The sequence below is a fragment of the Ochotona princeps genome, chromosome 22 (genome assembly GCF_030435755.1).
Source record: "Ochotona princeps isolate mOchPri1 chromosome 22, mOchPri1.hap1, whole genome shotgun sequence".
Taxonomy (NCBI): domain Eukaryota; kingdom Metazoa; phylum Chordata; class Mammalia; order Lagomorpha; family Ochotonidae; genus Ochotona; species Ochotona princeps.
Window position 1 is genome coordinate 15,420,775 of NC_080853.1, and position 288,358 is coordinate 15,709,132.

The window sequence follows — 288,358 nt, forward strand, 5'->3', positions numbered from 1 at the left end:
CTTCAAGGTTTAGCTGTTTATTTTGAGTTACAGAGAAAGAATGAGAGACAGAGAAAGTTCTCTGTCTACTGTTTCACTTCCCAAATGGCCACACACAGCCATGGCTGGGTCAGACCAAAGCCGGGAACCTGGAATTCCATCTGTTTCCTCTGCAGCTTTACCGGGAGCATGAGCAGGGAGCTGAATCGGAAATGGAGCAGCCAGAAAAACTGATATCCACGTGAGATGTTTGCATCAGTAATGTGGCACATTATTGGCCCCAAAACTTTTCTCAGTATACAACCACTATACCATGTCATACCTAAAAGAATTGGCAGTGGTTCTTTAATGCCATCCAATATTTAGACAGTTTCTAAGTTTTTTATGATAATTGTTTTGATAATCTTTACATAGTTGATTAGGGCACAAAGGATCAAGGGCTACATAAAGTGGGTAAGACCATTGTTTCCACATTCTTTTTTTTTTTCCTATATCTGGGGTAAGCGGGGAGATAAAAGGAGAAGCCCCACCCAGCCTCCCAAACATCCCAGGGTTCCTGACTTGGGGCATGCTCCAAGGGCACTGCTCAAGTGGTTTTGATAGTTCAGCAGTTCTGAATTGCTGCCAGTCTCACCACTCCAGTCACGATGAAATCTCCAGAATCCACTGACATACCTTAGAGTCTCCATTTGCCCAGATTTTCATTGCCAACACTTGGCTGGGGTAGTTGACCAATTTTTTCTGTCCTCCATCCTCTGTTTTAGTACCAGGTGTCCTCTACAGGTTCCGATGGGCTGCCATATCCTCCATGTGCACCTGGATATGCCTGCTCAGCTTTGACACATGCACTCCTCAGTCAGACCATGGAACCTGCACTTCTCTTTATGGTTGGGGTTCTGAGTTCAGCAGTTCAGTTGGAGGCATCCCCAAAGAAGCTTCGTCTGAGGTGATCCCAAACCTGATTCTTGTACAATTTCTAAATTTACTCCCATATGTTTGCTTCAGGAGCCAAGGGAGGATCCTGCCTTGCAGGTATCCATATACACCTCAGCAAATCTCTCATGGGTCCCCTAGTCCATCCCTCCACCCCTCACTCATCTTTCTTCTTTCTTGGAAGTATGTTGGTGCGGAAGCAAGGTCATCGAATGCATTTGCCTCCCTTTGGGGATCATTCCACAAGTTCTTCCTGCCGCCAGTCCTCCCTGTATCTGGGAAGCAGGTTTGATTTGGGGGTTTGTGATCTGCAGCGTACTGCCCAGTTGCTGGCTTCATTCACTTCCCTCATGAGGTATCAGCAGCTGTTGAAGGTCCTGTCCAGCCCCACTCCCTTCAGGGACCATGAGGTCATACTGTTCTAGCTCCACTTTGCACTTGCCATTGGATCTTACCTCTATCAACCATGCAGCAACCCACCATACAGTTGGTATAGAAAAGCTACAGACTTTTGACTCCAGCTGAGTTGATGTGAGGTGAGGTACATAGCCAGGCATACTGTGTGCTGAAGGGGACCCAGGGATGTGGCTGCCTGGTGACCCATGGCTAGATAACGTTTCCACCACACAGATCATCCTCAGCTCTGGAGACATCCTAGAGTAAAGGCCCCAGCTGGCAGGTCCAGAGAGGCCCATTTCTTTCCTTAGGTCCACTCAGCCAGGGCTGTGGGGTGTCCAGGCCAGCCTGGGTGAGCCTTCTGTGGGCCTTGACTCTCAGCCTGTGCCAGGCAGCTGGTGAAACTTGAGGACCCACTCTCCAAAAACAGGCTCTAGTCCTCCTCCCTGTGCCAACCCGCAAGGAGGCACTGCAGCCCCTCAGATTTGTCAGGTGTCACCTCATCAACTGGGCTTGCTCAGCTGACCTCACAAAATTCCATGTTCAATTCTAGAGGCTTCACAGATGACCCCATGGGGACCCTAAGTGAAGAACCCCGAAAGAACAAGACAGTCATTTAGCTCGCTTCCAGTTCTAAACTCAGGGATGATTTCCTGTGGGAACGGGAGGGAAATGCCTTCTAATTGAGGGGATTGTACAAGGATTCGTGGCATTGTCCCGAATCCCACTGGGGACACAAAGGAAGAGGCGAATTCACTCTCAAAGTCCTGACAAATGAGAAAACAGGGCAGGGAGATGGCGTGACTTAGCTAGCGTGACTTAGCTAGTGCTTGTTAGTTGCTCCCAATGAGACAAAAGCAGCCTGGGTATGGCAAGTGGAGTGGTGAATGGAAGGCAGGGGCCCTTGTAATGCACTAGGAGGCACTGATGGCCAAAAGGGGCCCTGGTGTTCCACAAGCCTACCTCTTTCTCGAAGAAGTTATCTTGAGTTGTTTTCAGATGGCTGCAAAATGTTCTGCCTGATTGAAAAAAAAAAAAGGGCAAGGGGAACCATGGCTTAACTGACTAACCAGCTAACTGCAAGTACCAGCATCCCATATAGGCACTGGCTAATGTCCTGGCTGCTCCATTTCCCATCCAGCTCCCTGCTTTGTGGCCTGGAAGGGAGAGGGACTGGCAGCAAGATTGTGTGTCTGAGAGTCCCAGGACAAGCACATAGGCCCTTCCATCAGCCCCAAACTGTTTGACACGCCATGGTTCATGGGCAACCTGAGGCACATAAATATGTGCTTGAAAGTTTAAAAGTAAGAAGTGAGATGAATACAGGCTCTGATGAGGCCTTCTCCGGAGCCTGAGAAGTGATTTTCTGCAATCCCGCTGTGATGAAGGACACAAGGTCCCTGTCCGTTCGCATGGCTTGCCCCAGGACCCTATGGCAGCCTTGATTGGAAGCCAGCTGCCCACACTACCTGTGCCCACAGAGTAAGGAGTGGAGGCCAAATCTCAGAAAACCATTCAGAGTGAGGGGAAATGTGTTGGTGCCTGTGCTGATGGAAGCTTTGATGGCTTTATAAATGGCTTTCCTCCCTCCGCACCCCACCTCCACATTCACCCTCACCCCCACCGAAGTTTAGAGGCAGCCACTTTTTCAAATTACGCTTGAAAGCAGCCTGATTTCCCACAGGAATCATCGCCCAGATTAGGAGCTGTTCTACCTTTTCCGGCAGTTTTACTGGGCGCTCAGAATCTGACTGCAAAGGCCAGAGCAGGAGCAGTGCTCTCCTCTGCCTGCTTTGTGGGATATGCCTCTCGCTGCAGCCTCATCCAGGCATCAGGGGGCTGCCAGCTTTCACTGAGCAAAGGGTTAAAAAGCACTGGAGGCCGTGGCCACCACCACCACCCCTTCTGTAATTTGTCAGTCTTTTTGCATAGCTCCTGGGCCTCACCCTGTACGCTCAGTCAGTACCCTCACGTCCTCAGCTGCCTCCCACACAGGCAGAAGTAAGGGAGGCACCTCAGAATTTCTGAGAGGCCGTTTCCAAGGGAGAAGATCGGGGGCGGGAAGGGACTCAAGTTTCTTGAAATAAAACATACTGCGTTCCCCAAGCCACCTGCGTGCACCCAGCTCCCAAGGGCTCCCTCCTCACAACCTTTCTCATCACATGCACCATATGTGTTCCCTTCATGTCCCACCCTGAACACTGCTCTAGTTCTCTGGAGAAGGCCAGGAAAGCCAGACCTGGGAACCAATTTGTGTACATACTGATGAAAGGTGATGTCCTGGCACCCACATCCAATTCAGCTTCAGTTCAGGTCTAGGTGTTCCACTTCTGATCGAGCAGATGCTGAAGTCCTCGGGCCCCTCTCACCCACGTGGGAAACCCAGCTGGAGTTCCTGGCCCCTGGCTTTGGCCTGGGCCAGCCCCGGCCATTGCGGCCATCTGGGGAAAATGAACTCTGTCTTTCAAATACATAAATATTTTTTAAAAGTCAGTAAGTGCACACACCTTGGCCAGCAGTACTGCTTCTGCATATTTAGTAGTCACACAGGCACACAATCGTGTTCACACACACAGGCGTCATTTGAGTGATATGCCTAATTCACTAAACTCAGGATATTGAATGCCCAACATGGGTCAGGCATTATGCTTAACGGTCTCATTAATAGTTCAAACACTGGAAGCAAAAGACTGAAAGTAACCTAATTATGGGATTTATCTGTCCATCCAGAAAAAGCTGAACATGCACTTACGTCTCCCTCAATGCAGAAATTGTACTGCACTTACAGAAGAGAAGCAGGTTACAGGTCATGAAATGGTGCTGCTCTGAACTGTTTCCCAAAAGTAAACACAGAGTACAAGGGAAAAGGGAGGAGGGGTTGGTGGAGGGAGGGAGAGAAAGGGGAACTTTTGATTGAGTCAATTATGGTACATCCATGTTACAGAACACTATGCAGCATTTTTTTTTCGTGAAATATTTAATTGTATCATTTGAAAGAGAGACAGATCTCATATCCCCTGATTTGCTGCCCAAGTGCTCACAATAGTCAGTATGGGGCCAGGCCAAAGCCAAGAGCCAGAAATTCCATCCAGGTATCCCACGTGAGTGGCAGAAACACAAATACTTTGAGCCCTCACCTGCTATGTCCCAGGGCACATGGCAATAGGAAGCTAGAATCCGAAGCAGAGTCAAGTGGGGAAGCCAGACACTCTGCTATGGGAAGCGAGTGTCCCTGGTGGTGTCCCTAACACTGTGCCAATTGTCCATCCTTCTAAAGCATCTTAAAAGGGTAAGCAGCAGTCGCAACCAGAGCTGTAAATGCACACATCCTTTGACTCAGCAGTTCTGTTGTGAAGCAGTTACTTGCCTGTGTGCAAAGATGCTGCATATTCCTGGGTGCATTGTTTGAATTAATAAAAGATCGGAAGCAACCTTCAAGTCCATCCAGAGAGGACTGGTTAAATAAGCGCTTCACCAACGTGCAGCATCCTGTGTAGCCTGGCTGAAGACCACAGTCCTTCTCGCCTACAGCTCCTAGGCCTATTATTAAAGCAGGAGGCATGCAGACCAAGCTTCACTATGGGGGAGGGTGCATGCTTTGTGTCCTCTTAGAGGACACCCACGTGACAGGAGGATTAGTGCGGCTCCTTCACGAAGTGCTCTCTGTACTCGACCTTTTTAACCATATAGCTAGGCACCTGTATTATTTATTCATTGACAGATACACACAAACACACACAAATGTCATTAGGATGGAAGGCATGTGTGAATCTAATCCTAAAGGAAGCTCACACAGAGTCTTAGACACCCAACGTCATCTGAACCCCCTCACTCCTGCTTTGCACTTCTCAGAAGGAGCACAAGCTGGAGGAGGGGAAGGCCAGGCTCTGTCCACATAAGCAAAGGAGTCTCAGAGAGGATGCCCCTGTGCCAGCAGCTGCCCGTGTGTGGGGGCAGCAGGAGGAGCTCCCACCACGTCCAGAGCATCAGAGCCCCTCGCAGACCCCAAGGGAGGCAGAATGAACCCAGAGCGTCATCCAAATGCCAGGCAGGACTCTCACTCAGTGCCAACACTGAGTGGCACCAGCCCCCTCTCCTCCCATTGCCCCCGCAGCCCTGCCTGGGGCCTGCAGCCTCTTCCTCCAGGAGAGATCATATGCATGCCTGCATCTTCAGCACCTCATACAGAACCAATGCTTGCTGATCCCTTCATAGTCAAGATGACATTGCCAATGAGTGATTTGACCTGAAAGCAGTAAATGCAGCATGTCAAAAAGAAATATATGCTGCCTGCTAAGAGCATGAGAAAGCAGCAAGGAAAGACTGTAAGGGTACACACAGTAAATAGTTAAAAACACGGGTTGTAAAGGCAGATGGACTGGGTTCAAATCCTGACGTTGCAGTGGCTTCACTGCTCTGACTCTGGAGAAAACCCAAAACAATGGCTCCCTAGGAGCTCACTGAGGACTAGATGGATCAAAGGCTAGACTTGAGGACTGGCAAGCCTGGGCAGGGTTCTGCAGGAATCAGTGTGTATGATGCCAACGATGACCTTTAGAGATTAATTGGCAACACAAGGACCAGCATTGGGCACAGCAGGTTAAGCTGCCAGTTGCAACACTGGTAGATCACAACCAAATACTGGTTCAAGCCGTGGTCACTCTGCTTTTAATCCAGCTCCCTGTTAATGCACCTGAAAAAGCAACGGAAACTAGCCCAAGTGCCTTGGCTCTTTCCAGCCACATGGGATGTCCAGATAAAGCTCCTGACTCCTGGCTGCAGCCTGGCCCAGCCCCGGCCATTATGACCATTTGCAGAGTGAATCAATGGGTGGAAGGTCTCTCTGTCTCTCCCTTTTTCTGTAATTCTGACTTTCAAGACTTTAAAAATAAAGAGGTTCTTTTACTCATGGTTTTTGGAGGCTCAAAGTCCACACCTACGCAAACCCATGTGAGGGCACCCTTGACTGTGTCACATGAAAGATGGCATCAAGGGAGACTCTGTGTGAGAGGCTGGGGTCACATGCTGAGGCAGGAAGCTGGAGTATGGGTAAGGTGAGGCTTACTCTATTGTGACAACCTTCTCCTTTTAAGAGCATACCTCATTTCCTCCCATTGGGTCCCATCTCTTAGAGGCCCCAACACCTCTTTACAGCAACAACTGGGGGCCAATCTCTGATAACCTCACATCTCTCAAAGTCTGCCCCCCCACCACACACACTGTGGTCCTGGCTCTGCCATTGGCTACAAGGGCCAATCACATGATCTTTAATAGGGAAGGTTTTTTTGGTTGTGTTTTTTTTTTTTCACTTAAAGATGGAATTAGCACAAGCAGCTGACTCCCATGGAGTCATGGTAAGAGCTCAGTGACTTGGAACCTGACAAGCACCTATGCAGCTCCTACAGGGGTAGCTCTTACTTTGCTGCAGAGTACCAGTTCTCTGGGAAAAGCAGGGCAAGAGAGACCCAGGAAGGACAGACCCACAGAGAGTACACCAAGTGGGAGAGGATTGGACGGCTGAGCCTGGAGAAGAGTGAAGGTCCTGGACGACCTCCATGCCTCCCTAAGCCTCAGTTTCCACAAATGCAGGTAACAATGGCCACCTGGTTGGTCTTGCCATGAGAACTGGACAACTAAAGCAGGGCGAGGGGTAGCAGAGTGGGGTCTGAGACCCCCTCCATCCATGGGCTGCTTGTTAAGAATGGAGGAGCCTGTTGGCAAACAATAGACCAGAGTTCGAGTCACAGTGGTCATGTTTGCTAGGCGACTACATTCTGTCCTTAAACACTATACAGTCTGTCAGGGCAGATGATACGAAAGCGTGAGCTGATACTCCAGGCCACACAGTTTCCACTCATCTTCCCAGCCAGCTCATTTTATCATGCCCATTTTACAGGAACATAAACTGAGCTCAGAGAGCTAAAGGGACATGTTCCTGAGGTCCTACTCATGTGTAAGAGGAGTGTCCTTCCCCAGGGTATTTCAGTTGGTGGCACCCTGCTAGGCTGACTGCTGGACAGTCTGCACAAATGGGAAGGGGAGTGCAGTCGTTATGTTGATACCCCAGTGTGGGAGGCCAGAGTTCCCTGGAAAGGTTTGCAGTTACTAATGGAGTTAATGAGTGCAGAACTTCCTCTTTTAAACAAACAAGCGATTAACATTGAGGATAAACCTGAAAATGAATCCTAATGAATTGCTAATTAGCCTCCTCCTCTGCCAGGGATCTTTCCCTGCTAAAGTCCCTGCCTGGCTACTGGGGGCCTTAGTACATCACACTGGCATTCATTCATTCATTCATTCATTCATTTGCTCATTCAACGTACATTTCTTGAGCAACTACTGTGTGTCACTGTGAGATCCCTGCCTCACACTCTGATGGTGAAGACAACTTTAATCAACTCATCTCACAAATATGAAATGACACACTGCAAGGATGGTGGGACATGATACAACAGCGGCACTTGATTTTGCCCTGGGATGGGATGTCCCTTAAAGGAGGCTACCAAAAGGAAGGCGCATTCGAGCCAAGAGCTAAAGAATGTGTCAAATGTAGCTACCTGAAAAATAAAGAGGAAGAGTAGCAGAGTGATGGGGACGACAGCGTAGTACATACAAAGTCCATGCTGAGAGGAAGCAGGACGCGGCGAAGGGGAAAGAAAGAGGCTAGCGTGAGAGGTGTGTAGAGATGAGGGTGTGTGTGTGTGTGTGTGATGAATATGACTGTGATGAGGGATGTGTGGCTGTGAGTGATATGACTGTGTGGTGAGAAATGTGTGTGTGATGAGTGTGACTGATGGGGCAGATGTGTGTGTGATGGTGTGTGTGTGTGTGATGAGGGATGATGGGGGTATGTGCTTAATGAGGGATGATGGGTATGTGTGTGTGATGAAGAGTGTGACTGTAATGAGGGGTGTGTGTGTGTGACTGTGATGAATGATGTGTCTGTGTTTCTGTATGTGTGTACGTGTGTGTGTGTGTGTGTGTACGTGTGCTAAGAGCTGGAAGTTGAGGATGTTGACCTTCGTCCTTTGAGGCAGGCACTACCGAATGCCTTGCCCACATCCCTGGGACCAATCGCTACAGTGTGCTCTAGTCACCTCCCAGCTGCTCCACATTTGTCTTCTTTGCCTGATGCAGGTGAGAAAGTCCTTCTGGCACCACACCTGGCCAGCTGGAAGTCCTGGCAAATTAAGCAGCAGTTGGGAGCAACAACTCTCAGCAGATGACTGATGGAAGTTGGAGTCTGGAAGGCCCAGCTCCCTGGCCCCCTGGATAGGGTAACTCAGGACTTGCAGTTGGACTGAGTGCCCCATGCACATGGGGTGTAAACTGCTGGACCCTGTTACTTAATAAAGGCCACATTTCCCAGGTCCCCTTGTATCTCAAAGTGGCCATGTGACTAAGCTCTGGTTCCCATACATAAGCCAAAGTGGTACGCAATGGTAGGCTGTATCCTGAGAGAGACCATGTGCTGTGAAGAACCACAGGCTATGATTCAGGACATACCATGGCAGTGGGCAAGCAGGCCAATGAGTTCAAAAGCAAAGCGCCTGTGGACACTGGAGGAGAAAGAAAATGGGACCTCCCAAAGGTCCACTGATTCAGTAAGATGCAGGGGTCCCAACTTTGGCCGAGCCTTTATAAACTGCTAATGTCTGCCAGAAACGACTCTTTTATTCATTCACTTATTGAGTGGGTGCCAGGTCTTCGGGAGATGGCAGGAGCCAGGTCACTTGAAGCCCTCATTATCATTCCTGTCTATTATTCTGAAGCATTTTTACAGTTCCCTCCAGTGACAACAGCATCCAGTTTAGGCTTTAAAGATAATCTCAGCTCCTCAACAAAAAATCTCGTACATTGCAGTTGGGGATGCAAAATGGAAGAGCTGCTTTGACAAACAGCCTAGAAGTTTCTGAAAAAGTTTAACATCTATTTACCATATGGCCCAGTGACCCCACACTCTCAGATGTTTACCCAGCAGAAATGCGCACAGGTTCACGTGGAGAGCGGTACATGGGATGCTCAGAGCAGGTGCATCCAGAGATCCACATAAAGAACAGTTTCAATGTCCATCCATAGAATGAATTAGCAGATGGTGACTCAAAAAGAAAGGAACTGTGGATACAGGCAGCATCACCATGCTGAGGGGAAGAGGCCAGACACAAGAACACACACTGGTGGCTTCCGTGTTCGGGAGCTGCAAGCTGTGGGTCGAAACAGATTGGTCATTTCCCAGGGCTGGGATGAGAGCAGGGAATGCAGTGCACAGAGCACAGAAGCTTTGGCTGTGAAGACAATAGTTCTGTCTTAATTGTCAAGGTGGTGAGGTGACTATATATTTATCAAGACTCGTCAAATTAGACCTTAAGTTGGCAATATTACTGTATATAAATCATACTTCAATAACATTGATGCACAAAATAACAGGTTTAGGGTGGGCCATTGGCCTTGTGGCTGAAAAGCCTGCACTCCTGGAGGACCTGGGCTTCAGACCCAGCTCTGCTGCTGACTCCAGTCTCCTGGGAGGCACTAGGTGACGGCTCCAGTGACTGGGCTGCAATGACTGGGCTCCTTGCATGCACACAGGACACCTACACGGAGCTCTCTGCTTCTAGCTTCTGCCCCAACAGAGGTTGTCCAAGCATTTGGGGAAGGAATTGGTGAGTGGGAACTCTTTGTCTTGCAAATAAATAAGTATTTTGAAAAGTAATGTCCGTGAATTAATGAAGAAGAATTAATAAAAGTAATTAACTTTATTAAAAAGTAATAAAAATAAAAAATTAATTTAAAAAATTTTGAAGAACTAATAAGGAAGAACCCCAGTGTATGCACAGTAGTAAGAGACACTTATTTTTTGAAACACACAAAACCCATACTCAGAAGCATGAACAGCTTCTGCTTGAAACAGAGAAAGGAACAGAAAAACAAGGGCAAGGCAAGGAGATATGAAGTCTGAAGGCCAGCCAGGCGGCTGCTGTGGCATCAAGCAGCCTGGCCTGGAAATCAAGCCCTGCAGAACAAATGGATGCCTCACAGGTTCTTTTCTTTTTCTTTTTTCTTTTCTTTCTTTTTTTTTTTTTTTTTTGAGGAGGGCGTACTATTTATTTTGTTTTGTTTATTTGAAAGGCAGGCCAATAGAAAGAGACAGAGGGAAACAGAGAGCCAAATCTCCCATCTGCTGGTTTACTCGTCACACGCCTACAGCAACTGAGGCTGTGCCAGGCCCATGCCAGTAGCGTGGACCTCTGCCCAACTCTCCCAGTTCCTTGTGTCATCACCTGTCGCCTCCCAGGTGTACGCTAGCAGGAAGCTGGAAGCAGGAGCAGAGAAAGGACTTGGACCCAAGCCCTCTGGTAAGGATACAGGTGTCCCAAGCAAATATGAATCCCTGCACCAAACGCCCCTCAAAAGAGTTCTTTTTTTTTATATAGAAAAAGTATTTAGTTTTATTGGAAAGGCAAATCAGATTTATGGAGAGAAGGAGAGACAGAGAAACATCTGTTATCTGCTAGTTCACTCCCTAAATGGATGCAACAAGTTGAGCCTATCTGAAGCCAGGCACTTCTGCTGAGTCTCCCATGCTGGTGCAGGATCCCAAGGCTTTGGACTGTCTTCTGCAGCTTTCTCAGGCCACAAGCAGGGAACTGGATGGGAAACAGAGCAGCCGGGACATGAACCAGTGCCCATTTGGGATGCCACACTTGGAGGCAGAGGATTAGCCCATTAAACCACCACACCAACCCCTCAAGAGTTCTTTAAAGATGGAAGTCTAGTATCTGATTCCTGCCAGGAAACGATGTCATAGATAACAGTAAGATGCAAACTCAGGTCTGGCGACTAGAATTCAAGCCCAGCAACTGTTGTTCGTCAACTGCGTCTGTGGCATTGCTGACATCCCCAAAGATGGGATCCTGAACTGCTGATGGGGTGCCTCGTGTGGGCCCGGGGTCCTGAAGGCTGGGTTTGAAGAAGTGCAAGAAAGAAAAACTCTCCAAAAGAAGCCTGTACCCGCAAGGGAGACCTGGAAGAGGCTCCTGGCTTCAGATCGACACAGCTCTGGCCGTTACAGATACTTGGGGAGTGAACCATCAGACGGAAGGTCTTCCTCTCTGTATATCTGACTTTGCAATAAAATCAAACCTCTTAAAGGAATGTGATTTATGGCATCCACATCCGAAAGGAAAAAGGGTGATGAAAAACAAGATTTATTCTTCAAAAGTGAATAAACAAAAAAATTAGCCATATGTTCTCCCTGCCCTCTTCAAAAATTTCATGGTAATTGAAAATACACACATGCAATAAGATGATAGAAAATGGGTCCAAAAAAGATCAATAAGCCCAATAAATGTAAATGGACCAGACTTACCTATTAAGAGAAAGACCACCTGCTGTGACATACACATTTTTCTATGAGCTGGGTATGAAATAGATGCAAAACAATGACATCAAATGTTGAGGAGAGGAAAAACATATCCTGGGCAAATAATAATCCAGCAAAAGTGACCTGACAAGGCTAATATCAGGTACAATAGATTAGAATGCAAAAAGTACTACCAGAGATAAAGTGGGTCATTATATTGATGACAAATACAGGACTTCTATAAAGAAGATTTAAAAATAAGAATATAAAAGCTTCCCCATTGTTTAGATAGAGTTCTTTGGTAGCTGTACTTATTCAAGGATTCATTGTCCATTAAACAGAATCTTCATGTAGGGCTAAGCCCCTTAATATGGAAAAGGACAGGCCAGGAAGACAAAAGGATATTTAAAAATAAGGTTGCTTACTGAATTATTAACCGTAAAGCTATGGGCTAAATCAACATAACTGCAACTAGAACAACAAAAGCCCGGTGCATCCTAAATCACTTGTGCTGCATTTGCATATTAAATTGGAATGTTTCCGTAGATACAGCCATAACGATGACTCTATTCAAATATGCATGTGCATAGTTAACACTCTCAGACATCAAATGCAACTCAGCAAGCCTGGGCTCCTGTTTGGGGTTGGGCGCGGGATGAAGTATAGATAAAGGTGAAGTGGAGGTTCAAGAAACCTAGACCTTTGACAAAAATTACACGTGATGACATCATGGACAAGGAAGCATGAACTGGATGAGGGACAATTGGGTAGAACTGTCTTGAGTTCTAAAGAGAAATTGATTCCTAGAGACTGCTAAGCAGCACCAGTGTCTTACCAGCAGTGTCTTAGCAGGACTGGTTACTACCAGCAGTTCTACCACCCGGACTCCCATCCCGGGCCCCTCATTGAGTCACCAACTGGATTTTCCCTTTATTTCTCTGGGCATCAGTGTTCCCAGAAATAGATCATTGCCTGTTTCAAGAGATGTTGTGCAGATTACAATCTAAAACTCACGCAAGCACTCAGTATCCGATAGGCACTTAACAGGATTCTTCCCATTTATGGAACAGGGAAAACGTTTGAGAGCCATGGGCATGAAACAAGTGACAGCATGGACTTGAACAGTATGAGGATGCGAGTTTGTAATTGACTGGGACCACAGGAACAGGCTGTTGATATTGAGGGAGGTGACACTTCTGAGTCATGCTTACCCTCAGTTGTGTTTCATTGGGGGGAAACGCATGTGTGTGTGTGTGTGTGTCTGTGTGTGTGTGTGTGTGTAATATTTATTTATTTATTTGCAAAGTAAAGGAACAAAGAGGGAAATGGACAAAGAGTTTTTTCAGTCTGCTGGTTGACTTCCCAAATGGCTGGGCCAGACCAAAGATAGGAGCCTATAACTCTAACCTGTTCTCCCACATGGGTGACAAGGGTCCAAGTACTCTGGCTGCCTTCCCAGGAGCTTTAGAAGGAAGATGGATTAAAAGCAGAACAGCTGGGACTTGGATCAGCACTCTAGCGTGGGATGTTTAGCCTGCTGCACCAAAACACCAAGGGACCTAGACAAGTGATCGTCCAACTGCAGTCCCAAGGCTTAGCAGCATCAGAACAGTGTGGAAATACAGTCTCACCACCAGTCCCACCAAACAGAACGTCTTGAGAGAGGTCCAGGAGGTTGCATTTCACATCAGGAATATTAACTAGCGTCAGCATGATTCTGAAGCATGGGGGATCCTGAGAGCCGCTGACATGGACAGGAAGAGGGGCTCAATGTTATGCCTCTTGAGTCTCATTCTTGCCCAGTTTGGGCAAGATCTAAGTCTCAATGGAAGACGGAGCTGCCTTATTTCTCAGTCCCCTTGGTGTTGGTGAGGACCAAGTCTGGAAAACAAGAGGGAGCAAAAGCATGCTGGACTAGACGAGGTGCTCCTGGTTACAAGCAGCAGACAGCTGACCTGTGGACCAGGCTATGAAGGATCGAGTGACAGGTGGGCCAGGTCACCTGTGTCCTCAGAAACCCAGGCTTTGACCCTGAGTCATCTCCACCATCTCAAACAGGTCAGCCACTGTCCTCAAGAATGCCAGGGGTGGAAGAATTCCCACCTCACAGCTTGGACACCAAGGAGCACAAAATCAAACTCCAAGAGCGTTTCAAGAAGTTTGTGGAAAAAATTAAATGAAAAAAAAAATGTGTATTTTGGTGCAAAAAAAAAAAAAAGGTTTTGAAATCCATGCAGGGGCTGATGTTGTGGCATAGCAAGTTAAGCTGCCCCTGGTGACACAAACATCCTATATCAGACAGCTGACTTAAGTCTCAACTGCTCCACTTCTGATGCAACCTCCTGTCATTGTACCTGGGGAGGCGGAGGATGATGGCCCATGGTCTTGAGTCCCTGCCACATGTATAGGAGGCCTGGATGGATTTCTTGGCTCCTGGACTCGTGGCTTCATCCTGGCTGTTGTGGCCGTTCAGGGAATGAAACAAATCAGCAAATGGAAGATATTCTCTTTCTCTCTCTCAAAAATATCTTTTAAAAAACCCCAGAAATTTTTGCATCACATTCCCCATGAGTGTCTGCAGATCCAGTTTGTCTTCCTTTTGCTTCCTTTGAAGAGTTAGAAAGAGGTGGTTGGTGCTGTGGCGGAGATGCCACGTCCACATCCCGTATTGGAGTGCCTGGGTTTGAGTCCTGGCTCCACTCCTCCCTCTAGCTCCCTGCTAATGGCAGTGATAACTCAAGGAGCTGGATCTTCAGGGAGACCTGGTGTAAATCCCTCGTTCCTGGCCCAGCCTTGACTGTTGTAGGCATTTAAGGGGTGAACCCAAAGAGAGAGGAGTTTATCTCTGCTTCTCTCTTTTGTCGTAGAGACAAGAGCTTCCTAGCAGGAGCACCCTGTTCCTTCCAGCACATAGCCCCTCACAGCCCATTGGCCATCCCCTGCTCCTGGCACACTCCCCAAGCCGGGGCCCATGAACCCCTTCTCTGTCACGGGGCTCTCCTCAATCAGGTACAGCCTGTGGACAAACTCTCACTACCTAGAGTAAAACGATAGGATTCCAAAGGGAACCAACATCATTTAAATGCCATTCTCAAAATAAGTATCTTGAAGCATGCTATGGGAGCCAGCATGGTCCTTTATTTAGTCCACGAGAAGCAACACCTAGCAGCAGAGTTAGTAACAAGCATCATTACAACACATCAGCGAGTGTGAACAGCACTCCCAGATCCCTGCAGTGACTGCTGGGAGACAGTTGGAATTTCTACCAGCCACAACGTTGCACAAGTACTGAGATGTTCTGTGTCTTGTTCATTGCGTTCACAATAGAAGGCAAGGCTGTATTCCACTTCTATGGTAGAGAGACTACACATGTTTCATTTCCCATCCATGAGCTATGTATATGCCCTAGGAGCCATGGACAGGGTTTGAGTATGGCCCCTACAAGGCTGGCTCTCACCACAAGTTTTTGCTGGGACAAGTATTGGAAATGAATGTAAAAACCCAAGCAGAACCAGGACTGAATCAAGAAAGAAGGCAGCCCTGGGGAGAGGGTACAGGAGAAGGGGGCGCATGGCCCCAGGGTCAGCTCCATGCTGGATCCAGATCGCCTGGGTTGCCCCCAGCTGGAGATGGCCCCTCTTCCCAGGAGGAAGAGACGTTCCCATGGGGACTCAGTCGCCAGATGGTGCTCCTCCTAGGATTCCCGCCAACCTTGGCAAACTCTCATCTCCCCATTTTATTTACTTTTGTTTCCTGATTGATTTTCTTTCAATATTTGTATCTGTTTCAAGTCACAGATAGAATACTTGCCCTTTAACAAAGAGTCAGCCTCCCTGGATCGGGCTGCTCTGCCTACCCTACTTCCCAGAACTGGCTCCAGCTCTCAGCTTGGCATCTGTCTTTTCAGACAACTTGTGGTACGTAAATTACATCCCAAAACATCACCAACTTTAGCATGCAGAGCAGCAGTGCAGGTTCCCAGGCCCTGCCCCATTCTCTAGCCCATCCCAAGCTGGCAAATGAGAGCCAGTGCAGCTTGCCGGGCTCACAGGGTCTATTTCTGTTTTTCAAAGAAACCTTGAGGTTCAGAGGGACGAAGTGACTCTAAAGCCATATGAACACTCCTAGAGGGAGCAGGGCTGAGATTTGAACCTACATCCCTCAGAACCCAGAGGCCATCAGGGTTTGGAGAAGATTTTTCTGCCAAGGGGCATTTGGAGATGTGTAACACTGTTCACAGGCCATACACAATCATTAACTTAAACTTTAGCCTGCTGTAATACTACTGCCTGCAGTTGCCTTGGCAAAGCCAGACTCAATAGTGTCTCATGCACTCTCCGGCCCTCAGGCCAGTTGTTCCCTACTCCCTGGTGGTGTAGACTTTTTGGCTGCCTTAGTGTGTGTCAGTCCAGAGCATTTTTCGTCTAAGGAAGATGTGGGGTGTGTGAGCACATTGTTGGCACCTCCTGGTGTGGATGGTGCTGACTTGAAATCACATTCATGTGGAGGTATTGAGTGCCTCAGTGATAAGGCTTACGCCTCCGAAAAGTTCACAGGAGACAATCTTTGTTCAAAAGCTGACACTGGAAGCCAAGAAAACATTGGCATTAAAGGTAAAAAAAAGATGTCCTCTAGCAGGCATTTCATTTAACATTGCTTTGGAGGAAACACCATTAGAGGCAAGAACGCATAAAGTAGAGATCAAGAGGAGGATGATCTTCCAGGTCTCATTTTTTGTGGGGGAGCAGTCAACCAAAATACAAGCAATTAAAATTCGATAATAGGGCCCGGTGCAGTAGCCTAGCAGCTAAAGTCCTCGCCTTGCATGTGCCCGTCAGGATCCCATATGGGTGCGGGTTCTAATCCCAGCAGTCCCTCTTCCCATCCAGCTCCCTGCTTGTGGCCTGGGAAAGCAGCCGAGGACGGCCCAAAGCCTTGGGACCCTGCACCCACGTGAGAGACCTGGAGGAGGCTGTGGGCTCCAGGCTTCGGATCGGAGCAGCTCTGGCCGTTGCAGTCACTTGGGGAGTGAATCAGCGGACAGAAGATCTTCCTCTGTCTCTTCCTCTCTGTATATCTGATTTTCTAATAAAAATAAAATAAATCTTTAAAAAATCAATAATAAATATTTGTAAATACCAGAAATCAAAGTATATGTTAAACTTAATGGTGAGGACAGGTAATTAGGTTCCTGCCACCCAGGTGGGAGATCAAGTTCCGAGCTTGGACCCAACCAGTCCCCACCTTGCAGATGCTCTGTAAGTGTATCAGCAGAAGAGCATCCCGTGCCTCTCTCAACCTGCCTCTCAACTGAATAAAAATTTCCAAAAATAAATAAGAAATAGGAACCAAACTGTGAGGAATCAGAAGACAAAAAGAAGATGTCATTACAGTAGTAATTGTGGGAAATAAATATTTGCTTCATTGTCAAAGTCAGCTGTTTAGTTGTATGTGGGTAACTAGCTAATATAACCACCTGCAGATGTGTGGGAAGTTACAAGCCACGAACTAGCCTAGTGGTTCAGTTACCTGGAAAGTTCTCAGGCAAGCATGATGTTAGGTGTGGCCAAAACAGCAAAACCAAGTACAGATAAGATTACATCCCAGGAGGGAACAGCCAGTAAGAAACTGGGGGAGAGACCTGTATGCTGGGAAATCCGGAGTGGCTGTGAAGCACCCTTGGTGGCCAGCTCACCTGATCTGACAAGATTGTTAAAAATCAGGGCCGGTATGAACATAGGAGTGCATGTTGGTTTCTCATAAAACAAGTGTTCTGGATATATTCCTAGGAGTGCTATTGCTGGATCATATGGTATGTTGATTTTGAGTTGTTTGAATGTTCTCCATACTGATTTCCATAGAGGCTGTACCAGCCTGCAGCCCCACCAGCAGTGGAGTAGGGTTCCCTTTTCCCCGCAACCTCGCTAACAAGTGTTGTTGGTGCTTTTATTCATGTGGGCCAGTCTTACTGGCATTAGGTGGTACCTCATTGATGTTTTAATTTGGATTTCCCTTATTGCCAGGGAACTTGAGCATTTTTTTCAGTAATTGCAAAACCATGGAAGCAGCCAAAATGCCCATCAGCAGAGGATTGGATAAAAAAATAAAAATAAAAAAAAAATAAAATACAGTTAAAAAAAAATAAAATACAGTTCTTTGTGGCCAAATGGACCAAACTGGAAACCATAATGCTAAGGGAAATGAGCCAATCCCAAAAGGTTAAATACCACATGTTGGCCTTAATTTAAGATGATATGATGTTATGTATAACATGCTGTTATGTATGTTATATGTTGTGTATAAACTAAAATTGAAATGTCAATGAGGTGGTCACAGAAGGTGGTTAAGAACTCGCATTTACTTTTAACATATTGGTTACTCATTACTATGTCAATTAATTCCATAATGATGTAAATTTTTGCTGATGGTATGTTGCAGCTTTTAATTAATCGGGATGATACTCTGCTGGCTCTGTCTTCAGACCAGAGAGGGTATACCTAAGAAGCCGTTGAACTTGACTGGACAATAAGATGCTGGACTATATGTTTGGTATATGCTTGCAATGGGGGAATCTCAACTGAACTTGAACTGTGGTTATGCAACAAGGTGGAGGAATCCACCATGGTGGGAGGGTTTGGGGAGGGGTGGGGAGAATCCAAGTACCTATGAAACTGTGTCACATAATACAATGTAATTAATGAATAAAAATATATATATATCATCAAAAAAAAAAAGTCAGGGCCGGGCACAATCCATGTGAGTATTCGGTTTGAGTTCTAGCTGCTTCATTTCCCATCCAGCTTCCTGCTTGTGGCTTGGGAGGGCAGTGGAGAATAGCCTGGGGCTTTGGGACCTTAAACCCAAAGTGGGAGACCAGAAGAGGCTCCTGGCTTCAGATCGGCTTAACTCTGACCGTTGTAGCCCCTTGGGGAGTGAACCAGCGGACAGAGGCTCTTTCTGTAACTCTGTCTAGATCTGCATTTCCAGTAAAACAAATACATCTTTAAAAATTCAAGATTATTGATAAAATCTCGCTTTGGCTGCACATCATCCATCGGAACCCATCCTTTGTGTGGACTGGTGGGACTGTTTCTCCCAGTGACACCAGCAAATGTTTAGGGATTCATCCAAGCCACTCTGCGTGATCGTAAGGAGAAAGTTTCTAAATACCCTCTCTGCCATCACCACTATATTATAAACTCTCTTAGGTACACGTGAAAGTTGAATTGGAGAAACCATTGAACTTACCAGGACAATAAGATGGTGGACTTTATGCTTGGTAAATATCTCCAATAAAAGAATGTCAACTGAATTTGAACTATGGAAATGAAACAAGGTGGAGCAATCCACCGTGGGGGGAGGGTTTGGGGAGGGGCGGGGGGAATCCCAGTGCATAAAAAAATGTATCACATAATGCAATGTAATTAACTTTTTAAAAAAAGGAAATGCAATAAAATTATATGTTTAAAAAAAAAAGAAAGTTGAATTGGGCAGACGACACCTAGGTACCTATTATCTTGATGGTACAATGAATTTTTTTTTTATATTTCAAACTTACTTTGTCCATTCCACACAGCACATATCTATGCATACATACATACAATACCTAGGGTTTTGTTTGTTTGTTTTGTTTTTTAGATACGCTAGAGCAAAGCACCTGAAAAGTCTTAAAATGAGACAGCATACCAGGGTGGGGAGTGTTGACACAGAAAGATATTGTCATACATGTTTAACTTTTTTGCCGTGTGGTTTTGTGACTTTAGTATGATCCTAAGTCAGTAAAAGTTGATTTTTTTGTAATTCGGTAAGACTATTCTAGTTCCTGTAGAATAACAAAGAGTAATTCAGGCAAGTTCTGGAGCCAAAAATTGGACAGAGGAGTAGAGAACAGCCTTAGGACCTATTAAAGTACATTGTAAAACTACAATAATTAAAATGCACGGGAGCGACCAGAAATGAACTTGAGGAGTAGAAACGAGAGCTGAGAAGTGGTCACAACAGAGAAGGGCAATTTGGAATCTAGTAATGGCAGCATCTCAAATCAGTGGGGGAGAGAAATAGCTCTGAGACAAGATATAAGAAAATAATTAAAATATTGGAAAAAAATGTTAAATTATGGCCTCATCTCATACCGTAAAGCAACTTACATTCCTGAAAGGTCAAATTTATAGTTTGATAAATAAAAAATAACACAAGTATGATGAGATATAAAGATGAACAGATAAAAACCACTTAGTGAATACATTTTTAATCTGGCAGGGAGAGAAAAAAAGAGCAAAAGCAAAGTCAGAAGACAAAAAATAAAAAGGCTGAGCAAAACATTTGTAATTCTTCTCAGACAGAGTCCCCATAAATCAATAGGATGACAACCAACAAGCCAATAGAAAAATCGGCAAAAATTATGAGCTGTCAGTTCACAGAAAAGGGGGCATAAATGGTTCTTAAACAAGCAAAAAGGCACTCAGCTTTCTGGCAAAAGAAATGCAGATGGGACCACTCTAAGAGCTGATTTTACCCCACAGACAGAAGCAGGATCAACTTCCGCGGTTGGGGAGACCCAGGCAGTTGGGGGTCAGAGGCATGTCCTCACGGTTTGTAGGAGTAAGAATCGGTCCTCATTGTCCTGCAGAAGCATCTGGTAATGGGCACCAAAGTGAAAAATGCACAAGCCCTTGGACCTGGCACTCTGAACTCCTGGATCTCTGCCCTCCAGGCACATTTACATCTGTACACACTGATTTGTAACCTAGAAATTCCCTGCAACTCTATTCTTAATCACATGAGAATGACAATGGAATATTCTACACCCCTTAGAAAAAGCCATGTGGAACCATTGCCAAGATAGTCATGCACCAAACGGAGATGGTTCGGCTGACCGTGGACTTCATACCTAAAATGACGATGATTTCATAAAAGAACAGGGGCTACAGGAAAGTATGGTGCTGTGGCACAGCAGGATAAGCACCACCTGTACTATGTGAGTGATAGTTCAAATCCTAACTGCTCCTCTTCCAATCCAGCTCCCTGATAATTCATCTGGAAAAGCAACAGGAGATAATCCAAGGACATGGGCCCTGGCTCTCATGTGGGAGACCCAGATGAAGCACCTGGCTTCAGCCAAGCCCAGTCCTGGCTGATGTGGTCACCTGGAAAGTAAACCAGTGGGTGCTACAAGATCTCTCTCTAACTGCCTCTCAAAAAAACGAAATAAATCTTTTAAAAATATATATTATAATAGAATGTGGGATGTGAACTTTGTGGTCTTACTTATGTGCCTGGGAGCATGAGATGAATATTCAAGTAAATGGATCCATGCAGCTCACATGGGAGACCCAGAAGGAGTTCCTGGCTCTTGGTTTTGGCCTCGCCTGGCCCTTAGCTGTTGAGGCAAACATTTGGGGAATGAAGCCGTGGATAAAAGACCTCTCTTTCTCTGCCTTTCAAATAAAAACATAAAGATTTCAAAGTGAACAAGATAAACGCAGAGCGAACTATCTCCATCACCTAGTGACGCTGTAGCCATCGCAGGGTGTGGTGCCTCCCGTTACACCTTAGGTTGGTGCTGAGTGTACCGACTGTTGTGGAAACATTTAGCACAGTTCCATACAGCCCATCTGAGCTGATCATAGTGAACGACTATCTTACTGGCTTACCTATTTACTAGAATACACTCCTCCTACTCACAGTAGACAGTGTGAGCATACAACACAGCACCACGCCAGGCCAGCAGCACCTGGGGCACTCGCAGACTACACCGCTGACTGCAGCAACAGATCCAGGGCAGGGCCCAGCCTACACCTGCCAACCTGGTTCAGCAACCCCCCATGACCTTCACACCCACAACACCTCAGAACGTGTTCCTGTGCTGTGACTACACACTAACCCCTCAGGTTCACTAGCTAGCTGCAGAGCCTGGCAACGGGGTGTTCAAAGGTCTAGAGGGGCCTGAACACCCACAGCCTGTGCTCCCTGTACAATAATCCCTGTGGGGTTATTGCCATCCTGGGCACAAAGAGTGAAGCAGCTTTCAATGAACTGGGAGAGGCACCAAGGCTTTTCTGAGCCTTTGGGGCACGGCCTGGGTATTTTGCTTTGTCACAGCCCTCCCCCAGCCTCAGGTTTAATATCTCCATCCCCCAAACCTTCTCAAGCCAATAACCCCAGCTATGTCCTGAGGTCAAGGACAAGGGGGACTGCGACTTTCACCTAACAGTCGCATACCACCAGGTGCCTGGTACTGTGTTTCTTGGAACAGCTTTATTGAGTGTGTGATCCATACCCCGTGTAGTACCCTCTAAGCACACACTCAATATGTTTTGGTAGACAGGTTATCTGTTAGCTGTTTGGTCATCACTGCTATCAGTTTCACAACACTCCGTTCAGCCCCAAGCAACACCCATGAGCAGTCACTCCCCTCCTCAGACCAACCTTCATCGGGTTTCTCTGGAGTTGGCCTATTCTGGGTATTTCACACAAACGCAATCGCATGATGTGTGGCTTCTTGTGTCTGCCTGCTGTCATTCAGCACAGATCCAGGAGTGTGTGTTGGGGGGAACCATCCGGCCTGCGAGAGGCTCATGAGATCATTTCGTGCGACCATGGCAAGGTGACCACAGGCAGGACTCACAATTCAACCAATCAATAGCAGGTGAATTTTTAAGTTGTCATTTCTGTAAGGACCGCACATGATAAGTCTCCAAATGGCTTTTGGCAGAATGAAGGTTGCCCACTCCTGGAGCCCATGTCAGAACAGCATTCCTTCGTGTTGCTCAGTTAACATTGCAGTGTGCCTGGTAACGGGAGAGGACCTGCACGTAGCTGGTTTTCCTGTGCCCTCTCTCCTCTGCCCACCCCACCCGTCCCAGGTCCAGCTGGCCCAGGTGTGGGCCGAGCCCTTCCCCACCTTCCCATACCCTGGAAGAAAATACTACCTGGAGGGTTTTTAAACCACTTTATTCAGGTTGGCTGGTAGTCACGATTGGATCATTTATACAGGGATACCCACTTCTCCCTAGGCAAAGCCCTCCCTCTACCCCAGGCCCCACTCCATCCTCGAGAGGCTGGCCAGAGGTCTGAGCCCCAAAGAAATATTTACAAGTCAGTAGGGGCAGGTGTCCCTCAAGGGGAATGGAGGGGAACTAGTAGACAGGCAGCTCTGGGGAGCTCTGGACTCCCGACAGCCCCAGCCCCTCCAGGGTGCTGGGCATGGGTCCCAAAAGGGGCTGGCAGAGGGGGCTCCTAAGGGAGCCTCAGAGACCCTTGCAGGGGTCCTGCTGGTGCAAATCTCTGCATGGAGCTGGCAGGAAAGGGTAAGAGATGCCTGGTTCCCCTCTCCCTGGGGCAGGAGGGGAGGAGAGGGTCTGAGAGCAAGCTGTCAACCGAGCAGAACAACCCAGCCGGAGGCAGTGGCACATGGGGCTCCCCTCCCAGGACCCCTGTGAGTGACCCTGCTAAGGGGCTACTGTCCCCAGCTCTCCACCCAGGGAGGGGCCCTAGCTCTGCTCAGAAAATTCAAGTCCAAATACAGGGAGGGGTCACTCCCAGATCAGAACGGGAGACCTCAGGAAGGAGGGGGCTTGGCTGGGAGGCTCCGGTGGTGGCAGCAGCAGCTCAGGACAGGACGGGGGACAAGCAGGTAAAGCAAAACATGGGACTCCACGGAAGCTGGCAGCAGAAGGAGGTGGGCAGCCAGGGCTCCGCTATGGTCCCCGCCCCCTGCCTCGCCTTGCCAGCGTCCAAAGTGGCTGCTCCTGGGAGCCCAGGACCACCTCCTCCCAGCTGAGCCAGGTCCCTGCAGGGCTGGGAAGGGTGTGGGGTGGGGGTGGGAGCTTACATGCTGAGCAAGGATGGAGGGCAGAGGGCAGCCTGGGGGCTAGGGAGGTGGCTGGCTGGCCGCAGGCAGCCCTGTCCCCACGGTCCAGCAGCGCCTCTTGCACTCCAGGATGGGGCGAGGCGGGTGGGGCAGGTGTCAGGCTAGAGGCTACAGGCCTCCTGGTCCACCGAGCGTTTTCTCAGCTCTTTGCCCGGCTTTGGGGGCGGTGGGGCGGGCGCGGCAGGAGGGGCTTCAGGCAGGTGCAGGACCGAGTTCTCGCCTGGCTGCACCCGCAGGTAGGCCTTGACCTTGTGATGCCGGGCCTTGCCATCACTGAAGTCGATGACGCGGCACTCATAGGTGCCTTCGTCTGTGGGCTTCACCCGGGACAGGCGCAGCTTGTGAGAGATGTTGCTGCCCACGACCTTGACCACCTGGGGGGCAACAGAAAGACAGTGTGACCTGTCCACCTGGGCAATGGACAGAAGAGTGTGGGTCTGGCAGGGGAACACCCCTGGATGCCTTCAGGAGCCAGAGTTACACAGCAGACAGAGGCTACTTGAGCATTCGTCAACAGAACGGAGCGTCAGCAGTGATGGGACCATGCCTGGAATATGGCACAGCAATGAGAAAGAGTGAACTGGGGGGAGGCACAGGAAGCCGTCTCCTTGCACAACTCTCTCTGTCCATAAATACTCTCTTCTGTGTGCAGAAGTTTACAAATTGGGGTTGGGGCAGCCTTTGGCTCAGCAGTTTAGATACGGATTAGGACACACGTATCTATGCCATATGACAGGTGCTGGTGTCTGTGTCCCAGCTCCAGCTCCCACCTCCAGCTTCCCGCTGAGGTGGACCCTGGAAGACAGCAGGTGACAGCTCAAGAAATCAGGCTGCTGGAAGACGGGGTTGAGTTCTGGGCTCCTGGCTGCAGCCATCCCTGGTCATTGCATAGCAGGCATTTGGGGGATGAACTAGCAGGTGGGACATCTGTCTGTGCTCTTATTTCTCAAACAAATAGGTGACAGGGAGATTTTGTAAACAGAGAGAGCCCAGTAGGCTCCTGGCAGGCACCCCCTCTCCAGTGCCAGGCCCGGCTGCAGCCCATGCCTTCCTGCCAGTCCTGCCACTCTCTCGGGTGAGGCGGGCGGGCAACGCTGTAGCAAGTGCACAGCGGGAGCGAATCACCTCACATCTGTTTCCCTCATGGATATTAATTATCCTTCATTTGTCAGCCCTACAAGGCGCTAATGGGGCACTAATGCCCGGCCCTAGGAGGACCGCGTGTGGGGAGGGGGCGCTGTGTGGCCCAGCTCCACCCAAGTCCAACCCACTCCCTTGGGGCCACTGACGCCACGACCTTCCAGCACATAGATGATGGCTTTAAGAGCAAGAGTTCTTCCCGCTAGGAGAGGAGGAGTGGGGCAGGGAGCCTGGAGGGGTGCTGGGACCGGCTCTACCGCTCAAATCACCTGTACCCCAACCTCAGCTTTCTGGGGTGAGTGAGTGGGGGAGCCGGAATCATCCATTCATTCAAAAGACGTTTTTGTGAGCCCCAAGGGCTGCAGGGCATGCAGCTATAGACCAGCTAGACCCCAGCAACACTGCGTAGCTAATGGAGAAGCCACACAAAGACTGAAAAAACAGGTGCGTTGTGGCCCCAGGGCCTGCCCCTCTGTGCACCATCTTCAGACTGGCAGACAGAACAGTACAGCGGAGTGGGGTCAGGGCTGATGTTGTTGGGGCTCCCTCCACTCTCGCTCACCCTCATCGTGGGAGAACAGGCAGGTACCTCGTGGTTTTACTGCAGCCTCAAACAACCCCATGAGGAGGCACAGCCAGGACACCCACTGTGCAGGCAGGAAAACTGAGGTTTGGAGAGGTGAAAGGATTTTCCCAAGGCCATCTAGCTGATGATGGACACCAGGCCTTTGTCGCACCTTGGGGGAATACAGAATCACAGGTCTGTATTCCCATTCCCCAGCTCCAACCCCCTCCTGTGTCTTATGCAGGGGCAGCCCCAAACCTCATTCTGTGGGAGGCTGTACCAGCTGGTCCTGCCCCTCGGGGTGGCGGGAGCATCCAGGGCTCTGTGTGTGTACTTGGAGGCTTAGGGACCACACAGGCAACCCTCAGGCCAGCCCTGCAGTGCAGCTGGAGAGGCCACGTGGAGGGAGCCCTAGGGCAGTCTGACTGTAAATCATAATCACCTGGGCACAGGCATCGACAGGCTTGCGCAGTGCAATTAAGCACCTAATTATGCTGAAAGAGAGAAGGCCAAGTCCTTGCTATAGCCAAGTCCAGCCGCCTCCCTCCTGGCCCCTTCCAGGCACTGCAGGAATGCCCTGGGGCCAGCTCTTTCCTCCCAGCCCTGCCAAGAAGATTGGTGGCACTATGGTGGCCTCCTGGCTGCTGTGCAACCCCCTGGGTGGGGGTCACATGGTCCCTGTCCCAGGTCAGGCCCTGCCCTGCAGCTCCCCAACAGCAGCCCTCCTGTCCCTCTGTGCATCCAGAGCTCAAAGCAGGGGTTTTGTAGACAGTCTAGGTCTCAGACAGTCTTGTCTGCCTGTCCGGGTCACAGTCTCAATTTTCTTCCCTCTGCAGCACAGCCCACTGGGGACTCCTGTGGATCTTCCCCAGGGCCCCTCTTCCTCGTTCCCCAGACCTGGCCTCCCCTGCACTGGTCCTGGCCTCTCATCCAGGTTGTGACTCCAGCCTCTTCCCCACTCTTCCCCACTCTTCCTCTACAACAGTCACAAAGCTGTCAAATGACCGTGAGGAAAAACCCTCGTGGCAGACAGCATCTCCTCCAGGAAGCCCACTTGGCCCCCAGGCCAACTTGAGCCCCCTCTAAACAGCGTGCCTCTTACTGATCACAGCTGTAACTTTTCCGTTTATCATGGTGATCATGGGGTTTATGCCAGTGTCACACGCTGAACTGGGTGTGTGTGATCCCGCCCTTTCCAGACGTGTTTAGGGTGAACGCAGCCATGATCTGGTGGTAAGGGAGCCCCCAGGGAAGTGGAGCCTGGTAGAAACTTTCACCTGATCTTATATTTGGCATTTGGAGACTTTCTCTGCTTGGAAAGTGCTTAAAGAGAAATTAGCCTAAATTTAAGCTCAAAGGACTTCAATTAGATGTTAGAAAAACAGGTGTCACCACAACGAAACAGGTTCAAGGGACTGGAGTGTGGCATAGCAGTGCAGTGACTTATACTGCTGCTTGTGGCGCATGGCGTGCTGGTTCAAGTCCCGGCTGCTCCGCTTCTGGTCCAGCATCCCCACTAATACACCTGGGAAAGCAGCAGAAGACAGCAAGCCCACACACTTAGGTCCCTGCCACCCGCCTGGGCAGTTAGGGTGGGCTTCAGCCTGGCCCAGCCCTGGCTGTGAGGTCATTTGGGGAGTGAAACAGGATGGAAGATCTACCTCTCTCTTTGTTCCTCTGTCATTTTGTTTTTCAAATACGTATATTATATGTGAGTATAAAACGCAAGACCGTGAAACCAGCTCGGTAGGCAGCAGCTTCGCCTTAGCCCCAGGAGGTGGCCCTGCTGGGGGGATTCCCCAGTACACAGAAGCTCCCCAGGGGGCTGTCCCCACACTGGGCACCTCCCCCAGACCCACTTACGTAGCTGATTCCTGGAAAGTGCTCCTCATGGCTCCTGACACAGTGAGGACTCAGTAAATGCTAGCTGCTCTGTTTCAGCATTATTATTTTTATCATTAGTATTCATTATTATCCCAGACACTCATGTTCTCCACACAAACGACTTCTCCACATGGCTCTGAGCCCTTGCCCACACTAACTTACCCTTGTGCTGGGATAGGTACCTGAGGATTCACAAACAGGTTTGCAAGTTTCCAGATGAGCCACAGAGCACTGTCTGTCACAAGGCTGGATCTATGGCGCTCTACAGTTTCCAAAGCATTTTTCTGTTAGCCTCAGCCAGCAGGTCCCAGAGGAAGAGCAGATGCAGGGAGGCTGCCAAGTGCTGACCCCATGGCTCCCACTGGCTGCCAGGACAAAGACTCTGAGGCAGACCTTCCCAAGCAAGGTCAGTGTGAGACCCGGATTTGATTTGAGGGCTCACAAAGCCCTCCTGGGACTAGGCTCCTGGAAGCCCTTAGCATTTCCTCGCCATGAAGTGGAGACTCGCGGGTTCCTAGGGCCGCTAGCTGCTCAGCCTGCAGAATGCACGGTCAGATCCATACCATGTTTTTCAGAAGATCAAATTAGGACCCAGCAGTTACCAACAGTGAGCACCCTAATCACCATGGAGATGCTGCAAACACGTGGGGATTTTAGCCTGGACCCCTGCCTGCTCAGCTGCCCCCTGTGGATACACGGCCTGGATCCCTCAAGTTCCATGGTGCCTAGTGGCATCACCCGTGCACACACATGTCTGTGACCTGGTCTGGTTGGGTCCACATGCATATGTCAGTCACTTGATAAATATTTACTGGGCATCTACTTGGTGCCAGGCTCTGTGCTGGGCTCTGGAGATGTAACAGTGGGCTGACCAGGTACAGTCCCAGCCCCCACCTCAGGGGCAGGAAGGCATGAAGCCAACACACAAGTGGGCAATCAGCCGCAGGGAGAGGCTATGGATACTGGCTGAGCACAGCCTACAGGGCAGATTCCCAGGGCTGAGCTCTGAAGTGAGAGAGAGAAAGGGGAGCCGGTTCTGATGCAGAGGGACTGGTCTGTGTCAGGGCTTGCAGGTGGAAAATAGCAGGGAGCAGAAAGGCTGCCGGGGTTGGGAGGGGGAGGGGAAGAGGGGTGGCCTGGCTGTCCCACCTGTAAAATGGATGTGTGCTCGACCCTTCCTATAACGGAGGCTGTGGTGACATGCCTTGGTGCACTAGAAGGGGGAGATGGCCTGGAAGAGAAGCTGAGCCTCTTCGCTAGCCTGCAGGAGTCCAGCTCTCCACTCACAGGTGCATCTGTCTCTGAGAGCAGTCCTTTGTGGGGTGCTGTCTGCAGGAGGAGCTGGGCCTGGGCCTGAACATTTCCTAATATGTCCCCTCCTCCCTCAGTGCCCTGGCTGGTGCCGGAATAGCAGGTGCACCTGGTGGGGGAGCGATGATGATGCAATCACACAGACATATGAGTTTCTATAACTAATTAACACGTGCACATCCCCTTGCAAGGAGCCCAGCAGCCCAGACTTCTAATCCTGTAAGCCAATTAGATCATTCTTAGTCTGAGCCACTCCTTAAACCCCAAACAAAATCACAGCAGGGAGTTGGGATGAAGACGTGCGTGCGTGCGTGTGTGTGTGTGTGTGTGTGTGTATGCATGTGAATGTATGCATGTCTCTTCCTGCCAGAGCTTACCCAGTGGGTGTTTGGGCAACTGATGGAACCTTAGACCTAGTCTGATTTGCAAATCATGTTCGTTTCAAGTGGATTGGTACCTGCCTGGAGCTGGACACAACTTATGCGGCCAGACTCCCACCTGCATCGCAAGCTACACAGCACCAGTGATGCTGTGAAGGTGAGCCTCTGTTCTCGCTTCCTCCCTCTTGCAGGAGCAGTCGTAGGAGCCTCCACTCTGCTCCTCTGATGCCTAAGTCTGCAACCCCAGGTCCCCTTGTACCCCATCTCTACACCACAACCTCTGGTTTGGTTCTGCTGTATGCCTGTGTCTAACTGGTCCTGGGTTCCTGAGTTCACCCACAAATCCTTGAAACAACTTGAAAGAACCAAACAGAACACACACACACACACACACACCCCTGTGCTCCCGAGGACACCTGCTTTTACCAGCAGGTCACTGTAGCCTTGTGCCTGGCTGATACAGCCCCATTCACAAATCCAGCCTGCTCCCACCCTCCTGTCTGTGTGGCTATGGGTACTCCCACCCCAAAAGTCCCTGACCTCACCCAAGCTCTGGCGCAGCCCAGAGACCAAGACCTCAGTAACCCCATTTGCTCTTGGGGTGACCTCTGGCAAGTCTCTGACTCCTGGCCCCTTCGTATCCCACCTATGGGATGGGTGACTACTGCGCCCTTCCCATAGAGCCACGCTCTCAATGGTCTAGCCCATCCTGGAGTCCTCATCTCCCCCTGGAGGCCAGGTCACCATTTCCCCTTCCCCTTTTCTTCTCCTCCATCTCCTGACCCAAGCTCCCTACTGACCTGGACCTACCAAATCCCCTGCCCCCTCCCTCACTTTTTGTTTTTAAGTTTCTGCTGTATTCTCCATTAAAGTCCAGCAAGGCAGACATTGTCAAAACTGCCTAATCTTCTACCTCCAAGCGCCTTTATCCCCTATGGACGCTGGTTCATGTCCCAGCTGCCATACTTCTCATTCAGTTGCCTGCTTGTGGCCTGGGTAAGCAGCAGAAAAATGGCCCCAAACCTTGGGATCCACACCTGCATGGGAGACCCAAAAGAAGCCTCTGGTTCCTGGGTTTGGATTAGCTCAACTCTGGGCCATTGAGGCCATTTGGGAGTGAACCAGCAGATGAAAGATCTATTTTTCTTTCTCTGTGTAAATCTAGTTTTCGAATAAAAATTAATCTTAAAAAAAAAACTCACACTTATTTTGGTGGCGTCCTTCCCTGTGTCCTCCTGCTGAGATGCCTTTAGCTGTTGGGAGAGGGAAGGGTAGAGACAGAGCAGACAAGGTGTTAGCACATTTGGAGTGGGGGTGGGGCCAAGGAAGACGAGTGAGAGCTGAGTTTCCTACTATAAACAGTGCCACTGGGGACAGGAGCCTGGAATTGGGCCCCTCAGCTCTCTGTGTCTACTCAGAGGACAATGGGGCTGGGGTCAGAGCAAAAGAAGCTAAAATAGACACAAGGAAATACAACTGTAGGTGTGTGAGCAGGTAAAAATCTAAGAACTTACTGGATTTGTCCCCTGGAGGTGTGTCTGTAAAGATGCTGTGTGCTTGCCAGCATTCATGCACATGACCATAAATGTGCACTTGGGATGGGTACTGTTGGGGCCCAGCCCACATATTATGCTCCTGCAAGCTGACCTTGCAGTTACAAACACCTGCACCTCCCTCTGCAGCCATCGGAGTTCTGGGAAGCCACCTCCAGGAGCTGGACGGGCCGCAGTGTCCTTGTGTGTGCCAGTGGCTCGCTCCTAAGCATGGAGGGCATGTAGCAGCCTGGTGTAGTGTGCATGTGAACGTGTGTACCTACCTGTGTTCACAGATGCCGAAAAGGTGGGTATGCAAGTGCTTGCATATTCCATGTGTTTTAGATGGAGCGCCTCCAAATCAACTTAGAGACAATGTCAGGTGTGAATAGATTACCTGGGAGGTGGCTCCAGGAAAATGTAATGAAAAGAGGCAGGAAGAGTGGGAAGCTGGGCATGGGAGGCGTTTGTTTACCCAGCAGTTCCCACTGCAGGCAGCTGAAGCTCGGTCCCTCTCCCTGCTGGACATGGCTGGAAAAGGGAGCAGAATACCCCTCAGTTACGCCAGCAGAGGGACGAGGGAGCTGGCGGGTTTACCTCCCAACCTTGTCAGTTTTGGGTTGGCTCCTAACTCTTCCTGTTTGTTTTGCCAGCGGCTGCAGGCTCTACTGTGTGTGGAATAAACCCTTAGTACGAGCTGCAAGTCCAGACAGCGGGCAGGGGTGTGGTGCATATAGGCAGGGCGCACACACAGCTCCCAGCCCCTCAGCGTCTCCCAGGGCAGTACCTGGTTGGAGGCCCATGCCTGCTTGTCGGTCCAGTCCCGATGGCTCCGCACGTACCACCACTGGATCTCCAGCGAGTAGGAGGGGGAGCCGCTACCGCGGAAGGAGCAGGCCAACTCCACATCCTCGCCTGTCCGTGCCGTCATGTCGTGGGGCGTCTCTGTGAACAGGGCTGTGCAGGAGACAGAGAAGCAGTTGTCCCACACTCAGCAAAGCAGGCGTGGGGTCAGGGAGGAGGAAGCAGCAGGGCCAACCAAAGGGATGAAGGGAGGGGCAGGTGGGGCTGGCCAGGCTCCAGAGCACCAAGGGAGCTAGGCCAGTAGCAGCTGGCAAGAGATCTGGGGCTCTGGATGCCACAAAAACAGCTGGGCCTCTGTGGGGGGTGACAGAAGCCAGGAGGCCAGGGAGGGGGGCTGCCAATTTCATCACTTCTAGAGTCTTCTAGCCCAATGCCCTAGAATCCCCCATCTTCCATCACCCGGGTTATTCCCAGACCTAGGCAGCATCTTGATCAAGCTTGATTGCGCCTGCTCCTTCCCCTGCCCAGAGCCCTCCCACTGTACCCAGTGGAGAACTTGGACTCCTGCCCGGGTCCTGCCAGGTGAGGCTTCAAACCCTCTTGCCCCAATCAGTTTCTGGTCTGATCTGTGAGCAGACCCTCCTGACCCGCCTAGACCTTGTGTACGGCCGTAGTGTCCACCGTTTGCCACCATTCTGAGAGTGGGCACAAAGTGAGCCGGGTGGGGTGCAGAGGTCCCTGCCCTCTCAGGGTATCCCCAATTTCCAGGGCAGTGTCCCTAAGACCCAGCACAGAAGCCCCACTCCATCGTGTCACCAGGTAACACAAAAACACAACGCCCTACTTCCTTTGGACCAGCCCCTCCCCAGCTTGCTCTGTTTCAATCTTCCTAATGCTCCTCTCTTGGCGAGACAGCTGACGCCGCCCCCTTCCAACAGTGGAAACAGCAGGTGCACAGGTCACTCAGGGACTGTTAGCCCACTCCACTCCCTTCTGTTCTCAACCAAGTGGTTCTGCCCAGAAGGGCAACATGTTGACCCCAGACTCAGGAGTTCCTTCTCGCCTCCACCTGTCCCTGCTCAGTTCAGTCAGGACAAGATGGAGAGCACTGTCCAGGGCAGGGAGATGGACCCTTCCCTGTCTCATCCTCTTGCCCCAACAGCCTGAGGGCCCTGGTTGCTGGGCATTGGGGAAGCTCCTCCAGGGTCTCTGCCCTTACTGATCAGCTTGGAGCGGGGGGTCCCATATGGACCCTCCACCAAACAGCAGGTGTCTGGGCCCCAGAGTGTGAAGCATCCCTGACCCCAAGGGTCAGAGTTTGCACAGTGTCCCACGGGGCCTCCCCAGGCTTATCCTAACCACCTCATGGGCTCTGCATCCCTTCCCAAAACCCAGCACCCTAAGTCACCCAATACGGTCAGAGCTGACACAGAACATTTTGGGATGAGATGGGCCAAGGACTGAGCCGATGCAGTGGCCGCATGAGCCTGCTGAACACGTGACATGGGCCTTGAAGACCCGAGTTCCTGATTCCATTTCAGTTTAACTCATGTCCATGTCAGTGGGAACAGCCATGTGTAGGTCATGGCATATGTAACATACCCGTCGTCATGCGTTTGCTATCTGTCTGCCCTTCCTTCCCGGAGCCAAGAGATGATGGATCCCTGTCCAGTCCATCGACAGGTCCCCAACAACCAGAACAGACCTGGCAGAGGACAGGCCCGCGAGAAGTGCTTTGTGGCTAAATGGATGGATGCAGCAGTGAAGAGGGGCTAGTGCCAAGGGACCTCAGCCCTTACAACTTTTCTGACAACTGTGTGCAAAATGCAGCAGCACCATGGAGAAGCAGCTGGAGGGAGCCATGGTTTCCTTGCCCCTGATGCCAGGTTCTACCCCTCTGCTGAGCACCTGTGCCTAGAGAAGTGGGAGGGCCCAGCATGATGGCTCAGTGGCTGAATCTTTGCCCTGCATACACTGGGATCTCATATGGACACCAGTTCACACCCCTGCCGCTCAACTTCCCATCCAGCTCTCTGCTTGTGGCCTGGGAAAGCAGTAGAGGACAGTTCAAGTCCTTATGATCCTGCATGTGTGTGGGAGACCAGAAAGAAGCTTCTGGCTCCTGGCTTCTGATTAGCTCAATTCAGGCTGTTGCAGCTAATTGTGGAGTGAGCCAGCAGACAGAAGATCTTTCTGTCTCTCTTTCTCTCTGTAAATCTGATCTGCCTTTAAAATAAAAACAAATGAATCTTAAAAGAGAGAGAGAAAGAGAAGTTAGAGAAGGGAGAGTCCCCTTGTTGGATCTGAGACAGTGGGATGGACATGGCCAGACCTCCAAGTGCCATTGCCTGAGCCATCGAAACCAGAGAATGCCCCCCGAGCCAGGGGCCAGGCCTTTCAGGGCCCTCTTCATCCCTGGATGGCTGAGCCAGGCAGGGGCCAGACCAGAGTAGGGGCTCAACACTGCACCCCCGCCCCTCCCAGGACCACGCCTGGCAACAGAACACGGGGAACAGTTCATGTGGGGGCCAGAAATGGGGGGGACAAGGGCAGAGTGAGCTGTCCTGGTAGAGGCTCTGCCAGATGACCTGAGGAGAAGCCCAGTCCCCTTCTGTCCCTGCTCTGCCCACAAGTCCTAGGTTGCCTGGACTCCTGGCCCTGGGACCTACCTGCTCCTTGCACTCCTAGTGAAGGCTGGGGTGGGGGACAGGTAGACGCAGGGTCTGTTCCAGCAGGCAGGGCTCAGTGGGGTCTAACCCCAAGTCTCTGCCAGGGCCTCCCAACCCCTAAGAGAACAGAACCCTGGAGCCTGATGCGACCACTCTGCACAGGAAGCCCAGGTGGGGCCATCTCATGACCCTGGCCAGCAGAATCAGAAAGGGAGCAATGCTGCTCAGAGGCACCATGGAACATTCCATCTTCTGGTTGTCACATGAGACAGAGTGAGAAGAAAAACCTGGTAAGATTAATTTTAATAATGCATTTTTAACCCACGATATAAAAAAATTATTATTTCACCATGTACTAAGCAGCACTAATGAGACATCTTACATTCTTTTTCGCGCTGAATGTCTGAATCAGGAGTGGCTTTTACATGCTCACAGAACGCCTCCATCTAGGCCAGCCACACCCCCAGGGCTTGGGGCCACCGAGGTGGTCATCCTAGCAGGTGGTAAAAGGCTTGGTCCCCTATGGCCCAGCACAGCGGAGTCAAAACTTGAACCTGAGTCCAAACTCTTCCCAGGGTATTGGGATCCTTTTCAAAACTTTTTTTTTTTTTTTTTTTTTACAAGGAACAGTCCTTATGTGGGTTCTGGAGCAGGCAGGACAATCTGCTTTACTCTGATTGCTAAGACCTAGACAGGCCCAGGCAATCCAGGAAGACTTCCTGCAGGAGGTGTTGCACCCCACCCCCCACTTCCACCCTAGAGGGCAGGGAGGGTCTTTGTTCAGAGCTGGGGCTTTGGGGAGCCAGAATGGTTAGGCTCTCTCTCCACCCCATTGTGGGGCTCCTGTCCCAGGAAGCCCCTGCTGTTTCAGGCCCCAACAGGAGCTGTCTGGGAGACTTGGGGTAGAGAGCTCCCCTGAGGATCCCACTAGCTCTAATTTAGGAGGGACATAGGGCAAGCAGGAAACTGGGACTGGGGTCACTTGATGTGTGCCCATTCATAACCAGCAGAAGGGCCTGTCCAGGCTCCGCCCCATGCAGCCCTGTCCAAGGTCTCGCCCTAGAAGCCTGCACAGGTGAAAAGGCGGCCCTAAAGCGGCAGACCTGGCCTGAAGGAGGGAGAATCCAGACCTGCTGTGTGACCTTGGGAGAACCCCTCATCTCTTGGGGCCTCAGAGTGCTCCTCTGTACCAAGGAGGCTAGCCCTGCTGGTTCTGAGAGCTCCAGTGGTCCAGACACTTCCTAGATGTAGAGCCTTCTACATCTGGGGAAGGGAAGAATCTGGGAAGGCTTCAAAGAGGAGGCGGCACATAAGCCAAACCTTGAAGGATAACAGAGGTACGGGCACCTGGCAACAAAGCGTGGGAGCCAAGATGGGAAGGAGGCAGGTCAGAGAGCTTCGTGTCCTAATAAATTCCACTTTATATGCTGAGCACCTGCTGCCTGCCCGTCTCAGATACTCTCAAATCTACAGCTGTCTGACAGATGGGGATGGCAAGGTACAGGTATGGTCATACCAAGCTGCTCCTGAACCCAGGTCTGCCCAGCAGCTGCAACCAGGAACCACAAGTCTGCGAGCCCCCACTGGGATGTGGTCTGAAGGACCAGGTCCAGCTCAGCCAGAGGTGCCACCTCCTGCATCCTTCTCGCCTCCCAGGACCCATGGGGCTCAGTTCCTCTCTTCTGCACTGCAAGCGGGCAGCCCTACCTCTCCCTCCCAACTCAGCTAAGTGAGTGAGGTCGCCACTTCAACCCCCAGAGCTGCAAGGGTACAGGTGCATGTTTCAATGGTAGTGATGACAATGATGAGGTTGATGATGATGAGACAATCATCTCATCGTCTCTAAGAAACCCAGGCTGTTTGCCTGGCGCCAGCCACGGAATTCAACTCTTAACCCCCATTTCCTCGTGCTCCGGCCAAGCACGGGTGACCATCGCTGGCCCCATCTGCCCCAGAGGAAATCCACAGTTAAGCTGAAGTCAAATTCTGGAGGAGTCTACAGCAGAGAACTCCCCTCTCTGACCCAGTGAAGACCACCCCTGTGCAGCCTCCATCCTGGTCCTGCCCCGGCCCCACATCCAAGTTCGCATCCACTGCCAAGCTCAGGAGAATTCCCCCACAGTCCTTGAACTAGCAGCCTGCATGCAGTCATTCCCCAGGGGGCTGGGAGTCATTAGAGACTTGGAGAAGGACGCTGTCATCCTCTCCAGCCCCAGGGCCCAAGCGAGCTGGGCTGGCCTCCCTGGAAAAACAATTAAACCCACTCCACAAATTAGGATTCCACTGGGGAAGCCAAAGGGGCTTGATTGGATGCCATACCTACTTCTCTTCTGCTTTTAATTAGAAGAACGATGGAGTAATTACCCCCTGGGCATCAGCTCTGTGGTCCTGGGCAGAGCGACAGGGTCCAGCTTCTGGGATAGGTGGGTGGTGACCTGCAGACCAGACCAGGGTCCTCCTGCCCCTCTCCCACCTCCCAGGCATGGACACACACACACACACACACACACACACACACACACACACACACACAGCAAGGCCTTTCAGCCTGGGCTCCACCCAGTTAGGCCTCTCCTACTTCCTGGGAAACCCAGTGTATCTGAAAAAGGGGAAGATGAGGGGGCAGTGGAAGGGACCCAGGACGTGGGCCACACCTCTTTCCTGCACACACTCAGTGTGCTCAGTCAATAGCACTCCTTCCTCGCTCGCATCTTCAAGCTCAGCGATCCTGTCCTCCCCAGAAAGACTTTTGAAAAAGATTTATGTATTTACTTGGAAGGCAGACACACACACAATCTACCCACTGGTTCACTGCTCAAATGCCAGTGACAGGGCTGGGCCAAACTGAAACCAAGAGCCAAGAATTCCATCCTGGTCTCCCATGTGGGTGCACGGGCCCAACCCCATGAGCCATCTTCCACTGCCTTCCTAGGCATGTTGGCAGCGAGCTGGATGGGGAGTGTACCACCTTAGACTTGAACTCCAGCACTCCAGAGAGATTTTTAAAGATGCTTCCTTATTGCCTCCTCAGCTTACGCAGTGGGCGCCACATCTGCATGTCGGTCATGCCTGGATCCTGGGGCCTCTCATCCATCAGTCTGGCGCCTGCTCCTCCTCTCCAGCCTCCAGGGCTCTGCCGCCCCCGCCTCCGAAGCCAGCAGGACTTCCACAGGCCTGACAGCTGCAGCCCAGCCCCAGGCCCCTCAGTCTCCCAGCCTGGCTCCTCCCTGCACCTGCCCCTCCCAGACCCTCAGCTCCAGCCCTACATCTCCTTTCCCTCCCTGCTTCTCCAATCTTCACATCTGCCTCCTCCGGGTAGCTGGGAGAGCCGGCATCCCTCATTCTCTGCCAGTCTCTGCTGGAACAAGGGCAGGGTGGGCAATGTGCTGTAGCACATGAAGCCTCTGCCTGGCATCCCCACGTGGGTTCTGGTTCGAGTTCCAGCTGCTCCACTTCTGATCCAGCTCTCTGCTTATGGCCTGGAAAAGCAGCAGAGGATGGTCCAAGTGCTTGGGTCCCTTTGGGAGATCCAGAAGAAGCACCAGGCCCTGGCTCTGGCCGTTGTGGCCATTTAGGGAGTGAACCAGCAGATGAGAGATCTTTCTCTGTGTCTCCCCATCTCTGTAAGTCTGCTTTTCAAATATAATTAAATAAATCTTAAAACAAACTTCTATTGGAAAGTCAGATTTACAGAGAAGGAGAGACAGAAGATCTTGCATCTGCTGGCTCACTCCCCAAGTAGCCACAATGGCTGGAACTGAGCTGATCCAAAGCCAGGAGCCAGGAGCTTCTTTCGGATCTCCCATGTTGATGCAGGGTCCTAAGGCATTGGGCCATTCTCCACTGCTTTCCTGGGAAACAACCAGGGCGCTGGTAGGGATGTGGAACAGCCGAGATATGAGCCATTGCCCACATGTATCCCGGAGCATGCAAGGTGCGGACTTTTAGCCACTAGGCTACCGCACTGGGCCCACAGCAATGGTTTTGACACCATGCGTGCCTGGAATGCCACCCCGTGTCCCCGAGGTCCATGGGGCTTGTCACACTCCTCCTTCAGGCCTCACTCAGCCGTCGTGGAGTGAGCTCCTCCCTGCCCCTTCTCCCTCTCCTCATCCCTCTGCCCGCTCACTGTTGTCCTCGCTGCTGATCACTTGTTCTTTGTATTTTTCTTGATTTATCTCGCTCAAGGTCCGTCTCCCAACAGGAATGTAAGCACATTAAAGGCAGGCTTCCCTCTTTGCTGCTGTACCCTGGCAGCTGGTTTAACACTGGGCACACAGCAGGGTGCAGGGAACACTGCCGTTTTGATGCCGGCCCTGGTGACAGCAGATTCAGGAAGGACCCCACACCCCCTGGCTCTACACTGCCAGCCCTTGTGGCCAAGGATAGGATCCTGGGTAGGGAGTGCAAAGCCTGCAGGTCTGGCCACTTGCTCATGTTCCCCTTGTGGGGCCTGCACACAGGTGGCTTCCTGCCCCCAAAGGGACTCAACTCCCTTCTCTCCCCAGCCTTCAGCTGTTAGTGACAGCTGTCCAGTGTAGGCCAGCTCCTCATGACGCACAGGTGGGGGCCAGACAGGTATTGCGTGAATGAAATAAGCAAGGAAGTGTTTAAAGCCAGAGGACTTGAGCTGGAAACGGCAAGGGAAGAAGTCAGGAGCTAGGAGATAATGTATTGACCTAGTTGTTGATTCGTTCAACTTCTACTGGGTGCCCACAGGACTTGAATTCTGGCAGCCATGGGTGGGGCTGTGCCCCCAGAGCAGGAATGGAGACGCAAACAGGCCCAAAGCAGACACAAGCAAGCAGGCAGGTCTTGAATTAGACATCGTCATGATCAGCAGCTGCCCAAGCCCACCTGACCCATGTGGGCCCAACCCAGGGGATATCCAGTCAGCCAGCCAGACAGGCAGACTGGAGCAGGTCCCTCAGGTTGCACTGTAAAGCACAACGAACTGGACAGTACATGGAAGCCAAGAGAGTCAGGAGGGCTGTGGCTGTTCCACACACTCCCCCAACACTTGCCATCCACAGGCCAGACCAGGCCACCCTGTAGGAGCTCCCACATGAATCCTGCAGGACCAGGGTTGTCAACCCTTCCTCCAGAAGGAAAACCAAGGCACGGGCAGCTGTGTCATGGGCCGCACAGCAAGCTGAAGTGGGAGCTGGGATTTTAGCTCAGGCCTTCGAACTCCAGAGCCCAAGATCTCTGCCCCCCCATACCCCCGGTGATGGAGACGAGAGCAAGTGCTATCCAGAGCCCCTCAAGTGCTTTCCAGCAGCTTTGGGAACCCAAACTCAGAGTCTGCCTGGGGCTGCCAGGTCGAACCCATTGTCTTGAAACTGAATCCAGGAGACCTATGCTGCCCTCTGGGCTCTGCAGACCAAGCCTCACCCCAGAGGAAGTCCTCAAACTCAGAGAGGGAGAGTCAGGGCTTGCAGTCACACAGCACAAAGAGACATTGGCGGGTGTTACCCCTAAACTTCCCTAAGTCCCTCCCTGCTTCAGTTCCCTGGAAGACTGCTCTCTGCCTAGCTCAACTCAGGGTGAGTTGCGGGCATGGGTGGCAGCACAGAAGCCCCTCCGCTCCCTGCTGGGAGGAAGAACAGCAGGGGCTCTCACTAGGAAAGGGATGTCCCTGAATTTTACAAGGCCCCTGCTCCCCACCTAGAAATTCTCTGAAATGGAGAGACCGGCCAGACTGGAGATCCCTGCAGAGGGAGGGGAGGCTGGCGGCAGGCAGCAGAGCCCTCTCTTCAGTCCTCTCTGCTCCCCTGCCCCTGGATGGGCCATAGGAAGTGTGAAGGCTCTTCCTTGTTCCTTCTGGGCAGCCCTTGGACCCCGGCAGGCTGCCTGCTGCAAGTAGGCGCGAGGGTGTCTCCATTTACAACAGGCAGGCAAAGTGGACAAGCTCTCCTGTCTACGAGAGGCAGGCAGGAGAGTGCGCTGTCAGAAAGCTGAAGCAGACCCAGTGTATACTGGGGGCAAGGTGCGTGCCTGGGTGGGCGCCAAGGGTTCCAGTCCTCCCGTCCACCCCCAGCTGCCAGGAGAAGGGAAAGAGATTCACTCTGATGTCACCGCCGCCCAAGATAGCTGCACACCAGGCTCCACCCCCACCTTAGGGGGTGTGGGGGAGATCGGCACACACATCAGTGACTGCTGTCCCAACAGTGTTGGGAACCCAGCCTGCATTGCCATATCCAATTGTTCAGGGTGTACACTAGTCACATAGCCAACAATCAAAGTGTCCTCCACTCACACCACCCCAGGCACGCAGGATAAATAGCATCTGAGATCTCTGGGAGGAGGGGCAGGTTCTAAGTGATGCTGGGGAAAGAGGCCATGACTCCCCGGACAGCCAGGGAAGGTTTCTAAGGAAAGGGTCATGCGTGGACGTGACAGCCACCCAGGGTTTGTGCAGGAGCCTAGGACGGGATGGGACACACTGAAGTGAGGGTTTCCCACGCACAACTTTCGGGCACCTGGTTCTATAGGAGCCTAGGTGCCCCCACCCGCAGTATTATTTACCCAATATGAATTTTCAGAGCAGCTTTCCCTTTTTTACTTAAATAAATTCAGCTTAAACGGAGATTTTTTTTATGACTGCCATAAACGGAAAATCAGCATCACTTGCCATAAATAGAGGGTAACTGTAGAAATAAACAGCATGAAAACCAAGCAGCATTCGTAAATTCTAGCTGGGGAAGGGCCCAAGCTTCAATCTCCTTCTCTCCTTGACAAAGGAGACTGGCGAGGGGTGGGCGTTAAAGTCAGAACATCATCAGGTTGCCCTTCCCTGGGATCGGTCAGAAGGGGCTTGGTACACAGACTTCTGATGGCCAGTGGTCCCATCCCCAACTCCTGGCCAGCTCCCTCTTCCCCCTGGGCTTTGCTATGGGGACCTACCTGCCAGCTACCTGCCAGTCTCCAGCTGTTTCTTCCAGCCTGGCTCACAACTGCCCCCTATGGTTCCCCTGAGCTGGATACCCACAGCTACCAGAGAAACAAAGAGAGCCCAGGACATATATGGAGGAGGAGTAAACCAAAGGTTGAAAGAGTAACCCCCTTGCCAAACTGGGAGAGCAGCTTTCGAGGCTCCACTGCGCCCCAGAAGAGCAGGGTAGGAATAGGGCACTCCTGGACCTGTATATGGGATGGGTGAACTGTGAATGACACAGGAGCCAGCAAGGCTTGCTGCTGGAGGAGGCGAACACTCCAGGGCAAGGGCCTCTGGTCTGATCTGGTTCAATCCAGGCCTTGCTCCATTCTGCACCTGCGCCAGATCCTCTGAGCCTGCGCTGGGTACAGGAAGTGTGGATGTGCAGCTGAAGTGGGGTGGGGTAGATGGGGGGGAGAGCCAGAGGAAGGCAAGAGGCTGGGGGAGGGGGAGGTGACAATACAAGTTGCAGCTTTCTCCTGAATTGCTGTGTGGCTTTGTGTGAGCGACTTCACTTCTCTGAGCTGCACTTCTCTGGGGGACCTAAAGCAACCATGGCAGGTGCAAAGCCTGTTGCAGTGCGCAGGACATTGCTCCACAGTGGCCACTTGGGGGAGCCACGCATTGCTGTACTGTATTTCTTTATTTGGCAGAGAGAGAAGCAGTGCACACCAGCTAACCATGGATTCATCCCACCAAGTGCTCACAATACCCAAGGCTGGCCCAGGTCAAAGTCAGGAGCCACAAGCTCCAAACAGGTCTTTTGTGTGGCTGGCTGGGGTCCAGGTTCTTGACCCATTGCCTGCTACCTCCCAGGTGCGCATTATCAGGGAGCTGGACTCAGGAGGGGAGCCAGGACTTGAACCCAGGCCTTCCATTACTGGATGTGAACGTCCAAATGGCATCTTAACCACTACACCAAATTCCTGCGCTTCATGGTTCAGCATCTGACCCAACAAGCAGAGACTCACCCAGGTGGGGTATATGCCCAGCCCTGGCCAGTTGGGAGAAAGGGCACTCCACCCAGTAAAAAAGGTAAAATCATTAACGTTTGGGTGCTGGTTATAAATGGTCAGCGACTGCTAATGCTGTGCCCAGCCTCCTCTACTGAAAAATGGTGACAATGATAGCAAGGTTTGTTACAGGGGTTAGTGTGTTCGTATCTATAACACTACAGGAATGGCTACAGTACAGGCATTCCACATGGATGTCAGTTTGAGTCCTGGCTGTTCCTGTCCTTCTGACCCAGCTCCCTGTAATACATCTGGGAAAGCAGTGAAAGATGCCCCCACGCCCTTGGTCCCCTACACCCACGTGGGACACCTGTGCGATATCTCTCTGTCTCTCCTCCTCTCTGTGTATCTGACTTTCCAACAAAAGAAGCACCTCCATGACAGGAGCGGTAGCTATAGCAGGTGCTTCTTTTGTTGGGAAGTCAGATATACAGAGAGGAGGAGAGATGAGAGGAAGGTCTTCCATATGTTGATTGACTCCCCAAGTGGCCATGATGGCCAGAACTGAGCCGATCCAAAGCCAGGAGCCAGGAGCTTCTTTTCAGGTATCCCACGTGGGTGCAGGATCCCAAGGCTTTGGATTATCCTCTACTGCTTTCCCAGGCCATAAGCAGGGAGCTGGATGGGAAGCAGGGCTGCTGGAATTAGAACAAGTGCCTATATGGGATCCTGGCACATGCAAGGCAAGGACTTTAGCAACTAGGGCACCACACAGGTGCTTCTTAAACACAATAAAATGTCCTGCTAATACCCACAAACCACCTGGGAAGCAGCCACTGGCCTCCTCTCCCTATGGAGGCCCCAGGAGACAATGCAGGTCCCTTGTGGGGAGTGGGGGCTGGGAGCAGGAGAGCACCTCCAAGGCCACTGGTGTGTGCTGAGGGAGACAACGGCGGAATCACAGATTTGGGGAGATCTAAGGAGGCCCACAGGATCTTGGTGCTTGCAGGATGTGAGAGTTGAACGGTTTTCCCAGTGGAATTCCTAACTCCTCTTCCCCCACTTCTAGTGTAGGGGTGGGAGGGAGAAAGTCAAGCATGGAAGCCTACAGGGAGTGGGGACAGGGCAGGGGCTGGCGTGGCAAGCTGGAGACCAACCAGGGAATGCAGGCACAATGATGTCTGGGCACCAGCTCTGCCCATCCCTGCACACGCTCCAGAGCTGGTGGGCAGACCTTTGCATTCAGGGCTGCTAAGGCTGTAACAGCCTAAGTGGGGTGCCAAGAGCTGAGTGTCTGACCAGGCAGGGCCCATTCATGCTGCCATACCGGGGTGCAGTTGGCAGGGGGTGGGGGCAGCAACCCCAGAGGCCCAAGAAGAGCCATCCAGATCCACAGAAGAGGAGGAGAAATGGGGGCGGGGGAGGCACTCCGGGGGGAGCCAAGAGGGCCTGGAGCCTCAGAGGGCAGCAGAGAGGGGGCAGGAGGTTGTAGGCAGATATCCCCGTGCTCCCCTGCAGAGGCTGCCAGCTCCCAGCACAGGCCAGCTGACTAGTCCTGCCAGCGCCTGGCTTAGCTCTAGCACCTGCCCCTGCCCGCTGAGGGGGATACCTGGCCTTGCAGCACAAATGGCTCCAGTGACCTACATGGAAATCCTTGTGCCCTTCATGGGGAGCATATGAGAAGAGCCTTGGTCTTTTCGTCTGCAAAATGGGTCGTGTGGGGCTCCTGCAGGATCACAGTACCCGCATCTGCAACCTGACTGTGATGATGGAATCTAGCTGCTCTCTCTACACCTCCCTGTGACATCTTGCTCCTACTCCTCCTTCTGCATGGCTCCCAACCCTCTTCTCTGCAGGTATGACCAGCCTTGAAGCCCTTCAAGCATAGGAGCAACCCTAGAACCAGAGTGCCCTAGCTGAAGAGGTGCTGCCCCACCCAGGACCTCTCGTACCCTCTGCTTGGGAGGCAATGGTGCTCAAAAGGCACTGAGCCAGAAGACATCCAGAACAGGGATGGGGCTTGCTACCTCTCTGGGGTCCAGACAGCCCCGGGCCATCCCCATCCTGCCACTCCCGGGGGGCCGGCAGCCGGCCTGCTCCTCCCCCCCCGCCACGAGGCCATCAGTGCAGCTTTGTTTTGAGTGTGATTTCGAGGACCACGCGCTCTGGCCGCCCGGCCTCCATTAGGGACCCTTTCCCGGGCCGATGACAGGCGGCAAACAGCTCCCCAGCGAGTCGGCCGTAATTGCTGCTGCCTCCGAGGCCGGAAATGATTTTTTTTAAACCTCACAAAGCAAAGCAGACACCCTGCCGTCTGCTCGCAGCCTGCCCCTGCCTCCGCCAGCTGCCCGCCCCGCTGGGAAGCAAGCGGGATTCAGAGAACTGGGGATTCAGGCGAGACCCGCCCCCCACCCCCATCTCAGAGTTCAGGAGACACCCTTCAAGTGCCGGCCCTGGGGAGTGACGACCAACTTTGCTCTGAACTAGGTGTGAGGCCCCAGCCCCTGCCCCCCACCTCTCCAAGCCTCAGTTTCCAGCCCTGAAGACCAGCCTGGTGGAGGGATGACTGAGTACCTGCTGAGGCACCTGATAAGGCTGTGACCCAAGAGGAGAGGGAGCGTGAGGGGGCAGGGAGTAGGCCAGGTGGAGGGAGGAGCTTGGAGTTTCAGGGCTAGAAAGGGTGCAGAATACATGCACCATGTGCAGTCATACCGGCACCTGTATGCATGCACACACACATCTAACTCCCAGCCCCTTTCAACTCTGTGTTGCCAACATCCTTGGATGCCTCAGCCACCCTGGCACCTTGTGAGTTCACAAACTCAGCCAGGCTGAAACCCCACAACCCCCTCCCAGAGGCAGCCCCTCCCCTGCAGCGGCAGTCCCTTCGGCCTTCCAGTTCCTGCTGGAGCAGCCGCTTCCCACTCCCACAGCTGCACCATGCAGCACCAGCATGAACACACCACACACTCTGCTCAGAAAACTTTCAGGGAGACCCTTGTCCTGGGGATCAAGTCTGAGCCCCACCATCCTGCCATCGCATCATCCTGTTCTGTTCCCGTCAGCTCCGGCTACAGCCAGCTTTTTTCAACACCCACATGTGCTCTCTCCCAAGGGGAGCCCTGCCAGCCCCAGGCAGTCAGGCGTGACTCCCTGCTGGGTTCTGAAGTCCCCCTTGCAAGCTCTGGCATATTCTGCACACAGACCCAGGAGAAGTCTCCCTCCCCTAGGATGACTTTCCTGATTGTACCAGGCCACAGTAACCACTTCAGCTGGCTGGCCTGTCTGCGCCCTGCAAGCTGGGACCCTTTTTGGGTCTCCCTTCTCTGCCCTGACCCTGGAGACACTCATCAGGGGGAAGAGGAGCATGGAGCCATATTCCTGATTCTCCAAGCTCTAAGGCGAGGGGTAGGAAGCCGGGATCTGTGCTCAGCTCAGTGGGACTTGCCCATGTCCAAGGGTCAGCACAGACTCCTCCCAGCCTCAGTTCCCTCACCGGTGGAGATCAGAGAGAGGCTCAGGACTCTCACAGACCCTGGGTTCCTGTGGGCAAAGCCAAGAGCAGCTTTGCAAAGGATGGGTCTATTGTTTACGCGTGCAGCCACCAGTCCCTGCGAGTTCGTGTCCCCTCCCACTGCCCTTGTGGCCGCTCACTCACGTGGCTGGTATTTACTGAGGGCCTGCTCTCTGCCACGAAGCACAGAACATGCATGCGTGGTCCTGGGACCTCATCAGGTGTAAGCAGGGACATGAGGAGGTTGAGGAGGGGAGCCAACAGACAGGAAGATGGATGCCTCAGCCACAGAGAGGGACAAAGAAAGATGAAGAGAAAGGCTGAGAGAAAAAAAAAAGCAAGAGAAAGATATGGAGCGGTAGATGCAGACAAAGATCCAAGGGCAGGGGTCTGCGCAGAGCACTGGCCACAGATGGGCACTGTGGGCCTGAGCTAAGAGCGCTGGGTCAGGTCCCTCTCCCGGCTCCCACTTCGATCTCACCTTTCAGATGCTTCCATACTTCCCAAGGGTACCAGCAGGGAGGGACTGGGGAGGCTGGCACTGAGGCTAAGGCCACAGGGCACAGGGCACCAGCCTTGCTCCCAGTACAGGCAGGAACCGCTCCTTCCATAGAAAACCTAGGCAGAGATCTCACGCATGTGCCCGGTGTCCCATCTCATCATCACATCCCCTACCCCGATGGTGCTGGGTGTAGGCCCAGCAGATCAAACTCAAGGCCATGTTTTCTAGGCATCACAACCTCCACAAGAACTCAAGCAAGACAGCATGCCAACCCCAAGCAAGGCAGCAGCCCCTGCAGGGGCCCAGGGCAGCAGGCAGGGGCAACAACTCAGGCTCTGGGGACTCACAGCTGGGCTCAAGTCCCGCCTCACCCTCTGACATCTGGGCATCCTCCGGCAAATCATGTCATATCTCCGCCCCCGAACTCGGTGTCTCCACCTGCAGAATGGGTGTGCTCTTCCCACAGGGAGGGTGGGGAGGAAATGAGAAAAGGGAAGTGCCAGAGACAAAGCTCCCCAGACCCACATGTGTTGGCTGGAATGCATGATTTCCCTTGGCCCCTGCCTCACCTGCTTGGTAATAGGACAAGAGGCGGGGCTTGGGAGTGCAGGAAGACCTGGGGCAGCTCTGAGCTCAGGCAAAGTGCTCAGTGCTCAGGTGGAAACTGGAAACGGGGTCAGAGGGAACCAGGAATCCAATAAGCCACCCAGCAAGAAAGGGAGAGGAGGAGGGAAGAGGGGCAACACCCTTCCCCCTTGAACTCTGAGCTGAGGTCACAGCACAGCACAGGGGACAGAGGAGGCCTCCGTCCCTGCCACGTCCTCTGCGCGGGGCTGACATCCTGGGAGTTGGACAGATACTCCGCCCCCCCGGCCCCTGTGCTTCTCTCTGCAGCTGCGCAACCAGGCTATATTGCCTGCCTGCGGTGTTCTGCCTTCACTGCCTGCTCCACCAGTCTTCACCCCTTTGGGACATCAAGTGGGCATATTCTCCATCACCTCCCCCAGCTACTAACTGTGGGGCACAGCTCACACACCATCACTGTGAGGCAGCACTCACAACTGGGTACCCCCCCATGCCTGGGGCCCAGTGCCTTGGTTTGGACATCACCCCTGCCTGATTTACTCCCACGTGTTCCTAAAGGGCTGAGTTGTCTGTCTCCCTGACCTGCTCTGAGAACGCCTTCTTCCGGATGTGTCTCCAGGGGCTCTAACAGGCCGGCACCTGGCAGGTGCTCAGTGGCTATTTGTTCAATTCATGAAGAAATCAATGTTGGAGTTCCCAACACATGGCAGCTGCCCCTACTTGGCTGGCAGCTCCCAGAAGGGAGCCTGCGGAAGGAGGAAAGGGGGCTCCAGTGGCCAGCACGCCCCCAGAGCCAGGCATTTCCACTCATTGAGCATGCCTCCGCACCACCCACAGGGGCACATTCTTAGTGGTTTCTTATCACAACCTCCCTGACCCCAGTCAAGTCATAAGCAATCCTGGCTGCAAAGACATAGCACTGATGTGTTGCTTCTATTCACCCAGTGCATACAGCAAGTGCATACTGTTAGCACAGAAGAGGTTTGTTGGCTTCTGCCCAAGCTCTGCTCCCACGGAGGAGCCGCTCTTGCTAAAGGAGGGAAGGGGGGAGAGCCTGGAAGAGCTCAGCCCTCTCGGGTACTTGGCCATCCTACTCAGGCTCCCCACAATAGTGCCTATCAGGGAAGTCACTCTGGGTTCCCAGGGTCACCAACTGGTGCAGGGACATGTTGCTTCTTTTTTTCTGCTGGAAGAGACTTTCTGGGGTTGGGAAAGGTGGGTATGGCCCTTGAACCCCATTACCCTCACGGCTACACAGTCTCATGTGCACCCCAAGGTGCTGGGCCCCAGGGACATCCATGGCAAGGTGATGTCAGTCTTGTCCATGCCTGGACCTCCTTGCTGTGATAACAAGGAACAAGAAGGGACTCCAGTCCTGTGTGTGTTTATCAGAAATGATTTGCAGTGAAAAGATTTGATACTTAAAATATATTAACTTGGAATAAACAAAAGTTTAGGCATTTGACCCCTGCCTGGTCCTCCTGGCCACCCATTTCTGCACTCCGTGCCACTGCTCAGGCTGGGCACTGTGCAGGGTCATGGATGCTAGAAAATCTGACCCCTGTGCACAGGTTCTGAAGCTTTCCCCATGACCCTGTCAATAGTGGACGCATCCCTAGAGGACCAGCCATGACGAAGCACCTGCCCGGGGCCTGTCTCAGGCCATTTTGCCATTCTTCCTTCTGCCTCCTGCCCTTATCTGGCTGCCCAGTGCCTTCTCACTGTGCAGGACTCTGCCCTGCAGGCCACACCCACTGCTGCGCATCATTCTGGGCACAGAGTATGGGCTCATCACGCTTTGTGCCATGAGACCAGGTCTTGAGGACCAGCCTCCCTTCCTGTGTGACCCCGTACCTCCCCCTCCTTCCTGGGATCAGAGAATCAGAAACACAGCCCTGGAGCCAAGATTCTTGGGTTTGAACGTAGGCTCCAGCTCCTGGCAAGTGTGTAGCTGGGGGTCAGCCATGGAGCCTCCTTCCCCAGGTCTCCTTTTCTTTGTTTATTACCAGGTTAGGGTTAGGGTTAGCCTGGGAAAGGCCCCCTTTCTGAGGTTCCTGTAAGAATCAAGTGAGACCATTTGAGGTCCTTCCATGACACCCAGTACACATCTGTCCACAGACTGGCTCTTCTGCCTGCGCCAAGTTAGACCATGTGCTCCCACAAGCCAAGCAGCAGCCTCCAGGGCAGCTTGAGGTGAATCCCCCGTGCCCTAGGCAGTCTAGCAGTGAGGACTCCAGTGCCGGGTCATCCCCCAGGCTCTGCCTCCTGTCCTGGTGCTGGGTAGGACAGGAGAGACACTCACCTGTCTCCCACACCTAGCTTCCTCCTTTGCCCCAGGGAAAATTTGTCACCCTACCCGTCACAGTGGCAAGCAGCCCAAAATCCAGCAGCCTATATCCAGCTGGCGGCCTGTGGTTCCCCTTGCCTGGGGATGACTCCATGGGAACTGCCACTGATGGGCACAATGTCAAAACCAACTGGTGAGAAACACTTGGGGAAGCTAGCAGGTGGACAAGGGCAGGCCAGGTCCCCACAGGAGCAGGAACCTTCCCTCAGTCCCAGGCAGAGTGTTTTTTAGGCAGAATGGACTGAGTATTGTGCCAGACTGAGACCAAACCCAAGGCATTTCACCATCACAACCTCAGGCAGACGGGACTCAATTTTCCCCGTCTTCCAGGCACCAAACCAGCGGCTTATTGATGGCAAGATACTAACAGTTCCGTGAAGAACACAGGGCCATCGGAGTCATTTTTCAGTGCAGAGACTGCTTGCCAAGTGTCCCAGTGCCCCTCCTCCCAGCACCCCACTGCTCGCTCCTGGCCACACACCCCAGGCAGAATCTTCGGATAGTGAATCACTCAATGGACGGAAGCTCCTGGCCAAGCCAGGGTCTTTGTCTGCATTGGGGTGTATTAATAATTGAAGGTGTTGGCCTGGTGTGTGTGCACCTGTGTGTGTGTGTGTGTGTGTGTGTGCGTGCGCGCTGCAGCAGGAGGTTTTTTGGAGCTCCAATACACCTGCCCCAATCTGGACCTCGCCATCCAGGGCAAAGTAAAACAAGGCAGCCCCTGGCCCTAAGATGATGGCCTGCCCTCACCACTCCTGTAATGAGCTGCTTACTAAAAGACATACTCTAAGTCCCATCAGGAATCCCCACCCCGCATCAGTAGGTCTGGGGGACCCTGAGGGCTGCGTTGTTACAAATTCCAGGGTTGGGGGAGCTACACCAAAGCTCCTCACAAAAGACCTTGTCTTCTGGCCCAGACCTGGACAGAGCACTGGATAAGGAGTCGGGTCCAGCAATCTGCTCCTAACTTGCCTGTGACCCCAACAAGATGCTGTCACTTTATAAGCTGCTGGTGCCCCCTTGGCGGGAAGCCCAGGGCTTTGTGGGTCCCCTGGACAGAAGGAAGGGAGAGAGGCAGGGTCAGGTCACTGGGCGAACCTGTCTCCAGGCTCACCTGAACAGCCAGCCACATCACCATGCTAAGGGCGCCAGCCCCCTATATACTCCGTACTTTCCTCACACAGCCCCACACCATGAGTGGTGCAAGCCCGAGGAACTGAGCCCGGGCTGGGGCATAGGTAAACAGCAGGCATTTCATAAATGTCAGTTCCCTTCCCTTCCACTCCCACCTCTGCCGCGCTCCTCACAGTAAGCTAACCCACTGACTGTATGTAGCGCCTACCGTGTGCAGACCCTACCACCAGCGCGCCGCCCAGTTCCTGGAGCCTCCTGGGACACCAAACACCACTCACTGCCCATTCAATCCTCACACCTTGAAAAAGTCCGCCTCCAAGCAGGAGGATGTGAGACCCACATCCTTCCTGAACAACCCATCTGAGTGGGCTTTCCCTATGACCAGCCCCCCAGGGGCGGGCAGACAGAGAAGACTACACTGGTGACGGCGGCAGTGGCGTGGCTGGGCTGAGATGGAGCTGGAGCAGTGGCGGTGAGCAGCCAGCAAGCGGCTGGGGTCATCTGCAGGCCCCTTCCCCAGGAGCTCCTGTTTCCTGCATGCCACACCCCCACCCCACACACGCCCAGACACAGAGACACCTTCCCAACCAGGCCACATTTTCTGAATCAGCTGAGGATGCGCGGAGCCCAGGAATAATGAAACGATCAGGCTCCAATCTGCTAAACAGCAATTTCGGAGATTTTCAGCACACACAGCTTTTATCAAATTGGTATTCTCCTCCTGAACACAAATGGCTTATTAGACATGACCCACTTATTCGCCGCGTCTCACTATCATTAATAACAGTTTCTCTTTGTGATTAAGTGAGTGGCTCCAAACCCTTCCTGTGGTGGCGGGCACTTGGCCCGGCACAGGGGCAGAGGCAGGGGGCCCTCCCGGCAGCCCTGCCTTGGTGACTCTGAACCCAGCAATGTCAGGCAAAGGCAGCTTGAAGCTGGCAGGGCAGTCCAGCCTTCTCCTTTCTTAAGGGACAGAGGGGAGTCCAGAGATTATGGATTCATCTTTGCTCTGGGTCACACAGGGCGTTTGGATGATAAGTCAGGACTCTGTTCCATCAGCCCCTCCCCTGGGCCTTGGTGGTCATGCCTCTCCAGTGTGCCCATGGGGAAGGCACAGCTGGTGAGGTGGAGCCGTGCCCCCTCCATGGACCTGGCACCAGGGGGCAGGCAGGCACTATCACAAAGAAAGCAGTCCCTGCTTCCTGGGGAGCGACAGGGTGCACCCAAGTCTCCCAAGGTCTGCTGCCCCAGGGACAGGTGACTGCAGGGTGCCGAGCCCCAGGTCTTGCATCTCTCAGGGACGATGCCAGCTCAGGGGAAGTCCTTCCCTGAAGAAGCCTCCTAGTGCGATTTCCAAGTGTGCCAGGCAGCTGAGCACGGGTAGCATGGCAGAAGAGGAGCAGGAGGAGGAATTCCTGGTTTCCTTTGCATGGGAGGGACACTGACAAGAGAGAAATATCTTGAGAAAAGCATTGTCTTTGCCCACAGATCCCGGGGCCTGTCCTGGCGCAGCCACTCACTCCCTGTGTGACCTTGGGCAACTCCCTTCATCTCTGGGTGCCTCAGTTTCCCCAGCTCAGTTGAGGATCAAAGGAACCTCTCCCCCATCACTCCTCAACACGCCCAGCGTGTCGCGGGAGAGATGAGGTAAGGGACATGGAGGTACAGGACAGTTCCCAAACCAGTGAGGCAGAGGGTATCCCCAAACAGAGACCCAAGGATGGCACTGGAAGCCTCGTTCTCCCTTGGGCCAGTGCCACCCACTCATCACGCCCCAGCAAACCTCCCTGATCATCTGTCACACACTTCTCACTCATTCTGTTGGCATCAAACATTCAGGATCCCTGTAGCCTTGGCACCCAGCACTGGTGTCCCAATCACACTGACAAGCTGGGAACCCCAGGCAGGGAGGGCCCAGCTGGAACAGGGGGCCTTAGGGTTTGCAGAGCCCATCACAACTCTGTTGCCAAGTTAGGCTGCTTTGGGGTAAGGCGCAACTGACAGGCAGGCAGCCCTGAGCTGGGAATGGGTGCTGGCTCACAGCATCGTTTCAGCCTTTGGGACAGGGGTTAGGGCCTAGGCGGGGGGAGGTGGGAGGGAGAGATGCTACAGAGAGGTGGCACAGGTTCCCACAAGCCCCACCTGCAGCTGGAAACAGCACCCCAATATCCCAGGGCCTTGGAGTGGCGCCCCTGGAGACTCTCTCCCCAGCAGGGGAAGCTACAGCCCCAGGCCACTGTCTCCAAGAAGGTTCTTGCCAGTGGCCTCCTCAGGGGCAGGGTGAGGAAAGGAGGGAGGGAGGAGGTGAGGGCAGCTGTGGGGTTAAACCCACAGATGGGCAGAGAGGGGTGGGCAAAGTGTGTTCACAAGTGACTGTGTAAATCTATGGCTCTGCCTCACGCGTGTGTGCAGTGGGCACAAGCGTGAGTACTGCCGAATGAGGAGGGAGACCTGAGGCGTGTGTGGGGGCGACGGTAGGAGTTGTGAGGCTGATAAAGCAGCAGCGAATTGTGGCTATGTTGGGGGCTGCAGCCGAGGCAGTGTGTGGATGGGTGAGAGAGAGAGAGAGAGAGAGAGAGAGAGAGAGAGAGAGAGAGAGAGAGAGAGAGAGAGAGAACATGGACTGGGGGCTTCTCACGACGCTTTTCCGGGGCACCCCCTCCTCCACTGGCTTGGCTGGGGTGCTGGAGGCGGGTCCCCAGCCCCAACAGGGGAGTCCCGAGTCGCCCCGCTAAGGCCAGAGCTGGAGCCCCGGGGTGGCCAAGTTGGAGCGGCGCGGCGGCAGGTGGGGTAGGGCGGGGTAGGCAAGTCCATGGGGGCGGCGACCGAACTCACCGTGGCCGGAGACGTGGTTGTCCCAGGGCGCGCGGCCGGCGGCCCGCGTGGCGCCTCCGAGTTGCAGGAAAAGTGCCAGGTAGTGAAGGGCGCCCAGCGCCCCGGCGAGCGGGGCCCCCATGGTGAGCGCTCGGGCCGGGGGAGCCGCCGCCTCACATGGGGGCTTGGCACACCGCAGCGCCCGCGCCCCGGGGGCGGCCTGGCTGCCGGGCCTCCGGCGCCGCCTGGCCCTGGTGCGCGGCCCCGGCGCGGCTGCGCTGGCCGGTCCTCGGCCTGATCCGGCCCGGCCCCGGCTGCGGGCAGCGGGCAGCGGGCAGCGGGCAGCGAGCGCACACCCCGCCGGTTGCGCCGCCGACTGCGGGACTCTTCCTCTCGGCGGAAGGCCACGCCGCTCGTGCCGCCGCACCCGCCCGCCCGGAGCAGCGGCGGCGGAGGGATCCGCCGCTTGATTTATCATCAAAGTTTTTGCCCAGGCTGGGATTTTTTTAAAGCGGTACCTGCAACTTTCCACAGCCCGAGAGCTGGGGGGTGGGGCGGCGTAAGGTGGAGGAAGCCACACCAAGTATCCAATTCACGCGAAGCCTACCTAACCCGATCAGCTCACGGTCGCATATTCCCCTGCAGGGCAAAGCGCAATGCACCTGCTGTCGCGCTCGGCACGCCCCGAGAGCAGCCTCAACTTTGCCAATCAGGGCTGTGTCTGATTTCAGCGGGCGGAGGGCGTGTCTGTAAGTGAGGGTCATAGTTGGGGGATCCCCCTGTGTGACTCTGCCGGTCTGAACCTCAAGGTCTTCGTCTGAGGAATGGGGACAATAGAAGCCTCCTCCAGGGGGCGTGAAAAGGCTTTCGCACAGCGCAGCGCACGACAGTGCTTATGTGGCCCGAGTTCAGTAAGCAGCGCGGTTGTTGTTCCTCACTGGGACTCAGTTTTCCCGTCTGCATAATGGGATGGAGGCCAGTCTGCTGGCGGGGCCAGGAGAAGCTTGGCTCTGCACAGGGGATCGGATCACCCCCTTCTGGACTGCAGGGCTCCCTTGCTGGACCCGTGAGCCCACGAGGAATCCGTGTGCATGGAAGGGGAGAGAGGGGAGAGAAGGGAATAGAGCCATTCCCACCCCCCTCAGAGCAGGAATCCGAGAGTCTTTCCCTAATTGTTTTCACCAGGGCTGTTGGGACGACCCTCAGTGAACACAGAAGGGCCGACATGAATCGGACCAGGAAACACCTCAACCAGAGGATTAGCGTGTCTGGGAGTCTCATGTCCCAAGGTGCTCTGACCCTGGGGAAGGGTCCCTCCTGCTGTCCTCTCTTGCTGTCGCCTCAGGTCTAGTTTCTGGCATGCCCCCTTTGTCGGTTGTGGCTTCAGCACTAGAATGCAGACATTGCCAGCAGACACCCTGCTTTCTGGTACCTCAGATTACAGTGCTGCAGGAGCCTGCTCTGTGCCGCATAGACAAACACCCCCACCCCAGCTTCCTGCCCACTGAAGCCCATGGGTAGATCCGGTGTCTGGCATGATAATAGCGCCCCAAGTTTTAGAATGAGGTTAGAGCCCAAGGGGCATACCCTTCTCTCTGTTCTCTCCCCCACCTCCCGTCCCATCTCTGAATTTTAAATTAGAGAGAGGAGAGAGAGAGAAAGCCAGTTCACCGATTCACTCTGTAGCTGCCTGCAGCAGTCAGGGCTGGGTCAGGCCAAAGCCAGGAGTCTGGAACACAATCTGGGCTTCCCTTATGGATAGCAAGGACTCAAGTGCTTGAATTGTCGCCTGCTGCTTCCCAGGATGCACCTTAGTAGGAGGCTGGAATTGGGAGCAGCGGAGACACTGGAACTCAGGCCCTCCAATCCGGGATGCAGCGTCTCAGCAGCAACACCAATGGCCGCTCCTCCTTCGCTGTTTTTACTCTGCCTTTGCACCCTCACCGTTCGTTATTGCGATGGGCAGCAGCACACCGGGTGGGGCCCCTGATCCCCAGAACGAAGGAGAGCCGAGAAGAGTCACGCACTTCCAAGAGTAGGTTCTCAGCACCGCGGACAGCGCCAGCAGGTCCAGCGCGTAGCTTCCTTCAGGACCGCAGACAGATCTCTCCCGGGCTGAGCCTGTTGGAATCTAACTGGCTTTGTTGTTTTCACTCTTCCTGCACAACCGTGGTATTGAGGTTATTCCAAGCTGGTCAGGGGCCTTGGACCCTTTGCAAGCATTTTATCAGTAATTCACTGGCGCCTCACTCCCAGTGAAATGGCCACCGTCGCTCCCGTTAAGGAGAGGCAAAGCTGAGACTCTGAGCTTGTGTGGCCCCAGCAAGCCCTAGCTGCAGGCCTCTTACAAGACTTTAGTAAGGGAAATCAGAGCTCAAATCCAGCACTTTCTTCTCTTAAGCCATAGGATGGAGTGAGTGTGGCAGGGACGAGGGTTCAGGATAGAGAAGTACACAAGGGACTGCCAGGGAGAGGAAGGCCTGGGGTGGAGCACATGGCTGCTCTGCCACTGACCTGGTTGACCTTCAAGAATATTCCCTTGCCACATTGGGAGCAAGGCTAGATCTAATAACTTCTGAGGTTCCTTCAAGCACAGACCTCCAAGGGACTGCATGGCTTTGAGAAGTCTTATGCCAGAACAGCTCTTGTCAAAACCCCTCCAATGACCTGTGGTTCTCTGAGAAGCCCTGACTCCTCTCCTTAACATTCATAGTCTTGGCCCCTCTTCCTGCACCCACTCTCTGCTCCAACCATTGTTCCCTCCCTGAGCGTCATGCCTTAGTGTCACAATGCCGTGGCCCTTCCCAGGGCTTCCCTTATAATTGCAGGCCTGCTTTCCCCTGAATCCTTCATTGGCCAAGGCCCAGTCTGAATTATCCACAGGAGGCAATGCCTGCTACATTCTCCTGTTCTCTGAGCCCCTATTGACTCCTGGCTATAGACCTAGCATTGTGCTACAAATGTAATTATCCTGCTTCGTCCTCTGAACAACCAGGCCATGGGATAGCAGAGTGTGATTGTAAATTTGAACTCTAGAGTCACACTCTCGAGTTTTGCATCCTGCCAGCTGCTAGGCTCCTGCTAGTTTCTTCATGTGTACAATAAGGACAGTCATACTTATAACGTGACGCTGCGGAGTGTAAGAGTCGCTACACAGAAAGTGCTTAAAGCAGTGCCTGATACATAGTAAATATCAGATATGTGTTGTTAACTATGCTTGCTGCTGCTGCTCTTGGTCTGCAGATAAAGCAGAGGCTCAGAAAGGTAAGGTGTCCTGCCCAGAGGCACAGCAAGCCAGTGGTGGAACAGAGACATGCTCCCAGGTATAATACCTGTGCATCTCTGGTGATACCAGCCCACTTTCCAGCTTAGGAAAGCAAGACCCAGAGAGGGTAAGTGACTTCCTCTGAGTCACACAGCTAACCATGAAGAACCCAACTTAGGGCTGTACACCGCCCCCCCGCTGCCCCCAGCTGTACCATCTGCTGCATTTGCAGTTGCCATGGCGGCCACCGTCTCATCTGGTCATCGAACCCCTGCAACACCTGAGGCCGATAACATCATCCTCTTCTTGTTACAGAAGAGGAAACAGGAGCTCAGAGACGTGGAGTCAAGTGTACAGGGCTGCACAGGGAGGTAGCCCAGTTGGATGCAAAAGGACGAATCGCCAACCCACGTCCCACCCACTGTGCCACTTCTGTCTTGCAGTGAACGGCAGGCGGTGTGGAAGCTGAGAGCCCAGGTGAGGCAGAAGGTAACCAAAGCCCATGCCAGGAAACAGCCTCCTAACGATGGTGGGTGACTTTTATTACTTCCTGGACTTCGGGCTTGCTCTGAGAGACAGTCGGCCTCCTATCCCCTGGAGGTCCCTACACAAGCATCTGGCAATCACGTGGATGCCTGGAGGCAAACATCTCTGCTATTTCTATTACACAAATGAGATTCGGAAGGTGACATCATGCCAAGCCTGTCAGTTGAGAAAGACCATTTTTCAAAAATGTTTACTTACTCATTTTCATTCTATTTGAAACACAGATCTTTTTTTCATCCACTGGAAGTGCCCACTTGCCCACATCAGCCAGGACTGGGTCAGGCCAAAGTCAGGAGCTTGGAACTCAGTCTGAGTCTCACGTGTATGCCAGGGACCCAGAAACTCGAGGTGTCACCTGCTGCCTTCCTGGGGACCCCTTGTAGGAAACTGGATTGAAAGTGGAGGAGCTGGGACTCAAACCAGGCACCAAACGCCCACACCCAAATACGATTTTTAAAAAAGATTTATTTGAAAATAACAGTTGGAAAGAGAGAGAAAAAGAGAGAGAGATGGAAGAGAATAGGCTGAAGCCAGAATCCAAAAGCTTCTCCTAGGTCTCCCACATAAATGATAGTTGGTCCAAGCCCTTGGACCATTTTCTGCTGCTTTCCCAGGTCATTAGCAGGGAGCTGGAACAGATGTGCAGTGTCCAGGGTTCTACCAAGTGCCTGGTGGTGTTTTATTGGCTACGCCAGGATGCTAGTCCCCCAAAATGACCCTTTTAAAGTGCTCCCCAAAAGGATGGTATTGCAGAGACACTTCCAATGCCTGCGTCCACCATGGAATGCCAGTTAGGGTCCTGCATGCTTTCTGTTCTTTATCCAGTTCCCTGATGATGCACCTGCCAAGGCAGCACATGATGATCCAACTACTGGGACCCCTGACATCTGCATGCGAGATGAGGATGGAATCCCGGGTTCCTGCCTTTGGCCTGAACCAGTCCCAGCCGTTGTAGCCATTTGAGGAGTGAACCAACAGATGGAAGCTCTCGTCTGTCTGTCTCTTTCCCTACCACTCTGCTGTTCAAATGAATAAATAAATCTTTTTCAGAAGTGCCCCCCCCCACTTCAAGCAGAATGGATTATTGTGTCTTATGTCTGAGTTAAGCTCCCAGGAGCATGGCCAGCCTTCCTTCACGTGGGGTGGCCACTCTTCCTCCCTTCTTGAAAGGTGTCACTTGATCACCATGGCTCTGTCAGTGGTAACAGCCGTAAGATTTGTCCTTTTAATCCAGAATCAATAGCAAATTTCATTTAAAAATAAATTAAACCAGGCATTGGAAATCGTTCACCGTGTGGGCTGGGGGCCTATAGAGTGCCGTCTAAATGGTTTCCTTTTGCTCATCTATCAATGCCGGGGGGGGGGGGGAGAAATACCTAAGCTGCCAGATTCATGGAGAAACTACTTAAATGTATGAGACCCTAACAATGAGCTGCAGCTGCGGCTTTTAACACGCCAGTACCATGTGGCACGAGCCTGCGTGTGCGCTTATCAGAGACCCCACGGTCACTGGCTTCAAGGGGTCCCATTTGTAAGGGGTAACAATGGTTTTTGTATGGAGCCACCTAATTTGCCCAGAATGCATTACTGAGCTCCACAGAGCAATGGAATTCTATTAAAGTCTTATCTGCCATGAGAGGGTATGAAACCGGCAGGGAAACCCAGCCTGGGCATAGATGTGGCCTGAAAGTCCAGCTGCCCTCCCCGGGGAGGTGGGCGAGCCAGGCCAGAAGGAGAGACAGGGGAAAGGCAGGGCTCTGGATGTGTGAGAAATATGTGCATTAATAGAGCTCAAGTTTCCAGCGATTGCGTTTACATCAGCGAATAAAACTTGGCGATAAAACATCGGGGCTGCATCGCAGACAGCACTTTCTTTCACGGCTTGTATTTCACTCATTAAGACAGGAGGCAGGGAGTGCGGGTATCCCCATTTCTCTTCCCCTCCCCCTTTTAATTAAATTTCCTAAATTACTGCCCAAGATTTGGATGAAGCAGAAGACTTATGGCTCCACTAATTGCCATCAAGGCTCCTGCCCCATCGCAGGGGTGGCCCTGGCTGTCCTGGGCTCTACCATCATTACAGTGAAATACTGTGCCCACTGCCTGACTGCCTCGGGTTTGTAAGAAGAAATGGGAGGTCAGTGCAGAAACGGGCCCAGCATGAGGAAAGAGGGTTGGGCTTCCAGACTGGCTCAGCCACACCTTGCCTCCCTGTGTGACCTGGGGGCAAGTTACCTCCCCTCTCTGAGCTTCACTGTTTTCCCTTCTTCCCAGACGTGCAACTGGAGGCTCCTGTAATTGATGTGGTCCTGGGGCAACTTTTGGGTGACAGCCACTACCCTGTCATCAGTTTGCTGGCTGGCGTCTGTGGCTCCTCCCAGACAGTGAGCCCGCAGAAGGATAGACACAGGGTCCCTCCTGTCCCACACTATCCTCCAGGCCAGACACAGCCCCCATCTTGACCAGCACACCCCACAGCCTGGGCTTTGTTATAGAATGCATCCAATCTGGGGAGGCCGACTCTTCCTGGGGCAGTGGCCATCCTCTCTGAAGGGCACTTCCCAACCACCTGCTAAGACTCAGCTCAGCTGGGAACATCCCAGGTGGCTCTGGGCCAGCCACGAAAGCCTCTAGGCTCTCCATCTCCTTGTCTGCAAAGCGGACGCAAAGGAGTCATCCTTGGAAGATGGAGCACATGGGAGCATGTGGCTTCTGCTGTGTGTGAGGCCAGGCCCAGGCACCCCTTAATCCTTGTCCCTGGATGACCCCGCAATATGGCATCCCCCCAGTATGGCATCCAGATGCCAGGGCTCGGTGGAGCTGCTGGGCCTGAGAACTGAGCTCCGTGACCCTCCCATCCGTGGCCTACTGGGTTGCTCGTCTGTGTCCTGGGCATCCCCAGTGCCTGTGACCACTTACCCTTTTCCTTTTTACCAGCAGGCCCTTGTGTCTGCAGTGTCCAATCTATGCTCCACCCTGGAGCTGCTCCAGGGATCCCAAGGTCAACGGCTGTCCTCAATCCTAACCTTACCTGCTCTGGTCACACAGATCCCCTGGCCTCTCCTCCAAGGTCCCGGCACCCAGGCCCTTGAAAGCCCCTGACATTATTTCATTTTTCTTACCAAAGGTCCCAGCCCACTGCACAGCATAGTATTTCTCTGCTTGCCCTCATTTCTCCACGTTTCTGTCATTGCTCTGTAAACGCCACATGGGAAGGACCTGTTCTAGTGTTCATGCTCCTGAGGTGATGGGTAAATGCATGCATGGGGTTTGTGAAACTTTGCTATCGCAGGGAGGACACATCGTAGGCCCCCAGCACCATCAGCTGAGGGAGGCGGGATGCTCCAACCCCGGTAATCCCAGCAGTTTCTGCATCGCCAGGATCCACAGCCAGCATTTGCTGAGGGCAAGGCGATGCCAGGTGACGGGCCAAGGGCACAGCGTGTTCTCTCACAGGAGGGCTGGCATGTACACCCTTGTTTTTCCGAAGCTCAGGGAGGTGCCCAAGATGTGACAGCTGGACTAGCAGAGCCAGGATCTGGCCTGGATCTTCTGGATTCTTAATAGTGATGGGCACATCACAGAGCTGGGCATCTTGGGGAGTTTTCTGCTGGCAGCTTCAGAAGGAGGATGGGGGCTGTGTCACCAACACCCTGGCTTTACACCCAAGGTGCCTGAGACCAGAATGGCGCTGTGCCTGATGGGCGGTTGCTTGTGGCATCCAGAGAGCTTGTGCGCAGGGGCATCACAGTCAGGGGCAGCTCCAACGGGGCTGCTTTCTGGCTTTCACTTGTGAGTTCACAGAGCGCTCAGCACAGATCTCCCACGTAGGGTTGCCAGGACTCAGTTCCTTGAGCTACCGCTGCCTGCTGTCTCCTACTGTCTGCAGGGACAGGGCAGATGGGACTGTCAAGAGCTTGGGTTCCTACTAGCCAGTGGGAGACCCAGATGAAGCCTCTGACTTCTGGCTTCAGCTTGCCCAGTCCTGGCTGTTGCATCCATGGGCAGAGTGAGCCAGCAAACGGAAGATCATTCTCTTGGCTTCTGTGTGTGTGTGTGTGTGTGTGTGCGCATACCTCCCACTCAGTCTTTCTGACTTTCAAATAAGCTTGATTAGGACCCAAGAGCCTCCCCAGCTCAGTCCTGTATGGTGGGAGGAGATGAGGAGAAGGTGGTGGCCCAGTCAAGGTGCAGAGGATTCCAGCACAGACTCTGGAGCCCTGGGCTAATATTCTCCTTCCTTGAAGCAAAAGCCTTAGAAAGCCTGTGCTGGGGGCACTCAGGCATTTGGCATTAGGCAGCGAATAGAAAACCTACTTTGATGTCTATCTCTTTGTCTTTCTGCTCTTTCAAATTGATACAAATTAATAAACACAAAATTACACCAGGGCTGCAGCTTTAAATCAAAGGAACCACATTCTAATGTGGAATTTCAGGCACGGTTAGGGGTGACCTACTGGCCCTGGGAAGGGGCTGAGCTCTCCTGCCATGGGTCCTGGCAGTGCCAAGGCATCATCCTAAGGTCCCAGTCCCTGACAGGCCTTAAGTGAGCTACTGGCAGGAGCTGGACAGTAATGCCAGGTGCTTATGAGGCAAAGGGCCGAGTCTGTTCCAGTCTTTCATGGGACTCGCTGAAGCCTGTAAACCAGGCCACAGCAGGACAGAGCAGACAAATTGCCTACTAATATGGAACCTCTCACCCCACAGCCAGGAACCCAAATGTAGCACATGGGGCCTTCTGGACCTTGCCACCTCCCAAGGGAGGAGAAGTGGGCGTGGCCCACCATCAGCAGCAGTCCCTGAACCCAGAGCCTTGGTGCCCCCACGAGGCTGCTGACAGGCAGCTCTGGAGCCACAGAACACCTAGGGCCAAGGACCCTTCCTACATCTGCTCCTGGCTGGACCCTCAGGGTTGTGCTGCAACAGAGCTTGGCTCCTAGTCCTGTGTGGCCCTGGTCATGTCTCTTGCCCTCTCTGGGCCACAATTTTCTCACTTGAGAAATGTGGTCCCTCCTTCACCCGAGCCCAGGAGAGTAGACAAGGAAGAATTGAGGTACCCACTGAACCAACAGGCTTTAAAGACATCATGCCGTGAAAGCTGGCTCAGCGGGGACTGTCCTCCCATTTTACTAATGGATAAACGGGCTGGAGGGGATCATGAAACTTGGCCAGGGTCACACAATTGCTTATTCCTACCAAGTTCTATCCCATCCACTGCACTCCTGTGCACCAGGTATCCCTGACCTCCAAACCCCACCAGCTTGCACATTCTTTTTTGTTAAGTCTAAGACTTATTTGTTTATGTATTTACTTGAAAGGCAGAGTCAGAAAGAGAGGAGAAGGGGGTGAGAGAGAAAGAGCTTCCATCCACTGGTTCACTCCTAAAGGGCTGGAGCTGAGCCAATCCGAAGCCAGGAGCCTATGTGTTGTGGGACCTTCTTCTGGGTGTCCCATAGTGGTGCAACGACCCAAGCACTTGGGCGCTCCTTCACTGTCTTCCCAGGCCATTAGCTGGATCAGGAGTAGAGCAACCAGGGCTTGAACCAGAGCCCATCTGGGATGTCAACACCACAGGCGGAGGCTTAGTCAGATATGCCACGGTGCCAGTCCCAATATTTATGTGAAAGGCAGAGAATCAGAAAGAGAGGAGGAGGGAGAGAGAGATCTTCCATGCACTGTTTCACTCTTGAAATGCCTACAACCACCAGGCATACCCAGGTGAAAGCCAAGGGCCTGAAACTCAATCCGGATCTCTCATATGGTGATAGGAGCCCAGGCGCTTGAGCCATTCTTTGCTGCTTCCCCAGGCATATTAGCAGGAAGCTGGATCAAAAGTGGAGCAACTAGAACTCCAACTGGCACCCACATGGGATGCCTATGAAGCAGGCTGCGGCTTTGTCAGCTACTCCACAGCTTTGGTCCATAGGGTGATTTTAAGGCTCCTCCTTCCTCTGGGGGCACATGGAGGGCAGGCAGAGCTGGGGCTGAGGGGAGTTAGTTTAGAAGCACATGATACACTTCTCTTGGTTGCAGTTGTACTGCTTTCCCGGGAGGAAGTGAGCTGTCCATTGCTGGAGGTGCGTATGGGTGTCGAGAGAGTACTGCTGGGGTTGGACCAATGAGCAGCCCCCAGTCTGGCACCCAGCTCCCCAGGGGCCCTCAGCTCCGCTTGTAGCAGTGGGTTGGCTTGGTGAGCGGGTTCTGCCCTGGAATCTTGGTTGCTCAACCTGGGAAATGGACATGCAGGGTTTAGAGAAAATGCACAGGCCAGCAGGGCCTTCCCCAGGCTTGCCTCTACATCCGGTGAAAGCTTGAGCCACACCCAGGACAGGCTGCCTGCTGCCTGCTGCACCCCGTGCCCAGTGTCCTCTGGCCTCAAATCACAGGGCCACATGGCATGTCGCCTGGGATCCACAGGCCTTGGCCCTGTGATGGGTGAGCAGGCAGCCTGCAGTTGGCCCCTCGGTGGGTTGGGCAACCCTACCCCGTATGGAGCCACTGTCTGTGAATCCCTCCTCCCCCAGCCCTCGCCTCCACACAGAGCACCCTATCTTTTCCACGCTTCCCAATCTCAGGAAACTGCCTCATCAATCATGTTCTCTCTAATTAACTTCTAATTTACCTCTTTAGTCAAATCTGTTTACAATCAGAGACAAGAAAACACGCAGCAGCCTGTGCTATGGATGAGGGGCTAGCTCCTGGGGGACCCACTCTGGGGGTGCTGTACAGAGTCCACCAGTTCTGCCCAGCACGGGATCCCAGGGCCCCCTGCTCTTTCTAGGGTAGGTTGAGGATGGTGATAGGCAGGGGCCAGGGCTCAGTGCCCTGGACCCCAGCAGTGCTGTGTCCAGCTCCTGCTCAGCTTTGCAGGGGCCTTTCTGTGCTCATCCCCTGCCCAGCCCTCCCTGGCGTGTCCTCTGCTTTTCCCACCTCTTCAGCCGAGTGCCGCTTAAGAACAGGCAACTCAGCCTGCCTCCTTCTTTCTTTTTAAATATTTATTTTATTGAAAGGCAGACTGATAGGAGAGAGAGAGAGAAATCCCATCTGCTCAGTCACTCCCCAAATGGCTACAACAGGCAGAGCTGGATTAAGCCTAAGCAGGAGCCAGGAACTCCATCCAAGTCTCCCACACTTGGTATCTAAGCTCTTGGACCATTGTCCACTGCTTTCCCAGGTGTGTTAACAGGGAGCTGGATTGGAAGCAGAGCAGCTGAGACTTGAACTTATATTCAATTGGAGAGATTGCTGTGCAGGCAGGCAGTGGCATACTATGCCTGTGCCACAAGACCAGCCCCTCAACCTGCCCAAGTGCTGGACAACCCAGAACATCTATACCCACCTTTATACAGTGAGGGGTGACGCGGCAGCCAATGGCCAACACTGCCCAAGTCCAACCTGCCTGGATGGACCCTGAGCCCAGCGTGGAAGGGCACTGGGCTGAGGGTATGCAATGGGGTGGGTACTGTGGCTAAGTGGCTTGAACCCACTGGTTGCTGCGATGGCCGTGGGAGGCCATCCTGCAGGCGTCAGTGTGGGCTGGAGGGCAGGTTGGGTGGGAGCCTTGGCCTGGGGGGTGACAAGTCTCCTCCAGAGGCCTGGGAGAGCTGGCAGCGCTGGTGACAGCAATGGGGTCGTGGCTCCCTGACTGACCAGTGTGTTCAGATTCCTCTCTCCCCACATATGTTCCTCCTTCCAGGCTGTGTAATTAGGTGTCCAGGGTGCCGCCGGCCCTGTTCCTATAGAATTGGCCTTGTTTAAGCAGGAACAGCATGGCTGCCTCTGACAGCTCTTTTGTCCTGGATTGGACAAAAGGCTGTTAGGGATGGAGTGAGCTGGGAGGTGGCAGGCATGGAGTCAAGCTTCCCCACCTTGAGCCGGGACCTCAGTCTGTCCAGCTGTCAAGCAGAGGGGAGCTGGAGTTTGTGATCTTGGAGCTGTGACTTTGAACTTGCACAGGACAGCAAGGGGATGGGGCTGAGCCCAGGCGACATCACTCACCTCTATGCCATAGAAGATGCACTGAAGTCCAAGGTGCCGTTTTTATCGCTGTGTTCTTAATTGTAATGACTATTTAATTAGATTAATGATAATTAATAACACTAATAATGTGCTGTCCTCTGTGGGGGATGATGACATTGCAGGCCCGCGTGCCCAGGTACAGCTGGGCTGTGCTGGACTCCCCACCCCCAGCTAGCTTTGTGCCTGCCCCCCACCAATACTGCACTTGGTCTCTGAATTATAATGACTTTCCGTCATCACGGTGTCCCCATTAGAGAGCCAGAGAGCAGCAGCCTAGTCATTCTGCACCCCAGTGAGGGAGGGCTCCTCCAGTGGGGGAGTACCCAGGCTAGTCTTTTGCCCTGTGGCCACTGCCCAAGCGGATTCTCATGGCCAGCTTGGAGGTGGCCACAGCAGTTGGGTTCCCTGGCTGGCTGGTGAAGCCGGCTCTGTGCATCTGTTAAGGCTTTTGCTCGCGGCAGCTACCGCAGGAGCCCTATCCTGTGGCTTGCTCCCAGGAGGGCTGTGGCGGGGTGGGGTGGGAAGGCAGCTGGCCCGGGCCATGTCCTGTCACGGCTACTTAACGAGCTGAGCTGATTACCATGGACTCAGCTACACTACCAGCTGGGCCTGACCATTTGGCCAGGCTTCCTGGCCTGCACCCTGGGGTAGGGGCGGCACGTATGTCTGGGAGGGGCCTATTCTCGGAGTTCAGAGGCGCAGGTGTGTGACCTTGGGCAAATCCCTCGATTTCTTTGCGCTGTTTTTCTGATGTGACACACACAGGGCTGAACAGGGTGACCTTGGACTGTGCTCCAGGGATGCCGGAAGGACCAGGGACAGAAGTGCTTGCTTCTAGTGGCCTGCACCCAAGAGGAATGCTGGGGAGCTCCCTGAAGTCAGAAGAACACACCCCTGGCTCCACCATGCCTGAGAAAACCAGCAGGCAGCTGCCACCACAGTGTGGAGACTGCCACTAAATGACAGGTGGCTGGGTCCTTCCTCTCTCTCTGTGCTTTGGGACTCTCTTGTGCAAAATGGACTGGGACACTCAGGACTCCACAAGGTGGGGCCTGTGGAGAGGATGAGACAAGCCGGGCATCCAGCCAGTGCTTAAGGGATTCAGCCGTCACACTGACATTTATGAAGGGCTGGAGTCGCCCATCCCGGGTGGTCTGAGGTCAGTTGTCCGCTCTCAGGAACCCCTGGTTTCTCCCTTGAAAAATCAGATGTTCTGAGCAGCTTGTCTGCCCAGTTCTCCCTCTACCTCGGCTGGGACAGGGTCTGCAGTGCTTGCCCATTTCTCAGTCCAGAAGACTGACACCCCTGGTTTTCAGTATGGAGGCCTCCCCTGGGCCCCATCTCTGGCCACTGCTGTCTCCTGGAAGGGAGTCAGGGAAGGGGGTCAGGGAAGGGACTGCCCTGGGCCTGGGCTCTCCCAGGAGCAGGGCTGAGGCTGTCCACGGTGGAGGTGGAGGCAGGGCTGAGGGTGGGCGTGCAGATTTATTGCCGCCGTTCCTCTCCCCTGCAGCGCTTGCTTCTAATGAAATTTTATGGCAGGTGGAAATGATATGACTCTGCTAGCCCTAAAAGCACTTCTATTTATTCATTAAAGATATTTATATACTGGGCTGCAGTCTCCCAGCCCCACCTGACTCCTGCTGGGCCAGCAAGGTTCTCCCGGTGGGGTGGGGTTCCAGGTCGAGTCTCTTAAGCTCCAGCACAGTGCAGGGAGTCCCTGGTCCCCAGGCTGCTCTCCCTTCCTGCACCTGATTAGCCCTCCGTGCCTCCATGCTGGGACGGGTACTGTGACACAGTGCTGAAGGTGTCACCTCAGGTTGTCGCAGCTGCACGCGGGTGCCTGGGCTATGGTCCTGCCTTCAGTCACAGTCCAGCTCCTGCTCATGCAGGGGATGGCCCAAGTAATCAGGTCTCTGCCACCCACGTGTCCTGGGATTTCCTGGGTGGGGCTGTCTGCCATCCTGGGAGTCGACCCCTGGGGGTTGTGATTGGCAGGTTGCAGAAGGGCCTCATGACCTCATTCTGCTTCCAGCATGTTCTATGCCCATTTCCCTGGCTGCAGCCAAGCCCCTTGTGCTGGTAGGGAGGGAGGCAAAACACAGTGTAGGTTAAGCAGCGGGCCTTGTTCAGGTGCCCCTCCTAGCAGTGTCACTCTGTAAACTACGGACCCTCTCCATCTGTGAAATGGGTGGGTGACCGATGTGATCTTTCACACTTCAGGGTTGGGGTTAAACAGGCACAGCCCTTGGCTGTTCGGATGACAAGCTCTGAACGCCCACACCGCCTTCTCTCCTCACTCCCCGGGAGACGCAGAGGCATGACCGAGTGGACACATCTGCTCACCTGCAGAGGCTGGAGCCCAGGCCGACAATGGGTTTGCCGACAGTGGACGGGGGCAGCGTGGCCACATGTATGTCAACGAGAAAGGCAGCTGCTGTACGGCTCAGCTGCTCTGCTTCAGAACTGCAGCTCATGAGTGTGAACTGATGTGCATGACAGACTCGTGATGGCCCGAGATGGGGGAGCTGGCCTCAGTGCCCGTTTGTGTGATTCACCACCTTGCAGGGCAGTCTTGTGATACAGCTCAGGTGTTAGAAGCGCTGGGGGCCGTGCCGTGTGCTTGGACAATGCAGAGGGAGATGCAGGGTGCAGACCAGAGGGCACCCGTCTTAATACAAAGATTTCCAACCCCCTCGCTGCCCCGAGCACACCTGCGACTCCTGCTTCAGCTCATTAGCGGTGGCTCCTTTAGGGAGGAGGGATGCTGGTGGATGGAGGGTTTGTGTACTGTCCTCCACTTTTATGTGCCTACTGGAGTTTTTTCTAAGGGCACACGCTACGTAATCAAGAGAAAGGTGATTGCAGGAGCACGCCGTTTTCGCTGGCCCAGATAACGAAGACCCACTGCTGTGATGCCAGCCACTTCCCGTGTATGCCACAGAACGAGACAGCTAGGAAAATGGGGTACTGCTCTTAGCACCACTGTTGGGGAAGAGAATCTAATCAAGAAGCCCTGCCTTCAGGAAGCGAGTCTGTCTCCCCGTTGACACTAAATTGGCACTCCCTGTATCGGCAGAAGATGCCACCTGGCACGGGTGCCACGGTGGGGACTGAACGACGCCTTGCAGCTTCCCTGACAATGCATTTCCCCCCAGATACAGCAGGCGCGCAGCCTGCATGCAAATCTCTCTAAATTAGACACAGCCCGGAATTCAGGCGTGTGGGCCGCTGTGAACGGAGCAGCAAGTGGGGAGTGGAGTCAGGGAAGCAATGCTGGCCAGCACTGCTGAGGAGCTGTCTGCTTGCTGAGTTTCAGAGAGAAAGGAATCCTGCCCTTCTGGGTACGACGCTCTGGTGCCACTCAGCTCTGGCCAAAGGTCACGAGGTAGAGCTTGTGCATCGTTGAGGGTTAAGTCTGGGGTCATGGGACATGGTAGAGGGGTGGTCTCCAGTGGGAGGCTAGAAAGTCCACCCAGAGGGGTGGGGCACCATGGGAGGTAGACAGCACCATAGTGAGCAAACAACACAGCTAGACCCGTGCCTCCAGGAGGGTGAGGTGGGTAATCACTTGTACAGAAGCGTCCTTGGCGCCTTCAGGGAGCAGGATGTTCAAAGGAGAACAGGGGTTGCTCTCTCCTCTCTGGTCCGTGCCTCTGCTGCTGGAGCTAAGTCCTCAGAGCACCGACAGCCACCAGGTCATTCCCAGCCACCCCTTCCTCATTGGAGAAATGACAGCTGAGTCCCCAGGAGGAGCAGCCTTGGTGGTAGGGGCCTGCATGGCTTGGAACTGTTTGCACCCTGCCCTCCCCTGTGCTGGCTTGTGGGGAGGCCTAGGCTTCAGTAAGACCGCACCGAGGATGGTCAGACAGGGCTTTGCCCAGTTGATGGGGACGCAGGGCCTGCCTCCAGGGATGGGAGGCCTGGGGGACGAAACTGAACAGGGACACTGCACGGCTCAGGTTCGTGCTCAGTCATGAACTTCTGTCTGCATTAGCTACCTGGCAACTTGTAAAGTTTAAGAGTTCCAATCGTAGCTCAGAAGTCCACGACACTGCATGCTCTGTGCTTTGTGAATCCATCAAGCCATCGACGGACAGGGAGCGGGGGCGGGTGGGAGCCTGGTACGGTGACTGCTGCTGTGCCCCACACAGAAGGCAGCTCAGCGCAGGAGAAGTGCCCAGCACAGCCCCGGCCTTGAACCCAGGATCCACCACTCTGTGGCCTCTGCTGACCCTTCCAGAAATTGAGGGTAACGAGCGCAGCAGGGCTTGAGCATCTGACTGACTCACAGGCTCTGTCGCTGTCATTGTGGTGTGCACTAAGCCTCAGCTGCAACAAGCCCACCACAAGCCTACGTGGGTGAACCCCGAGCCCTGTCACAGGGGCACGGGGCTCTGTGACCAAGGACGCCAGGCCAGGGATTCCAAAACTAGCTTTATTCTGTCCAAAAGCCAAGGACACTGGGGAAAACTGGCTCTGGGGAGGGCGGCCGGGGCTGCCGGCAGGGGCAGTTCCCTGGCTCTAGAAGTTCTCCAGCAAGCCCAGGATGCGCTTCTGCTCACTCTCTCGGAACTCGGGGCTCCGACCGTCGCCGATGTTCTCCGCGTACTCTATGGGGGAGAAGGACAGGGTTAGGCTGTGTTGGAGGCATGGGTTCTCTGGGGCTGGGCCACCCCAGGCTCTTCCCATGCCCAGCTCCCAGTAAGGTGCATGCTGCTGCAGTGCTCCGTGGCCCAGACCATACAGGGCCTCGCAGGCCGCAGTGATGCTTGGCATCCTGGCCTGCAGCACTTGGAGGCATGGGGGCTTTTGTTATCACAGCAGGCAGGGACTAAGCAGACCCCCCCGGGCAGGCCTCCTTCTACTGGGCCAGTGATTCACAGACGGTGGGTCTGGTGCCCTCTGATGGTCTTCGCCAGCATCCAAATGGGGGAGGGGGACCCCTAATCTCCCTTGCTCAGCTCCAGGATGGTGGAGTCTCCATGACAATGTGCAAGGCTTTCTTGAGAGACGTGGGTGAGAAAGGCTCTGGCCAGTCTCCACCTGCCTGAGAGCTGGCTGGAGGCTGAGTTTGGCCCCATTCTTAGGGAATTCCCAAGGGAGTCCAGCAGGCTGCCAGCTTGGCAGTGCAGCATGGGGAGTGGGCCAGGGAGTAGGTGGCTTGCTGGACGGCTGTTGTCGGCACTTCTAGCCCTTGAGCTCTCCCTGGGGCACAGACGGGAAGAAGTCTTGCTTGGGTGGGAAGTTCTTGGTTACTTGAGGATGCGTGCAAACCCAGCCCAGAAGAGGGCTGTGGTAGGAGCAGGAGGGAGAAGGAACTATGTACCCCTCAATCCCAGGGCTGGGGACACCATCTTGCCCCTGTCTGCTCTTGCTCTTTCTTCTTTCACTCTATCATTCCGGACATGTGCTAGAAATGGGATGGGAGACGTACGTGTGTGCCAGCTGTGCGTCTCCCCCAGAAACCTTCCCCTTTCTTCAGCTGGGCCCATCCATCACCTCCAATGCGACAGCCGGGGACAGCCTCCCATGACAGCCCTTGCAGGGAGCCCCAGGTGCGGGGGCCAGGAGCTGTGTGTAGTGCCAACTCTCACTCACATGTGAGTGACGTGCTGCTGCCCCAGAAGAGGGAAAAGCAGCCACTAGACACGGAATAACCCTGGAGGCATGGCCGAGAAGCCCAGGGTCGTAATGCAGGGAACCAGTACCAACCCTGCTACTATCTTCTCGAGATAGTAGGGAGGGAGCAGAGACCCAGGACCATCCTTTGAGGCACACAGTCCCTGGAGAGATCTCATTATTTCCCAGGGACACACAATTCTGTATTGATCCTGTTGCCCAGTCAGCTGGTCAAGGCCTTAGGGCTCATGCAGCCACCATGGTACATTTGCACCCACTGCTGGGCATGCGTCTGCTGGGGAGACACCACAAAGTTGGGTGACTGGTTCTTTGGAAAGAAGACCCGGCTTCCATGTACACAGTGTGTGGATGTGACCCCAGGGAGGAGCTTACTCCCCAGGCTATAGGCACTGCCAGCCGGTGAGCGCTGCCTGCATGCCAGGCGTCCTCTGTGCCTTCTCCCACAATCACGTGACCACACACATCCCCTCCCCTCGTGGATGAGGAAGAGGAGGCTTACAGGGAACTAAAGCAGTTCACCAAGATGGAAATTCAGACACCAGAGTGTGTGTGAATGGGAAAAACGGGCAGCTGACTAGTCCTCAGGGCGGGGCAGGTCATCCACTGTGTCATTCTTGCCCAGTATCATCTGTCCCTCCCTGGGGGAAGTCGCCCAGGCCTGGAGAGGAACAAGGCCTTGCAAAAGGGGAGGCTGTCAGGGGGAAAGGCCTCTGTGGCCAGGACAGACACGTGTATGGAGGATGGGTGGGGCCAGTCACATCAGAGCTGGCACCACAACCCCAAGGGGCCAGAAGATTGACTGGCGTGCCCAGTGCGCCACAGAGTTGGGCTTACAGAGAGCTCTAGTGATGGGGCCTCATGTTCCTCCGCTGCCCCTTGCATTCTGTGAACAGTGCACTGTGGTCCCCGGCCTCCAGTCCTACCCCAACACACTCCATGTCTGGTGGAGCAAGTCTTGTGGCGCCAGCTACTGCTGGTTAGTGCAGCCGCAGCCGTGGCTTATAAATATTGAACACATTCCTCTCAGAGGGCTTGGGAAAGAGTTCTCTTGGCAGAGAGGAAGAGAGTGCAGAAGGAGGGGTGGGGGAGAGGGGCAGCGGGGGAGAGGGGCAGCGGAGGAGAGGGATGGTGGGGTGGGGTGGAGTGGAGTGGGGAGAGGCCAGGGGGCTTTGGAGAGAGGGTGATGGTGCACACAGCAGTCCGCTTCTCTCCGTTGCCTGAATTTCCAAACACTCTCACAATAAAAGCTTTGATGGAGCTTGAGCCCAGGCAGCAGTGCTGAACGCATAAATATTAAAGCAAACTTTAGACAGCAGTTTTACTGTTCAGACACGGCATACAAGCTGTTCTGTTTATGTTGGGGGTGGCAGTGGTGGTGTCGAGGCTGCCTTTCCAGGACAGGGACTTGGACGAGCGTTCTCTGCCAAGTTCAGATCCCCAGCCCTGAAGCCCTGAACGCTCACCCTTTAACAAATATGGGAGGCTGAGGGGTAGGGTCAGAGGAGCACGGCATTTCTCCATACAGATTCTGGAGACGCACAGGAGACCACAAGACTGTGGCCGGGGAGGCTTAACAGATTCCTTAATGATGGTGACAGTGAACTTGGAGACTAAAGGGCGATGGGGGTCAGTGATCCTGAGCATTGCTGAAACCTTGAGTGTCCCTATAATGGTCCCAAGCCAATCGAGGCAGCTGGGCACAGAGCTAACACATAGCCCTCTCTTTCCTGGCTCCAAACACCTAGGGGCCACAGTGGCAATGGCCAGATCTAAGTCTCTCTCTCACACACACTGACATGCCATCAAAAGAAATCCTAGGACCAGTGTTGTGGCACAGTGAGTAAAGCCACTGCCTGCAATCCTGGCATCCCCTACGGCATGAGTTCTGGCCATTCCACTTCCAATTCAGCTCCCTGCTAATGGACTGGGGAAGAACAGTACAAGAGGGCCTATGAGCTCCTCTACACAGGATGAAGCTTTTGACTCTTGTTCTTGGCCTGGCCCAGCCCTAGCTGCCGTGGCCACCTGGGCAGTGAACCAGTGGATGGAAGATCTGTCTCTGTTATCTCTCCCTGTAACTCTGACTTTCAATTACACCAATAAATAAATCCATAAATATATCTTCAAAAAATAAAATATTAAACAAGGGTATATGGCAAGATATTATTCTATCAGCTTCTAAAGCTTTGGACTCACAGAGGCAAAGTCTGGGTCACTGAGCCCATGTTAATAATGGAAACATGTTTATTGAGCTTCTGAGAGGGGGTTCCAAGCCATAAACAACCAGGGACATGCAAGGTCTGGGACCCCTTCACCCGCAGGGAGAGCTCTGAGCCTAGAATCTCCTACGCTCCCTCTGGGACAGCCTTGGGGGCTCCCTGGCCTCCGAGGGGGTTTTCTGACAACTTTCTCCATGGACCAGAACATTCGGCAGTCACCGGAGCTCTGCCTGTAAATCCCCAGTTAATTTTGTACACCAAGAGGCGTTCCTGGGTCACAATGCCTCTGCCACCTTGCTCCCAGGGAGGATACTCACACCTGCCGAGGGCAGTCCCCACATGCTTCCCAGAAGTTTCTCCTCCTCCTCACCCCATCACTGAGGCTAAGGAGATGGGAGGTGGGATGGAGGCTGCTGGGAAGCAAGGGTTTACCGGATATGGGGCTGCAGCTTTGGGTTGGGGAACAGTGGGGAAGCTGTGATGGCTGAACTGTGTTTCCTGTTGGGTGTATTTTACCACCATTTTGAAAAGTAAAAAAAACAAGCTACATCTCTGTGCAGCCTCCCCAACCCTTTAGGACCCTTCACATCCCAGAGGAATTCACCGTGCCCCCTTCCTTCTGTTGTACACCACCCCCCTGATGCTGCCTGCCCTCTGCCTTGGGGCACGAGAGAGGACTGCAGGTCCCTCTGGGGATAGGGGGCCTAAGTGTGTTTCAGAATGCTCAGGAGTTTGCATCCGGTTTCCAACTCCATCAGTCACTTACACAACTTGCTGTCACCTCACCAAGTCTCAGAGCCTGGCACAAAGGACACGTTCCATGCATGACTGTGGTACCCACTGGGCACCTGGGTTTTCAGAACCAGCATGAAGATGCCTGGAACACCAGCTAGCACAAGCATGCCCTGATACAAGGCCAGGGGATGGCTGCCGTCCCTGCAGAGAACGTGCTCTGCCCTCTCCATGTGGTGCCCTGGGTCCTTAGCCCTCTGTCCCCTAAGAGGGGTGCACAGCTGCAGACTGGCCGACTGCCTGTTCTAGGGGAAGCTGGACTTTGGAACACCGAGTGAGCAGTCTGCAGGAGGAGGGACTTTAATGAGCCATCAATTATTCCCAGCTCTCTTGGCACCCTCAACAAAAAAGGAGGGAGGCAAATCCTGAGACAGGGGCCTGAAGAATAACGGGCGAGTCCCCTGCTGGGCTGGCCTCATCAGCGTTTTCCTGAGACCTCGAGGGACCCATCAGCTGTCATCCTGCCAGCAAAACTTAGGAAATATGTAGGCCATAAAAATCAAAGAAAAAAAAAGTCTGCATCTAATTAGTATGTAAAAGAAAAAAAAAAGGAACCAAACCAAACTAAAAAACAAAATTAAAATCAAAGGGGACAGACTAGGGAGCTGGTTGGCATGCGAGGCTCTCCCTCACCCCAAGTATTTTGAAGGAGGGAGGAGGCTGAGGGAGGGAAAGCAGGACCCTCCACCTTCTGGGAGGAGGGCTGAGTAGAGGGGCCCTCCATCCCCAGAGGCCTCCCAGGGCACTCGCTGTCGGGGGCTGTTCACAGAGGTGGCTGTGGAGGTTTCCCTGCCTGAGTGGTGGCCAGCACATAGGGACAGTCTTTCTGGGGCCTCCATCGGGACAGGATGTTTTTCTGGTCCACGCTGGGACCTCCCTCATGTCAGTGGCAGCACCCACTTTCTCAGCCTTCACTCTCCCCTCCATGCTGATGATGCCTTACACTCCATAATTTTCTTGTTCCCCATCTCGAGGAACTGGCCAACAAAGGGACATGCACCCCAAACGCCTGAACCCTACCTAGCAACATCCCCAGCTCAGCCAGCACTCTGACCTGCCATGCAGCGGGGACACCCTACATTCTCTCAATAGGGCCGGAGTTGGGGACCAAGGCTGCCAAGCCCCTTGCTACCTCCTTGCCAAGGCAGCATTTGTCATCTGTGGATGGTCTCAGGTCTCTCTACCTCCAAGGCTAGGAGTGCCTCCCAGGGGGCAGCGAGTCTTGGGGTGGGTGCTTTCCTATGCTGTCATTTCCACATCCGTATCCCCTAGAAGACCACTACGTGTATGAGGGAAGGGGTTGTGCCCCTCTGTCTGCAGTACCATGAGTTCAGTAGGTGGCTGCCAAGCTGAATACTACGAGAGCAAGGTTTAACTCTGCACTGTCTGAAATATTTATTGGGTTCCCATTGGGAGCCTGGCCTTGCTCCACCAGGTAGACATGGCGACCAAGGCAGACATTGTCCCCAAACCATGCAGCTTCCATTTTAATGTATTAGACATAGAAAATGAGTAAACAAACACATAAATAAAAACAATTACAGATTGTGATAAGGGCTTGCAAGGCAATCAACAGGGGCTATGAAATAGCAGATGGGGGGAAGGAGATGGATGTGAGGTGGAGTTGGGAGGTGGGGTTGGTGGGCCTGGCTGAAAAGGGTGACCAGAGAGAAATGACCCCCTGAGGGTGTATGTAGAGCTGGTGTCAGGAGGAGCAGAGGGGGTGAGGGTGGTCAGTGCTGCTGTCAATTTGCTCTCGCCCTCTCAACCAGCCAGCATCAATTCAGCACCCACTGGGCGCCTAGTGTCTGGACAGGCACTGTGGAATCAAGCAGGATCGGAGGGAGACACAGGCGGGTTCACAACCAGGGAAAACCCACAATCATCGAAGGCATACGAGCTGGGGTTTGAGGCAGAAAAACATCCACCTACGATGTGACAGCACCTCTGGAAACCGCTTCCCTCGCGGGAGAGCTCTGTTTTGATTACAGCAATGGAGATGCAGGGACAAAAGTGAGGCGGTGGAGCTGAAAGCCATGGCAAGTTCTAATTGAACACGTGGGTGGGAAAAGTAAATGCTGTTTGGAGGCTGGCACTGCCTGGCACTCCTTGTGGAGGGGGCGGAAGGTTGCTGGGCAGTGATGCATGCGACTGCAACACTGGGAAGGGGCAGGGATGTCCAGGGCTGGTAGGAGCTTGTCCACGGGTACCCTCATCCCTCCCTCCTCTCTGGAAGGGATGCCAAGGCTGCAGTGCCCATCTAGAGTGATTGTGCACAATACAGTTCCTGGCTGCTGGGGTTGGCAGGGGGTGGTGGGGAATTCACTCTTTATGCCTTTACTCACACTGTCCCTTCTCTGAACTGCCCTGGTCCCACTCTCTCCAGCATCCCATAGGATGGCAGCCAGGCCACCCTTGTCTTCACACTGCTCATCCCAACTAACACTCAATGAGAACTTGCTAAGGGTGGGCCTCTCCCACTCATGGTCTCAGTAAACCTCCTGCCTACTCTGCGGGGCCAGAGCGAGTGGGATCTTGCCAGAGTCAGCGCTGGACCCTGGCATTTCTCTGCATTCACTGTGGCTGCTCTCCTCTGGGCCCTTCCGCCGCCACCCTCCATCTCAGCAACGGACATAGCAAGGGCTGGAGACAGAAAAACGGGTCTGTGTGTTTGGCCGCCCAGCGCACCGGAATTCTGGCACTCCCAGGATGGCAAAGTTCAATACAGGCCCAGCTCATCGCATGTGCTGGTCTGTGCTTCCCAAAAAGCCCCTGAGGCTTGCTCACTGGGGGTCTCTCCAGAGCCACTCCAACTGAGTCAGGTGCAGCCCAAGATCTAACAGCATTGTGGGGGCAGAGAGGACCCTCAGCAAGTGAGCACAGGACTCAACCCTGTAGACGGTACCTCCCATAATCTCTGAAGCCCCTCCTCCCGGGTCAGCACGCTGCTGCTACTTCCAGGGCTGCCTGCACTATCCTGTCTCCAATTTACCACTTTCTGTCTTGTACAGTCCCAGCTACTGCTCATCACATTTCTGCTTTCTCAAAGCAAGCAATTTTCTTCCACTTTACACAGGTTTGGAATTGGAACACTTGCTATGCCTTTTTTAAAAAAAATAACAAATCTCCCTGAGTCCCAGAGCTTCTGTTGGCTGGGTGTTTAGGTTCTGGAACTGGTGAGGCAGATCTAACAAAGAGGACCCGGACACACAGTGAAGTGACAGCAGCTAAGTCTGCAGCACAGTGAACCCTGGGCATCAAACCCCAGGGATCCTGATAGTGGAAGCTCAGCCCCGCACAAGTCTCCACTGCCCTAGGCACAAGGGCTCTCAACTCACCCTTGATGATGTGCCTGACAATCTTGATGGAGCTCCCTCGCATGTTTAGGATCTGGTGGACCCTCTGGCGGATCTGAGGGAGGGACAGAGCAGGGAGGGAAGGGAAAGGGATTGTTTATCCCAACAGACACCAGAACATAGTATCTTGGTCCCATACTGGACCTAAAAAAGAAGTCCCACAGGGGGAGCTCTATCCCTGCCTCCCGTGCAGAGCCTGCACCAGAGCAGGTGCAGAGAAGGAAGGCAGGGAGGGTGTGGCCTGTGCAAGGGAAGCCCCTCCTACCTGGGGGACGTTGGCATTGCAGATCTCAGCCATGATGTAGCAGATGTGCTGCAGGACAAAGAGCCCGGCATCCAGGCGCCGCAGGTACAACTCGTCATCTACGTCACTGTCGATGATCTCGCCACGCCGGACCATGTCCTAGGCGCGAAGGAACATTTGGGATCAGGCCTGCATGATCTACTGGAGGAAGCAGGGAATGTGCCTCTGGCCTGGCCATGCCACCACAAAAGCACAGTGAGGATGGCAGTAGCAGGAGAAAACCTCTTCCTCTTGATCTGCCTGTCCCTCTCACTACTCCAGGCTGTCTTTCGGGTGCTCCTCTTAACGGACTACACTTGTCCCAGGAAGTCAAGTGAAAACCCGTTTCTTCCATCTGCTGAGTCAGTGCCAAATGAGATCACATGCATAACTGAGCTAAAAACCTAAGCCAAGAGCCCCCATACAACTCCCATCCATTGCGATATGACCCACCTGTTATAGGTGTACAACTTAATGGCATCTAGAGCCTTCAGAGTCACACAAAACTCCCCTCTCATCCATCTGAGGATGCTTTCAATGCCCCCAAGCTTCTGCACCAATCCAGGGGGGTTATGAATCCCTTTCCTGAGCAGCTCTTTTCCTGGGCTCAGGGCCTTCCTTGCTGCCTTCCCTCCAGGGCCTCCGAGCCATCGCTTGAGCTTACATTGGTCTGAAGCGGCTCCTACCTTCATGCCTCTGCCAACTGTTTTAGGCTAACACTTGCTTTTTTCCAAGCTGGGTGTGTGTTGGCCAGACATCCCCGACCATCACCTCTCTCCCTGGACAGTCTTTACTGCACCAGGGTAGATGTGATCACCATGAAGGCAGGGCCTGGATTTGTTGTCTTCAGACCCTGGCACAGCCTCCAGCAGCAGCAGGGGGAGACCAAAGACCTCTCTGTTTGGGGCCACGCACGCTCTGGAGAGAGGACTGGGAAGGGGCCTCGTGCTGTATGAAGGTGGCGCTTTGCCCATGTTTCTGATGACAACAAGCCATTTCTTAATCCTGCCGGCAGTTTTATGGCCTCGGTTCCTTCTGACGACTCAGACTCCTGTCACTGACAGAGCCTTTGGGACCCTGCTCTCCATTCCCCCAGACTGGAGGGCCTTGAGGCTGTGGTCATCAATCTGCAACAAGAACCCTGCAGGGACTATTGAGACGCAGACAGCACGCAGCACAATTGCCCAGGGGGCCAGCCGCCAGCAATGGGAAGCTACTTTTCATCTCACTCCTAAGGGCCCTTGTCCACGAGGCATGGTGAGGGCTGTGCACAGCCAGGCCCTGCCCGGACCTACCAGGCACCTCCCCACCACTCATTCCTAGCTTCATTTAGTAGCAAATTTCTTGGTCATCTGGTAATAGTGTTAATGCTCATGAGCTAGTCATGGGGCACTGGACTGATGTCCATAGGGCTCGAGGACGGCAGGGCCTCTTTTAGTGTCTCATTTACTCATCACCATAACTTTGCGCTCGGGGACTCCTCGGCATTCAGCGGCTGGGTGTGAGGAAGCAAAAGGACTCTGAACTTGCTCACATGCAGAAAACGCTTCTATGATGCCCAGAGTGTGCAGGATGGGAGAGGGGGAGGGTGCGCTCTGGTCTTCGTCACCCAAGAGATGGCTGTCTGTGCAGCTCATACAGGGAAATGACGAGAAAGTAGGTGCTGACCAGGGTGGGATGAAATGTTAGGGCGTCCTGGGAAGAAGTGACCTTGGATGAGGATCCAAGGCTCTCTAAGGGTACAGATGACAGAATGGGTGCCCCAAGGGGGCAGTCTCTGGGTTGTCCCAGGCCTTAGGAAAAGACCCTGCCTTCCACCGTTCATGAGTCCACACAAACAAGTCTGCCCTCATTCTTTGGGGCCTCGTTACCCCTGCCCCATACCCTCAGTCTCTTACACACAGATCACAAAATATTCCCTGTGACCCTCAAATAGATAAAACATTTTGGTTCTTAGACCTGCCACAGCCTGGCTCTGTGCCTGCATGCAAGCACCAGCTGATCCAGCTGCAGGCTGCTCTCATTTCAATACCCGAGACAGCACCTCACACAGCACCTGTTGCTGCTGAGTAGGATCTTGGAAAGCATTTGCTAAACAGGGGTGAGAAAAACTGCAGGCAGAGGTTCAAGGGTTTCTAGCGAGCAGTGTTACATATATGGCTGGGATAGGAAAGGAGAAACATCAGGACATGGAGAGGGAGAGGGACTTGGAGGACTGGCTGATGGGAGACCAGAATGCTAGCTAGAGATGTTAGCGACTATGGACTGCAAAGGCTGCTCAGCACTACACTGATAAATGTCTGGAAAAAGAAATGCAAGCAGCGCTGTGATGGACATGTTGGCTCAGCCTTCAACCCACAGGGAGGTCACGGCAACAGTGTAGGTCAACGTTAGGTCAGGAGGAACAAAGGAGACAGGAACATGGAGAGATGAGGCAAGGAGAGGTGGAGCTTGTTCATTCATCCATTCATCCACCCTATAAAGACCTCCCTGACATGCCACTGTGCCAGGCATAGTAGGTGAGTTGCTGGGACAGCAGAGAAGTATAAAATGTTCTACACACTCAGGTTGCTTACAGCATATGTAATGAGCTTAACAAATGCATGTAACAACGGCTGTGTTGAAGGACCTCTCACAGCACCCTGGGGCTGTGGGAAGACAGGAGGAAGGACGGAAGTCAGGGGCCTCAGAGCAAGTGTGATGATTGAGCAGGGATGTTCAGGCATCTGATGGGCCTGGAGGCACCTTGCAAGCAGAGAACAGTGTGGGCATAGACACGGAGAAGCCAACTCGGCCAGAGTGGCGAGAGCAGCGGTGTAATGTCAGCATCTCTGATGGGAACGTTGCGGGGGGGGCGGGCAGCTGGTGGCGGATCACATCCAAAGCATCATGGGAGGCAGTGGGAAAGAGCTCTGTGCCCTTCACCTGTCCACGGAAGACTCCCTCACGGCATCCAGGGCTTATGCTGCACCGACCACGTCCAGCAGCACCCTTCACCCTCATCATTCTTACCCATCTCCAACCCCACCCTGCTTCAGATGAAGAAATTGGGCTCAGGCAGCCTAAGAGTCCCAGTGCTGTGATCTTTCCATGCTAACCCTGTTCATTGCTGCACCTCTCAAAGTAGTCTGGGGGAACAAAAGCACAAACAGCAGTAAAGGAGAGGCTCCAGACGGGAGCTGGCTGAAATGAAGTTTCTCTAATTAGGTCAGAGGTGCCCCTGGTGATTCTTCCCTTCTTCACACTTTGCGCTGTAATCTGATTGCCTTTGAAGAGCCAGGTTACATGTGGTGCCCTCCAGTTTCTCGCTATTGTCTTGGAGAAAGCATGGGCTCAGGAGGGCCCTGTCAAACTCCTTTCCTTCCTCTTTGGCCTCTTGCCTCAGAACTTATCTGACAAGGTTCGGTTCCACATTCCACTTTTAGACACACAGCCACATGATTTGAAAGTGAAATTTTCAAGTGCAGATCTGAGATACGACTATAGCTCATCTCCTGGAAAGGCGTATGTCGCCGTCACTGCGCGGGACACGCATGAAGATGAAACGAAGATTGGCCTCTGAAGACAGAGTTTCTGCCCTGACAGTTTTAGAAGTGCCATAGAAACCAGCCCACAGCGAGGCTGCCTGCTGTCAGGACAGCCCCTTATCTGGCCCGTTACAACTCAGTGGTTTGGAATATTTACTGCCGGACCGATTCGGGGGAGGGAAACTGAGCACAAATGTGTACTTGGTGTTTAAGGGGAAATAAAAGAAGCAGGGAGATGATCTATCATGCTGATGACACATAAGGAAGGGAGACAGTCTGAGCACAGCCCATGCAGGTGTCATTTCAAGCTTTGGTCTGTTTTCAAAGGAGAAGGCCTGTAACATTTATTCTCCACCTCTGTCTGGCCATGTTCTGATGGCGTCACAAGTGGATTAATGAATTGCTGCCTCCCTTTTCTCTGTTCCCAAGATGCAAGATAAAAATTGCTCTGCAGACACAGACTTGATATGGCTCTTTGGACACCTGTATGTAACGAAGTGGAATGTAACACAGCGAGAGCTTCGAGGGGTGTGGGAAATGGCAAGATGGCTCATGATCATCCTGCTAGGATTCAGTCTTTGGAGAAATCATGTAAAAGTTTGAAGTATTACAAAAATTCACCACAGGACCAGCATTGTGGTATAGCAAATCTCTATAGGTGCTGGTTTAAGTCCTGGCTACTCCACTTCCAATCTAGATCTTTGTTGCTGTCCTGGGAAAAATGGTGGAGGATGGCCTAAGTGTTTGGGCCCCTGTCACCCATGTGGGGGACCTGGAAGAAGCTCCTGGCTCTTGCCATTGGGCTGGTCCACCCCTGGCTGTTAGGGCCATCTGGGGAGTGAACGAATAGATGGAAGACTGTTTCTCTCTCTATTCTGTAATTCTAATTTTCAAAATAAATTCATCACATGCTTCTCTCTACCTTATTCCTCACAAAAGGTCCTTAAAGACTGGCATGAGCCTGATAAAGAACCCTGATGGTTACGTACCAGCGTCACTCGGGAAGAAGAGGATTTGCCCAACTCACCAGGACCAGACAACAAGGCATAGCCCACTGGCTCACACAGAGAACACAGCCTCCATAGCTCATGAATACCAAGCTAACAGGTCACAAACACCATGTATTAAAGAGGTACCTGGCCTTCTCGCTTTCCTTGAGACTTGCTCATGGGGCTCAAACAGCATATAAGTTAGACACTAGATGCAGTCTCAGCTGTGACATCTCAATGTACAAGCTAGCTACTTTGACACGGTGGGATGGGATACTCGGCAAACAGGTCAAACCCCAGTCCTGGTCTCACTTACTAGTGCTCGCAGGCCAACTGTTTATACTTTCATGGCCTTGGCTTCTTTGCTTGGGCAGGAGTCTGCACTCCACTGGGTGGGGCCAAGGGGACTCTTGAGCAAGGCTGCCAAGGGCAGGACAGCCAGGCTGGGGTACAGGAACGGCCTCTGACGTCAGTCAGCAAGGCCAGCTCCAGGCCAGGTTGGGGCCTGGGTGGGCCTCACCTCTCTTCTTGACCCGGTGCACTCAAAAAACCCTTTTCAGAAGTTCATTGGACAGACTTGGACTGAGGCCACTTGGAGGAAAGCCTTGGGCTGGAGGCGCCCCCACCACCTCAGCAGCAGTGGTGGTCGATCCTGACGCTAGAACATTTCCTCGTCCACCCATGAACTTCCCTGTGATGGACCCTAGGGCTCTGCGGGCACTTGGATGGGCCCTTTTACAGACTCGGGTAGGGAGATAAAGAGCTCTTCACATTGGATTAATTAAGTACAGTGTATGTAGCTCACTAGGTTGCAGAGATTGCCATGTGAGATGGGCAGTGTGTAAGACAAGACAGGAAGGAGGGTGGAGGTGATTCTCTGCCATCCGCAGCACGGGGCAGCTGCAGGAGCCTCACTTGCTTGATACATCCCTGTGCTGGGTACGTGTAGCAAATACCGTTGCAGATTTCTCAGGTCTCCAACCAGAGACCTGATTGGAAATGGAGTCCCAAGTCCAAGGCCTTTGTCATCAGTCCCTTCATTCTGGCATGAGCTGGAGCTAAAACAGCATTCACAAGAGTGGGACTCTCTGAGCTCCGACAGGTGCCACACTAACCATCATCATGTGTTTCTCGCTTTTCCTCCCAAGACCACTGGGAGGTGAAGTCTATTGTTAGTTCATACCAGCCGGGAGGCCCAGGCCAGAGGGAGGACACTCTACTAAGCTCACAGGCTCATGGTAGATACTGGACAGAGGCTCACCCAAACCTGGCCCTGAATGTTTGTTCACTTCCATAGCTCAAGAAAACAAGCAATCTGTTTTAGAGGGTTCTCCGTGTCAGCAAAAAGATGGGATATTTTTCCCCCTTAGGCCACATTCAGAGCTAATGCAAACCAGCACGAAAACTGGCAGCATTAAAAAGGCTTCATGGCATCATGATCTACCTTTTCCCTATAAATTGAAGAAACTTAAAAAGGGGTGGGGGAGGGGGGCATATAGCAAGAGCAGTAAACTCCACAAGTAATTTGGGCAAGTTAAAACAAAACAAAACATACCAAAACAAAACAAAACAAAACAAAACAAAACAAAACAATGAAAAAGGTACTGTGATAGGTTTGGTTTTGTTTACTGCATGAGAACAGGTAGGTTAGAACAACAAAGTAGATGGTAATTCAGCGAAGGTCGCATTAAGGAGAACAGCAGCAGGAGCCTGCTTGGGGGCCGCTAAGATGAACAGATCTGTCTCCAAAGACACAAGGAGGTGCGATGCAAAGCACAGAGGTGCTGTTTCTGTAGGGCTTTGTGTGTTTTGTGGCCTCTCTCAGCCATGTCCTCACTTTACATGTGAATTTGTCTTCTGCGGCAATAGGCAGGTGTCGCAGGCCTCCTGGAAAGCACGGGGACTCCGTTTCTAATATGCGTGGTGTAAGAGGCCAGTCATGAAAGAAGCTGCCAGGAGCAGATATGGACCTGTGGCCTGAGTGACAGGGCCCAGACTCGGCCTAATCCCAAAGCCCCAAATGATGACAGCCACACCTACAGTCACAAACAGGAATTGTCTGACCATTTGGAAAAAGCTGCCTGGAGGACTTCCTGATGTGGAGGGTTCTTAGAGGGGTAAGTTGTTCTCAGCTGGGGAAACAGAGGCTAAGTTATGTGAGCATGCACTGGATTTCACAAGCCAGCTCAATCTTTTTCAAACTGACTCAAGATGACCCTGTAGTGACGCACACCCAGAGAAAGGCACTTCCCAAGTGTGTGTGTGTGTGTATGAGAGAGAGACAGAGAAAGTCCCTTGAGTTCAAGTTCTTGTACAGGTACCAAAGAGCCCTTGTCACAGCCGGGGCTTCATCCCCGTATTTCCTTAACACCTCCATCAGCTCATTTGATCTTTGGTAATAGATAAGCCAGTTCTCAGAGAACCACAGGCACCATGGCAGCAGACACCATGCATGCCAGAAAACGGCAATCTCACCGGGGCAGCAGAGTGCGTACACACCAGTCCCTCCCCATGAAGATCTGCAGTTAGTGCAGAGGGAGGAACAGACAAGAATGCGACCCAGGAACACGCGTACACTGCTGCCACTTCTGTCCTTGGCGCTATTCTAAGTGGTTTCTACACATCTGACTGAGTTAATTCGCCCCACAGCCCCTCAAGACAGGTTGGTGGGCACTATCATCATCTTCATCCTTTTCTGATGAGGAAATGGAAGTGGAGAGCTTTTGGCACCTGCTTGGGACAGGCCCCCCAGTTGGTGGGAGGCAGAGCTACCATTTGCATCTCTTTGGTCTGGTCCCAGAGCGCCTGATTTGCTGCAGGGGGTATGCTGGGGCACATGGAAGGGCTCCAGATCGCATCAGAGAGTGTTCTGTGGGAACAGGAAACATGAAGCACATGCCGGCGCCATGGCGCACACTCAGGGTGAGTTTGCTGACTCATCTGTGCGCCAAGACCCTAAAGGATGCAGAGCAGTCAGCTGGCTGCAGGAGAGGGCCGTGGGAGATGGCACAGGGAGCTATTCCTGGCTGAGGAAATAGCAGTGGGCCGATGTCTAGGAAGCTCGAGCAAGCACAAGTTCAGGGAAGCATGGCCACTGTGTGTGGGGTAGGGGGTAGGAGGAAATCTGTACATCCCAGGGGACTTGGAGAAGCATCCAGGAGCAGCAGGCAGGGGCCAACCCAGTGAGATCAGAGATGGGGTGTGATCGCATCCGGTAACACCTGTGCCTATTGTGCTTCCCTATTGTGGGGAAGTGGCAGAAGTGAATTTTCATTTTGGAAAAATCTCTGGTTGCTGTGTTGGAAGTGAACTGGAAGGCATAAACTGAGAGGCAGGAGACGAGCTGGCCAGGTAAGGTGCTGAGCTAACTTAGCAAGGGAAGGTGACAGGGGCCTATGGTAGAACATGGGTGCAGAGGAGAGGGCCAGGGGACAGGTGGAGGGAGCGGCCACCAGAAGGTATGTGGTAGAGCTTCCTACATGGTCAAATGTGTGAATGTGAGGAAAGAGATTACACTGGGCCAGGGCCAACAGCTGGATCTGACCCCGGGTGAGTCAGAAAAGCCTGTGGGGAATGGGCAGGTGGCCATGGACTATGAGTCGGCAGAGGTTTGGGAGGTACTGGCACATAGTCCCCTCCCACCAGTCCTGGTCACAGGCCTGTGAGGTGGGTGGGACAGAGCCTGTGCTTGGCACTATCTAATAATAAGGCCAGACTGCACGAGGAAGGCAAGTGGCAGAGGCTGGGACTCAGGCTGCAACTGGGAAAGGGTGCGGAGGCAGCAGTGGAGGCGGGGTGGGCACCTGCTGGAAACAGCAGGTGTCGAAGAGAGAGAGAGGAGGAGAGGGAAACCCTACCATTACTGTGTTTCAGTAAATGTACTGGCCCAGAAGCTTTGGGCGCAGCTCGCTGAAGGGCCAACCAGAGCCTCATGGTTGTAGCAGCCACACCCTGGCCAAGTGGCCACACCCTCACCTCGCACTTGAGGGTCATGAGCCTCCCGCGCCCATTCTTGCACTGTACCCCGTTCCCACAGCCCTCTATGTGAGTTTCAAATGCCAGGGAAACAGCAGAGTTTAAGATGTCAAGTCCTGGGGACACTGTTTCATTACAGAGTCCATCTTTTTCTTTCCAGGATAAAGCCTGGAATGATTTAACTGTGGCAAAATTAGCATGCAATTTGTAAGTCATTACGGTGCAAAGTATGTGGTGGGAACACTTTATTGAATCAACCTGCTGAGTGCAATTTTCCCAGAAACTAAAAACGGAAACCCTCTCTCCAGGCTTGCTCTCCTCCCTCTTGCTGAAAGCCCTGCCAGCACCTACATAATTATGTCTCACTCCTGGCAGCCGGGAGCCAGGCACGCCGGGCACGCTGAACCGACATAGCCCACAAAGAGCCAGTGAGAGGTCTGGCCATCTTCCCCACACGGGGACCTTGGTATTTTCTGGGCTTGTAGTTGTCTGGGAGCCAGGGGAGATGTGCTGAGACAGCACCTGGGTTATTTACAAGAGCTGTAAGCAATGCTTGCCCTGTAAAAGTTCAGGTCAAATCTTGCTAAGCTGGGGCTCTAGGGTGCAGCCCCGCATGCTTTCACCCTGGAATCTCAAGGTATCAAAGTGTTTGTCTTGTAGACTCTTCCAAGTAGGGCTAGTTTTCCTTACTGAATACTGTGGCAGCTATGCTACGGAGCCTACTGAGCTGGACTGGAGTATTTCCCGCAATGGGGCTGCTCACGGACAACAAGCCCAGGCAGGGAATGACGAGTGAAGGAACCATGTAGAAAGCTCCTGGTGAGCTTCTGACTTAACTCCCGGGGAGGCACAGGAGTTTAGCTACTGAGCGACAGCTCTTCATTTACTGAATGTCGGGCACGTAGCCCTGAGAAGATGATGAACAAGTAAGATTGTGGTCCCAGAGACAGGGAGTAAACAAATGAACAAAGTAATTACAGGTTGGCAAGTAGCTGCGGGGAGGGGAGGGCCTGCACCAGAGGTAGCCGCTGAACACCCGGCACTGCTAGGCTGATGTCCCCTGCTCTGGGAGTGACAGCCACAGACCTGCTCCTGGGACCCACTCCTCGCTGGTGTTTCCAGTGTTAACCGCTGCCAGCACTGGCCCAATACCTGCATAGAGCAGGCACCAGATCAACATTTGCCTAATGACCAGATCTTCTCTCTCTAGTGACTCTTGGTCAACTGCGAACCCTGGACACTTGGCCGGTGTTCAGGGAAGTCTGAAGTTACAGGGAAGTGGAGGCTCCTCCGAGACAGCAAGAGTGTCGCCATCTGGCCACATCACATAAGGGTTTCCTGGTGGTAGACTTGGGAAGTTTGTGAGACACTTATTTGTTCTTGATCTGACACTGACTTATCAAAATGCTGGAAGAAGCAGCATCTAGTTCAAGTCAACAATGACGTTCTGAGATTTTGACTGGCGTAGGACGTTCACATTGGACGGAGATGAGATGCAGGGAGGACGCAGGCTATTCGGCGCACACAAAGGTGAGGAGGTTGTGTTGTATTAAGTCACTGCACATCTCAGGGTGCCCTCACCTGCTGGGCATGGAACCCGAGGGCTGGCAGCAGATGCTGCTCATGAACATGCCCTTACCCCTGCCACTCTGGCTCTCTGAGCGCCTCTGAGGCTGTGGAACACTAATGGCTTTGGAGCGTTTGCCAGTGCTTGGCAAAACAGCCTTGGCATCACGGAGACAGCTGTTTGTCAGGGAATGGCAGGGTCCCAGTGCCATGGCACACAGCAGCTCTGCGAGCCAGGGCGGGGGATGGGAGATGGAGGATGGGGGAGGTGGCTGCAGCTCTGACTCCATCAGAGTTAATCAATTTCATACACTCTCCAATGACGGGAACAAATAATCTTGTGGGAAGCAGGCCAAAACTACCACGCAGCCACACACAAAGATGTCTGGGATGCCAACTTCTAATCACTTACTTGGGCATCTAAGCTTTACTCCAAGAGGTGCCAAGGCTCTGTTCTGCTGGGGCAGCTCCTTCTGGGGCATCTGGCAAAGATGAGTGGCAGAGAGTGGCCCAGCTTTCTGTATGGTTACATGAGAAGACATACCCTAGCAGCTAGCATGCTGTCTCACCATTCCATCTGGGTTGGAGTTCTGGCTCTGGTTCCTGACCCCAGCTTTCTGCCAGGACTTACTCTGGGGGCAGTGGTGATGGCTCAAGCAACTGGGTGCCTGTCACCCACATGAGAGATGTGGATCGAGTCCCAGCTCCTGACTTCAGACCCAACCCAGTCCTGGGTATTGTGTGCATTTGGGGGAACAAATCAGAAGATGTGAGCTCTTTCTGCCTGTGTGTTTTGCCTCTGCCTCCAGACAAACAAACAAAAATAAAAAGTATGGAGTTATAGCAAGAATTTCAAAGAAAGCTAAGGAAATCTAGAAGCACTGCAGCTTTTCCTTGCTGAGCAAGGTGCTTTATGTACTCTGTGCCAAACAACAGTGCTACTCCTCCCATTTTACAGAGCAGCAAGCCAAAGCTTAAGAGGGTCAGCTGGACAGTGCACAATCATTGAGCTCGGAACCGAAGCCCAGGTTCTCTGCCTGCTTGGCGTGTGGGGAGTCTCTCTCACCTGTCACTCCTCTGTCCAGCAGGCCAGTCATGGGTCAGTGTCTCACTGTGCCTTTAATCCGTTCTGGTGTCAGAAGACAGCAGATACCAAGGCTTGTTCAGTGGATCTCAAGGGCCCCTGAGGGACTGTCTTGGCTAACGCCGACTCAGAGCTGAGATGCTGTGGACGCAGCAGGCAGGGCCTCCACAGCAGCACCTGGGTGAGAACCCTAGATCCCCTGCCTCTGGGGTGCTCATTCCCCCCCTTGCGATCTCCAGCAGATACCACGGGTGGATCTGTCAGGGCTGGGGTTGTAATTGCCTCATGGCCATTCCCTTACCAAAGTCTAGGGGAATTCCAACTGGTTCCTGATTACTATTCAGACAAGAGAGAGGAAGGACTCCAGCACTCGACCAGCCACTACATGTCCATCATTCACAGATCACAACATAGGGAAGAAAAGATGAACAGCGCAGGCTTAATTAAAGAACAAAACAAAGTGAGGAGGGCTGTGGGAAACCTTGGTGTATGCGGCACACTAGTGTTTGAAGGCCAGCGTCCGAATGGAGTCTCTGCCTTTTATCTTGCTGCAGGATCGCCCTATGAAAGCAGAAAGTCCCCGCCAATCAATCCAATCAATCAACAAACAGCTGAGGACTCACTGGGTTTAGACATCACAGGGAAATCGTGAGAGTGAAATCCATGACTACCACTGTCCTGCTGTTCCCAAAGGAAACCAGATTCTGTGAATGGGGCAGGGGATGGGGAACGTGGCCCAGGCAGCAGCTTGAGCCCGTGCTCTGTTCTCTCCCACTGCCTGAGGCCCACAGCCCCGCCTGGAGACAGGGGGTGCTGCAACGGGTACCTCAGAGGCTCTAGACCTCAACTGTCTCTTTAAGATGAGAGGCTGGGAAGAAAATGAAGTGACCTGGCAAATCATGGTCATGAGCAAACGAGGCCTCCCACGGACTTGGAGAAAGGCAAGAAACGGAGCATTTTGAAATGTGACCAAAGGCTGAGGAGTGTCTTGTAGGGGACAGAATACAAATCAGGCATCAGACAGCAGACATGGAACACACATTGATTAAGGGGTGATGGTGAGCAGGCCCTGGATGCCAGCGAAGCCAGGGGATGGGGTGGGAAGTAAGAAGGAGAAAAATGCAGGAGGTAGGCAGCACAGCTCCTCAAGCAGCAACACCTAGCGTCTTTCGCTTCCCTTAGCATCAGCATCAGCAGGCGAGGGTCAGCCACTTGGAACAAATAGGTGCCGCGCATGCCCACTCTGCATCCAGATCACTTGAGAAGGGAGCCTGTTATCCGCAACAACTTGGTTTCCTTCCAGCTCGATGCTCTGTGGCTACCCTTTCTTAAGATGCCTCCCTCGGACTACAGAAGCTGGCCAGCACCGGTACCAAGATACACCTTGTCAACGTGGCACCCGGTCACAGCTCTGCTCTTGGATCAGATTTTCTGAGAAGCTCAGACAAGAGTCTTTGGGGGACCCATCCAAAACTCCCAGGTGAAACTGGGGTCAAGACCACACATCCTCCCTCCTGGAAGACTGTTCAGTCACTGGTCGGCCACTGCCTGTTCTGCTCTTATGGCACGTTAGATGGCACAGGGTAGCAGATGGCCCCTCTGCCCTCACCTATAGGGGTGTGGAGACAAGAGGTACACAAGGAATTTTAATGGGGTACGAGTTGATCGTTGGCAAAAGGGAGGCGGGGATACATACGTGTTTTTCACCTTCAATCTTCTTGTCGGCCACTTGCACGGCACCCAGATATTTAAAATGCAACTCCATGAGCCTGTCAACCTGAAAGACAGATTTCACAGGCCTTGGTGAGAAGAGACGAGACTATCAAGGCAAGGCAAGGCAAGGCAAGGCAAGGCAAGGCAAGGCAAGGCAAGGCAAGGCAAGAGAAGGACAGCCACGCCTCTGGTTGCCATGCCCTGTGACGGAGACCCGCTCTGCCACTCGGACACTGGAGGGGTGCTGTGCTCAGGGATACGGCACCAATGAGCACAGAGCTGGGGCAGATTAAAGCAAACACTTGGGATTGATGGTTGCAGCCTGAAGACGCCCTTCCCCAGAACAGCAGACGCCTTTCCAGCCCTTCTGGGCCTCTCAGGGACCCAAGTTGTTCAAAACAAAGAAAGATATAAAAATTCAAGATCCTTCTTGCACAGGGAAGGAGCTTGAAGCCACACACTTGATATTCACTTAGAACTTGATAGGAATTTCTTCCTTCAAACCGAAACCTTTCATGTTCGGATTCTGCCCCAGAGCTGATCTTTTTTTAAAAAATACCCGAGTAAAATCTTTTTCGTTGCTTTTGAGGTAGAAGAGGGTGTAATGAGAAAAAGTCCTTCAGCAACTTGAAAAAAGGCCCTGGCTGCTGCCTAGTGAGAACTGAGAGTACTGAGCTCACAAAGCCACGCTGCACACATGGCTCGAGGAAGGCTCGCTGGGTGTGAAACAAGTCTCATCTTTCCCTAAGACTTCCCAGAGACTGAGGAAACTGGGAGGCCAGCTCAGGCTTCTGACCTGCCCTTCGACCAGGCTGGCACCACCCTGGCTGCTGGCAACTTGGACATTTTTTCCCTTGCCCGGGAGCTAAGACTGGTTCACTGGAGTTGATGCTTCAATATAGCAATGCATAACCCGAGAAGATTGTACCCAGAATCCTCTGGTTCCCAGTGATGACTGCACAACCTTACACAGTTCAGTTTGCAAAGAATTTTCATGTGTGTTAATTCCTTAAGTCTTTTTTTTTTTTTTAAAGATTTATTCATGTTATTACAAAGTCAGATATACAGAGAGAAGGAGAGACAGAGAGGAAGATCTTCCATCCGATGATTCACTCCCCAACTGAGCCGCAACAGGCCGATGCGCACCGATCCGAAGCCGGGAACCAGGAACCTCTTCTGGTTCTCCCACGCGGGTGCAGTGTCCCAATGCACTGGGCCGTCCTCAACTGCTTTCCCAGGCCACAAGCAGGGAGCTGGATGGGAAGTGGAGCTGCCGGGATTAGAACCGGCGCCCATATGGGATCCTGGGGCATTCAAGGCGAGGACTTTAGCCGCTAGGCCACGCCGCAGGGCCCTAATTCCTTAAGTCTTAAAACAGAAAGAGAGAGAGAGAGGGAGACCCAAAACCTGACCAGGTAGGCAGAGAAGTGAGAGAGCAACACTCCATTTTAAAAATGAGGAAACTGAAGCACACTCGCTAATTGGCATCACAGGGAGACACGATTGCTCCTGATGTTTGTGTCCTAAAGCTGCGCAAGCTTTGCTGGGGACAGCAGTTAGAGACGGGCTCAGAGTTATGGTCTTTAACCTCTCTCTGGACTAGGGCAAGGCTTCAGTCCTACCTGGGATACAAGCAGGAAGAACACTGGTGCAGGTTAAAAAGGGGGCGGTGAGACTTAATTTTATGCAACTGGAACCATCCACTCTTGTCTAATAAGAACAAATATACAGATTTCCTGGACTGGGAGTTCAGATTGCAGTTCTGCTACTCACTAGTCGTGAGCCCCTGAGCCTCGCTTCCTCACCTGAGAATGGGAATAACACAGACTAGAGCAGAGAGTACAGTGAGGACACATATGACAATGATAGCCAGCTACTGTACTGTGCACTCCACAGCCACCACAGAAAAAATGGTTGCTTCTCTTAGTACTAAAATCTTATGGTCAGGCAAGCCAGATGTCATAGCAAACAATCATCCTATCTTCTTCACGTATCTTTACAGCTTCCTCTGACCACCCAGGACAGGTGCTATGGTTTCCTTCTCACCATCCTAATTTCAACATCATCGAATATTAATGGTTTTGATGGGTATGAATGTCTCCATTTTAGTCAGGGAAAGAGTAGCATGCATATGGAAAATACCAAAAGCAGGTTCAGCTCTAGGTGTCCCATCCCAAAGCCAGTGTTCCCAATTATTTGGCTCTGCTATGCATCGCCACCCGCAATCACTCAATCAAAATCCCTTTATACCCAGCCCACCCTTGCTAGGTCTCAGCCCTTCCCAGGGAGCCTACTGACATTACCCTAAGATGCTGCTACTTCTCCCAAGGAAAACACACTAGACACGAGGGGCAGAATAACCAAGAGGAACTGCCAAGTCCAAAGCAATTGGTTCCCGGATGCAGGGAAAGACATCTTAGAGCAGCTGCAATCAACCCAGAATCCCCTGGAGGGCAACAGCTGAAGAATGTGAGCTGCTTTGCTGGTCGTGGTGCCCCTCCTGATGGTCCCCATCACCCACCTTCTCGCTGTCGTTTTCAGTGAATTTATTCAGAAGCCGGGTTCGCTGCTGCCCTCGAAGGTTCCGCAGGAGCGAGGCCAGAATTGAGCAGACGTGCTCTGGGTTGGGGAAGAGAGAAGGGAACATGCTGAGATCAGAGCAGTAATGATTACCTTGCGTCAAGCCTGCTCTGGTTCTACAGGAGGAGGAATACACAGGCCTTCTGTGACAGCTGCTATTGATTTAGAAGACAAGAACCTAAACGGTGTCATTGGAAAACTGCGCCAATCTCCGTATGTGACATGGGGACGTTGTCCAAAAGCATGGGGTCCTCGAGGACAGCTTGAGCAAAATGAATCAAAATCAAGCATGCATTTCTATTCGGCCTGGGATTAATTGATTTTCTATTGTTCACAACAGAAACTCATGCTAATTCTCCACTTACAGAAACAGTCTGTGAATGGAATAAGGACACCAGCCATGACACGAGCAAATGATGCACAGGACAGGTTCTACCATCTTCCCCAATTCCTTACAACTTTCAGCAGGTAAATACGCTGGGATGCAACAAGATGCCTGACGGGTCTCGGTGTTTTCACAGCCCTAGGTTACAGGAGGATGCACTGTCGGCACACCAAGACAGCGGCAATGACGATGCTTTTTGAGTCCACATAACCCAGTGGCTACTGCTAACTAACACTGTTCTACTCTTAGAGAAAGAGGGTAATGAAAGGGCATGTTATAGGCTTCAGTCATAAAGAGATTCTTTTCTGTGCAAAGAATTTTTTTAAGAATCAAAAAAGATGACCTTGAGAGAGAGGCAACAGAAATCCACTTGTGGAGAAATGACAAAATCTATTTTGAAATAAAAAGCTCTCAGCACAGCCAACACACGTTTTCCTTGAAGATGGAGCAGCATCTTTTTTTTTTTTTTTTAAATAAAGGCTTATTTAATTTTATTGGAAAGCCAGATCAGATTTATGGAGAGAAGGGAGACAGAAAGGTCTTATGTCTGCTGGCTCACTCCCCAAGTGGTCACAATGGCTAGAGCTGAGCCATCCAAGGCCAGGAGCCAGGAGCTTCTTCCGGGTCTCTCGCATGGGTGAAGGGTCCAAAGGCTTTCCCAGGCCACAAGTAGGGAGTTGGATGGAGAGTGGAGTAGCCAGGACACAAACTGGTGCCCTTATGGGGTCCCGGGTGTGCAAGGTGAGGACTTTAGCCACTAGGCTATTGCACTTGGCCCATTAAAAGTTTATTTATTTTTATTGGAAAGATAGATCAGATTTATGGAGAGAAGGAGAGACAGAAAGATCCTCCATCTGCTGATTCACTACCCAAGTGGCCACAATGGTCAGAGTTGAGACAATCTGAAGACAGGAGCCAGGAGCTTCCTCTGGGTTTCCCATATGGGTTCGGAGCTCCAAGGTTTTGTACCATTCTCCACTGCTTTTCCAGGCCACAAGCAGGGAGCTGGATGGGAAGTGGAGCAGCTGGGACACAAACCGGCAACCATATGGTATCCCAGTGCTTGTAAAGTAAGGATTTGGCCATTGAGCCACCATGCTAATGTTGCTGTGCGTTCTCAGAGGGAGAGTCCTTTGACCTTTGTGTATGTCAAGGACATATTCAAGACAGGAGAGCAGGGGACAATATTCGGCTCTGGACTCTCGGGCTAAGCAAACAGGATATGGCTCTGATGTCCTCACTTGGAGAACAGATGTGGGACAGGCAGTTGTAAAAGGTCAGCTTGAAAACTTCTTGGATTGATTTGGCACGACAGCTGGAAACAAGCTCCAGGTATGGATATGACAATCTGACAAACCAGAGGAGGAAAAAAACCTTCAGAGCAGGAGTCCTTACCGGTTGTCTGAACCGAATCTCTCACTGGATAGATGGGACCCTGAGACCCAGGGGAACCCATATGTTCACAGAGCTAACTGATGGAAGAGGCAGAACTCAACTATGGACTCTTGCTCATTCATACCCAGTACTCTCCATGCAGTAAGAGCTTGTGGACCAACACCCAACCTGAAAGGATCCCATGGAGGGTAATAAACAGAAAGAAGATCCAGTGCTGACAACAAGGTAGAGAAGAGACAGAACATTCCAGGTAGAATGTGGGTGGTGTCATTTCCATCAGTGGAAGGGAGGCCAGGTAAGCAAAACTGAATCATGGAGAGAAATGGTAAGGATCCATCAGGGAATCTTGAGCTGGGAGACAGAGGACCAGAGCTGCATTCAAACCAATCTCCTTATTAGTTACATTCCTTTTAGGGATCAATATCAGAAAAATGTTTTTCTGTCCTGGTGTGATTTTCATACTTTCTTATCCAGGACCCCTCCTTGCATTGGCTATTAGGAAGCTCAAAGATGAATCCAAGCCCAATTATGAGAAACACTTATTTCCACTCCTTTATTAATGATCGCCTCCACCTTCCACCAATGGATTTTGAAATAAAAGCAACAGATGCACCTGGTTAAAACAAATAAACAAACAAACAAAAAACAAACAATAGGAGAAAAGTAGAAAATGCACTCGGTAAATTCTCACTGAGCACCTACCTTCACATTTTTCTTTTCTCATAATTCTCCCATCACCCTGTTTCTTTCTCCCAAGGAAAACTACCAGTATATACCAACTATTTCTCAGAGAGAGAGAACCAATACAACACGGATGACCCCCAATGTCTGATTTCTGTACCTGCAGCTTCAACTAAGCAAAAATCAGAAATACTCGGAAACAAACTACTGTGCCCGAACATGCACAGACCTCCCCCTTGTCATCATTCCCTAAACAATGCAGTCTAACCACTATCTACCATTAGATACTAGAAGTAAGCTAGAGTTGACTTAAAGCCTATGGGAGGATGCACACAGATCAAAACCACATGCTCTCCCTGTGGACCTGGAGGGATGTCCGTGCATGTAGTCACAGAGAAAGACACGGAGTATGAGGGACTGGCTAATGTGACATTGGAGGGTGTGGAGTCCTAGGACCTGTCTGCAAGTTGAAGGTCCAGCAAAGCCATATTTAAGATCAAAAGCCCCAGGATCAGGTGAGCCACTGGTTCGAGTTCTAGGCTGAGTTGTGAAGCAGGAACACTGTCAGGAGCGTAGGGTCAGGGTGGTGGGGAAGGGGAGAAGTTACACATACCCGTGCTGCAAAGGAACACATTTGCCCTTCCTCCTTTTCTTTGCTCTCTTTGAGCCCCTCAGGGGACCAGGGTGATGCCCACCTGCACTGTGGGGGGTAGCATGGGACAGGGTGGCAACACTCCTTACTCAGCCTACTGATGCAATCACTCAGCTCTTCTGAAAACATCCTCACCAGTAACATCTTATCAGCTACCTGAGCATCCTTCAGCTCAAATTCACTAACAATGTTGACTACCTCTCCATGCTTATTGATCAACTGCATTACTTTTCCTCTGAGATGTGAGACCTCATCCTTTACCCAACTGAATTCCTAAAAGGTCTTTGAAGTTAAGGATAGTCCTTCTTTTCATGCACTTCCCCTAGTTTGACATGTGTCTTTGGACAAATTCTTAACTAAAGCCGAGATTACAGTACCACCATAATGTTTCTGCCATAAGCTGCTTCAGACTCCTATCCAAAGGTAAGCAGGTATAATAATAATGCTCACTGTTTTTATTGTTTCTCTGTGACAGCAGGGGTCTTTGTACCTGATTTCCTCATGCATCCTCTACTCTCCTGTTTTCTAAATGTGGAAGCCAGGGCTCGGAGAGGCTAACCAGCAACTTAGGGCCATGGGCTGAAGCAAGTGATAGGAGCTTAGACAGGAACCCGGGCTGTCTGACTGCAAACTGGAAGCTCTTTCTATCATGTGATACTCCTTACATGGAGCAGGCGATCATCATGCTGTTAAAGAAGGAAAATGATGGAGCAGCAACCACATGCCTGAAAATACACCTCCTGGAGGGCTCACTACGCAGGAAGACAGGCACCACACAAATGCGACTTTTTAAGAAGTTAAGTTTTAACGAGAGTGAAAGGAAGCAGAAGGCCATATGGAGTAAGGTACGAGTTAACAGTCCCTCTCCTTCAGTTTACTGAATTAGTCCTTCTAGAAACAATTTCTAAGTAGAGACCTTGGGTTTCAGGCAATTCCAATAACACTGAACCAAAACTTTTCAATTCTTTTCCCTTTTAATCTCAGATTAAGATGGATGAGGAAGCTGTGACAGAGAATCCTTTTTATACCTAAGAGGAGGCATTAGGGGGGTGGGAAGGGAGGGGCTACAGAGAAAGACATCAAGAGGAAAGGGAATTCGTGTTTAGTGGGACCACATTATATCAGTATTCACTTCCACAGTTCATCCCAGCTTGGAGCAGGAATTACCTTGATCGGTTGCAGTGTTACACTAAGAACCACATGGCATTTACCTAGTTGAGATTTGAGGAAGATTGTTGACCTGGAGCTGCCTCCTGCTTCCCTGTCTGGCTTGTTACAGGTCATTGCAGCCTGCTACACAGGGAAACACTTCAGTCACCCCAAGTTTTACACACACACACACACACACACGAGTTTCACTAACTACTAATAAATGTAGCTTCCTTAAGAACAGATTTCAGCCCAAGGTGGTGTCAATTTTTCACGCACCAAGGAGATAGGGAGAGCTGCCGGCGCACAGAGTGGAGCAGATAACAGGTTTATCTGCTGGCCAGCGCCGCTGAGCTGCTCTGTCATTCCGACAGGACACGATGGAGGTAAAGGATGGCCGTGGAGCTGTCAACGCGCACTGTGTGGACACGGTGCTTCCCACTGCAGAGAACTGTGTCCCTCTGAGGCAGCAGCAGGGCCAGGGCCCACATCCACACACACCCACACACTCTGCACCCGGAGAAGGCCAAGCAGATCAACATGTTCAAATCACTTGGGAGGCTGGGAGGGGAGCGGCTCAGCTGAGTGTGAGAGGCAGCATTGAAGCTGTGCCGGTGGGAGTCCCTGCCTGCTGGGCGTCCTGCTCAGCAGTCAGACGACTCTGCAGTCCCAGGCACCAATTACTGAGACTGCCTGGCAGGGTGGATCCGGACCAGCCTCCCTCCAGCTCATGTCTCCTCAGGGCTTCTCTAGGGTGATTAGCAATGTCTTAGACACCTGTGCACACATGTGCGGGATACATGTTTGCTTTTCAGGGGTGATCTGAGCACTACAATTTTCAGAGCTGGCAGAAGAGTAAGAAATCTTTGGTTCTCCTCCTCTGGGATCTGGGTAGAGGAGCAATATTCCTGAGGAGGGATGCAATTTGCCTCGGGTCAAAAACATGCCTGTGGGCTGCGATGACCTGGATGTGTGGTATTTGTCCCTCTGACTCCATGACAACACTTTTGAGAACGTGAGGAACTCAGAGGTATCTCATCTCATCCCAGATACAGGCATGAAAGCATTCTTTCCACCAAGTATTACAGTGTTCTCACCTCCTAGTGATGGATCTTGGGTTAGAACCCTGGAGCAGGTAGGTGCTTCAGGTGAAAATCTTTCTGGAGTGGCACAAAATCACTGCGCCAGCCACTCCCATTTTTGTTAAGTGTGACAAGACCTAGCATCCTGCACCCTTAATCTTAATATGCAGGGTCTGAATTGCAACGACCATTCAGTGAGAACCTGTGTTTTCACATGTGGGCTTAGTAAGCTGCCACTTCTGAGAAAGATGCACAGGGACGTACAGCACCCAAGCCTGGGGTTTGCTCCTGCAGGTAACCCGGTGCATAAATGAATCAACTGCCTGTGGGGTGTCTGGCTCAGACAGACACGCACTTAAAAAATCTTGCCACTGGCATTCACTGTCTGGTTACAGTATGGCCCTGGTGTGTGCTCTATCTGTTTATTTCTTTGTGCTATGAGGCTGTGAAATCCATTGCGTCAGATGAGATCTCTGCACAGTCGGTATTTTGAGAGCTGCTGTATTGAAAACGCGCACTGCAAGCTTGCACCTGTCACATGTGGATCACTGGCTCACTCCCTCCCTACTTGTGTCCTGATCACGTGGCTGCCTGGGTCATCCTAACCAGCCCCAGCTGGGAAAAACAGGAAACAAATCGCTTGACTTTCTCTGTTGGTAGGGCTATTTTCTATAACTTGGGATTTGTTCTAACCCTAAAGTGGAGTGAGGCCAACTTCACTTAGACTCTCTAATCCCACAATAAATTAAAAGTAAGTGCATGTGTGTGGCTGCCTCTATAGCTACGTAATAGAAGATTCTGGGAGACTTGCAGACAGCTCCGAAGTGGAGAGTGGCTATTTACAAGTGAGTTGCACATCTAAGCAGAGATGGTCCTACCTTTTAATAAAAATAAATGTACTTGGCTGTGGTAATCATTTGCCTTTTGATCTTGCTGTAAGAACTGACAAGATAACATGGGATCTGCAGTATAATTACAAAGAATGAAGTGGTACATGTGCCAGTCATTGTTTTACTCCAAATTCTGAGTGCCTACTATGCACCAGGCAATGGAGCACCCTCCACTCCAGGGAAGCTCCTTAGCTGCTAGGCAAGGGTGATGAGGGAAACTACAAAGGGATACAAAATTGACTGGCAGGCCTGGAATATGCCCAGCACACAGGACAACGGCCCATGCAGCTGCAGGAGAAGGGTGAGCCCAGGGAAGGAGGGCTACACGCTTAGGAGGTTGGAGGGTCAGAATTGAGACAAAAGACATACCTGTCCTTAGAGACTTCTGAGGAGAAGTGGTATGTTTGGTTGGCAAGCAAATGGTTGCAACGCTTACAGTCTCATGTCTTTGGTGGCCAATTTGGCACATGGACAGAAGCCAGGATCTAGAGTTCTATGGGCACCTTTATTTCTGGAAGCACAGCCTCGGATCACAACTGACAGTCAGGGAGAAAGACTGTCTATCCTAACAAGTGTCCCGAAGTGGCAAGTGTTGGTGGGAACAGGGAGGAGGCACAGAGCATAGCAGCCATTCCTAAAAGTGACCTCTTGTCCTTGCACTGAGGGGGCTCCTGAGTTGGGAGGTGTCCTGCTGGGATATCTGTTAAAAGTTTGAGTCTGGTGGGGAAGAGAAAGACTATGTTCACCAGAACAGATGGTGGGATGCAGAATCAGGGCCGGGCTGCAGGAGAAGGCCTCTAGGGAACCATAGCCAAAGGTTTGTTCATTCATTCATAAAGTAGCTGAAGGAATTCTACAAAGCCCAAGTGACCGTGCTTGGGGACAGAGATGATCAGACACTGATCCTGCTTCCCAGGTGCTTCTGGTCTGTGAAGTACAAAATTCCATGGCAGAGAATGGTAAGGATGGGAAGTGAAGGGTATGTTAGCAAGCTTGGGCACAGCTATCACTGCGGAATGCAAATCAAAGCATCAAGGGGAAATCCCTAGATACATACCATTTCTTTGTGTTAATGATATTACAGTAGTTATTAAAAAGGGACAATAAGCTGCTGCTTCGGATGCCTACATCCCTTCTATGAGCACTGGTTCACTCTGGCTCTTCCATATCTGTTCTAGTTTCATGTTCCTGTGCCTGAGAAGGCAGCAGGTGAATGGTCCAATTATTCAAGTCCCTGTCACCCACATGGGAAACCTGGATGGAATACCTAGCTGCTCACTTTGCCCTGGCTCAGCCCTCACTGTTGTGGGCATTTTGGAAGTAAAACAATATGTGGGAGATAGGTATTTCCATCTCTCATCAGTAAAAATAACATTTAAAATAAAATCACATTACAGAATGAATGCGGACAATACAAAACCAATGACAGTACAAACACTTTCCAGGGAGGGCAAGCTGGGCAGACTGGAGGGAGGCAGGCACTAGAGCGAAGTCATGGGGAGCAGGTTCAAGCAGCAGAGACAACGGGAGTGGGGGTGCTCCAGCCATTCAGATGGACCAGCAGGAAGCAGAGGAGCTTAAGCATGGGGCACTGACAAAGAACCGGGACAAGATTGGAGCGACAAGCAGGAAGAGAGGATGAAAGGTGGTAAGGCTGGGAAGGTGGGGTGCAGATTGTGGATAAACATGAATGCTTGACTAGGAAAAGCAGACCCTAATCCTGTCCTGACAGCATGGCACTGACCCATCCAGGCTATAGGCTCTGCCCACTCAGCTCTGGAGCCTGTATCTGCCTTCTAGCAGCCAGAACGGTCAAGGCACGCATTCACAACAGGTCAGCCAGATGCCTACACTTAGGGTGGAAATGGGCCCTATAGGTGAACCATCAGTGCTACCCCCTCCCTGCCATCTTGGCAAGATCTTACAGGGTCACTTCAAAATTCAAGGCCATGCTGCAGAGCTGCCTTTGTTTCCTTGGAACCTCTACAGCCATTAGCTCTTTTGTTTTAAGGAAATCACACAGCAATGTTGTGTTACCACTTTTAAAATTACAACCATCACTTTTACTGCAGAACCTGGCTGCCCAGCTCCTCTCTGCTCCATCCGCTGGACAGACATCCTGGTTTTGGTAGGACTTAGGAGGTTTCAAATACCCTAATTAGATTGATCCTGACTTCAGCAGTGGTGGCTGGAATACAGATTAATCTGCTCCACACATGGCACTGGCAGCTGAAGTAGCAGGAGGCCCTGTCAAATCAAGCCATAACATCACACTTCTCTGCCTTTATTATTATTTTTTTCCCTTTTTACATTTCATTATAATGGACATCTGCCTAGCAGGGGATGTGGCAACCCGAGAAGAGTCATGCTTGTGCTCTCAGCCACTCCAGCCGAATACTGATGAGAATCCAATCAAACACTCTTCTCAGGACAGAGGGATCTGTGTGGGCACCTATATATATCCTCTTTTAACACATGCACAAAATACATACATTCCCATTCGTCACAAATGTTTGCTGCATATTGAATATGTGGCCAGCATCGGGGTTAGACACCAGGGCCTTCGACAGTAAACATGAATAATATACCTACTTCGTGTCAATGTGTACTGTGCATTAGTCCTTAATCGCTTACTCTGCACAATAATCCTATGAGACTCATTTTACTAGTCTTCCCATTTTACAGATAAGAAAACTAGAGACTCACTGAGGAAAACAGATTTACTTCATGGTGTCACCCATAATAGAACTTGATCATCTCCTCTAAAAGTTAAACTCCACAGGCATAATTTTACTGTAATGCACATAAAATCACTAGAAAGTTTTATGTGGTGGAACTTCCAGAATAAGCTAAAGCCTAGAAGGAGGTGGGAAGGTGACCTCTTACACTGCTGTCCCCAAAAGAGCTCCAAAATGACTCGAATCTCTGCATCCTTGTCTGTAAAATGAGAGGTGATCTAGGTCATCTATATGGTCCCCTGACCAACCCAAAAGATTCTCAAAAAAGATGTCGACAGCCAGTAAGTGACCCAGCAATTTCACTTCAAGGTATTTACCTACCCATGAGACCACAAAAAAGTCTGTATGTTCATGGAGCTCTATTTACCATGGTCAAAAACTGGAAAGAGCCTGTCATCAGGAAGAACAGGAAAATACATCCACACAATGGACTATAACTCAGCAATAAAAAGGAGACAAACTACTGATGCAACAATCCTGAGGGAATCACACAAGGAATACACCAAATGATATAGTCTTGCGCCCAATGAACATGTAGCATGTAACTCCACCAACAGGAGGCTCTAGACAAGGTGAACTTGATCTATTGAGATCATTCAGAACAGTGGTGCCTTCTGGTGAGATGTGGGAGGGATCTGACTCCAGAGGGGCATGAAGAAACATTCTGGGACGATGGACTATATTTTGTATCTTGAAAGAGGCTGTCTAAATTCACCAAATGGTACATTGAAACCTTGTGCACTTTGCAGTTTTATCTAAACTGTAAAATACTCTGCAATACTATGCAATTATCACTAGATTAATGTCATGCATACTAAAGTATTTAAGAGTAAAATATTACACTATTTCCTGCATCAAAAAAAATTATAAAACAGATGGAGGAGAGAAAGAACACGAACACAGCACAATGTTAACTGTAGAACTAAGGTGTTAGATACCTCAGTAGTTACTGTAGAGTTCTTTCACCTTTTCTGTGTATTTGGAAAATTTCTTTAAAGAAGTTAGGGGTTAACGCCATGACATAGTAGGCTAATCTTCTGTGTGTGGCACTGGCATCCCATAAGGGCATTGGTTCATGCCCCAGTTGTTCTGTTTCCAACCCAGCTCCCTGATTATGGCTTGGGAAAGCAGCAGAGGATGGCTCAAGTCTTTGGGACACTGCATCCATGTGGGAGACCTAAAAGAAGCTCTTGGCTATGGACTGGCTCAACTCTGGCCATTTGGAGAATGAACCAGTGGATGAAGGATCTTTCTCTATTTCTTCTCTCTGTGATTTTGTCTTTCAAAGAAAAATACAATAAATCTTAAAACAAGAAAAAAAAAAAAAGACCTGAACTTGGAACATCAGCAATGAGAATGTTAAAGACTATTTTTCCAAATAGCGGTTCTTTTATGTCTGCTGTTTGAATGCCCTTTCTATTGAAATTCATTTAACCAGAAGTACAGCCAAAATTAGCCTATTATTTTCATTTTCCGCCTGTGATGAGCCTCCGCACACGCACTGTCGAAGCACCTACTGGGTATAAAGCAGTATGATAGAAGTTGCCTTTGGTTGACCCATTTAGCTTCACAGTTCCCATGGAATTCTTTTTACAGAATGTCCTAGCAGCACTTTGGATTAAGGAGTTTTGAAGGGGTGCAGCGCTATAGTGTAGTGGCTAAGGTCCTCTCCTTGTATGTGCAGGGATCCCATATGGGTGCCAGTTTGTATCCCGGCTGCTCTACTTCCCTTCCAGCTCCCTGCTTGTGGACTAGAAAAGCAGTGGAGGACGGCCCAAAGCCTTGGGACCCTGCATTCACATGGGATATCTGGAAGAAACTCCTGGCTCCCAACTTTGGATTGGCTCAGCTCTCAGCCATTGCAGCCACTTGGGGAGTGAACCAGTAGATGGAATATCTTTCTCTTTGTACCTCCTCCTCTCTGTATATCTGATTCCAATAAAAATAAATCTTACAAAAAAAAAAAAAAAAAAAAAGAAGTGTTGAAGTGGTACCTCTGCTGTTTTATAGCTCTGTGTCTGTGGGAGATTTGGGTACTGCGCTCAGGACACGTCTGTGCTACAGCACTTTTCTCCCAAGAACTCTGCAGGAAAGTGTAAGAATGACTGTGGCATCTGACACTCCCTCCCAAGGCTAGAGCTGAGAGCATCATTTTCTTGGCTGAGTGCTCATTTATCAGGTAAAGGCCCAGATCTCTGCAGAGCTGAAGGAGAGACCCATGAGGCCTTTAGTAACTGCCACGTGTGTGCAGTAAAGTCTGCTGGGGCAGCTAACTGGCATTCTATGTCATCTTTTCTGTGCTTTGTTGGGGACCTTGTCACTCTCGGGGCTGCAGGTACACTGGGGGATGGTACTGGTTCTGTGGTGCACTGTGAGGAATGAACTGGGTACCACAGCCTTAGAAGCCAAATGCTGCTCAACAGAGCTGATCTGAAGTCTAGTGACAGCAGCTGGGCTGGATGTCACTGCCAGTCACCTGCCTAATATCTGTTCTTCTCCCAGAAACGGAACCTGTTTTATTGAAGAGGCAATAGGATCAGATTAACCAACCAACCCACCCACCCACCCACCCCAAATCAGTGATTCCTTTCCTTTCAGCTTGGTCTGACCATGCACCTACCTCTTGGTCAGAGACTTAGGCTGGATTAAGCCTTCCAGGTGGGGACACACTTCCTCTCTGCCCTTCCTTCTCCCCCTTTTTGCCTTCCTACTGTTTTGAAAATAGCTGTAATAACTGGCTCTCTAGTGGCCATCTGGGAACATGAGGCAATCTTGAAAATGGAGGCCGGCACCTTTATGGGTGCTTTGGGTGCATTCAAAAGCAAAGACCATCCCTGGTTCTGTGCTCGGGATGGCAGAGCCGAGTGACAAGAGCAGCCCAGGCTCTGGATGACGCTGGGAAGCTGCCAGGCTGGTCCTGCAGACCTCTGTGCTGGGGTCTCCCTGTGAGGGGAAAAAATCCCCGTGTTCTATTTTGTTCAAACTGTTGCTATTTCTAATTCCTGAGAGCTCCAGCATGTTCTCCTAGCAATGCTGGTTGTGTGTTCCAGTGGGGAGAGGTCCAGGCCCAAAAGCTGTGGCTGGTGACAGAGCACATTCCCACCTTCTCACCCCACTGCTGCCTTAGCCGTGCTTAGAACTCATTCCCATGATCATGCGTGGACTCTGAAGAATCTGGTTGGATTACTGAGGCTATTTGGAAAGTGGACCAAAATACTTGTAATGGCAGGAATAGGTGTGTGGGCCCAGCACTTGGCATGGATCCCTGTGCCCCAGAGCTGCCAGGGACTCTTCAATAATCCTGTCCATCTGTCAGGGAGGTGGGCTCATATCAGTTCCTACCACACACTACCATTAGGACACTGCCTCTCCATTCAATTGAACTGACCACAATCCAGATGCTCTTTTGGGGTTTGAACATGTATAGCTACCAGGCTTCTTCCTATCCCTACCAATGAAACACACACATGAGCTTCAGATCCTAAAATGAGACAAGCAGCTGGCATCGCTGTGCTTTCTCTTGTGTCAAGTTCCTTTCGACGTCTAGCACCCAGGGATCTTCCTGGCTGGGAGAGTGGAGCAGAGGCTGTCAGAGCCTGCCTTGCTCTGGCCTGGTGAGGCCTGAAGGCTAGATTTCCCTTACCTTCTCCTCCTCAGAGCCATCCCTGCTCTCCTACCACCATGCCATTCTCCAAATATCCACCTGCCTGGGTGGCAGAGCTGATCATGCCAGCCCTGGAGCAAGGAGGGTGTTTTCCACACTCTCAAGGCTTTGCTGGGTGCCTGTGCTAGATGGAGACTCGGCTTAGAGGAGGCTGGGGAGCCTGTTTCCAGGGCCTTCTGGGAACCATCGCAACCCACCTCTTCATGACTTTCATCTTTTTCAGCAGTCCTGCCTCTGTGCTCTTCAAACGGCCACCGTCTCCTCCTCCTCCTGTTCGTTCCACATTAAGCAGCAAAGTTCCCTTTCAGCTGCAGCAGCCGTGCCGCCTGTGCAGCTCTACAAACACCTCCTCCGGGCTCTGGGGCTTTGGCTGCTCTCTACAGAAAGTGGCAGCAGCCGCCTGCAGACCCACGGTGGCCTTCTGTTCATTTTCTTGAAGTCTGACTTTCTAACCCTTCTTCCCTTCAGCCAGGCATGCGGCACAGCGTGAGGACACAAGGAATTTCAGGGCTGCACTCCCAGAGTCCTTTCATGTTTCATCTGAGACTAACAAACTAAACCCTCCTACAATCTCTCTCTCACACACAAATGCCTGGAAAATCACAGAGGCATCTCCAGCATGCCCATGCAATGGGATCATAGTCTAGCAGCACTCAGACTCATGGTGGGGAGGGGAAAAGGAAGTTGGTTCATGCTAATGAAGACTAATCCTTGTTCTGGTTCATGTTGGTAAATACATTGGGTCCTTGGTCTCCATCATTTTCTCCCATGCTCATCTTTCCATACACCCAAGTGTGACCATCGTGCAGTTACATAAATAAAAGACCCAGGGCCCATGAGATCTATGTGTCTTTCCCAGTGGATCTTTCTTAAGAGTAGTCTGTGGCCTGTGCTGCAGACCAAATGCTAAGTGTTTCTTATACTTACTACTTAGGACCACTCTGGGGATGAACTGGTCTCCCCATTTTACAGATGGAGAAAACATCAAGTCCACAGCAGTAATGGGTTTCACTCAAGTCTTCAGAGCTTGGAAGAACCACCCACTGACGGATGACACCCACGCACAGCTTGCCCCAAATTTGCCTTTCCAGTGGTGAGCCAGATTCATTAGCACCCAATGCTCCAGGGTGCTGCTTAACCAACTGTGCTGTGAGGAATAAGCAGAGAGCCCATTCTGAACCCATTCTGAACACAGCTATAAATTCCAAACTCCAATGTCCCTTTGCTTTACCCAAAAATAAATGGGTTCCTGGCAAAAACTGATTTCAAAGTAATTTCTGGGAAACAAAGCCTACTTGTCCACCACTACGGAATCCATGATGCATTCCCAAGAGAGGAATTCCCCAGGCGGCTTTGTCATAAATATTTGGTAAAAGGACCATGAGCAGCCAGGGGAGGCACAGCTACAAACGGGAAATGGCAGGTGTCTGCTGGGGGCAGTGCCCCAGGACTCTGTCAGCCTGGCTGGTGAGCTTCCTGTATAGTACAGTACCCCATTGGGACTCTAGATCATCACTCTGGCACAGGGAGCAGAAATAGACTTTATGCTCCAGCATGGTACCTAGAAACCCAAAACCATCAGCAAGGCAACCCCTTTTCTGGGACTCAGTTTCCCCAACCCTGTGCTTGAGCAGTCCTTCCAGATCTCAATACTGACCAAATTCTCCTGCAGTGGTTCTCAGTGGGGTGTGTGTGTGTGTGTGTGTGTGTGTGTCTAGGGGTAGGGTTCCTTCAGACATGTTGCTTGTTATGACTGGGACTACTATAAGGTCACTGGTGGGATGAAGCCCCGGATACTACTGAGCACCTAACAATGCACACGATGGCCCCCGGGGGCGATCGATAGTGTCAAGGCTGGGAAACCCTGAGCTAAGCTATTTCTGACATCTAATGCTAAGACGTTCAACTACTGATGGATTCTAATGATCACAAACATATTCCTGTTAGGGAAACACCAAAATTCAAAGCTCCTGTTCACGTTAATCATGGATTTTGTAAACTAAAAAATTGCACATAGGAGTTAACAAATACAAGAGGTGTATCTAAGGTTGCCTTAAAATATTCCAAGAACACAAAAAAAGGGACAGGGACGAAACAAGATTGGCAAAATGTTAATCACGGAAGCTAGGTACACAAGGGTTCCGTATATAATTTTCTCTATCTCTGTATCTTTGAAGATTTCTATGAGAGAGAGAAAAAAAAATAAAGGTGTTTTATCCTTCTGATTGAGGCCACTTAAAGAGTTATAAAAGATAAAAGGGATTCCTGCTTGCCCCATTCCTAAGGCTAAGATTGGCCCTTGCCTGGAACAGGCCACAGCTGAATGCAAACAGGTAAGGCACCCAGGGTGCTGCTGGGAGCACAGGGCAGGGACCTGCCTTGGAATACAAGCAGACAATCTGGGGCGGCTTCTGGGAGGAAGTAGGACTGCAGGGGCAGGGGAAGGGGCAGGGGCACGGGCAGGGGCAGGGAGAGTTGAAAAGGACAGATAATCACTTTTACAGAGGCAGGGTAAATGGGTACCTGTCAAAGAAAGCATTAAATGTCAAGATGCACAGGTGAGCCAAGAACAACACAAGCAGCAAATGCAAGAGCTCAGACTGGTTGGGAACAGTGCCAAAGGGCAAACAATGAGCCAGAGATAGCCAGGTGGGTAGGTCTTCTGGGTCACACAGACGAGTCAAGATTTTCTCCTAGACCTGTGTTAGGAAGGCTTTGAGGGCAGCAGCAGGGTGACCAGATCCGTGAGTCGGGGCCACCGGAGGCAGTTAACCTGTGTCCTCCTGGCCTGTGGCAAGGATGAAGGGTAGTCTGCAGAGAGGCCAGGCTTCCAACAGAGAGCCGGCAAGAAGGCAGGCAATAATCACCTGAGAAAGGAACTGCAGGGAACCGGCGGGCTGGGAGGAGTTGGAAGAAAATCAAACTCCAAAGCTATCTGTTACTAAGCTATTCGTCACTGATGTCAACAGGTTTGCCCCAGGAAATGGAAGGCGGACCCTGAAGGTGGATCACAGGGAGCGGTGGGGCAGAGAAGATGGTCCACCAGCATCGAACACCAATGAACGGTGGCCAAGCAAGATGACGCCATGTGACAGCGGTGCCCTTGGCCTCTTCTTTTCTCAAGTGCCAGGTATACACAGGAACCATGACACTGTGGCCAGGGTTATCTGCTCTGGCTGATTCAGAAGGCTCTCCTCCTCCAGGTTCTCTACCCTTAACAATGACCTCTGTTAAGTCTTGTCAAGGATGGTCAGCAGTGTGTCTCAGTTTGCATAGGCTCAAAGGATTGTTTCTCTGATTGACACAGGATTGTTCCTTTGTCAGGTCTGACTGCTACCTTCACTGTGTTCCCTGATTCTCCAAACACAAAATGCTCCCTGCTACATTTTCCCATTCTTTCCTTGCAAGCCCCTCCCCATCTTAAGCTATGAGTCTCATAGACCCTTCAACGTGCCTGCTTTCAGGAGACCCTAGCTCAGCCCGATTCTAAGCCCATTCAAACAGAACTCGCCTTGCTAATGTTCTACCACGCCAGCGTTCTCTTACCTAACCAGTGCCCTGACTGGGGAGTTGGGTTTGAGCGTTGCCCCTGACTTCTTTCCTTAGAATAACCTTTCTCTCCACAATAGTCCAGGGCTTCTGTATTCTGACCTTCCTCTTCTTGGTTTAGCCACAAGACCACAGCACTGGGATGCTCGCCTCTACAGCATCCCACCTCACTCCTGGGGATTTGCCCAAGAGATCCCTCCTGCCTTTAAGCATTTCCATTTCTTGTCCACTTGGGGAACTCCTACTCACTTTCAATCTCTCTAATCATTTCAGGGAAGATTTCCAAGACTCTCCCCAGGCAACCTGGAAGGCCACTTCTACCTTCAGGGCTTCCAACTGCCACCTGTACCTCTTATTCATGGCAATGTAATTATTTTTTGCCACTTGCGTCCCCACAGAAAGGTGTGTGACTCTGGGGCAAGGCTCAAGTGTTCCTCTCTATCTCCCAGGACCCAGCACTTGGCCTGACTTTATTAGGTGTTCGATAAATATTGGCTGCAGGACGGGAGGGGAGCGCACCCGGGGAGGAGGCCAGCTGAGCTTTCCTTTGTGCCACCTTCCAGGCAGAGGTGCTCAGACACTTCCTCAGCGACTCCTAGTCCCGACTTAACTCTGCAAGACGCTCCTTCTAAGTTATCAGGGTGCCTTCAGACATGGGCGTCTTTCATCTTCAAGCTTAATCCGGAGCTCATTACTTTCCAAACGCTTTCTGTCGCTGGGGACTTTTGTCAGAGATAAGGCATGCTGGGAGTAGATATTTCCAGATTTGCTTCTTAAATAAAATCAAGGCCATCTCCAAAGGACTCCCGGGTATGTGTGAAAGAGAGGGAAAGGCTGGCGCAGGTTAAGCGTTTACTACACACTGTACCAAATCTGTGAGGCAGCACTCACTGCCCCACTTACAGATCTCTGCCACTCTCAGAGGCCTGAGGACCGGCAGCCTGCACAGCCAGGGACCTGGCAGGAAGGCCACACTCGCAGTTTCCTCTCAGTCCTCCTCAGCACGCGAGAGCCCTGGGTGATCTCTTGGCATGCCCGACTCTGAGAAGTACTGCTGCAGACGAGGCCTCTGGACTCCACGCAGCCATGAAAGTGCCCAAGGGCAACCAGGTGGTAGGAGCTGGTCTATGAATGCTTTCCCCAGGACACTGTTCCTGAGACCCATGCCAAGCCAACAGCCTTGAAAAACACATCTAACCTTATATGAAATACATACATATACAGAAACATACGTTATTACAGTGTTGTGGCATAATATGTTAAGCCTCTCCCTAAGCACTGGCATCCTACATGGGCGCCAGTTCAAGAGCCAGCTGCTCCACTTCTGATCCAGCTCCCTGCTAATGTGCCTGGGAAAACAGCAGCAGCAGCAGATGGCTCAAGTCCTTGAGCCCTGACACATGAGAGACCTGAAGAAGCTCTGGGATCCTGGCTTCAGCCTGGCCTGGTTCCTGCCACTGAGGTCAACTCGAAGTAAACTAGTGGATGGAAGATTCTCTCTTTTTCTCCTCCTTTCTCTGTTACTCTTTCAAAAAAAATTTAAAAAAACAAATTTTACTATCTTTTTTAAAGAAAAAGCTACCACAGAATAGTTCATCATGAATCAAGAACTAAGTGATTGGGCCCGGCGGCGTGGCCTAGCGGCTAAAGTCCTCGCCTTTGAACGCCCCGGGATCCCATATGGGCGCCGGTTCTAATCCCGGCAGCTCCACTTCCCATCCAGCTCCCTGCTTGTTGCCTGGGAAGGCAGTTGAGGACAGCTCAATGCATTGGGACCCTGCACCCACGTAGGAGACCCGGAAGAGGTTCCAGGTTCCCGGTTTCGGATTGGCGTGCACCGGCCGTTGCGGCTCACTTGGGGAGTGAATCATCGGATGGAAGATCTTCCTCTCTGTCTCTCCTCCTCTCTGTATATCTGACTTTGTAATAAAGTAAATAAATCTTTAAAAAAAAAAAAAAGAACTAAGTGATTGAAAAAGAATCACACCTCACATTATGAAATATCAAAAAATATGATAGGGCAGCTTTTCTGTCTGGCTAGCATCATATATTTTTCTATTTTAATTAATTAATTAATTAATATTTATTTGAAAAGGACATGTACAGAGAGAGGAGACTGATCTTCCATCTGCTGATTCACTCCCTACATGGCCACAGTGTCTGCAGCTGGGCCAGGTGGAGGCCAGGGGAGAAGCTCTGGACTTCTATACAGGTCTCCCCCGTGGGTGCAGGGGCCGAAGCACTTAGACTATCTTCTGCTGTTTTCTCAAGCACACTGGCAGGGAGTTGCATCGAAAGTGGAGCAGGCAGAATTGGAAGTGGTGCTCTCCTATGGGATGCTGGCCTTGTAGGCAGCTCAACCTGCTATGTCACAATGTCAACCCCAAATTTTCCTATTTTATTAAAACAATAGCTAATGTTTCAGGATTATTGCTGTGTCAATTAAGTCACTTAACTTTTATTTTCAGAGATTGAAGCACAGTATCAAGAACAGGTGCTTTATGCTGGCAGGTGTTCATGTAAGTGCTGGGTATGCTGAACTTCTTTGGAGCTGTTTCCTCAGTAATAAAACAGGCTAATGATGCCCTAAAGGAGAGCTGATGTTAGAGACCATGACACCTCGAACCCACTAGAACTGTGAGGCATCACTGTTACTGTCATCGCCACAGCACCCTTGGACTGGCAGACACATGGTTAGGAAAAATCAGCCTGTTGACTAGGCCAGCAAACACTGCTATTCAGAAGTTTGCCAGCCAGCAGGCATACTTAACACAGACATGATTTACTAGTAATCAATACATTTAGGAACATTGTAGGCATTTTTTTAGTGATTATCAAAACGATATGCCTAATTTATTTTACAGTAACGCTGCAGCAAAGAGGGAATGGATTAACAACCATTTTCCTTCTATTTTGGAGCCTGGAACCGGGAAGATAAGTGACAGAAATGAAAAGAGCAAGGTTTGTGGGAGAGGCAAGCAGGCACTGACTGGTCGGAGCAGCCACGCGGGCCCTGTGTTAACAGGTGCAGAACTTCAGCGCAGACAAAGCACATTCATTACACACAGTCTCACCCAGCCACCATAAAACATCACCAGCTGCATTCTATGGGTGAGGAAACAGGAGGCTCAGAGGGAGCCAATGGTTTGCCCAAGTCCCAAGACCCAAGCCCCAAGCCCCAAGTCCCAAGCTAAAGCTTCAACAAAAAGGCCAGGCTAGCAGCCAGCTTAGCGCTCCTTTCCCCGCAGACGCTACTGGAGGGAACTTAAAAGTTGATGTTCTCGGGGAGGTGCTTGGCTGCACAAAGTCATCCCTGTGCCCTGCTCACAACCTGGCTCTTCAACCGTATCCCCAGTGGTGACCCACGGTGCCCACCACAAACATACACACTCTGTAACAGATGGCATCTCACTGACAAACGGGCTGCTTTTCTCAAACCCCATATCTGGGGAAAAAAAAAGGAAAAAAAAAAATCTCTGTTCAGAGGGCTCCTTTGTTTGACTACCTGGAAAGAATGTTCAACATCTTTCCAACCTCCTCCTTATGCTAATTACAGCTCATCAGCATCTGGACACCCACAAGCAAAATCAATCTGGCTACAAAAGCGAGCCAAACACATCTTACCATTAAAGAAACAAACAAGCAGAACTGTAACATGATTCCAAGCACAGAGCATTTGCCCAGCACACTGCAGGAGGCTGCACAGAAACACCTCAGCCAGTGTGAGCAGGGTCCAGGAGGATGGACGCTCGCCACCATCTCACATGGGACTGCGCTCTCTGGGAACTGGGTATGTCTGCATGCTGATTGTCAGTTGATCCCCTCCCACCATTACATCTTTTGTCAGGTGCCTACCCAACTAACACACTGAAATTAACTAAAAATTAAAAAAAAAATTAATTTCCATTAGAAAACTTCTCCTTCTAATGCTGCATTAACCAAATGAACTTGATGCCATTAGCCTTCAGACCCCCCAAGCTGTGCCCTTACCATCCTGAAGCCAGCCCCCCACTCCGCACACTCTTAGGACATGGAGGAGCCAGCACAGCCCCAGCATAGCTTAGCTGTCTAGCCTGCAATCACTACAGTGACCTCATCATTTCACTGGAAATGGATGCTGCCTCCTGAGAATATGGTCCAGGGACCTACTCCATTAAAAGGCCTGTCTCTGACAGTGATGCCTAGGACACAGTGAGCAAACAAAGAGAAGATGCAAAATACCAAGTGCATCATGATTCTACATAGACAAAACCACACACACACACACACACACACACACACACACACACACACCCATAACCCCCAAAGGGGTCTGAAGATCTCAGTAATCAACTACAGGTGGTGGTTTGCAGGGTGGGGAAGACAGGCTGGGGATGCCTTTTCACTTTCCTTCTAGCCTTTAATGTTATTTCTGAATCTTCTACATTATTTTACTTTGTTTATATTCATAGAAAAGCACTGAAGTTGTGTGTAGCCAAGTCTCACCCAAAGATTCACCATGTTGAGAAGCTTCTCCTGGGCAGAGAGAGAGAAAGTAAGGACACTGAGTGAGGTTTGTGCTTTATGTGCCCTGGCCAGTAGTCTCCGCATTGGCTGACAAATAGTATCCAGAGCCTGTTACAGAGATGCTTGGACCCTGCTATGGTCTGAACACGACTGGAATCCCCAACTCATGTAGACCTTTAAACCCCAAAGTTGTAAGTTAATGGTGCCAACAGGGCAGGACCTTCATCCAAGTAGCAGGGTGGTCAGAAGGAGATCCTGGCAGAGGTGATCTTAGGTCACTAGGGGTGGCAGGTGCAGGGAGCATGCTCTTGGAAGGTGAGCTCACAAATGGTAGCATTAGGAAGTGCATTCTAGTAGAGCTGCCGTGCTGAATTTTAATAAAACAGGGCTTGTGGTAATTGCTGCCCAGTTCCTAAGTTATTTCCTCATAGGAGCTCTACTTGAAAATGCGAGGGAAATAACCTAAAGGGGCATGGCTATTTTTCCACTGTTGCTTCTATACTGCTGGTATTTGTTTTACTTCTTACAAAAGAGATAATTGCACACTAAACTACTCCTATAAAATTTAATCAAGATTATAAATGAAAACTAACAGAGTCCTATTGACAAAATAACAAATGCATCAGCGGAAAATTCTATTTTCACAATAAGAATTCTGCTAATGTTGCCACTAAGGAACCAAGATTCCACCTGGCAAAATGAAAAATGCAAAAGAAAAATAGGAGTGATAAATGCTTCTCCTTCATCTTTCCCACGCAAGCCCTCAAAACCAACATTACATTTGTGCTAAATTAGCTGAAATAGTCAAAATCACTGAACTAGTACTAGACCTCTGGCTTATAAAAATTGGGGGAAGGAGGATAGGAAAGAGCCATTTTAGTGTAACAATAAAATAACCATCCTAACAGCAATGCCTACGCACATCTGACGAATGCTTGCTAGGAACCAGCACTGTCCTAAGCACTGTCCATTGATCAACTCAGTTAATTAACCCTCACAACAACTCTGCAGGGTCCTTCCGGGTCTGGCTTTGCTTAACCATCTAATCTCGCACTCCAAGCTCTAGTCACCAAGGACTGGTGCCAGACTGGTCCCAGAGGACACTCCTGGGAAGCTTAGTAAAAATCCAGACCCACTTTATGCAGGCTGGTGGAATGGGAAATTCTGAGACCATGTGCCAAAGACTGACAGTTTTCATCAGGATCCTAGATGATGCTGATGAGCAGCTAGGTTTCAGGCTCACTACAGTCCACACTCCTAATTTCTGTTTTATCCATGCGGCCTTCTCCACTCGACATTCTCCACCTGCCTAACTCCTACTGAAGGGCTGGTTCCAGGGCTACATCTCTAAATCAAGGATGTATGTAATCTGTGTTTGTTCTTTCACCACTCAGGTCAGCCAGGAGCCCTCCGTGCTGTTCCCACAGTGCCTTACATTTCCATCTACCTCGTGCCTTGTAATAGGAATGCAGATTTCTATGGCTAGGTCGCCAGCTGGGCTGGGAGCTTACTTACCCTCTGTTTTTTTTTTTTTTCCCCTTGTACTGTAAATGCAGGTTTCTGTAGTTCCCTAGCTGGGCTGTATGTCTATTCACCTTCTATCCATTTATAACTCTGAGCCTGCAACAAAGCAGGGACCGGATGTTTGTTTAATGAAAGAATGAACCAGGTCTCATGGACCACCCCGTGGGACTCCTATCTTCAAAGCTGACCTTCTGTGAGGACAGTCGAAAACAAGAGCCTCATGGGAACAGAAGGTCAGGTAGGCACCTCGTTCAAGGTGACAAACTTTAACAAGGGTTGGCATCACTGACATCATAACCCAGGGGCCAGGTTAACAGACCACCATGATAAACAGAGGCTGTCCCATTTCTGGTAGCTCTTGTTTGGATCACATACACAGTCCTGGTGCCAGGTGGGCTTCACACCCACCAAAGCCAAGGAGTTCGCATCCCACATGTAAACATAAAAACTGGGAGACATAGGGATGGCTATTTTTGCAAGGAGGCTGACAGGCAGTAGCCTATGCTACCATTTATTCAGTGTCTATGTGCTGGAGGCCATGCAGGATACTCGTGATCATTATTCATTGCACAGCATTCACAGAAAGGTTCTATCAGGCCTGTTTGATTGAGGAGGAAATTCAAGGTCTGGAGAGAAGAAATAACTTGCCCGAGGCCACTAGCTAGTTTGTGGGAAGAGTTGAGATTTGAAATGAGGTCTCTCGGGCTCGGGGCGTGGCCTAGTGGCTAAGGTCCTCGCCTTGATCCCATATGGCCACTGGTTCTAATCCCGGCAGCTCCACTTCCTCTCTGTCTCTCCTCCTCTCAGTGTATCTGACTTTGTAATAAAAATAAAATAAATCTTTAAAAAAAAAAAAAAAGAAATGAGGTCTCTCTGCCCAGAAAGACAATCCTCCTTCCACGGTGCTGTGCTGTCTCTGGATCACCAACAGGGGCCATCTCGGTGCTGCCAGGAGCTTCAGTAGCAAACCTAGGCATACATTCTGCATCACTCACCTTCTAGAAGGATTTTGGTAACTGACAAACCTCTGAGACTCATTTGTAAAAAAGAGAAAATGGCTAGTCCATGAAGTGTGGATACCTGTAAAGCCCAAAGCATGTCAGTTGGAAGTCCAAGAGCAGGGAGCTGGTCAGGAGTCCATCCCACCTCCTCCCCCAGAAGAGAAGAGTGCTTCCCACAGAGCAGCTACCACCCACCTCTGCTCAGTGTCCCACTTCCTCTATAGCCAACAGCTATGCTTGACCCTACTGGGGGGAACAAGGAGTCTTGAGACCTGTGGGTAGCTAACTCCCTCCTCCAAGCTGAACTGATCACTAAACCAGAGGGGCCAGTTTGGCCTGACGAGGAGAGTCCCAAATCCAAACACATTGTTTATTTCAGCGCCCCTATGCTTTGTCATCCAAGGTCACAAATGAGACAAGCAGCTGGAGGGAGTGAAAAGGAACTGATCCAGAAAGCGTTCAATTATAAGGTTTCCAAAGGACAACAAAAACCAGCACAACACTGTCACCCTTGTTTAACACAAAGTGCCTGTCAGTACACGGTGTGATGCTATTCTTAAAATACCGTTCACTCTTTTCTCACAGTGGGGCCGACCACTATAAACAACTCTGGGATTTTCAATCTTGGGGAATATAAAAATGGGGAGAGAAAATTAAGATTCTCTGTTTAGAGGCGATTTAGATAAAGAGCACAGCCCCTGGGTCGGGAGGGGGAGGTTGGCTTTTAATTTAGACCCCCAGCGGAACTCTCGGTTAGGGCCCAAATCCAAACTGACAAGCTTCAGTTGGGAGAAGCATTTCTTCAGCATTTGCCTTCTTCCAAAATTACCAGCACGGAAGAATCAGGAATACATATTGCAAACCTAGCCTCATTCCAGCCCTGGGTATTAATGGAAGAATCCCAATGCCAACCACCTGATCTGTATTCTTTCTTTCTTTTTTCTTAAGATTTGTTTATTTCTATCACAAAATCAGATATACAGAGAGGAGGAGAGACAGGGAGGAAGATCTTCTATCCTATGATTCACTCCCCAAGTAGTTGCAACGACCGGAGCTGTACCAATCTGAAGCCAGGAGCCCAGAGCCTCTTCTAATTCTCCCATATAGGTGCAGGGTCCCAAGGCTTTGGGCCATCCTTCACTGCTTTCCCAGGCCACAAGCAGGGAGCTGGATGGGAAGTGTGGCTGCCGGGATTAGAACTGGTGTCCATATGGGATACCAGCACATGCAAGACGAGGATTTTAGCTGCTAGGCTACTGTGCCAGGTCCAAGATCTGTATTATTTCATCTAATCTGCAGGTGTTGCCCTTCAGTGCCACTGCCCTCACTGGCCTTCCAGGAACACTGATATGCCCTTTCTTCTCTTAAGCCCTTCACGAATCTCTGGGCCTCTGTTTCCTCTGGGCTACCACAACTTCTGGGGTAAACCTGTATCATGGTGTGTGGTGTCTGAGGTCAGCATTAAAACAATGCTCTGTACTGATTCAGCATGTGTCAGCACCCCACACCACATCGAACTTGGCATAAGTCAGCTCACTTGATTTTCACGATAACCCATGAAGGTAGGAATGAGTCTTATTTTTACAAAGAAACAAAGATGCATTGAACACTACTGTGGGGCAGAGGTAGAGCAGCTTATGGTCGAGTCATGCTTTGGGTAAGGAGGACACCCTGAATCTTGCAATGCTCCTGTCAGCATGTGCTCCCATCTCGGTGGCAGCCAATACACAGGGTGCACAGACATCAAATACATTCACTCTTTGATTTGCCCGACATGCACTGCGTATCTGTCATGCATCCAGCACTATGATAGGCAGAAATACCCAATGACTAACAATTACACCAAGTCATTTTACAATGTGCACCTAAATAACATGGTAGTTTGCAAAGAAGAGGACGTATCAAAGCACCAAGATTACAACCATGGCTGTGTGATCATGAGCGCTTTTGACTATAGCAGCAGTCCAGCAAACAGCAGGCTTGAGTGGACCCAGGGGAGAAGATACCAATGGCAATGACTTTGTGAACTGAGATTTGTCAAGAGAAACTAATGGAGGATAGGAAGTCCTTTTACTCAGTATCCTATAAGCTCAAGCCAAGATATCATCCAGTCTCCCAACTTCTCCATCTTCAGAACCAGAACTACCATCAGCCTCACAGGGTTGCTGTCAGGTGTAGCTCCCATTAGCTGCATAAAGCCATGCCCACACATGCTTGAATATGGGCACTCCCAAATGACCTGGCTGGCCAAATTCCAGGTCCTTTATTTCAACCTGTAGCATCTACTTTTCATCAAAAATGTCATCTTCTCTGAGCACTCTCATTCTCTTGTTCACATTTTTACAGTGAAGTACTCTTGTCTGTTCTGTTTATAGAATTGCTGGTACAATTTCTGTGGTACAGTTTCTCTTTTCTGAAACTGTAAATTTGCTGCAGGCTGGGAGTATCTCTCTCAAAGCCCTGGGTGCTGGCTTTGGGACATCAAAAGAGGGCATGGGAATTCAGAGACCAGGTAAGAGAGATTAAGGCTCTGGAGAAGCTGGGAAACAGTGATGAGGGCAGAGACAGTGACAGTGGAGAGGACCAAGCCAAGAGACTTTTCTAAGGTGAATTCATGGGACTTCTGATCAGTGAGGCAGGAAGCATGAGTGCTAAGCAAGGGGCTTCAATTTCTGCCATGGCCACTTGCTGGAAGAAGGGAAGCAGAAAAGACTGGAGGCCGCGAAAGAACAGCTATGGTTTTGGACAAGCTGAGGGTGAATCTATGCTAGACTTGTCTGCAGGTTATGAGAAACCTCGGGTGAAAATTTGGGGACAGTAGTGGTAGAGATGGAGGTTAAAGCTAACAGGGAGAGTATGTGGAGGAGGGGAAAAAAAAAGAACCTGGCTAGACATTGTAGTCTTGAAGAAAATGCACGCAAGAGGGTACGGGCAGAGGAAGAAGATTTGGAGGAGGCCAGAAAAGGGCAGTCCCCCAGCACGGAAGTTCCATCTTGCTCTGTCCTCACAGACCCTGTCTTGGGTAGGGCCTGTTACATGGGAACGCAGCAGGAGCCCCAATAAACGTGGGCTCCAGACAAGGCCATAGCATTACCACCACCCACCAGAGAGACCTCAACAGTGTTTCTTTATAGCCCCTAAGGTGGCCTGAGAGCTCTGGCTTACATTCCTACTGCTAGTAGCCTGAAATAGCACGAAGCAACGCCATGCTCCCCAACACGTGGCATCCACCAGAATCGCTGAGAATTCTTTGCCGATGACAGAAAACTATTCTTTAAAGCACTGACCTGCTATCAACTGCTGTCACTGGTGATAAGAATGTGCGTGCCTTCCTAACGTGCACACTGCGCACCTACACATTGCTTGGTAGCTCCCTCCCTTGAAGCTCGTAACAGCCTCCAGGGGGACCATGTTAAAACAGTGCAATTAACTAGAACTGCTACAAACTCAATAACTCACCTACCTAATGAGGCAATCCAAAGAAAATTGGACCTATTTTAATAAGAATTTCAGAAGGAGACAAGAAGTAAAGGTCAGATGCCATTTCTGGATTCCCAGCTCTCTTCTCGTACCCGCCTTTTCTGTAGCAGCTAACACCCAGGCGACAATACAGACTCTCTGCTGTTCTTTCTGAAACCAAGGAGGCAGCCAGTGGTGCCACTGCACCCATGGGCAAATCATTTCTTTCCATCCCATCCCCCAAGCTAAGGGCCTACCCTGATCTATTTCTGAAGGCTTTATTATGCAAACCTGAATGGATTTCAATTACACTAATTCTTTTCCTTCTCCATCCCAACTCTGGACAGAGGAACTAAATTACCAGCAATTCTAGGTTTAAGGGTGATTTTTGCTCTTTCCTCCTTGACTCTAGCCCCAGGGCCACCTTTAATCAAGAGGTTCTCCTCTCCAGACCCCTCCTGTTGGTTTTGGGAGCACAGCTGCTCGGCCCACCCCACTATGCAGCAGGTTATGGCTCTTGATATTCTCAGTAAGAATGGGTTTGCCCACTGTCAGTTATCTCTGGACCCCTGCAGACTCTCCCAGCCCTCATGCAGTCAAAGTGTGGGCCGTCCATGTCTGGCTTCTCCCCTCACCCCTCTGAAGGCTGGGGGAGCAGAAGTAGAGGCAGATTTGCTGCTGTGAGAACTCAAATTTCAGAAGTCTCTATATATCTGGGGGCCCATGCTGAACATTCAGATACCATCTTCTCAGACTCTCGCTCACAACCACCCTGTATGGCAGACTCTTTTCTCACTGTTTCACAGACATGGGAGCTGAGATTCAGCAGTGTGGTAATGTACCCAAGTTTACAAGGTTAGCTATGCAGCTAATCCATCAGCTACTGCCACAGGAACCTGGGGGCGTGAAAGGTGACAGGGAGTAGACATGAGACAGACTGGACTGGACTGGGATGGACGTACAGAGGCCAACCAGGGTGTATGGGCAGCTCTGAGTCTTGACCAGATAGGAAGGAGAGCAGGTAGGGCTCTGGCCTGGCAAGCAGATTCCTAGTTTTGGTGTGTACGTAGAAGTTGGACTATGCAAAAAAGCACAGCAAAGGGTGATTTTACCAATTAGAAGCTCTGCACACAATGTGGTTCTCAAAGGATTTTCTGCCATGATCTCCCTGTCAATGTGAACAAGTTAAAATTACGGCCAGCAACCTGCTTATCTCTGATTCCAAACCAACTTGGGGAAAGACTTCTCACTTCACGATATGGCTATCAACCACTAACCTGAGTGCATTTAACTACATTGATTTTTGCTTCATGGGGTGCAGGGGAGTACCGAACCCACATGTCTTCCCAAGGAACATACTTTGAGGAAGCTGTTCCTCATTCATACAGGCAACTGACAGTGGCTGTGCATGCTAGGCAGTAGGAGCCAGAGGTGACGAGGCCTGAGTCTATAATCTCAAGGCCAGTGAAGGCAAAGTCCTGGGACCAACAGTCCATTTTAGTAGTAGTTCCACCCTAGCGGTTAAGATGCCTGCATCCCCTACAGAAGCGCCAGGCTCAGTGCTCAGCTCCAGCTCCTGACTCCAGCTCGCTGCTGATGCACACCCTGACTGCCAAGGTTTCTGTGCTCTGGCTTGGCACTAACCTGGTACATTTCTATCAGAAGGACTAGCACCCAGAGAGCCACTGAGAGCACAGGACCTACTCAGAGGATGGGGCAGGTCTAAGAAACCTTGCCCAGCGTGCCTCGCCCCACCTCCATCCTCAGCCCAGCACTTGGGCCTGAGGGTTGATTCACCAGGAGCAGCAGCAGTTGGCAGGGATAGCAGGGCACATTCTTCTTGGGGTTCTGCTCTGCTCTTTGGGTGCTGGTACAGTCAGAAAGTAGAGTTCACCCTTAGCAGTCATTACAGTGCAAACATGCCTTCCAGGAGCTGTGTTACCAAGCCATTGCCCTCACTAACACAAAGTCATCAGACTCCTAATGTGGGTGCTCCATAGGCAGTGTACTGCTGCCAGCATGCCACCGGGCACATTGTTCAGAAGGAAAACAGCTGCTCATTAAATCTGTCACTTCCTCTTCCAGTACCACACAGCAAGAATCTGCTAGGGTACTGTTTCTCTTCAAGCTCAACACACAGCACCAAGGGTCCCGGCAGAAGCTGCTGGTTAGACACAGTGCAGGCTCACAGGGCAACCTTGGCAACAGGGGCCAGGGCCTCACAGCCTCAAGGTCCAGACATCAGAGCTTCTAGCTCCCCAGTCCAGCTCTCTTTTACTGACCAGAAGGGTAATGCAGTACAAAGGAGTGAGGCTGGGGGCGCTGGAGAGAGATCAAAAGTCACCCGGCTAATTAGAGGCAGAACCACAGTTGGTGCCTTTCTCAGCTGACTTCCTCATCCACAAAATCCAGTAAACCGCCATTGACTCCACAGGCCCCGAGGCCTAAATCAGATCTTAAATAATTCAGCAATGCAAGGGATGTGTTGGGGTGTCAATGAACCGTGACGGCATAATTTTACCTTCTGGACCTCCAAGATGCCCTGATTTCATTTGGCTGAATTACACTGGGGAAGGAAGCACAGACCCACAAGAGGCTTTGGCAAGCTCACAGCTCGTGTGTGGTCAGTATCCTGAGCTAAATAAAATGGAAGTCTACTACTACTTGTTCTCAGCTCTCCAGCCCACGGTTTTTGCACTGCCAGACTCTCTGCTGAGTTAATTTGATCTGAGACAGCATTTGCAGAAGTGACCGCTGGAGACAGGTCACACCACTCTCCCTTTAGCCACTCCAAGTTGCAAGATGCTCAGCCAGGTTGATTCGAGAAGGCACAGAAAGAAGCTCTCAAACTTTCACCCAGGAGGGTGAGGAATGCAAAAGATCCTGCGGATTACAGTTGCCAAGTCTACCAATCACCGAGGAGACGCATCCCCCACACAAGATGATTGTTCCTTGTGATGTGACTGGCAAAGTGGGTGGCCATCAGCTCAGTCCTCCTCCTCTCCCTGACCTGCGTCCTTCTCATCCCTTAGAATAACCATTCCACCATGTAAATTTCTCCAGCGCGAGAGTCCTCCGGCAGACCTGTCAACATTCATAAATCCCCAGCCTTCCAGACTGCACTGCGGCTGTTAGTGGCGGGTGTGGGTGGACGTAGCAGGTCGTCAGAAATAGCAGGACCAGACTGGTCTGGCAGTAACTACTCTGGTTACAGCGTCACAATTCATGGCAGCATTTTGCTGGGAGTGTGTACCAGTGGGGAGGAGAAACATAAAAAAAAGGGGCGCCTGGGCTGTAAATGGTTTATTTCGGCAATTCCTGATGTTGCCTGAATCATACTTTAATACAGAAATACATGAAAGCGCCACTCTGGAGGTGACATGTGTTGCCACCTCATTACTCTTTTCAAAAGGGTCTTCCATCAGAGAGACACCTTGCCACAAATTACCTCGAAGGAAACAAACCCTTCACACACAGGATTATTAACAGGCCACAAGGAAATGGGACCACCAGGAGGGCCACAAGCACAGGTGGCCAGCAGTGCCCTGGGGTCTCAGGGTGGCTTTTCCCAGGGTGGGAAACCAGCAGATGGACAAGGAAAGGGTAGCACGAACTTCCTTTGGGTATCTGCTCCCCCAGAGCACGGCGGAGGCTGGTCAAGTGGCCGTCCCTCGGCCCTCTTTCCTGCCGCGCCTAAATTAAGCCAACTCCTCCAGCAAGCCTTACCTTCGTGCTCCTTCTCAGTGGTTCCTACTTTCTTGATCTTCCTGGGAGATTTCATGAAGAGGGGGAAGATGGTTCGCAAGCCAAGGATGTCGACAAATTTGTGGCAGTTGTCGGTGCCCTCAGGCCCGATCATGGCATGGTCTAGCACTTTCAATGCACTGCTCCGAGAGATTTTCTTTTCCCTGCAAACAAAAGCGGTTTCATGTGGGAAGTCTTAGCGTTTAAAGAAAAAAAAAAAAACAATTAAAAAACCCAAACAAACAATTAAACCTAATTTGCTACAATGCTCACCACACAGGAGGGGGGTAAAAAAAACAACTTCAATGTCTACTATGGAGGAAATAACTACTTGAGGGTATATTTAATTGGAATATTATATGCTTATTAACAATTAGGAGAGTCTGTAATAGGGTCGACAAATTCTTCTGGTCAGAATGACAAACACAAAAGGTGATACTCAACATGCTAGAGGAAGCAATACAACAGTTACGTGAAAAATAAATATTTAACAAGACTGGGAAGGAACAGGGATGGGTGTGTAACTTTCCAGTGAAGAGGCTAGCTTCTTGCCAGTGCAGACTCTGGTAGATGGTGGCAGTGATTATTTAAGGCAATGAACTCCTGCCAATCATATGGAAGATCCAGAAGGAACTTTCAAGTACTGGCTTGGGAGCTAACCTGGCCCAGGCTGCTGGGGGTTGAACCCATGGTGGGAGCGCATGTGCGCACACACACACACACACACACACACACACTCTCTCTCTGTATATACCTCTCTGTATATCTGTTTCTACATCTCTGCTTCTCAAATTAACAAATAATAATAAAGATTCAAAAGAAATAAATGTTTTAAAAACCATAATCTCCCATCTAAGGCATTCTTCATTTTTCTAACAGTTTGAGATATAATTCACATGCACAATTCACCCATTTAAAACATACAACTCAATGGAGTATAGCATGTTCCTAGACATGTGTGAGCATCATAGGCGATTATAGCACACCTGCTTGACCCTGGAAAGAAATAATGTATCCCTCAGCTATCACCTCCAACTTACCCCAGCCTTAGCAACCACTGATTCAGGTGCTGCCTATGGAGCTGCCTACTCTAGACATTTCAGGTAAACGGCATCATACAACACGTGGTCTCCTGTGCCTGGCTTTTCTCATATGGAAGCAGGGCTGCAAGGTTCATCCTCATGGCAGTATGCAGTGATACTTCACTCAAGTTCAGGACTAAGTCACAGCATGCTGTATGGATGTGCCACAATCTATCTACCCCATCTGCCCGTGGACAACTGGGTTATTTCTACCTTTTGGCTATAACTGAGTAATGCTTCTATTAAATGGATGCACAAGCTGTTGTGTGGACATGTTTTGATTTCTCTTGGGTAGATGTTTGTCAAGGGTGGAACTGCTGGGCCACATGGTGACTCTGTTTAACCTTTGAAGGGCTATCAGACCGCTTTCCAAAGTGGCTGTACCATTTTACATTGCCACCAGCAATGTGGAGGGCTCTGATTTGTTCCCCATGTTCTTGCCATCACTATCATCTGACTTTTTGGTTCTACACATCCCATTGGGAGTGAGGTGAGACCTTGCTGTGATTTTCATTTGCATGTTTTTGATGGCTAATGACTACAAGCATCTCTTCATGTTCTTGTTTGCCATTTATCTATCTTCTTGGGAGAATTATCTATTCAGACACTGTGCTGTCTTAAAAATTGGGATAATTGTGACGAATTGAGTTGCGAGAGCTCTTCATTTATTCTGGATACCAGCCACTCAACAAAAATACAATCTGCAACTATCACCTTCCATTCTGGAGGTGTCTTTTCACTTTCTTCATATTATCCTTTGAGGCCTAAATTTTTAATTTTAACAAACATCTTTTTTTTTTTTTCTTTTGCTGGATGTGCTTTCAGGATTATCTCTAAGAAATCACTACCAAATCCACTATCATGTCCCACGGTTTCTTCTAAGAGTTGCAGTTCTTACATTTTAGGTCTTGTACGCATTCTGAGTTCATTTTGTGTGTGATGTGAACTAAGATCTAACTTCATTCTTCTGCACATGGATATCCAACTAGATGCATCAGCATCATATCCAACTAGATGCCTCAGCATCATTTGTTGGAGACTATTCTCTTATTCAATGGTCTTGGGACCCTTGTTGAAACTCATTTGGCCATAGACACTTGGTTTTATTTCTGGATTTTCAAAAATATCCATTGTGATATATATATATACATATATATATATATATATGTATATATATATATATGTATATATACATTATTATTACGGCTGTGCAGTAAGTTTTTGAAGTTGGGAATCCTTCCACTTTGTTCTTTTGCAAGAATGCTTGACTATTCTGGGTCCCTTGCAATTCCACATGATTTCTGGGATCAGTTTGTCCATTTAAAATGAAGTTAGCTGGGCTTCTGCTAAGGACTGTGCAGAGTTGGTTGATCATAATGGAGGAACACTGCCTTCTTAAAGACATCAAGTTTCCAGCCCACGAGCAGGCAGTGTTTTTCCATTTATTTAGACCTTCTTTAATACATTTCAACCATGCTTTACAGTTTTCAGAGCATAAAATTTACATTTCTTTTGTTAGATTCTTTCCTAGGTATTTTATTCTTGATACTTTGAGGGGTTTCAAAACGCTCACAGACAATGCACATTATCTTTTAATTCCACATTTCCATGAACGCTTTGAAGCTCTCTGACACTATAAATAGAACGGTTTCCTTAGTTTCATTTTTGAATTGTTCACTGCAAATACATAAAAACACAACTGACTTTTACATATTCATCTTATATTCTGCAACACTGCTAATCTGGTTTACTAGTTCTAACAATTTCTTGTGGATTCCTTAATGTTTTCTATGTAAATGATCATGTTATCTGTAAAACTAATAGTTTTACTTCTTTCTAGTCTGGATGCCTTTCACTTCATTTTATTGCCTAATTGCCTTGGTTAGAACTTCCTGTACAATCCCAGAGAGAAGCAGCGACAACAGACATTCCGGTCTTGTTGCTGCTGAATGGAAGGGAGGGGGCAGGCATCCTGGTCCCCACCACTGAGCACAGGAGCCACTCTGGGGTTCAGGTGATATTTCCTCCCGTTGCCAGTTAGAGTACTTTGGTGACAATAGGGTGTTGGATTTGGCTAAACACTCCTTACTAGTCCCTTTTCTACTTTTCAGTATCTTTCATTTGTCTAAAATGAGCACGTAGTGCTTTTTAGAATTAAAAAATGTAAACTATTTTCAAGAAAAATAAAAGTATGTTTTCTTCCTCAAAATCAGAGGTCTTGTAACAACTCTGCCCTCCCAGGTACTTCTGTGGGTACTTCTCTAGGTAGTACACTATCACCCTCCTCTATTTCCTTTAATATTCTATTAGGCAGAAACAGTAAGTCAGTTTTATTTCCTCTTACAGCTGGTAAACCAAGCAACCAAGGCAAGACATAGTCTTTACTGAGTGCCTATACAGCACTGTGATAGCAGAAAGAGGAAACAGACACGGATTCTGCTTTCCAAAAATGCTAAATCTATTAGGGAGACCAAATCAATGTGAGATAATAATGGAAGAGTCTTAGACCAGCATTTCATTTTCCTTCATGTATTAATTAATCTTCAAATATTTACTGGGCAGCTTTCAGATTAGGTCTCGGTAAACAATGAAGACACCTGACAATATTAAGGACCAAGGAAATAAAGTGATGTGAAAGGATTGGTGTGGGTGCCTTTGGTTTAGGTTAGTAAGGGTAATAGAGTATCATGTTGAGATTTGAGTGACAGTATGAACTGGTCATCTAAATTTTAGGGGTAAAAAATTCAAGGCAGGAGGAACAGCCAGCACAAAGGCCTCATAGTGCATACGAGCTGGCACAGTCAATAACAAACAGGAAGGGCCAGGATTCTGTATCAGAATTCCAGTTGTAACTTCAACTGTTCTGCTTCTGATTCAGATTCCTGTTCATGTTCCCGGGGAGGCAAGACAGCCCAAGTACTTGGTCGCTGCTGCCCACGTGGGAGACGTACCTGAAGCTCCATGCCTCTGGCTTTGGCCTGGCCCAGCTCTGTATGAATCAGCAGATGGATCTCTCTTTCATTTTGCCTTTCATTCAATCTCTCTCTCTCTCTTTTTAAGAATAGGCAGAAGGCTGCTCAGCTGGAAGTATACCAAACAGTAGAGTGTTTCTAGTTTAGATGGAGGGCAAAGCATGGGCTATATCAGTCCACACTATCTAGTCCTGCAGGCCACCATAAGGTATTCAACTAGAGAATGGATTCCAGGAGCAAATAACTCTGTGCACCATGAAAAACTTATGCATGAGTTAGTTATATATTAAACATATAAGACACATATACATAGACACATTTTTGTGTGTATAAATATATAGTATGTGTGTATATATGTGTGTACATGTGCATGTATGTATATGTGTGTGTGTATATATATATTATATATATGTATATATATGTATATATGTATATATATGTATATATGTATATATATGTATATGTATATGTGTGTGTGTATATATATATATATATAAATTATATTATATATATATATTCTATATGACAGCGCCCTTGCACTAGACCATCTTGGTGTACCTGAAACTGTCCCCCTGTAACACTCAAAATACCAGGCCTTGGGAAACTCTTCAGTCCTGGGCAAATAGATAACCGGCCATCTTGCTTGATGCCAATCTTAAAGGATCAAAAAGGTGTATAATGAATATTTCTACTTTTATTCTTGCTGTGGAATCAAAGCAACTGACACTCGCAAGTGATCTTCAACCCCATTACTGAACTTAAAATGATAATAAAATAACTGTAATAATAATGATAATAAAAGGTCATCACTGGGAATATACGTTTTGCAGAAGGTGTTATGCTAGCTGTTAGGAATTAAGTATAAGGTTGTTGTCTTTAAACAATTTGAGAACAGAAAGAAAAAAAATCTCAAAAGTCTGAAACAATAGAAAGCAAGTCTAAGAAAGTAAGAGATAGAGATAATTAACTTTATCTGCAAGAAATCAGAAAAGGTATTGCATAGCAGGTGACATCAGAACTGAGTCTGATAATTTGCCAGGCAGAGAGGAGAGAACAATGCCACACTGGTGGCAATGGCAGGCAAGGCAAGGTACCATCTGGGCAATCAGATACTTGTGAGCAGCAGTGGCAGAAGAGGACTGAAGACATCAGCACATACATGGTCCCAACTGGCACCAGATGTAGATCCTGAGAGGCACGGGTGGTGTAGGGAGGTCCCTGCTGGATATGTTTTAGAAGGTTTAAAATGGCAGCAGTATGACAGACAAGAGTGACAGAGCTGGAGGGAGGTAGAGAGGACAGTCAGGAGATCACGGCAAAAGAGTAAGTGAGAAATGGTGCAAGATTCTGACTAGGGCAGGGGCATGAAAAATGTATACTAGAGAAAAAGATGGAATTTTTTACTACCAGGAGCAGGGTAAACAAGGTTCCAAATTCAGTAGGGAAAGGTTTTTTTAAAATCCAGATGGGATTCTGTCAGGACACAAGGCAGAGAATACCTCTGTTTTCACTGTGCCTGGCAGTCAGCACCCTACTTTCCAAGCCTGATTTACAAAGGTTATGACAAGGGCAGATAATCATACGAGCAGAAATTAGGAAACAGATACAATAGCCTCATTGCTGAGTCAATGTGGAAGAGGCCTCTTGAAATGAATGACGGTCATTCCACAGGCGCCTTTGGTTTACCACTCAGCATACATTCAAATCATTTCACAACCAACACAGAATTGTTTGAAATACTAAAGGTCAAGGACTCTGGTTTAGTAGAGTCTCTTTTTTTTCCCGTCTAAGCAAATTCAGCAAACAAAAGATTTTGAAAATAAAACCCGTCTTCAGGTAGGCAGCCTAAGACATGTTTAAAGGGGGCAGTAATTGCATATTGATCACCATTTAGGTAAGCTGCATCGAGGTGAACTTTCAAATATTCATTGGGCTTAAGTTCAGGCTTTCAGTGATCAATAGCTGCTTGGCCTGACTTTCTGGGGTTGACTGTATTTGAAATATTTATTCTAGTGGAGGACAAGTAGTTTGTCTTAGTCTTGTCTGGGTTCATTGGGTTGTCGATCGTGCTGGGAATCATGTGACCCACATCAGCTCCTGTGCAACTGGGTGCTGGTGGGCAGCCTGGGGGAGGCAGCCCCTCTTCCTCTCCCTCTCCAGAGAGCCTTCAGGTGGTGGGAGGGAGGAAATGTTTAAATTAGCCATTTTTCCTTTATCATGCAAAAAACACTTTTACAATAAACACGGATCCTGACTATGAGTTTCACTGTTCATTTGTTTTTCATCAAATATTTACAAGGACACTTAACAGGTGCCAGGTGAATTCAAGGGACAAGGCACAGCTTAAACTTCTGAGGAGCTTGGTCCAGAGGCAAATCCAGATGTGCAGGTAATGGGCATGCTGAGAAAGCCGAGACCTGCGGTGGAGATGAAGGTGAAGTACACTGGGAGCGCTGACCGAGCATGAGGCAGGGAGGCCTCCCAACGGAGAGAAGGACCAAAGGAGCTTCCACGGACATCTCTGCTGGACAGGCAAGGATAAAGGGGCACTTCAGCACAGGGGTACTCGGCATGTGACAGGCAGAAGTAAACATGGGTGTTACTGCTGGAACATAATTAATAAGAGGGTAGCTGCGAAACACAAAGTCAGCCGAGTTGGTGTGTTACAAAAAAGTCACATTGCCATAGCGTACCAGCTGGTGTCAAAGGAGTGGGGAGTGGAGGAAAAAGGGAAATGGTATTGATGGAGGATCGATGTAGGGCAAAAGGCAAATGAGCAGTAGACTGAGGGTGAAAATGTTGAATTGTGGTTGAACCTGAGATGCCTCTGGGCCATGGCAGTGATGTCTGGGTTGGATCAAATGGGCTCAGCAATGGGGCGAACATGGGAAAGAATCATTAAATCTATGGGAAGCAACTGACTCCATCGTGTGAATAACATTATCCTAAGAAGGCAGAAAAATATTATGGGAAAGAATAGAAGCCCTGCAGAAACTTCTTTGAAGGGTAAGTGAAAGAGTCCTGTAATTCCTCACTCTGATTGAGGAATTAAAGAAATAAAACTGCGGCAGGGATTCTTCAAAGAACTAATCCTGGCAAGAAATATGGATAATGCCATGAGATGATTTCCATTTGTTTTGTAAGGCAAATGATGAAGTTCACTTCCTTTAATGGACTCATAATAAAAGATATGGCATTCCTGTGAATTAGACAGTGAGATCAATAGCTGATGTCAAGTTACCAACATGGTATCGCTCAATGTGGGTTGCAAGGAGATGGGCACAGTCAGGTCTCATGAGCTTGTGAGAGCCAAATGCATCGCTTCTCAGACGGGTCCTCCTCTCGCTACAGACCTCCAGGCTGGGCCATGTGACGTTCCACAGTCAATAAAACCCAAGTGTGCCAGATCCATCTTCAGAGGAAAAATTGTAAGATTTATTGCAAAATGTAGCCTTTCTCCTCTGCCATTAGAGATGCATGTCCCATTAAGCACAGCACTTTGAGCTTAAACTTCAGAATAAGGAAAGTATGGAGCAGAGTCGCTGATAGCAAATGCTGCAGATGTTACACACGGACGGAAAAAGTTTGTCACTGAATGTCCTTGAGATTTGATGTTGTTATTACAATCAAACTTGGCTGATGATCGAGACACAATATGGAAAAGTTGCTTCATACAAGCTCAGTACAAAATTAATTGCATTACTACCCACTGGCCATGAAAGAAAAGAAAAGAAAAGAAAAGAAAAGAAAAGAAAAGAAAAGAAAAGAAAAGAAAAGAAAAGAAAAGAAAAGAGAAAGAGAAAGAAAAGAAAAGAGAAAGAAAAGAAAAGAAAAGAGAAAGAAAAGAAAAGAAAAGAAAAGAAAAGAAAAGAAAAGAAAAGAAAAGAAAAAAAAGCCCTGTTCACCCACAGGGCACAAGGCTGAGCCCTAGGAACAGTGCTGCTTCAGTAATGAGGGAAAACCAGTCACACACTAAAGGCTGGCCTGGCCCTAAGTCTCAATAAGACCAAACTATTTCCAAGTTCATATCCTACAATAACGTTCCAAGAATATTTATAGGGATAAATTTAGGGATAGTAACAAACAAAAATCTATCCAACAAGATAAAACTCACAACATTTGAATTTCAATGAGAAACTAGTATATATTTAAAAAAAATACCAGGCACTTAAAAAAGGTAAGAGATATGACTTACAGAGAAAGATTGGGGTGGATATGCAGTATAACAGATTAAACCACCACTCAGGATGCCAGCACTCCATATCAGAGTGTTCAAGTGTCAGCTCTCCCACTTCCAATTCAGCTTTCTGCTAAGGTGCCTGGGAAGACAGCGGGTAATGGCTAAGTGCTTGGGCCCCTGTCACTCACATGAGACCTGGATGGAGCTTCAGCCTAACCCAGCCTATTACGGAGATCTCTCTCTCTCTCTGCATGTGTGTGTCCTTCTCTGTTACTTTTTCAAGTAGCTGAAAATAAACATTTTTAAAAAAGAAGAGCAAAATCATTAGTAAACACAGATGACAGAATTAAAGATGAAGTATAATACAATATGTGTGGTTGAGATTCACGACAGACTACACACTACAGAAGAAACCAAGTGAACCTGAAGACATGACCATACTAACAACCCAAAATAAAATACTGAAAGAAACAAAGACTGGCAAAGACCATCAGTGGACTATGGGTGAATAATTGCAAATAGCCTAATGTCTACAGAATCACATTAATCTATCATTATATAATTTACCTATAAAAGATCATTACATACATGTAATTATAGTCCCTGAAAGGTAGATGGAAACAAAATATGTATTTGAAAAGTACCATGATTGACAAATGTCCACCTCTGATGGAAAATGATAAATACACAGGCCCAAGCTGTTCAACGAATCTCAAACATATGAAACATAGGAAAAACTACTTCAAGGCACACTATAAATTATACAGCTAAAAACCAATGATAAAGAGAAAATCATGAGAACAGAAAATAAGGGACAAATTACAGACACATATGAGTAATACGAAAATGGTGACAGAAGCTGGCATCATGGCATAGCAGGTAAAGTTGTTGCCTGTGAAGCCAGCATCCCATATGGGTACCAGTTGGTGTCCCAGCTGGTTCTCTTTCAATCCAGCTCTCTTTGATGGCCTGGGAAAAGCAACGAGGGATGGCCTCAGTGTTTGGGGTCCTTCCACTTCTGTAAGAGGCCTAGATGGAGCTCCTGGCTCTTTGTCTTCAGCCTGGCCCAGTGCTGGGTTGCTTTAGCCATTTGCAGACTGAACTAGTAGTTGGAAAATCTCTCTGCGTTGTGTCTCTTCCTCTTTCTGTAACTATGACTTTCAAAATAAATTGGTAACCCTTTTTTAAAAAAGGAAAAGGGCAACAGACTCACTGAAAACCAAGCAAGCCAGAAAGCAGCTGAAGCAAGAGTATTGAAAGAAAATAAACAACTTTCCAACCTAAAAAGCTACATGTATCTGGTAAAAATGCCTTTCAAGATGAAGGCAGTCCTGTTTCAAACACACAAAAGCTGACAGAACCATTGCCAAAAGACCAGCACTACAGATGTTAACAGAAGTCATTCGGGCAGAGGAAACCGATAGCAGATGGAAATGCGAATCTGCACAAAAGAATGAAGAGCGGATGCAGCAGCAAATATGTGGTGCATACAAAAAAGACAGGTTTTGGGGCTGGTGTGCGACACAACAGGTGTGGCCCTGGAATCCCATACTGGAATACTGGTTCAAGTCCCATCTATGCTGCTCCTGATCCAGTTCCTTGCTAACGTATCTGGAAAGGCTGCTGAAGAGGGCCCCAGTGCTTGGGTCTTTGTTTCCAGCTGAAGAATATGAGGGAGTTCCAGGGAGTGAACAAGTGGATAGAGGGTCTTTTTCTGTCTCCTTTCTCTCTATAACACTGCTTTTCAAATAAATAAATATTCTTAAAAAGGGATCATTTATAAATTTTATTTTTGATTCTTTTTAAAGGATAATTAGCCATCTAAACAACAACAACAATAAGATACAAAGCAATTTAGAACATAGCTAACATATGGTAACGGCTGCAAAGAAACCCCGGAGGGAGAAACGGAAGTTTACTTTGGTGAGATTCTGTACCAAAGGTGTGTTCAATTTTGTGCTGATGGTGAAGACACAACAGGCCCATCTACATTGAAAAACCTTGATCAAATCCAATGCCTTAAGTATGGGCATTGTAACTACAGGGAAGATGACTAGCTAGCAAGTATGATGGAAGGTCTCAGACAGGTCCTATCCCATTTTCTGCCACGGAATCTTGATTCAGGTTCATCTGCCTTCCCTGACACAGCACTTTCCCTGGTTATGAAGTGGTAACGTCAGCCTGGAGGGCTGTTGGAAGGATTACATGGTGCTTCTGAAGCGTTTGTCTGGTTCCGAGAGAACAGGTGCAAACTACCATTATCCATCTAAGAGAACAGTAATATTCAGCTTGGGGGAAAAGGAAATGTCTGTTTTTGGACTAACAACAACAAGCAAGATCTGTGTGTGCAGCCTGGCATGGAAGCTGTGCACATGCCCCACCCGGAGGCGCAGCTGGCTCCTCAACGGCTGGCACTGTTATTTCACCCCTGCACTTGAAGGATGGCGTTCCAGGCTCCTGGCTTCAGCCTAGCCCAGCCCTGGCTGCTACAAGTATTTGGTAAGTAAACCAACAGAAGAAAGATCCCTCTATCTGTCAGACTCTGCTTTTCAAATAAATAAATCTCAGAGAGAGACGTGAGGTTAGAACATTCTAACTCTTGAGAAGCTATGAAGGAGCCCAAGAATAAAAACGTGATCCCCAGGAACAGGACTCAGCTGCAATAAAATAAGAGGACAAACGGAGGGCAGTCTGAGTCCCCTGGGCTGCCCTTTCTGCCTGTGTGCTCTGCTGTACTTCCCGGTCAGGAATCGGGCCTGGAAGACGTCCTTGACACCTGCTCCACTCTAGCCATCCTACTGGTTTCCTTTGTCGGGTATACTTTTCTTTGACTTAGGCAAAACCTTATGGAAAAGCCTCAGAGGCAAAAAGGAAAGGAAAGAAAATGGTGATTTCTGGGCTGGACGTGACTCTGTATGCTTCCCTTCCTCTCCTTGCCCATACAGTTAATAACTGAGATGGGTTCACTGTATTCCTACTCCACAACCCACGGCTGCCGTCGTACGTGTCCCTGGGGACCACAGGGGTCCTCTCTTTCTGACTGCAACAAGTAATAAGCTTCGTGTCAACATCTTCAAGGAAACTGACAATGTAATTCTTCTGTCTCCCACTGGCTTCAACGCTTCTTAAAGCACACTGAACTGTTTCAATACAACGACAAACTGCTACCAGGTACATTGTGGTGGCAAGAGGCAAATGATCTGGAGTGCAGGCTGTAATTAAACTGGATGTATTGGACTCTTTTGCTCACAGCAACCACCTTCCTGAAGAGAGACATCCATAACCAAGCATGTGGATGTGGCAAACTCCCCTCCATGGAGGGCTCATGGGAGCACCGTCAGAGCTCCACCCCCACTCCTTGACAAATTCTAGAAGCACCACCTTGGGGGTTATATGTTAGTCTTATTTCAGTGGATGGAATTCCCTGAGTCTGATCACTTTGTTAAACTGCCAATAAGTTGTGACTCTGCTTTTCCTTTCAAAGATCCTTGCTTATAAAACTACCACTTGCAGGGAGCCTGGTGCTATGGCATCTCAGGTTGTCATTGACTGTAACGTCGGCATCCCATATGAGCACCAGTTTGAGTTCTGGCTGCTCCATTTCCAGTCTAGTGCCTGAGAAAGCACCAGAAGACGGCCCAAAGTACTTGGGTTTCTGTCATTCACATGAGAAATCTAGACAGATTTATAGATAGGTTCCTGGCTTTGGCCTGGCCCAGCCTCGGTCATCACAACCACTTGGGGTATAAACCAGCAAGTGGAAGATACTTGTATCTCTCTAAATATTTCTTTAAAAACACATGATTTGGGCCCAGCGCGGCAGCCTAGCAGCTAAAGTCCTTGCCTTTGCAAGCCCCAGGATCCCATATAGGTGACACTTCTTTTTTTTTTTTTTAAAGATTTATTCATTTTATTACAGCCAGATATACACAGAGGAGGAGCCACAGAGAGGAAGATCTTCCATCCGATGTTTCACTCCCCAAGTGAGCTGCAAAGGGCTGGTACGAGCCGATCCGAAGCCAGGAACCTGGAACCTCTTCCGGGTCTCCCACACGGGTGCAGGGTCCCAATGCATTGGGCCATCCTCAACTGCTTTCCCAGGCCACAAGCAGGGAGCTGGATGGGAAGTGGAGCTGCCGGGATTAGAACTGGCACCCATATGGGATCCCGGGGCTTTCAAGGCAAGGATTTTAGCCGCTAGGCCACACTGCCGGGCCCATAGGTGACACTTCTAATCCTGGCAACCTCGCTTCCCATTCAGCTCCCTGCTTGTAGCAGGGAAAGCAGTTGAAGACGGCCCAAAACCTCGGGACACAGCACCCACGTGGGAGACACGGTGCAGACTCCTGGCTTTGGATTGCCTTAGCTCCAGCCATTGTGGCCACTCGGGGAGTGAATCAATGGATGGAAGATTTTCCTCTCTGTCTCTCCTCCTCTCTGTAGATCTGATTTTCCAATGAAAAATAAAATAAATCTTAAAAAACCATACACATGACTTGTCTAATATTCATATCATTAACTCATCTGCTGTTCTCCAGACTATGCAAATACCCTCTCTGTACCCTATTTCAACTGAAAGTGAAAAATTTGGGCAGAGCTACCTGGCACACTGAGACCTATACTCCACATGCAAGGAAGGCTCTGACTCTTCCTTACAGGGTATATTTCTACAGGACCCCACAGCTTCTGCCCTCCCCACTCACTTTTTCTCTGTCCTTATGAATATGCTAAATAATTAAATAAGAAATACACCATTCCAACCCCCGTTGCCTCCCCACTCTTTCCTTTTTTTGGTTCCGATGCTTCAGGACAGGCAGCTACTGCTTTTTCCACAACACGGGTTCATTTTTAAATACCACCTCAATCACTTTTTCTTCTTTCCCAAGATGTCTTCATCTGTTCATTGACAGAGAGAGGGGGAAAAAAAACCCAAAACTGGCTTTTTTTTCCATATTGATTCTGTCAAGCACTGTGAAATCCAGACACTGAACAGAGGAATTAAAAAAAAGCCACCGCACAACTACACTAATACTGGGAGACAGATAAACCAGACAGGAAATGCCTGTGAGGTCAGGGCACAGATGAAAGCTCGATGGATGATAGATTCGCAGTGGGTTCTGAGAAGCGGTGCTGAAAGGTTCTAAGGAATGAATACCTAAATCATAACCTGTGGTACCTGGGAGGATGGTACCGGTAGAGAACCAAGTGTCCGGTGGTGACAGGTATGTTGTCTTCTGCTCTGAAGACGAGGGAGGGCACAAGTCCAACAGGAAGTGAGCTCCAAAGCAGAGCTTTCTCCGACGTAACCCCTCCCCAGCTTGAGGACAAGGGTCCCAAGCATCCTTCACGCATTAAGAAACGTCAAGAGAAAAACAGGATTGAGGGATTGGATACTCACTCCTCTTTGGGTCTATCTGTGGAATTCACCAGGATGTTGGTAAGACAATGATTCCAAACAGCAAAAATGTTTCTCAGATTTTACCAACAGCTATGGCCAGGTGCAGAGGATGCAAAGAGAAAGATGACCAGGTCCTTGCTCTTCAATCTCACAGTTCAGGTCCATGAAATGTATGGGATACTTTGGCTGAGAGGGCAACTGAGCAGAGGTGGCAGAGGCAGTAGGAGTATTAGGCATAGGCCAGATCATAAACGGACTTTGGACTATCTGACGTGTTCACAGGACACAAAGCCTCAGCTTTCAAAAAAATAAAGACAATCACTAACAGAAAAGAACTAGGAAGCATTTTCCAAACTGACACTGAAGAAAAAAAGTAAAACAAAACAAAAGCATCAAGAAAACCATAAGAAAAACAATAACAACAAAGTACATGGCAAAGGGACAACCATAAAAGTAACTGTAATAAAAATATATGAAATTCCTATACTCATAAACTCTTACACTAGAATTAACCTAAACACTTAGATACTCTTATCCAAAGTCCCACATAAAACAAAATGACACAAAGAGATAAAATAATGGATGAGAAGGAATACAATCGATGAATTACAGAATCATCAAAGAATAACACAAGCTCATGCCAAGAAAAAAGGAGGGATGCTCAATGTTAAAATAATACGCAATTGAAGATTAGGATGAAAGTAATATTTCCTTGCTGAACAAGCAAGCTGGAATATAATAAACACAAAATTCAAAGAGAAATGGGGAGAGGGATGGCAGTAGCGTAGTTGGTTCAGTTACTGTCTGTGATGCCCATACTGCATCCTGGAGTGTGCGTTCTAGTCCCAGCTACGCTGCTTCTAATCTGGCTTCCTGCTTAAGCATCTAGGGAGGCAGCAAATGATGGGCCCAAGTTCCTGTCACCCACTTGGGAGACCTTCATGGAGTTCTGGGTTCCTGGCTTCAGTCTGTCCCAGCCCTGGATGTGGAAGGAATTTGAGGAATGAATCAGACAATGAACAAAGGTAAATATTTAAAAAAAAAAGGTACAGCATGATGGCTCAGAGGCTAAATCCTTGCCTTGCACATGTCAGGGTCCTGTATGGGCACCAGTTCGTGTCCCAGCTGCTTCATTTCCTATCCAGCTCCCTGCTGTGGTCTGGGAAAGCAGTAGAGGAAAGCCCAAAGTCATGGGACCCTTCACTCATGTGGGAGACCCAGAAGAAGCTCCTGGCTCCTGATTTCAGATTGGTTCAGCTCCGACCATGGTGGCCACTTGAGAAATGAACCAGCAGATGGAAGATCTTTCTGTTTCTCCTTCTCTCTGCATATTTGCCTTTCCAATAAAAATAAAAAATAAATCTTAAAAAAAGGGAACTCTACCTCAAAAATTATAGTAAGCTTAAACAAATTAGTCAAAAAGTGGAGGTGCTTAGAGAATACAGAATAGCTCAATATACAAATATTTATAAAAGTGATTTAGTAACCACTGTTTCATATCCAAGAAACCCAACTTGTAATAAAATGTCCATGGAACAGATACAAAAACTAGCTACGTAGAAGACCACAAATAAAATCTCAAATTCAGAAAAGTGGTTGTTTTGCCTATTTTCTGTTAATAGAAGCAGAACACAAGTTTTAATTATCTGAAAATATGTAATGAAGCTAAGCAATACTACAGGAAATTGTTAACCTTCAAAAAAACAAATTTTTTTAAGCTTGGCAGTTAATTTTTATTAAGATTTTAATAAAAATAATAACTTCAAAAAAGTGTATATAAACTAAACACCTTTTTAAACTCAAAAAAGAAAATATAACCCTATAAAAATAAAAAAAGATTTTAATAAAAATAAATTTGAGTTGGCTTCCTATAAAAAGATACTCCACACTCCCAAAACATAAATTCCAGCTACCTCTAACAAGCTGGAGTGAAAAAGCAGACATTTAAAGATATTCTTAACAATAGGAATTATAAAAGAATCAGAAAGATTAGAAAATGAAAAGAGGATATGGAAAAAGAAGTGTAAGAATATAAGGATAATTTATTTTAATAGACTTGGAAGTCTGTATCAAATTGACATGTGTCTACAATATAACATACAAAATTGTCTAAAAACTTTATCAGTGATGACAGGAATCAAGGACTTGAGACAATGGAGAGCGATGTCATGGTCATGGATCTGAAGACTATTTCAAAGACTCAATTCTCCCCTAAAATAATCTCTATGATCAACACAATCCTCATCAAAATTCAAAGCAGGGTTTTTGCAGGAACTGACAGGCTGATTCTAAAATTTATATGGAAAGACCAGGAAGGAAAAAAAAAAAAAACAAACCCTAAGGAACCAATATAGTTCAACAATCTTGAAAAAGATGAACAAAGCCAGAGGACTTAGATTACATGATTTCAAGTCTTCACCTGTAGCTTTATTGAGTTGTAATAATCCAGACAGTATGGCACTGGGAAAGACAGACACATAGATCAACGGAAGCCAACAGAGAGCACGGGAATGGACCCCCACACACTCACACAAGACCAATTGATTTCTGACAAAGGTGTAAAAGCAGTGTAATGGAACATGGGAGGTCAATGCAATAACTGGTGCCAGCACTCGACATGTATATGCAAAAAACAAGTCAATACATAAATAAATACACCAAGAACTCCATGTTTCCCACCAAATAGCAAAAGTTAAAAATTAACCTATTAATATAAAGCCTAAAATGAAAACATCAAAAAGAAAAATATAGAAGATACTCTTTAAAATTCTGGGTCAGGTGAATACAGTTTATATGCAATAGCAAAAGCACAATTCATATGGGAAAAAAATGTTGAATTTAGATTTCAGCAGAGAAAGATTTACTCTTTAAAAGACACTGCCGGGGGCCCGGCGGCGTGGCCTAGTGGCTAAAGTCCTCGCCTTGCACTCCTGGGATCCTATATGGGCGCCGGTTCTAATCCCAGCAGCTCCACTTCCCATCCAGCTCCCTGCTTGTGGCCTGGGAAGGCAGTTGAGGACGGCCCAAAGCTTTGGGGCCCTGCACCCGCGTGGGAGACCCGGAGGAGGTTCCAGGTTCCCGGCTTCGGATCAGCGCACATCGGCGCGCACCGGCCCGTTGCGGCTCACTTGGGGAGTGAATCATCGGACGGAAGATCTTCCTCTCTGTGGCTCCTCCTCTGTGTATATCTGGCTGTAATAAAATGAATACATCTTTAAAAAAAAAAAAAAAAAAAAGACACTGCCGGGCCCGGCGGCTTGGCCTAGCAGCTGAAGCCCTTGCCTTGAACGTGCCAGGATCCCATATGGGCGCCGGTTCTAATCTCGGCAGATCCGCTTCCCATCCAGCTCCCTGCTTGTGGCCTGGGAAAGTAGTGCAGGATGGCCCAAAGCTTTGGGACCCTGCACCTGCGTGGGAGACCTGGAAGAGGTTCCACGTTCCCAGCTTCGGATCGGCACAGCACCCGCCGTTGCCATCACTTGGGGAGTGAATCATCGGACAGAAGATCTTCCTCTCTGTTTCTCCTCTCTGTATATCTGACTTTGCAATAAAAATAAATCTTAAAAAAAAAAAGACACTGCCAAAAAAGGAAAAGGTAAGGCACAGATTAGGAGTACAATATTTTCAAGCCATATATCTGACAAAGAATTGTATCTAGAACAAAGAATGGTTAAAAACTCCCCACCTAGACTTTAACAAAAAAGAGAAGAAAGGTTGTTATGTGTATGCAAAGATAGTCACCCACATCAGGTAAGTGCAAACAGAAACCACTACACACATTCACTCAAACACCAAGAGGTGGAGAGGGTAACGGGAGCCCAGTTGTTTGCTGCTAGGAATATGATATAATCACTTTGGAAACAGTCTGATGGTTTCCAACAGTCAACATACATCCGCAATATGTTCTAGTTATTCCACTCTTAGGTTTTCTTTCCAACGAGAAATGAAAACATGTTTTTCTAAAGATTTTTAGTGGCTTTATACATAATGACAAAAAACTGGAAGCCATCCAAATGTGCAGAACAGGTGAATAAACAAATGTAGAGATATGACAGAAAACACCAAGACAGAAAATTACACAAAATGAATCATAAAAACAATCTGTTGAATAACCATTTTACACAAAACATTCCATGTGATTTCATCTATATGAAATTCTGGAACCACAGGGGTTGACTGGGGCCAATGGCTAGGAGAGAGTTCATGGCAAAGGGGATCAAGAGAACTTACTTATAAATATGTTCTTCAAAAAGTTCATAGAAGAGCATAATATCAATACTGTATGCAGATTTGAAAGTTCTTTGCATTGAGGTAAAGTCCGTCCTCTCACCGATGCTATCCAGCAACCAAAATGTGTAGAGTAACCAAAAATGTGGTTACCACAATCAATGGACTTGCTTAATTTGAATAAATCTATTAAATTTAAAATATGATCCTCAGTTCAGCCATTGGAAAATGTAAGTTGTTTGCAGAAATGTGGCTATGGAAATTCATTTTTCCAACTGTAAATTTTATAGAACCTAAAGATTTGGCATGTCAGCTGAGATACAATGTAAAATACAAAGAATTTTGTGAATTACAAAAAAAAACGTGAATAGATCACTAATTAATTTTCCATATTGATAACTTATTAAAATACTTGGTGATATAATGAGCTACAATATGTTATTAGAAATGTTCCTCTTAACCTTTCTACAGTAGCTACCACCCAAAAGCTACCACCCACATGCGCCTTCCTCTGGAAAGTGCTATCCTAGATCTTTAAGGAAACAGTGCAGACAAAGGTGTGGACATGAACTCGAACTAAAACTGTACACTCAAAATGGGTACACTTTACTGTGCACACATTAAGTCTCAATAAAGCTGATAAATAGTAAACAATACAATATATGTATTTTTGTATGAGAAAGAAAATGAAAATGTCCTGTTTGTGTATAAATGAATCTAGTTTGTGATCTTTCCTTATCAGGCATGATAAGTAGGTCATATAAGCTTTCTACAAGCAAAAGTAAGCACTGCTCTTCAATAGGGTCCACTTCGCACATGGGGCCCTGAATATCTGCAAGGTACCAATTCTATGTAGTGCACCACTGCATCAGCCTTACACTTCACATGCTGACCTAACAAGGCACCTTCTCTGTGTTGTTGCAGTATTACATCAGACACTATACAGCCCAATTCCCTTAAAATGCCTGCACATATAGCAGTACTACCACCTTTGTTTTTCTCCCCCAGATGAAAAAAAAAAAGGGTCAGGAAGTTAGAGTGGTTAAAATAGCTCCCAAATATCCAGAGCAAGGAGGTGAGAGCGCCCTGTTCCACATCCACGTTTCCCTTAGTCCTGGGGAACATCCACCCATCCCACACCTGTCAACCCTGTGAACGGGCATCTCACAGCCGACAAATGGCTGGATCACAAAGTTGGGATTCATGCTTGGGGGCTGATGGGACCATAGGAAATTTTCTGAATTTCACATGTTACAGCTTCCCAGCCTTAAGTGGAGTCTTTCTGGAGACTCAGCAACTTGGCAGGTCTTACTACAAGATTAAGAAAGGTGCATACAGTAGGGAGGGGGAAAAATTCGCTCCCAATTAAACTTTACATTTGGGAGTCTGAAAAAGAAAAATAACAGAGAATAAAGAACGTGCAAATGAGAAAAAAGGAAGTGCTGAATCTGCGAATATAGCTAATTAATGCAAAGGAAAGAATTTCCCAGTAACTTCAGCACTCACAGATGAAAAGTTGGGAGATCCTAGAGAGACACGGTCTCTCGGCCTTTTGGTGTTCTTCCTTAATTAGCCGCCGGAATCTCAGCATTCCTGCTTGAATAATCCATATTTCTGGTTATTTATTCAGCTCCCCACTGCTACACATTACCAAGCCATATGTTACAGGAATACATCACTTCATATTTGCACTCAACCATCCAAAGGTACTGGCAGCTGAGACCTTTAAAGAGGATTAAGGAAAAGTCCCTGCAGGGTGTAGTTTTAAGATTAGGAGAACAAATACATCATCTTTTCTATGTTCATTTATTGATCTTTTTTTTTTTTTTAAATCAGCGTAAAAGACAAAGGGGGGGGGAGAAAAAAGACAGTGAGTGAGAGATCTTCCATTTCCTAGGTTACTCCTTTGAAATAGGCAAGGCTGGCCCAAGCCACGGCCAGGAACCCCAGACTCTATCTGGGATTCCCATATGGTTGGCAGGGGCCTAAGCACTTGAGCCATCAATTTGAATCATCAGTATCCCAAGTGATGGCTTAACCCACCACACCACAGAAATTCACCCCACGTGGAGCTTCTTTATTTGCTACCTGTTTGAGAGAAGGCGGCTTTTTTCAACAAAAGGCCAGGCAATCAGAAGGGCAAAGGAAATAAACAAAAGAGACAGACAGAGAGCGAAAAGCTAACAAAAACCAGATAAATGCTAAAGGCCTCTGAAGAATTTCCCATTTCTCTCTGCACTTTACAAAAGAATTTGTTTCTAAAAGTCAATTCCTCAAAGGAATACCTTTGACCAATCCACGCTCTCCTATACACTGGACAGACAAGGAGTTCACTGGGGCTCCTAGCCCCCCACAACTTTGACAAGGGAATTTTTTAGTGTGCTCTGTGGTGACCCTAAAGTTACTTTGAACCCAAAAATGTCCAGTTAGAATTTGTCTTAATAGCAGAACACTAAAAAATAACCTCAAAACCAATAAGAGAAGCATCCTATATAAGTTACTGTCTCCTTGAGCCCACTTTGTGCATACTGAAAACTCATAAAGACACATCACAGCGTTTGGGGACAGCGTGTTCAACTTCCAAAGGAACAGAACAGAAAATCAGGCACAAGGAATGGGAAGGCCTAGAAAGGTGTTCAAAACAAGAAAACAATTACAGGAAAGCAGGCTGGAAGAGAATACATATGCCAAGACAGGCTGTGTTTGGATGATAGCACTCTTTTGCTGGTTTGTTTGTTTTCTTGTTAGCTTCAGGAAGCAGGAATTTTCTTAGTTATTTCTGTGTAAGCCTAGCACGCAACACACAACCTTATCAATGTTTCAACCACAGTTCTGCCTGTCTGTATTCTAAATTACATTTGGTAAATGTCTATCAAATTAATAGGAGGAAAAAAAAAACTCCAAAAGAAATATCTCAGTTAAACAGTTTTCAGGCATACAGTTGTACATGAATAGAAATTTCAAGACAGTAGACTCTGGCTCAGTTACATAAAGAACAGTTCCAGGATGACTGGGGTATGTTTAGAAGTATGCAAACAGGCTCTATTATGTTTCAACTAACAAAGAAAAAAAAAAGGCTACCCCTTGATCCTACACCCTGGGCATACCTGCTCACCCCCACCCACATGTATCTCTTCTCTCTGCTAGGCAGATTTCTCAAAAAAGCTATTTATATAAGCTACCTCTCCCTTTTGCTTCCAACTTGAGGATGCTGTGAAGTAACTGTGAAATTAGCATTATACACTCTCTAAGGAATTGGAGCATAAGAAAAGATATACAAAGAAAGTCCTATAAACAAAACTTCTGGAACTATCTTGCACATTTCATATTTTCTATATTGGGGATATAGCATATGCACAACTCATTAAATGTATTAAGTGAAAAACATGAATGACATCCTGTCAATAGCAAAAATATCAGCAAACATGTGTCATAGACAGTCCCATCACGTATCTACAGAAAACTGAGCTAAATCTGGATCTCAACACAGTGTAAATTTAGAAATTAATGGCCAGATTTCCCCCAAAAACAAGAGTATAAGAAACAGTAAAATTATAACTCCCTTCAAGGCAGCAGTTATAAGACCAACTGATGCAACCACTGGGTAGAACAGACCAAAATTGACTTTTAGTTCAGCTACTCTGGCTTTAGGGAAGACCACACCCCCAGCCCCCGCATTCCCTGCCTCTGGGACCCGGATGGAGTGAAGCCCCCAACCCCGCGGTCCTGTAGGGATGGGTGAGCCGGCGATGAGGAACACACCTGAGCATGAGGTTCATGAGCTGCAGCCCCTCGCCCTTGAGGAAGCGCTCCCGGTTGGAACTGAGCATGAGGCAGGAGCAGAGTGAATCAAACAGGTTCTCCATCATCTCCTGCTCCTCAGCTGTACTGGGATTGTGCCTTTTAAAAACCTGTCAGGGAAAGACCACACACATAAAATCATGGGGCCATCAGGGAATGTCTTTATAGCCACCAGCCAACAACTGCCAAAGCCTGCCTTCTGGGATCTCCCTGCCAGGGAGAACGGCAGGTCACCTAACAGAGTTTGCATGGGGTTGGATTTTGAAGTAAGTGGGCTTTCTGCCTCATAGGTAGTAAGTACCAGTTCACTGAGCAGAATAAAATACACAACTGACCACTGGGTCCATGAGAGACTGACAGTTCCAGGCAAGAGGGTTTTTCAAAAGCAACAGCAAACCAAATGAAACATTCTGACTACGCAATACAGTACAAGTGCAAAAAACCCCTTCACTACACAAATAGCCAAGTGGATGAAGCGAGCGCCCCTGAAATGATCCACCAGGCCAAGAAAGAACTTGGCCAGTTGCACTCAATGCTCTCATTTGTGCACCCCAGCACAGGTCATCTCCTTCCCTTCTAAAAGCAGCTGCAATAGAGGGGCAAGCTGTGGCCCAGGAAGGGGAAGGTTCCTAACGACAGGGCCATTGAACTACACGGGAAGGGCTTGGAGCAGACACTTTCTCTCTGCCTGCAGAGTGTGCCACAGGAAGAGGAAGCCATTTAGTGGCACAGGCACACCCCTCCAAGTGACTGAGCTAATCCAGCATCTTAAGAGGAGGAGGATGACTTCTTAGAACTGGAAGCATTCACATTTCCCAGCTCTATTTTTGGGGTGGAGGCCAAGCCGCTATGGCTGCTGGCACCCAGACGGAAGCCGTCTGCAAACTGACATCTTTGACGCTCCCAACACTCTAAAGATTGCATCCAAATGGTGCCTTTTAGTCCTGTTTTTGGAATAACACAGATGAGGTTTGTTAGAAGAAATCTTCAGTGTTTTCAGCATGCCAACAGAAGAACATTTCGGCTGGATTTCTATTTTTTCCACAAATGGCAGTTTCTCAGTTCTCATTCCAGATGCCAATGCCTGGGGCTTCCCTATCCTCCTTCTGTGTCCTCTACCCCATGGCTTTCTGATCTGGACCCTAGGGAACAGACTCCACCTTAGTGGCACATGGAAAGCAAAGGAGGAGCAGAAGCTTGGAGATGGGTCAAGTGAAAGTCATTTGGGATTCCTGGCCCGAGGGGTACATTTCTTCTGGAACATAGGGACAGTCAATGTCACGGACACAGGGACACCTGGTCACCAAAGGGCAAGTGACCACAAGCAGGACAAGAAGGCCACTTTCACCCTGCCGACGAGCTCCAGGTGCCCCTTATCCCTTGGCTCAACCCTTCGCGTCTTGTCCGACTCCACCCCCTCATTGAAAGTGACCCGTGCATCTCCATGGCGAACAGGAAATGTAAGAATTACTCACGGATAACTGCTGAAGAAGCACATCGATTCCATCTAGCTCCCCGAGCAATTCCCTGTTTTCTAAAAGGGGGAAAAACAGAGGAAGAGAGAGAGAAAAAAAAATGAAGCTAACTGTCAGATTTTACAGCCGTCTAACACTGATACATCAGCAAACAAAATCAATACGGCCTGACAGAGTACAAAAGCTGCACAGAGAGCGAGAGAGGGGAAGCTAGGGGATGCCAAAGGCAAACAGCTTGCTGTCATGATGTGCAACAAGCCCGGCTCCTATCCTAGTGGAATATCAATACAGACAGGAAGCCTCACCATCGTTGTCCTGGAGCAGGATGGCTAGCACTTCACTGCAATAGAGTTTGTTGGCGTCGAAGGGCATCTTTGCCTATAGGGAAATCCAAGAAATGAGAAAAACCATTATAGGTTTGGCTTCCTTTCCCAGGTCAAATGTTTCATAAGTGGTAAGAACTGATTTAAAGGAAAGCAGAAGTCAGAAAGGAAAGGTGGACACAACAGTTCTCTCTAATGGACAGCACCTCTGCCGTGAAGCCTTCCCAGATTGCCTGTTTTTAGTCCAGAGACGTAGGTGTGTCTCATCTTCAAGGCAAATGAACTGTGAAGTGTTCTGAACTTTTTTTTAAAGACTAAGACTCCTAAAGCTTCATTCACAAGGCAGACTGTTACGTGGAACATTAGCCGACATAAGATAAGTGAAAAGAAAGCCATTTCTGAATGTATTTCTATAAAGTAGTTCTTTCTGGATTTTTTAATGCTTAAAATTTAATAAGAAATCATAAACCTATCTGCCTGTATGCCATAATCTGCCTACTATTTAAAAAGGAAACCACATTAAATATGCAAAAATGTGTTAATATTTTAACACCCAAATTACTACCCACAATTCTTTCCCCGCTGTGTGCTGTGTTCCTTGGCGTTCTGGAGGGGACGTGTGTCCCGCACAGATGCTCTGTCATGGCCATCCACAGCGCTGCTTCTGCTGTGGGGCCTGCGTGGCTCACCATGAACAGTGGCCCTTGGACACCAGTGTATGGAGAGGACTGAGCCTCGTCAATGTGTTTTTATTTTCGGCACCTGTGATTCTTAAAATGCAGGCACATGGACAACGATTATTAATCAGCAGTGGCCTTTGCTACCGACCCAGCTCCTGAAATGACAAATAATGTCTATACCTGGAAAGGACAGAGCAAGTGTTTATCTTGGAACTAACACTTCTATCACCTTGGCGCCATTCACGGTTCTGTTTGGACATTGATTTTGTACTTAACAGGAGAGTGTGGTGCCTAATCAAGCTGTGCTCTGCAACATTTCAGTGCACGTCTTTCGTGTCAAGACTGAGTGAGTCCCTCAGGACTGCAGGCGGCTGACCAGGTATGACCCATCTGAGGTTAAAAGATCTGTAAATGCCAGGTCTTACATGCGCTGACTGCAAGGCATGGTCCCCGGGCAAGCTCGAGGCCTTGTTTCAAGAGATGCAGGATCACACACTGCAGGGGCTTCACCACAATGTGGTGAATTTCACTTTAAGAAAAAGGAATTTAAGACACAAAAGTGGAATGCCAAAGGGCGAGTGTCTACCCGAAACAAGAACTTGCTAATAAAACCTCGTGTTCAATTATTTATGTACCAAATGTGACTAGGAAATGTTAAATGATTTAAACCATACCAACTCATCTGAAGCTTTTCAAGGGCCAAATGTGTGTGAAATAACATGCCCTTCGTGGGAGAAGCCAAGACGTGAGGCTCCAACAGCCATGAGCTTTTTGGTTCCAGTGCCTCCTTTTGTTTGGCTTTATAAGCGCCTGTCTCCACAGTGGGGGAGGGGAGAGTTCTTCCCTTTCTTTGTGTAAATACTTACTGGGCACTTGCTATGTGCCAGAAACACAGAATTCCACACAGCAGCAAACAAATGAATTGGATCTTGTCCACTATTAGGACACTTTAAAATGTCACACTTTAAAATGTTCAAATTAGTTTCAGTAAACAGTACAAGTGAAGGAAAAACAAAAATCAAAACACACACACAAAAAAACCATGGATCTGGGAATCACAGACCTGAGCTTGATCCCTGAGCACACATTACTCCATAGCTCCCACACCCTGTGGGGGCCAAGGCAGCTGGGGAACCGCTGGGAACTCACACCAACACCTGACACCTGCTGACTACCACACCAACTACTAGCTCTGGGTGCGTTTCTTTTAATGACATCACATGCCTGTGGAGCAAGGTTTTGGTAGTTGCTGTGATTGTGAGAACAATCAATATGGAATAGGAATGAGCGGTATACGATCTGATTTCAAGGTTTGAGGGGTTGTGCAGTTCCCCCCAAGATGCACACATCCATCAGAAAATAGCTATGCTAGTTAAGATTTATGTGAATATTTTTTTCAATCAGCCACTAAACTGTTAGGGTGTAAATATACCTTGTTGGGACCTAAAAGCTTGAAGAAGTAGGGCTGCTAGGTACTTTTCAGCATGGGGTAGGGAGAGCACTGTAAAACAAACAATGTACTGTGACACTGGAGCACCATGAGCCAGCAATGGGAATCTGTGACTTTACACTTCTTGGTATCTTCTTCCTTGTCTGCAAAGCGGAAACACAAAAACCAAACCACATAAAAACAAAACCACACACATACACAGACACAGACACAACACAAAAACCAACTTCTTCAGTGAGCTATTAAGAAAATAAACAAGGTAATATGAAAGTACCTAATACACAGTAGGTATTGCCAGTTTTTCTAATGACCAGCTACGTGATCTTGGTCAGATGACTGTGCTGCACTAACCGCTTTCTCTTATGCCCGATGCTGATCAATGCCATCCTCCCCTGCAGAGGCTGCAGTCAGACAACTGGCGTACTTACACAGAACAGGCACCCCCAGCTGAGTCCCTCTCCACTGAGACTTCTCCGTGCCCCTAGGAAATCCCCATGGCTTGCTGTATGACCCCACAGAGTTCCTAATTTACTCAAAAGCAAAAACTGCAACAGTATTAAGTCATAATTGTCACTTTTTGCTTAAGGTGTAAGCCCTGTGGAAAACTGGCACACAGGAGGCATCTATTGAGCAAACCAGATGGGTGTGGCCACAGAACTCTGGGACACTCACAGGCACCCGGGCCCCACCCTCAAAGGCTCTCCCAGCACTGCCCCTGTGGCTTGAGGAAGACATTTTCCTTTCTCTGGGATTCTTGCCTCATCTGCCGACCGTGGCAGGCGTGAGGAGGGCAGGGCAGCTGCACTCTCTGGGTGGGGTTCTAAGTGCAGGTTAGATGACACCGCAGGTGACAGGCAGGCAACACGTCAGCCCTGCATTGCCGGGGTGGGGGGGTAGGGGCGGGGAAGCTTAGTGATGATGAGGGGGACAATGACCATGTATTTTAATTCTGTGGGACAGACATCCAAGAAGCTAGGCTGGGCAGGCAGGCAGGAACTAATCTTCTATGTCTATAATCAAAGACAAAACTGATCCTGGAAATGTTATTTCTGTTTAAATCTCAGCCAGAAATTGCTCGGCACCATACTGCCAAATGACAGCACCATCCAGCCAAAAGGAGACAGAATTCCTTCAGCAGCTGTGGGCTCCTGAATCTTGCAAAGGTAAGCAGTGGGACTGGGGCTCGCAGGGCTTTCTTCATCGCAGTGACCTGACCATCCCAGTCTTTCAGCTGTCACGGTAATTACAGACTCAAGCCTAGGTTTGGACTCAGCATGTGGCAGCCTTGAATAAAATTAAACTTCACCTTTTGGGGAGCCGCTGTTTTGCTGGAGAGTACAAAACAATTATGCTACCACCCGCAGCCAGAAGCTGTAGGTTCTATCTGCAGCTCACCTCCGGCCCCTGGAACACACAGGGCAGGCTGAGACACAGCTACAGCCCTGTACAAAACTGTCAGAGCAGATTGTGCATGGCAAAATCACAACCCCTGGTCCTAGGAGGCTAAGGACTTTAGCCTCAGCCAGTTGTCCATGCGGTATAACCTAGCCAGTTCTCTATTCATTAACTCATACACTGAATGTGTGATGACTTCTCCATTCATTAATGCATTCAGGAACTCATTAGCGCCAAGCAGTTGAACGTGTGGTATAATCTGGCTGATTCTCCCTCCATTCATTAACTCACACTAAAACTTCTGAAGAATTTTTTAAACTGGGAAACAAAGGAAAATATAACTTTGTTTCTTCAGAAAAGTAAACTTCTACATTATTTTTGCTATTTTTAATAGTACATGATATCCTAATAAGATAATATTCTCCGTTAAAAAAAAAAAAAGTGGAATGTGAGGCAGTGTCCCTCACATCACTGTCACCTGCTTAGCTGCTCACCCATGTAATGCAGTTACCTGCAGTGAGTTTTTTTTTTTTTTAAAGATTTATTTATTTTATTACAAAGTCAGATATACAGAGAGGAGGAGAGACAGAGAGGAAGATCCTCCATCTGATGATTCACTCCCCAAGTGAGTCGCAACGGCCGGTGCGCGCCGATCCGAAGCCAGGAACCAGGAACCTCTTCCGGGTCTCCCACGTGGGTGCAGGGTCCCAAAGCTTTGGGCCGTCCTTGACTGCTTTCCCAGGCCACAAGCAGGGAGCTGGATGGGAAGTAGAGCTGCCGGGATTAGAACCGGCGCCCATATGGGATCCCGGGGCGTTCAAGGTGAGGACTTTAGCCGCTAGGCCATGCCGCCGGGCCCCCTGCAGTGAGTTTTATCTTCAATAGAACCAATTAGTGAGGTTTTGAGTATGAAAAAAAAAATTCTTGGATATCTCTATACAGGGTTAGGTTGAGTGTATAAGAGAAATTCAAGACCAAATGCCTGTCACCAAAGTGTCACTCACTTAAAGAATCAGGCACCACAGGCTGCATAAACATGAGAGGATCAGAGATAGCAAGGCTTGGAATAAGCAGTCTGGACATCAGCACCCGGGAGCCTTGGTTCTCAGACTTCAGCTTCAATCAGAACCATGAGGAAGACTTGTTAGAACAGATTGCTGGGCTCGGCAGTCAGTCTCACAGACTTGGGAGGGCCCACGTGGACCCAGGGATTTGCATTTTGAATAAGTTGCTAGGTGATGCCTGAGCTGGGAACCACATTTTGAGAACAACCAGGGAGGAGATGCCAATATAACAGAGATCCAATCTTTGCTCTTCAGAATTTAAAGCTATCTGGAGAAAGAAAATAAGCATACACGACAACATCAAAGTCAGCCGGTGATGGGATTATTCCTTTGCCGACCAAGGGAAGAGACTACGAGCGTGGGAGTCTCAAGTTACAGGCACACAGTAGAACCCAGATCTACCATCTCTCCTAAGAGAATAACTAGGAAAGAAAGAAATAGAGGAAAGAAAGAGTGCAGTGAAGACCGGAGGCAAGCAGTGCTGCAGAAGGATGTATGAAAGGACCAGAACCGTGGCATAGCCAGTAAAGCTGCTGCCTGTGAAACCAGCATCTTACAGGGTACCAGTTTGTGTTCTGGCTGCTCCACTCCTTGCTAAGGGCCTGGAAAAAGCAGTGGAGCATGATTCAAGTGTTTGGGTCCCTGAATCCCACGTGGGAAATCCAGATGAAGCTCCTGGCTTTGACTTGGCCTAGGGCGGGCCACTGGAACCATCTGGCAAGTGAACCAGCAGATGGAAGTGGGCTCTCTGGCTCTCCCTCTCTCTATATAACTCTACATTTCAAAATAAAGAAATATTTAAAAATTAAAAAATAATAAAGGACACATGAAGAAAATCCTGGAGACTAGTTTTTATCTTAGTTCCTTCTCTCATTAGCTACACTCATATGAGTTTAGACAAGGCACTTCATTTGCATAGTTCTAACTTTTCATTTTTTATCTGTGAAAGAACCAATAACTTTCAGTTCTAAAGATGATGAAGGATGTGTGGAGGAATAGGGCTGTAAGCTGTCTCATGAAGGTTGTGTATCATTTAGAACAGAGAAAGAAGAAATGGGTTCTGTTACAGCCAAGGAGTGTGAGCCAAGCCAGGCCCAGAGGTCAAAATAACTTTGACTTCTGCAAAGTAGGGTAGATAAAATAGATTACATAAAGTTACTAAAGGCCAATGTTTCAAACATTCAGAATTGGAAAGGTCAGACTGGGTCAGCTGACAGGCAGAGAAGGTGAAGGAGAGGCCCTAGCATCCCTGCAGACAGGTTCTTGAATGAAAATGGGCAACAAGCTTCACAGTTTGAGACTGGGGGAACTTAGCAGTGGCTGTACCTTAGAAGCACAGGTGGAACTTACCCACAGACCAGAGACAGGCAGGCTGAATAGGTGTGGGGTAGAACCAGAACACATATTTACTAAAGTGCAGCCAGTGGATTTTAACACAAAGCCAGAGCTGGAATGCATGGCAGACAAACCATAACCACTGAAAAGGAACACCCCAGTGGATATTCACAATAAGCCCAGGACTCCGGAAGGTCAGGGAATGTGGTTGAAAAAACAGTAGTCCACTAGTCCAGGGAATACTTCCCAGTTACACAGCCAAAGAGGAAATGTCAGGGTCTGAGTCCGGCATGCAACTCCGAGGACTCATGATGCTAACCGTGACGATCAATTGCACAAAGTGCTTCCCCAGATTGTGAGAAATTAAGGGCAAGGCATTGCTCTCAAAGCTGTTCCTTCTTGCTGGCTTCACCCCTAAGCAAGATTTTCATTCATGTTCTCGGCAGCACAGGATATCTCTACAGGAACTTGTGGACTAGAAAAATCACCAAATAGCATCTTAATGCTTATATACCCTGAAACCTTTCCAAACAGTTTGAGAGATAGCGACATGGCTGTTTATGCCTGGAGGATTACACAAACACTGTGCTGCAAGGGCAGAGTCCATTGCTTGCCAGACTATCAAACGGGCCCTGTATCACTATCATAAGAATAATGGAATTCAAGTCACAGAGCCAAAGGTCTCAATTTCCCTCCTTTTGTTACTAATCCAGAGAAAAACAAAGCATTCTGGAAAGTATCAAAACCTTGTGAAAGGCTGAGGAGCCTTATTTTCTGGATGGCTCTAATGTAATAGAAAACAAAATTGGCCTGACTTCACAGACACAATGATTATTGAGTCACTTTTTATATTTTAAGTTTAGGGTCCCAACCTGTGGCTATGCCATTAACTACTGGGGTAGCTGCCATCCACTCCATCCCTTTGCGTTCCATTTTTCACTCCTCCACTGCTCATTCAGTTGGAGAATAAAAATGACTATTGAAAAAAGAAGAAACTAAGTTTAGGGAGTAGCAAAGGGAATTACATGGGAAAAACAAGTGTAGCTCTAAACCCAAAAGACATCTAGAGTTCAATAAAGACAAAGGAAGTAGGAAGGATGATAAGGCATCAATTAACCACCTGCTGAGCTCAGGCTAAAAGCAGTCAGGGTGGCATTTGGGGGGAGGCACAGTCCACTGAACTCTGCCAGGCACATGTGTGTCAGCTGGTATAACTGAGTCTCTTCATGTCAATATGATATAAGTGCATGTCACAAACTTACTGGGGACAAATGATTATTAATATATAATATCAAGGGTATACTGATGTTATATTAAGGTAATCATCTATTACATATAAAAATACGACTAATAAGTAGGATTGGGGAAGCTCTAGACTGTGAGAGGGAAAAGTAAGGTAAAGGTTGTCCCTTGGCTCTGCCATGGCAATGGAGGATAAACCTGACCCAACTGCCCCAGCTCTTCTGGAATTCTGACAGTGAAGCACAGGAAGGCCATGACTGCCCAGAGAAGCACTCCCCCTACAAGTGTGTCTCTCCTTCTCAGCAAAAAGTGGAATCCTTGCCTGCCCAATGACCACTGCAGTAGCACACAGGCAGCTCCAAATGGCCTCCCACCTTATCTGTGGTCAAACCTCTTTTAAGAAGCTCTTGCCTCTTCTCCTTTTCTCTGTAGGACAGCAGTCATTGTTTAAAAGATGATCAAAAACAATAAGCTAAGAAAGAGAGTGAACAATTCTACAGAACCATGGTAATGGATCAATTCCATTGCCAGGAATTTATCTTACAGACAAGCCAAGACAAGTGCGCAAGCAAAGAACAGTATGCTTGGCATCTGAGACCAGGATGTAGTTGTTTGCTCCTGCCTTATAAACACATAAAATAATAATTTTAAAAACTATGTATATATGAGGATAGTCACTGCAGGACTGGTACAACAGTAAAAACCCTATAAATACAGCAAGTATTGAGTAAATTTTGGTGTTTATGTATAGGGGACAACTGCGCAACCATTAGGACAGTGGAAAAAAATATACCTGCTTAAAAAATAGCGTACATCTGTAAAAAACACATACATACTTTCTCCTATATTTGTACATAAGATTCTAATTCTGGAATAATAGACATCATCTTGCTAACAGGAACTGCCTCTGGGAAGTGGAACTAGAGGGTATCAGGAGAGGGGAATTCTACTTTCCTTTCTTTAAAAAAAAAAAGGTTTATTTTTATTGGAAAATTAGATTTACAGAGAGAAGGAGAGAGAGAAAGAAAGATCTTCCGTCCACTGGTTCACTCCCTAAGCAGCCAGAACAGCCAGAGCTGAGCCGATCCTAAGCCAGAAGCCAGGAACTTCCTCCAGGTGTCCCATGTGGGTACAGGGTCCCAAGTCTTTGGGCCGTCCTTGACTGCCTTCCCAGGCCACAAGGAGGGAGTTGGAAGGGAAGTGGAGATGCCAGGACACAAACCGGCACCCATATGGGATCCTGGCACATGCAAGGCGAGAACTTTTAGCCACTACTAGCTACTGTGCTGGGCCCTCTACCTTCCTTTTTACGTATTCTGTATCCTGTGAATTTGTTTCTACTATCATGCTTGTGTTATTTTCAAAGGTACTAAAGCTACTTTTCAAGGCTTTCCTTGGTGTGCGTGCATGGCACAGTGGTTAACACACCAAGAGAGTACTTGGGCTCAAGTCCTGGCTCCTGATTCCAGCTTCAGTAGATAAAAGATCTTTCTCTCTAAAAAAATAAAATAAATAAAAGAAAGGCTCCTCTTTTAAAACAAAAAAGGAGAAGTAAATAAGAGGAGATAAGATCCCATTGCCCTGGGATGAGCAGCAAGCAGGCCTGGGGCTGGGGTCAGGGCTGCTGTCCACAGGGCCAGGCTTACCTTCAGTCTCTTCAACAGCCACTGCAGAAGCCCCTGCTGCGCAGCCTCCGTGCACATCTCGGGCCGGAACTCAGCCATGTTCTCCACGATAGCTGAAGCGGGGAGACAGACAGTGGTCAGTGGGGAGGGCAGCTCCAGGAGGGCTGCACCAAGCCCACCTCCCAAGACAAGCACTTCAATCCTCTCCCCACTTTTCTGCATTCCACCCAGCCAGGCACTGTGTTGTCATTTTTAGATGAACTGGGCAGTTGCTATGATTTGTTTTTTGTGTTTTTTTTTTTTTGTCTTTTGAGTTAGGCTATACAAGCAAAGGTTGTAAGTGAAAATGATGACATTCATAAAAGGGATAAGTGATTGATTTCCAGCACTAATGGCACTGGCACTGGAGCAGAACCCACAGAAAGGTGGCTCTCTGCTTGAGTGGGCCTGCTCAGCTCCAAGCATTAGCAGAGTCCCAGAGGCCTCTAACTACAGCAATGGGAAGCTGGGCTGCAGCAGCAGGAACCAGTCAGGGGATGGTCAGTTCAGAGTCTCTTCCCAGCCTGATTCACTCGTCCTCAGTTCTTCTCTGCATCATGTGGGAACAAGGACATGGCAAGTGAGGCTGGTCTGACCTTTTTAATTACAGAAAGGGAAAGGCAATGCTGCCACAGAGAGCTGCCAGGTGCTAGGATGTATATATAACTGGCACTGCTGTGTCCAACAAAGGGCTCTTCAGATTTGAGGAAATAAATACTGAAATGAAGCAACTGAATCACTGTGATACCAGAAAGAAGACCATCTAACCCACAACCAGAAAAAAAAAAAAAAAAAGCCACCAGCATCCCCTGTGGGCACTGGTGACAGTCCCGGATGCCTGACTTCCAATCCAGCTCCCTGCTTAACGCCTTGGGAGAGGAGTGGAGGATGGCTCATGTCCTTGGGCCCCTGTACCCACTTGGGAGACCTGAGAGGCTCCTGGTTTCCCAGCTTTGGACTGGCACAGGTCTGGCTATGGACCAATTGGAGAGTGATCTAGCAGATGTAGATCTCTCTCCTACTCTTCGTCTCTCCCCCTATCCCTATAACTTTGACCTGCAGGCCTTGATGCCTCCAGAGCTCTCATTTCCCCCAAGGTCCCTTGCACTCCATTATCGCAGAGAAAGTTGCTGTCATACAGCAGATAAAGCTCTGTGTTCACTACACACAAGGCCAGAGCATGCCGAGTGTGCAGTGTGAAGGAGGAGAGGCTACAGAAGTTGCCACACCTCCTGTCTTCTCCCTCCCTCCTTCGCCTACCATTGGCCTCATCAATACAACTTCAAGGAGTGGGCAGCCCCCTGGAGAGTGGGAGGATAAAGCTGTGGAAACAGAGCAGCAATGAGACCCCAGAGTGATGAATATCAGCACAATATCCTCAATGGCTTTCCAGATCTTCTAGGAAAAATCAACTTACTTATTTCAATCTCCTATGCTTGCTTCTTATCGCCCACTGGAGGAAATACCAAGTTTCTTGCTGGAGTTTACAAAATCTTCCCCCATTTGAACAAACAAGCTCCTCCAGTCCCAACCCCCATTACATCATGACATTTCTAATCTTCTCCCAAAGTCCATGTCCACTCATGATCTGGCAAACGACAGTCATCTGTCTTAGAGCCTGTCTCCTATTCCCCCTGTCAAAATGCACCTGCCTTTAAAATTCAGTCCCAGCTGGTTCTCTTAACAACTTAAAAGAGATTCTTCTCTTCACTCTCACAGTGCTTTTCACTGATGCCTACTATACCATCTGTCACTGGCACTCTCCCTTTATTTCTGTTCAAGACTTGGTCATCCACCTGCCCTTAAGGCTCAGAACCCATGGCTAATCATAATTCTTCATAATCTATGCCAGTGCCAGCACAAGGTGCCTGATGAAGATCAGGCACTCAACAATGGAGGCATCTCCTGCACTGTTCGTAGGTGCCTAGGCTGAAGCCAGACAGTTCTGTCTAAATGGCCAGGCTGGTGCTTGTCCATGACGGCAGACCCTTCACACTGACAGTCAGTGAAGACTTTTGATGAGCTTTTGATTCACCAAAATCCAGCATCAGACTGACAGTGATGGCGCACTGTGGTTCTAGATCAGAGCTGACCCTCAAGTTACAGACACTTCTGTTTCCTCTTCCCTGACTCCCAGGTGCCCATCTTTCCCCCTCTTTATCAGCATCCTCATGGGACAGAGCCAAGAGCTACCTGAGGTGTCTACAGTAAACACAAAGGAGCTTCAAGCAAATCTCATCATGGGAAAAGGCTGGTGCCCACAGGACCTTGCCCACTTCTCAGGTTCTGCTCAGAGAGCCCATGGGACAGGGAGCAACAACAACTACCCAATAGTACATTGCTAATAGGCTCTTGGCTCGGCACCTTTCCGGCAGCAAAAACCAGGGGGAATTGAGTCCGAGAGGGAAGAGAGCAGAGACTGGACGGGAATCCACTTCAATGAACACATGATGTACAGGCAGTCATGTTATGTTAACAGCAATATTTTGACTATGAGCTCACATAGCAATCTATACATATACAGAGAAACACTCTTTCTCAAAGAAAAAGTCCTATAAAGGCGCAGTTGTCCAAACTCTGTAGCTCTGAAAGAAAAGTGATAAGAAAAACCAATAGATAACGATGTAAGGATTTTTCACTTTTCAAAAGGAAAAAAAAAATGCAGATTTCACTCCAACTTCTCAATGTAAGGGCCCGCTGCAAGGAGCTAGCAGCCTTCTTCTAGAAAGGGTATCTACTTAGTGGGCCTGTGCTTTCATTGCCTGCAAGCTAAACCAAAAGCTGCAGTGATATGAAATTTATGCAAGGGTCTTCATTTTGGAAAAGAGAAATTGGGAGCAGCAGGAAAGAAACCACTCCTGCTGGTGACTCCATCAGGAAGGAAGAAGTGGGGCCAACACAGAGCTCTAAGCCACGCACTGAGAATCTCGGGGGTTGGGGGTGATGGGTGCCCTTCCTCTCACCCAGAGTGTTGTGGACACCGTCGGCCTCCTCTCTCACAGACTCATCCAGCCGCTCCAGATTCTGCACCAGTAGTGCCACCACTTGCCCATCCACCTGCAGAAAGAGGAAGGTTAGAGGAGGGAGGGTCAAGGGTCGCCAAAGAGCCCTCAGAAACTTTCCCATTGGCTCTCCCACCCCAGGATCTCTTATGAGTCTTCACAGACTTCAAGTCCATGAACGGGCCAGCTCTCCTCCCTACGTGAACCTACGTACGGTGAATGCAAAGAATGCAGACACCAAGACTGCAGTCACCAAGGGGCAGCACCAGCACTTGAAGCCAGACCTTCTGGAACCCAGCCTGGTGCTCTTCCTCCTTGTCAGCAGTATTAAATGCCTGACACAAAAGCCATCACAAATCAGGATAACAGTTCACTCCAGCCCAAACATGGTTCTAGACCACAGCACCCCAGACAGCCTCAGCGGAAACGTTTACCAGCCGTACTAATCTCAATATTTTGGGTTCATCTTTGACAATCCCTAACTCTCCATGCTGAACTTCTATGAAACTACTACTTCTGAAGTATTTTAGCTTCCTCTTAAAAAGAACAAAGCACCTTATCAAACAGTGACTGCTTTTTGTTGTTGTTGTTTTATTTGACTCAGGAAACATTTCTGAGGCAGACAGAAAACTTCCAGTAGCCACAGTATAGTTGTCACTTGAGAGTTTTGGTGACTTAGCCAAGACTCCAAGCTACTGGGGGGTCAGGAGTGGGGTACTTGGGTCTTCTTCTTCCCGGGTGCCACCTCCTTCCTGTGCCACCTTCAGGGGGCTCTGGAAGACTGCCCTTGGACCACCCTAAGGCACAGGAAAGGGGTTCACAGAGGAAACACCTGGTTTGGAGCCCTGAGAAATACCATCTATCCTGTCCATCCGGCAACAGAGTTCCAGGAAGCAGCCTCTGTGTGAAGATATCCAGTGTATCCTCCCTCTCAAATGGGAAATAGGTAAGCTATCAAGGTGAAATAAATGCAGGGCACACACCTTACCATGCATCTGGTTCAGGGCAACTGCTCAAAAACACCAAGTAGGGCATTTGCATCTGGCCCTTGATCCATCTGACACCTGATGACTGCTGATAAGGTCACGAGAAAGCCAGGTACCCTAAAGGCAAGCATCTCACCTTGTTCATCTCAGCATCCCCTTCGAGGTTACTGTTGTATACACAGCACATTGTGCTGGATTTAACAGAGGAAAACACCTGTTTCGGGTACTATAGCTGGCTCATGTGATCCTCACAGCTTCTAGATAGGTGAGAAAATCATGGTTTGAAAGGCTCATTAGCCTGGCCACTGTCACAAAAGTGGTGACAGAGGTGGTCAACTCTGCAAGTCAATTCTTCCCCGTTATTCTTTTTTTTCTTCCACATTCAATTGACACCTGCTGAGGAGGATTTGCTGGGGGAGGCACTCGAGGGGCACCACTCAGCCAAGCTCAGAAGCAGTGGCAAGAGGGACAGACCTGGGAAACAGCCTCTTGACGAACCTCTGGGAGGCTAAAGGGAAACATCTGGATGTGGCGAAAGGTGGGATTACTGACACATGTGCAGTATCTGGATCACAAATGACCTCCATCCTCCTCCCTCCTGTGGAGCCCTGGTGGGAAGTACCACCTGGGGCTGGCTGCTAGAGAGGACAGAGGTGCCAGACTTGGGAGTGCCTCAACACACTAGCAACAGCTACTCCTACTCCTCCCCTTCCTGCTCCCAAATCACACAGCCAGCGAGAGCTTCATGGAAGAAACCCACTGCCATGTTTTCCTTAATTAATTGGACAATTTGGGTATGTGAGAGAAAACAGAAAAACATCTGCAGGGAAAGTGAGAGCCATGTCACAGTTTGTTTTTCCCCCAACCCATTCTGATTGACTTATAATCTCTGTGCGCCCTGAGGCAGCAGGCCCTGCAGCCTCCCCCACCCCCAGCATCACAATGGCTGTCACTTCTGCAAAGCACTTCCCCAGCTCCAACCATTCCCCACGCCACAGCTTCGTCCGCCTTTTCTTCCCTCTTCCTTGATTCTTAGTTATATTTCCCTGCACTGTTGTCTGCAAAGTGCTGGGGATGGCGGCAGTCAGCAGCGTGTTTAAACCCTAGAGCTGAATGGTTATGGATAATGGGTATCTGGCTGGGGGAAAATCTTTCTTCTTGCTATGGAAATCTAACTTCTAACAGCAAGCCTTTTAAGCGTGCAAAGTGTGAAACCTTATGTTTAGCCGGGTTAAATGCAATTTTATCTGATTGCAGGAGGGCCAAAAGCAGTCAAAATACATTTAGCTTAGAAAGCCTTCAAAAAATACTTTTTTATTATGCGTAGCTCTGGGTATCTCCTCATAAGAAGCACAAATTAGCATTCTGTCCTCCTCACTCTAACCCCTTGGGTCTACCTCCCTGTTTTTGGACTTGTGATTAAGCCTAAAACCAAAAACAATTCCCGTTCAGGGATTAAAGCATCAGCCAGAACAACACTGGCCTTGGAAATCAGCACTGTTTTGGGTCTGACATTTTCTGATAAGTCAGTGGTCATTTCCACTTGTTAGGTCTCCCAGACAATATTCCAGCAGGTCTTCCAGAGATGAGGTCAAGGCCATGATCAGACCACTCCTTCCACTTGACCAAAGGAGATGGCACCAAAGTAGAGAAGGAAGTAAATAAAAGAGATGAGACAGCTTGCAGGAGGGTTCATTTTTTACTTGGTATTGTCTGTAATATGCTTTCTCAAGAGTTGGGTTGGAGTGCTGCTACCTACGAGGACTTGAGACATATCATATTCAAAAATCCATAAAAACATCACCTAATACCCACTGAACACACAACTTAGCCCTGGGGCCCGCAGTATGGCATAATGAATGAAACTACCACCTGCAACACTAACACAAATGAGCATTGGCTCAATCCTGGCTGTTCCACTTCAAATCCAGCTACCTGCTAATGTCCCTGGGGAAGCAGTGCTTATTGGGCTACCCAAGTCGGAGATCTAGCTGAAGCTCCTGGCTCCTGGCTTTGCCCTGGCACAGCCCTGGCCATTACAGTCATTTGAGAAGTGAACCAGTGAGGGGTAGACCTCTCTGTCACTCTTCATCTCTGCCTTTTGAATAAATTATATATATGTGTGTGTGTGTCTATATTTATATATATATAAATATATGTGTGTGTTATTATATATATATAATTATATATGTGTGTGTGTGTGTGTATTTTTAATGGACAAAAAAATCCTCAGGCCTGTTCAATTCTAGCTAGTAAACATTCACCTTCCAAACTCGTCCCAACTCAAACCTTTGTCCACACAGCTGTTACAATGGTCTTTCAACCAAATTCAGCCAGAGAGCTTTCCCACCTTTGCCTCCGACCGGACACAGTGCTCTGCAAAGGCCCGGCTCACTTCAGCTGCCCAAATTCTCCCTGGTCGCCAGCCTGGTTCAATCCCAACAAGTCAGGCCTTTGGAACTAAGTACAAGCAGGGTTGGCTGAGGGCCAAAACGGGGACACGAAGCGGTCCCCTGGCTCTCCACATGAAGCTACCTCTATGAATCTCTTCACAACAAACAGTACCTCCCAGACATTTTGGGAAACTCCATGGCCCAGTCATACCTTCACACATTCTCAGGGCCATGGTTGCCACCTGAGGCCCTGTAGTCCTTCCTGATCATGCCCCAACCAAGGTCACGGCACCCGCTGGGCTGCACAGAAGGCTTGTGGTCCTCACTGCTACAGCTAGCCTTCTGCCTCACGGGGTTAGTGCTGATGTCTCCCCCTCCACCTGCTGCACATTTTTTTTAAACTAAACTCTGTCCTCGCAATGTCATATTTAGGTCTATGTCATCCAAATTTTGTGGGGTTTTTTTGCTTGTCTGTCTTTACTATTTGTACAAAAAGGTTTTCTGAAACATTTCGTGAACTAAAAACAATGGTTGTAGAACTTACAGACATCTGTGTAGCAGATGATATATGTAACTCTAACTTGACCTTTAGTAAGAGTTTGATGTCTGCCAGGCATGATTCCTTTACAGCAAGGATGGTGAAGAGTTACCAGGGGGCTTAGTTTGCCAGTGACGCATGAAATGTCTCACCCATGCCCCACTTTGGTGCCATGACACAGGCACTGCCTGATGTGCCCTCCACTTCACAGAGCACGAAATACAGTCCAGAGAGGTTAAGTGGCTTCCCCAGGGACACACAGCTGGTAAGTGACAGAGCTCTGACTACACCAAATTATGAGCAGCTGTTCACAATCCAACACAGCAGAACCCAGGATGTACAAATCCTGCCAAGATGACAAGGCTGACAAAACTCGAGAGACCAGACCAGGGTTCAGCGAGGCTTGAAAGGAAGAGAAGGAACATTCTGGGCAGTTCTGGAGAAGCAAGGCCTGCCAAGTATAAGGCTGAGTGTGAGCAAGGGTGCAGGGCCAAGGCAAAGTGTGAGCAAGGACATAGGACTGCCCGGAACCCAGCATGTGCTGGGAGCAGCAAGGAGGAAAACAACAGCTTCTACTCACTGTCCTAGGGCGAGCAGTCTGACAGGTGGATGGCCATCAAGGCCACCTGCCTTCACCTCTACAGCTTATCAGCAGAGTCTTTTTTTCCAACTTACCAAATCAACTTGCTACAAAGCACAGATACCTGCTCTTTGCCTAAGTCACAGCAGTGGATCTGAACCAAATTAAAAAGTCCCACAGATCCCCACGGCTGCCAGGCCAGCACTTTCTTTCCCTACGCATGTGTGATCCTATTGCCTGGGACTTCCAACAGGGAGAGGGAACAAGGCAATAACTGCAGGGTACACACCACGGTATGCACTGCCATCTGCCCTTCAGCCTCTGCTCGTGCGCTTCCAGGTCCCTGACATCCGCCCCAAATTAAAATGACACAGACAACGCAACCCATCTAATAGAACAATTAACTTTCTTCCCAAACGGTGTATAAGGATAGAAGAAAATAGATGGAAGACCACCTGCCAGTTCTCTCTGATATTTACTGATGGCTTTGGACTAGCTGCAAACAAGCACAGGAGCCTGGAAATTTTCAGTGTTTGTGATTCATGTCAGTCCCACCAGGATAAAGCTGTAAGAGTCAAAATCTTAAAAATAATGTAACAATAATAACAATAAAAACTAAACAAACAGAAAACCCTCTACTGCAGCTATTCCTAATGGCTCCCCAGGCTGGAAAAGAACTGCTTCTTTCCAAACAAACAATAAAATCTGCAAGATGCAGCTTTTGTTGGTGGGCTCAGCAACACGGAAAACACAAAAGGGGCTTTTGTGCATGCTGCTGTTCCTTGGTGCTTCTTACTCGCAGCTGCCAGGCTAGCCGTTCCTTCTCATCTTCTCTATTCACAGAGGCGAGGGGCGGTAATTAAAATCAGCCCGGAGAGCAGGCAGGAAGGTACATCCAGGGCCATTGTAATTAACCTCCAGAAGGTAAGACTGCACAATGACATGGTGGGGACACGGTACCGGAGCAAGTGCCACCTGAGCGCCTCCCCATCCCCAGCATGCTCCTCAAAACCAAGACACCCCTGACAGCAGCCTTTCCACCCTGCACGGTGCTTCAGAGAGAGAATAAAAGGCCCAGACTTCACTCAAGTGGCAGTTCACTCTAGAACTCAGGAGCAAAACAGCCACAGAAGTCCACACCCTTCTCAGTCATACGGAGCCCTGCAGGTAGGTGCCCAATCCCTTCTTCATAGGCAGTGGGTTTACAAGTCCTCAGTCACACCAAATCTGGCAGCAGGCACGACATGGGGGCAGGTGTGGGGTGCAGGACCATTAAAGAAACACTGAGGCCTAGGCAATGTAGCAACGGGGTCTCTGAACCATTGGGGGACCAGTCCCACTCTTTCTGACTCAGAAAGTAGCCTAACCAGCACCTGAGGGTCTTCAGCCACAAGCAGCTGCGGCAATCTGAATCTGTAAACTACATCATAACCAGTCCTTAGGAATATCTAAGAAAAGGCAGAGGAGACAATAGAATGGGAAGGTCAGTCCCTGGAGCCTAGAGGAGGAAGGCTGCTTGGGGCATGGACAGAGTCCCACGGGTGGTTGTACAGTGTGGGACAGGATTAGACCCGCTGCTGCCCCTGGCTGGCTGTGGCACCTTTTCTGCTGGGTGCAGTAAGATCAGTGTGGCGGGGGCAGCAGGTACAATGCTTGTCTCTGTAGTCACAGGACTGGCTGCTGTGTGGCTCACCACAAGGATGCCTTGGGCATCTGGGTCTCCCCATACACACTGAGGCCTTTGGATCGGCTGCTGCCTGGAACAACAGCTGAGAAGATTTCAACGCCTGGCAAGAACCTGGGCTCAGCAAACGAAATGCACCAAGCAAATGGCCCGCTCTTACACAGGCAGGGAGCCAGCCTGGTCTGGTCCTGGGCAGCCTCTGAGGATCAGTCTGCAAAATCAGTGATCACAGTAACAAAACTTGCCATCATCAAGTCCAAAAGAGCAAACCAACATCCGGGAATGCTCAGGAGCAACACGCTCAGGGGTGAGCAGAACGAGAACATGGAGGCCAAGGGAACACAGGCTCAGGCCCCAGCCACGCGGCCACGGGTACCCCAGGCTACCTCCTGAAGCTCTGGCTTCACTGATGTAGCTGGCAGTAACAGCCATGACAGCTGTCTGAGGACAAGCTGAGGACCAGAATGAGAAACAATGTCAGGCCTGGCTGGTGTGGATAGTTCATCAGTGTGAGGCATCCACAGCACTCACCAGACACAGTTCCAAAGACCAAGGCACCCACAGGGCACATCTCGACTTCCTTATTCCTCTCACCCAGTCCTGCTCTCACCTTCTTAGTTCTTACTGATGCCACCTTGATGTCACTCAGATGGTGCTGGTGCTGCCGCCAATACTAACACAATTAGGGTGGGAGCTGGGGAGGGGATGGCTGTGCAACTTACCAGGGCGTCAATGAGGACTTCCGCTCCCTCTTCACTCTCGTGGAGGGTGTCTATGTCTGTGAGCTCCTGAAGCAAGTCGACCACAGCAATGGACACATGTGCAACACGTTAAGGGCATCACGTACACACCATCACCCTACTGGCATTTCACGTAAGCCTTTGCTTGCCTTCTGTTTCCTCGTCAACTGCTTTATTATTTCTTTTTAATACACTCTGGTTTTATTAACATCTCTGCTACATGCTTGCCTCCACAGCAGGTATTCAACTAAATGCTGCTGGGAGATTTGCTCGGTCTCCTTCTTTGGCTGCCTTTCTCACAACTTATCCTGTAGGTTCTCTGCATTCTCATCAATTTCAAAACTTTAAAATGGATCCCTGGAGAGGAAAGAGTGGTTACATCGCCCTTAACCCTCACTCCCAATTTAAATTCTTTCAAACTCAGGAGAATGCTGCTGCCTGGTACGGTTCATCTGTGACCGCAGCCAGGGATGATTTTGGAGACGACGTGGCTGGTGCCCACCAAGGAGTCCTCAGAGGGTAGAGCGTGACAAAATTGGCTAAAGACGTGGAGGGAACGATCACCATGAGACTGTGCTACAGCCCGTAGCCTCCCTGTCCTCAAATGCCATCTTGGGTGCAACAAGCAGTTAGAGGAAAGGAAAGAAAACCAAAGGAAAATAGGAGAGTCAGAGAAGCACGTGATAAAGGCAGCACAGGGAGAGAAAAGGACTGATATTTGCAAACTGGAAGACAAACAACCAACCACACCTCTCTTCCCTTATCTGGAATCCTGTAATCCGTCTTTCACGCACACATGAGTATGTGCACACAGACATACACATATGCAAGATCTGGAGTGATATTTGCAAACTGGAAGGCAAACAACCTCACTTCTCTTTCCTTATCCGGAATCTTGTACCAAGCGAGGAACACGGACAGCAGCGTGAATTGCAGTGCTGCTGAAGGAGAGCAATAAAACCACGCTAGGAAGTTAGAATGGCAGTTGGAAGATGACCAGTCAGAAGGGAGGCAGCGGGCAGGCTAGGAAGCAAAACCACCAACTGAAAAAAAGGGGACTGGAGTGTGCAAAGGCATTTGAAAAGGAGAGGCGGAGTGGCAAGAAAAACTGTAACTAAAGAAAGAAAATGCTGTTTGGAAGAATAAGCTAACGCTATTATGTACAGTATGCGCTAAAGGTGCTATGAGTGGCAGTTGGGAGAAGGTTGGGAGCCTGGCCGGAAGAAGGAAGACCAAAACGACCAAAAACAATGGAATCCAGCAGAGACGGGCACCACAACCAGGGCAGTTTCACCAGCCCCAAACAAATGTGAAAGATGCAGACATACTAGCCAGAGTGTCAGGGCTTACTAACTGATGCTCTGCATACTTTCTGAATGTCTTTTTCTGCAAGAAAAATTACTCAAATATTCCATCTACTCATCTCAAACTGACAAGCTGACCATCATGAATAAGTAAATAAGCTTTCCATGCCTTATTCTTTCTTTTAAAGATATTTATTTATAGGGAGGGAGAGAAAGAGAAAGGAAGGAAGGAAGTTAGGAGTGGGAATGGGCGAGGGAGAGGGGCACTCCCATCCAAAAACGCTCAGGAGCCTGGACTCAATCTCGCCCGTGGGTGGCAGGGACCCAACGACTTGAGCCATCACCTGCTAAACCTCTGGGCGCACCTCAGCAGGAAGATGGACAGGGTGCAGAGCTAGTATTCAGACCTAGGCACCCTGAAATGGTGCAACCTAAGTGCCTGTCCCACTCTTCCACTTGTGAAGATATTTATCCAAAATATGAGAATGCTGTAAGATAATGTATATATAAAGAGGTCTTTGGACAAAAAATCCTTCATATTTACAGTCTTCATTAACAAAACAAACAGATTTTTATATAAAAGCAAGTCAAAACACAAATTATGAGACTGAATTAAAAAAAATGTATCAACCAAGATACCAATTAATCCCTAGGAAGGAGCAGATCTTTAAAGACTCGAACAGTCACCATCACAAAGCCAACATTTTTAAAAAGGATTTGTTTGAAAGGCAACATGATAGGACATGGTGGTAGAGGGAAGGAGAGAGGGGGAGGGAGAGGGGGAGGGAGAGGAAGGGAGGGGGAGAGAGAGAGAGAGAGAGAGAGAGAGAGAGAGAGAGAGAGAGAGAGAGAGAGAGATGGCTACAACAGCCAGGTCTGAACCAGGTTGAATCCTGCATCAGGAACACCACTCAGGTTTCCCATGTGACAGGCAGGGGCCAAAGCACTGGAGCTATCTTCTGCTACCTTCTTAGGCACATTGGCAGGGAGCTGGATCAAAAGCTGAGCAGCCAGCACTCTAGTATGAATGCCAGCATTGCAAACAGCTACTAGGCCCATTGTGCCACAACTCTGACCTCCTACCCACCATTTTTCAAAGTCATTGCCACACCAGATGCCATGCTACTAAATTTTCATGGTATTTCAAGGTCAAGGGTGATGATCATCTTATAGGTAAGAAAACTCAAAGCCACAGTAAAAGTTACCTAAAAGATAAGGAAAATACTACATCTGCTGGATTCTAATGATAGCATTTTGTCACTACCGCTCATACTGATGCACAGAATACACACAGGGTTAAAAAAAGGCTAGTCACAGTTGAGTTCTAGCTTTGGATCCTGCCATGATCACAGACAACAAAGGAGCTGCCCTAGAACAGGTATTGGACCAGGCAGTTAAAAAGCCCGAAGGGAACCGTACATCCCATATTGGAGCCCCTGACTGGGCCCCAAGCTGGACTCTGCTCCTAACTCCAGCAACCTGCCAATGCGCTCCCTGGCAGGTAGAAGGCGAAAAGGTTCAAGTAGTTGAGTTGCTGATACTATGCAGATGACCTCAAATCTCTGTGGAGTCCCTGGCTGCCAGCTTCATGCTGGCCTAGCTCCACCTATTGCAAGCACTGGAGGAGTAAACTAACACATATCATGAAAGATCCTCTCTCTTCCTCTCCTTCAAACAATAATGAACTAATCAAAATTTTAAAAAAAAACCTATCTTATATTTCTACAATAAACTATTAAAATCCCTAGGAAAAGAAAATATGCTGATACTGTTTTCATCCTCTTTTTAAAGAAATTCCCATATGCAATCTCTCGAATAAGATGTAATACCTTATAATCCGTTCACATGCTTACTTAATATGCACAACACATCTCATCTATTCTCATCCATCCATTTTAGTCAGATGTCTACAGGAAAAGAGTGTGAATTAGGCATGCAATAAATGTTATATTATATCCCTTGAATAGCACCATGCATGGTTAAACACTCACTAACTTGCATGTGATAATTAATTAAATAGTCTCAACAGACAAGTAGTGTACAGATGGCTTCCAACTTCAAATGTTTGGGCTTCATCACTGTGCAAAAACAGTACACATTCAGAAATAATTAAATTCTGGATTTTGATCTTTTTCTGGGCTGGTGAAGAGATGCTGGCCCACAGCACCCCAACAGCCATGAGACCAGAGGGCAAAACAGCTGACACTCCACACCACACCGTATTGCTCAGCTACCAGGTGTGGTAGCTTAGGTGTATTAAATGCATTTTTGATTTACAGTATTTCCAGCTTAATGATGGGTTTATTGGGACACAACTTTATCTGTAGGTAGGGGAGAATCTATTTATCTGAAAGAGCATTCCATACAGAGTCAGAGCAAGCTTGGCCACGAGGTTGGCAAGTCCAGCTTTGTCACACAACACAGAGAATGCACTGGCACAAGCACCTTTATCTCGTAACAGCTTAGCTTTCTCCTCTGTGAAATGGGGTAATGGTCTCTTATCAGTCCATCTCACCGAGCATCCACAAGAAATAACAGAAGTCAAGTGTGTCAAAGGCCAGATAACTTAAAACACTCAGAAGACATGAAACACCACAATACAGATTGCCAGAGACCTCACTTGTGCCTTTGGTTTTTGAAAAGCCTCCAAAGCCTAAGATATAAGTTAACAATAACATCGCCCTCCCTTTTTGAGTCATAGTGGGTTGAAGGATCGAGTTTCCTTTCTATACTGCACTATACAGTATACAGCTATACTGCACACATGCCGATTGATCAAGCCCCTTCCCAGCCTCTACTGTCCTGTGGGCCAAATAGCAGTTTCTGATCAATCTTAACTCTAAGCTCATCAATGTGTCACATTAGACCTAGGAACCTTAATAAAACAATAAAAGGGAAAAAAAAGTTGACAATGGTGGTCATTTCATACAAGAACAGGGTACATATCTAACTTCTACCAAGAAAAGTCATTTCTTAGAATGTTCCATGGGCTATTCGCCTTGCCCATTTTTCTGCTGCAGCTCAGCAATAAGAAATCAGCTACCTACTGGTTCTGATAAACATCTATCTTACCCTAACCAATTTTACATAAATCCCCAACTTTCACAAAAAAGCCTTCAACCAGGCAGTGATGAGTCCATAATTGTTATCATCAACTCCTGGGTAATGCAACTTGACCCAGAAGACACGGAGTCACCTGAAGACACAAAAGAGAAATGAGAATGGAACCCAAAGAGAGACAGACGAATGTTCAGTCCTGATGAAAAAACCTAGCATGGACGGCCACTCATCCTGCATTGCTTTACAGGCAGATTCTGGGCATGGGTGATAGGTTTTTCCACTGTAGTTACAATTTCATTTCACAAGGTAAAAGGCTCTCCCGTCCGGGTATAATGGGAAAACAGAGAACCTGTCTTTCTCCGAATTACTAAAACACAGTTTTTGATAGCCTATTTTGTCATGTCGAGTACAAAGGCCACCCCACTCACTCCCTCTGTCCCTGTCCACTACTGGGGCAATAAACTAGCACAATCATCGGGAAGTAGAAAAGACCAGATGGGTATAGAGCACGATGGCTCATGGACACAGCGCTGTTCACTCCTGTTTTTGGATGCTGGATGCTTGTTTCTTGTCCTGATCCTGCTTTGAGGCTTGGTACAGAAACTGAATGTTAATCTCATTAATCTCCAATGAAATGTGTCCACAAGAAGCAAAGTTATTAAAACAAAAACAAAAATCCAACAGTGAAGGAAACAAGATACATTAAACAGAAGATGTTATTTTAAGTCATTTCAAGAAGGGTTTCTTAAGAAAATGAACCAGTACAGTCAGAGCATGTAACTGATCTAATTGGATTTTTAAAAAAACTTTTCTCCTTTATCCCTTGACTAGTAACGTGATCAAATATGGCTCAATTAATGCAAATGAATTTTAAAACAAACAGTCTTTTTCTCCTTTCAAAACAGCTGGCACAAAGCTGCTTAGAATGAACTGGGACTTCAATTTTATCCCAATCCTAGATCAAACCAACATAAAAGAGCAAATACAGATACTGAACACTCAACTATGTACCTGCTGAATACGACGCTATAGGAAGAATGTCCAAAACAGACAACAGCTACCCCACCCTCCCAGGAGCATGAACTTCACCTAAAACCCAGGAAAGCAATCACAGGCCACACTGACAGGTCCTTTTCCTAACTGCTATTTTGGATTTTTATTTTGTTTTGTTTTAACTTAACCTTCCTTTCTCCAGAGCATAATTAACTGATTGGGGGAAAAAGGGAGCAGGGAGGGTGTTGGCTTATCAATACATATTATCAAGGAAGTAACAGGACAAATCAGAAAAAGAAGTAAATTCTTATAAATATAATTTCCATTCTGGAAATATCAAGATGAGAATTGCTCCCAGCAAAACAACAGCTTAAGATATGCAAGTCTTGTTAGACACCACTTGCAGGAACGCAATGGAGCAGCAGTAACCAACTCCCTCCCAGTCCAATTAGAAAAAGCCCCTAAGGAGGTTCAAAACCTTCCCAGCCCTATTCTTGTTCATTAACACTGGGTCTGTAACACCAGGCACCCGGACTATCGTACACACTCCCTAGGATAATACGATAAGTCTCAGTTTGTTCCACTTTAGCATTCTCAGGCCCAAATTGCTCAAGTTAAAAAAAAAAATCCTGTCTATTCCTTATTTTCCAAACTCCCACAGTGATCCTTCTCCAAATCCAACTGGACAACGCTGCAAATCCCTCCTGGCTTTCTACAATCTGAAAAAATAGCTCAAAACCAGAAAGTGGTGCTCATGACCACTCCTTAAAACTGATCCACACAAGGGCTGCCCCTTCAGCACCAAGGAGAATCAACTCCGTCCTAACACATTTCTCCGTTCTTGCATATTAGTATGCAACCCACTGTACCCATGTCTTAACATTACAATGAGACCTATTTTTCTGAATCAAAAAGGGGTGGAGAGAAAGCAGACTCAATAAATTGGGTTCAGATGACTATTATTATTAAAAACTAGCATACTTAGCTGGGCAGCAAGAATCAAGATTATCTTTTTTTTTTTTTTTTAATAAAGCCACGAACCTGATATCATGACAGCATTTTTTTTTGGTAATAACCAGCAAGCCCGTAACAGTTTTAGCATATGAGGAACAGCAATTTCCATTGCCAAAGTCAAGACCATGAAAACAAATCTCCATGCCTGTCAAGAGCTCACCTATCCCAGCCAGAGGTGACCCCACCTTAGAGTTCTGGGGGCATTTCCTCAGCATGATACTCCCAGGGCACGTGCCACACATGCCAAGGTAAGGAGGGGTTTCAGTGTCATTCTTCTCAACCAGTTATTACTTCTCAGTTTCTCAACTGGCACAACACACTTCCAGCAAGAGGGACCAGTCAACACCAGGGACACACTGGAGGTGACCCCAATCACTGGGAAATGCACACAAACCACACGTACAAACAGGAAACTTGGTGCTATAGTGACTTTGTTGTTGGTAGCACAAAGGTGGATGAGCTATAGCTCTCTCCTTGGCTTAAATATTAAAATTATTATTTTTTTAACAACACCTCAAGAAAGTATCTTTCGACATACCTTTGTTTTTACTTTTCTAAAGACACTCCAAGAGGTTCACACACACAAAAAAAGGGTGCTCAAAACAAGGATGCAGAAGGAAAATTATTTTAAGAGCCATATTTTGAAACAGCAGCAGCTGTGAATTCCACCTTATGCTCCTTCCAAATACATTTGGAGATAAGTCTGTGAGATTGGGTGAGGGGTGGGCCCCTCGCCCTCCCAGGACTTATCCCCAGGGGTGCGCTTTCCGGGACCAGAATTCTGCCTGCAGTCAGTCGGGCAAGGGGGGTGCTGCACTCCAGCCTCTCCCGGGGGGAGGAGAGGTACAAAGCGCTGACAGCTCTCGCTGGCGGCAGCGGTGCAGAGCGCCAGAATCAACTCAGAAACAGCTCCTCACGGCTGAGAGGATCAGGCACAAGCTGTTTTCTCACATCCTCTGCCTCTTAAGGTTACGAGGAACCAGCCCGTGATCCAATTAAAATCCCTCCCTGCCACCTTAGTTTATGTTTTCTCAGAAAAGGACAAAACAAAGATGACCTGTGCTTGCTGGGCACATAACCAGCCATGTATAATCTTGGGTGACAAACGAAGAGTTAAAAAAAAAAAAAGATGAAAAATTTAAGACAAGACGGCCGTGAAATTGTTTATTCATGGTAAGGTGTTCTGGACAGTTACAGCTGTACAACAGTAAATTGCTAACAACCGTTTCCTGAAGAAATATTTCCATTATAGATCACAGGTAAGACAAGAAGCACAGTTCAGCATGGCAAGATCAAGGTTGCATCTGAGACAGGCTAGGTCAGGTGCAAGTCCCCTCGCCGAGAGTCACTTTTCAAGCAAAACTGTATTTTAGGGAGCAGGACATTTACCCTAATTGTTGCATCTAATTAAAATTATGGTAATTAAGAAAAATTTCAAATGTGCTTTGAACATGATGCAGGGCATAATAAAAAATCAGATGTTAAAAATATCATCAGGGCAGCAGGGTGAAGGTTGGCACACAAGTTGGGGGGAGGGAGGAAAGCCTTTCCATTCCGGGAAAACAGGAGGGAGGTGGCCATCTGTCAAAGGTATTACGGGGAAGCACTTGTTTTCTTCTGTTAAGGACCAGAACTTTACAACTTGCAACATCTGTGCCCTTGCCTGCCCTAAGCATGCCCGTGTTGAATTGTTTTTTGTGTCAGTCTTCTCCCCAGTAGGAGCCAGCCTGGTGAAATCTGCAAAATGTCAGTGTCTTGAGGGAGAGCTACTATTTTGAGTTTAAAAACCAAAAAAAGAAAAAAGAAATAGCAGGACGGCTGTTTCCAGAAACAAAATAGGTAACTGTTGTATTACTATGCGGCCTACTGAGTGACCATGGCTCTGTAGCTCTGTCGGGGATACAGTGGAATTCCAGAGAGAAGATTTGAGAAGTACCAAAGAACAAAGGACCTGGAGTACCAGCAGCAGCCACAACATTTCACTCTCCCCCATCTGCTCCATCTGCACTCAGACTTGCCACTAAGCATATAAGATACTAGGCTAAGTCAACACTAGCATCATAGCGGATTTTGAAATTTACTCTTCTATTGGTGAACAATGGAAATGTGAAGTTACAGGGAGAACTCCAAGTCACTCGATCCGTGACGGTCGCTTAAGACCCTGAATGGGAATAGTCTGATGGTAAATCCCTGCTACAGAGAACCTTTACACCCAGCCCCCAAAGCTTCCAGTGGTTAAATCAGAGCCCCATAAAGGCATTTAGAAGTCAGGCCTTCCCAGAAGGCAAAGTCCCCTGGGGAGCATCAGTAGCCTTAGAAAACAGACCCAGCTTGCTCTTTCCCTCCCCTCACCATCTGAGGACGCAAGAAGAAACGGCCAACTCTAAACCAGGACTCGGTCCCTCACAGGTGCAGAAATTCCCAGTGTGATACTGCACAATATGAAGTATCAGTAGCTGATCAGCCACCTACCACGTGGTCTTGTTACAGCAGCCTAGACTGCCTAACCACTTTATGGTTACTCCCTGACACCGCCTGGGCTTCCAAATCAGTATGTGGTTGGTACTTCAGGACCAAGCCCCACCATGCCTGAAGTATCAGAAACACCCACAGTATGCCTGCTGAATGAATCCTGGGGCCTGGGGAGCAGCTCACTCAGAAGTGAGCTAACTGATGAGGGTTCTCACGCAGCCCAGAACTCTACAGCAAACCCTGGCAAACACGGTCAGTCATCAGTCTGCAGCCTGACAGAGCGATTCTTAATTCCATCTAATGTTCCACGAAGCATCGGAAATGTCTTTAGATTGCCCTTCAAGAGGGCTGTATTAGAATTATTCCCTGATTTATTTCTAGGAGAATTATCAGGCAGGAAGAACCTAGTCAGACATGCTCTCAGGAGAGAGATTACCAGAAAGATGAAAATAACAGGAAACAGCAGCAGAGTCCCCGTGAATATCACTCAGGCAGACTGACGACGTTTGTCTCTTACCTTTGGAGAGCAGGATTCCAACAGAACAACTATGGGAAAGGAATCTGGTTTAATGCACATAACCCTGTCCGCAAGCACAGAAACCTTTTACATTAAGGTGACTGCACGCGTAAAAAGGGAGACAATGCAGAAAATGGTTTGGGGAAGTCATGATCCAGAGCTAGTTACCAGGGGCATCTGCTAAGTGCCTGTCAGGCATCAGGGACTACACTTGGCACTCACATGACTCCTCTGATTTTCTCGACAGGATGGAGAGGCTGAAGTCACTAATTCCACTTTTGCAGGTGGGAACTCCAAGGGAGGGAGGAACACCCCAAGCTAGAGGTCAAACCCGTATCACCCGTTCAGGTCCAATGACCGATTATTCAACAAATACTATTGCACACCAGTCTTTTGTAAGGAACTGGCTAAAGCAAACTCCACGTCCGACTGGACATCCCAAGGTGCCGTCTACAGTGGTTCGCTGCCTCCTCCGGTCTTGCCTCCACCAGGCCATCTGTTAGCAGGATGATGTCTAGATCAACAGATTCCCATCTGCCTGCCCTTACCTCTATATAAAGGTCTCCATAGTCAGAGTCTGAAAATTAATGCTGCTAACATATGAACAGAAACATCAAGATGAATTCAAGTACTGTTAAGAGCAAATAGGACAATTAAGGATTGCCCAAGATCTGTTAAAAGATAAAAACCTGATTTTCGAATGAGTAAAGAGCAGAGTGCATTTCAAGATGAGAGATAATTAGAATGGAAATAGAACAGCAGACGTGACAGCACACATCAGCAGAGGCAGACAGGAGCGGAGAGTAAACAGCACCTCCCCAGCACGTCAGCCTTCCTGCTGCAGCAGACAGATCGGAAAGGATATCTGTATTATCATGTCCCAGCAGCCCGAGCAGCGACTGCACGGCGTTGAGCTCCACGAGAAGGTGGTACAGGTCTGGCATGGTGGCTACCACGTGCATCTCCTGAATGATGTCATTTAGGTCCAGCTCAGATTCCATGAACCTAGAAAGGAAAAAAAAAAAAACAACAAAAGGGGGCTCGATCAGCACAGGGAAGCAAACAGCAACAGAGAAAACCTGTCAAAGCATCCACGCCAGACCAACCAAGAAGTACACTCATCCAAACAGCATACTGTCACACCATTTCCTCGGGAAATCGATTTCCTCATTACAAAAATCAATCTTGGATTCAGATCTCATTACAGAGTTCCCCTCACTCTTGCAGTCATAAGCTGCCTTTTAGAGGCTCCCAACGCGTTGCTGTGGCGTTAGCTGATCTAGGGATTAGGTACCTTGACCCCTCCATGTGGCAATTCACTCAGCTACGCTGACCACAGCTCTCCTGCTAATCCAGAGGGTCTCCCTTCACATGTGAGATCAATGCCCCATCATTCCCCTTACCCTAAAAAGGCCAAACTGCCTGAGTTGGAACCTGCCTAGCCATTTCAATCTCTCTACGCTCAGCCTCTTCATCGATAAATGGGGATGATAATGTCACCTGTCTCACAGGGATATTGGGAAAATTCAATAAGGAAAAACATAAAGCCTAGCCGGAACAGTATCCAACATTGTAAAAGCGCCACATGAGTCTCTGATCTCACTGCTTGAACACTGCACTACCGCTGTCACTAACTTCTGGAACGTAACCCCACAGACAGGAACTACATCTTGGGTCTCATACCTGCAGACACATTCTTAACTGGGAACACAAATGAATGCAGCCTAAGCAGGAACTATGAAAATCACACAGCATCATTAACTAAGAGGCTAAGGCCCCACAGCTGCCACCACTCCAGAAATCTGGGCCTTTTTGAAGAATACAATCCAGACACTGTGATTCTTTAAAACTTGCCTATTTTTAGACAATAACCCTGAGTTCTGATGTCCTCCATTCCTATGTTCAGTAACATAGACCTATTTTTCTTCTCTGATTATAAAATATTTTGTAGGAACCTGGGGTGGGGGGAGAAGAGGGAAATAAGCCCTCAAAAAAGTAAACAGAAATTCTATTCATTACAAATGGTTAAGTTGATCTGCTCGATACTCGGCCTTCCTCCTCCCACTACCCTGCAAAAGTAAGCCTATGTCGCATGCAGTCCTATGCTCGTTATTAACACAGACCAAACAATCTCTTGCCTCATGAAACATTCTTCCATGACAGGAAGCCACCACCGGGCACAGTGCAGTCTCTGCTTCCTGACCACGGCACTCCTCCCTGCTGGACCCAGACGCAGCTTCTGAATCCTGTTCAGCAGCGTTTCAGAAACCACCGTTCGATCACAGGGCATGCAAAGGAGCTTCCGTTTCTCTGAAACTCCTGTCTGAAATTACACGTTATAAAGATCCACATAGATTTCCATTGTGTAGCTGTATTCTAATTTACTTAAACATTCTGTTGTCAGATATTCAGATGGTCCCTAATTTTTCTCCTATGACAAATGACACTTAGATGCATGCATTCATAATTATGCCTTAGGGATACATTCCCAGGGAGGCAAGTGTCAAGTCAAAGCTGTATATTCTGCCAGAAAAGTCACTCCAGTGTAATGGCTTCCCTTAGCCTCTTCACAGTGCTAACTTTTTAAAATCTCCAATTCCACTCCAGATGGGAATTAAGACTCACAAAAATTGTTTTCAAAGATTTATTTGAAAGGTAGAGTGACAGACAGGAAAACAGAGACAAAGGGAGGAAGGGAAGGAGAGAGGGAGGGGGAGATTTTATCTATGTTTAGAGACTGACAGACATGTACATTTTCTACCCACTAATTCATTTCCCAAATGGCCAGGTTTGGGCCAGGTTGAAGCCAGCAGCTTTGGAACTTCATCCTGGTCTTGCACACAGGTAGCAGGGACCCACTGCTTGGGCCATCATCTGCTGCTTTCCCAAGAGTCAGCAGGCAGTGATTTGGAAATGGAGCAGCCAGGACTTGAACTGGTGCTCCAAGAAGAGATGGTGGCATGGCAAGCAGTGACTGAATCCACGGCACCACACTGATGGACCATTATTTTTGATAGTTAAAATTATTTCCATGTTTACTACTTGTAGCAGTCTCTGTCTACTTTTTTTAAATCAGGTTTCTTATTTATTAATGTTCTCTATATTAAGAAAATTTGTTGCAGAACAAATAAAACCAGAGGAAAGCACTCACTCTTTAATGTGTACAATGTGCTTTGCAAGTAGTCAAATTTTTGCTTTTATGAACTCTACTTCACATGTATCCTGAGTGAAGTCTTTTCTATACTAAGGTCAAATGTATTTCTGGGTTTATTTATGTTTTCAAATGTCTTAATATTTAAATGTTTGATGGATCTGAAGTTTATTTTAGCATATGATATAGGGCAAAGATCTAACTTACTGCTTTGCAAATGTTTGCTCCAATATCATAACCCATCTTTTCTGTACAAGTTTGAAAAATGTCACCTGGTCACATACTAAATATTAATGTGTAACTTAATCTATTTCTGGGCTTTTCACTCCATTGAAAAATTAAATTAGAATGGGTCCACAAACTCCTGAGCCAAGACAATATTTCCATGTTGTTACAGCTGTGTACAAGGTTTTGGGTGTGTGACCACTGAACACCCCCTTGTTACTCTGCTTTTCCTAGTCCTTGGCACTTACTATTACTCAAAGTAAATATCATTATTTTTAGCAAGATTCTTCATTGTGCTTTCCTTCCTCTGTGGTTACAAAGATATTGCTCGTGCAGAGTCCAAATGCCCCATCTCCCGATGTTTGGAAGGTAAATCAGCATCATGACACAGCAGGGCTGGCGTGGACAGAGTGGCATGTTCCGTGATATAGTTGATCCACATCATATCTGCACCCGATAATCAGCAAAGTTCCATGTGCACAATTTTTTATATAAACAACTGGATTTCTGGAAAGTAACCTGAGAGAAGATTTTTACAGTTCACCTAGAAGCATTGGCAAAAGAGAGGGGCACTAGACTATAATAAACAAAATCACATTGAGTGCAAGGACAAGATCTGGGGATTTGGTGATAATCAGTGAACGAGAGTCAGCTTAGAGAACACCGATGACCTCCTGCAAGGCCCTGGGCTCACGCTGATTTAGATCAACTATTTTGCTCTTATTTTTATTTATTTCTTTGATCAATGACTTGGGTGAAGATACGCAAAAAGAAAACTTAGCAAATGTCACATAATGCAAAGCTTAAAGAGACACCAAACATAACAGCTGACGGAATCAATTCAGAAGCTCCAGGCAATAAGAATGTGCCAACTCTAACTGGAAGAAAATTAACTGGCATCTACACGGAAAACTGCACTGAACCAGAAAGTCAAGTACAAATGCATGGGGCTGGAAAGACAGACTTTCCTAAGAGCACATGCATACAGGGACCAGGAGGGTTTAGTCGCCGGCACGGCAATACCAATCAGAACCTCAAGATTGCTCTCACTCATTTCTGGACCCTCGCCCCTGGCACACGCCCTGGTCCACCACAGACACTCAGCAGAGGCCTGCCAAATGAAGGGGCAGAGGAAAGGAGCTGCCACAAATGTGACTGCAGCTTTTGGCTACTTACAGGAAGACAACACAGAGTTACCACGCTGACTAGATGAACTTAAAACTTGTGACATCCGTTACAAGAGCCATCCTTTACTAGAGACACGAACACTAACTCAGGGAAACAGTCCAGGTTATAAAAACTCTATATGTTCTCTAAAATGTGAATTTGCTAATGTTCTTCCCCATTCTGAATCGAAATCTTCAAGGGTTAGAACTGCCAAATAAAAGAATAAGTTCCTTTGGAAAGTTGGAGGGTAATTGATGAAGCATGACTACAAGGGGAAAAACAAAATGAAGTGAAACATAAACAGGCCCAGCACAGTAGCCTAGTGGCTAAAGCTCTTGCCTTGTATATGCCAGGATCCCATATGGGTGCTGGTTCCAATTCTGGCTGCCCCATCTTCCCATTCAACTCCCTGCCTGTGGCCTGAAAAAGCAGTGGAGGATGGCTAAAAGCCTTGGGACCCCGCATCCAAATGCGAAACCTGGAAGAACCTCCTGGCTCCTGACTTCAGCTTAACTCCAGCCGCTGTGACCACTTGGGGGATGAATCAGCGGATGGAAGATCTTTCTGTCTGTCTCTGTTTCTCTCTATTAATCTGACTTTCCAATAAAAATAAATAAATCCTAAAAAAACCCCATAAAAATTAGAGTGAAGAATGCATTGTCTCTCTCAATTCCAAATTTGAGGTTCTTCCAAATATGTGGCCTTAGTCCAAACAGAAAATTATCAGAACAAAATAAACAAGTAGAAAATCAAGCTGCCCACAGACAAATGCCAAGGACACGTGATGACATAGAAAGACATGGACCTGAGCAATATCCTCAGTCACACCGTCCCTGGCTGTGTGACTATGGACAGCAGGCCAACAAGCTCTTATTGGGCACCTCCTCAGTATCCCTGCAAGTGCTAAGGATGTAACAGGTAGCAGAATAATCCCCATTTCTGGCTGCATGCAGCAGCTAGCCAAGCACAAATACAAACAAGCTACAGCACACAACTCAATGCAGGGACACCCAGGACAGCCTAAGAGACATGCCACTGGAATACAGGAAGACAGAATACTAAATTATCTCTAAACCTTGATTTCGTTATTTTCCCAAACAAGCTATAATGAGGACTAAAAGAGAAAACATATACGTAAAAGTAGGTACACAACTAAGAGGAGTTTTCTTCCGTTTCTGCTGACCAAGTGCTGCCTACTTATTGAAAGCGCACACCACGGTTGGCAGGGGGGCTGTCTCCAGGCATCTGCCACGCCTCAGCACAACAGGGCTCAGAGCAAGGATCACAGTGACCGAAAAGCAGTAGAGCAATATATTAAAAGAGTAACTCAGGCCAAGAAGGGGTCAACAATTCCATCTGATGTGACTAAAGTATATTCTCCCAGCCTGCCTTTGTATTTTCCTTCAGACCAGCAGGATGACCTGAATATTAGGGAGTATTACCAAGAGACCAGCAAAGTTCAAAAACACCGGGAAGGCGACACAACCAATGAGCAATCAGTGCTGAGGGACATGACACGTCCTCATCCAACCAGACTCACAGTTCTTGGGATGTGGTCCTGGGGATAGGGTAAGGGGGCAGGAAGAGACTTTTTCACAGGTGTCTAAGATCAAAACTATTTTACAGAAACTCTCAGACATTGGACAATATTTGTACTCTGATGGCAAATGAATGTGTACTTCTGAATTCTTGTTAATGTAAAACATTTATTTGTTTAAAGATTTATTTATTTGCAAGGTACAGCAAGAGAGAGACAGAGAAAGACAAAAGGAATTTTTATCATCAGTTAATTCACTCCCCAAACAACTTGTGATGGTCAAATCTGGGAGAAGCCTGAACTCCAAATGACTCCCTGGGTGGCAGGCATCCATCTGTAGTTGGGTTATTTTCTGCTAGTTTCCCAGACTCATTACAGGAAGCAAGACCAGAAGCAGAGCAACCAAGACTCAAACTGATGCACTGGTACAGGATGCTGGCATCGCGAGTGACAGCTTAGCTCACTAGGACACAGTGCTCACCCCATTTGTTTAAGATCAGAGATGGAGAAGAGGAGGGAAGCAGAAAGGCAGGGAATGAAAGAGCTGTCCGTCTGCTGGATCACTCTCCCAGTGCCTGCAACAGCCTGAAATGGCCCAGTCAGAAGTTCAATCCAACTCTCTCATTGTAGGTGGCAGGGACCCAACTACTCAAGCCATTGCCAGCTGCCTCCCAGGGTCTGCAAGAGCAGGAAGCTGGAATCGGGAGTGGAGCTGGGACAGGAAGCAAGGTCTTCTGATACAGGACCGTGGCATCCCAAGTGGCATCTTTCAACCGCTAGACCAAAACTTGCTCCTTGAATGGATGTTCTTGTTTTCTAGAATTTTTCTAAGAAAAGCAATTTGGGGTACTCAATAATTTAAGAGTGTGAAGGGACCTGGAGACTGAAAAAACTTGAGAATCACTAAAGAATTCTGCCCCTGCAGAAATACAAAGTATTATCCCACTCTTCACTAGGGAGACTGCGTACTCTCCTCAATGTGATGCTGGGGAGAAAGGCCACGCAGTGCACAGCAAAGGCTGCATGAGGAGAATTGTCAATTGAATCTGAAATGCAGCCAAACGAAGAGGCATTGAGAGGTATGCGATCAAAATGACAATAGCAGATATGGGAAACTAAATGTGAAGGCTTCTGTCTCAACCGGAACATTTCATGCAAATATGCTCCAGCAGTTTTCATCTTAATTGCACCTCGCTGGTCTAGAGGATTATGAAAGACAATGCACCAATAAGCATTCAAGAACTCAAGGTCAAAACACAACACACCTGCCTAACTGCTTTCTGTCTCATTTCAAAGTTCCCATGCTCGTGTTTAAAACCTAAAAAATGGCATATAAATTTTGATGAGATGGAAAACATCAAGGATTAAAAAAGAAAAGTGACACTTTCTTCAAACTAGTTCACAACTGTAACACAGGTGCATCTGTGGTACCCAAAGTCTTCACAATGTAGGTAACCCTCAGAAACCCACTGCTTTAAAATGCCAGAAGTATTCCTACCATGTGGTAAAGGCAACACTGGTATCCCAATAAGTACACTGGGTGAGCCCTGGTACAGTAGCCTCGTGGCTAAAGTCCTTGCCATATGGGTGCCAGTTTGTGTCCCAGCTACTCCACTTCCCATCCAGCTCCCTGCTGTGGCCTGGGAAAGCAGTAAAGGACGGCCCAAAGCCTTGGGACCCTGCACCTGCATGGGAGACAGACCCTCAGGAGGCTCCTGGCTTCTGATTAGCTTAGATCTGGCCATTGTGGCCAGTTTGGGGTAGGTGGGTGGTGAACCAGTGGATCCTTCAATCTGTAAATCTGTCCTTCAATCTGTATATCTGACTTTCCAATAAAAACAAATAAATCTTAAAAAGAAAAAGAAGGAGAAGTAGTACACTGGGTTTCTTATAATCCCAGCGTTACCAGCCCCACGGTATGTCTTCCTCACACAGTATCTCCACGTGCCATGAGATGGGATGATGTGAACTGTGTCAGAGCTCTCATGCTCACTGAGCACAGACAGCGACTCAGAGACAAGCAAGACACAGTTCACCCCCTAAAGGCACAGGGTCAAAGGCAAGAACAGCTGAGCAGGACAAACAGCCAAATGGCGGAGAGGACCAATTGCGCACATTATGATTGCTAGTAAAAAATTCAACTGCAAAGACGGTACCATTCAGCCCTTAACTTCCTAAGAATCTTGGATAAATTAAGATTCATTACATTTGTATGACCAGGAAGGGAGTAATACAAGGAGAGAGAAATTCACAGCATTAACATCTGTGTAAACAGATAAATTCCTTCAGTTAGGATTCAAGAGCTACTGAATGGCATGCACTCAAAAGCACTGAGCTGCCAGTGTACCAGCACCTCACCATCATTTCTGAGCACCTACTATGTGCCAGTGCTGAGCTTGCCATCGTTTTCATTTAGTATTCACAACAGGGTGAGGGAGTTACTGCTTCCTTAAACAGATGAGAGAGCTGACACCACTCAAATCATAAGGGAGCCACATGCCTATTTCTCCAACCCCAAAACGCTGGATGCTTTCTCAGCAATCAGACTGTCATGAATGGTTGGCAAGGTCTGTCTCCTCAGGGCATTGAGAAGGAAACTATAGGAATGAGCCTTGCGAGGCTGGCAGCTGGGACCTTGGTTTTTTAAAAGTGTCCTAAGTGATGGGTTGTTTTGCCAGCCCCGGTAGTGCACGGCTGTCTTTCCTCCGGGACTGTAGAAGGCCGCTAGCTGTGGCTGGCATGGAATGACTGCACTAACAGTCCTCAGGAACACTCCTGCACTCAGGGTCTCACCCGGGCTTCCATAGACCAAACACTGTGCACACATATGGATGCGCTTCGGGGCTGCAGCAGGCAGCATGGCTGTCGCACCCTTCCTGAGATGTGGGAGCACACACAGGGAGCTTCCACACACACCTCCCAGTCACTGCTCTCACTCTGCCATTCCCCCTTGCTGCTCCCACCATGTCCTGAGCACCACTGACTTGAGGCCTGCAGGTCCTTCTAGTGGTTTCCCAGGACACCCATGTCATCTTGGGACACCCAACCTAGATCACAGAAACCAAAGCGAACAGAACAAGATTAGCAAACAAAATATCACAGGAGCGGAAAATGGTATCAACAAAACAGAGCCTTACTTCTCTGGGTTATCTGGAAACTTGATGCGCAACTCCTGGTTTTTGTATGATCTCTTTTCAAACGTGAGGATCATTTTCTTCACTGAGCTTTCATCCAGTGGTTCCTCCTGGTACAAAGGCACAAACGCAGCAATGTTAGTCCATGGGGAATCTCCCAGTCACTGGCACTGCGATCTGATTTTCGTCATGACTCTTACATTCCCATCTCTCTGCCGTGGCCCCTCTCAGGAAGTGGACGGACACACTGTATCTCTCCCCCGCCCACCCCCATAGGGGCTACTTCCTTAAACAGATGAGGGAGCTGATCACTCAAACCATAAGGACACCTCTGGGTGTCTCACACAATGACCACGTCTGGAACAGGAATTCTGCGGAAGGTGTTAAAAACTCATTCATTCCACAAATGTTTTCTGAGCAACTGGGATAGCACAGGGAACAGCAGTATTACTTTTTAGTACTGATCTTGTCCTTTGCCTTTGTGTACACACAAGCTAAGACTCACAGATTTAGAAGAACTTGGTCAAAAGCAAAGCCCAAGTCAGGGATGGTGGCCCTTCATCTTTTCCCACACCAGGGTTGGCAAATTACAATGGACAGGCCCAATCAATCCAACCCACTGCCTGTTTTGCATTTTTTTCTTATATTTTGCTATGTCTGGACCTCACTAACTTTCGAAAGGGATACAAGCAGGCATTTGGAATCCTGACACAAGATGGAGAATTGTGTAACTTTCCTCAGGGGAAGCATATGCAACTAGCATATTATAATAAAATTTCTAACTTCGTATCCTGGAACAATACTGACAAACGCAAACAGAGCACATATTTGCAGATTGTCCACTACACTTTCAGATCTTTCTTGAAGCTAAGAGAGAAATCCCATTTGTGGGAAGTGAGCTCTCCCATAGACTTCTGGATGCAAAGGTTTGTAGCACGAAGTACCCCTCTCTGTTACACCATATCCACTCTCAGCTTCACAGCTCAGCAGTCACCAACCACAACTCAGTCCTCAAAACTTTTGTTTCTACTCTGGACAGGAAACCTGAACCAGATCCTTCAGAAAGCATGGAACCATCCCACCATTCTCAAAACACCAACAAATGTTGGTTGTTACTCTTTACTAACTTTCAATTTTCATTTATTGGGCTCTAAGTGAGAAATACTTATAAATTCATTTGGGGTATGACACACTTCTTGGATCATGCTAGCGACTCCTGGACCTGAGGGGTTCCATCACACCTCTAGCCCCCGATGAGGTAAAAACTGAAGTTAGGGTTCTAAGTTGGGGGGACCGAGGTTCAGCATCACCACCAGTCAACCACATGGCAGTGTTACCTTGCCGAATACATTCTTCAAACCCTCACCACATCCACCTCCTGAAGTCTTCCCTCAACTCTTCCATTCGGCTCTTTGAGTAGGAGCCGACACATCCTTCACCTGCCCTATACAAGCAAAGGCCTTGGTAAGATCTGACCTGTGCCATCTCTACAGCACCAAGCCAGAGCAAATGTCCTTGTGTTGTTGGCCCAGTGTTCACCTGTTCACTCTAATTCTCTAGCACCTGGCACACAGAAGGTACCCAGTAAAGACCTGTTGAAGAGGAGGAGAGAGAGGTGAAAAAAAATGCTATATGTATCTTTCAAGGTCACAGAGACACCTAAAGAAAGGTCATATATAAAATTGCATTGTGTGGCTGGTACAGTGGCATAACAGGCTAGGCTTCTCCCTGTGGCACCAACATCCCACATGGGTACTGATTCCAGTTCTGACTGCTCCACCTCAATCTAGTTCTGTACTAATGGCTTGGGAAAGCAGGAGAGGATGGCCCCCATGGAAGACCCAGAAGAAGCACCACGCTGCTGACTTTGGACTGGCCCAACCTTAGCCATTAAAGCCATTCTGGGAGTAAAGCAGTGGACAGAAAATCTCGGTCTTTCCTTCTCTGTAAATCTGCTTTTCAAATAAAATAAACAAGCCTTTCTTTAAAAAGCATAGCTGTTCGGTAAACTATGTTAAGGTACACTGTTCCAAGTAATACTAAACATACCACCAGCATTTAACCAAAAGCAACTTCAAGGCCGCTGCTTTTCTTTCCCCTGGCTAACAGTTCACTCACCTTCTTAGCGCTTCTGCACTAGTCTGTCTCAGCCTGTCCAGGGTTTGGCTGCCCCCCCTTCATTTCCCTCTTGCACTTGAGGGGGGGGGAGGTGTAACTGAATTATCAGTCTTAGTCATCGGCCACTGCATTCTCTCCAATAGTTCAATGTCAGAAACCAGAGGGAGATTTCAGAAAGATGGATGCTGGGGAGGCAGCACAAAAAGGACAATAATATTTTACAAGCACACGTGACTCCATGGGGGCAAACAACACTTGTTTTTCATCAGACGGGACTTTGGTGGCAGCAAGCTAAAATAACTCGTGGCCTTGTGGCCTTCCGTGTGTCATCCAGGCAAAGCAATCTCTTTTTCTCTGTTCCTCAACTGAAGGGTTGGTCCCATGTTTCGTTTCTGTCTCCCAGGCAAGCTACCACTTACCAATGGCAGCTACCACTGCAATCCAGCAGCACCAGATCTGCAATATGACAGGAATTACACCTGCCAATTAACAGCTAACAGACGGAGTTGAAGCCAGGGAGGAGGGGCAGGGAACATGCGCTGTACGTGGTTTGTCTCTATCCTGTCAAGGCTACAGCCCTCCAAGAAAAAATTTGGACTCATCCCCTGCAGTGGACTTCCAAAGTGTCACCCTCATATAGGGGCAGGCTTCGAGCAAGCGCTGGTACAAATCCTAACACAGAAGGAGCTGCTGCCACAATGCAGCAAAGCCTTCATGGCTCACAGGGCCATCCTGGTCTCACCTCAGATTTGCACTCCAGCCTTGCCTGTGAAATCCAAACTTAGCATCGTGTCTTTGAGGGAACCAGAAAAACATCTGGCTCTTAAGAATCTATTCCCATAATTCATCTTGAACAAAATGCCACAACAAAATCACACACACAGGCTGATGCTTCAGGACTTGAAAAGACACAAAGGTAGGTCGTTTTGTTTTTAATCACTGCTATTTAGCCTTCATTCTCCTCAGCTTCATCCATGTGTGCATTCAATAAATATTTATCAAGCGCTGACCGAGAGCCAGACATTGCGCTGAGTGTGAGTGTGGGGCCTAGAGCTGCGGACCTATGGAGCCAGCCCCGGTCTCATGGGACATTGGGGGGAAAGAGCAACGTCTGAGTGAAATAAACAAACAAGGCTTCCCAGTTGTGACATGCACTGCTAGGACAATGCGAACACGAGGTGATAGGATGGCCTGCCAGGGTACCTTGGAGACAGCCGAGACTTCCCGGGAGAGGCAGCACCTGCACTGAGACTTGAATAAGGAGGTGCATACACGCTGTAAGGGCAATGTCCCATGTGACCTTCACAGCGATGCCCTGGAAGGAGAATGCATAGCCCCCACTTTACAGAGGAGCCGGCAAGTTTGCGGCCCTAAGCGACCCTGCAAGAAAACACGGCTGGGGAGCCTCATCAGCACCCGCCCACTCTGCCTGTTACCTCTTCCTCCTCCTCCTCCCCATCTCTGTCAATAATCTGCAGCAGCCGCTTCTTGTCGTCATCGGCCTCTTCCGCCACCGTCAGCTCCTCTTCCCGGAAGCGGCCCCGCTCTCGAGGACCCGCTTGTTTCCGACGTGTTTTCAGCTCCTCTTCTTCATCATCCCGGGGACGTTTTGTGCCCCTGTTGGGCTGAAAAAAGAAGAGAAACACAGGGGTTAAGAGCTAGAAAAGACACCCCAAAAGGCATGGACAGCAAACGTCCTCAGAACATGGAGAAAAGCTTTCCTCCCTCTACAGACTCTTACAGGGTCTATCAATGCCACAGCAATCAAGGCTTACTTCACAGAATCATCCTTTTTTTTTTTTTTAAGATTTATTTTATTTTTATTGGAAAGTCAGATATACAGAGAGTAGGAGAGACAGAGAGAAAGATCTTCCATCCGATGATTCATTCCCCAAATGACTGCAATGGCCAGTACTGTGCTGATCCGAAGCCGGGAACCAGGAGCTCTTCCTAGTCTCTCACATGGGGTGCACTGTCCCAAGGCTTTGGGCCGTCCTCGACTGCCTTCCCAGGCCACAAGCAGGGAGCTCGATGGGAAGTGGGGCCCCCAGGATTAGAACCGGCTACCATCTGGAATCCTGGCGCATTCAAGGTGAGAACTTTAGCTGCTAGGCCACAGCGCCGGGCCCCACAGAATCATCTTAACACGCATTTCTACCATTTCATGAAAGTACTTGTGTATGCAGTAACCACAAAGAACAAAGCCACTGAGAAACGGTGACCTGGGGTCCTGGGCTCATACACAAAGATGCAATCCCCAACATCATCCTTTAGTGTGTGGTTTTGATTCATGTCTAAGAAAGGTCATAAAGTTGTTTTTCCAGTCACTCACAAGTAGCTCACAGACCATCATCCATGTCACCCCCACAGCTCTACAGTACTCCAAATTCTGCTTTACAGAAGAACTGAATGAAGGCCCAGCAGAGGACCCAAAGAGACATTTCTCAAAAGATGACACACCTTGTGCCCAGTACGGTAGCCTAGCGGCTGGAGTCCTTGCCTTGCTTGCACTGCGATCCCATTTGGGAACCAGTTCTAACTCCAGCTGTCCCACTTTCCATCCAGCTCCTTGCTTGTGGTCTGGGAAAGCAGTTGAGCACAGCCCAAAAAGCCTTGGGACCCACATGGGAGACCAATAAGAGGCTCCGGGCTGCTGGCTTCAGATCAGCTCAGCTTTGGCTGTTGCAGCCACTTGGGGAATGAATTAGCAGACAAAGATCTTCCTCTCTGTATCTCCTTCTCTCTGTAAATATGACTTTCAAATAAAAATTAAGTAAATCTTACAAAAAAAAAGGCACACCAATGGCCAACATATGCAAGACACTCCTCATTACCAACAACCAGGGAAATGCAAATCACAATGAGATGAATTTCAACGGCTAATACCAAAAAGACAAAAGATAACACACATTGGAGTGGGTGTAGAAAAAAAGGAATCCTAGTGTGCCATTATGTGGGGAGTATAAATTAATACAGCTCTTATGGAAGACACTAAGAAGATCTCACAGAAAGTGAAACAGACTCACCGTGTGATCCAGTAATTCCACTTGTGTGTTATATACACAGAGAAAGTGAAATCAGCTTGCTAAAGAGGCACCTGGGGCCCGGCACCATAGCGTAGCGGTTAATGTCCTCGCCTTGAATGCACTGGGATCCCATATGGGTGCCGGTTCTAATCCCGGCAGCCCCGCTTCCCATCCAGCTCCCTACCTGTGGCCTGGGAAAGCAGCTGAGAACGGCCCAAAGCTTTGGGAACCTGCACCCACATGGGAGACCTGAAGGAGGCTCCGGGCTCCTGGTTTCGGATTGGTTCAGCTCTGGCTGTTGCGGCCGCTTGGAGAATGAATCATCAGATGGAAGATCTTCCTCTCTGTCTCTCCTCCTCTCTGTATATCTGCCTTTCCAATAAAAATAAATAAAATCAAAAATAAATAAAGAGGCACCTGCATTTTCATGGTCACTTCAGCACTAGTCACTACTAAGGTAATATGAACAAACATAGAAATCCCACCTGCAGATAAATGGATAAGGAGACTGTGGCCCATATACACAATGGAATACTATTCAGCTTTGAAGATTGGGGCATTCTGTCATGTGACAATATGTTTGATGCTGGAGGACGTTACGCTGAGTGCAATAAGCCAAGCACAGAAAAAGACTGCATGGTCTGACTCAGCTGGAGAATCTAACAAAGTTGAGCTCATACAGGTACACGGTGGAATGACAGGTATCAGAAGCTGTTGGGCGGTGAAGCTCCATGGGTGGATGGAAAAGGGATGATGCTGATGAAAGGGTGTGAAGTTTCAGACAGGAGGAACATGCTCCAGCGAGCTACTGCACAGAACAGTGACTCTATCACATTATGCTCCACAATTCTCAAACTCGTTAACAAGTAGATTTTAAACATCTACACACACACACACACACACACACGAAAGACAACAGATTTTTTTAAACTGATCTTAAATTTTGTTTATTTATTTTCATTTTGTTTGAAAGGCAGAGAAATATTCATCTTCCATCCACTGGTTCACTTCCTAAAAGCCTACACCAGGCACAGCTGAGCCAGGCTGAAACCACCAAGCAAATACTCCATCCGGGTATCCCATTTGGGTGACAGGGACCCAAGCACTTGAGCCATTCATCACCAATGAAAGCATAGTAGCTAGGACTCACACCAGGAACTCTAAAATAGGTGACACCCATAGGTGTTCCAGGTGGTGATACATGACCCAAATCAACCTGATTTAATAATGCTGCAGTGTAAGCATGCCAAAACATCACATGGAATCCCCTAAGTATACACACTTACTATCTGTCAATTTAAAATAACATTTTTGAATACAGAAAGAAAAGATCCAGAGTCCAGGTGGCTTACCTAAAGTCACAAAACCATTAGCATCCTTAGCACCATGGGCTAATAGACTTACTAGCCCTTCCGGATTCCCACTTCAAGGCTGTTTCCGCCATACTTTGCCTGGTTTTCACTCTGTCTTTCATACTGCTATCCCCAAAGGAGTCCCTCCCAACTGCTCTCCATTAAATTAGAGACAGGGCATGGCTGAAGAGGGCTTCAGAGGAGAGGAGGAAGAGCCCCTCACCAGGAATCAAGTAGCCCCAGGTTTCTGTGCGGCTGAACCCATTACCATGAGCAACTCTGAGCATACCTTTCTCCTGTCTTCATCTACTCTGTAATTGCGGATTGCCAGGACCCTTTGCCCTGCTAAATCCAAAAGGCTACTTTGAAAGTGAACAACTCTAACAATATGGAAAAAAAAATCACCAAAGTCGAATAATTCTCACACGAGCCTGTCTTCCCCAGCAAAACTTTTGTATTAGGTTCTTGCATGGGCTGCCCTTGATCTGATACAAGACAGTGTGCTAGGTGCCACTCCGAGGTGCATTAGCGCCATACAGAAGCAAATGCCGCTGTTCACTGCCAACCTGCTAAGTTGTTTGATAATAACAGACAAATCTTTATTATTATTCACGTTACACATCTCACCTTGTGACTGCCTACTGCACTGCACTGTGCCGGCGGTGGAAATCCTTTCCCATCTATATTCATGCGTCCTGCTGCTTCCACACACCAGGTGCTTCAGCAAGTCTGAGCATATGACATTGCTTGGAAAACGCACGTCAGACAATTTCGTTTCTGGGGTACCACCTGCTATTTTTCACTCTCTTCCTAGTCTATCTGGGACAGGTTACAATTTCACGTGAACACATCCTATTTCCACAAGCACACAAATTACAAATATCTACTATCATAATCTTTAAAAAAAAAAACAGGAAGGAAGGAAAAAAGAAAAAGAAATCAACATTGTCAGTCACTGCAGAATGCAGGGAAGAGGAGGAGGTAGTTTTCCCCTGAGAAGGGGAAGGGAAGGGAACTTCAACCTCAAAGAGGGCAGGTTTCAAACTACAAATCTGTAGCTCCCCAGCAGGTAGGAACCTCAGCCCTCGGGGAACATTCATTCTTTCAGGCTCATAAAACAAGGCCTGCTGTGATTCTGATTAGCGTGAGCCTGCTGCAGCAGCTGAGCCAAGGAGCCAAAGAGGCAAGATGTGAGCTCCCGAGGCCCCTACCGGGGAAAGGTGGTTTCTGGATTGTTTATCTCTGAGGGCCCAGAGAAAAAGCAGTGGATTGCAATTAAAAGGAGAAAGCTAAATACTGCCACAGTTAAGAAATGGCAGACCTGGCAATGTCTGTCGGGAAGACACATTCCAATCTGCTTCCTGGAAACGAACATTCTAGAGTTGAGGGAACCAGTTTCATTTTGACCTCTGAGTGGCACTGTTCTCAGGGCAACTTTCATTATCACCCCATCTCTGGAGAGAAGCTCTGATACACAAGCCATGGCAGTGGGATGCTGGGATCTTCTCATTAACTCTTGCAGACACCCTGACCCCTTCTGACAAGTCTATGTGATCCCGGGAGATATGTGCACCTGCCGTCTTAAGACAGGAACATGGACCCTTAAGGACATATAAGTCACGCAACACCCTGTTAAAGCATTATTTATTAAATCATTGGTTCAACTACAATTGATGGATTCTAAGGTTTAGTGGAACCCCCAAAATAATCATCAGTCCTGGGGTTCCAGCAGGGTCAGGTCTAATTGGGGACACAAGGACACACAGGGTCAGTGTGAATTCCTAAGAGACAAACTGCTTTGTTAACCTTTATGAATAGTCTACAGGAGCATCCCTAAGAATACAACCTTGCACCTCACCCACCAACTCTCTGCAACCTTCTTCCCCTGACACAACATTCGGCTTCAGTTCTGATTGCAACAACTCAGGATCAGGGCCAAGCTGATTAAGACTCCCTGATACGGTCCATGCATCAGCACAGCAGCTCCCACCTCTTACCCCAACACGTGCAAAACCTGTGTAGAGGCCCAGACACATTTTGCCTCCAAAGGGAGCCAAGGCAAAATTTTCAAGAATTTCTCCTCTTTACTTCCCTTCTCAATCTTCAATTCTCTCCTTTTCAAACCCAAACATTGGCAAACAGACAAGTTTCTACTCATTCCTTAGATCTGACCACTCTGAATAAACATGGTTGGGATTAACTTCTTCAATAATTAATTATTAACTGCTATCTATGTATAAGACACCATGCTAGATTCTGGACATGTGTGAGAACGAGACCGAAGGCTTCAGTTTGCATCAATCCGATGCGCCACTCGTCACTCGGACCTCGGGCTAGACCCAGAAGAAGTGGCGTAGATCCGGCATGTCCCCGGGAAACAGAACCCTGGCAGACCAATGACGGACTCCGATTGACACCGGCTCCCGCATCAGGAGGAGTATAAAAGCTTCCTGCACGCCTCTCTGCACGCCTTTTCATCCACATGCTCCCGTTTTCTCTCTGCCTCTCCATTGTGTGAAGGAAAGGCCTGAGAACGAACTTCCCCCCAGTAAAGGCCTCTTTCCAACAGTTGACTGAGGCCATCCTTTCTCTGGTGGTCGGGGAACCTGACAAAGACGAATACGACATCAAGCCAGTTCTGTGGAATAGTGAGTAGAGCTACTTCCTATGATACTGACATGCCAAATGGGTGGTTAGCATGAATAATGGCAGTTCCACTTCCAATCCAGCTTCCTGCTTACAGCCTGGAAAGCGGTGGAGGATGGCTCAAGTCCTTGGGTCCCTGAATCCATGCAGGAGATTCTGATGAAGTTCCTGGCTTCTGGTTTTAGCCTGGTCCAGCTCTGACTGTTACATCCATTAGGAGAGTGAACTAGTGGATGTAAGATATCTTTCTCTTTCTTTGTAATTCTACCTTGGAAATAAATAAATAAAGCTTTAAGAGGCTACAGGAGAGAATGTTCAATCAAAGTGTAAGCGGCAAATAAGTTCTTTTTCAAATGTGGCTGGCAAAATTGTATTTTTAAAATTAGTGTTTACTGGAAAGGTAAAAGCAGAGAGAGAGGAAGACAGAGACAGGCAGAAAGAGGTCTTCCATCTGCTGGTTTGTTTCAAGCAACAGCTAAGGCTGGGCCAGGTTGGAGTCAGGAACGTGGAACTCAATCAGAGTCTCCTACATGGGCAACAGGGACACATGTCCTTGGATCATGACCTGCTGCCTCCCAGGGACACAGGAGCAGGAAGTCAAAATCAGAAGTGCAACCAGGACTCAAACCCAGGCCCTGTGCCATGGGACAGAGGAATCCCCAATGGCACCTTAACCATACCACCAATGTGCCACCTGCCACATTTTCTTCAGTTTAACACATCATAATACGTTCCTATTTGGATACATTATTTTTTTCATACCAGATCTTTGGAATCTATCATTTGTTTTACACTTGTGGTAGCTAACTCTTAGCAGACCAGTCCCGTTCCAAGGACTCTGGTCCCTGGGGATATTACCCAGTAGTCATGGTCTGGGGGTTTCCAGCTAAGGGGTCCCTGTTCGAGAATGGAAGGGCCTTTCCAGCCACAAGGAATGAAGTTCCGACTCTTGCAAAGCTGCAATCCTGGCTGGGAAAGGTCCCCACTAGATATTAGAGCATTAACAACCTAATCCAGAAATAAACTTCTTGATTATATGTGTGCAATATTCACCTCTGAGAGTGACTCGTTATAGAAAACAGAACAAGAACTGTGCATAGCAGAAGCCTGCAGCTGTCAAGCTGATTGCACTACAGGGGAGCCAGAGGCTCTTGTTCCAGAAACAGACTCTAACGCAGACTGTCAGCCAGGTCAACAGCGCAGGCTTAGCTCTCCTTGCCAGGGACTGCAACCAATCGCGGGAGGCTTAGGCCACTCAGGCCAGTCACCTTGGGAGATTAATTCGTTTTGGTATCAAAAAGGTATCTGGAATCCCTCAAGATGAAGGAACGACAAAAGCAACAGTTCTTAATAAAGTCATTTCTCTGCTCCTGTTGGCCACAGGAGTCAAGGGGAAAAATGATGAACTCTTAACTTCTGATGGGCCGCAACATCTGCTGACCCCAGTTTTACAATTTTCCAGTTTCCCTGCCTTACTCTCAACATGCGGGGAGTGACGAGAGCTCACCAAGCATGTCTGAGTGCCCCCAGTCCCTCTTAGAGCTGATGGCAGGCTTCAAAACAATGCCTGGGGTCCAGCAGGATGGCTCATTGGCTAAATCGTCACCTTGCACGTAACGGGATTCCAAGTGGGTGTCAGTTCATGTTCTGTGCCTGATGCCTGAGAAAACAGTAAAGGAGGCTCCAAAGCATTGGGAGCCTACACCCAGAGGAAGCTCCTGGCTTCAGCTAGGCTAAGGTTTGGCAGATGCAGCCACTTGAGGAAGGTCTTTCTCTGTCTCTCTTTCTCTCTGTAAATCTGCCTTTCCAATACAAATGAATAAATCTTCAAAAGAAAGAAAGAAAGAAAATACACCGCCTAGGATGGCAGTAATTTCCAACCACCCTGAAGCCTACTGTGTGCCTGTGTGTGCCTCCATCAATCACTCTGGAAATATAAATCAAGATAACTACAAGGAAGCTTTAAAAGAGTTAAAAAAAATTAAATAAGCAATCTGCCTAGGATATTCCCTGCATTCCCAGACAATATCCAACCTAGGCTTTAGGTTTCATTTTTCCCTCTCTCACTCTTCCTCTCTCTCACTTTTTTTTTTTTAATTAAAAAGCAATGCGAAGCTGTAGCTATAATGAGGGGTTATGGGAACACACAGTTATATTGGGCTCAAAGTAATGTACCATAGGAGGAGGCTACAGCACCAGAACGAATCCTAAATTAAAACTCCACTATGAAACCAACTCCATTTCCTCTGAGCATGCAACCTAGATTATCGCATTTATGGTCTATCACGACCTCAATTAGACTTAGAGGTGGGAGTAGGGGGAGAGAAAGGGAATCCTATAAGAGCCAATAATGGTATCACTTTGATAAATTATGAAAACATACAATGTAATTATTAACCTGAAGAGCACATTTGTAGCAGGGGTAATAGTGGAAATGTGAGTATGTCCAAATATGGCTTGACAGCCCAAGTTACCAAACTAAGGAAAGAGGTAATTCAGAAAAGAAACTGTCACCCTAACAGGAGAAAGACACTATTCAATTATAGCAACGAAGTGGGAAAAGCCAAAGAATTCCTCTTCACCTGGAACTAAGGAGCTTGGAAACTTACAATAAGGATCTTCTAAGTGGGACATGAGGTTTCTTAAACAGTAAACAATAGCAAAGTCTCAGAAATCTGAGTTGAGATAATCCTGTTCACCTTCCTCTTTACAGAACAGGGAAAGCCAAGCCCAGGAGATCTGGGCAAGGGGTCTAAGGTGAGCCAGAAAACCAGACTCCTCATTCCCAACACAGCGTTTTCCCTTCTTCATATCGTTAAAGATTGTTTGGAGAGGAAATAAGAGGATGCTGATGCAAGTTCCAGTAAACAAAAGCTAAACAAAATGTTAGGTCACAGGCCCTTTCCTCCTTTAGAGGAGAGCACCAAGGAGACAGCCAGGACAAAGGCTTCTAACCCATTATTGCTCCAGCCAGAGAGCCCTATCCCAAAGGCAACAGGTGACTTGTCACATAGAGAATGAGTTTTTAGTCAAGATTTTCCTATTAAAAAAAAAAAAAAAAAAAAAAAAAAAAAAAAAAAACACAGCCACTGTACTTCTTAGCTTTGGAAAGTAACCTACCCTCTAGAGACAGATAACTTTCTGGGTGTGAACTGGACACACACCTCTTGGACACAGGCATCTGTATGTAAGCAACACACAAAGGCCTGTGTTTCTAACATGCAGATCAGTGTGGCCCATAGGAAAAACATAGAGTCCCCCCGCCCCGCTCTCTGACCTACTTGTTTGAAGCAAAAACACTCATGGTTAGAAAGGGCTTTAACTATTCTGGGTACAAGGATCCCTTTCGATGTCAATTCACCTGGTCAGTGCGTAAATTTAACCACCCATGTCAGTGTACTTTTTAGTGCCCAGTGATGAAGGAAAGATACATAACAAAAATCCACTCTGGGCTCCTTCTCACTGAATTCGTTTTTAATGTGCACATTTATAGCAGAAAGGGAGACAGAGAAATTATGTATTCCTTCTACAGGAAATGCATGTGTACATCTTGATTCACACCCTCTTGCAGTAATTCCAAGGCATAGGACCTCGTCAGATTTAGGGCATTCTTGATTTTATCTGTCAGAGAAAGTTTGTAAAAAATAACAGTGTGACTTGATATGGAAGAGCAGGGCAGACTGTGTCTGGAATCTTGAGTTCACAGACTGCGGGTCAAACTTGGTAGGCAGCAGTCCATGAAGGGGCAAAAGTCAAGACCAAAGTCAAGTAAGGGTCTGCAGTTTGGCAATGGTCCAAGGCCACAGGGCTGTGTGCTTTAAGATATCCTTGTCCAGTCCTGACTTCTGTGGCTTCCTGATCGCCAAGCACTGACATGATTACCAACGTTTGTGGCACATCAACTCCTATCATTTGACTCCACAAACATTTCAACAAAAACCTGAGGCAGCAAACCTTCTAGGTCCACTTCCTTCCTCAGAGAAAACGGCTACCCTCTGACCTTTTGCTTTCACAGTCTTTATCTTGTCTCATTTCTTATTTTTTTCAGTTGTGCATCACCCCCTGCTGAACTCTGTTCATACCGCACTGGTCACAGTATAACCAAATCACAACAGGAAGCATGCACCCTCTTTTAAACCATTTCTGGGGTCCAGAAAAATGGCTGATTTTACTAATTCTCCCCCTGCAAGCACTGGGATCCCATTTGGCACTGGTTCATGTTCTGGCTGCTCCACTTCCCATCCAGCTCCCTGCCTGTGGCCTTGAGAAAGCAGCAGAGGACAGCCCAAAGTCTTGGGACCCTGCACCTGCACAGGAGACCTGGAAGCAGCTCTTGGCTTTGGATAGGCTCAGCTCCAGCTGCTGCAGCCACTTGGAGAATGAACCAGTGGATAGAGGATCTTGTTCTCTGTCTTTCCTTTTCTGTGTAAATCTTTCCAATAAAAATAAATAAATCTATAAAAAAAATTACCAGGTATAAGCTGGGGATTTTCTAACATCTTAGAAACTTAACTTCACCCTAAACTCCCTCTGGTCTCCTCCCTCTTCGCATCATGTCACAGAACCCATTAATTAGAGAAGAAATTCAATTTAAAACATATGTCACTGATCTTGAACCCTTTGCCTTAAAATCAACAGAAGGTGTGGAGCTCACATTGGGACACAGTAGGTTAAGCCTCATTTGCAATGCCATCAACCCACAACAGAGGCACCAGTTCAAGTTTGATTTCTTTTAAAGACTGACTGACTGATTGATTGACTGACTGACTGATTTGTTGATTTGAAAGGCAAAGTTACACAGAAAGAGGGACAGATTGACAAAAAGAGACAGATCTTTCATCCCCTGGTTCACTTTCTAAATGGCCACAATGGCTGGAACCATCCCAAACCTAAGCCAGGAACTCAGAGCTTCTTCTGGGTCTACCACATGGGTGCAGTAGCCCAATCTCTTTGGTCATCTCCTACTCCTTTCCCAGGCAAATTAGCAGGAAGCTGGATCAGAAGTAGGAGAGCCAGGCATTGAACTGAAGCCCACATGAGATGCTGGAATTATAGTCAGAGACTTAATTCCTTATGCCACAAGACCGGACCCTCAAATTCCATTTCAAATCCAGCTTCCTAATAATGTGCCTAGGAAGGCAAGTGGATGATGGGCTAGATGGGCAAGCTCTCGGGTCCCTGTCACCCAGGTGGGAGACCTGGATGGAGCTCCAGGCTCCTAGATTCAGCATGGACCAGCTGCTGTGGCTATTTGAATAGTGAACCATTCGATGCAAGATCTCTCTCTCTCAATCTCTCTCCTCCACCCTTTTAAACATTCATTTATTTTTATGTGAAAGGAAGATTTACAGAGAGAAGGAGAGATATTACAATCACTAGTTCACTCCACAAATGGCCACAATGGCCAGAGCTGAGCCAATCCGAAGCTAGGAATAGCCAGGAGCTTCTTCCAGGTCTCCAGCATGGGTACAGGGGCCAACGACTTAAACCATCCTCCATTGCTTTCCAAGACCATAAGCAGGGAGCTGGATTGGAAGTGGAACAACAAGGACTAGAACCGGTGCCCATGTGAGATGCTGGTGCTACAGGCAGAGGACTAGCCTGCTGAACCACCATATCACACCCCTCCCTCTCTCTCTTTCCTTTCTGCCCTCCTTGATTCTCCTTTCCTTTCTCCATCACTGCCTGATAAATAAGTCTTCAAAAAACATAAAGCAGGTCTAGTCTCATTTTCGTATTTTAAAAATAGCAAATTATTTCAAGACAGCAGCCTTACTTATTTGCTCCTTCCCCACTGCCTTTTCTTTTCCAGAACGAACCTTTCCAATGGGAAGGTAAATGGGGAGCAGTTTAATTACAAAACACACGTAATTAAATTCCTCCTATTATTTTGGGATTTCATCATTGCAAAGCTTTCTAATACCTCTGGAGATCATTAGACATATGGAATGTCACAAACCCATGTGTGTGGACGAATTGGCCTAACCAATCTGAAATGCTCAGAAATCATCTGCCGTTAACCTCTCCTGATTACCTTTTGTCAGAATAAAAGGGAGTTTTCAAACATTCATTTTTACCAGATGGTAGTGAGCGGCCTGACCCAGAAGTTACAGATGAGCTGCGGTAATGAGTTTTCCCTTGCCTTTCCTGGCTGCATATTCACGGGTGACATTTTACAACTAGGACTTCTGGCTCAATCAATATTTGCAGGCATGAAACCTGCCAAAGTTAACATCAGGGCTCCCTTGCAAATTTGCTTAAGGCACCACAACTGAAAATGCTCACACTCTCTAATGCTGTAACTGCCATCAGTCCAAGTTCATAATTAGAGACTAAAGTCATCAGAGCCAGGAAATTCCACCCACATCAAAGGATTGTTGTGATGACTAAACACAACATCTAACACAGGGACTCGCAATCAACCAGAAAGAGCTACGCAAGTGTAAGGGATAACCATTATCATATTTTGTGAAAACGTACGAGTAAAAATCCCAGATCTTAACACATATAACTATGTATCATGCCTTTGCAAATGTGTGAGACTTCAAAGCTACAAAACAAAATATATCAATGAATCATGGCAACATACTACCATTTTACTGCAGGAAAAAACAGGTACTAAGAACTCAAACCCTAAAGCAAAGTCACTGCAAAATATAAAACGGGACTGCTATTTAGTCCCAATTAGAAATAAATTACAAGAACTGAGACCCCAGTAACAATCGGAGAATGTGATTTGCTCAGTGTCCACAACGAGGAAGCAAAGTATCAATGCATCAAAGCCAAAGTTCCCAACAATCTCACTTAAAATCTGTAATCTGACTGGCTGAGACGCAAGATGGATGTGATGTATCATTTAAGTCACTAGCCACGAAGATGCTCTTTAATCAATTTTTCCTCTCCCCCCACCAAAAAAATCATATTCCTTGTTAAAGCCCAAATGTGTATTCATCTCACCTCCAAAGGGTGTTTAGATTACTTTTGGAGAAGCACAAACAATACTCTAATGTCCATGATTTACTTCGACATCTTCTGGTTAATTCTGCAACCATGCCAGAAAGCTGAATGTTGATTCAGTTTCTTTGTCTGTTGAAACTAATGCAGGCAGATACTTGTAAAAAATCATTGGGAAGTAAACCATCTCCGTTTTAGTAGACTTAGTATGTTTTCTCAGGCTCACAAAAACCACCATCATTCATTCATTCATTCTAGAAGTATTTACTGGGCTAACAGAACCCCAACCTCACTCTGTTAGGTGTTGGAGGGAACAGAAAACACCAATACAACAGTGAGAGCAGCAGAGCATCACTGTTCTAAAGGAAGTGTAATATGCATCTGGCAGCAGAATAATCAGCCTAACAGCCTGGTGTTTTGAGCAAATCGCTGAAGTCACGTGCCCTTGAAAAAACTTCTGTCTTATCAGTACTCTATCCACACAGACACTTCGCTACCTCTAGGAGCTGCCTTTAGTAAAGTAAGCACCAGAGGTAACCCTTGGATGCCTTGGAATGGGGTGAGTGCACAAGGTGCTGCGACTCCTCTTCCCCCTCCCTCCAGGTGTGGAACTCCTACTCAGGCCTGAGCCCTGCTCAAATGTCCCCTCCTCCTTTCCTCCAAGTACTCCCGCAAGCAGCTGAGCATCCTCAGCCGGTGTCCGATCTCTTACAGCGCACACAACACATGCGATAATGAATCTCCCGGCTTCACTGCTCAGCCCCGACCTGAGTGCTCGGGCCAGGAACTCCGGGATCCCACTCATGCCCCTGAAAGACATGTCAGCACCTAACAGTGCTCACAGCAGGCGCTTAACCCCAGCTATGGATCCGGAAGAAACAGACACAGCCTCTATATGCACTGACATGTACATGGGGCACTTCAAAGGTCTGGAAAAATGGAGTTCAAAGATAAGTTAACTGTGCCAAAAAGGAAAAAAAAAAGTTGAACCCATCTAATATTTTTTATAAACAAACTGTTTAAAGAGCACTCACATAAGCCACATAAAGTAGACAAGACCAGGAAAACCTCCCATTCACTACAAAGCATCTCAACAGAGACTGATTTATATACTCTGCTGCTGTCAACAGGCCCCTCTAGCCAGATTCCCTTAATTTCTAAGATCCTGGCATTTGCTATCTGAGCTTCAACAGAACTTAATTGAAATCCATTGTTCACGGGCTGTTTTTCAAAACGCCAATTACTACCATCTTTTTTTTTTTCATTAAAAAAAATTTTACTCATCCTGTTGGTAAGATTCCACAATTGTATAAATTTCAGCCATAGGGCCCAGGGCATTGGCTCAAAGACTAAATCCTCACCTTTGCAAGTGCAGATATCCTATCTGGGTGCCAGTTCGTGCCCCAGCTGCTCCACTTCCCATCCAGCTCCCTGCCTGTGGCCTGGGAAAGCAGTAGAGAAGATGGCCCAAAGCCTTGGACCCTGCATCCACATGGGAGACCCAGAAGAAGCTCCTGGGTTTCTTTGGATCAGTTCAGCTGCAGCTGTTGCAGCCATTTGGGGAGTGAACCACCAGCAGATGGAAAATCTTTCTCACTTTTTCTCCATAAAATCTGATCTGCCTTCCCAATAAAAACAAATCTTTTTTTTTTAAATCAGCCATAAACAAAAGCAGGAGAAACAAAATTTTTCATCCACATAGTATATCTCATTTCAAATAATAAGAGATCCTTTCTAAAATATTCTAGGGTTATTAAAAAGTAAAGGGAGGGGCGGTGTTTGGAGTAAAGGTATACATGCTGTTCGGCAGGCCCACACTCCATGTCCGCATGCCCAGGTTTGAATCCCAGTTCCACTTCTGAGTTCAGCTTCCTGCTAATGTGCACAGTGGAAGGCAGCAGGTAATAGCTCAAATACTTAGGTCCCTGCCATGGAGACCCATTCTGGGTTTCTGGTTGCTGGCTTCGACATGGCCCAGCTCTAGCGCTTACAAGCATTTAGAAAGTAAACCAGTGGATGGGAAAGATCCCTCTGCTTCCCAAGTAAATTTTAAACATAAAACAAAGAAGGAAAATCCAACTTGATAAGTAACTTATGCGTGCCAGGTGAATGGGCCCCTGTGAACATGACAGGGAGACAAGAGAGAAAGGAACTGCTCTCAAGGAGCTACAGGGCAACACCTACCGAGCACCTGCATCACCCCATACCAGCAGTGACACAGAAAGCAACAAGGGGAACAAAAAGCCACGTTCTTGTCCTCAGGCACTTTCAGTCTCCTGAGCAACCCATCTGGACAAGTGAACAGAGGATCGTTGCACCTGCTGGCCAGTGCCATGGCCAATAGGTGCGCAGGCAACAAGGGGACCAAGGAATGGGCCTCAATGATGCCCGGGAGGGATGGAGAAGAGGAACACAGTATGACTCAGTTCCTGTGGACAGCTAAACCTGTGTACCAGCCAAAAACAGTCCTCACGACCAGCACACGCCTGCATGAACTCACTGGGAATGAGACTGGGACTGGGCAGACACTGCCTGCTCTGTAGCTACATGTTTTATTATTCTATGCTGCCCTGAGTTATAAATACAGCACAGTACATTTTCTAAGGGTGCCAACAAGTACTATTCCGCAAGTAAGCATGGTAAAACTCAGATTCAAAGCATAGTAGCCCAACTCCATAATCAACGGATGACTATAAACAGGTTCAAAGCAGGGAAAAAATCTGAACCTGAAGTTAAAGAAACAGGTCTGGAAATCCACCGCTAACCTTTGCAGGAGCAACGGACAAGGCCTCCAGACCCCTTTCTGTGCCGTGTAGGAAACTACCACCTAATGGCATGCATATTTTCCCTCACCCCTCTCTGTGGCCACCATCTCTCAGTCAATACTAAAATCCCTTCTGATGCTTGTCCGCCTCTGCCTTTAGCCACATGAGCAGTCTGAGGTGACAGGAGAGCTTAGTGTCTTCTATTTCAGTAAGAACTCCCTCCCCCTGATCACCTGGAGGACTCACACTAAGGTCCAGGTCACCCACTATCAACACCGACCAGTCCATTCTGAATCTCTGAACATTAAACAACAAATTTAAAAATGGGGGAGTTCTATTCTAAATTCTGTGCATAGTTTTAAATCAACACTCACATGCCATAAACTCACAGACCATAAAGGCATTTACTATTTAGAAGGACACCAGGCCGGATACTTTTGAAGTATCTAAGGCAAGAGAGCGTCAGATGCACTTTGCAACCAGCAGAGCTGATGGTGGTTCTGAAGCTACCTAGCACACCTGTTACACGCAATTCTGCTGATGGGTCTGCAAGCAGCAGAACACTGCCTCCAGCACTGGACGATTTCATTAAGGCAGAAATGGGGCACGGAAATCTTCAATTACTTTTTCTATAAGTTGCCTCTGAGGTCACTGCCAAGACTCAAAACTGCATTTGTCTTTCAAATAGAAGCGATGTTGGGAGAAAGGGTGTAAACTGCAGATGGGGAGAAGAGAGAAAAGCCAAAATGCTTCCATCAAATGGGAAAGGGAGTAAGGAAGAATGCAGGGATGAATGAATGGAAACTGGGACAGCAGAGACTAAGCACTGAATTCCTTCACCAACGCCTGCTCACCCATTCCTTTTTGGTCTCCACAAAGCCCAGTTCCTTAGCTACCACAAGTCTGTCTTTTAAAGCTTAGAACTTACCCATACAGCTAATTAATAAAATAGCTGCCACTTTGATTTCAAGGAAGATCTTCCATTTGGGGCAATACTTGGTTAAACACTCAGCATGATTACATAATGTACTTCCCAGCACCTGGATGCTGACACACACACACACACATGAAGAGACACACCCTTGGTTTGAGAACACCTTCTGTTTCGGTCTCCACACGTGCCTGCTGATGAGTCCATCGCAGACAATGAAGAGAGATGGGCTTATGTCTGCTCCTGTCGCAGACACACTTTGACTTTCCTCAACACAAAGGCTTTACTATTTCTAGGAGCCTAAACTTAGCAAAATACTCCCATCCCCTAAAGGCAGGGCAAGCCAATGAGTTCTTCTTAGATGACACAGTTCACAGTGCAAGCACAATTTCCTCCAACAGAGAGAGCCCTGATGAGCTGGCCACAACAGTGCAATCCGATGGAATTCTCCAGAAATCGGAGTAGGTGCCTGCAGGCCACTACAAATCCCCTCTACTTGTACTGTCACCAGTTGCCACACTCACTCTCTGGCATGCTGTAAGGTTGATTTCAGGGTGATTTTAAACTAATACCTGGCTCAGGTCAAGAACATTTAAGAAACTCAATTTCCCAACAAAAGTATCTAGCAGACCAGATAGAAAAATGCATTCTTCTCTGGGTAGGGAGCAATTCTGCCAAGGATAAGATGAAAACATAAGGTCCTTATACACAAAAATAAAGAATACAAGGTCATGTTGTGACACAGCAAGTTAATCTGCCGTGTAGGATGCTCAAATCCCATACTGGAGTGGCTGCTCTGAGTCCCAGCTACTCCACTTCCAGCTGAGCTTTGTATCAGCACACATCCGGGTCGGCAGCAGATGAGTCCCCATCAATCAAGTGGAAGATCCAAGTGGAATTCCTGGCTTCCGCGTGGCAGGCACTTGGGAGTGAAGCAGTGAGTGGAAGAATTCATTCTCTCTCTCATTCCCCTCCTCCCTCCCTCCTCTCTGTCATTCCGCCATTCCAATAAACAAAAATCTTACGTGTAATGTTTCATTTGAAAGTTTAAAGGCGGGCCCGGCGACGTGGCCTAGTGGCTAAAGTCCTCACCTTGAACGCCCCGGGATCCCATATGGGCGCCGGTTCTAATCCCGGCAGCTCCACTTCCCATCCAGCTCCCTGCTTGTGGCCTGGGAAAGCAGTTGAGGACGGCCCAAAGCTTTGGGACCCTGCACCCACGTGGGAGACCCAGAAGAAGTTCCTGGTTCCCGGCTTCGGATCGGCGCAGCACCGGTCGTTCGGCTCACTTGGGGAGTGAATCATTGGACGGAAGCTCTTCCTCTCTGTCTCTCCTCCTCTATGCATATCTGACTTTGTAATAAAAATAAATAAATCTTAAAAAAAAAAAAAGAAAGTTTAAAGGCGAACTTAAGGTATCAAAAACAAAACAACAACAACAACAAAAAGCCTTAAAAACTGTCGTTAAACAAGGTGTCTAGGGACACGTGTGTGGCTCAGCAGGTTAGGCCACAACCTCTGACAGCAGCAATCCAAAACAGAGCACTGCTTGTGAAGTTCCAGGAGCTCCGCTTCCAATCCAGTTCTCTGCTAGTACACCTGTGACAGCAGATTAGGTAGGTACTTTGGCCGCTGGCCATTGTAGTCATTTCAGAAGTGAACCAACAGATAGAAGGTCTCTGTTTTTCCCTCTCTGTGTCATTTGCCTTTCAAATAAATAAGATAAGCCATTTAAAAAATGTTTACGAAGCTCCTGTGGTGGTGTAGTATACTAAGCCTCCACCAGCAGTGCCCGCACCCAAACAGGTACTGATTCTAGTCCGGACTGCTCCACTTCCCATGCAGCTCCCTGATAACAGCCTAGGAAAACTGCAGAGGTTGACCCAAGGCTTTAGATCCCTGCACTTACGTGAGAGACCCAGAAGAAGCTCCTGACTCTCTGCTTCAGACTGGCCCAGCTCTGGCTGTTCCAGCTATTTGGAGAATGAACCAGAAGATAAAAGCTATGGCTCACTCACAAGCTCTCTCTCCCTCTCTCTGTAACTCTTTCAAGTAAAAAGATACATATATTTTTAAAGTGTTTAAACAGTGCAAAAGCACCTGTTTTCGGCGCGATACAAACACAGCATTATGTGTTACTACAGCTTTGCTTCCTGATAAAACAGCGAAGTTTCATTAGCAAGTTGCCCCCTTTGTGGGTGACTCTCTGGTCTGTTTCAGCCAACTCTGAGAGAGTCATCAAAGCAAAGCACCCATCAACTGTCAATTTAGAAAGACTGCAGAGAGGCAGCCCAGAGCGCTGCTGGTACCGCCTCAACAGCCTCTTAATCTCGTTCCTAACACCTGTGCTAAAGCAGCCTGACATCAATTCTATTCACTTGTCTCCCGTAGAAATTCCTTGGAAACCTGAGGATTCCAGCAAACACAAAAACAGAGGGAGATGCACTGCCAGGGACACCCTGGCCCGCAGGGGTGGCACCCGCCCAGGCCAGACGGAAGCTTCATCCAGGGCTTCTCAGGGGTCCAAGCAGCATGGGCTTCCAAACACCCTGCAGGTCTCCTCCTGCAGCTTCCTCATCTAGTGACTGGCCAAATGATGCGACAGTGACCAAGAGCTGTGTGCCTATTCTGTCCCCGTAGCAAGTTCGTCATCCTCCTAATTGGCTCACAGTCCTTCCAGTAACACCAACCCTGACTTCTAGAAAAGAGAAGGCCCTGGCACAGCAGGGGTTTGGGGGCTTGCTGAGTGACTTGCCCGAGGGCAAGAGCTAGGCAATGACAGAGATGAGATTCGAACCCTGCAATCAGTCTGAGCCAGAAACTCTGACACTTTCCAGAACAGCACACCACCACCATGCGACTGGGGAGTCATATGACCTTAACTAGTGGCTGTGCTTACTACAGCAATGCTCCTTACATGCAAGGAAACTGCTAGCAGCTCTAGAATTTTCTACTTAAAAAATTGACGGGGGCTTGGCACGGTAGCCTAGTGGTTAAGACCCTCACCTTGCACACACTGGATCCAATATGGCCGTCAATTCTAATCTCGATGGCCCTGCTTCCCATCCAACTCCCTGCTTGTGGCCTAGGAAAGCAGTTGAGGACGGTCCAAAGCCTTCGGACCTTGCACCCGTGTGGGAGACCCAGAAGCTGCTCCTGACTCTGGCTCCAGATCGGCAGCCGCTTGGGAAGTGAATCAGTGGACGGAAGATCTTCCTGTCTCTCCTCTCTGTATATCTGCCTTTCCAAAGGGGGAAAATGATGGGTCCAGCACAGTAGCCTAGCGGCTAAGGTCCTCATCCTGTATACAAAGATCCCATTTGGGGGCCGGTTCTAAACCCAGCATCCCCACTTCCCATCCTGAGGCCTGGGAGAGCAATCAAGGACAGCCCAAACCCTTGGGATCCTGCATCCACATGGGAACCCCGGAAGAAGCTCCTGGCTCCTGGCTTCGGATCAGCTCAGCTCCGGCCATTACAGCCATAAGAAACTGTTGTTAAACATGTCCCACGAGTCAGGGAACATGGTGCAGAGAAAAAGGAATGGATTTTAGCCATCAAGACACCTGTGTTTGTAGTCATTAGTGTGTGACCTTGAACAAATCACCCATTCCTGCCTTAGCTTCACTTGTGGAGAAAACCCCCCTGGGGTTGTGGGATAACATGGGGAAGTACCTAAACGCCCCCCCCACACACACACAAAAGTACTCAATACATGTTAAAAGAGGAAATGACAGCAAACTGAAATTAATATCGAAGATCCATCCAACACAAAATAAAGCCAAGCCTGCATGTTCTTGGGCAGCTCTGGCTGTTGCCTAAGGGAGGGCGGGAGGACAGCCATCAGGACCAACCACAGACTGGCAGATCTCGGGCAAAGAAGCCTTGCTTCAGGGTCAGAGACAGTCCTGCTTTCTAAGAAACTCTAGTCAAATCTCAAATTACTCCCCTCAGCCAACGGGGCTTGCTTTTTTTTTTTTTTTTTTTTTTAATGAAGATCATCTGTGACTTAAGGCCAGTGCCACCCAATACAAAGTTTCCTCCAACTAGAGCCACTTTCATTCACAAACACAGCTTAAGGTACTCCCCTCCGACAAAGCAGAGGTGAGAAAAGTATACCTTGGGGAGGTGATAACCTGAATATGGAAAGAGACCTAGAAGAGAGTCACCTTCAGCCTCCCAACCCCTCATGCATTCATTCATTCATTCCTCATCCTACCGCGGCCACAAATCTGGTCACTATCCTTGAGAAATTTACAGTCCAAGGAGAAGAAAGGCTCAGAGTCCGGTCGTTCCAGTAAGAAAGGGCAGGATGGGAGGCTGGTGGCAAACCAAGACCCAACAGCAGGGGAGGGACGGCCCTTGGCTGCGCCCTCTCCCCGGGGTCTTGCTTTTCTCAGCAGCCTTCAGCCACTGGCGCCCCCTTCCAGAAGATGCCTGTCTTCCTCCTGCCATCTTTGGCCAAGCCACGGCATCTCTTTAGCAGGTTGGACGTGGGAACATTTTAGACTTCCCAGGGTTCTTTGAGGTGGGGTTGGATGGGATAGCACGGGTAAGAGGTTCTGGAGTGGGATTTCTGGCAGACCCAACCACATGGTGTGGGGCCTGGCTCTCATGGGCCTTCCCAGCTGCTTGGTGCCAGCTCCCTGGCTGGGTGGCACAGGTAGGGTGACACAGAGACTCTTCTGTCTCCTGAAAAGTTTGTCGGGGCTGCTCGTGCACCTGCTCGTCACTCACTCCAAATGAGGCACAGCCCGTCCCTGCAGGTGACCCTCTTCCCCCACAGACACAGAGGCAAGCTGTCCAGTCAAGGGCGAACTTGCCTCCAGGGTGCAGGCCATACTCTGAGCCTAACTGCACACTCACCTCCTGATACCCGATGGGCACCACACTGGGCCATCAGCAAAGGGCCATTAGCACAGCTAAACACTGTTCTTTCAATTAATTACATTAAGACACAGGCACAACTCAGATGGGGGGCTGGAGGGCAGGTGGCTAGCCCATCTCCATCCTGAGAGCATAGAGCTAACTAGTCTCTCTGCTCCTTGGACTGTGGCTTTAAGCACCTGGAAGAGGGGAGGAGGGGAATTACTAATTTAAACAAAATGTTTAATCTTGTAATTATGGGCAGGGCTCCAAGAGGAGGGAAAGTGATTTGCAATCTTCATTATGGAATTCCCACACTACCGCTGGCTCGAGTCACGCCAGCCCGAGGCAGTTGCCACCTCCTTTCCCCTGGGCCTTCTGTGGCCTTGTAAGTTCTCTGGAGATGGAAGAAATCTTCAAAAGGGTGCAGAATCAGAATCTGTGTGTCCCCAAGTTCATTCTGTAGAGTGAAGTGCCAGGTGCCTGAGAGGTCAGGGGGAGCCAGGGAGATGGGCAGCAGCGCAGGCTGAGCAGCCCGAGGCCCTGTGTCACCGGAGACGGCGGCCCGGCTCAGGAGCTATGGAGCAGGTCCTTTTACTTGATGAAAAGGGCTGCAACAGCAGCAGGGGTGACAGCAAAGAGTTGCGAGGGGGGATGCGGACAGTGCCCACCTCATGGCATCTCTGGTCAAAAGCAATCTGTTACCCCTGCAGATAAGCTTGCACAGCGCCTAATTTGTGCTCCCTCTGCCCATTCAGAGCCCCATGTGCTAACTCAGGAGAAAAAGGCCCTGCCAAGCCACACTGACAAGCCTGATGACCCAACTCCCACCAGAGAATCAGCAGACACAGCAAAGGCAGGCAATTACTCCCTGGCATTGGGGTGCTGGGCAGGAGGGCAGTGGTAGGAAGGGGAAAGGACTTTAAAGTTCTGCTTTCAATTTTTGAAAGCAAAAATGAGCAGTTCATGGCATTTGATAATACTTATACAACTTGCAAGGAAGGACATCTGCCTCTAAACCAACTAGAAAAAATGTTCTGGAAGTAGCCAGAGATGACTGTGCCCCCTTACTGATCCACTGTGATAGAAAGCCAGTCACGAAGAGGGTAGCAACGTGTAGCATCCGCCAGGACCATCTGCAGCTGCGTCAAAGAGGCATCTTAAGCTGACAGGTTCCAAAGCTCCCTCCACGTGTCCAGGTGCTGAAGGGCACTTGCATTGCTCCAGGGTCCTCCCCGATCACCCCCCCTACCCCAGGCCAGGGTGCTCTACAACACGAGGCACAGTGCCCACAGCTTCCCGAGCAAACCTGGCACAAGGAGAGAGTTGCTTCTTGATTAAGCCAAAAGCACAGATTAAATGTTTAGACCTGGGAGAGTCTGAACACAACCTAGGCAGAGAAGCAATTATCCCGGCGGCGAGCCAGCTTCCACCACCATAGCTCTGTAGGTGAATGCTACGCCCACAACAGGGAAGCAAGCCCAGACGGCCCCCACGGTCCACGTCCCTTCAGGTCACCAACCTGCTTACACCCTTGTGGCTTCCTCAACTCCCAATACGTTACGGTCCTCCTCACCCCTCATCCCCGACCCAATGGATCTCTGTCCTTATCTCAACACAGCTCCAACCACCCTGGTACGGGTAGGATGAGCCGTGTTTCACCCCAGGGCTCCTGTGTTGGTTTTTCACTTCTGCCTACACAGCTATTCCCACAGCTCTTCATGTGACTGTATTTTTCTCATCAAATAGGTCTCAGCCCAAATGTCACTTCCTCAGAGAGGCCTTCTAGAACTTTCTGGGGTAAATAACCATAGCTCCTCTTTCACACTTATTACTTTTACCCATATATATAGATAGATACAGATTTTTTTCCTGTTTCCTCTTGTGATCTTGTTTTGGTGCTCTTACTACTCACACTTACTTTTCTTGGTTATTGTCTGTCCGGTTCCCCTTACTTCAAGTTTCATAAAGGCAAGGCCTGTGGCTGCCTTCTTGTATCACCCTGGTTCCAGGACCTACTATAAGACCTTACCACATAGCAGGCATTTAATGCACACATGCAGAAGGGCTAAAGAACGACAGCTTCAATATGGACCGTTAATCCCGATGAAACGCACTCTCGCTCAGAAATCTGTACTGGATCACGGCCCGACTTGTGAACATATGTCACAAAGCCCCGGGAACAATGGTAAACAACAGACTAGTTCTTGGTCAATCCCTGGTAAACGACTAGGAAGCAACAGCAAAGGGAGATGAGATGCAGAACTCACACACTACTAGTTGAGTCACAGAACTAGAAACTCTATAAGCCCCTCAGGTAGGGCTTGCCCAAGCTGCCCTGTCACAAAAGGATCAGGTGGGCTGGGACCGAGGGTTGGCTCTGCATGGCCCAGCGAGAGCCGGCTGTACCATGGGATATAAGGATGAAAAGCACAAAGTTTGCAGGAGGAAGAGAGGAACTGTGACCATGCACAACGCTTTTTTTTTTTTTTTTGGTTTTGGTTTTGGTTTTTTTTTGGTCATGCTCAAATCCCCTTTGTTGTTGACTCGCTGGGATCCTGAGGTAAGCTCCTTCCTTTCCCTGGGTTCTGTAGCAGAACTCTTGCTGTCCCTTCCCTTAGTTCCAATTTTCTTCCCTGTCAGACAGAATGGGAAAGAGACCACCTCTGGGTTCTTTCCCACAACCCTTGCCCTCCTTAAAGGCCCTGGCTAGCTGCAAACTCTGTTTATGAGGAACACCACATTTTCCCAGACACCAGATAAATGAGTTAGCACAATCCAATATAACCTGCACCACCTTCTTTAAAAAGGAACCTCATTATGGGCTGCTGTCAGCTACAACCGCCGAGTAATCAATGGTAATGTCCTTCTCTTGTCCTGCTTTATCGCTGAGTGTCCACATTCTGTTGATTTGCTGGCATGTCTCCCTTCCCCTGCCCCACATTCACTCCTGCCTGGAGCCTCCGCTCGCCGGTGCAGCTTCCCTGTAAGTAATTAGGTAGCCTTGAAATGCTCCAGTTTCCCGAGTCGTGAATCCAAGCAGCTATTAGCTTTTCCAAAGGAAGCATGAGTGTTCAGAGAAACCAGTAAAAAGATAATGTGACAAAGCAGTTACAATTCTTCTCATCTATATGTGTGCATGTGTGTAAGTATGTGTTATATATATATGAAAATGTCAATGTCTAAGTTATCAAAGAAATTCCAAAGAAATTTTTTAATATTACAAATTTTATATATTTTCTTTCCTTTTTGAAATCTTAATGAGTGTCAACAGGCAATACACAGACTGCCTTTACATAGATTAACCTAGAAATATTTAAAGTTTTTTTCTTTTAACAATTTTGTTTTCTTCTGATTTTTTTTTTTAAGATTTTTTTTTTATTGGAAAGTCAGATGTACAGAGAGAAGGAGAGACAGAGAGAAAGATGTTCGGCCCAACTGTTCACTCCTCAAGTGGCCGCAACAGCCACAGCTGAACTGATCCGAAGCCAGGAGCCTCTTTTGGGTCTCCCACGCGGGTGCAAGGTCCCAAGGCTTTGGGCCATCCTCGACTGCTCTCCCAGGCCACAAGCACGGAGTAGGATGGGAAGCGGGGCTGCCGGGATTAGAACTGACGCCCATATGGGATCCCGACACGTGCAAGGTAATGACCTTAGACACTAGGCTACCACGCCAGGCACTGGTTCTTAAAACAATCTATTATAATACAAAAGAAATTGTAAACTCAAATGTTCTTAACTGGGCAGCTGGGTGAGTTCAAATAAAAACACTGATCTTCCATTTTATAACTTATATGAATAATACAAGTGGCTGGGTAGTCGCTCGCACTTGCTTTTAGAGAGAAAAATGACACTCGGCTTGGCTTCAGGACCTGCTAAATTAGGTCATGTGACTTTAGGCACTGCTGGGTCGCTGGCTGAAGGGAAGGCCAAGGAGCCAACAGAGATAGAGGAGCAACAGATCACCCAGAAATGAGTTAAGGGATGGGAGTCTCCCTGGACATCTCACTAAACTCCAGGATGAAGAGAATCTGGTTCGTGTTACCTGACATCCTATAGTTTGAGCTGATATACTTTTCTCAGAACTTTTGGGGGGAGAAAATGCTTTTGAACAAGTCAACTGAAAGACTCCAGAGTCAAATGGCTGATCTTGGAGAAAGTAAGAGTGCTGTCAGAATTTTTCTACACCTTCTATTTCCACTTTCTCTACAGCTGAAGGAGACCCAGAGCAAGTCCCTCCTCACTGCTACCCCTCCACCTTCCCATCTCCTTCAGGACACACAGGGAAAAAGACCAATCCAGCAGTACCTTGCAAAGGAGATCCCTGGCACCTGAAGAAAGTTAACACTGAGATCTTGGCATCACTAAAGAGGCCAGTGAATGCTAACTGTACTGGGATGGGGCTGCGCTTTCACCTCCTGAGAACATCTGTACACTATGGCAAGCGTGCAGGACAAGCTATTCTCATTCCATCTTGGTATATGCTAAACCTCCAAGCGACCGACGCCCCTGGGAACACTGAGGCAGCTTCAGGGAATACAAGACAAACTGGGTCTGGCACTATGGCTCAATGGTTAAATCCTCACCTTGCACACGCTGGAATCCCATATCGGTGCTGGTTCGTGTCCCAGCTGCTCCACTTCCCATCCATTTCCCTGCTTGTGACTTAGGAAAGCAGCTGAGGACGGCCCAAAGCCTTCAGACCATGCACCCATGTGGGAGACCCAGAAGAAACTACTGGCTCCTGGCTTCAGATCAGCTTAGCTCCAGGAGTTGTGGCCACTTGGGGAGTGAACCAGCAGATGGAACCAGCAGTCTCTCCTTCTCACTGCAAATCTGCCTTTCCAATTAAATTTTAAAATAAATCTTTAAAAATTTTCAAGAAAAACTTATCCTTTTGTGTTCTTGTGTCTGTGTTATTTGTAACAATATCTATGATAAAAATGAACCAGATAACAGTCGCTAGCTCCTTGCTATGTGTCAGGCACTACAGTATTCAGCACTACCACACTGTCTCATAAAAAGATAATAAAGTGGAGATTCTTTTTAAAGGTGGTAAGGCAGAGGTAGACACTATTACACAATCTCCATGTTAAAGATGAAAACCTGAAGCTTAAAAGAAGTTAATTAACCGACCCAAGGTCACCCAACCAGCAAGCAGCAGAGCTGGGGATTCAAACACAGACAGTCTAACCCACAGTTCACGCTCATCCACTGCACTGAACATGAAAAGACACCTAACAGGAACACTCAGAGAGTGTAAGCTTTGAATTATTTTCTCCAACAGTGCTGACAAGCTGTCTTCAACCACCCACGCTATCCAACATGGTCAATTTTATACAAGAACATCTCTCTATTGTGTTCCACGTTATGAGCGCAATCCCCCAATTTAAACAATGCTGTCTAATGAGACACCGCAGGGAGGAATGGCTCTTTCCTCAAGTTCATCTCCAGAACCACGGAGGGCCACTCAACAATCTCCATCTCCGCGGCTGGAGAAGAGAGTTCTCTATTGGCCTCTACTGGAGGCAAACTCACCAGGAGGTCAGATCACTCTGTCACTACAAGGCCAATAATCCACCAGCCTCCTTAGCAGCCCCAGCCTGCAGAGCCCACCCCATAAGTGTGGCTGTGGGGATAGGGAAGGACAGGGAAAAACTCCTGAGAGCCTGTCCCCCATCCCAGAGCTGCACCTGCCCTCAGCCCCCACCACTGTTTGCACCTCTGGAACAGCCCTGATACCCTGAACCTGGACTTCAAATCTATGGGACGCCTCCCACAAAAGGAAGAGCAAGAATCCCTCTCCTATCTTAACACCCTCACCCCCGGGCAGGGCGCGAGCCCTCCGTCCACGAGCGTGCATGGTGCTCCATTGAGGGAAAACTCGCGTCTTTCATCTCTGAACTCTTCCATCTTTAAGAAATTGCTCCAAGGCATCTTCCGAGACTGCTGCGCAACAACACTCCTCACTCAAACGTAAGGCAGTGCACAGGGGGCGGTGAGAAGCAAGCAAGAGAGCCACGTGGTGTGCAGACATTCCTCAGTCACAGAAACAAAGGAGCACAAGAGAAGAGTGGATGGGTTCTTTTAAAAAGCCATGGCTATGGGCCGGGCACAATAGCCTAGCGGCTGGGGTCCTTGCCTTGGACGTGCCAGGATCCCATACGGGTGCCAGTTCTAATCCCAGCAGCACCATTTCCCATCCAGCTCCCTGCTTGTGGCCTGGGAGAGCAGTCAGGGACGGCCCAAAGCCTTGGGACCCTGCAACCGTGGGAGACCCAGAGGAAGGTTCTGGCTCCTGGCTCTGAATCGGTGCAGCTCCAGCCATTGCAGCCACTTGGGGAGTGAATCATCAGACACAGGATCTTCTTCTATGTGTCTTCTCCTGCCTGTATAACTGGCTTTCCAATATAAATAAATACATAAATAAAATCTTTTTTAAAAAGCCATGGTTTTGATTCGTTTAAAGAGTCAAATTCTGTAAGAATCAAGAATAACGAGATCCAAGGAAAATAATTAGCAAAAAAAAAAAAAAATCAGCAATCTTCCATGAGTACGTTTGATCTTCTATACATAAGCAATGCTCCAGCTGGGTCAGTGTTGAGCCTAAAAGTTAAGACTTGAGTTGAGATCCCACGTTCCATGTAGGAATACACAGGTTCAATCCTGGTCCCAGCTTCCTGGCAATGCAGACCTTGAGAAATGGCACTGATGGCTCAAATACACGGGTTCCTTCCACTCACAGGGAGATAACTACACCCGGGGTATTTGGGGAGTAAACTGGCAATGGGAGCTCACTGTCTTTCTGCCTCTCGAACTTATTTAATTATTTTTAATGAAAGACTAAGGAGATATGACAACTGAATGAAATGTGAGATCCCAGACAGAATCCTGGAACAGAAAATAGACCATTAGTAGGAAAAAAAAAAGCTGGAGGCAACAGTCATTTTCACATGGAAATTAAGTGTGCAGTTTAGCTACTCCGATTATATCAGCGTTACTTCCTGTCTTAATGATTACACTGTAGTTACATGAGTATGAAATGTTACCTTTAGGGGATGCTGGATGTGGAGTAAATGGAAACTATTATTTTTGCAAATTTTCTCTAAGATTAAAATTAATTTGGGGACCCAGAGCAGTAGCCAAGCAGCGAAAGTCCTCGCCTTGCATGTTCCAGGATCCCATAAGTACTCTAGTTTGTCTGCTGGCAGCTCCACTTCCTATTCAGCTCTGTGCTTATGGCCTGGGAAAGCAGTCGAGGATGGGCCAAAGCCTTGGAATCCTGTACCCACAGTGGGAGACCCAGAAGAGGCTTCTAGGTCCTGGCTTCAGATCAGCGCAGCTTCGGCCCTTGCAGCCATTTGGGGAGTGAATCATCAGAAGATCTTCCTTTCTGTCTCTCCTCCTTTTTGTATTTCTGACTTTCCAACAAAAATAAATAAATCTTTTTTTAAATTAATTTGGAATAAAAAGAAACAACAATGAATGTAGCTTTTCTTATGGTAAAGGAAAAAGGAAATGATTGAGAAGCTGCAGGGGTTTGCCAGGAAACCCAGAAGACACAAGCCAGCAAAGCGACCCACAAGCAGAGTGGGGCAAAGGCTTTCCAAGAGGATGGAATGCCTGTGGCTACCGGAACGCCAGCGCTGGCCCTTTCACTCAGTCCCCAAACGGCCACCTGCTGGTCTGTCCCCAGCTCCGATTTACAGTCTGGGCAGAAAGGGGTCCAGGGGAGCACACAAATCTACTGTATTCTGTGGTTCCCAGAAGGATCGGTCAAGAGACGGTTACAAAGGGAGGAAAGTAACTTCAAGAAACAGTCACCCAGGAGATGACACAGAAAACACCCTGAACTGGCAGAATCAACTAGATTGACCGTTCATCAGTTACTTCTAGACACGTGCCTAATAAGCCAGCTCCAGAAGCGCTCAATGTCATGCAAAAAGGGCTTACCTCACAATGCTGGAAACTGACATCATGTTTAGGGTAATATTCTTAGGCTGGGGTAAGACCAAAGTCACCAGAGATAGTGGACACAAGTGTCCAGGCTTTCAATGTTTCTTACACACTCAACAGCCACAAACACAACAAAAGGTTTCGGTTACAACTACACACAACTACTACCTCAAGAGAGAGAGGCAAATAACAAGAAATACAAAAGATAAACATACACAAGAAAAAAATGTTTATTAAAGAAACGTTAATTAACATGCCTTCTACATTCATGAAAAAAAAAATCATTACCACTATTAGTACTCCCAAGACCGCACGAGAGTGGGAATACACACATACTGCCGGCAGGACAGCAGACCGGTAAAGGATTAATTCCACATTGCACATGCAGTGCTTAGCATACTTAGCAGCATCTGAGCTGATCCTGGTATCCCCTGCCACGCCTCCTCCATTTGCTCAATGCAATGAGCATTTCACTCGTTTGCCTTGGCTATGAGTAACCCCAGTGAGGAAGGACTCCCCAGCCTGCTACGTCACCCACAGAATTATGATTCATTCATCACGGTTAGGAGTCCAATGTTACCTCCCTTCTTCTCCATGACCAAACCAAATCCATATCCATCAACACATCCCTTGTCCAGGCATATCCAATCATTTCTTCCATTATACTGCCACAATACTTTTATTTATACAGTGAAACTATATAAACGCCTGTCTTGTTCTTTAGGTTAAATGACTTTTTTAGAGCCAGGGAGCATGCCTTAATAACTTCAGAGCAAGCAGTCCTTCGGCCGGGAGACAGCACTTGATTACTGATGACAGATGGGAGGGTAAAAAGTACCACATGAACAGGCAAGTTCACTATACTACAATATTATCTCCAAGAACAAAAACATGGAAACCACCTAGATATCCAATTACAAAGAAGTAATTTAACAACAACAAAAAAGGACTATCATTAAAGAAAAGGTATGCAAATATTGAAAATTATATTTAAAAAATAGGCTATGTAGAAACTTTGAAAATATTCCTGACAACATAAAGTTGAAAACATACAACACAGGACAGGCATTCTGCCTTGCAGTTAAGCCTCCCGCTCCAGCTTCACCTGCTGCATACTCTGGGAGGCAACAGGCAGTAGCTCAAGCAGCTGAGTTTACCCCACTAAAGTGGGAGACCTGCATTGTGGGGGTTGTAAACATCTGAACAGTAAAACAGCAGGTGGGAGCTGCCTGTCTCCCCTCTCTCTCAAATGAATGAGTTTGTTTTTAAATCACAGAACAGTACATATGCAGTGGCTATGGCCACATAACGTACATAAGTATTGTGAGAACATACTGGAATAGGGATGGAGTGCAGTTGAGTAGAGGAAATGCCTCTAGGGTTCTCTACATAGGACAGCTATGGTTCACAATAAAATTAATGCTGGGGCTGGCACTGTGTCACAGCTGGCGAAGCTGTTCCCTGAAGAGCCAGCGCCCCATGTGGGTATCAGTGCAAGTCTAAGCTGCTCCACTTCTGATCCGGCTCCCTGCTAATGTGCCTGGGAGAGCAGCAGAGGATGACCCAACTGTGTGAGCTTTTGCACTCCACCAGCAGGTGGAAGATCTCTCTCTCTCCCCTCTTTCACTCACACACTCTCTGCCTTTCAAATAAATAAACTAAATCTTTAAAACACACATACACGATGATTAATTCTTTCACAATAGCTGGTAGAGAGCATTTTGAATGTTCCCAACACAAAGAAATGGTGCTTCCAGCGAGATATGCCAATTATCCTGAATTGATTTGATCATTATACCTCTTTACGTGTATTATGTTATACTGTATGCCATAAATATGTAAATTCAATTACGCATCAATTATAAATTTTTCGAATAGGAAAAATATTTATTGGGTTAGGGTAGTAGTTTTCACGTTCTCAAATAACTTTCTTTAATATCATTCCTATCACGTTATCATCACTAAAATTCTTTAATTACAAAAGACAGACAGAGTGGGATGGGAAAGGAGCCTGGTTAAAGATTTTGATAAGCCCGTACAATCTCAGGAAATACGATAGTATCACTGGCCAGCAGCAAGAAGAGGGAGTGTCTGCAATACTGCCAAAACCAAGGGTCTCTGACCCCAATCTGCCTCGGCAAGAAAACCTCTCCCTGGCACAAAGTAAGTCATTCCCTCGAGCAGCGCTGCACTGTGAATTCTTTATTGCTGAACTTCAGAGGCAAGAACTTGCCCCAGACATCTGCGGAATGAGTCTTATCGAGAGTGCCCTGGAGCTCACGTGGGCACCTCTGCCGCAGAGACACGGGCACATCTTGATGAGCTGGCTGCAGCGGAAGGCATCAGAAAAGTACATTTCCATATCGGGAATATGGTTTCCTCTTCAAGCCACCTCCTGTCCACATTGCCGTTTGCCTGTCTCCTTTAATGACCACTTAGCATATGTCAAAGATACAGGACCCACTCCCATGCACCTGGTGTCTAATGCTATTAGCACAAGACCTGGCTGCAACTGAAAACTGGAATCTTCCCATTAAGTTGCCCCAAAAAGTGGAATTTACTAAGCATCCAAAAAAAAAAAAGTTAGACATGTTTAATAAACATGTTTGACTTAATGATCTCCTTCCTCCACATTTACAATGGTCTTAGAATTTCAGGAATGGAAAGAACTGTAAGTCTGGTTTTTTTTTCTTTTTTTCTCAAAGATGCATTTATTTTTATTGGAAAGTCAGATATACAGAGAGGATGAGAGACAAAGAGGAAGATCTTCCATCCACTGATTGATTCCCCAAGTGGCCGCAACAGCAGGAGCTGAGCTGATCCGAAGCCAGGAGCCCGGAGCCTCCTCCAGGTCTCCTGTGTGGGTACAGGTTCACAAGGCCTTGGGCCATCCTTCACTGCTTTCCCAGGCCACAAGCAGGGAGCTGGATGGGAACCGGGGTTGCCAGGACCAGAACTGGTGCCCCTATGGGATACTAGAGTGCAAGGCAAGGACTTTAGCCACCAGGCTACTGCGCCGGGCCAAAGAACCGTAAGTCTTAGAGCCCATTTTACATGTTATTAACAAAAAAGACACACGGAGGGCCACAAGCAGGGAGCTGGATGGGAACCGGGGTTGCCAGGACCAGAACTGGTGCCCCTATGGGATACTAGAGTGCAAGGCAAGGACTTTAGCCACCAGGCTACTGCGCCGGGCCAAAGAACCGTAAGTCTTAGAGCCCATTTTACATGTTATTAACAAAAAAGACACACGGAGGGTAGTAAGTGACTTACCCTGAGTCACTCAGAGAAGTACTGATAAAGGTGGGATTAAAATCGAAATCACCCAGTTTTTCAACCCGGATTCATTCAACTACATCAAGGGTTTTTTCAGTTTTTTTTTTTTTTTTTTTTTTTTTTTTTTATCCCTTGGAATCTCAAGAGTCCTAGCCTAAATAATTAGTACCACTGAATTTCCAAGCTGGAACGCTGGAACGTGACTCAGAGAGACCATCTTAGCTAATCCCCTCATTAGGCATTATGAGGAAACTGAGGCCCAGAAAGATTAAGTGATTTGCTCTCGGCATCTTGAATGGCAGGGAAAAAGTATAACTTAAGCTCAAAAAAATCTACAAACCAATGCTCATGAGAAGAAAGGGCCATTTAGCAGGGGAACATCTTAAAGGAACGTAGATATTTCCAGACTTTAGATCTTAACATCTGGTTCTGGGGCCAGCGGCTTCAGCATCACCTGAGAGCTGCTCAGAAAGGCAGACTTTACAATACCGGCCTGGAGACCGGGGGTGGGCACGCTCAAAGCAGACCACTTCACCCCCTTACACTCCTAAGACGTGAGCCCAGCGGTCACCTGAAGCCCACCGTGTGGAATGATGCCTACCAACAAGTGCTCCAGGCTGACCTGTACTACACATCAAGTGTGTTAAAATCTGAAAACAAAGTGTGAACCTGCACTCGGAGGTTCGGCGTGTTCCAGTTCCGGCTATGCTTCCTCCCTGCTGTTTGACTTTGGGCATAACCTTGACTCTGTTATTCTGAGTTCCCTTTTCTATAGACTAAGCATGCCCCCTAGCTCAGAGCTCAAGTGCAGAATTATATGCAACAACTATTCTGAAAGCACTCTAGCTCATCATCTGGCACACAGCAAGAGGATAGCAAAGTGATTACGAGCTCCAGCTATGAGAAAAGATCAGCTGAGTGCCCTGATTTTGCCACTACCTCCCTAAGCTAACTGTCTGCAAGTGGGCCCACTTCCATACTTCTGTCTCCCCTTTAATACGAGCAAGTTTAAAAACAGTAACTTCTGGGCCAGTGCAATGGCTCAACGGCTAAATCCTCATCTTGCACACTCTAGGATCCCATATGGCTGCTGGTTCACATCCGGGCTGCTCTACTTCCCTTCCACCTTGCTAATTGTGGCCTAGAAAAGCAGCAGAGGATGGCCAAAGGCCTTGGGACTCCGCACCCGAGTGGCCAACACAGAGGAGTCTCCTGGCTTCAGATTGGTTCAGATCAACTCAGCTCCAGGCACCATGGCCACTTGGGGAGTAAACCAGCACATGGTAGACCGCTTCGTCTCTCCTTCTTTTCATAAGTCTGATCTGCCTTCCCAATAAAAATAAATAAATGTTTTTAAAAATTGGACCAGCACAATGCTTCAGTGGTTAAATCCTCACCTTGCATGTATGCCAGTTTGTATCCCCACTGCTCCACTTCCCATTAAGCTCCCTACTTGTGGCCTGGGAAAGCAGTGAAGGATGGTCCAAAGCCTTGGGACCCTGCACCCCCATGGGAGACCCAGAGGAAGCTCCTGACACCTGGCTTTGGATTGGCTCAGCTCCAGCCATTGCACTCATTTTGGGGAATGAACCAGTGGACGGAAGAGCTTCCTCTCTGATCACCTTCTCTCAGTAAATCTGCCCTTCCAATAAAGATAAGTAATTTTTATTAAAAAAAAAAAAACAATAACTTCCTCGTAGGGCTGTCACCAGGATTTTGAGAGAACAGGCAAATAAGTAATGCATTTTTCAGGGTGCAGTGGATTATGTGTCCTTTATCAAAATGGCAGGTGTTCCTCTTCTGATCTAGCTCCCTGTGAATATGCCTCACAAGACATTGGAAACTGGTCCAAAAGCTTGGGCCCCTGCCATCCACATGGGAGAACAGAATAGAGTTCTGGCCTCCTGACCTTGGCCTGGCCCAGGCTGTTAGATCCACTTGGGGATAAACAAAAATAGACAAATCTTTTTTTAAATGCATCTTTCATGTTTATGAAAAGTCACTATTTTCAAAGAGCGTACATAAACTCCTCTGATCCTTCTGAGCATACACTAGGGGCAGGGAACATTTGATCGACTGTCCATACCATCTTCTGCAGTGGGAGGAGCAGACGCAGAGCTTGCAGAAAGGAACCCACAGAAACAGCGCTGAACACAGGACCGTGGTTCTCACTGCCTGGGCCTATAACCTCAGGTAACACCCTTCATCAGACTGGAATTCGCCTTCCATCTATCAACAAGTGGGCTGAATGAATCCATCTAAAACATCCCTCTAAACACAATGCAAACTTCCTGTCACGGCCTTCAATGAAGCCAACATCGTACGTCATCTCTACCCACACTTCTGACTCTGTCTCCTGCTGTCCCCTGCTCGTTCAGGTCCTGCTCCATTGTTCACCTGTCCCGACCAGGCTGCACACAGCTTCTGTGCACACTTGCCATGCCCTCTGCCTCCAGTGTTCAGTTCATACGCATGCCTGGTTTCTCCTCAGCCTGTGGTCCTTAACATCAGTTCCTCAAATCCTTCCCTGACCACATCATCTAAAGGAATAAATCTTGTCCTTACTTCCAAGGGTTATTTCCTACAACACTGCTGTCCAAAAAAAATAAAAAGAGAGGCACAAATGAACCTCGTTTTTCATTTTAAATTTCCAGTAGTCATATATTGTGAAAGTTAGTTTGTTTTGTTTAGGAGTTATTTTTATTGGATGGGCAGATTTATAGGGAGGAGACACAGAGAGAAAGATCTTCTGTCTGCTGATTCACTCCCCAGATGGCCATATCAGCTGTAGCTGAACTCATTTGAAGCCAGGAGCCAGGAGTTTCTGCCGGGTCTCCTACACGGGTGCAGGGTTCTAAGGCTTTGGGTCATCCTCAACTGCTTTCCTAGACCATAAGCAGGAAACTGGAAGGGACATGAACCAGTGCCCATATGGGATCCATGTGTTTGCAAGGAGAGGATTAGCCTTTGAGCCATCAGGCCAGGTCCAAAAGTTTTTTAAAAGTGTTATTTAGTTTAGTAATTTTTTTCTAAAGATTTTATTCTTTTTTATTGGAAAGGCAGAGCTAAGCCAATCCAAAGCCAGGAGCCAGGAACTTCTTCTTCCAGGTCTCCCATGCAAGTGCAGGATCCCAGGGCTTTGGCCCATCCTCTCTACTGCTTTCCCAGGCCACAGAAGGGAGCTGTATGGGAAGAGCGATTGCCAGGACACAAGCCAGTACCCACATGGGATCCTGGCACATGCAAGGCAAGGACTTTAGCCACTAGGCTACCACACCAGGTTCATATTTAGTTTAGTAATTTTATAAAGCATTTATTTATTTATTTATTTGCTTGCTTGCTTATTTATTTATTTATTTGGAAGGCAGAGAGGGAAAAGAAAAGAGTGGTCCTCCATTTACTGATTCACTTCCAAAAGGCCATAACCACCCAGGTCTGGGTCAGGCCTCACCAGGGGGAACCAGAACTCCAACCTGGTCTCCCACATGGGTGACAGGGATTCAAATACTGGGCATCGTTCGCTGCTTTCCCAGGCACAAGGGCAGGAAACTCACTCAGAAGCAGAGCAGCTGCAACTTTAACCAACGCACCAATGTAGAACACCGGCACTGCAAGCAATGACACACACCAGCCCCAATGACATTTTTTCATTAACCCAATTTCAATATGGGGTCAACATAAAACCCAAGATACTTCAAACCCATTTTTCACATACTAAGTCCTTGAAATTCAGTTGTGTTTCAATTCGGACTAGCCATGTTCCAACTGCCCAGCACTGTGATCAATTCATCGCAAGGCACTTCTCAGGGCCAGAGTTTCTCACTTGCTTACGTATTCACTATCCTGACTCCCCCACCAGACTTGCTTTTCAGAAGGCAAGCACCTGGGGCAGGCATCTGGCACAGGGGTGAGGAAGTCACCTGAACAGGGAAGAGCAGAACTGTGGCATGGCGACACTGGTTTGAGTCTGGGCTGCTCCACTTTCCATCTAGCTCCCTGCTTATGGCCTAGAAGCAGCAGAGGATGGCCTAAGCCCTTGGGCCCTGTACCCACATGGAGACCAGGAAGAAGTTCCTGGTTCCCAGCTTCAGACAGACCCAGCTCTAGCCATAGTGGCCATTTGGGGAGTCATTGAGCAGACAGAAAATCTCTCTCGCTTCTCTCTCTGCAACTCTGTCTTTCAAGTAGATAAATAATATCCGGGCAGAAAAAAGTCATTTGAGATGCCCACATCCCATATTGGAGTGCTGGGTTTGTTTGAGTCCCCACTCCATTTCTGACTCTGTCTTTCTGTTAATGCGCATCCCGGGAGACAGCAGGTAAAGTACTTGGGTTCCTGCCTGCCACGCACGAGAAACAGATGGCGTTCTAGGCTCCTGGCTTCAGCCTGGCCCGGCCTTGGAAGTTGCAGCTATTTGACTGGTGAACCACAGATGCTATATCTGTCCCCATTCACAAAGGAGGAAAACAAGGCAGAGAAAGGTGACACAATGTCTTCGAAGTTACAGCAGCCAAGTAGCAGCAAAATGAGGATACCATGCTCTTATTTGTCCACTCTTCCCTGCAGGGCTGCCCAGCAGATAGGTAAAGCCAATGATATGTCTAATTTAACATCTTCTAGGCGGTCACACTGAAAAATCAGGTCAAGCTGCTGCCTGCAATGCTGTCGTCCCCTATCGCAACGCCGGTTCAAGACACGCTTGCTCTGCTTCCAGTCTGGCTCCCTGCAAAGGTGCCACCCATGTGTCAGAATGGAGTTCCTGGCTCCTGCCTTCAGCCTGGCACAGATAGGGTTGTTGCAGCCATTTGAGGAGTGAACCAGTAGATAAAAGATCTCTCTCTTTCCCTTCCCCATTTTCATTTTGCTGCTCTACTTTTCACTTTTCTTTTTAATAAAAATTCATTATATTTTTGATGATGTTTACATTTTAAAAGGATGCATATGGGCCCAGCACGGCAGCCTAGTGGCTAAAGTCCTCACCTTGAACGCTCCAGGATCCCATATGGACACCAGTTCTAATCCCGGTGGCCCCACTTCCCATCCAGCTCCCTGCTTGTGGCCTGGGAAAGCAGTCGAGGACAGCCCAAAGCTTTCGGACCTTGCACCCACATGGGAGACCTGAAAGTGGCTACGGACTCCTGGCTTCAGATCGCTCAGCTCCGGGAATTGCAGTCGCTTGGGAGTGAATCATCGGACAGAAGATTTTCCTGCCTCTCCTCCTCTTTGTATATCTAACCTTAAAATAAAAATAAAATAAATCTTTAAAAAAAAAAAGATGCATGTCCATGTGGCCCAGTGATTAGAGTGGGGAAGGTCAAGGAATGGGAGAAAGTGGATGAGACAAGTGTCTACAATCTCCTTTTTTCTTCTGGTATCTGGGGGAAGTGGAGAGAGAGGGGGAAGGGCCACTACCAGCAGCCCACCACATCAGTACCCAGGGACAGGGGATGGCCACCCAATGTTATCCCAGGGTGCCCGAGGTGGAGCATGTTCTCAGGGTACTGTTTCAGTGGTTTCTATAATTCTGAGATGCTGCTGACTTCATTGTCCAAGGTTGAGAAAAGCCTTCCAAGGTCCATTTGCTGACATAGTCCACCTTAGACTCTCCCTTCACCCAGATAATCGCTGTCAAAGCTTGACCAGGAGAGCTGCCCATGGTACTAGAAGTCCTCTGCAGGCTTCAATGAACTGGTTGTCATGTCCCCCATGTGCATCTGGGCATGCAATCCACTGTACAGGCCTAATCAACTGTGAAGACAGAGTTCCGACACGTGCTCCACATAGCCAGGCCACAGATCCTGCCATTTTCACCATGCTTGGGAGTTCTGATTGAGTGACCCCAACCTGATTCCTGTGTGTGCCAGCCAGTGTGGGGTCCAGTTCAGTCCATCACCCACATCAGCCTACACACACACTGGTGGCTGCAGTCACCTGGTCAGTTCTGTCCCCAGCTCCATATCATACTCAAACCAATGGATACTGCTTCTCTGTCCAACCCTGCCCACCCTACACAGGTCTGCCCCCAGCCCGGGTTCCTATGCATGCCAGTATGTGCAGCAGACTTGTCCAGTCTGTCCCACATCCCATTCGGCTCATCAGAGGGGTACCCACAATTTCCCTACTAGGCCCACTCACAGCCCCGGATCTGGCACTTTCCAGATGGTTCTATGGTCCAGCTTCACAAGTCTTGCCCCTGCTCTGCCTTTCAAATAAATCAGTAAGTATTTTACAAAGTGAACAGAAACAGGTAACATTTGGTTCTAGATGTATTCTATGTTATCTTTCTTCAAATCAGGACCATTCCATCAATGTGATCAATAACTAATGTGGTGGCTGGATTCAGCAGGACCATAAAATCCACAGAAACATTTTTTTTTTCCTGAGTCTTAAGAACCCTGCAGGATCTCAAACCCACGGCACTCCGGGCGCTGACCTGCCCCAGCTACAGGGCTTAGCAACAATGAGCGGCTGCAGACCACGCAGACACCAGGCAGTGCCCTTCAACCGCCTCTCACTCCCAGCCTCCTCAGAGGGAGTCGAACAGGAGAGGAAACTTTAGGCTAAAGTCAGGACACCTGAGCTCGGACCAGAGCTCTTCCTGGGCCCTGTGGGCCTCTCGTTTCCCCCGACAAGTATTCCACGTAAAGGGAACAAGAGGGTGCCCTGGGTCCCAGGCCATGGGTGAGCTCCAAGCATCTCCCAACAGCGGCAGCGAACGCGAGAACAGTTTCCCAAGCTCTCAGAGCAGCCTGCACGCTCCCCAGATCCCTAAGCCGCACCAATGTCTCCACTGTACAGACACCAAAACTGAGGCTCTCAGAACAGACTGGCGACGCGGCGGGGGCGGGAAGGCGGCTGGGATGGAAGGATGGTGAGCCTGGCCCCAGCATCGGCTAAGAGGAGGCGAAGGGGAGCAGGCATGGAAGATGAATAGGAAAGGACCAGTCGAGTTTGCAAGAGGGAAGTGAAATGAGGGGTCGGAGCTCCGGGTGTCAGGAGAACTCAGGGGTGGGGTGCGGGGGCCCAGAAAGGACATGAGAGAATGTGAAAGGAAGAGACGAGGGCTAGAGATCTCTGTCCGTCTGAGCAGCAGCCAGCAGTTCTTCCCCGGCCCTCATACCTGGTAGCTCAGAAGTTCTCCCACGTCCATGGTTGCTGCTCCGAGTCCCACTCAAGCCGCCGGTTCCCTCCACTCAAACCCGCACCACGGGCCGCCCAGCAGCTCCTCCAGCCACACTGCCGAAAAGCGTCCTGTGCCGGGCCGCAGAGCCAATAGGGTAAACGCGCTTGACGAAGGCGAGCCGCCACACTGCGGTAAAAAGGCAGCGCTACCGTAAAGCACACCGCACCGGTGCTTACTGCTTCCGCCTGGAGCCTGAAGGGGTGGAGAAAGGGGCGGAGACTCAGAGGAGGAAGGCGCGGCGAAAGCCAGGGACATGCCGGAGCTTAGGGTTGTGGCGCTCGGCCAAAGTGTAGGGACGTGAGCTGGGGGCTTCATGGGTGCTCCCACGAGCCTGGAGGGGACCAGGCGATTTGATTGAGATGCCTTAAGCGTCGATAAAATGCACACGGGATGTCCGAGACTTGACACGGATATATTGAAATGGCATTGTAGAATATATTAGGTCAAGTGAAGTGTGAAAAAACCAATTCCAGAGATATGTTTTGACGCCTTCAGTGTGCCCAGAAGATCTTGCATTCCATCTGTGGGTCTCATGGATTATCCCCACCGTTTTTCCGTTCGATGGGGCTAGCCCAAAAGGTGGCTCGTCGTCTGGGACATGCAGCTGTGACCACAGAGCCACAGCTGATGGCCCAGGTTGTTCTCAGAGCTTGCGTCTGTCTGCACCAGGTGGGAACTGATGCACACTGCAAGACGTGCCCTTCACATTCATGTTTATAATCCCATCTCCACCAGCTCCAATGAAACCAAAATTGGTTTTATTCCTCAAATCCTCTCCTGGTAGCACTATGCATCATCCAGCTCTCTCTTGCCCTTCTGTTCTCAAATGTCCTCTTCTAAGAGTGGCAGCCTCAGCTCACACCACTCCACGCGAGCAAGGGCTCCTCCTAGGTCTCCACCGCAGTCTGTCTCCAATCTGTAATCTTGCACTCCGTTTCCTAGAGGGAAGGCTTTGTGACAGCGGGGGCTATGTGCATCCTAGTTTCCATGAATCTCCACGCCTCTCCAAAGCCCAGGATAACACCTGCCTCACAGGGTCTCGGGAGCCTTGGGAACAAGTCTGGAAGCTGTTGGGAGTTTTGTGATTGAGTTTGTAATTTAGAATCATCTATACAGTCTGCTTAGAACTGAGTTCGCTTTGGGTGCCCTTTCTCTTATGTGGGATAGAGCGAATGGCGTGGACATGAACCCCAGTCTGATGTGCTGGAACCAGCTTAGATGCACAGGCTTGGAAAAACCTGTGGCTATATGTCCAGGAAGCTTGCAGATGGATTAAGATCAGGTTGGTAGTTTGAAATCACTGGCATGAGCCTGGCACAGTAGCCTAGTGTCTAAATGCTCACCTTACATGCGCCAATATCCCAATTGGGTGCCAGTTTGTGTCCTGGCTGCCCCGCTTCCCATACATCTTCCTGCCTGTGGCCTGGGAAAGCAGTCACAGATGGCCCAAAGCCTTGGGACCCTGTATCCATGCGGGAGACCCGGAAGAAGCTCCTGGCTTCCAATTGGTTCGGCTCCAACATGGCGGCCACTGGGGAGTGAATCGGGATGGAAGATCTTCCTCTCTGCCTCACCTCCTCTCAGTGTCTGACTTCCATATAAAAATAAATTTTAAAAAATTAAATCACTGGCATGAGTGTTTATATCAATCAGGGAATGTTGCCCATTAGGGTGACTGCTGCCACTGTTGCTTTCTCAGAGAGCTGGTTGTTAAACACCTTAAAACACACCGCTACTTCTGGTTCCAGTCCAAGTTTTGCTACATCTAGCTGTATGCCCTGAGGCCAGCTCCTTTCTCTCTCTAAATTGCACTTTCTCATCTGGAGAATCATTCATTCATTCATTCAATATGTGTGTAGCGAGAGCTACTCAGTGCCAGACGGGGTCCTGGGCTCCCAGGACAGAGCTGTTAATAAAACAGGGTTCCTGCCTTTGATGGAGCTGCATTCAGCTTTGGGTGACAACAGTGGCAAGCAACTCCCCGCCCCCATCACATGGCAGACGAGTGGACATTCAGCAGCATCTGTCTCATAAACAATGGAGGGCTTCCTTGAGAGGCTACACACAAAGCACTTAGTAAGGTGCCTGACTTAGAAAACACTCAATGTTTGGTGTGACTATCAGCAGCAGTTGAGGAGGGATGGGACAGGAGAGGGGATGGGAAGGATGCAGGCACTCTTTATTCTTTTTCCTTTTCTGAAATTGAATCTTATATATGCATTTTTAAAAGTTTTATCTATTTGAGGGCATGGCCTGGAGGCCTAGTGGCTGAAGTCCTCACCTTGCATGTATGCCACTTGGTATTCTCACTGCTCCACTTTCCATCCAGCTCCCTGCTTGTGACCTGGGAAAGCGGTAGGGGGTGGCCCAAAGCCTTGGGACCTTGCGCTAACCTGGGAGACCTGGAAGAAGCTCCTGACTCCTGGCTTTGGATTCCCTCAGCTCCAGCCATTGAAGCCACTTGAGGAGTGAACCAGCAGATGGAAGATCTTTGTTTCTCCTTCTCTCTGTAGATCTGACATTCCAATCAAAATAAATACAACTTTAAAAATAAATTAATTAATTAAAATTTTTTGTTATTTGAAAGACAAAGTGGCAAAAAGAGACTGACAGAGAGAGAGATCTTCCATCTGCTGGTTTATCCTGCAAATTGCCTCAATGTCTGAGACTGGGCCAAACCAAAGCCAGGAGATAAAACTCCATCCAGTCTCCCACATGGGTAGTAGGGCCATCTTGTACTGCTTTCCCAGGTGCATTACCAGGATACTGGATTGGAAGCTGAGTAGCCAGGATTTGAACCAGAAGATGTAGGTATCTAAAATAGCAGCTTAAGCTGTTATCCCCTGTGGCTTTTTTTTAAGAAAGTAGGTCTGAAGAGATAGAATTGTAAAGCCAAATACAGTGAGAACCAGGGTTGGTGAGCACCCTGGAAAGAGAAAAATGTGCCCTGCCAAGGCAGGGTGGCCAGAGGAGGTGCCCTGCACCAGGGGAGAGAGGGTGGGAAGAGTTTGTTAAGAGGACATGGGAGTAGGATGGTGACCCAGGCAGGAAAACAACACAGGGATGTGGAAGGGGTGCTGTAGCTTCTAGATAGGCTGTGGGTGGGTGGAGGAATTAGGGTAAGTGGGCAGGAGAGGGCCGCTGAAAGACCATGGATAGGGTAGCAGATTCACCTAACAAAAGTCCAGGACATCCAGTTCAACCTGCATTTCTGGTCAACAATGGATTTTTAGCATAAATACATCCCATGTAATTTTTTTTAAAAGATCAATTTAGTTATTTAAAAGTCAGAGTTACAGAGTAAGAGAGTCAAAGTAAGAGATCTTCCATCTGCTGGTTCACACCCCCAAAAGCCACAACGGCCAGCGCTGAGCCAGAAGCCAAGAACTTCATTCTGGTCTTCCACATTAATGGCAGGGACCCAAACACTTGAACCCTCCTTCCTTGCTTTTCCCAGGTGAATTAGCAGGGAGCTGGGTCAGAAGGGGAGCAGCTGAGACACAAACCAGCACCCATTTGGATCTCAACTTTGGATCAGCTCAGCTCTGGCCTTTGTGGCCATTTGGGGAGTGAGCTAGCAGAAAAAAGATCTCTCTCTCTCTCTCTCTCTCTCTCTCTCTCTCTCTGTGTGTGTGTCTTCTCTGTAACTCTACCTTTCAAATAAAAATAAAATGACTTAGGGGGAGAGGTTAAGATGTGATCATGGGAGACCTGGGGAAGACACAGTATTACTCATGATCTTGTCCATCAGTACAGAAACAGCCGATAGACTGCCCAGGTCGGATTTATCCATGTGGGAGGGGACCATGCTGAACAAGGACACACGTGAAATAGCCTGGGGGCATCCTCACATTGGATTTGGGAGCCTTTCATGACTGTAACCTCTTGAGAAATTGCAAGATAGGTGTATCCATCTAAGCCATGCCTAGTTCCTAACCCACAGAAACAGTTGAATGATAAATATTCATTTTTTTTTAAAGATTTATTCATTTTATTACAAAGTCAGATATACAGAGAGGAGGAGAGACAGAGAGGAAGATCTTCCGTCCGATGATTCACTCCCCAAGTGAGCCGCAAGGGGCCGATGCGCGCCGATCCGATGCCGGGAACCAGGAACCTCTTCCGGGTCTCCCACGCGGGTGCAGGATGAGAAGTGGAGCTGCCGGGATTAGAACCGGCGCCCATATGGGATCCCGGGGCTTTCAAGGTGAGGACTTCAGCTGCTAGGCCACGCCGCCGGGCCCTAAATGTTCATTGTTACATTAACCTAAGTTTTAGGTAGTTCGTTGTGCTGCTATAGTGATACAAAATCCAAGTTTGGTAGGTAGCCAAGAGGGACAGTCTCATCACTGACAGCCACTGTGGCCAATGGGTAGGCTGAGCATTGGATGAGCACTCCATAGATGTCCTGAACCAGCCCCCAAAAAACTGACTGAAATTCACCCCAATACTGATGAAGGGAGAGGAAATTCCTGCCCCTCCTTTACCCCAGGCAGGGGATGGCAGCTGGTTGCCAAGTTCACACCTCTCCTAGAAGATCCTAATGCACATTTCCTAAATTGAGACCTCCAAGCAGTTTTGCAAAAGGAAAACGGTGAACTTTGCTTACACCTGTTGTTTTCCCAGCTCAGGCATTTTTGTCAAGTCATACAAGTAAGTAGCCTGTGGAATTAGTGCTATGAAAAGAACCGACCTACTTCTCCCTTCTCAGAAGTTTCAGTTGATAGTGGAACTGCAGCATGTGGCTCAGGAATAAAGGATTTCCATACCAGATATATTCACAAGGTCTACATCTGTCCAAGTATGATGTTCTGCACAAATAAGTGATGCTGCATTGACATCAATTAACATTCCTGCCTCAGAGCTCCCACCTGCACTGGCACCTGGCCCTCAGGCCAGCTCTCACACACAGAGGAGTTTTTTTCTGGGCTTGCACAGGCACAGGCATCCTACCGGCTGAACCTCACAATAGACCTTTTCCTTGGCACCTGCTGCCCCTGAATGACCCCAAAGGGGAGCTTTGCTCCTGCCACAGCTGCCCTGGCCTGGGCTGCACCTGGCTGTGCGCACGGCAGCTATGCTTGTTCCCTGCATCTCATTTGTGAGGCTCAGCTTGCTTGCTTGCTTGCTTGCTTCCTTCCTTCCTTCCTTATTTCCTTCTTAACACTTCTGAAACCTGTCACCATTGCAACAGGATATTTGTTACAATTCAGTAACAAAGATTTTTACTTTTAAAATTTGTTCAAAGATTTAGTTTTATTAGAAAGTCAGATTTAAAGAAGGAGAGAGAGAGAGAGAGAGACAGACAGACAGAGAGAGAGAGAGACAGAAAGCTCTTTCAGCCACGGATTCACTCCCTAAGAGGCCACAACGGCTGCAGCTGAACTGATCTGAAGCCAGGAGGAGCTGCTTCTGGCTTCCCACATGGGTACGGAGTCCCAAGGCTTTGGGCTATCCTGTACTGCTTTCCCAAGCCACAAGCAAGGAGCTGGAAGGGAATTGGAGCAGCCGGATATGAACTGGCACCCATATGGGATCCTGGCTCAAGCAAGGTGAGGACTTTTGCCACTAGGATTTTTTTTTAAAGATTTATTCATTTTATTACAGCCAGATATACAGAGAGGAGGAGAGACAGAGAGGAAGATCTTCCGTCCGATGATTCACTCCCCAAGTGAGCCGCAACGGGCCGATGCGCACCGATCCGAAGCCGGGAACCTGGAACCTCTTCCGGGTCTCCCACACGGGTGCAGGGTCCCAAAGCTTTGGGCCGTCCTCGAGTGCTTTCCCAGGCCACAAGCAGGGAGCTGGATGGTAAGTGGAGCTGCCGGGATTAGAACCGGCGCCCATGTGGGATCCCGGGGCGTTCAAGGCAAGGACTTTAGCCGCTAGGCCACGCGGCCGGGCCCTGTTGTTATTTACAATGTCCTGGGGCTTTGTAAAATTGCACACAATTGAGCCCCTTGGCCACTTCTCATTCTCCCCAAATCATCCTATTTTTTTCTCCACAATAAACAACCAATGTTGATATTTTAGGAATGGGTTTTTATAGTGCTTGTTACTTTTATATTTATGTTACATGTTTTTATTTACAACACCATCAGATTCCAGAAAGGATTTAAGATGATTTACAAAGAGACATAAAACACAGCAAGATAGCATAAATTAAAAGTAAGTAGCAGGGGGAAAAAAAGAAGAACTTAAAGAACAGCAGGAAACAGACATAGAAACGAAGCTAACCCCAAATGGCGACCACAGATGCTATTGGCCAGGGTGGGCGAAGCCACAGGGTGGTTTGGAGCTGCTAACTAGCAAGAATAAGGAGAGCAGTGTGCCCCCACTGCCCTGGCCAGCTTCTCCAGTCCTCGGAGCACACACCCACAGCACACTGTGGAAATGGACGCAGCTGTGTAGGACATGGGCTATAAGCCACTGGGTGGGAGGGGGGATGAAGAGACTGACCCGCCTTTGTTACTGTTCCTCAACTTTGGCACTTGTTTAAACTTTTGATGATGGGGGCTGGTATAAGATGATACAAAATTTCATATAAAACCATGTCTTCATTTTTAAGTTAATTCTCCCTCCATGCTGGTGTGCCACAAAAAGAGACACAGTTTCGAGGTACTTCGCCACTGTCAGAAGAAATGGTAAACACACATTCCCTGCTGTCTGTGTAAGAACTTACTTGAATGGGGGCTGGCCTTGTGGTGTAGTAGGTAAAGCTGCTGCTTGCAATGCCAGCATACCATAGGGACATTGATTTGAGTCATGGCAGCTTCACTTCCAATCCAGCTCCCTACTAATTGCTGGGGAGGAGAGGGAAGCAGAAGATCCCACCTATGTGGGAGACCTGAATGAACATCATGGATCCTAGCTTCAAGTTCACCTTGTCCATGGCTGGACCATCACAGCCATGTGGGGAATGAATCAGCAGATGAAAGATCTCTCCCACTATCTCCTTCTCACTTCTCATTTTTCCTCTTTCTATGACTTTGACTTTCTTCTTCCTTTTTTTTTTTTTTTTTTGACTTCTACTTTCAAATAATTTTTTTAAAAGTCCTTAAAAAAAAATTCACTTGAGCAGCCACATCCAGATGCCCACAGTGTAGCAAACACTGGAAGACATAATGGAAGACATAAAAATGAGTACAGGAGAGCATATGCCTTCTAGAAACTTCATACTTGGTAGAGAAGCATAGAGGTTGAGGGTGGAGAAGTCATTGTGATTTTTAAAAAATATTTAATTAATTAGAAAGACAAAGCAGCAGAAAGAGAGAGGGAGGGGAGAGAGAGAGAAAAAAAGAAGGAGGGAGGCAGGGAGAAAAATCTTCCTTTCACTGGTTCACTCCCCAAATTGCTGCAATGGCCAGAATTGGTCCAGTGTAAATCTAGGAGCCAGGAAATACAGCTGGTCTCCCACATATGAAGGACAAGGGCCCACACACTTGGGCCATCTTTCACTGCTGTCCTAGGTGCATTAACAGGAACCTGGATCAGAAGCAGAGCAGCTAGTACTTGAGCTAGTGTCCTGATATGGGATGCTGGCATTGCAGGTAGCTTAACCACACAGCAGCCCCTGCAATTTCTTTTTAAAGATTTATTTTGATTCAAAGGGCAGATTTACAGGCAGAAGGAGAGACAGAAAGATCTTCAATCTGCTGATTCACTCCCCAAATGGCCACCACATCCAGATGTTGAGCACATCCTAAGCCAGGAGCTTCTTTCTGGTCTCCCACAGGAATTCAAGGACTTGGGATATCCTCCACTGCTTTCCCAGGCCACAAGCAGAGAGCCGGATGGGAAGTGGAGCAGCCTGGATATGAGTTGGCACCTGTATGGGCTCCCCGTCTTTGCAGACAGAGAATTAGCTGAGCTATTGTGCTGGTCCAGCACCTGTAATTAATTTTATTTTGTGTGTGTAATTAATTTTTTAGTACTTTTGCCCAGGTATGGTGGGGAGTGATGGGGAGAGTAGGATGGGGTGAAGAAACAATGGTGTGCAGGAGCCATTCTACTGCAGGCTGGTGGAGTGGAGGGAATTTGTCCCACTGCGTGGAGGAGAGCCTACTGGGGCTGTAAGGCAATGCATGTGTCAGCTCCGCCCTTTACACTCAGCCACCCATCTGGGTGATCTCAGTGACTTCCCATTACAGCCCTGGCTCCCTACCCAAGGACTTTCTCCAGCAGGTGGAGCACCTTTTGCTTGCCAGAGGTGATTAAGAATAGGGCCCTTCCCCAGCAGCCCCACACTGTTCTGCCATTCCTTTAAGGCCATCGTCCTGATGGGACTGAGAGCTCCCCTTCCCGCAGGTGGGTACTCCCAGAGGCACACATTGTTTCCTGGCTCCCTGAGTTTTGAGGGTGCGGTGGATACTCACACACTCATCACCCAAGCTACCCACAGCGTAACATGCATGAGACCCCTAACCCTTTGACCTGCTGCTCTTTTACTCACCTACTTTTCAGTTATTCCTGGAGATCACACCTCCCAAGTAACCCCATTGTATTCAAATCTTACTTTAGGCTTTCAGGAATTCCTGTATCAGATCATCTGTAACAAGGGCAAATGGTTTGATAGCACCAGGGGAGAATAAGGTGGACCAGTTGTCTAGGTGGGATCACAGCCCTGAGCAGGAAAAACTGGTGGGACCCAATGAGGCAGTAGATATGCATAGGGAGAGAGAGGGCGGCATGAAGGCTGCCTCCTGGGCTTCTGTCCTCCTGAGAAGGGAGGTCACGGAGAAAGTTCAGAAATACATATGTTAATATTTTTGTGCATGTCGCAGAACAGCTTGTAACCACCAGATTTTCTGGAGCTCTCTGCTGTCTCCTGGCCCTGCCTTGACTCATCAGACTCTAGAACAACCCAGCTGCCATCGTCGCGGGAAGCCCCTGTTTGCTCCTGCAGGGCAGGATCCAATAACAGTGTTCTCATGCAATAAAGGAGGCTGGCGCGCAGGGACACAATATTGAATTAAAAACAATACCAGAGCCGCTGAGCCTGTGCCACCCTTGAACTACTTGCGCGTGCCTTCGCTCTGCAAATTGCTAAAGGGAGCCCCAGGGAAATACTGTCCAGGAGACAAGAGAAAGGGCAGGCAGGCAGGCGGGGAGGAGGCAGAGTCAACTCCTAACCTCAGTTGGCTGAGCCAGCACCCAGGAGCAGAGCGCAGACTCGGGGACTGTAAAGCCAGCCCTGGGCTCTGGAAATCAGCCTTGGTGCTGGCTGGAAAGCTGGTTCCCAGAGGCTGGAGGTATAGTGGGTAACACATAGGCTTCTGGTGGGATACCACCTGCCCGTGTCCCATTGGTTGACTTTTGCTCCTTAGACTTTCTAGGCCTTATTTTTTATTGTTGTTCTTCAAGAACGTGCTAGCACTGCACTTACTTAGTATCTGATTAATCCTATCAACCACTAATTCCCATCTCACAAAGCGTAGAGCCAAGGCTTGGAGGAGTTAGGTAACTTGCCCAGGGTCACACAGCAAAGTGTAGCCATAGCCAGATTTCAGACCAAGGCGGATATGAGCCCAGCACACACCCTCTGTGTTGGCCTGGATGTCTGAGTTCTCCCAAACATGTTTGTGTTTAATCCAAAAGCCCAATTGGGATGATAACAGGAGAGAGGGAGGTATTTAGGGGTCTTGGCAACCTCTTTACCACCTGTATCAGTCAGAATGCCTGGGTGCAAAAATGAGACTGAGGACTTAGCTGGTTAACAATGAGAAACACGCATCAACCCAGAGTTTAAGTTCTGAAGTACTGTGGCTCCAAGAATCATTAACTCAGCAGTTTAATGAGATCGTCTCTGTCTTCTTACAGCATCCTATCAGTGCTAGCCCCATCTACAAGGTCACCACATGGCTGCATCGCATAGAGATGTGATTGTGTCCAGCAAAAGGGGAAAGATGTTTTCTTCGTGAGATTAAAAAATATGTTTTCCAGAGGCAAGTGTTTGGCATAGTGTTTAAGAGACTGCCCAGGAAACTCACACCAGAACCCAGCTTCTCTCCCAACTCCAGCTTCCTGGAAGGCACCCTTGGAGGCAGCAGGGGCCAGACCAAATAGTTGCGTCCCCACCACCCAGGTGGACAATTCAAACTGAGTGTTCTCATTTTGAGTTTGCCTGGCATAGCCGCAACTGTCGCAAGCATATGGGGAGCAAGCTAACAGATGGGAAATATCTTTCTTGCTCTCTTTTCTATTTTAAATATACCTTCCAGAAACCCTTGAGCAAACACACCTCAGAGCTCATTTGGAAAAATGTGTTCCTGTTCCTGTTTCCAATCCACTTGCTTAGGAGAGAAGCAGCAATGACTGCTGTGGGAAACACAGACTGCCCAACATGTATGCAAATCCTCTCTTTTTTTCATCCTCCAACATCTCCTTTTTCTTTTTTAAAAGAATTTTTAAGAATTATTTGAGGCCCAGCTCGGTAGCCTAGTGGCTAAAGTCCTTGCCTTGCATGTGTCAGGAATCCATGTGGGTGCCGGTTCGTATCCTAGCAGCTCCACTTTCCATCCAGCTCCCTGCCTGTGGCCTGGGAAAGTAGTAAAGCATAGCACAAAGCCTTCGGACTCTACATCGACATGGGAGATCTGGAGGAGGCTCCTGGTTTTAGATCACCTTGTCTCCAATCATTTTCATAGACACTTGGGGAGTGAACCAACAGATGGAAGATCTTTCTGTCACTTCTGTCTGTAAATCTGATTTTCTAATACAAATAAAAATAAATAAATCTTTTTTTTAAAAAAAGTTTTATTTGAAAGGCAGAGTTACAGAAAGAGGGGGAGAGTCGGGGAGAAAGAGAACCTTCTATGTACTGGTTTGCCCCCCAAATGATCAAAATGGCTAGGGCTGGGCTGGAGCGAGGAGCCAGGAGCTTCCTCTGGGTTTCCTACATTGGCAGGAACTCAGACATGTGGGCCATCCTTCACTGCCCTCCCAGGCACGTTAACAGGGAGCTGGATTGGAAGTGGGCAGCCAGCACTTGAACTGGAGTGCATATGGAATGCTGGTATCACAGTTCAGGCTGCTATGCCACAACATCAGCCCAAGACCTTCTTTTCCTTAATAGTGGCCTTTTTTCTCCATCAGTTAATATTTCACTCATCCTTCAAGGGTCGGCTTGAATAGCATCTCTTTTGGGTAGTCTTCCCCAGTTTTCTCCCAGCAGGTTAATTGCTCTCTTCACAGCACTTACAATCAACTTGGCATATGCTGTTATTGTGGCTTTTCTTTCCTGGTTTAGAGTGAAGGCAGGCTTTGGAGTACTTGGGACCAGGGTTCAAATCTCAGGTCTTTCACTTCCTCACTGAAAGCTTTGGGCACGTTATTTCTTCTCTTCCAGCCTCAGTTTCCTTGTCTGTAAAAAGCAAACTTTTGTTTTGAAGATTTATTTTATTTATTTGAAAGGCAGAGTTACAGAGAGAGGATTGGAGTAAAACCAAAGAGCAAGAGAAAGAGATCTTTCATCCACAGATTCACTCCCCCAGTGGCTGCAACAGCTGGGGCTGGATCAGGCTGAATTCAGGAGCCCAGGGACTTAGGCCCTCCTCCACTGCTGTCCTGGGTGCAGGGAACTGGGTTGGAAGTGGAGCAGCCAGGAATGGAATCAGTTCTGTAGTAGAGGAATCTGGTGTCGCAAGCTGTGGCTTAACCCACTGCACCACAGCACTGGCTCTGAAGTGCGTGTTCTTTCTAAGGCCATTTTGAGAATTAATGCAAACAGTGTGTCTGGGATGCTTATTAATGATCCTCTTGGAAAGACGGTGAGGAGGGAAGGAGGGAACTGGAGTCAGCAAATTCAACTCTCGGGAAGGAAAATGCATAAGTCGTTGCAAGGTGCCGACCACGCAGCCCCCTCGCCCTGAGGGTTCCCTCCCCCTGCTTCTCTAAGAAAGTCATTTTTCATCTCCAAAGTCATTTGGCTGAGAGAGGGGAGAGACACGGTGACAGGGTCTGTATTGTGCCTCCCCGCTGCCATCCATCACCTGCATGACAGGAACTCACCTCCCACAAATAAAGTTATGACAAGCGTCCCCAACCCATTCTTTCAGCCGTTGCCTCCCTGTTTCCATCATCTCTGACATTAGAAGCCATCACAAGCTGTTTGTCACGCCTCTGACAGGACCTCGGCAGCGGGCCGCAGGGCTGGGTGAAGGCATGGCAGGGAGGGGTTCCCACCAGGACCCCAGCCCTTACCCTGGGGGAACTTCTCTTGCCCTCTGGGAAAGGAGCTGTCCCTTGGGGAGGCAGGGTCTTGAAGATGCAGAGCCTATAGGAATACTTTGGGCCCCTGCTCTCTGCAGCCAGGTGAGGTGCAGCTGCAGCCCCAGGGCGAAGCCAGCCCTTGCTTATGCCAGTGCCCAGCCCAAGGGAGGCAGCAGAGAGCAGGCCACATCCATCCACAACGCCAGCACAGGTGGGGCCGTGGCAGCCCATAGGGCAGGGGCTGAGGACAACCCCAATGCATAGGACATCTAATTGTGGAAGCAGCACCGAGTGGGGTCATTGGCACACACCTTCTCCCGAACCAAGTCTTCAGTATCACCAGGCCTCGGTTTGCTCCCCTATAATGCGCACCTGCTCCCTGGCCTTGCAGGACTCTGGTGAGAGTGATGTCATCACCCCATAAAAGGACCAGCTCCTCAAGGACAGGATGTAAGTTGGGGACCTTTTGGTAGAAAGAGACAGAAAAAGAATTTATGGGCTACTGTATCTCAGAAACACAGGCATAGGAGTGTTGCAGGCTCTGCTGGATCCAGGGGCACCAGCTGTGGGTGCAGGCCCTTGGCCTCTCGGGTGTGGCACTGGCTTCATTTCCAGGGCCGCTCCCGACTTGAGCTCCAGTTCTAACTGTGGCTGCTTCCTTCTCTTCCAGCAGTTCCTCTAAGTGCCCTGGAGTGCATTCTGATTGGGTCTCCTCAGGTCATGTGTCCAACTGTATGCTTTCTCCCGGAGCAGGTACTGGAGCCTTCCTTAGAGCCCAGGGACCAAAAGTGGTGGGAGGGTGAATTCCAAAAGGGCAATGGGGAAAAGAGAGACTGGATGCAATGGCTATTCGTGTCAGCGAAACTCCAAGAAACCAACCGCTGCTGTTCCCCATCCAGCTATCATTTGCACAGTAATGGACCTCGCAGTGCAGAGGACCTCTGTGGGTGTCTTGGTGGGGCAGACTGTAGAACCTGGGCAATGGGCAAACCTAGGTCCAAATTTTGGCTCTAACTCTAACTTTGTTTTTGGAAGCTGCATTGGTCAAGCTGCTTACTCACTATGAACTCATCTGTACGGTGGATTTTCTTACCCTGATGGGTCTTGGAGGGGATAAATCAGATCATGGCTATTGTGGTAGGTGAAGAGAGGAGAGGTGGCCAAGCCCCCTTCACAGAAGGACTTGCTACCTGGTGTGAGGACCACACTCAGACACTTCCAGCTCTTGGCTCTCAGATCTGTCACAGCTGCCAAGAGCCACCTGGCTCAAGGTGTGTCCTTGCAAGGGCAGCCTGGAGTTGGCAACTGAGCCAACGGGCTCAGATGGTCAGCAGTTTTATACCGATATGGAGCTCTCCACCAGGTAGGAAGCATTCCAGAGCTCCCTGTGGGGGCCTGCTGACTCCCCTCTGTCACCATGTAGCCTGAACCTCAGTTAGGAGATCTCCATCTTCAATGTGATAGATCCTTACCCAGTACTTGGTACTTAGTTGGCAGTTGGGGAAAAGTTGCCTAACAGAAATTGGCTCCTTGGTCAGGAGAGTGAGAAAAAAGAAACAGCAGGAGAAGGCAAGGGAGGCTGGGGTGGTCTGCCCCATGTTCAGTACCTGTTGTAGGGGAAGGGATCCACAGGCCGGGACCCATAGCTCCCTCCCTCCAGGTCGCCCCCTTGCACCTGCAACCCCCAGCCTGCAGAATAATGAGTCCTCATGCTTTGCAGCTGACCTGAGCACAGTGGTAAGCCTTCCACCTTCTGATGCATCCCAGCTCTCTGGGTCTGGCTGGAGTCCTGAGACCAGGCAGCCCCTAGAAAAAAGAGAGGTGACCCAAATCCTAAGGCAGCAGGTTCTTACCGATGTGGAGAATCCTGCTGGGATCTGGGCAGGGGAGGATTCACATTCTAGGGCCAGTCTGGAGGCCATAGCAAGCATGTCTCCGATCTGCAGGGCCTTGGTGTTATCGGGCCACAAGGGGCCTGGATGGGGCTTCAGTGGAGATTTCTGGTCTCCCTGAATTCTGAAGACCACCCTAACCATAGGACACCCCCAAAGAGGCACTGCCCCCCTCTTCATTCCAATTCCCACTCTCAACAGTTACTGCCTGAGAGGAACATTGCTCATTGCCATCTCTGCTAATTTATTGCCTGCTTCTGATTTTGAATGCTAGCAGCATGTGGTCAGAAGTAAGAGGTCACGTTCACACACTTTGCCCTGTATCTCCCACAGGTCTTGACACTCAGAAATGCTCAGAGGATTGAATGAAGGGATGACCCTGAGGGCTCTAGCTGGAGAGGAGCAGGGGGTGTCTTGTTGGGGAGAGGCTCTGGGTGTCCCCATTCCCCACATACCAGCTCAGGGCACACAATTTCTGGGCTCAGGGCTGGGGTCCCACCTCTAGTTTGGGAAGTTCTGGGGGAAACACATAGGCACAGTCCTAAGGTGCAAAGGAATGACTGCCCCCCACCTTCACCAGCAATGCTCAACCCTGGAGCAATAGGAGGTAGCATGAGGCAGGCCTAGCAGTCAACGCGTCTGTTACAGGTGCATGTCTCACATCACAGTGCTGGGTTCAATCCCAGGATCTGCCCCTGACTCCAGCTTCCTGCTAAAGCATGCTCTGAGAGGTAGCAGTGAGGTCCCAAGCAGTTGATTTCCTGCCACTCACATGCGAGATCAGTGGATTGAGTTCTTAAACCCCTAGCTTCACTGTGGGCATGTGGGTGGCAAACCAGCCGATAGGAGCCTCTCTCTCTCTCTCTCTCTCTCTCTCTCTCTCTCTCTGCCTGCTTCTGATTCTCTGCCTCTCAAATAAAATGATGCTTTTTTTTTTTAAAGCACCATAAGTTTTTTGTTTCAATCTTGGTGTTGATGTGTTGCTGCCCCAGCCTCCAGTCCCCTGGTGAACTCTTCAGAGCTATGCCATGCACAAGGTGCAGGGTCAGGTCCTCACCTCCTCCTCTTGCAGCCCCAGCTCTCCCAGCTCCCCGCTCCTGCTGCCCATGTCTCTCCCTGCTCCACACAGAACTCATACTCTAGCCCTTGTTTCAGGCTCTGCTTCCTAGGGGAATTCAAGCTATGACAGGACCCACCATGTCCCTGCGATCCCTCTGCTCTGGCCAGTTCTCCTCTCTGAATCTCCAGGCCCACCCTCCCTGCCGCTCGCCTCATCAGGTAGACGAGCTGCAGCTCTTGACTCTGCCAACCCAGTGCCAGGACCGAGAAATGTCTAATGACGAAACTTGGCTGGGCACTGGAAGGGCCAGGTGCTTTGGAGGCGGGGAGGGAGGGTAGGGACTGCGCTAAATGAGTCTGTGATGATTGAATCATCTGCTCTCCCTTGTGCCCCTCCTTGCCTTTTGTTCTCACTGTCAATCCATTCTCTCTCTCCTCTGCCTCCCCACGCTACAGCGACTGCACAGAAGCACTGAGCCGCCCAGAGCAGGACGCCCAGCGTGGGTGTAGAGTTTCACAGGGCCCCTGGATGAGAGCCACTTTTAAGGCCTTGCTGCTGTTGTTGTTCTATTATTTTATTGTGATTTTTAAAGACCTATTGTATTTGAAAGATAGAGCATCAAAAGAGAGGGAGACACACATCAAGTAAAAGGGAGAAATCTTCATTCACTGGTTCACTCCCCAAAAACCTGTAATGGCCAAGGCTGAACCAGGCCAAAGCAGGAACCGAGAGCTGCATCTGGGTTTCCCACATGGATAGCAGGGGCCCAAGCATTTGGGCCACCCTGCATTGTCTACTCAGGCACATCAGCAGGGAACTGGACTGAAAGTGGAGCAACCAGGACTGAACCAATATTCCTATGAGACAACAGCTTCGCAGGCAGAGGTTTAACAATACTGGCCCTCATGTTGCTATTTTAGTGCTCAAACATTTATTAACACCAGGGAGTAATTCCTTCCCCTCAGGCCTCCTTTCTCTGGCTAAGTCAGAATGCAGCCTGACCAGGAAGGTCACATAATCAACATTCTTCGCTTTGTTCATTCACCTTTGGACAGCTTCTCTGTGTCCAAGCTCTGGGCATCAACCTGGAGCCTATCCCACCTGTAAGCCTCAGTTCACAGCTAGGAGGGCAGTGCCTTGGTTAACGTCTACCTGGGGAAAGCTGCAGGATTTGCAAAGGAGCTTGGATGTAGACAGAGGGACGAGATGCAAGAGCAGAGATGCCAACTGGAAACACTGAATCAAGCCTGAAGACACTTCCCAGCAGGAACCTGGGACCACCATTAGACCTGACGGGTAGGGAGAGGCGGGCAGCTCCAGACAGAGTCTCAGGGTGGAACATGGAACTGTGCAAGTCCCAGGGAGCTGGAGACACAGACGAGCTACAACCACTATGGGAACTGCTACCCAAGGCCACCGAGAGACACAGGATGCTGGCTGCCTCCCACCATGGCCCCTGCAGCATCAGGGCAGGCAGCAGAGGGGTGAGACCCAGATGCAGACAGGCAAGCAGGCTTCCTGCACTAGGAGTATGAGGAGGGGGAAACACAGTATGCTGGAGAACATAGGGGAAGGGCTGTGGCTTTGCCAGGAGAGACCAGAACACTAGACAATGAATGGGCTCCAGGGAGCTGGGCTTTGTGGGATGTGCAGGAGCTTGCTGAATGCAGAGAAGTCAGGGTGGGCAGGTATCAGTGGAGGATGCTCTGGCAGAGACAGAAAATCCCTTCAGTAGGCCCACACTACCCTGGCTTCTTCCCCTCCCGCTGGTCCAGAGCCTGTGCTCAGTCAGTTCCCTACATGGCATAGCTGGATGCCACCATTCTCACAGACCCTTGTGGCCTTGGCACTTACAGATGTGTCCACAACTCCCCTTCCTGCTTCTTCTTTTCTGTCACTCAGCAGCTGCCTATCTGGGTCAGACCCTGTCTGGGTTGGACACCTGACCAGGGTCTAACGAAGACAGGTTGCATGGATTAATAAGCAAGCGGTTAAATATCCTCATGCTCTCCTCCCTTAGCATCAGGTGTAGCAATTAGCTCCTATGCTTAGCTACTAGGGGAACTCCTTGAATACCCCCTTCCATATTCAATAGATAGCCACCATTTTTATTCCCATTCTACAAACAATGAAGCTGGAGTTTAGGAAAGTTGAATGACTGGCTAAGAGCATCCCACTCCTGAGAGGCCATGCCAGGAACTCTGTGACCTTGGGAAAGGTGCTCCAACTGCCAGGTTCCTCAGGGGCCTGCCTGGGGTGTGAGCCTCTACCTCAATCAGATGCGAGAAGAACATCTGATGCTGATGGTTCTTGCAGGTCAGGCATGGGGTGTAGCACCTGCACCCCCTACAGCGGGAGGCTCTGTGTCTTCTCAGGACTGAAACTACAGACTCCTCCGTGTGAGTGACCCGGTCGGTGGACACCGTCATCTTCCTTTGGCAGGTGAGGGGACGCGGGCAAGCCAGTCAACAAGGATGTGTCAGTCTCCCCTCTCTGTGCTGGGTGTCATTGGCTGCTGCGTCCACCAGGGTGACCAGTTCAGACAAAGGAGCTGCCCCCACAGGACTAGCAGCCTAGAGGGGGCAACAGCCTAGAAATGCTGGCAGGAGCATCCACAGTGGTAAGGTGCTGGGTTCATGCCCATCCTGGCTGTAAGACAAAGTATCTAACACCAACTTATTAGGGGCTAGGGCAGGCTTCCTGGAGGAGGTGACAGACTCCAGGCTCGTGATGAGCAGTCATTGCTTAGACTCTCACCTTTATGGGGCTTACAGCAAGTGTCTCCACATTCGCTGCATGCCCAGGTTGGCCCAGTTTCCCCCAGCAATCTCCCGAAACTCCAACTCTGGCCAGCTCACTTGACCCTCACCCCAGAGCCTGGCCACACTTCCCAGGCCTCCCTCCATGAGAGGTGCTTTCACAGACCAGGCCACATGGAGCCCGTTCAGCTCTAGCCCAAGCCGGGTCCTTCAGGAGCTGCCCAACAGGCCCTGAGCTTGTCCTGCAGCCCCTGTTAGCCTTGCCAAGCCTTGGCAGGCGTTCAGGAGGAGGCGGCTGGAAGGACAGGACAAAGAGAATTCGATTTCCATTTTTGCTGCTGGTTGCCTGCTTCCAGTCCAGATGTCTCCAGGATCTAATTCTGAATAAATAATTGTACTGAGTAACCCGGGTCCCTTGGTGATTAAGTAAACACGCCAAGGCGGGTGGAAATTGAATTAGTGCAGTGCGCTCAGCCATTATTACCCGCCCCTTCTCATGAATATTAATAAGGGGTTATTAAACAATGTAAATACTGCCGCAGGGGGTTGGGGGGCCAGGGAAGGGGTCGGGGTGAGGCCCACCGCATTCGGAAGGCAGTGCAGTGAGGGACTGCGGCCTTTTGGAAATTATGTCGGATCTTTCTCTTCTGCATCGTGGCACTGCTTCTGGAGGCATCGCTTTTATTAACATGAGGGCAAGGGAACAAATTTTAATTCACAGGGAAAATTAGCATTTTCCAGGCAGCTTTGGTGGAGGCGAGGACATATTTTGCCAGAAAATGGACATGCAGGGCAGGGCAGGGCGAGGTGGGGGAAGCTGGGGCTGATGGACTACTCGTTCTCTCAGTTCATCTCCAGCCCAGGGAGTAAACACATTCATCTCTCAGCGGGAGCGGCCTGTGAGATGACACAAGCCCTGGAGATCTGGGGGTGGCTTTGTGGGAAGGCCAGCAGGTACGGTGGGGGGCCCCCACTGCCACTCAGAGGTGCTAGGCTGTGGGCTGAGGCCATAGCACCTGGCAGAGCACGCCGGCTGGGATTTGTGGACAGGGTGAAAGCCCGGACTGGGGCTGCTCCTCACAGACCAGTTTGATTTTCCCACCTTCACTGCCTTGCCTTGGATCTGCAGCCTTCACTGGCTTGTCAGTGATCTCCCTTAGGAAAGATCAGGCCCCTCCCCGACAATCAAGGGCTCCCCATCCTCACCAGGCTCCATCGGTCATTTTCAGCTCTGGCTACTTCTATCAGCTTCAAGCTTTTAGGGAGCTAAGCAGGTGAGAAGGAGGAAAAGTGTGAAGACAGGGAAGAAAGCGGGAAGGAGGAGAGGGAAGGAAGAAGAGAGAGGAGATGAATGTTAAGTATGAAAATATAATGCCAATTCCAGGGCTGGCAAAATGGTTCAATCAGTTAGACCTCTTCTTGCAAGTGCCAGAATCCCATATGGGTGCTGATTCATGTCCTGGCAGCTTCACTTCCCATCCAGCTCCCTGCCTGCGGCCTGGGAAAGCAGTGGAGGATGGCCCAGGGCCTTGGGACCCTGCACCTGCATGGGAGACATGGACAAATCTCCTAGCTTCAAAATAGTTCAGCTCTGGGCCCGGCGGCATGGCCTAGCGGCTAAAGTCCTTGCCTTGAAAGCCCCGGGATCCCATATGGGCGCTGGTTCTAATCCCGGCAGCTCCACTTCCCATCCTGCTCCCTGCTTGTGGCCTGGGAAAGCAGTTGAGGACGGCCCAAAGCTTTGGGACCCTGCACCCGCGTGGGAGACCTGGAAGAGGTTCCTGGTCCCGGCATCGGATCGGCGCGCATCGGCCCGTTGCAGCTCACTTGGGGAGTGAAACATCGGATGGAAGATCTTCCTCTCTGTCTCTCCTCCTCTCTGTATATCCGGCTTTCCAATAATAATAAATCTTAAAAAAAAAAAAAAAAAAAAAAAAAAAAACAAAATAGTTCAGCTCTGGCTGTTGTGGGCATTTGGGGAATGAATCAGCAGTTGGAAGATCTCTGTCTCTCTCCTCTCTGTAAATCTGCCTTTCCAATAAAAATAAATAAACGTTAAAAAAAGAAAATATGCCAGATTTGCTAAATACTCTAATGAGAATTATAGTAATGACTATCTTTTTTTAATAAAGATTTTTATTTATTTGAAAGGTGGAGAACATTTTTCCATTTATTGATTCATTTCTGAAATGCCTGAAAGCAGTCAAGTTCCTATCAGGCTGAAACCTGGAGTCAGAAACTCAATCTGTGTCTCCCACATGGGGTCGGGGTACCGGCTGGGACTCAAGCACTTGAGTCATCATCTGGTGCCTTTTCAAGCACAATAGCTGGGAGCTGGATCAGAAGCAGAGCCAAGACCAGAACGGGTTCTCCAATACAAGATGCTGGTGTTCCAGGGGAGGCTTAGCTCACTGTTCCACCATGCCAGCCCTGGTTAGGAGTGTTGAGGCAGTGCCAATAGAGCCAAGTCTGCCTTAGCAGGAAGCTGGAGTCCAACCCAGATACTCTCAACCAGCCTCTTTTAAAAATATATATGTTGTCTTTATTTGAAAGGAAAAGTTAGAGAGAGCGAGAGATCTTCCATCTGCTGTTTCACTCCCACAAATGGTTGCAGCAGCCAGGGCTGGGCCAGAAGAAAGCCAGGAACCAGGAGCTTCTTCCAGGTCTCCCACATGGGTGCAGTGGCTCAAACCCTTGGGCCATGCTCCACTACCTTCTCAGGCCATAAGCAGGGAACTGAACTCGAAGTGGAGCAGCCAGGACTGGAACCAGAGGAAGAGAGATAGAGAGGAAGATCTTCCATTCGCTGATTCACTGCTCAAGTGGCTGAAACATCTGGAGCTGCGTCAATCCAAAGCCAGGAGCCAAGAGCCTCTTCCAGGTATCCCACACGAGTGCAGGGTCCGAAAGCTTTGGGCCGTTCTCAACTGCTTTCCTAGGCCACAAGCAGAGAGCTGGATGGGAAGTATGGCCTCCAGGATTAGAACCGGTGCCCATATGGGATTCCAGAGCATGCAAGGCAAGGACCTTAACCACTAGGCTACCATGCTGGACCCATCCAGCCTCTTCTGCTCTCCCGTGCTTTGTGTGGAAAGTTACTATGACACCCATTCTATGGATGGGCACTAGGAGGCTCAGGATGGTTACATGGCAGAAGGAAGGAAATGAACAGATACAGGGGTGATTGCAAATCTGTAAGTCAGCCTTGCTCCAGCTTCTCGAGCAGCTGCTCTGGAAAATCCATGGTGGGAGGGTTTGGGGAGGGGTGGGGAGAATCCCAGTACCTATGAAACTGTGTCACATAATACAATGTAATTAATGAATAAAAAAAATATTAAAAAAAAAGAGTTCCAGGATGTCGAATGCTTTTAAAACACAGGTAGGAAAAGGTGAATTTCTGATACGGCAACATATGTGCTAACAAGATCCCTGGCAGGTGGAAGAGCCACTGTAATTTCAAGGTTGTGATGAACACACATGCTGTTTTGAGGTGTCTGCTGCAATGGTAATTTGATATGAAAATATCTCCCGTTGCTGCGGTAGGAAAGTCATGGTTACTGCTAATGCTATGGTAGCATGGCACCTACATTCAGTCAAACCAAATGAGAAATTTCAGCCAGAGGTTAGTGAAAATAAGGATCTAATTTTTTTACCCCTCGGAGTTCACGGACCCTCTGAATTCTATTTGCAGGCTGGCTGTATCTATTACCTCCCTGATGTAAATGTGTATTTACTGGACTGGAAAGAAGCCCGTAATATATTAGTAATGAAGGAAAGGCAGGCTGTAAAGCAATATGTACTGTAGGATTCCATTTTTGTAAATTAGAAATGTCCACATGTATGTGCCCATTGTGTATCCATTTGACATGTATCCCTCCATCAGTGCCCTTCAGCTACATTCTGGGAAGGTAACAATGACACAGACTTGGCTTTTGCTTGCCCAGGGCACGGCAATTACACACAAGCAACAACTTGAAGCAAAATGTAGGGTGATTACTTTTTTAAAAAAGATTTACTTATGTTTATTTAAGAGGCAGAGCCACAGAGAGAAGGAGAAAGAGAGAGAAAGAGAGAGAGAGAGAGAGAGAGAAATCTCATCCTCTGGCTCACTCCCTTAAATGACCACAATGACAGAGCTGAGTTGATCTGGAGCCAGTAGTCAGGAGCTTCTTCCAGGTCTCCCATGTGGATGTAGGGGCCCAACAATTTGAGTCATCCTCTGCTGCTTTCCCAGGCACATTAGCAGGAAGCTGGATCAGAAGTGGAGCAGCTGGGACATGAACCATGGGATGCTGGTGCCATCGGCAGAGGATTAGCTTGCTATTCCACCACTCTGGCTACAGGGTGATTGTTTCTGATGCTCCTTGCTTATCTGTGCTTCCTAATTGTTTTACATAAACATGTCTTTTGGAAAAAATGAAATTTTTTTTAAAATGAAGAGGAACAACATTTCTCTTCATCCCAGGCTGAACCTTGTCTGTAGGTAACACCCCAAGTGCCCTTAGATCTGTCCCCTTGAATCCCACAGAGCACACACGTCCTTCAAAGGCTCATCATAGACAAGATAAATAAGACAGATCAACACTTTTAAAACAACATGTACAAGAACATGTGTGCCATTCTCTTAGGTAGCCTTCTTTTAAAAAATGTGTTGTTTTTTTTTTAATTTTGCTTTAATTGTATTTGGAAGGCAGAAAGACAGACACTGAGAGATCCTCTGTCCACTGATTCATTTGCTAACTGCTTGTAAAAGCCAGAGCTGTGCCAAGCTGAAGCCAAGAGCCAGGAATCCCTCTGGGTGTCCCAGGTGGGTGGCAGGGACCCATGTACTTGAGCCAGCACCTGCTGCCTCCCAGGATGCACATCAGCAGGAGGCTGCATCTCAAGTGGAGCAGAGCCTTGAAGCCAGACATGGAATGCGGGCATCCCAAATGGTGTCTGACCCACTATGCTGAAGGCCTGCCTCATGGATTCAATGGGTCTATTCCTGTGCATGGAAGCCTTAGTGTGTCCATTATATATGGAACAGGATAAAATGCAAATTACCCTCCAATGGCCCCAGGAGCTTATTTTCAACTGAAGGCTGTGGTGAACACTGTTACAACAAACAAAGTACAGCATGATGGCGGCAGTCCCTGGGAGAATAAAGAGGCAGCCAGAAGCAGGGCTGAGCTTCCCACCCCTGGAGGCATACAGAGAAGCACCGAATGCTGTTCCTGTCTCCCCACCAAAGAAAATGAACAATATACTTCCCTCTTGCCAGCCTCCACTCAGGCACCCCTTCTGCAAGGGCTGAGGTGAATGAGGGCTCCCCAGGACAGACCAGATGTGGTTAGTAATGTGCACTCCCTGCCCCCCTGTCAGCTAACTGCCCCTAAGAGCCGAGACAGATTTAGGGGAAAATGCAACACAGCCTGAACTTTGCTGGGCTCAGCTAAGTGTTTCTGCCTCTCTGAAGAAAACCTGCATGATCACTCACTCTACCACTTCTCCTGCCCTGATGGCTAATAGCTCAACGAGGCTCAGGGTCCCAATGCATGGCCCAGGAGTGGCCACAGAGAGCTCCTCTATCCCGCTAGGCAGGGGAGCCCTTCTGGCCACTGAGATCATAAGATGTATGAGGTCCAGCCTTCTGGAAAGCTCTTGGACATGGAGGCTGACTGCATGCCCACTCAGTGACTTGACCATTCCAGCCCCCAGGAACAAGTGTCCGTGTCTACCCAGACAATGTCCACATTCACAGTTGCCCAAACCTAGAAACCGCTCACTGGCCAGCCACAGGACAATGTCATCTGTGGCCATGCAACCACACAATGGGATAATACCCAGCAACTGAGACACTACAGCAAACACTGTGTGCAGCCACTTTATGATTCTGCAGGTCTTGTATGAAGGGCTGGAGGTCAAACTAAATGAGCCCATTTCTGTGAAGTGTGGAAACAGGCAACGTTAACCTTTGCTGAGCGAACTAAAAGTGAAGTTCTCCCTGGAGGCAGGCGGTACTGACTGGAGGGGTTTCTTCTTTCACTCTTTTCAGGTGATAGATAGATAGATAGATAGATAGATAGATAGATAGATAGATGATAGATAGATAATCAGTCTTCCACTGGTTCATCTCCCAAATAATCCTAACGGGGCTGAGCTCCATTCAAGTCTTCCAGTGAGTGCAGGGACCTAAGCACTTGGGTCATCCTTTGCTGCTTTCCCAGGTACATTAGTAAGGAGTTGAATCTGAGGCAGAACAGCTGAGAGTTAAACTGGCATCAATAGGTATGGTTGCACACGAAGCTGGAGCTTATCTCACTGAATCACAATGCTGGTTCCGGGAGAAGTCGGCTTCTGCAAGGGAAGCCCTGGATTTAGCCAACATGTATCAAGAGCATGCAGGTGCCACGCAGTGGACTGAGCACCTCCGTCACACAGATGGGCTAGATCAAGCCATTACCCTGACAGACATAAGGAAAGAGAATCGACCCTCAAGCAAGCCAACAACTGTGAATGGTGAGAGGGTCCCCTGGGAGGTGACAGGCATGGAGATGGCAAGCAATTGAGCAGGGGAAGTAGGGAACCCCCCTGGCCTCTTAGAACACAAAACGCCAGGCCTGGGGACGGACACTGATGCCAGGACAGGGAGCTGATGGCCGGGGAGAACTGAAGTGAGGGCCCCATGGCTGGGGGCAGTGAGTCAGCATGAGTCTGGGGTCCTGCTGGGGTACCTGCTGTGGGGCCCTGGTGGGCAGGGCAAGAACTCAGGATTCTACTTAATGCCTCTGGGGAAGACCCTGGAAAGCTTTGGTTCCAGTCGCGGCACAGTCTGACATTTGGTTTTGAAGAATGACTTTAATAATGAGCTAACAGTCAGACACGCACACACACACACACACACACACACACACACACACAAACAACATTCTGGGTAATTGTCTTTCACCAAACAAACGAACGAACCTGTGGGGAGAGATCTCAAAATAGCGTTGAACTCTGCACTTGATCTTAGCCAAAAGGCCGAGAAGCGATAAAATAGCATTGAACTCTGGTGGTGTGGTGTTGGAGCGGGAATGAGGGCTTTTGGGGGTCTGGTATTGTCCCTGGGTTGACTTGTGATGGTAGTCAGGTGGATACATACAAGGGATGGGGCAGCTGATGGCATGGATCACTGCATCATTCCCCCAATTTCCATACAGCACCATTCAAAGCGTGTGGCTATGTGGTTTTGTTGTTGTTTTAGGATTTGTTTATTTTTATTGAAAAGGTAGATTCACAGAGCAAAGGAGACAGATCTGCCATCTGCTAGTTCACTCCCCAATTGGCTGCAACAACCAGAGCTGAGCTGATCCGAACCCAGGAGCTAGGAGCGTCCTCAGGGTCTCCCACATGGGTGCAGGATTCCAAGGCTTTGGGTCATCTTCTGCTATTTTCCCAGGTCACAAGCAGGGAGCTGGATGGGAAATGTAGCAGCTGGGACGTGAGCCAGCACCCATATGGGATCCTGGTACTTGCAAGGTGAGGACTACGCCATTGAGCTATAGGACTGGACACACTGAGCAGATTTTGAAAGACACAGACAGCCACAATATTTCCATCGCCCCAAAAAGTTGCCTTAGGCCTCCATGCGAATGATCCCTTCTGCAGCCTGGTCTCCATGACCCATGGACTGGGTGAGTATGTCTCTGAGCTGGTCTTTTCCAGGGCATGTCCAGGTTCAGGCTCCCACAAGCTGCTGCTGTCCTCTGAGCTGATGGTGTCTACCATCCCACAGTGTTGTGAATGTCAACAGTCTGTTTCTTTTCGCTGCTGATATGTGGATCGCAGGAAGCCCTATGTTTTATGGACCCATTCACCAGCTGGCAGGTGTTTGAGTGCCTTCCTGTCTGTGGCAGCTATGCAAGAAGCTGCTGGAATATTTGCACAGAGTTCTTTGATGGACACATGTTTTCATTTCTCTTGAATAAAATGTTAGTGCGGGTTATTGGGATTTACAATACGTGAGTGATAAACAGTGTAAGAAATGGCTATTGTGTTTTTATTAAACAAACAAGCAGAAAGAATATTTATTTTGAAAGCCAGAGCAAAGACAGAAAGGGAGAGAAAGAGATTGAGAGAGATCTTCCATCCTCTGACTCATTCCCCAGATGGTTCCGACAGCCAGGGCTGGGCAAGATTGAAGCTGGGAGCCAGAAGCTTTTTCCGGGTTTCCCAAGTGGGTGCAGGATTCAAACACTTGGACTATCTTCCACTATTTTTCCCTGGTGCATTAGCAGAGAGCTAGATGAGCAGATAGGACACTAACCGGTGCCCATAAGGGATGCCAGCCTGCCAGGCAATGGCTTTACATGCTATACCACGACACCAGCCCCGCCCATTGGGTTTTACAAAGTGTGTGTTGGGCACTGAATACATCCTTTTGTCTTAGTCTCAGAGTACATGAGGACGTGAGAATCAGGAAGTCCACACAAGTTGCCCATGGTGTCCCAGAACCTGGCAGGTGACCTTCTCCTCCTCCCGAGTCGGCTGTGGTGAGCAAGGCCAGCCAGGGAGCCTTGATGTGCCCAATGCCAGGCTCAGCCAAGTCCCAGACTGCAAATGAGGGAGGAGACAGCGTCCGACCATGTTCCCCCTGCAAGTAAAAAAATAATGAAATCGGAAGAAGGAAAACGAGCCAGGTGACATGAAAGCCAGAGGAAATTGCCAGCAACGAGCAAAGTATTAATTCATTTGAAGCCAGTCATTCCCCCTCCACCCCACGTCCCTCGGTCCCCTGGCAAGTTTTCAAATTAAAGTGCCGGAGGCTCCTTTTCTCCGACCTCGCAGTGGCCATTGCAGGCATGTCTGGGTGTTAATGCAAGACCTAGCCAACCAACAGCCCCACCCTTCCTGCAGCCCCAGACAGACCTGGACCCCAGTCCACTGGGAGGTGGCACCCCCAGCCTGAGCTGGGCCTGACCCCAGCGGGGCCACTAAGAGAATGGAGGTTAATGGGATTTTGATGAACCTGCAGTTTCCATTTTGTGAGGGGAAAGGCTCTGAGTCCCGCTAATTAAAGGGAACTGACCTGGAAAATGAGTCTGGGGACGGAATGCGGGCCAGGAGGGCTGACCAACAGAGGAAGGGGGAGAGCGGCCCCCAGCAGCCTCATCAGTGCCTTCTGGCAGGATGTGGAAGACTAGGCTCAGAGACAGGGAAGGACTCTCCCAAGGACACACAGCAGACCAGACCTGGGAGCTAAAATGAGTAGCAGGAGTGCAGGGAGAAACCCGAGAAAGCAGGGATAGATCAAGAGGCCCAGCGGCCACAGGGGTCACAGGGAGCCCCGCTGGAGCCAGGGACTCTGTGCCCTGTCTGCTTTCATCTTCACAGCTTCAGGAGGTTGGATACCACGACACCCATGTGGCGAAACGAAGTCAGAGACCTTGGATGCCCTAAGCCAGCCAGGGCTATCTCTATATTCTTGAAGGTCTTTCCTCCTGCTGGGGCTGACCTGAGTCCTGGTTTGGGTTAAACTCATCCCCTGCCCCTCACCCAGTCATGGTTAGAAACTGAAAGTCCAGGACCCGACACAGTAGGCTAAATCCTCACCTTGCACCCACCAAGATCCCATATGGGAGCTGGTTTGTGTCCCAGCTGATCCACTTCCCATCCAGCTCCCTGCTTGTGGCTAGGGAAAGCAGTAGAGGATGACCCAAAGTCTTGAGACCCTGCACCCACATGGGACACCTGAAAGAAGCTCCTAGATCCTGGCTTCAGTTTGGCTCAGCTCTGGTCATTGTGGCTACTTGAGGAGTGAACCAGTGGATAGAAGATCTTTTTCTCTGTCTCTCCTTCTTTCTATAAACCTTCTTTCTATTAACCTCTGTCTCCCCTTCTTTCTATAAACCAATACAAGTAAGTAAATATTTTAAAAGGAAGAAGAAAGAAAGAAACTGGAAGCCCAAATTCGTGAGTTAATGGCAGGTGTCTGGAGGGGATTGGGTCACCAGGGAGCTCTTGTGGGCAGCTTTGCTGTTAGGGAGGTCTCTCTCGGGCAGACTTGCTTGGCATCACCGCCCTTTGTCACATGGCATGCAGCAGGAATCTTCCAGAAGGAGAGAGAGCCTTCCTGAAGCTTGTGGTCACAGGGTCTGAAGGCACTGGCCTGTCCCCACCCTCCCTGGGTAACTCTTGGTATCTTCCACACCTTTGTTGAATTAGCACCTCCTTCAGGAGGCCCTCCTTGACTGTCCAGCCAAAGCCACATTTCACAGTGCTGCCTAGAGAACAATCTTTTCCCCATTCTGGTCTCTAACCAAGTCCAGTTGTTTGAGGGAATTGGTGGGAGGCAGGAGGGGTAAGGGAAGAACTAGAAGTTTCTTAAGGACAAGAACTGCATTTAAAAAATGTGTGGGCCTGGTGTGATGACTCAGTAGGTTAATTCTCCACCTTCAAGGGTTGGCATCACATATGGCTCAGGAGTCAACTGCTCCATTTCCCATCCAGCTCCCTGCTTATGGCCTGGGAAAGCAGTGGAGGATGGCCCAAAGCCTTGGGAACCTGTACCTACTTGGGAAATCCAGATGAAACTCCTGGCTCCTGGCTTTGGAACAGTTCTGCATTGGCCGTTGCAGCCATTTGGGGAGTGAACCAGCAGATGGAAGATCTTTCTCCATCTCTCCTTCTCTCTGTGAATCTGCCTTTCCAATTAAAATAAATAGTCCCCCCAAATTATGTATTTATTTATTTAAAAAATAAACAGAAAGAGACAGAGGAGATCTCCCATGTGTTGGTTCACTCTCCAAATGACCACAACAGCCAGGTTTGGATCAGACTGAAGCCAAGACCCAGGCACTCCATCCAGGTCTCCCATGTGAGTACAGGGGTCCAAGCACCTGGGTCATCTCCTGCTGCTTTCCCAGGCACATTAGCAGGGAGCTGGATCGGAAGGGGAGTGGCAGGGTCTGAATCTTGCACTCCTATGTCACGCTGGTGCTGCAGGCAGCAGCTTCATTCACTGCAACCCCAAAAGCTGCACCCTTAGTTTCCCCAGGAGCCCAGGCCAGGTCTGCCTGGCAGCCTGCAGGACTCTCGGTGCCTGCTGAGTGCCTATATCAGCTGCCCTCAGGGCCCAGCCTCTCAGGAACTCAGCCCCTTAGAGCCGCACCCCCAGGCCCCTCCCTTCTCCCTTCTTCTTTTCCTTTCTGAGATGGAGCAGTGAAATGATTTTTCTAGTTGAGCAGTTTTCAATTTAGATTAAGAAAAATGTGGTCTGCAGGCACCCGGCAGGAGCCCTGGGGGCCTCATCCCTGCAGGGCCTGGCGCGAGGAGAATGAGAAGGGACCTTGCCTCCCCCCTCCCCAAACTCCCCCTGGTTGGGTCCCACAGCTTGGCCCCTTCCATTCTGCAGGGGGACAGCCACAGATCTGGGATCGGACAAACCACTGTCCATGACCTTGGGCAGTTCCTTACCTCTCCTGAGTCTTCTTGCTTCACCTAAAGGGCGTGGTCAATGGCAAACCCTCCAAGTGGCCCCTTGTCATGTGGAAATAAGTTTCCCTGGCCTTGAACAAGGTGACAGAGCTTCAGCAAGCCCGGGGAAGGCAGGAGGATGGCTGAGGATGAAGCAGACTTGGGGGGGCTGACAACGGACAGTATTGTCCAAGGTGACTCTCCAGGAGTCAGAGGTCACAGAAGGTCAAAATCAAGGGCCTCTGGTGTATCAAGGGGCAAATGAGGCAGGAGGCGGAACTCTGGGACCAGTGAATTCCTTTCTGATCCTGGGATCTTTGTGCCTGCAGTGAAGTTCGTGCTGCTTGGCAATGTTGGTTTCCAAATGGGAAACTGCTTTTGCTCATGCACGAAAAGAAAGGGTCAACATGAGTCAGAGTGAATGGCACCAAGGGCAGGAGCAGGTCCATCCGGGTATCCTTGCTGCTCCACACCAGGCCCTCCCTGGCATGTCGCCCAACCTCTCCGAGCCTCTGAAATCATATACCATTTCCCAGGGCTGAGTTTTATTTTTATTTTTATTTTTTGCAAATCAGACTTTATTGAGATATAATTTACGTATGATAAAACACACTCATTTTAAGCATACATTTTGATGAGTTTTGAAATTTATACACCCATGAAGCCACCACAGTGATCAAGTTAATGAGCATTTTTTTGTCATCTGAGAAAGTTGGCCCGTGCCCCTTCCTGATTCTTCTGTTGTTTTTAATATCAGAATAATTGGTTCTCGAAACCCCACGATAACAAATCTTGGCATCCAATGAGCCTTCCAGGGAGATGTGGGGTTCACTCTGGGACTAGCCCGTTTGCTCCCCACTCCCACACTCCCACGCAGAGGCTGCTGGATAGACACAAGGTACATGGTTTTTTTCTAGAACCCAGTATGCGAGGCAGTTCCTCCAGACTGCCCAGAAGAAGTCACTGGACAACCAACCTCTCTCTCTGCCAAGGACTCCAGCTGGGGTCCCAGGCCACTCACCCTGTGCCACCTCCAGTAGTCTGTGAGCTGTGCCAGGGAGGGGCTGTGTCTGCCTAGTGCCATTTCCTGTGGTGATATCAGTGCCCTGCAGGGCCAGACCCCCAGAAGGTACTCAGTTGCTAAGTGGAATTATATTGTGTTGCGTTTTTATGTATTTGAAAGGCAGAGAGAGACAGACAGTTTTCCATCTGCTGGTTCACTCCCCAAATACCTGCAACAGTTGGGACTGTGCTGGGCAGAAGCCAGGAACCTGGAACTCTATCCAGGTGTCCCACCTGGCGGCAGAGACCCAAGTCCTTGGGCCACCATCAGCTGCCTCCCACAGTGTGTGAGAGCAGCGAGCTGGACTGGCAGCAGAGTCAGGGCTTGAACTCAGATTCTCAGACACGGGATGCAGGTGTCGCACGAAGCAGCTCCACCTGCCGCAAATGAGAAGGGAGCTGCCAGCCAACATACCCTCTGCTGAGGTATGATATGCCTAGGACACATGCTCGGACGGTTTCCCAAATGCCTCTCTGCCAAGCCGTTTTCCCACATGTCCGACCCAGCTGCTACTACTTAGTAGTCTTCAAACTTTACAGAAACATTGCAAAGAATGGCTTTACTCATCTCTTTCCCCGAATCCACAAGCTCTGTACATTCTGATTCATCTGCTTGATCATTCTCTGTCACATTTTACTAGCTCTCTAACGCAGGTGAGGGTAAATACTGCGCTAGATTGTGTTACTGTTCAGAAATATCTGTGCCCCACTCCCCTTGCCCAGAGCCTGCCTGCAGAGAAGTCTGCTCCCTATCTCACTACCGGCAATGGGCCATGTGACTTGTTTTGGCCAATGAAACATGAGCAAAAGTGCCAGTACCACCTCTGAACCAAAACTTGAGGAGCCAATGTCCTTTGTACTGCCAGGTAAGCAGTGTGTCCTGAACAGTGGCTGGCTGTCCCTCTCCTGTCGAAGGCCATGATGGGCAGCCTCTGTGAGCAGAAGAGGAGGCAGCAGGGCAGGTGATCTGTCGGCACCACATGCCTTTATTTGAGTTGCTGGCTACAAAGACTCGCCATTAAAATGCAGACTGCGACATACCCTGTGCGGACAACATATCATACTTGAGCAGCTCAGTGTTAGCTGTAGGGACTCTGAAAGCTTTGGTGGAATAGTCCCATTAAGCAGATTGGGACACTGAGGCGCCTCAGTTAAGGAGTCTGCCCAAGGCCTCTTGCCAGAGAACACAGCAGGGTTCAGGGCTCTGCCCCTCAAGGGATTGGGGTGTGGGCATGTAGCAGAAAGATTGCCTTTGACCAAGCAGTGCCAGGGGAGGTGTCTCCCCCAGACCGTCTCCTCTCCTCTCCAAGCCCCCTTCTTTTCCCCTTCATGCCTTTTTGTTTTCCCTCCTGGCCCCATTCTGGAAGGTTCTTGTCTCAGCTAAATGCCAGCTGACTCCCGTTAAGGAGTTAGCTGCTGACTAAAGGTGTTAACTGCTAATGAAAGTGCCAGCACTAACTAAGGTATTGTATTAGCTAATGTGGATTAACACCTCTCAGGGTGTTGGCATATTAATAAGAAACCTCAGGAAGTCCCAGACGAGTCCGGGAGCCAGAGGAATAGAGTGGAGAAGGCGGCAGGATCATTTGGACTATAGTCCTTGCTGCCGGAGTTGTAAGCTAAGCCCGTTGGCAAAGGCACGTGGTGAACAGTTAGCCTGTGCATCGAGCTCTCCAGCATTCGCTGCACCCGGCAGTTTACAATGCACTTGGTCACCTGTTGTTGCCCTTGCACATCAAATCAGCCCCAGGCTGTAAGCTTTGCTCTCCCCACTGTGCCAAGGGGGAGCTGGAGGCTGTGGGAGGGGGAGCAAGTTCCTCAAGGTCACATGCTGGGGGAGGGGGCTGCTGAGCTTGCTCCAGAAGCCATGGATTCCGAGCCCAATGCTCCTCCCTGGCCCTCAGACACCCAGACTCCCAAACCGAGTGAAGAGGTAATAACTTCTAAGGTTTCAGAGTGACTGTGATGCCAAGCAGGTGGGGGTAAGACCAAGCTGTCTCTCAGAACTGCCATGGCAACAGGCACCCCCAGCCAGCCCTTTCTTGGCTGACTTTTAGTCTCCTTCTCAGACTCGGCTCTGGCATCACCTCTTCCTGGAAGCCTTCCCAGATGGTCCTAGACAGCTTCTCTCTGGGCTGCTAAACACACAGGGTGTATCTGATCCAACGTACTGCATTCAAATAATCTCTCTACAGCGCAGGTGTGTGTGTGCTAGGCATGTGCAAGGAATGGAGGAAGCTGATGGAAGTGCAGTGAGTGGATGAATAAATTAATGAGTCCCAACTTTGCAGAGAAAACTCACTGCCCACCCTCCAGAGATAGTGCTGACATGAAATGTAGACAATTCTTATAGATTTCTTATGTATTTATTTGAAAGGCAGAGTTGAAAGAGAGACCCCTTTTTATAGTCCAGTGTTGCCTTCTATGTAGTACATGCTCATTAAGTGTTGGGTGAATGAACAGAAAGTTGGGTGGAAGAGAAAAGAAATAAGAAAGGGAAGGGGATAGGGAAGAAGGAAGGAAGAGAGGAAGGAAGGGGGGAAAGATTGGGAAAAGATGAGCGATGGAAACGTGGATCAATGGAAGAATGAAAGGATGGGTGAATAGAAGAATGGATGGATGGGCAGGTAGACAAAAACATGGATTCAGGTGGATAGACAGTGGTTTGATTAAAGGATGTGAGGATGTGGTGAACTGAATGAGTGGATGGATGCATGGGTGGATGGATGGACAGACGAATGCACGGATGGATGGATCGATCAATAGATAGATGTTTAGCTGGCTACAAGGGTGGGTGGATGGGAAGATGGATGGATGTTTGCATATGCATGTCTGGATGCATAGGTGAACAGACTGGGTGGACTATTGGATAAGCAGGTTTATGAAAACTATGAGGGGCTATGCAATGGATGCTGAAGTCTCCATGGGATGTCACCAATCTAGTTGGAAGGCAGGCTTGGTATGCTATTTTCAGAACCCTTGCCATAAGCTTGAGGATCTATCAGCTGCCTGTGTGACTGACATGGAGGAGGGGTACACCACTATGTCACCCCTTAGTACTCCTGTGGCAGATGGGACTGCCATCCAAAGAGCAACATGCTGAAGCCTTTGGCCCTAAGCAGAGTCAAAGGTTTTCTGGTGCTGCTTCTCTAAGACTCAGACTTCCAGAACTCTCCATAACTGCAAATGCAAACAGCACACCGCACTAAGCCCTGTCCTCGGTCCTTTTAACAAGGGGAGCTCCTTCAGCCCTCACAGCCACTGGGGGGTGGGGGGATCGATACTGCCCTGCTGGCCTCACAGTGGGGGACAAGGATCACACAGGAAGGACAGAACTGGAATGCTGGTAGCTCCTCCTCCAGGAACTGAGGAGTCTAAATGGCTGTTTTTGACAACCAGCCCTCAAGGCCCCAAGAGCTTTGGTGTGGCGGCTCCTGGCATCCCCACAGCTGGAAGAAAGGCCAGCCCTACTTCTACAAAGAGCCTTCTGGGACTGAAGGAGGATGGGAGTACCCAGCCAGTTCCTACGAGCAGCCGCCCTGCCGATGTCAGGCGTCTGGCCGTCACTCTGCCTGTTAACCTTGGGGGAAAAACACATTTGTGGCAGATAACAGGCACCAGGGTGTGCCAGCCCTCCACCCGCTCCCAGCTCTGATGGATGGGCTACACGGCCCCCCCTGACCTGTACGTGTTCTGTTATCTGCTCGGCCAAGGGAAGCTGTTCATCACGCCGACAGCTTGCCCAGGCATACCTGCTGGGCCTGCAGCAGCCAGAACCTCCAGCATCCTAGGAAGAAATTGGGGAGGGAATTTCAGGAAGGAGTGGTGCAGGTAAGACACTAGTGGGGAGTGGGGAATGTGGAGGAGGCAGGGCCGGATGCAGTGGCATCCCCAGGCCTAGGACTGGTCCAGGGCTGGCACTGTCATCTAGACAGGATACCTGGCTCCTCTTCCCAGTGTGACCACACACGTCACCTAACATCTCTGAGCTGTAAAATGAGGTTCAGCTTTGCCAAACCTGGGAATCTCGTTTTCTCCTCCTCCTTCTCTTCCTGCTCCATGTGCACTAGCTGAGCGCTGTCAGTTCTCCTGCCCGGTCTGCCACATTCCTGTCCATGTCTCCCCACCGTCTCCACCTGGTGTGGGCCACCCATATCTCTTCCTGGAATGATGCTCCAGCCTCCTTCCTGAGATCCTATGCTCCACATTTGATAGCACAGAGAGATCAAGTGACCTGCCCTTGCTCACACAGCATATCTGTTGTATCCTGGAATAGAAGCAGGCATCATGCCCAAAAGTCATTGCCTCAGAATCAGGGAAACGCCACCATCTCACCGCCTAAAACCTGCCAACAGGACTAAATGCTTAGAATAAAAGCTAACTTTCTTAACAGGAACCTGCAAAAGCTGGCCTCTCTCTGCTTGTCTGTTACCAGGCCATGCCTGCTGCCCATACTCAGTATGCCTCCCTGCTGTTCCCACCTCCGGGGCATTGCACACTCTGCCTCATCCACTGGAACACTCTCTCCCCAGGCCTTTGCATGGCCAGCTGGCTCTCCCCCAGCTGCTAAGCTCAGCTCACATGCCCACTGCTCAGGAAAGTCTAAAGTCACTGCTCAGCCTTTCAAGTAAAATAAATAAATGTGTTTTTTTGTTTGTTTGTTTTTTAAAGCCTGAGCTCTTCCATATACCAGTTCATTCCCTACATGCTTACAACCACCCAGTCTGAACCAGGCCAAAGCCAGGAGCCAGAGCTCCCATGTGGGTGGCTGGGACCCAGTCATTGGAGCCATCCCCTGCTCCCCACAAGCTATGCAGGAAGGAAGCTGGATTCAAGGGTGGAGCTGGGACTCCAATCCAGGCAGTTGATTATCGGATGTACACTTCCCAAGCAGCACTTAAACCCCTGCACCTGCCTATTTGTATATCCATGCCTTGTCTGTCTCTCCTGCTAGAAAGTCAATATGAAATAACCTGGATTTTTATTTTATTCACCTCTCTGTCCCCGAGTGCCTCCTCTTTCCACCCCACCTGCCCCTCACTGTGGGTGGAGCCATCTTTACTCCAGTCTTCCCTTCTTCATCCATCACATCCAAGGAAGGTTGTATTTTCTGAAGACCTTTACAGCAATATGTCGCATCCTATATTCTTCCCATGAAAGAAGACCTTGCCACCCCTTCCAGGGAGGGGTGGAGCCTACATCCCCTCCCTGTGATTGGAAACGGCCTCTGGCCCACTGGGAATCCCAGCTCGCTGGAATGGTGAGGCCAAGGATTCAGGCTCCAGAGTCCTGGGTCCCATGTAAGCAGTGTGGGTATCCTGAGACGCCATGCTGTGCAGATCCCCAAGCCTGCAGAGGTCATATGGAGAAGCCCTGGGTCACCCACACAGAGGAAAGAGAGCCCCACCTTGCCTCTGTCCAGCTGAGCCCTCAGGAGCCACAAGCCCCTAGGAAGCCCCAGGCCATGGAAGCCACCAGCAGCAACCAAGTAACTGCTATGGCTTTATCTCCTGGGCTTAGCGTCTGTGAGCTGTAGATAAACAGAACCAGATCTGAACTCTTTGGCTACCTTCTCCAGGCAGCCCTCTCTGATTAGGCATAACCAGGATTGATCCCTTGTCCAACTGTACCTTCTCTTCCTTACACACATCACAGTTGCCAACTAGGCAGTCATTTGTGTGATTAAGCTTTTTTAAAAAAAGATTTATTTATTTCTATTTGGAAGACTTTTACAGAGAGAGGAGAGACAGAGAGAGGTCTTCCACATGCTGGTTTGCTTCCCAAATGACTGCAAGGGCCAGAGCTGGACCAATCCAAAGCCTAGAACCAGGAGACTCTTTCTGGTCTCCCATGTAGATGCAGGGGTTTAAGCACTTGGACCATCTTCTGCTGCTTTCCCAGGTGCAGTAGGAAGGACCCACATCAGAAATGGAGCAAATATTCGAACTAGTGCCCATAAGGGATGGTGGCATTGTAGGTGGCAGCTTAATCCGCGATACTCCAAGGTCAGCAAAAGGGGTGGGGCATCTGGTCAGCTCCATAGTTTATCTCCATCTGGAAAGAGTGCCTTGCACACAGTAGGTGTTCAGTAGAGAGACGAGGGACTGGCCTGAGATTCAGGAATGGGGAGCTACCAGGGATCACACTTGGAGAATGAAAGCCCTAGAAGAAGGATAGCTCATACTAGAAGGAGCCCTAGTCCCCAACTCCTGCTCAAGGTTCCCCTAGCAGAGTCCTCACACCTGTGTGAGCACCTGCTGAGACAGGACCCAAGGCTGGAGTCCAGGGGGACTGAGTCTGCTGTCAGCTCTCTCTGGGCAGAAGCGAACTCAGATTCCACACGCTAAGCTGAAGGGCAGAGGGTGGGAGTGAGTGGCTCTCTATGGAGACCTCACGCATCTCACACTTCTAGAAGACGCTTCTGATCACCAGCTGTTAGAAGCTGACCTCCCTGCAGCTTCCAAGGGGACACAGGCTTGGAGAAGTCACAGGGTTTGATGCAAGGTCACCAGGGTTCTGATCCAGATGTGGCTGTTACCAGTCTGCCTTCCCAGAGCTAAGGGACAAGAATGGGACATCAAGGAAGGCTGCATGGAGAAGGTGGCTGCTGAGGTACGTTGAAAGGAAGTGAACTGGGGAGAGCATTGCAGGTGGAGGGGTTCAGGGGCAGGAGGAGTCAGTCCAGGCACGAGTCCGGAGATGGGACGGGGCAGCAGGCCTGGTATCCGAGAGGCACCTTGTGAGGGGAGGCCTGAAAGGGCAGACTCTGGAGTCCTTGGGCCCCTCCTGCCCCTCCCTCTGCCCCTGCAGCCCCCAGTCACCTTCCCTGGCACCTCCCACCTCAGCTAGTGCAAGGACTGGAAAATGAATGAGTCTGTTTATGAAGCCCATAATGTTGCCAGCAAAACAAGGCGCTCGGCAGAGCAGCTCGGCGCCTCTAATGGGATATTATTTATGTCATTTTCCTCCCGGCACTGGAGCCATTACCGCCCGGGATGGCGCTCCGTCACCCTCCACTCCCCCAGTGATGTTCCAATGTCACGCTGAAGGATGTGTACTGCAGCCGTCCCAGGGAACGCCCGGCAGCCCGCAGCTGGACCCAGGGGAGGGGCACCCCCGGGTGCGGCAGGGGAGGCAGGCAGCCCCCCGCCCGGCCCCATGTGCTTGGAAGTGACCAAGGACCCCACCTGCCACTGGGACCATTCTCCCATGTGCAGAGCATCCCCCTGGCTCCCCAGTGCCCCAAAGATAGCGACCCCCATTGGCAGCCAGTGAGGCCCCACTTTGACTTGGATGGAATTCCTGAATCTGACAGTCCTGGGGCACCAGGCTCAGGTCACATATCATTCCAGATTTAATCACACAGGTCCCTACGTGGTCCACAGACAGCCTCCCTCTGCCATGGACTCATCCGCTACCTCTGCTGCCTTGGTCTCTCCAGGTGTGGACCAGACCACAGTGCAACCTCCAGTCTGCTAAGGGGCTACTGCCAACACCCAGGCCCAGCTCCATCTGATGAAGACAGGTGCTGGCTTTTGACCCAGCACTCTGATGTTTTTAGAAAGCACCACGCTTGGGGCACAGTCAGCTTCCCAGGAGACATGGAGAAACTGCACCCCTCCAAGCAATCTGGGAACACTGAGCACCAGGACAGGGAGCAACTGCCAAGAAAAGGACTATTTCAGAAGATGAGGGAGCTCTGGGTTACATACACTACCCACAAGCACTCAAGGGCTGCAGGCATCTCTCGTGGGGGCCCATTCCTGCCTAGTGGTCCTAGCCTCACGAAACTAGAATTTCATTACCAGGACATTGACTAACTCTTTCTAGGTACTGTAACCAAGCACACAGGCTGGGTAGCTTCTGAACTGGAATACAGCGTTCCAAGAGGCAGCAAGTTCAAGATTGGGGTAAGGTGGCCACAGGGCTGGCTCCTGGAGAGGGCCTGGCCTGGGATACAGACTGCCAGCTTCTCCGCACGTCTCACCAGCCTCCTCCACACACTTCTTACCAGGCAGTAAGAAACAGGGAGTACATTCTTACCACCTGACTACGCCACCAAGATCTTGCTTCTCAGGAGTAGCACCATGAGACGAGGCTTTCAACAGATGCAAGGGCCAGGGCACAGCACTGGGTCTTGCACCACTCTTAGAGCTTCCCAGTCTTGTTTGTATTTGTACTTGGGGCTCTGTCTGATTCTAGCCGATGCACCAATGCACTTGAGTTTGTGGGCTGATGCTCCTTAGGAACTCAGGGGCCAAGCATTACTGCTGCAGAGCCCGGACTCTCATCTGCTCCTGGGAGTAACTGAGGTTTCGTCATTGAATCCTTTACCTTCCTTGGGATCTGAGCTTCCTTGCAGGGACTCAAGTCCTCCAGAGTTGACTGTCCCAAGAGCCCGACCCTACACGCAGGGCCCAATACCCCTTCTGTTTCTCCTCAGCCACCTCCTGGAAACCTCCCCCTCTTTTTGCAGGCTGCTGGCCTCAAGAGAGATGAAACAGGGAACCTGCCCTGTGTGACTGGGGGACACCTGAGCTTGTCCATCAACCTCAGCAGCTCTCCTGGGAGAGAGGATCAGAGGAGAGCTGGTGCTGCTGGTTCACTGTGCACCTGTTGCCTGAGGGGCATAAGGGCATGGCCTCAGAACTGAATTCTCTTGACTGTGCAGCAACCCTCAATTCTGAGACTCAGAGGAGGGAAGCGACTTGCCCTGGGTCACAGCAGCAGCAAACTACAGCTGAGATGAAAACTCAGCCCAAGATGAGAGGCATATCCCAAGGTCTGAGCCAGACTGGTTCCCCCCAAGCCTCAGTGCCCTAATCTGTAAAAGGAGCCCAACATGAAGGCATTTCTGAAAGTCCATGGAGGAGGGATGGCTAGCCTAGTGGTGAAGACAACTGTGTCCCACCCTGAAGGACCTGGCCTTGGCCCCTGACTCCAGCTCTGCGCCAATGAAGACACTGGGAGTCAGGGGAGATGGATCATGTAATTGGGTCCCTGCCACCCTCGTGGAAGACCTGCATTGAGTTCTTGGCTCCCAGTTTCAGCTGTTGGCGGGGTACTTTGCGGAGTGAACCAACAGATGGGGTCTCATCTTCCCTTGAGTGAGTGTGTACCTGCATGCGTGCCTCTTAAATACACACCTATAAACATTTAGGAAATTGGATTGTCCTCTAACTTTCTTTTCTATGAAACTTCGAAGCCCTCCTCCGCACCTTCCCCTGCCCCCACACATCTATACATGCCATCTCAGCCAGGACTTGCCTCAGGCAACCCCCAAGTGCTCTTCCTAGAGGACCCAGAGAAGGAAAATGACTTCACCTGTGACCCCAGGGAAGCAGGTGGCCAGGATGGGACTTGAATGCCAGGCTCTGCAGACCAGGTTCAGGGCACTTTCTGTCCCACCTCCCTGCCCCTTGATGCTGACATTAGCTTCAAGGCATGTTAAGCTATACTTACAACACTGGTACCCCATACCAAGGTGCCACTTTAAGTCCCAGCTACTCCGTTTCCAATGCAGCTTCCTGCCAATGCCCTATTGCTGAGATATTTGCCATCCATATGGGAGACCAGGATGAAGTTCCTGACTTTTGGCTTCAGCCTGTCCCAGTCCCATCCATTGCAGCCATTTGGGGAGTGAATCAACAGGTGGAAGATCTCTCTCACTCTCTCTCTCTGTCTCTCTGTCTCTCTCTGCCACTCTACCTTTAGGCAAATAAAGTAAACTTTTTTTAAAGATTTATTCATTTTATTACAGCCAGATATACACAGAGGAGGAGAGACAGAGAGGAAGATTTTCTGTCCAATGACTCACTCCCCAAGTGAGCCGCAACGATCGGTGCGCGCCGATCTGAAGCCAGGAACCTGGAACCTCTTCCAGGTCTCCCACACGCTGGTGCAGGGTCCCAAAGGTTTGGGCCGTCCTCGACTGCCTTCCCAGGCCACAAGCAGGGAGCTGGATGGTAAGTGGAGCTGCCGGGATTAGAACCGGTGCCCATATGGGATCCCGGGGCTTTCAAGGCGAGGACTTTAGCCACTAGGCCACTCGGCCGGCCCCTAAAGTAAACTTTTAATACTAATAAGTAGGGTATGAAGAATGAGAGTGGTGAAAGGGGGAAGAGCCGCTATATAGAGAGAAAGTGAATGGGGAGGAGTCTGGGCAGGCACAGAGCCCCAGTGGAGGACAGGTCTAGGCAGGGAGGAAGGGCGCCCTCCTGGGGTCCACTGGGGAAGCTGGTTCAAGAGCAAGGGGGTAAAGGGCACCTGAGGGGTGAAGTTGTGGCACATCAGGGGCAGTGAGCGAGTGAAGCCAGGTCACCGCACCAGGTCCTGTTCTTCTGCGCCCCGGCTCTGCATGCCCCTCACTTCCCTGCCTGGCATCTTTTATTTTATTTTATTTTTGATGATTTTTACATGGTTGATTAAGGTGCAAAGGGTCCAAGGCTAGGTGTGTGAGACCATTGCTTACACATTCTCTCTCTCTTTTTTTTTTTTAAAGATTTATTTTATTTTTATTACAAAGTCAGATATACTGAGAGGAGGAGAGATAGAGAGGAAGTGGAGCTGCCGGGATTAGAACCAGCAGCCATATGGGATCAAGGCGAAGACCTTAGCCACTAGGCCACGCTGCCGAGCCCTACACATTCTCTTTTGCTTTCTGTATCTGGGGGGAGGGGAGATAAAGCGAGAAGCCACACCCAACCTCCCAACCATCCCAGGGTCCCTGATGTGGCGCATGCTCCAAGGGTCCTGCTCATGAGGTTTGGATAGTTCAACAGTTCTAAATTGCTGCCGATCTCGCCACTCCAATCACTATGAAATCTCTCCAGACTCTACTGGCTGACATAGTCCACCTTAGAGACTGTTTGCCCAGGTATTCACTGTCAACGCTTGGCTAGGGTAGTTGATCGGTTTGTTCTGTTTTCCATCCTCTGTTATGGTACCAGGTGTCCTCTGCAGGCTCCAGTGTACTGCCATGTCCTCCATGTGCATCTGGATATGCTGTCCTCTGCTCCATCTAAGTCACTGAGGAGGCCCAATTGGCACATGCACTCCACAGTCAAACCATGGAACCTGCAATTCTCTCCATTTTTGGAGTTCTGAGTCCAGTAGTGAAGTTGGAGGCATCTCCAGAGACACCCAATATGGGGTCCGGCACAGTCCGTCACCCAAATCAGCCTACGCACACACAGGTGGTTACAGTTGCTGGGTCAATTCTGTTTCCAGCCCTGTCTTCTATGCAAACCAATGTGTGTTGCATTCTAGCCTGATCCCACCCACCACACACTTGGCCTTCACGTAAACCAGTGGAAGTTGCAACCTAATCAGAACGACTCACAATAACCCCCAACATACCTGCCCCCTGCCCTGGTTCACATGTTTGCCAGTAAGTACAGCAGACTGGTCCTGTCTGTCCCACATCCCATTCAACTCTCATGCATGTCAATGGGCATTGAAGCCTAGTTCAATCCAACCAGCCCCACAATCCAGCCCACCCTGGTGCCAGCGGGTGCCACTCTCTGTCTAGCCACGCCTACACCTAGTCCTGGTTCTGTCTCACCAGTGGGAGTGGCAACCCAAGAGAGAGGTGCCCAATGTTTCTCTAATGGGCCCATTCCCACTCCCGGATCTTGTACTTTCCAGGTGGTTCCTCAGTTTAGCTTGACAGAATTTGCCCCTGTGCCAGCATCTGTCAGCTGATGCTGCGGCAACCCAATCAACCCACACCCACTCTGGCTTATGCATGCAACAGTAGGTACAGTCAACCCAGCCTGGCTTTCCCCTGATCCAATTCACATGAGGCCAACAGGTGTTGTAGTCCTGCCTGGCCTGGTCTGTCTCCAATCCCAGCTCTACTGCTCACCAGTGGGAATGGTGGTCCAGCAGGGGAGCCCCAAGCAGCCCCTTTCCAGGTTCACCCCTCCCCCACGGATCTCACATGTGCTGGTTGGCATGACCCTCCTCACCTTGGTATTTGCCAATGGGGGCTGTAGCCTGGCCTTGCCCGGCCCACCCCCAATTCCAGCTCACGCTGGTGGGGGCTACAGCCTAGCCCAGCCCAGCCAGCCCCCAGTCCTGGTCCTAATGTGAAGTGGCTGGTATTGCGGCCCAATCTGGCATGACCCACACAGAACCATCCTGGTTCTCAGATTTGCCAGCAGGTGATATGAACTGACCCAACCTAGCTTGCCCCAAACCTGAGCCAAATGTATGCCGGTGGGTACCATATCCTGGCCGGGTCTGGGCTGCTCCCTGTCTTGGTTCTTGCACTCACCTGCAGGGACTGTGTGCAGACAGAGGGGTTCCTCAAGCTCCTCCTTCAGAACCTCTCCCAATGCCAGATCTCACACACACCGGTGGGTCCATGGGCCAGCCCTACTTAGTTCACCTCCTGTCCTAGCTGGAACAGTCCCTGCCTGGCATCTTAATAAGCTCAGGAGCTGTGGCTACCAAGGAGCCAGGCCCTACCCCCACCGTGATGGGCAGCAATGCTAGTAAAAGCAGCAGCGTGACGGGAAATGGCCAGGCTCACAGCTCCTTGTTGGCTTTATTTATGGTCCCCAGCATGTTCTTCCCCCCGACTCTTAGCCTAGGGCTGAGGCAGGGGGAGGGACTGCTGCCTGCCTGCTGGGTGCAAGATGACCTTGGGGACACATCCCCAATGGCTCCCCTAGAAGGGGCCAGCTCAGGAACTTGGGTCACTGCTTTTTATTCAGCACCCCCAGGATCAAGTTTGTCTCTTCCGGGAAGCCCCAGGTTGGTTCAAGGTATCTGGGGGAGGTCCTGCCCCACAATGAAGCCTCTGTGCCAGGCACCCACCCTTGGGCTCCTCAGTCATCCCACAACTCCATTTGAGGATGAGGAAATGGAGCCTCAGAGATTAATGAAGGAAGCTAAGACCACACAGCAAGTCAAAGGGAGATTAGGATCTGCCCCCAGACCAGCATGTATTAGAACCTCCACACGCCCCTCCTGCCCATGGGCTCCAGCACCTAGTGGAAATCTACAGTGTGCTGCGGACAAGGCAGAGCAGGGGTCAGCCACTGGGGCTTTACAACCAGACCTGGCTGGGCACTGTCACAGCTCTGAGACCTCCAGTCAGTCTCCTTCTCACCCTGGGCCTCAGTTTCCCCATCTATAGTCACCTTCTCTTTGGCCAGAGTGCATGAGATGCCAGGCAAGAAGTCTTGGGCCCAGGCCATGCTTGGTGAGAGAGTAGTCACCACACCATAAACAGCCAGGTAAGGGTTAAGGAGAAAACAGCTTTTCTGTTCCAGCGGCAGCATCTTCCCAGCAACTCCACCTGTTTACAGTCCATTAGAAGCCATTATTGCAATGTCTGGGGCAGAGGCACACCCCTGACCTTGACGCGTGTCTGACAGCTGCCGGGAGCAATCTGAGGAGCCTGTGGCTTCTGGGCAGCATTTAAAGGGTCGTTGGGGGGATTAAGGGCCTCTTCCAGGGCTCTTTGCTCCCCTAGTTTCTCAGCCCTGGCCCTTACCAGCCGAAGGGCTGACTAGGGGCTCAGCCTGGGTTGCAGGTGCTCAGAGACTCCCGCACACCTGATCTCTTGGTGGGGAGGATCTGCAGACCATCACCTTGAGTTTGAGAACTTTCTCGTGTAACAATGATGAGGACGAAGCATGCAGACAGCTGGGACTGCAGGGACCCCCAGGAGTTGATGTCCCCTGCAGTCCCCAGCCCTCCATCCTGGGTCTAGAGCTAGATGGGAGCAGGTTCAAGGTCAGAAGAAGCCAGATTGAGAATGAGCTCCTAGGACTAGGAACAAGACACTCAGCCCAGCCTAGGGTTTGAGATGCTAATAGCTGGGGTTTCAAAGGCAGGTGCCAGTGGTATTGGAAGAGTGCAGGATTTTACATCATGTTGTATAGGTGTCTGCCACCTCAAGCATAAAGCAAAGCAGACCCTGGGCATGGGTGGCTCCAAGCCAAGCCTCTTTCCACCAGGTTCCAAGGCCTGCACAAGAGAGAGGCAGTGGTTGCAAGATGCAAGATCAGCAGCCTTGTCTCAAAGCCCCTGCCTTCCTTGGCTGCCCAACTTGTCTGTCCTGCCTGTGCGTGGCTTTTCTCCAACACATCCGGTGCTGCCAGCCCTTTTTAGTCATTGACCTTCAACAAACTCTCTTAGCAGAAAATAATTCGAGTCACATTCATAGTGAGACTTTAAGAAACAGGAGGAGACAGGAAGTAAACTGGCTAAGAAGCCCCATGGTAACCCACATCTCAGGTGGAAGAGCGCGTGATGGAGCCTGTCCTTAGAGGCCACTACCCGTGTCTGAGAAATCCCAGGAGAAAGAAACTTGCATGACCAGGAACCAGGGTGGGTAGTAAGGAAGTCTTCTCCAAAGGAGGAGGCTGCTGAATCTTCAAGAATCTTGAAGAACTGAATGCCTTTCAGAGAGATAAAGCTGCAGGAGACAGGGACAGGGGACAGCAAGTACCAAGGCAAGGAGGCAGAAACATGCGCATTTTTCAGACAGTACCAAGAAATAGAGTGGAGAACATTGAAGGATGCTCTGAGGCCAGGTCCCAAAGGGCTTTGGGTGAATGCCACTTGTGGATTTTAAGCACAGGAATGACAGTTCTGACAGCTGCAATGGACATGCCAAAGACTGGCATCCAGCAGGCTCTCAGTGGGGGAAAGGGTGAGGCTGTATTTTAAGGCTGTGAAAATTAAAAAAAAAAGTAGGTAGACACAAGAGAAGATGATTTGGGGAGATGTAAATGGCACGTTTGAGGCACTGGACATGAGAAGTGAGGAAAAGGGAGTTTGGGCTAAATCCAGGTGTCAGTCTTGAGTTACTAAGTGAACAAAGGGGGTAGGCTTGGCTACTCCAACTCATCTTAGTTTTTGACATGTGGAAACCGAAGTTTCCTCCAGGGGGCGCTGTTCAAGAGGCAATAGATAAATGATCCCCGGTTTTTGGAGGTCAGAGAAAGCCAAAAGTTGAAGTCTTGCAACAAAAACTTCGATTGGTTCTTTGTGACATCATAGACATGAGGAGGGGGCAGTAAACAAAGCCCTCCATCATAAAAAATATTGAGGTAACTGTAACCTAGTTTTTCATGTTGAACTTGCTATCCCAGTCGCGCCTGCTGGAATTGAATTCTTTCAAAGAAAGCTCTTTGGACTTTTTCAAATTCTTCAAGATCATGAGTTTCCTGATGTCCCCCCACTCTTTATCCAACTTTCGCCACTCCCAACACACACACACACACACACACACACACACACACACACAGGCTTTCTTTAAAAAAAAAAAAAAAAAAGGAAAGAAAAAGACGGTGAAATGGATGATTTGGGAGCTGAAAACCTCCAAATGGGGAGGTTATATCCTCGAGACAGCAGCATCAATCACCACATTTTCATTATTAAGTAACATCGCGGTATGCTGGGCTGATTCTGCACCTTATCTGAACCTAGCAGCTGTGCCCTAAATTCCAGCCGTGGCGCCTGTCTGCAGGAATTCAGTTGCCTGTGTTTAAAATGAGTGTTAGCATCTATCATTTCCCCACACCAAATGGTTTTGTGTCGGTGGTTGGCAGCACTAATCTGTCACTGGGGTACTCCACTGCCCGGCCTGATACCCTCTTTGTCGCTGTTGGGAGGAGAGGGGTGGGAGGCCCCCAGGATGGGGGAAATGTCACTGTGAGGACAATTGCAACATTTGGGACTCTCACCAATAAAAGGGGGGGCAGGGAGAGATAGACACCTGTGCCCGCTGCAGAGTCTGACTTCCTAGCCCACCAATTCTGGGCAGTCAGGAGTGACCCCAGCATCCATTCTTTTTTTTTTTTTTTAAGATTTATTTATTTTATTGGAAAGGCAGATCTACAAAGGAGAGACAGAGAGAAAGATTGTCCATCTGCTGGTTCACTCCCCAAGTGACCACAACAACCAGAGCTAAGTCAATCTGAAGACAGGAGCCAGGAGCCTCCTCCAGGCTTCCTATGAGGATGCAGGGTCCCAAGACTTTAGTCCATCCTCTACTGCTTTCCCAGGCCTCAAACAGGGAGCTGGAAGGGAAGTGGAACAACTGGGACACGAACTGGCATCCATATGGGATCCTGGCACATGCAAGGCAAGGACTTCAGCCACTAGGCTACTGTGCTGGGCCCCCATCATCCATTCTTTAGGTCAATTTCAAAACTGATGGGACTGGGACTGGTGCAGTGGCACAGCAAGCTAATTCCTCCACTTTCAGCATTGGCATACCATATGGGCAACAGTTCATGCTTCACTTCCTATCCAGTGCCCTACTTATTGCCTGGAAAAGCAGTAGAAGGCCCAAAGCCTTTAGACCCTGCACCCCCGCGGAAGGCCCAGAAGAGGATCCTGGATCAGAGCAGTTCTGCTCCAGCCATTGTGGCCATATGGGTAGTGAACTAACAGGTGAAAGATCTCTCTGTGTTTCTCCTTCTCTCTGTAAATCTGCCTTTCCAACAACAACAACAACAAAATAAATCTCTAAAAAAAAAAAAAAGTTGATGGGATTACAGGAGGTGGCAGGCCAGGGCTCTATCCATGGTTCTGAATGATCTTCGTGCTGTTCATAGTCTATCAGCTCCTGATGGAGACGCAGACTGAAAGCATGTGTGTACTAGAGAAGACCTTAGACCCTCAAGTCTGGTATGTCTCAAAAAAAAAATCTTTTGAAAGTCATAAGCATTCTGGAATATAAACAATCTCACTGATCTCCTACCCAAAAAAATATAGAGAACCCTAAGCGTCGTTCCTTTGTACCAAAAACTCACATACTGCTTTATGAGATTCATGGAACCTGGTTAAGAAGGTCAGGCATAATTCAGTCTCCTCCTTTTACAAACGGAGAGGCTCTGCACCTCACAGAAGGGAGGGCATTCAGTACCGTCTGCAGGGTGAGGAGGTAGAATTGGGCAGGGGAGCGATGAGAGACTCTAAAGCAAGAATTGGATAAGGAATGCATTAACAGCTAGGAGACCTGCATTAGGATCAGCCCCCAAACTAGCAGTTACTAGTTGCCTGGCTTGAGGCAAACTAATACACTCTCCAAGATTTTCTCAATTGGCAAATAATATCTAATTTATAGATTTGTAAGAAGGATTAGTGTTCCTGGGTATCACACACTTTAGTGGGTGTTGACTTATACACCCAGACCTCCCTCCAGAACGAAAGGACAGGACCTGGGGAGATGGCTCAATTGGCTGAATCCTCCCCTTGCAAGGGCCTGGATTCTGTATGGGTACCAGTTTGTGTCCCAACTGCTGTACTTCCCATCAGTTCCCTGCTTGTGGCCTGGGAAAGCAGTAGAGGATGCCCCAAAGCCTTGGGACCCTGCACCCATGGGAGTGACCTGGAAGAAGCTCCTGGCTGCTGGCTTTAGATCAGCTCAGTTCCAGCCTTTGTGGCCACTTTGGGAATAAACCAGCAGATGGAAGATCTGTCTCTCTGTCTCTCCTTTTCTCTGTAAATATGCATTTCAAATAAAAATAAATCTTCAGAAAAGGATGGTAGGACTTATTTCCCCAGTTACTTGGGGGTGTCATTGGCAGGAAGCCATCAGCTTGGCAGTAGCTAATCCCCTGTAGAAGCTGCCTCACCTGAAGTGCTGCTTCACTCACAGGTGCTCCTCTACCAGGGGAACCTGTATTCAGGGAGTGATTGACATGACAGGGAAGGGCACACCCCCATCTTGGACAAGTGAAATATCACCCTAGTTTCAGAAACATCAATAGGGTTATCCAAGATCCTGTTGGGGCTACATCACAGCTCCACCTCTCCCTCTGCCCACTCCCTCTCCTTTGCCACCTCACTCTCAGGTGTTGGCCCGAAGAGCACACCATGCCAGGCACCCTGCATACCCATCTCCATCTCTGAGCCTGCCTCCCTGGCAATCCCATCTGTGATACGCATCTAGAGCAGTCACTCTTGTTGAGAAGGCTCTGGGTGTCTTCCTGGTATTCCTGTGGTTTAAGTTTAGGAACCAGGACTCATGACTCCCAATTGCACGTTTCACTGGGCCAAAAGGCTGTTCGTTGCAGTCTTTTCCTCGTCCTAGTTCTCTCAGTGACCCTTGGAAGGAGACGATACTTGTGCTACTGTGATTGTTTCAGTCCAACCTCTGCCTCCAGGCAGCAGCAGCAGGCTTCAAATGACCAAGCAGGGATGCCTGTGCTACTTGACAAAGCACCCCCATTCCTGCTCCTCCCACGAGATGCCCTCTACCCTCCTCTACCTACTTGGTCCTCAAGAGGGCACTACAGAGTAGCAATATCTGCCTGTCAGTGGCTGATAAGCACCTGGAGAGGCCCTGGGTTCTGGGGAAATGGTGTCCAGGCTCATCCCAGGGGGCTCTGGGAGAAGATACCCTCCTTCACTCCATCAGTCATCCAACTAGGATTTGTGGAGCCAGACCTTCTATTGCGTCCTGTGGCAAGAACAGTATGATTCTGGCCAAAGACCACAGCCCCATGCCTCCCAGCTGGGGGGCTCCTTCACAGAATTTTGTTCCCCCTTGGTTGTCAAGGAATTCTTCCTTCCACCAATCACAACCCTTCTTTAAATGTGTAGTGAGATTGTTTTCCCATTCAGCAGGGCACCTGAGACGTACCTCCCACCCAACAGTCCTTACATGCTTCTCAGCTTCCCCATTCCCCCGCCACCACCACCCCCCTTTTTTTTTTCGAATCAATGTCATCCTAAGCTCTCTTTAGGATGAGTAAAGAGACCAAGGTCAGAATACCGTTCGCTGTGTTCACTCATTGGCATCTCTCAGTGACCAGAGGGTGCCTGCTCCTGATGTCTGCCCACTGTGCAGGCCTGAACCATGAGGGTGGGTGAGACTGGCTAGTGCTGACTGCAAGCATCATTTGCCTTTATGAAGGATGATTGTTCTGTGCTCAGTGTCTCTCTGCAAGAAGGAATTCAGTTTTCTTTGGAGAAGGCTGGAAGAGAGAAGCACAAAGCTGGGAGATGACTTGACCAAGGTCGCGCTGCTTTCTGAGGTTGACATTTTGCCACTCCAACAGTGAGGGACACAAGGACAGAAAGAGCACGTGACAGAAAAGATGCCAAGATGGGGGCAGGGATAGAAACCTCAGCAGAGGACAAAAATAAGAGAGAGGCTGAGGAACTAGGAGAGAGAATTCAGCCCCAGTGATGACTTCTTTGCTTTCCTGAGGCATTTATCTTTCATTTGACCTTATATGAGTCTATTTGTGTTGAGATTTTAAATGGAGAATTTTTTTCTTTTTAAAAAACCTCCTCGTGCAAGTTAGCACGGTTCTATATTAATTTCTATTCATGCCGGTGGCTTCAGTATTTATTCTCCTCCAAAATCACCGAGTTGGAAGGGACGAAGTGAAAGTCATTTGGCTTTGTGTTTGTTTGGATTCAGAGCCTGAGGCCCAAGGAGCGGGTGGGGGTTGGGGTCGGCACATCAGTGGGAAACCCAGGAGGGGAGGGGAGAAGCGGACGCGGACCAGGCTGCCCACTGCTGAGCTTTGGACTCCTCCAAACCACAGGACATCCGGGTTGTCATCTCAGAAGCCTCCCTGACAGGGGCTGATGGACAGGCGAGGGACATGAATCCTCTAGGCCTTGTTATTTCAGCAGTTTAGAATACTGGGTGTGATGTTTGAGCCAGATTTTGAAGCCTGAGGCAACTGAGTCCATGTGGCCAAGGGGTGTAGATTGGGCCTGTCTGGGGTTGTGTCCCAACTCCCCCTTTTACAGGCTGCATGGCATAGCTGGTTTCTTCACTTCTCTGGGTCTCAGTTGTCTTCATCAGCAAATGGGGTCAAATGAGAAGTGGTGAGCTCTTGGGGCTGTTAAGAGATTGCTCACAGTGCCTGGCACGCAACAGGATGTGTGTGGGTTGGGTGAGTGTAGTTCATGCACTCGCCAGCAGAGGCAGCACTGAGGGAGCCTATGGACATCAGCTCTGGGAACACAGACCTGTGGTCAAATGTGATCTGCCTCCCAGTTGCCAAAGAGTTCAACGGCCTGTGTCTGTGCTCTGGTTCTACTACCTACTGGCTGTGTGACCTTGGACCAGTGAACTGACTTCTCTAAGCTTCTGTGTAGTCATATTTTAAGTGGAGATGGTAATATATACCATTGGGATGAAATAATTAGAACATAGGTTGCCATGTTGGTTTGGCATCATGTCTAGCATACAGTAAGAGCTCAAGGGATGCTTGTTAAATACAGTTCATATGTAGGAATTTGCAATGCAAAGAAATGCAGTGGCAGGTGCTGCCAACAGAGAGTATAGCAGGTGCAAAGGCTCAGAGGTGTACACAGGTAAGATGACAAGTCCGGAAGTCACATGGTGTGACTGAGGCGGAGACTGAGTGGTGGGAGCCACACGGAGCCTTGGACGCCAGTCTAGCAAGCATTGACTTCTCTCTAAAGGTCATGGAAGTCAGAGGGTTTCAAGCAGGGAAGGAGATGCGATCTCCCAGGAGGGTCTTGACCACCAGGACCTGCTCCCTTCCAAGGTCGCCTCTGGGGAAGGGCTTGTCCTGTGCCCGGAGTGAGGCCTGAGCAGAGCTGAGGCCAGAATCTCAGGCTTCACCTGCTGTTACTACTTCTTACACTGCAGGGCTTGGCTGCGGGCCGTCAAGGCTCAGCATCCAGGGACACCATGGGAGTAAGGAAGAGCGAGAACCATCTCCAGAGTAAACAGAAAGAAGTACTGAATTAGCTGCAAGTCTGTGGGTCAACCAAGGTGGCTCAGCTGGGATGGGACTAGCAGTCTAGGAGGGGTGTGTTCCTTGGTGACGGCAGACAAGCCCCAAAACACAAGTGCTTCTCCGTGCTCTGCTTGCTATACCTGTGCCATCATCGCATTGGTCAGCCTAAGTCACAAGGCCAAGTCAAAGTCACAGAAGAAAGACACCATAAAGCATCCACTACATGGCCAAGGACACAGTCTTATCACTGGGGACACCCTGCGGAGGGACCATAATCCAGCCTCCCAAGCTCCTTTTCCTCCCTCCGATGTCCATTTGTCACCAGAGGGGTGGAGGAAGGCCAGCAGGGTTTCTTGACCATATACCAAGTTCAAGCCCACTTCCTTTTTTTTTTTTTTAAAGATTTATTTTATTTTTATTACAAAGTCAGATATACTGAGAGGAGGAGAGATAGAGAGGAAGTGGAGCTGCCAGGATTAGAACCAGCAGCCATATGGGATCGAGGCGAGGACCTTAGCCACTAGGCCACGCTGCCGAGCCCCAAGCCCACTTCCTTTTGACACACTCCTGGCCACACCTTGCTAGCTGCACTGTGGCTGCAGCTGGCCAAGCTCTCTGCTGACTTCCCCACCACAGGACCTTTGCTCATGCTGTGCCCTCTGCCTCTTCACCGCTTCTTGCCTCACTGCTTCATTTCTCCCTGGAGATGCCTTTGCTGGCCTCTCCCTCTGAGCCTCCTGCTGTTCTCGGCCACTGCCTTCGGCTTCTTTTCTTCACCGCTCTTATCTCTGTTTGCAGTTGCATATTAATGCATGTTTGAATCTCGCCTCTCTCAGGATGGTGAGCACCATAAGGGAGCGGATGTGCTGCTATACCATGGACAGGGCCTTCCACAGGGTAGATATCAAATAAGTATTTGCTGAAAGGAAGGAAGGAAGAGAGGGGAGGGGAGAGGAAGGAAGAGGAAGGGAGAGGAGGGCAGGGAAGACGTAAGGAAACTTCTTCCTTCAGGAACTACCAGTCTGTGGTCCTCAGTCATAGCACCAGTAAACACAGGGTCAGCCATGCTGGCCTCTGGCTCTCTGCCTAGATAATTCTCACCTTCCATCCGGTTTCCCTTCAGAAAGCACCTTCTCGGAATGCACATCTGGCCAAGTGGCTGAGTCCTGTGTTGGAGCACGCACCGCCAGCTCTGACTGCAGCTTCCTGCCAGGACACACCCTGGGAAGCTGCAGTCATGACTACACGGGAAAACCTAGATTGAGTTCCTGGTTCTGGCTTTGGCCCCAGCTCAGCCTCATTTTAAAATAAAGCAGGGCCCGACTCAGTAGCCTAGTGGTTAAAGTCATCGCCTTGAACACACTGGGATCTCATATGGGCACCGGTTCTAATCCCAGCAGCCCCGCTTGCTATCCAGCTCCCTGCCTGTGGCCTAGGAAAACAGTGGAGGACAGCCCAAAGCCTTGGGACCCTGCACCTGCTTGGGAGACCTGGAGGAAGCTCCTGGCTCCTGCCTTCAGATCAGCTCAGCTCTAGCCGTTGCGATCACTTGGGGATTGAATCATCAGATGAAAGGTCTTTCTCTCTGTCTCTCCTCCTCACAATATATATCTGCCTTTCCAATAAAAATAAATAAATCTTTTTAAAAAATTTAAAACGTAAAAAGCAGTGACCTTCACCAGTCAGACTCCCATCAGACATGCCAGGACCCTCACAGACTTCTTCCGGCTGGATGTTCACTTTTCTGTGCTTCCCCTCCTGGGTGCAAGGCCCCGGGGGGCAGAGACGTGTCTTGCTCACTGCTCCAACCCTAGAACTCCATAAAGCAGCTGGTGCAAAAGCATGCGTTGAGTGAATGAATGAGTTTGTCCAAGGCGCCCCTCAGGAGACTTGCAGGGGCTCAGCGGGGCCGGAGTGTGACCCTGACTGACCAGGGAAGAAAGGAGGGCAGCGCAAGGCAGAGGGAAGAAGCTGCCATCGACTCACATGGATGGGAATTATTCACTTTCTGTGAAAACAAAATTTGAGCCCCAATATCACCACTTGCTGGGAGGTGCCAGGAGGCAACTCTGCTTTTCTTAGTTTTAAATAAATTCTCAGGATATCACTCCGTGTTTCCTATACTCCCTGTACTGAAGAACCGGGGCCCCATTTCCCAGTCTGTTGCGGACAATGCTGATCACACCCTCATCCCACCCTGGGTGTCCTGGCAACAGCAGAGCCCTCTCCACGTGTCAGGACACCTTCTTTCACTCCTGTGTGCTTATATCAGGCCAGGGACAAAAGGAGCCCGCAAGATGAGCATGGGCCCTTGGAGCCCAGCTGGAACTGTGCCAGGCCGTGTCTGTGGTCTCCAGTTCCTCCCCTCCCCTCCCACCTTCTCGCTTTCTCATTTAGAAACAGCTTCCAGCTTCCAAAAACACAGTCATGCCCTCTAGCCTGGCCTGCCGTTTCTCTTTCCACATTCTCAGTGACCTGTGGCCAGCAAGTCTAAAATATGAAATGGAAAATTCCAGAAATAAACAATTCATAGGTTTAGAGGTGCATGCTGTTCTGAGTAGTATGATGGGATTGTGTGCTCCCCCAACTCCGTCCTGCCCAGGCAAGGGCCCGTCCCTTTGACCAGAGTGGATGATTGACACCATCTACACACTCAGGAGGAATCGCTGTGAACACAGGGCTAAATACTACCCGTGGCATCAGGCATCCCCTGGAGGTCCTGAAACACCTCCCCACCCCCGCACACACACGAATGAGGGTCAGCCACTGCAGCATGAAAAATTAAACACCCCTGCGCAACATTCACCAAAATTACACACACACACACACACACACCTTTCATAAGAATTCTTAGAGCAAATTAGAGACATGATTACCCCTAAATGCTGTGCACATCCCCCTACTAAGGGCACTCTGTTATTCGCCCACAGTCCAACCATCCACCTCTGGCAGCCAATGTCACCGTCCGATCCACAGGTCTCACAGTGTCTCATTTCCTTTCTGCTCTAGGGTTCCACGCGGGATCATGCCTGCAGTTTCCTGATGTCTGTAGCAGTCCCTCAGCCCCTGCCCAACTCCCTGACCTCTCCTGGGGATGCAGGATTCGTCTCCACCATGACGCCCACCTAGATCAACCACCACTACTAGGGTAGCCAAGATAGAGTTCCTTCTCATCATCTCTTCTCTGTTAATTAGCTGCCATTCCTGCAAACGAAGACCTTTGCCTTCTCTAATTAATATAGGCTGATGGATTTCTCTAATTAATAGGGGCCAATGGATTTCTGTTTTATCCTAGGAGTTCTCCTTTCTTACTCTTGCTACTCATTTTGTGATTCAGTTTGGTCCAGATCTGGCCAATGGGAGGCCTTTCAAGCTGGATGGTGTGTTTGTTGCTTTAGTGGAAGACAAGACTTAAAAACCAAGATTTGGGCACTTGTGCTAACTGCTGCTGGGTGACACTGCTTCTGGGCATACACAGTTAGGAGATCAACGTGCATATCCATGTGCATATGAGTACAAAAACATGCAAACCTATACTTGCCTCAATGCCTAAATCCACCTAGAACTGTCAGTTGCTCTCAACACCTCCAAGCCCAGCGCATTACTTCAAGTTTCTGACTGGAGGAAAACCCAATCTAGCTCTATTATCATCTATGGATGAATCTGTTCATATGTTAATAGTGCCCTTGTCCTTGGTCCTGCAACACCCTTGCTCTCCAGTCCTGCCAAGGCTTTCTTGGTCCTGGAAAAGAGAAGGCAAGGAAAGAAAAGCAGCATGCTGGGGGGCAAGGCAGGAGGAAAGAGGAAGGGGAAGACTCCTCCAGGCTCTCTCAAGAATCCCCCTCCAATAAGGCCTCTCCCTCCCACCCTCATGCACACATGGGGTCAGTAACCTGCAGACTGCTGAAGCCAGAGCACACCTCTTCTCATTGCACTTACCCCAAGCATGGCAACACACAAATGGACCACACTCTGCTCTGCAAACCCTTTCTCCCTGGCTCCTCCATCAACTTCGTCCACTTGCTGATCTCACACGGACTCACGGCTTTAAACAGCACCTGCACCTTCGTGTCTGCCACTCCCCTCTCTCCCCAGTCACAGATTTCCTGGGGCTGGCTTAACCAATGACCACCAGCTGGATGGCTTTAGGCAAGAGCAAGTGACCTTCCCAGGGCTCTGAGAATCTTCCAGAAGGAGGTGCTGACAGTCCCATCTGGGGGCCCTGCAGAAGAGGCCATCCCTGTCCTCTGCATCACTCTGATCTTTCCCTTTCTGCAGATTCAGCTATTCATTCGGAGTCAGAGTAACAGAGATACAGAGAAACACAGAGAGATCTTCCATCTGCTGGTTCATTCCCCAATGGCAGCAATAGCCAGGCTTAGGTCAGGCTTCATCCAAGTCTCCCATGGGGGTGCAAGGCCCCAAACACCTGGGACATTCTCCACCGCTTCCCCAGGCCATTCACAAGAAGTTGTACTGGGAGTGGAGCAGCTGGGATGCAAACCAGTGCCCACACAGGATGCTGGCATTGCAGGTGGTGTATCTACTGGCTATGCCATGTCGGCCCCTGTTACCCTGATCTTTTCCTGTCTTCCCAGAGTGTCTTCACACCATCTTCCCTCTGTGTGCCTCTCTGTATTCAAATTTCCCTCTTCTTGCAGGGACTTCATCTTAATGGGAGGGCATTTGCCAAGGCCCTATTTCCAAACAAAGTCACTTTCGCAGATGCCAGACAAACAGTCCTGAGAGAGATACTGTTCCCTCTAGTGCTTCTCTGGAAATGCCTCACCTCATTTCAAACTGAAGACGTTCAGACCAGTAGGTTAAGTGACTACCTGCAGTACCAGCATCCCCTATGGACACAAGTTCATGTCCTGGCTGCTCCACTTCTGCTCCTGCTCCATGCTAAAGGCCTGGGAAAGCAGCAGACAATGGTCCAGGTGCTTGGCCCCCTGCACACACGTGGCAGACCTGGAAGAAGCTCCTGGCTCCTGGCTCCTGGGTTTGGCCTGGCCCAGTCCTGTCTGTCAGGGCCATTTGGGAAGCTAACCAATGAAGAGAAGCTTGTTTGCCCACATACTCTCTCTCTCCCCCTCTCTGCAACTCCGTCTTTTAAACAAATAAAAGCTAGAGAGAGAGAGAGGGGGAGAGAGAGAGAGAGAGAGAATGCTAGGACCTGAAGCCCTAATCTTCCCTCTGTGCTCCTAAACACACATCTTGCTTAATATCCTCGGCTCTCTGAGTGTTTAACGCATCCTTCTGGCCATTGGGGTCCAGCACTCTAAGTGGCCTCTGAATCCTCCTTCTGCCATGCCCCACACCCCCTCCTGTGAGCAGCCTTGCCTGCTCTACCAGCAGACTACAGGTGACTGAACTCTCATCTGTCCCCTGTCTCTCCCACCACCCTGGCCCAAGACCCTGTCATCTGTCACTGGGTCATTTACTTGTATTTCAGGCTCCTTGTTAGGTCGTGGCCTGCATCCTGATACCCTGCAGTCCTGCTCCGCTTAAACACCATAGTAACTCACGTGATTCAGACTCTGCCATCCTTCCCATGCTGGGGTGCTGGTCACATGCACATCAATTTGAGTTTCACACAGACAGCAAAACATTTTTTTTATCATAAGTATTCACCATGCACACTTACCTGAGCTCCCAGGTGATGGCCTGGGAAAACAGCGGAGAATGGTCTAAGTGCTTGGATCTCTACACGCATGTGGGATACCTGGAGGAAGCTCATGGCTTCAAGCTTTGGATCAGCCCAGATCTGGCCATTGTGGCAATTCAGAGAGTGAACCAGTAGATGGAAGATTTCTCTATCCTTCTTTCCCTCTGTAACTCTGCCTTTCTAATACAAATAAAAATAAATCTTTTTTTTTTTTTTAAGTAAGAAACCTCCCATTAGTCTACAGTGAAACATGGTAAGCAAGTACCACACCTGGGCCCGGCGTATGGCCTACCGGCTAAGGTCCTCACCTTGAACATGCCAGGATCCCATATGGGTGTCGGTTCTAATCCCAGCTGCTCTGCTTCCCATCCAGCTCCCTGCTTGTGGCCTGGGAAAGCAGTCGAGGACAGCCCAAAGCCTTGGGTCCCTGCACCTGTGGGAGACCTGGAAGAAGTTCCTGGCTCCTGGCTTTGCTCTGAATATCTGACTTTGTAATAAAAATAAATAAATCTTAAGAAAACAAAAAGAAAGTGCCACACCCTGTATCACTGCCCAAATCCAGTGGTGTCTACTGAATGCTACTGCTTCATGCCATCATGAAATAAAAAAATTCAAAGGCAAACCATGCTAGGCGGGAACCATGTGCACTTATTTCTCTTGTCCAGATGAATCTCCTCAACGCGAATGCCAGCCCCATGAGGGCATGGGGCCTTGACTGTCTTGCCCACTGTTATAAGCACAGAAGTCAGGGTGCCTGACCCACAGAAGGAGCTCAATCAACATTGTTGAAAGAGCAGCTTTCAGTCCCTCCATGGGCAACGTGGCAATCTCTCCACAAGCACAGAGTTGCTATGAGGATTGCCAGAGTTCATAAAATGTAAGCAGTGCTTAACAAACACCCTCACCATCTCACCCTGTTTCACCTGCGTGCTTGGCGACTGATCAAGCTTGTGGGAATCTCTAAATAGAAGCATTATGCCTGGGAGTTGTTGTCCTTCTAGCGGTAGCTGCTGGAATTGCAGGCACAATACACTGTTGGAAGAACCCAGTGGGCACATGCCTAGGGTTTGGTGGGCACATGCCTAGGACTTCTGACCCAGCACATTCATGGCCAGCGCAGTCATCCAGTGAGCCAGAGATGCCTCCCACACACCTAGGCCCACAAGTGCCTGCTGCAGGCCCTCGTTTGCCCCAGCACCCGCCCCTGCTCCTTCTTGGGTCTAGCTTTTAATTCTGTTTCATTGTCTGCTTTTGCCTTCATTATCCTCTGCCTGCTATGGAGGGGTTACTTAAAGTGTCAGGAGCAATGTCATTTACAGCCTCCTGTTGCTAAGCAACAGACCCAGGTGAGCCCTTGAACTTCTTTCTTAGCAGCTGAAATGTATCTGGTGTAGTGATGGAGGCCCTGACTGAACAATTTCATCACCTAGGATCAGCTGTCAGCCTGGTGGCCTTGTCCCTCCTGGTACCCAGACAGGACTGGCTCAGAGTGCTAGACCTCAACTCCCAACAGTCTCTCCTAATTGGGCAGTGCTGCCCTGAGTCTCCTGGGTGCACAGTCAGGGCAGAGATGAATCCAAACTGGTTTTGTCTCCAAGGGGAGAGAGTGAGAGACAGAATCTTCCATCTACTGGCTCACTCTCCAAATGGCCACCATAGCCAGGGCTAGGCTGGGCCAGGCCAAAGCCACAATGCCCCTCAGGGTTATTTACTTGAATGGCTTTGAATTTACTTTAAGTGATGTTAAAAAAATAAATAAACAAACATAACAAGTACATCAAACAAGTGATGTGTTGTATTCCTTATTCATGTTTTTTTCTGCAAGCAAGTTACCTTCAAAACAAAAACAAAACATGCTAAGGAGCTAATAATGCAGGTGATTAACTAAAGGGTAGTGCCGGGACCAACAAGAGTTCAGAAATTGCAAAGAATTCTCGGAGGCCTTTTCTGCCCTGCCAGCCACACAAGGGCTAACGTGTCCCCTGCTCTCCGTCACTCAGCCACAGCCTCAAGTGACCCCAAGCACGATTATCATCTCCATTTCACAGATGGTCACCGAGGCCCGGAAGAGGCTCCCTGGGCAAGTCTGGCTGAGCTCTGAGCCTGTGCCATATGGACAGCTTTCACTGGGCTCCCTCAGCGAGGGTGTAAACTGCAAGTTTCCACTGAAAGCACCTGTGACGTCAGCCATGCTGGGGAAGCTGCACCATTGGGCTCCCAGGATGTGAACTGTGACGCCTTAACATCAGAGCATCCCAGGAGAACGGGGCCAGGTCATTACCTGCTATGTCACTGGGGATGGTGTACGGTCATGTTCCCAGGATGTGAGCTTGAAGCCTTAACACCCAAGCATCCCAGGCAAACGGGATGCTCCCAGGTCATCCCTGCTACATCACGCCAGGCTAAACCTGTGCTAAGGCAGATACTCTCATGTCCTGCTAGGATCCTCCCAGCATCCCAGAAGCAAGGACTCATTATTGTCCCCTTTTCCAGATGACAAAGCAGAGACTCAGCGGGGAATGACTTTCAGGGCCACAGCTGGCATGTGGGGAAGTGGATGTTCCCATCTTCAGATCTGTGGTGTTGGAAGTGTAGTTACCTGACCTGGAAGCAGACAGATGCTAGTGGGAGGTCACAGAGGAGGCGTGGCACCCCAGTAACATCAGGGTCCATCTAAGTGGAGGCCAAAATGACATTGTCCTCTTCCATGAAATCAGAGATATGAGCCCCAACCCTAATTTCAGTGTGACCTTGAATAAATCACTTGTCCCAGGTTTTCCTAGTTAGAAAAATAGGAATGTTACCTTGTACCCACTTTTACTGAATAGCCATGAAGAATGCTTAGAGGTCATAAGTTTGAACTGCCTTTCCATTTTTCAAATGAGAAAGAACAAGGCCCAGAGGGAAAACATGGCCGTCTTTCAATTCTACTCACCACATGGTGGTGGAGAATGAGGTCGAATTTCAGAGAAGCAGAACCCACAGGGAGAGAAGCTACAGAAAGTGAGCATGGTTAGCTGACTGTGGCTGGTTTCTGGATCCAGCAATACCTGAATTCCACTTGGGCAGCCTAGTGACTAAGCCAATACATTCCTTCTTTCTCTTACGCCTACATGATCTGGGTACCTGTCACTCACAATTCAAAGACTTGAATACCAGTTCCTATGTCTTTCCCATCAGGGACCTGGGGATACAGGTATTAAGTAATTAATTCATTCATCCATTCAACAAACATTTATTAGCATGCACTCTGTAACAGGTACTGCGCTGGGGCTGAGCGTGGATAGAGCGATCAACAAGATACAGCGAAGCCTCCGAGGACTGGCAAGTCAACTGGGGAGGCAGATAGGAAAACAGACGCATGCAATAGAGTGTGATGGAATTCTACAGGAGTGAGGAGAGAGAAGGAGAGAGAGATGGAGGCTGTGAGGCCAGTGGAGGTAGAAATAGCAGGCTGCCCATCAGCTGGCAGAAGCCTGCACTGGGGGCTAAATTCTGTCAAGTTAAAGTGCAGAACTGCCTAGAGAGTACATAATCTGGGAGTAGGAGTGGCCTAGTAGAGAAATAGTGGGTTCCTCCCTCTTGGGTTACCACTCCCACTGGAGGGCACGAAAACCAGGACAGGGCCAGGGGTGGCTAGACAGAAGGGCACCCAATAGCAATGTGTGCAGGCTGGATAGTGGAGCTGGTTGGGTTGAACTAGGCTTCAATGACCATTGACATGTATGAGAGCTAAATGAGATGTGGGACAGACTGTACTAGTCTGCTGCACATAATGGCAAGCATGGGAACCATGATGGGGGTGGGCCTGGTGGGGGTTATTGTGGGTCGCTCTGACTAGGCTGCAGCTCCCACTGGTTTATGTGAGGGTCAAGTATGTGCTGGGCAGAATCAGGCTGGACTGCAACACCCATTGGTTCCAGTGGAAGACAGGGTTCGAAACAGAACCAACCCAGCAATTGCAACTACCAGCTGATTGGGGCGATGGACTGTGCTGGGCCCTGTACTAGCCAAGTACACACAAGAGTCTGGTCTGGGTTCACCTCAGACAAAGTTTCTTTAGGGATCCCCTCAATCGAACTGCCGGACTCAGATCCCTAACCACGAAAAGACAGAGGACAGAACAAATCAATCAACTACCCCAGCCATATGTTGGCAGTGAAAAACAGGGCAATTTCTTCATGCTTGGAGTGGCGAGGTTGGCAGCAATTCATAACTGTTGAACTATCAAAACCACTTGAGCAAGACCCTCGGAGCATGCCCCACATTGGGGGCCTGGGATGAGTGGGAAAATAGGTGGGAAACTGGGTGGGGCTTTTCCCTTTACCTCCCCCTATACCCCAGATATAGAAAAAAAAAGTGTGGAAATGATAGTCTTACCTACTTTCCTGTAGCCCTTAAACCTTCGTGCCCTAATTAACTATGTAAAGATTGTCAAAAATATAATTTAAAAAATGGAAAAAAACAGTGGGCTGCCCCTTGGCAGGGAGAAGGGCAGAGGCAGAGCCTGCCGTAGATCCAGGCAGACTCCAGGTCGGGTTAGCTCCTGCTGTGTTGGTGCAGGCTGGCTCCAGGTGTTCCTAAGGTGAGTCAGTCCCCCCAGCCCCTCACAGGCAAGGAACAGGTGGGATGGGGTGGAGGAAGCACCAAGATTTGAAGCTGTCAGACACATTTTCTTTTTTTTTTTTTTTAAAGATTTATTCAGTTTTATTACAAAGTCAGATATACAGAGAGGAGGAGAGACAGAGAGGAAGATCCTCCGTCCGATGATTCACTCCCCAAGCGAGCCGAAACGGCCGGTGCGCGCCGATCCGAAGCCGGGAACCTGGAACCTCTTCCAGGTCTCCCACGCAGGTGCAGTGTCCCAATGCATTGGGCCGTCCTCGACTGCTTTCCCAGGCCACAAGCAGGGAGCTGGATGGGAAGCGGAGCTGCCGGGATTAGAACCGGCGCCCACATGGGATCCCGGGGCGTTCAAGGCGAGGACTTTAGCCGCTAGGCCACGCCGCCGGGCCCCAGACACATTTTCTTACAAGAATCACCCATATTCGGTTTTTTAAATGGCACTGGGAGAAGCAAGGATGGGAGCGTAGATTCTGGGATGGGTCTGTCGCGGGGAGAGATGGAC

General features: G+C 49.1%; 2 protein-coding genes and 1 long non-coding RNA gene across 3 annotated transcripts; all 3 read right to left on the reverse strand.

Moving 5' to 3' along the window:
- Positions 1-22,647: 22,647 nt before the first annotated feature.
- On the reverse strand, positions 22,648-53,106 carry VSTM2L (V-set and transmembrane domain containing 2 like). Its single transcript, XM_058679559.1, has 4 exons — positions 52,633-53,106; positions 31,140-31,309; positions 30,023-30,073; positions 22,648-23,914 (listed from the first exon to the last, which is right to left on the reverse strand). Exons 1-4 carry the CDS (start codon positions 53,087-53,089, stop codon positions 23,642-23,644), a joined length of 951 nt encoding a protein of 316 aa, XP_058535542.1. The 5' UTR covers positions 53,090-53,106; the 3' UTR covers positions 22,648-23,641.
- A 15,756-nt stretch (positions 53,107-68,862) lies between these two features.
- CTNNBL1 (catenin beta like 1) lies at positions 68,863-226,526 on the reverse strand. Its single transcript, XM_012927152.2, has 16 exons — positions 226,379-226,526; positions 186,924-187,112; positions 183,373-183,479; positions 175,021-175,160; positions 164,778-164,875; positions 157,836-157,929; positions 154,855-154,946; positions 146,025-146,097; positions 145,720-145,778; positions 144,206-144,354; positions 122,567-122,748; positions 92,107-92,204; positions 89,569-89,649; positions 76,714-76,851; positions 76,431-76,503; positions 68,863-69,051 (listed from the first exon to the last, which is right to left on the reverse strand). Exons 1-16 carry the CDS (start codon positions 226,406-226,408, stop codon positions 68,963-68,965), a joined length of 1,692 nt encoding a protein of 563 aa, XP_012782606.2. The 5' UTR covers positions 226,409-226,526; the 3' UTR covers positions 68,863-68,962.
- A 33,631-nt stretch (positions 226,527-260,157) lies between these two features.
- On the reverse strand, positions 260,158-263,397 carry LOC131482949 (uncharacterized). Its single transcript, XR_009247416.1, has 3 exons — positions 263,311-263,397; positions 260,546-260,650; positions 260,158-260,443 (listed from the first exon to the last, which is right to left on the reverse strand). It is a non-coding gene; the product is annotated as an uncharacterized LOC131482949 (long non-coding RNA).
- Positions 263,398-288,358: the final 24,961 nt, after the last annotated feature.

What these genes read in the sequence shown, in the direction of transcription:
- VSTM2L (XM_058679559.1), bottom strand. Translation starts at nt 53,089, where the DNA reads ATGATAAATCAAGCGGCGGATCCCTCCGCCGCCGCTGCTCCGGGCGGG. An exon ending in AGGCATGGGCCTCCAACCAG is followed by an intron (nt 30,074 to 31,139) that starts GTACTGCCCTGG and finishes CTCTCCCAACAG; the next exon opens with CTAAAGGCATCTCAGCAGGA. An exon ending in AGGACGCCACCAAAATAAGT is followed by an intron (nt 23,915 to 30,022) that starts GTGAGTTTTTTT and finishes GTTGCCCCCCAG; the next exon opens with GTGGTCAAGGTCGTGGGCAG.
- CTNNBL1 (XM_012927152.2), bottom strand. Translation starts at nt 226,408, where the DNA reads ATGGACGTGGGAGAACTTCTGAGCTACCAG. An exon ending in TTTCCAGATAACCCAGAGAA is followed by an intron (nt 175,161 to 183,372) that starts GTAAGGCTCTGT and finishes TTTCCTTTCTAG; the next exon opens with GTTCATGGAATCTGAGCTGG. An exon ending in GCAATGCCAACGTCCCCCAG is followed by an intron (nt 76,504 to 76,713) that starts GTAGGAGGGGCT and finishes TCCCTCCCTCAG; the next exon opens with ATCCGCCAGAGGGTCCACCA.